Genomic DNA, 288,358 nt, shown 5'->3' on the forward strand with positions numbered 1-288,358 from the left:
CCTTCTTTCAAAGAGTTCTCACCACTGAAGAAAATAGTTCCAGAATCTTCAGGCAAAAGAAGTAAAATAAGTGTGCGTGTGTGTGTGTGTGTGTGTGTGTGTGTGTGAGAGAGAGAGAGAGAGATACAGAGACAGAGATAGACAGACACAGACAGAGCACAGAGACAGAGAGACAGAAACAGAGAAAGAGAGGGAGAGAGAGAGATGTCCCCCTTTTACTACCTACGCTCATTACATTTTCTCTTATTTTCAAATTCATCATGAAGGTTAAATGCTTGATATGTTCTTTTTAAATAATTGAAAATTCAATTTCAGGTGAGTATAATCATAATTAAATTTCATTATGGAGAAGGAATTTAGATGGCTAATGGCATTTTTGTCTTAATACTGAGATTTGATCTATATGTCCATTTAAGTATCTTATGTTCTTCCTTATAGTTGGGAGCTGTTCTATCAAGTTTCATGCTTCCACCTGATAAAAGATTTTTGGACTAAGGTAATCATTTAAAACATAGCTATTATCTGGCAGAGAAATTAATTTAATGATGTCTCAGGAAGAGTGAAGTTGAAAGAGCAATGGTCTGAATGTCAGCAGATTTGAGGTTCCAGCCCAAAGAATGAGATTGGAACCCTGGGTAAGTCCCTCATCCTCCCAGGTCTCAGTTCCCTCATTGGAAAAATAAGATAGAAAATTTGAAGGCTTCATGCATTGTGTTCTGCACAGTGATGTGCCTTGATACGTTAATGATCATTCATGGGAAATGCTGCCATACACCACATCCCATCTCAGAGAACCTTGACACATATTCTTGTAATAAAGGCTGTGAGAAATTCTGAAGGAAAGAATTTAGTCTAACTTTTCTCAACCCAACTTTTCCCAAGCCCATTCCATTCTCCATTCAAAAATTATTTATCGTGTATCTACTTTGTCTAAGGCAGTGTTCCAGGAGCTGGGGATTAAGCAGGAAAAAAAACACACTGAAATGCCTTCCCACAAGAAACTTACATTTTAATGGGGGAGACACTAAAAGCAACATAAAAAATTGAAAAGTATATAGGATGTTAGATGATGAAAAGTGTTATGAAATAAAATAAACCAGGGAAGAGAGTTGGTAGAAGGGCGGTGTGAGTGACTAATATTCTTTAAGAATAATTCTTATTAATATCTCTGGACCTGATGTGCAAAAATATAACCTGGGCGTCCCTCTACTGGAAAGTGTCTAAAGGCTTATCTGCTCTTAAAGTCATCTGTTTTGCTATGAAATATCATACTGAGAATCTCGCTGGTACGTAGGGAAAGATAGAGTTGGTCTTTGGCACCATAACTGATTATATAGTCAGATAACTCCCATGATGTCACCTAGAGAGTAACTCAGTCCACCTACCCTTTGTTCGCCTAGCACTACACAGGGTGCTATTAGGAGACACTAAAGTAGAAACCGTTGCCCTGACCCTAAGGCAGTTGAGAGTCTTACTGGATAAAATAACTGAGAGAGTAATTCCAGGTCAATGTCTGCAGTGCAGTTGAATACAGGGAAAGATATTAGACAGAGAATCATGAGGTCCGTTACCTACAGGACATTCTGCCCCTAGTCAGTGGTTTTGTACCGTCACTTCGCCAATCTCGGCTCAATTTTGTTACATTTAAAATGCAGATGTTGGACCAGATGACCTCCAGGTTGCTTATACTGGTGAAATGTTATTTTATATACTTGTATGAGGTAGATTTATGCATTCACTTAATAAACATCTATTGAGTTCCCAGTGATACTTGGCTCTGGAGTCAAGGTAAATGATGCAAGAAACCTTCTTTGAAAAACTCGCACATTTAGTAATGCTTTTTTGACTAACGTTTGCTGAGCACTTACTATGTGCCAAGAACTATTCTGAATACTTTTCATATATAATTCGCAACCTTTTGAGGAAGATACTGTTTTTTGCCCCATTGTGGGAAGCAGAATTCTGAGAGAACCCCGATGACTCTTGACCTTGTAGGATGCCCTCCTGTTGAATGTGGGTGGAACCTGTGAATCTGATGAGATGTCACTTCTGTGATTAAGTTATATTATATGACAAAAGGGATTTTTCAGATGGAGTCAAAGTCCCTAATCAGAAGAAGGGGTGATGTATTTTATATATAGCAGTGTGTATGTGTCAATCCCAATCTTCCAATTTATCCCTCCCCCGCCCTTACCCCCAGTAACCATAAGTTGGTACTCCTTAAACTAACACAACATTGTAAATCAACTATACTCCAATGAAATTTTTTAAAAAATAAAAATGAAGAAATAAATTAGAAAAAGAAGGAGTAATGTCAACAAGATGGAGATATAGGAGTTTCCACATTCATCTTCTCACAAAAACATCAGTTTGAACAACTAACCATGCCCAAAAATATCTTCACAAGAGCTAAGGATTTCAGATGAGAGATTACAGCACATGGGTGGAGCACGGAAACAAGAAAAGACAATTCAAGAGGTTAGAAAGGACAGTATCACTCATCACCCCTCCTGCAAGCCTGGGCAGTGCACTACAGAGACAGACACCCACCCCATGGGAGAAAGAGAGTGCAGTGAGCACCCAACTTCACTGGGGACCCCAGCATGAGGTCCCCATCACCCCAGGCACCCACAGACCCAGTCTCCAGACCCACCCCTGCATCAGGACAGCCTTTGCAGTTCCAGGCTCTAGGCTAGCCCCAGCGCCAGGCTGATTCCCATGGATCCAAGCTCCAGGCAAGTTCCCATGGCTCCAGGCTCCTTTCCCGCCCAAGTATCAGTCCAGCACTCACAGACCATGCCTCCAAGCCAGCCCCTGCGGCCCCAGGGTCTAGGCCTTCCCTAGTGCCAGACCTTCCCCTTCGCTCTCAGGCTCTAGGGGAACCAGGGTCCAGGCATGCCCCAGCAGACCTCAAGGCTAGGCTGGTCCCCACTGACCCAGGCTCCAGGCCTGCCCAGGACCAGGCCAGCCCTCATGAACCCAGGCTCCAGGTCAGCCCACATAGATATAGGCTTCAGGCCTACCTCCACAGACCCAGGGTCCAGACCTGCCTCGGTGGGCCCAGTCTCCAGGCCCACCCCTACAGATCCAGTCACCAGGCTCACCCCAGTACTCCTTGGTGCCTAGTTGCCCCCTGCAGACCCAGGCACCAGACTGGCCCATTTGAGAATTTCAAGCAGCAAGCACGTCATGGATAACACCAGATGAACATCTGGACAGGCTGACTAGTAAAGGGATTTCCCTGCCAAAGACAGTGTGTAAAGACTGGAAGAGTTGCCTACTTCTTCAAAAGCACAGACATCAACGCAAGGCAAATCAAGGAAATAGGTCACCACCAAGGGAATAAAATAAAGCACAAGTAACCGGCCCTAAAAGTGTGGAGATCTACAAATTGCCTCACAATTCAAAATAATTAGTTTGAAGGTCAGTGACGCAGACAACTAAAGGAAATCAGGAAAACAATATATAAACAAAATGAGAAGTTTAACAATGAGATATAAACCATAAAAAGAACCAAATAGAAATTCTGGTGGTGAAGAACACATATGGTGGGACTGAAAAATTTCATGGAGAACCTCAATAGCGACTCAGTTATCAGAATAAAGAATCAATGAGCTCAAAACAGATCATTTGAAATTACTCAACCAGAAAAACAAAAAGGAAAAAGAATGAAAAAGAATAAAGAAAGCCTATGGAAATCATGGCATATGATCAAGCAAAACAGTGTACTCATTCTGGAAGCCCCAGAGGAGCAGTGGGCAGAAAGCTTATTTGAGGAAATAATGACAGAAAACTTTCCTAATCTGAAAAGGGAGAAAAGCATCCAGATCTGTGAGACCCAAAGAACCTCAAATAGATTAAATATAAAGAGAACATTGCCAAGAAACTTTAAAATCAAATTCTCAAAAGTCAAAGACAAAGAGAGAATTCTGTCGAGAGCCCATGGTAAGATATTCAGGACTTTTGCTACCTGGTTGTTATACTACTGGCAGCTTGAAGGGCCATAATGGAAGTATCTACCTCATGGAAATCAGCAAGCACTACAAATCAGGGTTTTCTGTTTGTTTGTTTGTTTGTTTAAAGGGACAATAGGTTAACCAGCTTTACGACGGAACTGATGGTTCCTCAGACACAGTACAGAGACCGAACATCTATCAAGTATGGCTGGTATTCAGAGAAAAGGAAGACTCATTGCACGATGAGGTCCGAGTAGGACAGCATCATGAAAAGTAAGAGTCTGTAGGTGGTTCAAGAAACACGGCAGAGACTGTGGGAAGAGCACCTCAAACGGAGGGGCAGCACACTTGGAGCGCGGCACAGAGGTGGCAAGGAATGTCGTGTGTGCGCACCTGGAACAGAGGGCCATGCTGGGCACATCATTCTCCATCATGAGAGGCTGGCACGGGATGGCATGCTGAGAGCAAAGTGTGCTCTGCAAGGGAGGGGTCTGGATGGATCCCAGCAACCTACCAGATGGGCTGGGGCTGGGGCACTCACAACTGTCCATCAAGCACGACCCAGAGGCCCAGGGCACAGTATACTGGAATGGGAAGGTGGAGACCAGGGCCCCATCAAGAAAGAAGAGTGCTAATATGAACCCAGCGTGAAACCAGCTCAAATCAGCTGGCACTGCACTGGGTGTAGCCACTTAATAGAACAGACACATTCACTGGACAATAGGGGCAAGAATGGCCTTAAGGAGTTTGATTTAGTTTCAGTACTAAGTCCACTAGTGGAAAAAAAATACAAATGTATCAACATTTAGTTGCGTACATTTTCTCAGAGCCCTACTATGCAGTGTCAAAAGAACTGGTTGAAAAGAAAACATTCCATCCTTTTAACCCAGGTGCATTACAGTCCTGGGTACAATAAAAACATTTACTGGTTTGTGTGTTTAATGCCCTCTGTTGGACACCCCCTTTAGCCTCTCTTCAGACCCTCTTCCCTAACTGCTGCAACTGGCTTCATGGAGGTCTGACTGGACAGCCCTCACCTCAGACTTCACCACTCACCTCCCAGCTCCTTCTTTGTTGATGCTGTGCTTTGGGTCACCTGTATTGGTGGCCAGCTGACTCCACTCATGCTTTCCTCTGCTTGTGCTTCACTCCTGCTTCCTGCTTCCTGCTTCCTTTCTTCTCCTCCATTAAATCTTTCACTCAGTTCTGCTGTCAGAGGAAACCAAGGGGAGACATGTACTAACCGAATGACTTAGTATCTTGTAGACATAAATAAGAACAACAGAGGTCTTAATGACTGACCTACCTACCAGGAATAGATTGATGGATAGAAAACTTTCTTAGTGAAAAGCCACAAGTAGTAGGTTTGTTCTGATCCTCAGATTTCCAAATTCCCCTAACCCAGACCTATGTGATGAAGTTTGGATAACATGCAACATACTCACCATAATTTGGAAGAGAGAAAATTTCAAAGTTTGTTGGTTCAGATGTACAAGATGTTGGTTAAGATGTTTTAGTGAGTATAAAAAATACCTTGTTTGGGGTATATGGGTAACAATTTGCTCAGAGCTGAGGCACAAATACCATTGGAAGGAGGAAAATAGTTACATCACCAATCACAATGCCTGGAAATCTCTGACATCACTAGTCTAAATAAGTCTAAGAATTACTTGCTTATTTTCTACTGAATTTCATGGGTAACTCTTTTTCCACACTGCTTCAGAAGTATACATATTTAAAGTTTAATAAGTAACTTTTTGGAGGGTATTTTTTAATGCTCTCTGCACAATTTAAAGTGCTTTAATGGATTATCACTTTTAATGTTCACAACTCTGATGTGGGTACAGTACTATTATTATTATCCATTTTATAGTTAAGAAAGCTGATATCCAGAGACATAAAATAACTTCCTGAAGGTCATACAGCCCTTTAACAATATAGAATAGAGCTGGGGATTTAGATCCAGTGGGGGCTGACTCCAAAGCTTGACTCCTAACCCAGTCAACACACTGTCCCACATTTTGATGCCCTGCTATGTTCAGATAGAAAAGTGAAAGATTGTGCAAATATTTGGTGAGTTGGGAATGTGGTAAAACATCAATGGATAGCTCAGTGCCTTACTGCACTTGGGCCAACGTGACACCAAGCTAATGGATGAAAGTGAGGAATAAAATCCAAACGGGGCACTGCTTGGTACCCAGATGGGCTTCCCACTGAGTTAAGGTGAATCCGTTTGACTTTGTTTTGTTTCTCATGGATTGAAACAATCAACCAGTTGTCAGGGGTTATACTGATACCAATCAATTTGATTTTAAAATGCACTAAGTCCATTTATGAATGTTCCTAACCAAACTTTTGGCATTTTAATCAATTATTTGACTTGATTAGGATGCAGAAAGAAACCAATTACTATTTATAATTTATCTCAGCTTCTTGTCTAAACTGTTCTAAAATGGTTACTTGATGACAAGAGTTGCATAGAACTGAGAAAAGGGTCCAGTAACTTATGCCTAAATCACATCAATTTGAGTATTCTTACTTTTGGAAATTATTCTGTTTCTGTCTAGAAAATTGAGTTCCTAGGCAGATAGTGTTCTACTTCTGCAACTGAACTGCCTCTACGTAGGACCATGTACGTACGGAAAGTTCAAAGACTAGATCTTGAGAATGTTAGAAAAAATTAATCTCTCTCCCATTTGTAAGAGTAGGAGAACTGAGGAATCTCACAATCCCTTTTTCTTAATCTTCTCAAAGAGCTGAGATCCAAGAACCTGTGGTTTTTCTTAGTTCTGAGAACACCTAACATTTGAACACCGGGCCTGTTATGTCACAGATCTAGTGAGGGGAGGGGGTCCCAGCGGTAAACCTAATTGCTCAATAAAATGTAGAAGAAAGGGCTGCAAGATTCCTGACTTTATGACGTGACAATGAGCAAACCACATAACTTCCATGAGCATCACTTCTCCTCACGTAAGAAGTGACACAAGGTTGTCGTGGGGATGGAATGAGATGATACATGTGAACACTGTCCAGGGCTGTATACCTGCAAGAGGAAGATTTTATGTTATCCTTCTGTGCCCAGGAGAGGTGACGTACCCAGATAGGAGGCACTTTGGAGGTCACGGTAGGCTGAATAATGGCCCCAAACATATCCACACCCTAAGTACCTGGAACCCGTAAATGTTACCATATATGGCAAAAGAGCCTTTGTTTAAGGTCAGGATCTTGAGATGGGAAGATTATCCTGTATAACCAGGTGGATCCTAAATGTAAATCATAAGGTCCTTACAAGAGGGAGCAAAGGGAAACTTGACTACCTAAGTAAGAGATGTGACAAGGGAAGTGATGGACTGGAGTGATGTGATGAACCAAGGATTGCCAAGGAATCATGGCAGCCTCTAGAAGGTGGAATGAGGCGAGAGACAGATTCTCTCCTGGAGCCTCCTGGAAGGGACCATCCCTGCTGATGCCTTGATTTTAGCCCTAGAAGACTCATTTCAGACTTCCGACTGCCAGAACTGCTAGAGAATAAACTTGTGTAGTTTTAAGCCACTAAGTTTGTGATCAATGGTTACAGAAGCAACAGGAAACTAATACAGGAACCAGGGATCTGCTTCCCTGTCGCTATTGCTGCTTTCCTGTCTGCCTGCCCTGCTCTCACGCGCCTTCCAAACATGGAGCTCATGTCATGCTTCCAAGCACACCTTTCTGGATATTGTAGGGTTTTTCTAAGGAAAGTCATTATTCCATTTAACACTAACAGTGCATACAAGAATCCAGCCCAGTTTCTCTCAGGCAAAGGGAATTTACAACAGGTGTAAAGAGGAGACACAGTTAAGAAAAATCCTAAAGTGCTGCCTGTAATACAGGTGGCCGGACCAAACATCCAACCAATTACCCATCCATTGGTCAACATGTTTGAGCAGTTGTATGTGTAGACAGTCACCGTGCAAGTTAACAAAAGAGAGCACAGGTTTTCTGAAGAAGGAAGTAGTGTGGGTTAACAGCAAAACTATCGCAAAAAGAAGTCTTGCCTCTAACCCATCAGGAGGCTTTAACTAGTCACAGCCTCTCTGAATCTTGGTTTCCTCTTAAGAGTAGGGGTTACAGGGTAGGCAATGTTTGTGCTTTTTAAGTGCCTTGCTTGCTATATGAACGTCCCTGAATACCCACAACAATACTATAAGTGAAGTATTGCTATTTCCATTTCAGTGTGAAGAGCCAAGCCCTGAGTTCACCACACCCGCCAACATCGGTACAAGTCTGACGGCAGACGCCACGCTCCTCTCACTGCATCACAGTGCAGAACCACACTCAGCCTTCAAGCTCCCTCTCACCTTTAATGTTCTGCACCTGTCCCTGCCTTTGCCCAAGTAGTTTGTTCCCTCTGCCTAAAATGTACTTACTGGGCTTCCCTGGTGGGCAGTGGTTGAGAGTCCACCTGCCGATGCAGGGGACACGGGTTCACGCCCCGGTCCGGGAGGATCCCACATGTCGCGGAGCGGCTGGGCCCGTGAGCCATGGCCGCTGAGCCTGCGCGTCCGGAGCCTGTGCTCCGCAACGGGAGAGGCCACACAGTGAGAGGCCCGCGTACCGCAAAAAAATAATAATAATAAATAAAATAAAATAAAATAAAATGTACTTACCTAACCTTTGTTTATCGAAACCCATCATTTAAGGCCCAGTTGAAATACCATCCTGTCACTTGGTATGAATTCTCCCTTTGTCACATCTCATAAAAACTTGCATGACATTTGTGACAACATGGATGGACCTGGAGGACATTGTGCTAAATGAAATAAGTCAGATGGAAAAAGACAAATATCATATGATCTCACTTATATGTAGAAATAAACAACAAACACAACAGCAAACCAAGTTCATAGATAGAGAACATATTGGTGGTTGTCAGAAGTGGGGAGAGGGGGTGGGAGAAATGGGTGAAGGAGGGTCCAAAGGCCCAGACTTCCAGTTATAAAATAATTAAGGTACGGGGATGCAATATACAGCATGGTGGCTATAGTTAATAATACTGTATTGTATATTTGAAAGCTGCTAAGAGATTAGATCTTAAAAGTCTTCATCACAAGAAAAAAATTTTTTGTAACTATGTGTGATGATGGACGTTAACTAGACTTACTGTGGTGATCATTCTGTGATACATAGAAATACTGGATCATTATGTTGTGCCCCTGAAATTCATATAACGTTATACGTCAATAATATCTCAAAATTTGAAAAGCGTGTCAACATTGTTCATTTTGTGCTCTTTATGAACAAAAGCAACGGTGAGAGCCTTGTTCACCATTGAGAAGTCTGGAAAACTGAAATGTGATTGTCTGTTATAAAGATGGAGATATTCTGAAAAGTGAGGCAAAGCAAGAATTTTGACAAGGGACAGTGTCTCTGGGAGGGTGAGAATGAACACCTTTAGGAATAAAAAGAAATGATGTTAACTGAGAACTCAAGGGAAACCTTGAGGAGAGCCACCTTGCGTTCTGACTCAATTTCTCCCGCGCTCTTGGTGGGAATGTAGAACGGTAGAGCCACTATAGAAGACAATTTCAAGGCGCCTCAAAAACTTAAAAATGGAACTACCCATATGACTCAGCAATCCCGCTTCTGGGTGTGTATCCAAAAGAACTGAAATTGAGATCTTAAGAAATATTTGTACTCCCAAGTTCATTGCAGCATTATTCACAATTGCCAAGAGATGTAAAGAACCCAAATGTCCATCAACAGATAAATGGATAAAGAAAATGTAGTGTATATATATATATATACACACAATGGAATATGATTCAGCCTTAAAAATTAAGGAAATTCTACCATTTGCAACAATGTGGATGAAACTGGAGGACATTATGCTCAGTGAAATAAGCCAGTAACAGAAGGACGAATACTGCATGATTCCACTTATATGAGTTATCTAAAATAGTCAAAAGTATAGAAGTAGAAAATAGAAAGGTGGTTACCAGGAGAGGGGCTGGGGAGAATAAGGAGTTGTGCAGTGGATGTAAGGCTAAAGTTATACAAGATGAAGAAGTTCGAGAGATCTGCCTTGTAACATAGTATCTCTAGATGACAATACAGGGTTGTGCGCCAAAAAAATTTAAGAGGGTAAATCCCATGTTGAATGTTCTTACAACACACACACACACACACACACACACACACACACAAAGGGGCACAAGGAAACTTTTAGAGGTGATAGATGTTTATTACCTCGATTCTGGTAATGATGTCTGGTGGTGTATACAAATGTCCAACCTCATTAAGTTGCATACATTAAATATGTGTGTTTTTTTTTGTCTTCAGTTATACCTCAATAAAGCTGTAGAATAATTAAAAATTTTTGTTCATCTGTAGGATTGAGAGTAAAAAGAAAACCACAAAACTGGGAGAATATATTTGTAATGTATATAAACAAAGGATTACATCCAGATTACTAACAGTACTCTACATATCAGTACAAAACAATTTTTAAAAAGGATCACTCACCCAGGCACTTCACAGATGAAACAGAAACAGCGGACACACGTGTGAACACTACACTTAAGCACATTAGTGATCAGAGAAATGCAAACGAAAATCACAACAAAACACTCCAATTTTTTAAAAAGTTAGCATTCTGAATAAGATACATGTAACTTGTAAAATGCAAATGGCATGTATAATTATGTTGGGAAATACTTTTACTTTCCCAAATGGAATTCTCAAGGGGTTCCCTGACACCACTGAGAACTTCTACACAGTAAACTCCATGAAAGGGATGGTGTTTTTTTTCTCCTCATTATATTCTCAGCACCTATAATGCCTGGCACTTAGCATATACTCGTTAAATATTTGATGGAAGGGAGAGAGAAAGGAAGGGAGGAAGGGAGGAAAGACTGAGAGTACAGATTATGTCCTAGGTGCTTGCACGTTTAGGGCCTTAAATCTCAAATCTGTAGTTTGTGGAGATGAAATCCTGAGACTAAGTCCAGGCCCTAAATTTCAGAACCTTAGGCAAGTTAATTAAGCAGTGGGAATCCATTTCCCCAGTTTAAATGGAACAGGCCCCATCACATGGTGGCGGTGAGGATCAAGGGCAGCTCTGCTTGGAAAGTGGCTGGTCACCTACTAAAGGTCCCCGAATGCTTTGGCCCCAAGGTCTTAGACCTCCCTGTAAACATGTTTCTGGATCATTTGCCTCCGGAGGCCTCTAGGGCTATAAACCCCTCCCCTCCTTCTGGCTACTGTCTGTACCTCTTGAATGGCAGACAAAATCCTTCTCCTGCAAAGATAAGGATGCAGAAAGGGTGTTGACAATAAGCTTCACCGGCCTCATGGGAGCAGGCAGGTCCTGTATCACTGAATGAACGTGAATGAAGACTGTGATGGCGCAGAGATACCTGTTTCCCTTGGGGGCAGAGTCAGGTCATGCATGGGCCCAGGTCAAGAAACTGAGAGGGCCCTGGGGGCTGGGGGTGGGCTGCAATCTAAACCCATTGTTCACCTTAGGGGAAAGGCCTTCCCTTTCTGACTCTCCCCCTCCCAACCCAGTCTAAAAGGTTGGAGGTTTAGGAATGTTATCCAACCTGGGCTTAGCTACAGTAGCAGGCAGCTGGGCCTGCTAGGGACACAAGGACAGGAAGATGGCCTTTCCATCCATACATGTCAGAAGAATTGGGGCAGCCCTCCCAGGGCCACAACAGCAGGAGAAGCCCACATGCTCCAAGGCGGTCTACCTGAGACCAGCGGCTGGCACCGCTGCTGCAACACCGGTCCCAACACCCCTACCCGCTAGCAGGCGGCACCAGTCCCAGGTCAGCACGTGTGCTTCAGACCGAAAGGGCCGGGAGCTGGGACAGGGCTGAGAGACTTTTAGGATCAATGGGACTCAGGCTGCCGTGGGTGGCACAGCAACAACCGCTGTAGCCAAAAGTCCCCAGGAGGGTGGGATATAGTGACACTTAGAGGGTGGAGTCAGCCCTGAGTGCACTGAAGGGTCAAAAAGAGATAGCAGTGAAGGATAATAACAAAAAGATAAGAACCACGTTTTCTTGGACGATTGTTATGTGCCTGGCATGTTACATGCTTGTGTTCTTTCATTCTTGCAGTCACCTTAGGTACAGAAACTGGCATTATGACCATTCTGCTGAGGTATAGTCTCACAAGGTCACACGAGAGTCCAGTCCAGAGCCAGTGTTATGAGCTCAGGGTGTCTGACTCTCTACTGCTCACTCCCTACTGCTCTTATGCCCACTGAGAACAGAAATCTGTTTCTGTGGTTGGTTTTCTGATCTGAGACCACCGTGTGTCAGGCCCTGAGCTCTTATGAAGCCAAGGCCAAGGCAGAGCTGGAAGAGAGACAGGCCAAACCCTTTCATTTTGGCAGGTATTAACCCCTATAAGTCCTGGCACCAGCTAGGGGTCAGACGTACAAAAGTGGAAGACAGACCGGGTCCCACCTCCTGTGGCCCATGACACAGTCCAGTGGAGGCTCCAAGAGCCTGAAAAAGGGCAAAGGCCTGGACATGGAAGGAGGGGCAGTGGACCTCCTGGAGGACATGATATCTAATTTGAAACCTGAAGGATGAGTAAGTTAGTCAGGTGTGCGGTGGTGGTAGAATGCTGTATGACACATAACCTAGGCCAAAACCTGGAGACAGGAGAAGGTGCAGCAGGCTGGGTGATTGGAGGTCTGGGGACAAGAACTTGGAGGGCACAGGGAAGGGGGAGAAGACAAGGCTGTGGATGCTGAAAGCCACAGCGATGGTGTCCACTTTGCCTTTAGAAAGATCACTCGGGCTTCAGGGCACACATAGGGAAAGAGCAGCCTTCCCTGCTTGCATGGACAATGGGATAAACACCATTGTTATTATGGATGCGGGGGTGGGGCTTAAAAGTAGAGTCTGGGAAGGGTCTAGAGCAGCAGTCCCCAACCTTTTTGCCATCAGGGACTGGTTTTGTGGAAGACAATTTTTCCACGGACGGTGGGGTGCAGAGGGGGATTGTTCAGGCCATAATGAGGACGATGGGGAGCGATGGGGAGCGGCAGATGAAGCTTCGCTCGCTCGCTCGCTCGACACTCACCTCCTGCTGTGTGGCCTGGTTCCTAACAGAGGGGTTGGGGACCCCCTGCTCTAGAGAAGCCTGGCAGAGCCTCCTTCTACTGCACTGCAGGACGCACCAAGGCCCTAGAGCACACTGCTTGGAGAAAGATGGGCCAGGTCTTTTGGCCAGAGGCGCAAGGGGCAAGAACCCACAACCTGCCTTGTATTGACCCATGTGCCCTTGACAGAAGCATCCACAGGCAGACACCACTCTGGGGCTGGCAGGTCCAACCAGGGCAGGGGGCAAGCCCAGAGCAGTTGTTGGGACAGCTGTGTCTCATGTCACTTTCCCCCCAATCCATCCTCCCCACTGCTGTCAGAGGTATCTGGTATAAAACATAGCCCCTCATGTCACTGGTCTGCTTAGTGCTCTTAAAGAAATGGTTGGTAACACCGCTGAAGCCTTAACCTGATTCAAGGCAGTAGCCCCACATTGAACTAGTAGTCATTGCATTCTTCACTTCCTCACACTCCCATTTATTTAAAAGCCACTTTCATTTAAGAACGTTATAGATGAGGGACTTCTCTGGTGGCACAGGGGTTAAGAATCATCCTGCCAATGCAGGGGACACGCGTTCAAGCCCTGGTCTGGGAGAAGCCACATGTCACGGAGCAACAAAGCCCTCGCGCCACAACTACTGAGCCTGTGATCTAGAGCCCGCGAGCCACAACTACTGAGCCTGCATACCTAGAGCCCATGCTCTGCAACAAGAGAAGCCACCGCACTGAGAAGCCTGCGCACCACAATGAGTAGCCCCCGCTCGCCGCAACTAAAAGCGTACATGCAGCAACGAAGACCCAACGCAGCCAAAAATAAATAAATAAACTAATTAATTTTTTTTAAAAAAGTTGATGATTTCATCTAACAGATTTAACAAAAAAAAAGAATGTAATAGATGAGCCAGTAAAAATGGTTAATTTCATTGAATCTCAGCCCTTGAATACAGGTCTTTTTAAAGATTTGGTGTGATGCTATGGGAAGTACGCACAAGGTGCTTCAGCTGCTTCCTGATGGATGATGTTGCATCGCACAAAGCTCTTATGTGATTGTTCAAGGTGTGAGCTGAACAAGCTGCTCTTCCTGCAGGATACCATTTTTACTTGAAAAAGTGACTGACAAACAATGGTTATGCCAATTTAGGTATTTGTTAGACATTTTCTCAAAAATGAGCAAAGCGAATTTTTCAATTCAAGGGGAACAAACTGACAGTTTTTGTTGCCAATGATAAAATTCGAGCGTTCAAAAGAAAATGAGACCCTTGAAAACTCCCAGGTACTTGAGAGCTTGACAGCTCCCCAGTCCTCAAAGACTGCTCTGATGAGATCGGTGGTGATATTAACAAATGTGATGTTGAGTATGGTGTAATGAAATGTGTCAATGCTAGGAAGAGTTGTCTAGCTCAGAGAATCAATAGTTTCCAAAAGACTAATGAATGATGTTACAAAATGAACCATGGATTAAAAAAATCTATTCAAAGTGCAAGATTGACCCTTGAATTTTTAAAAATAAACTTTATTTTTTAAAGTTTGTTTCCCTGAAGTATAGTTGATTTACAGTGTTGTGTTAGTTTATGCTATAGAACAAATTGATTCGGTTATATATATATATTCTTTTTTCATATTCTTTTCCATTATGGTTTATTACAGGATACTGAATATAGTTCCCTGTGCTATATAGTAGGACCCTGTTGTTTATCCATTCTATATATATAATAGTTTGCATCTGCTAATCCCAAACTCCCAATCCATCCCTCCACCACCCCCTCTCTCTCTTGGCAGCCACAAGTCTGTTCTCTATGTCTAAAAAAAAACTTCATTTTTTATAACAGTTTTAGATTTAAAGAAAAATTATGAAGATTGCTCAGCGAGTTCCTACATAACCTGTGCCCAATTTCCCCTATTATTAACAGCTTGTATTAGCATAGTACATTTGTTATGATTAATGAACCAATATAGACAATGATTATCAACTAAAGTCCATTCTTTATTCAGATTTCTAGAGTTTTCACCTAATTAACTTTTTCTGCTCCAGGACCCCATGCAGGATATCACATTACATTTCATCACTATGGCTCCCCTTGCTCTGACGACTCCTCAGACTCTCCTTGTTTTTGATGACGTTGATAGTTTTGAAGAACATTGGTCAGGTATTTTGCAGAATGTCCCTCAGTTGAATTTGTCTGACATTTTTCTCATGATTCGACTGGGGTTATGGGTTTGGGGATAAAGACCACAGAAGTGGTATTTTCATCACATCATATCAAAGGTATATACTGTCAACCTGATGTGTGACTGTTAGGTTCGTTTTAGTCACCTGGCTGAGGTAGTGTTTGTAAGGTTTCTCCACCATTAAGTTACTCTTTTCTCTATTTTCATACTGTACTTATTGGAAGGAAATCGTTAACTGCAGCCCACACTTAAAGAGTGGGGAGTTAAGTTCCCCCTCCCAGCAGGCAGAGTACGCATATAAATTATTTGAAATTGTTCACACGGGAGACTTATAGAAACCAAGATCTAGGTCCTAGGTACTAATGGATTTTAACGTAACAGACAGCATGGTTTCAGGTTCAAATAACCTTTAAGGAACTACAACTTGTCAAGTTTGGGAGTAACAGGAAAGAAGAATAGCCACATAATGTTAAAAAGGCTATTAAAATACTCCTCCCCACAAACACATATTGATGTATCTGCATGAAGCCAGATTTAACAGACTGAGTGCAGAAGCAGATATGAGAGTCCAGCTGTCACTGTGAAGCCAGACGTTAAAGAGATGTGAAGAGTGTAAAACAAAGGTAATGGCAAATTATTTTTCTTTTGGAAAATATAGTTATTTATTTTTGTGTATTTATGTTAACATGTAATAGTTTATTATGATTATTTTAAAGGAGCTAATAAATATGTTACATTTTTCTTGGTTTAAATTTCTAAGATGGTAAATCCCAATACATACAGTCACATAAACAAAAGTTCTTTGAGTTTCTTAATAACTTTTAAAAGTGTAAATGGGCTCTGAGACAAAAAGGTTTGAAAGCTGCTCGCCTAGCCACAGCAGATAACTGTCATCTCTCTCGAGCCTCTTTCACCTTCCCTGCACCCTTGCCTACCTCTGATCATGCTGGTGCTTAAACCCAGAACACCATTCCTCTCCTGGTCTCCAGGCCAACTCCCTCTCACCTCCCAAGACACAGCTTGAATATCTTATGCAAAGCATTCCCCGAGTCCCCAGGCAGATTTAAGTTTGCCCTCTCCTATATTCCCACGCTCCTTGGTACAAATTCCTATTTCAATGTGTGTCTTGTACTGACTGTAATTTTGTGTACCTGCTTCTCTTTTGAACAAGGGCAGGGGCTCATGTGATTCATCATTATACACTGATGCAGAATGTAATGCCAGGCACATATTTGGAGCTCAGATATGTTTGCTGAAGGAATAAATGAACAGCTGACCCAGTGACACCCATCTCTTCTGGTGACTGAGCAGGCCCCCCTGCTGGCTTTACATCTGAATGAAATATATCTTTCTCCATTTTTCTAGGGCAAAGGCCAAGTGTTTACATCTTGCAAATTTCATTTAATTCAGCGAATAGTTTTCAAATGTCTGGTATATTCCAGGCACTGTGCTAGGAATTAGAGGTAAGAGGTGTGGAGATGATGTCTAGCAGGAAATAACTGGTCATTTTGATGTTTGTCCCTGATATGTCTTCCCTAGTTAAGGGCATCCAGGACCAGTTGACATAGAACAGTCAGCTGCATAAATAGGCCAAGGAGCAAGCAAATACCCAGTGAATTCAAAAACTGTAGGTAGCTACCCTAAGGAGTGAAGTGTAGAAAAGATTTTATACTGGCTGGTGGTCAGATTTATCCAGATTCAACAACTATGTGCTATGATTCCTCTTGAATAATGATACACAAACATGACCAAGTCCTTGTTCTCTCAATATTTTAGCATTTTCTTTTTGGCAAATATGGGGTAAAAGGAGGTAGAAAGAAGAAAAGAGAGAGATGATGCAAGAAAATTAGAGAATTCACCTTACGGTGCCCTTAGCCAGTAACACGAGGGGAATGCTAACACATTGCATTTGCAATGGAACAGCTTTTTCAGATATTTCAAGCTAGAATTGCAGCATCTTCCTTTTTGCCACTCACTGGGTATTAGAAGTTTTTTTGGCCCAAATTATCTACATGTGTGTTGTCTGATACAGTAGACACTACCCACATGTGGCTATTGACGAGCTGAAACGTGGCTAGCGGGACATGTTGAAAAATAATATTTTGAATATATGGGATTTAATAAAATATATTATTAAAATTAATATCACCCATTACTTCTTACTTTTCTCCTAAACATGGCTAATGGAAAATTTTAAAACCCACAAGTGGCTCATATTTTATATTCCTAGTGGACACTGCAACCTCACTTCACCATCTGATGTTCAGGTTAGCAGAGGCCCTGGTTCGAGTCATTTCTCTGCCCCATAATGACTGTTCACTTGGCTAGAAACCCCTCCATTTAACTCCAAGCCAAGGTCTCTGCCTGCCTTTGCAAAGTGAGGTAATTAACATAAGATCACTCAGAGCAGACTCTTGCCCTCTCCTGATAATATCACGTGGAACTCCCCACCTGAAAGATAATCTCCCAGCAAATCTCAGCCTGGCCATCAGGCAAGATCTGAGGACAAAAGAGGGGTTGTTGATGGAATGTCCCAATCCCCAGAGGAAGGTCAATTCCGAATTCATCCTTTCTCCTCGCTGCACCCTCCTGCACCTGAGGAGACCTTCATTTCCCTTGGAATCTCCCCCCAGAAGACCCCGATCTCTGAGCCTGTCCAGCTTACTGCTCTGCAGTAAGAGTTGTCAGCAGCAGCCCTGGAATCATGGCAGGCGTGGAGCAGCCTCCCTGGAAAAACTCCCTCTGAGCCGTTCCCCTGGCCGGGCTGGATCCCAGACGCGAGCCTGACATCCCACAAAGGCTGGTTCGAACCCAGTTCCGTGTTCTGTGTTTGTATTCATCAAAGGCAATCTTCCTCCACAAAGGAAGACGGGACGTGGTAAGATTTACTTGGTGTTGCCGATTTTAAAAGGCATCCCCATGTTTCTAGTCACTCGGGTCCAAAAGGTCTTTAATCTCTCTCTCTTCTTCCCTTGTCTGATCAGTGATCAAGTCCTGTGACTTCCGCCACGAAATCCTTCCCCCGATTAGCACCCTTTCTGCCCTTTCCCATCCCCCTACACCAGGCCATTACTTTGCCCAGAGTGGCCACAATAATTGCCCCCAGATTAAATGCTGCTACTGATCTCATGCTTCTACACCTCATACCAATCTGGCAACCAGGCATTTTTATCCCCATTGAGTGGTAAGAAACAGGTTTGAGGGGGAAAACGTGTGGCTGGAAGTGGCAGAATGACAAAGTAAGCATGTCTGAATCCAAAGTACTCTTGTGCTCTTTCTACACTGGTTTCCCCATCTCCGTGGAATGAAAAAGAGAGAACGGAGGTCATATCGGTCTAAGGTGTGTCTGTTTCTCCATTGGTCGATGTCTGAATGAAAAGTGAAAAGTTCAATCCATCACCCTAGGTCTTCCAAACACCTGACTGTTGGGGGTTGTAGGGACCCAGCTGGCTGACATGTTTGGAGTCCTGACTTGTTGGGATCTATACTTTAGGTCTCTGTTTTGTATTGCTGACTGTATTTTGTTTTGTATCTATTTGTTTCATATAGATTGTTTAATAAACTGTCAAATATTTTCTTAAATAAATATACTAAAAATACTGAATAATATGCCATGCCTCCTTACTAACCTTTAAGCTTTGTGAGAATGGAAGCTGTGTCTACCTTTATGGCATCCCATAGCAGTGTCTCTTTCTTGTAGATGCTCAGGAGATGTTTGTTGAATTGAAAAATTTCTAATGCCTGGTAGATGAGGTCCCATCTGCTAAGGAAGCATCTGAGGTCCTTCCCAGCCCACAAGGCCATAATTTAATTTCACAGCCTTGGGTCAGCCATTCCCCAACCCCTCTTCCCCTGCCTGCAGTGTTCTAGCCACAATAGAGGTCCCCCCAACACTGTGTTCTGCTCTTTCTGAATTGTCCTCCCCTCTATTCCTGGCATTCCCCTCATCTTCCAAGGTCCCAGTTAGATATCACCTCCACCATGATGTCATTGCTAACCCTCCTTCTTCACTTTGCCTCTGTGGAACTCTGCACACACCCTTGCGAAAAGTCCAATTATATCATAAGGATTTATTTACAAACCTTTTCTCACCAGCTAGAATTATGCTCTGTGGGGAAGGATTAATTATTTCCAGAACCTAGTGTGGCAGGAAAATATGTGACTCTAAAATATTATTTTATTCTATTGCAGCAGAATTAAATAAAGGCAAATGAGTCAGGATTCAGGACATGGGGGGGGAAATGTCTTGATTGAAAACATAATGAAGAAAAGCTTTTTCTCATATTAAAAAGGGATCCCTGAGGGAGATGCGATATAGGCATGTATGTATATGTATAGCTGATTCACTTTGTTATACAGCAGAAACTAACACACCCTTGTAAAGCAATTATACTCCAATAAAGATGTTAAAAAAAAAAAAAGGGATCCCTGGCTTGATTAGGAGAAGGAAAAGGGTGGGATACCACATAGGTTTCCTAGTAATGTCATCAGAAGACCCAACAGAAACCACTGCAAGGTGGGTCAGGACCCTGAGAGCTATGAAAAAGGTAGATGGCATTGACCATGGTGATGGGCACCTTGGGATGACAGCCAACACCAGATGGGCCCCTTTCTCTTAATCTTTGGCTACACTGACCCTGCCCAAGACACAAGACTATAACATGGCCAAGGAGAGGGAAACCCAACCTAGAGGAAAAGGGACTGAAACTAGACTAGGTTGCCATATAGAAAATAAGACAGATATGCTTCTTATAAAGCTGAGTTTTCAAATTAAAATTCATACTCACTATTCTAGCCTAGTGACTGGCACAGAGATTGCTCTGAAAAAGTTTGCCTAAAATGTTGAGTGGATGAATTAATAAATTTATGTAGATTTGCCATGCAATTGCTAAACTTTTATGGTAGGTCTAATGGGTATTTAATTGTTGGAGTTTTGGGGAATAATAAATAACATCATTGGTTCTGTTTCCCAAGTTTGTGACTAACCAGCAAATATTACAAAGGAATCCGCCAAATGGAGATTTTTTTTTTAAATCCGCTTTATTGGTAAATCTAATTAAAGGATGAAGTTTAGATCTGTAGCCACATTCAAGATCCATAACACAATCGCCTTAAATGGAACTGTTCCCCAAACTGCATTTCTGTCCCAGGAACCTTCCACATGGATGAACCAGGAACACCTAATGCTGAGTCCAGGCCACAGAGAGACACCAAAGACTCACAGACTCAGCAGGGCTGGGCCATGCATGCTCAGCTCCTCTCCCCAAACCACCATTCAGATACTTTATGCAACTCCTTCAGGGAGAAGGAAGTTAGAGGGGAGGAGAGAGGCCAGAAGTGTTTCCCCAGTGGAATTCTCCTCACAGAAACATGAGACTAGGGGAGCAAAGTTTCCTCTCTAAAATCAATAAATTGTTTGTTATTGGCATGATGTATGATTTGTGATCAATCAACTCCACTTGGCCTCCCAAGTGCCTTAATTCTCTTCTAATCATATTAGATTGGTCCTCCACCCAGGCCTATCTGTTCAAGGCAGAATAAGGTAGACCAGATGCCTTAGGTGTCTTTACGTCCTTTTTCCTACTTCAGAGTAGGAGCAAATTTCCTTAGACTAATTAGTTCAGCCTCCTGTTTTCTGCTTTCTCACCCAGATTATAGCAGATGGCTGGAGGAAGCAGTCTGTGTATCACAGGAAATTAAAAGAGCATTTTGCTTCTTTTCAACTCTCATGTCTTCTGGGTCCCCAACACACACAGATATAACCATTCTTAGGATTTGTCCAAATTCTAGTTTAGGGCTAGGATTAAGAGAAAATACCTGGCCAGCCACGAGAGAGTGTGATTTCTGGCCAAATCTCCTCATAAATATGTGTTATGTGTGTGTGTGTGTCTACATATTATGTACATACATATGCATATGTAAATACAGGTGTTTATACACATACATATATATGCACGTATGTATACATATATATGTGAATAATTTAAATCATGAATATGAATGTATATAAGTGATTTTTACAGCTACCTTGGTGGCTAAAACTGGGGTATATAGGAAACAGTGTATAGAATTGCCTGTTCATTCTCTTTCAGGAGGCTGGGTAATCTGAACAAGTTCCACATGCGTTGTAGATGCCCAAATATATGTAAGATATTTAGAGAAATTTGTGATGAGGTGAGCAGATAAAAAAAGCCACCTTGACATCCCTTTCTTCAACGGACAAGAGGACCCAGCTCTAAAGTTTGTGCTTTTTAGATCATCTGTATATTCTAAAATCATAAGACTATCATTCCACCATCTATCTGCCTTGCCTCAGTTGACTCGCATTACCTAGGAATATATTGTCTGGACATTTCACTTTTTATCTACAGGAGGTGAACAAAATGGGCCTAGATTTCTTCCTAACCGGGTTAGGATTAGACTTAACTATGAGTCAAAGAAACACAAAACTACAGTAACTTAAAAAAAGAAAGTTTATTTTTCTCTCATATATATGTTAGAACATAGATAGTTCAGGGTTAGAATGGCAGTGTGTCTCTCAGAAGTCCTCAGGAATCCAGGTCCTTTCTACCTTGTTGTGTCACCATGTGTGGTCTCCATTCACAAATTCATCTCACAACCTCAAGACAGTTGCTCCAGTTCCAGCCATTATATCTGCATTCCAGCCAGGAAGAAGACAGTGACACAGAAGAATAGGGGAAGGGCACATACCAGTTGTCTTTTAAGAAAGTTACCTCAAAGATGCCATATGACACTTCTGCTTATCTCACTGGTCAAGACTTAACCCAATGAACACACTTAACTGAACTGGATTTTGAGAAACGTAGGCTTTATTCCAAGTTACCTTGTACCAGTTAGAAATGGAAGGTATTGCTTTAGGAGAGAATAGATTAAGGGAAATGACTAGCAGCCTCAGCCACACCTTGAAATGGGATATCTTTGATCTGTGTTAGTAAATCACTGGCAACAAGCTCCTGTCACCAACAGCTTCACCATCAACCTCATTCAATGCCTCAAATTCCACCATTAGTCACCCCTCCACTCCAACCAGAATGGCCTCTATGCATCTGTACTTGAACACACCTTGCATCCTTTAATCTGTACTAGTACCCACTCTGGTCCTCTTGTTTAGAATGTCCTCCCTCTTTCTTGCTGCCTTTCTAAATTCTATCCATCTTTGAAGGCTCAGTGCAAGCCTCACCTTCTTGGTAAAGCCTCTTCTCTCCTTACCTTTTCCCAATAACTTCTCTCTTTTCAGAATGCCCAAAGCACACAATACCTATGCCAGTAACCTGACACCTGGAATATGTAGGCATATATGTTGAATTTGTTTGCACATCTTTTACTTTCAACTAGATCGTAGGCTCCTTGTAGGAGGAAAGGTATCATAACTTCTCTGTACCTCTCACCATCCCTGGCATGCATGTGCTTCTAAACTTCTGAGTATCTTGACACTTAGAAGTCAGGGCTGGGGGAACAACAGAAAACTGAAATCTGGGAGAAATAAATTAGAAAATGCACTCCGACCCTAACTAGCTCTGCAACCTTGGACTTAATTTCTCTGAGCTACATGTTTCTCATCTATAAAAGGAAGGAAGTAACACCAGCCCAGGCTAATCCAGAGGGTTGTGGTAAGGACCTCACACACACACACACTCTTTATAGAAGGCAAAACACCACACAAATTGTAGGTAAGTAGCTTTGTCAGGGCTTTTTGACTGCAAGCAACTGAAACCAACTCAGGCTAACCTGGGCAAAAAGGGTCTTTATTGGAAGAGCAGGAAAGATTGTTCACAGAATCATAAGGGATCTGGAACTCAGTCTTGGCAACTGTTGGGGAGCAGGGCAACTCTGGGAACCAGACAACAGGAACTGTTTGGCCATCTCATCAGGAGCACCTTCAGAAATGAACTAACTCCAAACAAGCTTCCAACTCTGTGCCACTCTCTCAGATGTCAGTACTGGGAGGAAATTGTTGGCTTAGTTTTGATTATATGTGCCTGCTTCTTGGTTACAGCCACCCATGTCACCCTGATAGAGAAAGGTCAAAGCCCTGAAGGAAATCAGAGTGATGTTATCAGTAGAGTGAATGGAGGCTGGATGGCCAAAAAGCAGCAAATGTCCACCATCAGCTTAATAACAGTGTTGATTGAGTGACAGTGGTCCATTCCTTTGACTCTGAAGACATTTTGCATTAAAGATACCATAAGCAACTTCTTTAGGCCTTATCAGTGAACACCTCGGAGGGCATTAATTCATCAGATTCTTTCCACCCATGGTAGTTAGAATAAGACCTTACAGAAAGGAGATGCAGAACTACATACTTGATGGGGGGAAGGCGCTAGGAGAGATGAAAAAAGTCTCAGCTCTATCATCACTGGCTCACAGAAGCCTTCTCTGACCTTCCTGACTAGGTCACACCTCCCTGCATTCTGCTCTCTTACTGTTCTTAGTGTTCTTGGTGGCTCTTGAAATGCTAATTTATTAGCACTTTTGATTATTGATTCTTTCCTCCACTAAGCTGTAAGCTCCACCAGGACAGGGCCAATGTCTGTTTCTGCTCACCTCTATTTCTATGACCCATCCTAGAGCCTGGCACATTCTAGATGCTCAGTAAATACTTACTGAAGGAATTAAATCCATGAATAAATAAGGTGCTAAAAAGGCCAGAGTGATCAGCTTCACAACTGTCTAGGGAGGGTCATTCCCACCACAAATCAGGGGCAGGTTCCATCTTTCCCATCCTAGGCACATGGGGTGACAGGGGGGGAGATTAAAAACAGTGACAGATTAGCTAATGCACCATCCATTAGGGGCTGGGCCACCCTAGTTGTTTTTTTTTTCCAGAATCCACCCTTGGAGGGGAGAAGGCCCATCAGGCAGTGGCAGAGGTAATCCACAGCTTCTGAGAGAGGAAATAAGATATTCTCACCCTGATCCTACATTCACTGTCCTGATAACATCACCCTGATTTCCTTCCGGGCCATCCCTGCTGGGAGCATCCACCCAAGCAGAAGCACTGCCCCCCTGGATGCCATGATCCCCAAGTGGTCCATCTGCAGGTGCCTCCTGAGACAAGATACTAAGAAGCCCTCCTGTTTGTACAGCACTGTGGTCTACAAAGAGCTTTCGTAATTACTTCCTTTGATGCTCACCGTGACCAACCTGTAAGACAGGCAAGTGTCACTGGCGCTATTTTACAGATGAAGAAATGGAGGCTCAGAGCCCTGCTCAAGGTTATTTAGGGAACTTCAAATATGGCATAAACTTCAAGGTTAGGGAATCGCCAATTGTCCACATCATCCACGTGTAGAGGGACTGTATTTTTAGCATAAATGTCTCAAGGCCTTTTTTTTGAGCCCTAAAGATAGCTCTCCCCTTTTTGTCATTGAACAGAATGTGCCAGCATGGAAAACAAAGGGATGCAGGAAAACAAGGTATTAACTTGGTTTTTATTCTAGTGAAATCATGTCAGTTCGCAGGTCAACTTGGATTGACTGAATATATTTGGATTTGTATGTGAGGAGATGGGAGAGGGGAGAGAAGGAGAGAAGTACTTTGATTTTACTGGAGGTTCAGTTAAAAATTTATTTTGTCTTTGAGTTTGGAATTGACAAATTCATTCCACTTTCTTCCCATTTTCACTCACGCTAGGTCAACTCAGAACTCTCTTATTCAGCCTGTGGCTCTGGGCTCTCGCTCTCATCTCAGCCCTAATGTCTAAGAAAGGCCCCAGGTGACAGATGGCTGGAGAAATCACCTATGACCTGACTGCTTCTCCTTGGGGGGTCAGAGTTCTTAATGTGCCTTTGGAATTGGAATTTTATCCTCACGCTTCGAAAAAACAAAACGAAACAAAACAACAAACCACTCCCCGACAACCGTAAGTCAGGCTATAGAAGACACACACTGAGATTTTTTGTGTGTGTGTGGTACGCGGGCCTCTCACTGTTGGGGCCTCTCCCGTTGCGGAGCACAGGCTCCGGACGCACAGGCTCAGCGGCCACGGCTCACGGGCCCAGCCGCTCCGCGGCATGTGGGATCCTCTCGGACTGGGGCACGAACCCGTGTCCCCTGAATCGGCAGGCGGACTCCCAACCACCGCGCCACCAGGGAAGCCCCCACGCTGAGATTTAAAGGAGCTCCGGTGAGGCTTGACTAGGAGCCTTCCTCTCAAGTGAAACTGGATGTGTTCTTCTTCTTCCTCAAATGTGGTCTGAGACTCCCAGAAGGCTTTCATCAGTGACCAAACCCCGAGTGCAGAGTCTGGTCCCTGGCACAGCAGCTAACACGTGGGGCACTCACCATGTGCCCAGTGCAAGGCTAAGTGCTTTGTGTGTGTTTTCTCACTCGTCCTCAACACCCCTCTGAGGTAGCTAGTGACAAGGACCCTGCCTGTCCTTTGGATGAGCAGTCAGAGGCTCAGCAAGGGGAAGTAACTTGCCCAAAGCCACGCAGTTAGTAAGGGGACGAGCTGGATTTGGATCTAGACACACCCACTTTCAGCTGGAAGGGGAGAGAAAAGAAGAACGGAAACGACCATTCCCCAGTGAAATCTTGGATGGGAGAAAGGTGCCCTTCTCACACGAACTCCCTCCCAGGCCTTTCATGTGAGCAGACATAGAAATTTCTCTTGTGTTGGAGCTATTATAAAATTGGGAGGGGTGATCACAGCAGGTAGCATTAGCCCGGTTCCTCCACACAGGTACTGAACCCAGCCCTGCAGACTTCTTTGAGAAGTCTGCCAAGTCCAGGCTGATGCTAAAGGATAAGTAGTTGTCAAGTAGGCACATATGAGGGGTGAAGGTCTCAGCCCTAAGCTCCGTCTGGAAAGCTGGAGATGAAACCAGGGCTGGCCTAGTGGAGGTCAGTCTGAGATAGAGGCCTCCTAAGTGGGTTCCACCTGCCCACATCTCTCTCCTTCCAGGCCCTCGTGAGAAGCAGAGCCAGCTTCTACCACGGGGTGGGTGAGCCAGGGACAGGGGTGGAAGGGCTGAACAACTGCAGGCGGGTGACCGAACATGCTGGTGCCTCCCCTCTGAGTATGTCTTCCGGTCTTCCAGCCACACTGTTTCCTGACTCCTTTTCTCCATGAGCATAATCTTTGCCTATCCATACATCGCACTGAAACTTGCTGAGAATGTTGGGAGAATCTATCAGGGGAGCCACACTGTCTGTTGCTCTGACCCTGTCCCTGGCAAGGCATCTGCCTTCAGTCCTGCGTGGAGAATCTTTCTCCTGCCCCTTGACTCTGCTCTGATTTCCAAGTAAATGCTCCCACAGTGCGTACCACAGCTGCTCTGCCTTGAGTGAACTTGATGGCGAGGGTGGAGTGTTGACAGTGCCTCCTTCTGGAGGGGTGTCTGTAAGGAGTGAGGTCTCTGAGTCCATCTTGGCAGGAGGGTAAAAGCCGCTTTCTCCTGTTTTGCTGTCGTCACTTAGTCACGCTTTCCCTTCATGCAAAGCTTCCCCCACTGTTGACAAAACATCCTGGTCCCCCAGTCCCCAGCCCATCACCCCTGCCCCTGAATAAACACCAGCTCATTTGTAAGAGGTTTTTAATTTCACCTTGGTATGCCATTAAGGAGTGGAATAAGGATCTCTATTCATTTTCCCTCACAAAATATCTGCTACTTTTCTCCAACTGATCCTCTCACCACGGAAGCCTGCGGAGCCATAGAGCATCTGCATGATTTTCACTCAACAGACTGGTCTGGGTTTCTGGGTGGTTTGCATAAATTATAAAAAAGATCACAAAAATCATACAACATCGACTCTACCATAAGGGGGCGTGTTCCCTCTGGCCGCGCAGAGAGTGACGGAGACAAGTAGCTGTGTCCGAAGCTCTGATGACTGGTGACATCTCTAGGAGTGAGGCCAAACCTGTCCCAGCCTCTCTTGGAGGAGTCCTCCGTCTTCCCCATCAACTCATTCTGGTTTCTCAGGAAGCCTCCTATCACAGAAGTAGCCCATCCTAGCACCACAATTGGAGGACAGGGTGTGGAACTGTCCCTGTGTACAATGGCAACTGGGTCTTCTGTGCTCGGCGGCCCGGAAAGTGAGCCGGAAGGAGGAACCCTGTCTTTCCAATGGACCCCCTCCGCCTCTGCGAACTCCAAGAGGTTGTTAGCAAACAGAGCGTCTGGAAAAGGAGTCAGCAAACTTCTTACGAAAAGAGCCAGACAGGACAGATAGGAACTATTTCAGGCTTTCTGGTCCACATACAGCCTGTTGCACATTCGTCTCCTCTTTGCTTTTTACAACCCTTTAAAAACGTAAAAACTCTTCTTAGGAGGCAGGCCATAAAACACAGGCCTGTGGGCTGTGGCTTGCCAGCCCCCGCTCTAGAACACGATGATGCCCTGTCCAACCCATCCGTTACAGCCTCCTTCCCATCGAAGGCCTCTGGCATCCCCCCAAGCTGCCCTGAGCTGGCATCTGCAGCGCAGGCTTTGCAGAATGGACCGTGGCAGGCAGAGTTGCCCTCAGGTTCCTGCTCTGCAGCCCCAGGTATCCTCCTTTGCCAACTGGCTGGTCAGGTTGTATTTTAAGCAAATATCAGATATTAGTCTCAGCCCTGCTCATGTGTCCTGGGGTTGAATGAAGCCTCAGCGTCCCCAGTGAGGTAGGTACATACTATCAGCCTCGTCTCACACTTGCAGATGGTGAAGTTCAAGAGCAGAAGTGACTTTCCCAGCGCTGCCCATCAGCCACACGTCTGAATTTCAAAGAAAGCCGAAGAATCTAGGCTTTAAATTTTCTAAGGACATGATCAGGGATTGTTCTGTCCCGCCCAAGCCCAGTGATTCCACCTCAAACAGCGCAAGTCCAGACTCCACCAGTGAATACTGTCAGCCACACAGAGCTGCTCTCCAGACCTCAGTGACACTCTCTGAAAACAGAATGAACTCAAGCACTCAAAGCTACGGGACCTCGGTGGAGCAGTGCTCTCTGCCCTGCCTACAAGTCTCTTCAAACTCAAAATAAAGTTTATAAAAGTAAATTATCTCATTTTATAACTTAAGTGCATCAAGCATTTCCTTAAATATAGTTCACACTGAAAATAAAGTTACTTTTTGCTGTACAGTTGGTGTCTGTTATAATTAGGAATAAACTTTGATGATAAAGTATGAAAGGTTACACACTCACGCACACATCTATCTACCTGTCTGTCTGTCTGTCTGTCTGTGGGTGTGTGGATGGGTAGACATATGCACCTCTTGAAAAGAGCTTCCCCCAAAATGGCGGGAAGTTGTTAGGGGTCTCTAGGTATCTAGTTTGCATGAAAATGCCTATATTTAAAATCCCTGTCCTTAATGATAAACACATCTTCATACCTAACACTAAGACTCTTACTAGAAACATTAAACTATGCAATCCGTAATGTATTCAGTCTTTGGAAATGCCGAGCTACACCATATCATTATACAACAGCATCCCGGACAAAACTCCCTCCCCAACCCACCTCTTCCCTGCCTCCCCATCCTAAAGCCAGCTGACCCCTCATGTAATGCGGTTGTTCCAGAATGGGAGCCTAGCCGGAGAACTCGAGGGGTGAACTCAAGAGGTGAAGTAAGAATTCTGCATGGAGTACAGGTGGTCAATGGGGTTTCCCACTCTGGACTGCGGGGGCCCGGCTTCTGAGGTTGCTAGGAAGCAGTCACCCAGGTTACTGAGAGAGGTGTCATCACTATCCAGGTCGTGGAAAAGGGGCTCAGCACCTGAAATGGAGAGGAAACACTGGCATGAGGGTCTGGAAGGAGGGACTCATTCAGCGCTGGGACATTCAGCAGAATTCAGCCAGCGTGGTCTGAGCACGTCCCCCAGGGGGCGCTTTCTACTGGGTGCCGGGGAGGGGGTGGGGGAGGGTAGAGCTACATAGAAGAGTAGGAGCGGGCATAATCCCTGTCCACAAAAGATCTCCTTAGGGGGGCTCACGTCTACAACTGAAAATAATATGAACTAGGATATAACAAAGTGCTACACTGAGTGCGGCGTAAACAAAATGTCAGAATGTCTAGACAGTGAGGGTGGGGAGTGGGCAAGACATAGCACCACAGGCTGGAGAGACAGGGGCAAGGGCTTCTGGAGGACCTTGGCCACAGAACTGGCTCTTGAAGGAGGGATGGTGAGAAAACAAACGTCAGCTCTGAGAATGATGCCCACAAAACCTCCGGTGATAACACCTGTCCTTTCAGATAGCACAAGTATACTGAGTGCCGGCTGTTTCCCCAGATTTGTACTGCAAAGGAAAGGGAGGTTAGGTGCCCAGACTCAACTAATTTCCATCTTTGACCAAAAAAAAAAAAAAAAACAGGAGGGCAAACTGAACAACAGCTGGGGGACCACTGTGACCGGAACCTTGAGGATGTACATTTCACCTCTACTTCAAGTAAATGGGAAAGATGAAAACTGCAGTTTATAAAAATTGTCATGTGGCTTTACTTATTCATTTTACTGAAGGATTCATCACAGGAGTCCTTTATGTAACAAGACCCCTAGGACTCTGAAAATGTAAGAATTTGCAAAAAAACCCAAAAAGTCATTTGCCCTGTTTTTGCATAGTGGTGAAGACAGGTATAGACCTTACATGAGGCTTCTAAGGGAGCAAAGAGAATGGCGGTCACTGGAGCATGCATATATATATCTATGTGTGTATGAATGAATGAGGTTGGTCAATGACGTTCCTGCACATGGCTGGATCTTAATAAGTGTTTGCTGAATGCATCACATGGGAAGATAGGGCTGATTTTAACATTATAGATAATTTTTTTTAATGAAGGCAAAAAAGAAGTTGATAATCTGTGCACTGAGGCATGTATCTCTGATACTAATGTTTTGAAGGCTTGCGGAATAAAACGTTACTTTTAGCTATCAGGGTTAACAACTGCAGGTTTCACAGTACAGATGAATGTTATTACATAGGCCACTTACCTTCTCTGTATAAAAATGCAGGGGCCTATGTTTGGCACTGAGATTGAACTTCAGCCTTCCACTCCAGAGCTTGCCCATCCCATCAGGGTGCCCAGGCCCCAGCTTCTATACATCAGCTTAAGCAGCAAACTGGGAAAATGGGGGAGTCTCAGCTGTCCCCATTCCCTGCGTTTAAAGCAGCTCCGTTTTGGCTGGGGTGAGACTGGGAGGAGATACTTTTCACTTCACAAGTCAGTTTATGTTTCAGGAATTACATCAGAACACCGACTAGTATCCGTAATAGGAGAGTCCAATTCAAACATCTGTTTTCTGTGCTTTTTTTTTTTTTTTTTTTTTTTTTTTTTGCGGTACGCGGGCCTCTCACTGTTGTGGCCTCTCCCGTTGTGGAGCACAGGCTCCGGACGCGCAGGCCCAGCGGCCATGGCTCACGGGCCCAGCCGCTCCGCGGCACGTGGGATCTTCCCGGACCGGGGCACGAACCCGTGTCCCCTGCATCGGCAGGCGGACTCTCAACCACTGCGCCACCAGGGAAGCCCCTGTGCTTTTCAATATATTTTTTTCTTACGTGAGAGTTCGCATAATTAAGGCCTCTGCCTATATCACTGCTGACAATGCTTATGAACATGTAAGTGTGGTACCTGGCATGAAATGAAAGACTTGGGAAGTTCAATCCCAACAAACAGGTCTACAATGAAAACACAACCTCCTATTCAAACTAACAAATAAGAAGCTTTGGAAAACAACAAAAAAAGAAGCTTTGAAAAGGAGAATAAATGGAAGCATGACTAATGTGTATGTATGCTGGTCTTTCTTCTGGAGCCATCAGTTAGGTGATTCTAGCAGTATTTTGTGGGACACTTCTTCTGCTTTGGAACTTTAATGAGCATCTAGGAACTGTGTAGAGGTGTCTGGGAGGGGACGAACAATTCACGCAAGCAAGTTGTGTGAGGTCCCTGCGCGGCTTGAGTCCCTCTTACCATAGGGGTGCATGTGGTCTCCAGGCATCTGGGGTGGGGTGAGACCCTGTCGGAAGGGATCTGAGCTGTAGACGCTCTGCTCGATGGCCAGGAGCTGCTGTGGGGTGGGCAGAGCGGTGTAGGGGTTCATGATCCCTTCCATCCCAGCGCTCCCGCCACCATTTGTCTGAGCTGTGGGACAAAGAAGAAGACAGATGATTTTCCATATGCAGCCCAGCATCACACGCTGGGAGGGAGGGAGGGCCACAGAACAAGCTCTGAACTTCATATGCCCCACTGGCTTGTGACCACACAAGTTGTGTGACCATGGCTACATCATTTTACTTCCTGGATCTTGGTTTCCTCATTTATAGAACAGAAGGGTCGAGGTGACATCAGTGGTTCCCAGTCTGTGCCCTACCAAGGGCCATCAGGGATTGCCCTGAAGTATAGGCATGGCGGGTGTTGTACTTGGAGAGCTTCCTTGAACTCCATCATTAAAACAAAGGCGTTTGATGCTACACACAGGCATGGCAGCCAATGGAGTGGATGCATCTAAAGATCCTTCCAGCATTACCCCACTAGGAGTCCGTCCGTCAAGTGGGGTTCACGACACTGGCCCAGCGGACCTCGTGGAGCTGATACAAAGACTCCATGAGATTGTGTGTATGTGCTTTGGAATGACAACTTGCTACACTCGTGTACAGAATTTTATCAGAAAAGGAGGACTCCGTTGCTGCCTCCACATCCTGCTGTGGTTCTCTGAACGCAGTGCCATTAACTCTCAGGGACTCAATCTGCCACCTTCTTAAGTCTACCCTAGGAGCTTCCCATAGAATTTTTCAAAGTTCCAAGCACTAGGAGTTTGTGTTCTCATAATGCCTTGATGAGTTCTCCTCCCTTTGACCGTGTTGACCTACATGGGGTCAACTTACATGGCTCCTCCTAAAGTCCTCTGACACCTGTGACCCTCTCTGAGGCGCACAGCGCTGTGTGATGGGACTAGCAGGCCCCATTACCCTGCCCTAGGGATGCGAGCCTGAGGTGCAAAGAGACAGAAAGACAGGTCCCAGATTTCCAAACAGCATTGGGAGGTGGAACTGGGGCAAATTCAGGTCTTCTGACCAGCTCACGGCTCCACCCTGCCCCAGGGCCCGTGCCCTTGCTTCACTTCTCTCCCAGAGCATCTATCTTGCCATTAAGATACTGTTTGGTCTAGAAGGTCAAAAGCAAAAAAGAACTCTTGACTGCAAGAGTCAAATTCTCGTTGGAGCCTAGCCCAGGTATCAAGCACAGGTAAGGTCCATGCAAGGACAAGGGGCTCTGTTTAGAGGCCAGACAACCAATGTCACATTCCACGGCCTTCCAAGTGTGGTCCAAGGCTGGCAGCAATGAGAGCTTGTTAAAAATGCAGACTCTCTGGGCCCACCAAGACCTTAAGAATCAGAATCTACACATTACCAAATACCAGGTGATTTAGGAGCATGTTAAAGGGTGAGAATCCTTGCTCTAGGGTACAAAGAGACCACTCAGGAAACTCTGCTGGACAGCTGAGATGGGGAGGGGGCAGCGCATATCCCTTTAAGAATGACATTGTTCTAATATAGTTATCCTTGCTTTTTTTCTTTTAACTTCCTTGAAGGGTCCCACAACCCATCCCTCTTCACACCCTCCCCAATCCCTATACCACCCCTATTAAAAACAACAACAACAAATGAAGGTACATGGAGGTAAGTGTGAGTTAAGGCAGCGTGGCCGAGCGGAACTCAGAATCAGAGAGACAGGTTCCAGCCCCAGTTCCATCTATCATTGGTCTAGGACCGTGGTTGCCTGGAAGGAGGAGGGCCACGCGGGATGAGAAACTGGGCATGTCTTTGACCCTGTAGGTAGGCCTGAAACAGTGCCCTGACACTGCAGCAGGGCCCGGGCAAAGGGGCTTTGCATGAGGGTAGGGCCACCTCCAATCCGCAGTTCTGGACCTGCAGAACCCTCTCACAGTTCTGATGGTTTGGTCCTCCCTGGAAGGTCCCATCTTCCAAGCAGGTGTGGACTGGGCTTCACGGAGCTCAGAAATGTCACTCCGAGGGCTGGGTGGTTGGAGGCGCCTTGCGGGAGAGGCCTGGCCGGGAGAGGCTCCAGCTTACCGGAACTCAGCCTCTGGGTGTTCTGTTGATCTTGCTGTTGCTGCTGCTGCCGCCGGGCCAGCTTCTTCATCTGATGAGGGGAGGACCACAGGATTAGAAGTCAGGGGGCCTGCAGCAGGTTCCTGTGGCTAGGCCAGGGGGAAATGGCTCGTGGGTAAAGCAGAGGGACCCCTTCCCCTGCTTTTACTCAGGAAAGGAGCCACACTTCAGGAACAGCGCCTGGAGCCCGCCCGATGCATGGTGGCTGAGGGCTTTTTACACCGCAGCCATGGAAAGACAGCTGGCTGGGAAGCAACAGTGTGGCTGGTCTTAGCAGGAAGAGGGATTTCCTCTCAGTGCTTACGTTGTGACAGCTTCATGTGAGGGGATGTAGGGTCTTCAGCCCAGCTTAGATGTGCAGCAAGGGCCTGCTGACAGGGTATGATTTGGGATGAGGCTGGTCCCCCTAGTCCCCTGTCTGCTGGCCCTTGTGGCAGAGACTCCTACCAGGAGATGCACGCCTCTAGGTAAGGAGCGTGACTCCCAAAGCACCCTGTTAACACACAGACTTCCCAGAAGGAACATTGTAACCCAATGTTTCTCAAAGTGTGTTCTGTGGAACATTAGGGTTCCATGAGACATTAGCATACATTTTCAGTGAGTGTGTGTGTGTGTGTGTGTGTGTGTAGGGAACACTAGATTTTTTAAAAAAATTCTTTACTGTGAGATTTCTCAGACCTTCAAATATGCTCTCTGCTTATGAATCCATAGGCTATAGGTCCTCTCAAACCTACTGAACCATGAAATCCTCTCATAGAAAGGACCGTGGACTACACACCAGCAGCCCTGGTGTGAGGAATTCAGTGACGGAAATGATATCTTAACCAATCATTTCACCCACTAAAGATCAGGGCTGTAGAGAACTGGGCCACCAACTCATGCATGTACACAGGTAGGAAAATAAATAAGTAAAGGTCTAAAATAAGTAAAAGACCATGGCAGGGGGATGCAGACCTTGGTAGGATCCAGCAGACAACAGGATGGTTTGGGCCTATATCAGGGAAGGGTGGGGCACTGGGAAAGGTGAGTCAGGGCATCCATTCCATGTGCCATAATGTTGTCTTAGACCTATCATGTGGGTGCTACGTAGGTTTCCCTCTGAAACTTCAAAGGAACTCTGGTATCTGTGTTAAATGAATGGGAATTAAAGAACCTGCTTTTACCAAAAGACACAGAAAGGCATTTCTTCATGCAGATGGCTGTCCAGATTCACAGTCACAGCCACTAGGAAAATAAAGGCCATCTCACTAAAACAACTGCCCCGTCTCTCCCCCTTCTGCAGGGCTGCTATAGCTGAAATGACTGCTGAGCACAACATTTCTGAATCAAGAGAACTCTTCTATCCAATGAGTTGAGGTTAGAAAACCTGCTGGCAAAAACAATGTCCTACTATTGTTTCAGGAAACCGGCCCCACAGAGACAGAAGTAAGAAGCAGATTACCTTAGCTCTCTGGTTCTGGAACCACACCTGAACGACACGGACGCTCAGCCCTGTCTCTGCAGCCAGAGTCTCCCTCACCTTGAAAAAATGGAACGTTAGAAATATAGAAACATTGGCATCTCAGAGTAGAAAGCAGAACATTCCCTACGTGGTGCACGGGGAGGCCAACAGGCTGCATCTTCCATAGGAGCTGGTGAGTGTTCAGTATCCAGCAAAATCCCAAACACAAGAACATTGCTCTCCTTCAGGCGGAGAGAAGGTCCTTACCCAGGTAAACGAAGAGAAGAATAAGCATTGATTTTGATGAGCATTCCAAGAGGTGCTCCTGGGTTTCTCTTCCTCTGGAAACTAGGCCTTCAGGTGGTTCTTAGATATTAGCAAAATCTATTGCTGTGTTTTTAGCTGTATGCCAGGCATATGCATTAACCTACTTAAGGAGAACTGAGGGTGAAAATGACTTTGCAAAAACAAATGGTTCTCTCTTGCTCTCTTCTCCTGTCTAAATTCACTGACTTAAATTTTTGGTTTTGTCCCTCATAGCTTTAGGTCACTTTGGGTGTTTCATGAATATTCATATTCACTGTGAGCCCTGCCCGAAGGAAGTAAGACAAGAGCCATCTAGGATCCGACAGAGCAAGAGAGACAGCGCTGATGCAGCCACATGTACTGGGACTGTGAAGAGACAGGACAATCAGGGTCCCTATTATGAAGAGTCGTGTTTCAACATCTGCCCTCTATACAGGTATTTGGTGAGGGGCTGGCAAAGTGGCTAGAAGGGGAGGGGGCAGAAGCACAGATTTCCCAAGAGTGGTCCTGAGAGACACTGCCCCCTCTTGGTTAGATTCTGAGGAGATGAGATGGTAGGAGCTCCTTGAATAAACACAGAAGTAGAGCAAGCTGGAGGCCTTGGGAAGTGCTCATCTTTATCATGCCACTGGGGCTGAGGCTTAGGAGAAGCAGGATAATTAGAGAAGATTTTACAGGCGCATCCTTCTGCAACACCAACTGAAACAGCAGTATGCCCAGGGGCCCATGTCCACCTGCTGAAACCCTATCCATCCTTCAGAGGCCCAGCTCAAAACCCACCTGTTCCACAAAGCCTTGCCTGATTCCCCAGACAGAGGCGACCTTTCTCTTCCGGCAGCTCCTGGCTGCCCCTCTGTTCTGGTCCTCAGAGCTTTCTCCCCAGTGTTCCCGTGTACACATCTCCTCCCCTCTGGTGGCCTAGACGCTGCCCAGGAACAAGCACTGGGCACAGGACATACAGAGGCTAGCAGTCCAGTACATGTAGAACAAGTAAACCAATGAGGAAGTGGGAACTGGTCCTTGCGCAGGTCTACCTTGGGGCTGTTGCAACTTTCTACCAGCTCTTCTCCCAGAGCTTAGAGGGCAGTGAGGGCAGGGAAAGGAAGTCTTCTGCGGGTGGGAGAACTTTTTTCAAAAGGCAGAAGTGGTGAGAGACTGTATTATCTATCGTTCAGCAAATATCCATCCTTCCCGCCCCTCCTCCATGGAGGGGTGTATGCCTCCCCCTGTACTCACAGTGGCTTAGCCACATGACTTGCTTTGGCCCATGGAATGTAAGTGGATGTGAAGTTGGTGATATTCAAGGAGAGCCATTCAGTGGGACTGCCCAGTGTGACTTGGCCTCTTGCTTTCTGCCGTCGTCATGAGACCCGTGTGCCCCAGGTGGCCACTGCCCCGGACTCTTTAATGAGAGACCGGTGGGGCAGGCCTGAACCTGAGCCCAGCTGGGTCACAGCCAACCCACAGCCCAGGGGCAGGAAATAAATGTTTGCTGGGAGCCGCTAAGATTTTGTTTGTTATTGCAGCAAAAGCCGACTCATACAGAGAGGGAGGCATGCTAAGGGAGGGGATGCTACGGACGGATGCTGAGAAATTTAAAATGTCTTTCTTCTATGAATTTCAATTCAATGTCAATTTCAAGAAAGCTTTCTTTTCTTATTTTTATTGCATAAAAGACAGTACCCAGCATACGGCAGGGAGTCCATAAATGGTGGGTACTTAATAAGCGGACACAGCTATTTGTGGCAGAGACTACTAATTGTCTCCAATATCCATTCTCTCCTTCCTCCTCTTAGCAATGTTATCCCCAAGTTTTAGCAAGGCACATGGACGCCCAGATAGACTCATTTCCCAAGTCCCCTTGCAAGAGGTACAACCTCAGGATTAAACCCTAGCCAACACACATGAGTGAAAGTGATGCAAAAAATCCCAGGGTACGTCCCTAAAAGAGCAGCTGCTTGTCCCGACTTTCTCCTTCTCCACCATGGTGGCTGGAAAAAATGGTGACACCTGAAGCAGCCCCTTGGACCCATGTGACGGATAACAGAGCTTCTCGGCCAGTCTTGGATTGCTTATCTCTGGACTGTGATGTAAGAAAGACATAAACTCCTATCTCATTAAGTCACTGTATTATTATTATTTTGTTTTACATAACTGTTCACAGCAGCCCTATCTGTAACAGCCCCAAGCTGGAAACAACTCACATGCCCATCAACAGGTGAATGGTCAAACAGCCCATGGTATATCTGTGGAATACCATGCAACAACAAAAATGGATGAACCACAACATGGATGAATGTCAAAATCACCACCTCAAGCAGAACAAACTGGACCGAGAAAGGATACACGCTACAAGCCACCGTATTTTTACTGTGCTGTAACATTTTGATCTATATCCCAACTGGAACCTCTTATTGTTATTCTCCCCATTGGTCTCCACGAAATGAAAGGTATGAGCAAGTAGCCAGTTGGAGTGGGTATGCATACCCCAAAGCACAGGGAGATTCTACCATGACCCCGGCCACAGCTGCAGTGATCCCTGGAGTCTCCAACGGGGCTCAAGGACACATGCCCAGACTCTGTCTGAACAGCATCTCCCACCCTGACCCCCAGGTGCCCAGGGACACCCCAGAGGAGTCCAGGGTGCACACAGAGAAGAGGGGCCTCGTCCCCTTTCCTCCCTTCTTCCCCCCTCCCCACAACCATACCTTCCTGCACGGCTTGGAGGATACTTCAAACGAGGCCTTGAATGCTCTCCTCTGTTGGGTTGTCAAGATGGTTCTGGGACGTTTAGGGCGCTTATGGTCCTTGCCATCCTCAGCGGCTCCTTTCCCTGCCCCATGGGCTGACTTGCAAAGACTTTCTTCATCATCACTTTTGCCTGAAAGAAGCAGAAAACCACGTGTTGAGTCCCTTAAGGCCACTTCCTGGAGTTGTCTGTTATTCCATAACAAGACACTTGGGTCCACGTTCCAAGGATGACTTAAGACATGAATGCAACACCCTGTGTGATACTGATCCCAAAGCCCCCAGGAAGGGCTAAGGAAAAACTTCTAAAACGTGGAGACAGGAACCAGGAAGTCCACCATCACAGCTCAGGACTTTCTCTCGGGAGGCTCTCCTAGCTCCACGTTTACTAGTTGTGTGACCTTGGGCAAGTGACTTAACTCTCTATGGCTCAATTTCCTTATCTGCAAAATTGAGATATAGGGGTACCTACTTCATTGGGGTTGTTGTGAGGATTGAGTTTATCAAGAAGGCACTCAGAAGGCTGCTTTGCATATAATAAATGCCCAGTAAGTGTTGGTGGTTAATATTTCTTAAATGTCATTTTTCAACTCTAGACCCGGATAAGTTATATATAACTTCTTAGATACTACGTCTGAAATTCTAGCCACTGCCAGGATGTAGAAAACAATACTGTTTAAAAGGCCACAGAAGACCAACATTAGACTACGTGCAGGTATAGATAACACAGTTAGTCAAAACTGCCTGTCTATAAGATATATAACTCTCTATTAAAGTAACTGTATTTATCTATATTTACGTGAATTATTTCAACTCTATAAGCAGTGATCAATACAAGCAGTAACTTGAAGGAAATAAAGCCTTCAGTATATATGACATTCTTTCCCAGGCTGCCTCTTGTATCCCACAGACGTCACACTCCTAAGAAGACGCTTCTAGGATCTGGGAAATACCCATGTGAGAGAGACTCCTTACTACCTTCAGCATTATAAGTCATAGGCAGTTGTGTGCCCACATTACCCTAATGAGACCCTCATTTCTCTCTGGGTCTTTACAGAGCTCAGCTGCCCTCTTTCCTCCAGTAAAAACCTTCGTCCCAAGAGCTTCCCCAGCTCCAGTCCCCTGATTCTGATCCCCTTCTGGACACTTCAAGAAATCCAAGATGGGCTTCCCTGGTGGCGCTGTGGTTGAGAGTCCGCCTGCCGATGCAGGGGACACGGGTTCGTGCCCCGGTCCGGGAAGATCCCACATGCCGCGGAGCGGCTGGGCCCGTGAGCCACGGCCGCTGAGCCTGCGCGTCCGGAGCCTGTGCTCCGCAGCGGGAGAGGCCACAACAGTGAGAGGCCCGCGTACCGCAAAAAAAAGAAATCCAAGATGAGGTGACCCACCGTGTGCGAGCTACGCATCCTTGTTCTTCATCCCGCCCTCCTCTGGAAAGATGCTCTTTGCATATAATGTTTTAGTTTAGACTTTAGTTGAGTTCTAATTTTTGGCTCTACCAGAGACAAAAAACCGTGTTTTATCTGAAAAAACAATGGCTAAGATTCTTTTCTCTATGAACTTTTAGGCATACAATTTGAACGTGAAGGAAGACGAACCTCTGAGTTCCTTGAGGGCACAAGCCTTGCAATATAATTGAACAGGGTCTGACATAGGCAGACCTAGGTCTCCAGCCAGCTCTGTCCCTTAATTACAATCCTGTGCAAGGGACATCCTGCACTGAGCCTGCACTGGAGACAAGAATACCCACCAGGGGGTGGCATAGGAGTAGTGCTGCTGAGTGCAAAGCAACTAACACAGAGGCACAGAGGAGGCTCTTATTAGATGTTGTGGGAAGGATGTTTTTTCCCCTCTGCCTCACTCCCCTTGAGAGTACAGACGAAAAAACCCACAAGATGAATGAAGAAGAGATAAAAGAAGAATCCTCATGACAAGGAGTGGCCACTCTGGCATCTTCAATTCTTAGGCTGCTCTTTCCTTGATGGGAGTGGTGGGGGCGGGGCGGGATTCAGTAAGCTGATCTCAGTCAGACCTCAGTATTGAAGGGTATTTAGGATCTTTCTAGAAGGAGGTTTTCAGAATGGCAAGGAAAAAATAAGCATGTAAGAACTAAAAGCCTTAGGGAACTAAGAAGACCCCACGAGAGAAGAAAGGGAGAAAAAAGGAGGCTATTGACTACGCAGATTCATCCTTGCTGGGCCCTACCTCATGCTGCTCAGAGAACCCCCCAACCCCCAACCCCAGAGCCCAGTCTTTAGTGACCTCAGTAATTCTCTCTGTTGGTGGATTCTCTGGGGTCAAAAGGATGCTCCTCTGGTACTGGTGATGCCTTCAGTAATATTTCTGAGGAAACGTGGCTGACACCCCACGCCAAGGATTGTGTAGATCTCCTGCAAGGCAGGTGATTACAAGGAACTGAGTCTAGAACAAATAAGTGAGAAGTCCAAAGCACAGAATTTACTTTAAAATGCAATTGTGGGCTTCCCTGGTGGCGCAGTGGTTGAGAGCCCGCCTGCCGATGCAGGGGACGCGGGTTCGTGCCCCGGTCCAGGAAGATCCCACATGCCGCGGAGCGGCTGGGCCCGTGAGCCACGGCCGCTGAGCCTGCGCGTCCGGAGTCTGTGCTCCGCAACGGGAGAGGCCACACGGTGAGAGGCCCGCGTACCGCAAAAAACAAAGTGCAACTGTATCATCTTCAGAAACCACTTGTCTTATACCAGTTTTGTCCTTGAAATGGTATTTGCAAACATCTCACGGGGTCAGTCTGATTCTTTTACAGTCACATAGCTTGATGCAAATGTATATTGATGACTAGGATGATGTAACTAATGAAAATGCAAAATCTAAAATAATGTGGATTCCATGGTAATGGCTCATATATGTTGACGACATTCAGGAAAGCAAGATGGCACAGTGTCCACAGCATGGGCTCTGGAGCCATACTGACTCGGATTTCAATTCTGGCCTTGCCGGTTATGATGTGTGATTCTGAACAAATCCCCAAGACTCACTTTTCTCATCGGAGAAAGTAACAGTGTTGTTGGAATTACATCAGATGATGCATGGAAAGGGTTCAGCACTGTCTAGAGTGTGATAGATGTTTATTAAATCATCATCATTTCAAAAGAAGGGACCTTAATCTGAGACCCATGTTTTCTGTTATTAACAGTTGCACATTGATGGGGGTTGGAGTTAAGGTTTTACACTACAAGCGTTCATTCCTCTCTCTTTGCAGACATGGCCCTAGCTCACACTAAGAGTTGGTTTTATAGAAAGTGTGTGTGTGAGTGCTTGTGGGAAAGAAGTGGTGGGGGGTGGTAGTCGGGGGGCTGGTTCCAGAAGGAAGATGTGATTGCTGAAGTTTGGTCGGAGCCCTAGAAGTGGATGGTTGAGGTCCCTGATGTCTTCGTACTGTCTCTGGATTTACCCCAGCCTAAGATACATGCACATTCCCTAAGACCTGCTATCCCATCCTAGAACAGCAGAAAGGAGCAGTGGGGGAAAGAGCCATCTCCTAGGGCAGCCCTTGGTGCCCATTTTTGGAGGATGTAAAGAGCATCACAGGCGACTGCTCATTCATTCTCTCTACATCCCTGTGAGAAGAGACGAAAACATTTGTTTTCAGAAGAAGAGGGAGGGGCAGAAGTGGGAGCAGAAGGAGGACGAGACTAAGATTTGTCTCTGGAGTGTTTCTATCGTTTTTTGGGGTGCATTTTCTTCTTCTGATTCCTCCTTTTTGCTGTTCAATATCTCTCTCTTCTGTCTGCTAAGGGCCCCGTTTTGCCTTCCAAGAAGCACTAGATGCTCTAGACCAGGCATCTACAAACTTGTTTTGTAAAAGGCCAGAGAGTAAAATATTTTACTCTTTGCAGGCCTTATGGCCTCTAGTGCAACCACTCAACTCTCTGCCACTGTAGTACGAAAGCAGCCGCAGACAGGACGAATAGGCATGGCTGGGCTCCAGTAAAACTATATTTCAAAAGCAGGCACCAGGCCGGATTTGGCCTGCATACCATAGTTTGCTGGCCCCTGCCCTAGACCTCTCCTGACCCGTTCTCCATCGAAACTTACATATCCTGTGTTCCGGGCTTTCACGCTCTGACTCTGGGGCAGGAAGCACTGCTCATCTGTTACACTGAGTCAGGGATTAGCAGGGTCTGAAGTGTCCTCTCCCACAGTCAATAACACATAGACATGGAAAGCCTCCAACCAAACAGTCACCACTATGGAATTTCAGGTGTCCTGGCAGATCTGAGCAAGAGAAACTCTGAAGATAGAGGAATGGAGGGCCTTTGGGCATTTCCCAAAGTGCAGACAGATGTCACGACCCAGCTGCCAAGGGGAATGCAGACCATCGCTAACCGTCACCCAGCTTCGGTCTGCCGGGTTGTAAATATTACGAGCATAGCAGTGCCCTCTGACTCCCTCGGGGAACTGCCAGACTGTTCATGGAGGCTCCCATCTCCTCGTTCGGCAGGGGCAGGGCTGCCTGACTCTGATGCCAACTTCTCTGTGAAAGCAGGCAGTGCCTGAAATATACACTTACTGATTTGTCCAAGAGAAAGGAAAGTTCTAAACGAGCCAGGAGATTTCTCCCAGGGCCAGCAGGAGTACTGGAGAGCAGGAGATGCAGAAAAACCTTCCAACAGCAGAGACATCTCGGAAGCAGAAGGAGGGGCAGCCCCTCGGCATTGCCAGAGGCTCCCACACCCAGATGCAGGCCAGAGCGATCCCTCATAATTTAAGCTGACACCCCTCAGCGGAGATGAAAGGAACACCACTTGCTGTCTCGAGCAACAAATGTCAGCATCCCTGGAGGCCATTTAGACACAAACGCAGCATAAATCTGACTCCTAGAGGGGAAGTCCAGAGATTAAGTCTCCACGCACAGCCTACCAGGGTGAAATGAATTTGCTTGGCACAAAGTTGGAACATTTTCTCAGGGCCTTTCTTTCCCATCTCTTGTAAAAAAAAAAAATCTGGAATGGCTCGGGGGCTGTTGCTTCCCGCTTGCCTGGTCCCCCCACTCATTTATGACATAAGCAATGGCAGATGAAAGACCCAGCCATGGTTTATGGCCCCGAGACAGGCTGTACTACCTGTGGGGCCTCACAGATTCATTTCAGGTTGTTGGAAAAAATCCCAACAGCTCATAAACAGGGCAAGAGATATCAGAGCTTGGCCCAGGAGGCGACGGTGAAGGAGGAGGGCCAGAGACCCTCATGCTAGGGAAGGGAGAGGCAGGAACAGGCCTCACATGCTTCCCACGTGATGGGCCTCATAAATGTCCTTCAGGCCGGGGGAGTAAGAGGAAGGGTCTGGGACTTGTGGTGGGTGGAGGGGGGAGGGAAAGAAGTAAGGGAGGAATTTATGAAGACAGAATATGTAGGAAACTATTTCAGTCGCTGCCCTGCACTGAATGGATCAGAATTCCATTCTCCCGGAGCATAACTCTGGATGCAAGGCAGCATTTCACATTCAAGAGGCAGTAGGTAAAGTTCCCTAGAACAGCAAAGTCCCTGCAGCTACTGTTTTGAAACTGCCTCACACAGAGTTCTTCAAGGAGGTCTCAACTCAGACCCAAATCAAGTTCCCGGAAAAGATTTGCCTTGCACCTTGTTCGCGTAATCATCCGCTCAGTAAGCATTTATCGTGGGCTCGTGTATCACGCACTGAACAAGGACAGTTCTGGGCTACAGAGATGATTAAGACTTGCCCTCTGTTCTCACAGATCCCAGATTAATAGGGGAGAAGGATACAATGCCAAAATAATAGCTCTGCTTAGAGGACTTGGAGGAGGGGACTGGGAAGGTGACACAGTACAGGTGTCACTGGAGGTGAAAGTGAATGACAGACAACGAACAGAAGTTGCCAGGCAGGAAAGGACAGAGAGGGCGTTTTAGGTCCAGAGAGAACATCTAACGGCATGGGAGCAAGACCTTGACCCGGGAAGTGAGGCTCATCCAATAGATGAGGTACATCCAATAGTACCTTGCATGTCGTTAGGTACTCAGCACCCTGCACTGCATCGCAAGGGGACGAGTGAGATCTGAGATGACCCCTTGCTCTCAAGGAACAGAAAACTGTGTTAGAGTTAGCACGTGTGAAACAATAAATATAAAGTAGTATTTGGTTATGCTCTTTAGGCACGGTATATATAGATGGGGAAAGGGGGGAAGGGATAAATGAGGAGTTAGGGATTAGCAGATACACACTACTATATATAAAAGAGATAAACAACAAGGTCTTACTATATGGCACAAAGAACTATATATTCAATATCTTGTAATAACCTACAATGGAAATGAATCTGTAGAAATATATATATATATATATATATATATATATATATATATATATATATATATATAAAACACTGAATCACTTTGCTATACACCTGAAACTAACACAACATTGTAAATCAACTATACTGCAATTTAAAAATGTAGGCATATAGGAAAGAGAGGTGTCAAAGTGCCAGAGAAGCTAATAAAGGCAGGAGCCTAAATGCAAGGGAGGAGGGAGGCGTGGATCTGGAAAAGCAGAGGGGAGAGGGCAGGGGTTCTGAGAATGGCTCAGCCTTGAACTGGAGAAAAGGGGAGAGAATGGGCATGAGGGACACCTCAAGGCCCTGGCAGAGGGTGCACTTCTGAGGGGAGAAGAAATGCAGGGTGGAGAGGCCACGTGGAGCTTACTCCAGGGGTCCTGATGTTCCAGAGCCGATGTTGTTAGCAATGGTGAGACATGGGGGGAGTTCTGTGGCTGGAGCCACACAGGAAAATTGTGGACCCAGAGCGCAGGGCACCGTGGACCGGGAAAGCACAGACACCAGCGGCTAGACTGCTGTGTCCATGTGTGGGTGACACCACCAGGCCACCAGACTAGGGTGAGGGAGTCTCTCAGGTCTCAGCACTAGACAAGCGCCCTGAAAAAGAAGAAGCAAATGCCTACATCCCAAGCACCAGTTGTGTGCCAGGCCCCGTGTCCAGGGTAAACATTTCATCTCATCTCCATGGCAACACAGCATGGCCAGGCACTGGCGGAACTCCTCTCCTACCTAAGGAATAAACACAGTCTCAGAGAGTTTCAGGAACCTCCCCCAACACACAGGGCCTAGGTGGGATGGCCAGGTTTCACGCACAGCTTGTCTGCTTCCAAGCCCAGGCCTGAGACACTCCTACAGGGAGCAGAGAAACAGGCTTTTTAACCAGCAAATCAGGCAAAAGCAAATGACAGTCACCTGTGCACGTCCCAGCCCAAGAGTGGAGGCAATCTAGATGCTAGCTTGCCAAAGACCACGAAAAGATCACTCTTTATATCCAAAGAACATATGGAGTGGTGGAAAGTAACGTTAGCCATGAAATACGCGACTTGGACCCTAGTTCTAATTTTGCTACTAAGCTGTATACCCCTAAATGAAATTCCTCACATTTCTGAGACTCAATTTCTTCATCTACAAGATGAAATAAAAAGCCCTTTCCATTAGCTAATAGTTGACTGGGCTTCACTTTACAATTGCATTATTTCATTGTTTCTATTCGAACAGTAGGAGGCAGGAAATGTGTTATTATCCAACCCCCCCTTTTTTTTTTTTTTTACTACAGATGAGAGATGAGTCAACCAGGCCCCAGGGAGGTGGGTGATATTTTGCCCAAGGGCACACAGATGGGATGCTCCATCTTCCACTCCCACTTCCCCTCTCCTGCCTAAGCTGCCTCTGGGGTTGCTGGATCTGAAGATCCAAGGGTACCTGTGACTTGCAGAACATCAGGTGAGGCCCAACTGCAGGCAGCATCACTGTTATTAAAGAGCGAGGAAAGAAAAGGGAAGGCTTTCTGAGGGGTATGGATCGTCCACTCACGCTCCTGCTGGAAAAGCCATTCTTTTCAGTCCAAAAGGGACAGAGCTTAGTTTAAATCCAGGTTCCCCCCACTCCTACCCACCCTCCCCAGGCACCCCCTGCCACTGCGACCCCACTCAGGGACAGGGCACTGGCATTTCAAGAGCAGGGCAGACAGAAGCCGAGCTGCTCTCCTGAGTCAGGCTGTGGGTAAAGGGTCCCAAGAAAGACACCTTTGTTCAGCGATGCCCACTGTGGATGGAGACTCCTGTGCCAGGCAGAGGGAGGGGAAGGCAGGTCAGAGCAAGGGCATCCAGCTCCGACATCCAGGCAGCCCCCCGAGGGGAGCTGGGTCTCCACTCTGGGAGTGCTGGCGCCTGCCACAGCCTGGACCCCTCTCCTTTTGCTTTTCTCAGCTGGCTGGTGCTCCTGAAAGGGAAACCTTGTGCCTGGGAGGTTTGTAGGGAAAAGAGACAGTATTGGTACTGACTGGTGGAATTACTGTGGATTTGCATCAGTTTGGGGTCTTTTCGCATTCAAAAAGGATTTGTGCTGGCATCTACCCTGCCTCACTCCCTCCCCGCTTCTACACAGACACACACACTCTGCATCTTTTCCTCTCTGAGTTTTTCCGTCTCTTTCTCCTCCCCTTCTCAATGAAAACGTGGCCATGTGCAACCCAAACTGATAAGCAGAGGTGTACATGCTCAAAGCACCTATGCATAGCTTTGTCATATACTGGAAATCCTGGTAATCGAGATATCAGAAGACACCTCTACACCTACATCACTGTATTCCAATCAAGCATGGATGAATATACTAAATAAAAACCATAACTTGTTCGTTTGGATTCAGCCAGCCCCAGAGAAGGAGACCGGGAAGCTCATAACAAGATGAATCAGGTGTTCGGGGCTCTGCTCTCAGGCTCAATAAAAGCTCATTAATCCGCCAGCCCGACGGTTCACTAGGCATGGGTGTGACATGCATGACATTATATTCGGTTCATATTAATGAAGTTGGAGTGTGTTTGCTCCGATTTACGAACCGACTTAAGTGGATCAATACCATATCTCTTTGGAATAGTCCAATTTTGCTGCATTAATCACTAGTCTTCAGGAGGATAAAAATATCTGGGATGGGAGACAAAGGGTTAATTATCTTTCCAAAGTAAAAAAGACCCAAACGAACAATCTTCTAGGTCAGCAGCAGTCCCCAGCCTTTTTGGCATCAGGGACCAGTTTCGTGGAAGACAACTTTTGCACGGACGGGGTGGGGGTTGGGGAGTGGGGGCGGGGGTGGGGAGGGCAGGATGGTTCAGGCGGTATAAGCGACGGGGAGTGGCAGATGGCTCCTTGCCCGCTCACCTCCTGCTGTGCAGCCTGGTTCCTAACAGGCCCCGGACCGGCCTGGGGCTTGGGGACCCCCTGCTCTAGGTTACTGCGGAGCTGGGGTGAATTGGCTCACATTCTAAATGTTATCACAGAAGTGAGTCCTCCCTGGACAAATTCACCTTGGACTTGACCACAGAGAGAATTTGCCCAGAGGACCACAGCTGATCTGAATGCCTGCCCCCTTGGTGGAGACGTCCTGGTTCTGCAGGCCCTCTGCTGGTTTGGAATGGCAGCCGAGGCCCATACTCAGCCAGGTCTGTGCCTTCAGACTCTAGACCATTCCACAAACTGCTGATAGGCTCAAAAGAGAAGGGAAAAGTGAAGTCAGACACCTAAACTCTGTTCTTATGTCCAACACTCACTCACCTGCTGTGTGACCTAAAGCAAATGACCTAACCTCTCTGAACCCCACCTTCCTAATTTGCAAAATCAGGGGAATAAAGATCTGCCAAGCTACCCTGATAGGATTATGAACTCAATAGCAGGAGTAAGTAAAAGCACTTTGAAAAAATTTTGTAAAATAGCATAAAAATGTAAGATTTTAAAATATTTTTATTTTCATTATGCCTCGAGTGCTCACGAACTTACTGTATGTTTCCACTGACTATGAAACTCACACTCCTCATACGGAACTCCTGTCATTCAACAACTACATCATGAGTGTGCCTACTACGTACAGGCACCTTTCTAGACACAGGATAAGGAGTGAACAAGGTCCAGACAGCCTCTGCTCTCCTGCCTCTAGCGGGAGAAGAGAGACAAGGAATAAAGCAACACATAATTTATTCTTTAACAATGTTAAATGTTAATAAAATAAAATCGAGCAATGTGCCAAATAATGACTGCGGGCAGTGGGAGAAGCTTCTTTCGGTTCCATAATTCTGTACCACCAAGAAGATCCAAATCTATCTTCTCCTGAAGCCTCCCTCAACTCCTTCCCATGTCAATTTCTTCCCTTTCCACATACCTGGAGCACGTGTCTGTCTACCTCCACTGTTTTCATTACTCAAGTATATGCAAATTAGAAGACAATTTTATATGTTGCCTTACATTATTCTCCAACTATTTTAGCCAAAAACAATATTACAAGTGCTAAGATTGTTTGAAAAAATAATCAGAATAAGCTTCTAGAAAACAAAGATCAAATCTAAATCATCTTTGTATCCCCCACATACAACACCACGCTTAACACTCAGGAGATTAATAGTTTTAGTAGTTGGTGTCCAGTTAATACAGAATGAAGTGATTCACAGCACTAACAGGCATGCTGCAGAATCTTTCCTGTGTTTCCATTTTTCACAGATTTGTCAATGCCAACCAACTTCCAGTGGTTACAGAAATTATTATAGAATTACAAGCTACTTCCATACTTGGGGCTCAGCTGGAATGAAATTTACTTCCCTTAAACTACAATCTGTATTTCTCTTTCATGTTGATATTGATTCCACTGATGGCCCAGTTTCATCAGTACCCATCCAGTTATGCTTCCACAAGGAGAACAGGAAAGTGAGCCATGAAAAAGAAAAACCCAAAGTACAATAACGAAGGATAGAAAGGGGAAGGAAGGAAACTAAAGAAAAGAAAATGGAAATGGGACAGAGGGAGGACAAGGCTGTGGGGCAGGTACCATGCAATTTGTCCTCCAGCCATTCCTTAGGGGACCGGAAGGCACAGTCTCCAAGGACAACTGTGGGAAGGATGGGGCCCTAGGGCAGGAGGCCCTCAGCCCCTTCCAGCTGGGCTGCCTTTCCTAACTGAGAGAGCTTCAACAGACATTTCCATAGCTGTGATTCTTCACGGGAAAGAACACAGACTGGGTGAGGAAAACAAATATTTATCACAGGAAGAGCTTTCCCTAAATTAACTATCAACTGAGTATAACTGTGTGCAGTGAACTCCATTACAACAATCTGCGGAGTAGTTATGGTTGTTACCCGTAAGTGAAGTTGTGTGTCCGAAGATGGTTTTGATATTGATGAAATCATTGCTGATAGCACCATCACAAATGCTTCGTGTAATTAGTTAGCCTTGAATTTCTTTTCTTTTTTTTTTTTTTTTTTTTTAAAGAAGATGTTGGAGGTAGGAGTTTATTTATTTATTTTTGGCTGTGTTGGGTCTTCGTTTCTGTGCCAGGGCTTTCTCTAGCTGTGGCAAGCGGGGGCCACTCTTCATGGCGGTGCGCGGGCCTCTCACTATCGTGGCCTCTCTTGTTGCGGAGCACAGGCTCCAGACGCGCAGGCTCAGTAGTTGTGGCTCACGGGCCTAGTTGCTCCGTGGCATGTGGGATCCTCCCAAACCAGGGCTCGTGTCCCCTGCATTAGCAGGCAGATTCTCAACCACTGCGCCACCAGGGAAGCCCCAGCCTTGAATTTCTAACCCTAAAAACTCTTCTTTGCGATCCTGTCATTACTTGTAAAGTATGGAGTTTACTGTTGAAATGAGGATGGGAGGAAGAATACTGTTATTCTGAACCTAAGACCACTGGAATTCAAGTCTAAACTTGGTTCTCAAATCTGAGCACACCTCAGAATCACCTGGAGGGCTGGTTAGACACAGACTGCTGGCTCCACACCCAGAGTCTCTGATTCAGTAGGTCTGGGATGGAGTCTGTGACTTTTCATTTCTAATGATTTCCCAGGTGATGCTGGTACTGCTGGTCCAGGAATCACACTTTGAAAATCACTGATCTAGAACATTCCTCCTTACCCCTACCCCTACCCTTGCACGCATACACAGGGAGGTCTGGCAATCATAACACATTCTTACTTTCAGCTAACGGAGGCCTTCAAATCTTTTCAATTATCCCAAATCTTCAGAGTAATTCCTGCCAGTTTTGATAATTAGGCGAGAATAAAATTATGATTAAAAATGTTTCCCTCTTTAAAACTAATGGTGTGCGAGTGTAAACCAGAAGTTGCAAACTAACTACTTCGGCCTTGACAGTGTTGGCCCTCAAAGTATTTTTGCTTTTAAGTTGTTAAATGAATTGGCGACATTAAGAACGATGAGATATTCAAATAGGGAGTAGAAAAGTGGTTGCCAAGGGGCTGGGAGTGGGGGAAATAGGGTGAGCCCAGTAAAAGGGTAGAAACTTCCAGACGAATAAGGTTTGAGGATCTAACATATAACATGGTGACTAGAGTTAATAACACAGTATTTTATAACTGAAACTTGCTAAGAGAGTTAAACTTAATCGATCTCACTAAAACAAATTTAAAAAGTAATAATGGTGCACATAGAGGAAAGGTGGGGTTGAGTGTGCAGTGACTTAAGGTTGACAATGAGCAGGGACAGCCCTTGGTATGCGTCGTCTTGAAGTACCCTACCAAGCATGGGGTCAGATCTGCCTCTTTGTCAAGTGTCACGGCCACTAAACACCAAAGCCAGGGACACCTAAGTTGGTAAGAGAGCAGTGAGCCCCTAAGAGGACTCAGGGGGGTGATTCAGCTCTCCCTCACCCTCATATGGAGTTGCTCTCTTCCCCTCTATTTAGGATCGCCTCTTCCAGGATTGAAACAAAGGGCCAGGCGGCCCTTCTGCTTGCCTCACCCAAATGATTCAAAGCTATGCACTGCTCACAAAAACACGGATGTCATCAGATGTGTCCATTTAGCTTAGTGTCCTAGACCAAGTCTTAAAATGAGTCTTCCCTTGCAGTCAGCTGTTTCATCTCTACTGATGCCAGTGAGAGCCGGGGCAAGAGGTTATCAGGAAGCTTGACAATGTGGAAATACCCTACCATTACAGACACAGCTGAGCTTCGGGAAAATGTAGGTGGCTAATGGGCTGTAACAGCAGCTGCAGCTTAACCTTGCTATCAGGCTCTAAGCTAATATAGCTCCTCTTTATATCACACATCTTGTTCTACAGAATGAATGTGCACCTAAGAAGTCGTGCATGGATCAAACTCTTTATGCAAAGCTGAATTTTATCCTCTCAGTGAAGAAGAGTTCTTAGTTTCATAGATTCTTTATTTTAAGGAATAAATATTTTTCAGTAGACAGGGGGATCCTAATACTTCCATCATTTATGCATTCACCTAAAATTTTTAATTAAAAACATTTTTAATTGAAATATAATTGACGTACAACACTGTGTAAATTTAAGGCGCACAAAGATATGAGTACCACCGTAGCATTGCTGACACCTCTATCATGTTGCATAATTATCGTTTCTTTTTTTGTGGTGGAAACAAGATGTAGTCTGTGAGCAACTCTGAAGTTTATGATACAGTATTGTTGTCTATAATCACTATGCTGTGCATTCCATCTCCAGGATTTATTTATCTACTAGTTCCCAGTTTGTACCCTTAAATGATATCTCCCCAAATCCCCCACCACCCAGCCTCTGGTAACCAGCATTCTACTCTCTATTTTTAAAATATTTACTTTGCAAAGTACTTAGCATACATCCATGAACAAGACGGAGTCCTGGCTCAAAGAATGTACAGGCTAGTGGAGGAGACAGCAGGTGAGCAGGCATTTACAAAGCAGCAGGAGAAGTGTTTTGATGGGGAGAATTCCCCACCAGAGTGTGATGCTGGGCAGAATTCAGTGGAGGGGCAGCAAATGTGGTCACTGGGGATCAGGGTGGGATTACTCAAGAAGACTGTGGAAAGAATAGGCTGGATTTAACAAAAATAAATTTAAAATAAAAGAGGAAGAGGCAAGGATATTCTAGACACAAGAGAGAGAGCAGAGCATGGACAGTGAAGGAGTAAGTGGAGCTGATCAAGAAGGCTCTTGCATTTTAGTTTTCTAAAACGTAGAAGCAACACAGTGAAATGATTCAGAGTAGGGGCTTTGAAAGCAAAGAGACCTAGGTTCAATGCTGGCTCCTTTGGAAGCAAATTACTTAATTTCTCCAAATCTCAGTTTTCTGTACTGGGCACAGAGTAAACATTTAAGAAACTTAAAATGTTAATTTTCTCAGTTACAACTATGTAATCATAAAGGAATATCATATACTCTATCCAAGAGGGTCTTACTAACATGAGGAATGGCCAAAATTTTTTGCTGTTTTAAAAAAAAAAAAAAAAAAAAAGGAAGGAAGAATGGGCTTCCCTGGTGGCGCAGTGGTTGAGAGTCCGCCTGCCGATGCAGGGGACACGGGTTCGTGCCCCGGTCCGGGAGGATCCCACATGCCGCGGAGTGGCTGGGCCCGTGAGCCATGGCCGCTGAGCCTGTGCGTCCGGAGCCTGTGCTCCGCAACGGGAGAGGCCACAGCGGTGAGAGGCCCGCGTACCGCAAAAAAAAAAAAAAAAAAAAAAAAAGGAAGGAAGGAAAGGGGAAAAACACTCTAGTCTCAAACTAAGGAGACCGTCATACAAGTAGCTAATTTCAATGTCATTTAAAGGCATTCTTTGGTTCACTACTCCGGCAAACATTTACTGACGCCACATAATGTTTTGGCCACTGTTGTTCTAGGTTTGGGGACTACAGTGGGGAATAAAACAGATGAGACTCCTTCCTTTTGGGGAAACTACATATCTTTGGGGAAAACATATCAAATCAGAATGAACTAGATCATTCCAGAATTTAAATAGTGAAAAGTAATGAAAAGAGATTTACAACAGGGTGACTGTGATGGAGAAATCCAGTTAAGAATGACATTTTAGATAGAGTGGTCCTGGACATTTAGATAGAAGAGCTCCTGCTGAGAAAGTGACATCTGAAGGTGACAAGAAAGAGCGAGCCACGTGAGAGCTCAGGGCAGAATGTCCCCAGCAGAGGAGCAGAATGGGCCAGGTGGACTCAGCTGTTACGGCCATGTCCTAGTCCCTCAAGAGGAGAGAGGTAGAAGATGAGGTGAGGAAGCAGGGGCAGGCCAGGTTAGGGCACACAGGCCATGACGGAGACTCTGGATTTGTTCTCAGTACTATGGGAAGCCATAACGAGTCAGTGGCGAAGACTGAAGTAGAGTTACCGTCCCCGTCCCTTACCTTCCTAGTTCAGGGCTTTTTTCTATACTTTGCTCCCTGTCTCTAGGAAGTCAAGAGACATGCCTTTCCTCAACACAAAAGAAGGCCTCCACTTTTGTGAACACATACTTATTTTAAAATTTTCTTTCCACCATTTTAGATGTCTCTAATTTTCTTCTTCATCTGTTTTACACAGGTTTAGTGCAATTCCTTGGCACTCAGATTTCTTCCTTGCCTCTCCTCTATGTCCTGTGTATCACCTGGGGGCTGACCCTTGCAGGCTGCTACATCTGCCTGGGTCCAGCCAACGGGAGGCATTTACAAGGAAAACAGAGGAAAGGGAGAAACCAAGGTGTTCCCTCGACCCCCTTCTGCCTTCGGTGGTTTCTGGTAGCTGTTGCATCTCCTGCACGGCTCCAAAGCACACCTAAGAATTCCACTGTAGTTTTTGTTTCCACCAGATGTCCACAGAAGTCACATCACCTGTCACTCTGAGGCTTCTGTCCTTTGCAAATTTGTAGATTGTCTCACCACCCCGATCTGTTTGCATCCCAGCAATCTCATCACCGTGTAACCAATTCTCTGTATTAAACTCTGTTTTAAATGCTGACAGTTGGTTCTGTCCTCCTGGGTGGTCTCACAGGTTTGGCAACTGTCCCTTCATCTGCCAGGTGAGTATCTCCAGACACTCCATTTCACTAGCCATACTGAAACCTAAGGTAGCTCAAATCACCCTCTCACTTCCTTTGTTATTTTCCTTGGAACTACTTTTGAAGGCTTATGCCAAACAAGACATGGCAATTATTTGCCCCAGGATTTAGATTTTAGGTATAGGATTTGCTGGAAATCAGTAGTAAAGGTCTATGAGCAGTCAGCACCATGGCCAGATCCAAAAGGCCACAGACAAAAACTGGAGGCCAGAAATGACTTCAATGGAACTTTATTCCAGGGACAAGAGAGAGAAATTGGGCAACTTATCATTTTTACTGGTAGAGCCTCCCTTCAATTTGTCTCCAATACCTGTACCACTGTGTCACACTGAGACCAAGTCATTAAAAGGACAGGTTTTGCCACATGCTGTAACACCTTTAGGGATAGATAAAACTGAAATGATCTCTACAACCCGTCCTGGAAGTTATCTACCATATTTTTTTTTTTTAAACATCTTTATTGAGGTATAATTGCTTTACAATGGTGTGTTAGTTTCTGCTTTATAACAAAGTGAATCAGCTATACATATACATATGTTCCCATATGTCTTCCCTCTTGCGTCTCCCTCCCTCCCACTCTCCCCATCCCACACTTCCAGGCTGTCACAAAGCACCGAGCTAATATCCCTGTGCCTTGCGTATCTACCATATTTCATCAAATATAAGATGCTTTCCAGCTATGAAGTGATGTCTTAGATTCCTTTCAACAAAATCTTCTATGTTTTTAAACGAAAAAAGAAAATATTAGCAAACCTGCTATCTGGTTATGATCACTCAACTGACCAGTGGTTCTCAATCAGGAATGTTCGGTCCCACAGCGTCATCTGCAAATGTACAGTTTTCTCCTGGTTGTGACAACAACTGGTGGCCTTATTGGCATTTAGGGCATGGAGGCCATAGATGCAAAATAGTAAACTGTCACACCCAAAATGCCAATAGAGCTCACATTGAAAAATGCTGACTGAGACCTTCTGAGATGGTGTTTATGATGGCGAAAAAAACCTCTGTGCTTATGTTCTGTTTCCATTGTGATTTTTTTCTAATTTTATTATAGTGACTTAATATCAATAGCTATAGAAGGGAGAAAGCAAGACTGTCACTTAGGCAATGCCTAAGGACTACACCCGCCAATTTTCTCTCTAGATGACAATCTAAATCTTAACATTCTCCCACGAACTTTTCAAGTTTCACTTTCCCTGGTGATGGGATCAGCCCTACATTATAAGGCAATAAGTCCCTGCATGAGTTAAGTGAAACCAACAGGTTTCCACTGCCACGTCACATTGTTCACAATTCAGCACATAAACACAGCGTTATCACTTACCTTCCAGCTGCCCCTTGTTGGAACATGCTGAGAAACAGGTCGTCGTCAAAGAATAAAGGAACCTGGAGAACATCTAGATCAATGACTTCACGAAGAAACTGAGCCCCAGTTAGGTGAAGGAGCGTGTCCAAGATCACACACCTAGTAGTAGCAGCCTGCATTACAGGCTCCCAGTCTCCTGGCTCAGTCTTCCTCACACCAAGTATCCATCATAGGCAGTGAGAGGAGGAAGGTCCTCGACGGTTCTGAGTCAGGCTCCTGCTCAGCTGATAAGGTGAACACCTCAGCATAAAACTTTGTTGACCCACTGCCCAGGGAATGGGCTACTGTTCTTTTCCCCCTCTAAATACTTAAATATTTCCTAAGAATCGTGATACCTTTGCATAACCACAGTACAATTGTCAGAATTAGAAAGTGACGTTAATACAATACAAATTTGAATCTTCATTCAAAGTTTGCTAATTATCCTTCTGACGGCCTCCTGCTGGTCCACAACCCAACCCAGGAAGCCACACTGAAATTAGTTGCTATGCCGCCATAACCTTTCCCAATCTGGGACAGCTCCTCAAACTTTGACTTTCGTGAGGCTCCACTCGTGAAAAATACGGGCCAGATATTCTATAGAAAGTCTATCAATTTGAGTTTGGCTGATGTTTCCTCATTGTTTGTTTTAAATTGTGGATTTGGGGGCAGGAACCCCAGGACTGATGTTGTAGAAAAGTGCTATTCTTGTTAACGCCATGTGCTCAGACTGAAGGGTTGAGCACCAACATGCCTAACATCTGTTGATATAAAGTTTTCTAATGTAAATTATTCCATCTTTCTGCTTCACTAAGTTTATAGACCGAATTAGTCTTTTCTGTATGGTTCTCAATTGTTGAGTAAGTCCTAAAGGATACTGTTTTAAGCATAAACAATTGCTTTATACACCTGCAAGGGTAGAAAGTCTAGAAGATTGGGCTGAGTGGGGACTAACTCTGGAAAAACACTTTTTCAAGGTTGTTGCTTGACATAAATCTTTAATATCCATTTATTTTCTGATTAATTCACTCTTTATACCACAGGAGGACTTCAAATGACATTCTGCTTCATTGAGAGTTCAAGTTAGTTGGGTTACATGAACCTATGTTTGACGCAAAATTATAACCATTGTTATTATATCTGAATAATCCTTCCCCCCTACTTACACTAATGTAATAGGCATTTTAACCTGTTCTGAAAATCATAAATTCTAGCTAGAGCTTATAACTTGAGAATTCTAGCCTTTGAGATACAAGTTTCACCCAACTTTCTGGAACCTTAAGGATTATAAATCTGTTGTCACAGGGAATTTGCCTACATAGACTATCCAAATGCATTTAGGGCATTACAGTGACTGAAACCAGTCTGTCGTATGCATTTGACTAAGTACTCTCAAGGACGAGCTCTCAAACAAGGTGAAGGAAAAACCTCCTTCTGGTCCTTGGGCACACCCAAAGTCAAAGAAAATGAACAGCGTGGGGAACACTCTGTAAAACCTGCCTCCACGGCTCATGGTGTAGGGACAGCTGGGGGAATGCCCCTGTGCTAGGGCAGCAAAGGCTCCAGCTGAGGGTGTGCAGAGGCCTGTGGGAGCCTTGACACTCTGGGGAGAGGTCCAGCCCTGAACTGAGCCCTTCGCATTGGCAATTACTGTGTCCTGGCTCAAAGACCCAGGGTTCATCAAAGAGAGGGAGGTCTTTCCATTCCCTTTCTCAACCCAGGAAAAGCACCAGAAAAATTCCAGTGCATGGTTCTACCAGCCTTTTGGAGGGAAAACCCAGTCTCCATGGATCTCTCTTACAGGTAGTATGGAGTAGGCTTACAGCATCCCAGAGAACCAGGAGACACGAGCAAAGGAAGGAGTGATGGAGAGTGAACACTTCCCTGTACTTTTTTCAGGGTAGGAAACGTCTGATATCATTGCCTCATCTGCGCTGGGGGAGGCACATACTTCTGCAAAGGTGAGAAGCTTCCCAAGTTGTAGTTCGTTTATGAAGAAAATAAACACTATTCAAACCAGACTGCCCCATATACATGAATCTAAACGAATTCTTGGGGAAAGTGCTAGAATCAATGTCACACTCCCTTTGGCACGTTCCACTTTGCAGGGATCATGTCTGGTGTCCTTTGTCCCTCCTTTGAGGGCCTGAATTCCCTCTCATCACACCCCAGCTGTTAGATGAGGTAATGCCAGCTGTGGTTCCTCGAATCACTGTCAGGCCGCCTAACACACAGCTTCTCAACCATGTGAAAAGGGCACTGTGGTGAGTCGGAAGATGTCCTTGGAATGTCACCACTTCTTGGATTTCCTCACTCTCCTTTGCCAGTGTATGAATAGGATGTCAAAAGGACAAGCAAAAGTCCCCCGTGCATATGTACAATGACAAATTCTCTTTATTGAGCACTTACTGTGTGCCAGACACCACAATGAACACTTTATACGTATTATCCTGTACAAGCATCACAAGAGCCCATTTTACAAGTGAGGGAAGGGAAGCTCCCACTGCTTACCCCAGGTCACCAGCTATCAAGTGGAAGAACTAGAAATTAAATCCAGGTGTGCACAGCCTCTGTTTTAAAACAATGCATTAACTGGATCACTGACTACTCCTGTCCTCATCAATTTCTCTCTTCTCTAAAATCATTCAAACACCTAGAACGTACATCAAATCACTGCCAATTTATTCAGACGATAATGTATTATTTGCTGGTCAATTCGAGTGTGTTGAGGCCCATCTGGACCACGGAGGCGGCGGTTTTTGAATCTTTTATGTTCCCTGAGTGACCAGTGTGAGGCTGGTCACAGAGGATGGGTTCAAGTGTTGCCTGAATGAATGACATTGGAGGTGACGGTAATAAAGAGGGACTTGTAGAATGGTTGTGTGTGTGTGTGTGTGTGTGTGTGTGTGTGTGTGAGCATCATTCATACCATAGAATCGGAGTTAAAAGGAATTTCAGAAACGGTTTTGTCAAGCCTTACCTGATGCCTAGGTCCTTTCATATCCGTTCATTCATAGTATGGTTGGGGATATAATAAAAACATGGACAAACAGAAGACTGCATTCATCAGAATCTGAGGTGAAGGAGACAGGGTAGAAGCCCCACAATACCACAGATTACACTAGAATGAAAAAAGAAGCTGGAATCAAGGCATAACACTTCAGGACGTAAATTAATGTCTGTGTCCGCATGTTCCCTGGGGGAATCAGAACAACCCACAGGTGTCCTGGATGTAGACACATATCAGTTTCTGTAGACAGTAGTCCTAACAAGCACTGCTCATGCGTGAGCTATAGTCATCATGGCTTGTATCTGGTAGGCTGTATGGGCTGCTCTAGTTCAGTAGTTCTCAAATTTTACAGGGCAACAGCCTCACAGAGTTCTGACCCCACCCCTAGGGCGTCTGATTCAGGAGGTCTGAGTAGGGTCTAAGAATTCACATTTCTAACAAGTTCCCAGGAGATGCTGATGCAGCTGGTCCTGGGATATATTTACTTTGAGAACCACTGTTGTACTCGATGTCTGTTGTTATTGTTTTGTTGTTTGTTTTCCCATAGCCATGCAGACTCTAACAACTGCATCGGTGGAGACACTGGTGAAAAACTACCTAGTTTTAAACCCTCAGCTTTTCTGTGATCCTCAAATCCACACTTGACCTCCCTCTTGAATCCCAGAGATGTGTTCAATTGCCCACCAGACATCCACATGCACGTGGTCCACAAAAACCTTCAAATTCAACACGACCCACCTGAGTTCACTATCTAGATCTTTCCTTCTTTTCTGAACTTTCTAGCTCTGCTTGTGATAACATTCATTCAGTTTAGAAACCTCAAAGTCACCCTCAACTTCAGCTTTTCTTCCTATACTTAACATCATTTAATTCTAGAATTTAAGCTCCCCAATGGTGGATATTGGCCTGTTTTGTTTACCATTATGTCCCCAGCACTTAGAATGATGCCTGGCACATAGTAGAGATTCACTTGGTATTGAATAAATAAATGAAGGAAAGAATTCTCTGAAACCTCTCTCTAATCTGTGCCTTGGTTCAAGCCTTATCCCTCACCTGTAACGTGGTAATAACCTCCTGCCCAGCTTCCCTGACTGTAGTCATACCTCAACTCCAACCCACCCTCCATACTTCTATGTTGAAAGCACAAATTGAGTAATGTCACTGCTGTGTTTACAAAGTTCTGATCAGACTTTAAATGACCATCAGGATAAGATAAGTTGCTACACAAAACACTTCACATTTTGGCATCACTCTTGCCGTTCACCAACACCAGGATCTCAGACCCCCAGAGCGGGGTTCCCCAACCCCTGGGCTTCGGACCACTGCTGGTCCGAGGCCTGTCAGGAACCAGGCCACACCTGTCAGGAACCAGGCCAAGACTCCCCATCACTCCCCCTTGCTCACATTACCTCCTGAACCATCCCCCCGCCCCCCACCCCTGCCCTGTCCGTGGAAAAATTGTCTTCCACAAAACCAGTCCCTGGTGCCAAAAAGGCTGGGGACCACTACCGCAGAGGAACCCTACATTCCAGCCCTCCTCTCATGCCAGATACATTCCTATTTCTGCAACTCTGTACGTGCAAAGCTATACCATTCTAACAATGTACTCATTTGCCTTTTCATCACCTGAAAATGACGTACTCTGTCAAAACCACTCTACTATGTCATATCCATTGTGAGCATTTTTAAAAACAGTCCCCTGGGGCTTCCTTGGTGGCGCAGTGGTTGAGAGTCCGCCTGCCGATGCAGGGGACACGGGTTCGTGCCCCGGTCCGGGAAGATCCCACATGCCATGCCGCAGAGCGGCTGGGCCCGTGAGCCATGGCCGCTGAGCCTGCGCGTCCGGAGCCTGTGCTCCGCAACGCAACGGGAGAGGCCACAACAGTGAGAGGCCGCGTACCGCAAACAAACAAACAAACAGAAAACAGTCCCCTGATCCCTCTGCCCCAATAACGTATAAACACCCCAAGCGGAATTACTGATCGCATCTCTACGATCACAGCACTTTGTACCTCCACTATAACATACACACATATTATATTTTACTGTAATTATTTTGTTACTGGAGTTTCTTATCCACAGAGGAACCTGAGAGCTTGCAACACAGAGGTTGTTTCCCTTCCTCCTGTAATCACTAGTATCTAACCCAGAGTCTGACAGATAGATAGGTCCTCAAAATGTTTGCTGAACTGGCCTCAATTTAATTTAGTTAGCATCAATCAGAGAGTAAGGAATAAACAAACAGTCACGGACTTAGTGAGACTAATTCTCTGAGGTCTTCACCATCAAGGCCAAGCTGAAAACTAAAGTAATTACTTGGGTCGTTAATTCATGAAAGAGGGAAAACCATTTGCATTTGAATGATCTACTGAGGCTTTTCTGCTTGTTGATGTTTCTGGAATTTTTCAGATAATGGTTTCAATTCTTTGATTCTTTCATGGTATAGAGAGTAGGCCAGAAAGTTAATCTAGCAATCACTCTCCCATCTGAAACCAGGCAACTTTCAACCAGTTGTGTTGAACAGAAAGCATCCATAGAGACCAAGTTTTTAGAATGCCGTGATGTAGAGGTTGAAGGACCTGCAAGGCTCAGATTCAGCACTCCAAAGAGCTCCTAGAGAAGGCCAGTTGGTGTTAAGTTGCTTTCCTGCTATTTAAATAAGCTCAGATCTGGCCACCATTTATTTACGCTCTTAGAATTCTCTAGGTTGGGGCATGAAAGGGGTGGGGGGGAGACAAATCAGTAAGTGATATCTGTAGTCCAGTGTGCAGGAGTCCTGAGTCCCAGGAACAAAATCCAATCCAGGATGCGTAGGCCCCCTGGGAGCCAAAAGGAAAGCCCAGTTCAGGTGGCATGTGTCTGTGCCTCTGTCTGTCCCCATCCGAGTGCACGTGCAGGGGTGGAGGCACGGGGTGAGGGGGGAAAGGTCATCTCAGCCTCCAAAACTCAACAACACGTCCCTTCCTCTTAAAACAAATACACACACACACTCACGCACGCAAATCCCCAGCACCTGCTTCGGAAAGCCCTCCCTCCAAGGCTGGCCCGCGGGCGAAGGCGGCTCCACCAGAAGAGAGCGGCGGATTTACCGTGGCATTACTTTTAATTAACTCTGCGGCGGGCGCGGGGAGCGCAGGGTGGGCCCTAATCCCGGGCCCGCCTGACGTCACCTGGGAACGCGGTGGCGCGGGGCGGCGGGGACCGGCGACGACCTCGCCGCGACCCGGGCGCGCCTCCGCCCGCGCGGGGCTTTGCTCGGCGGGAATTAAGGGAAGGAGAAATGTTAGTACACTTTTAATTGGAAACCGAGTTCTGCTTTCAGAGCGGCTTGTTTACTCAGGACCGGGCATTAGAACTCAGGGGAGGCTCTAATTGAAGTGACGGCTTTGGAGATTATGGGGAACATATGGCCCTACCGCCGGGCTCTTTATCTGCATTTTTCTCATAAAACTGCCGTCCGTGTGTGTTTCTGCGCTCGCCCTTGTATATTTCTAAAGGGCCTCGGAGGAGCGGGTGAATGCGGTGCCCGGATGTGCTGGGGCGCCCGGCACCTCGCTCTCCCTCCCGGCCTGATGGCACGGGGAGCCCCGCCTCGGCTCGCTGGCTCAGCCTGAGCGCTGGGAGCGAAAACGAGAGCGAGAAAGAAAAGAAATCGGACTGGTGAGCGCCTAGCAGGAGCGTCATTCAAAGGGTTGTGAACTGACTGCGGGAGGGAGTTGCCAAGGTAACGGGAGATTCCCACTGGCCGCCTTTCTCTAAGGCCCAAGAGAGGGAGCCTCCTTGTGCCTGGCTGGGGCCAAACCCGCCCACGTAAGGGAAATGGGAACTCGCGTGTCTTGAGACAGGATTACATTTCTCCCTATCTAGCTAGCATCAACCAACCAGTCAATCAATCATCTATTTATACACCTGTGCAGGCTCCAGCACCAATCACCACCCTATTGGTTACACCCCCTCCCCACTAGATGCTCACTGTATCTAGAGGTGCCAGATAAAATACAGGACACAGAGTTGAAATTGAATTTCTGGTAAACAATAACTTTGTATGGCATAGGATATAGTTATAGCAAAAAAGTTATTCACTATTTATGGGAAATTCAAATTTAACCGGATTTTTCTTTGCTAAATCTCACCACCCTTCTCACTCTAATGAAAAAGCTGCCTTCTGTCTTAATTCTAGAATCTCTTTGGTTCAGCACCAAAGCTCTGCAGTTGGGAAAAACAGCTGATTGAGGTGCGCCAACTCTGTCCCCCTGAGCTTCACCTTCGACTAGATCAGTGGTTTTCAACCCTGGCTGCACATCAGAGTCAACCACAGATCTTCCAAAGAATCCCTGAAGCCCAGGCTGTGCCCCCAGACCCATTAAATCCTCAAGGCCCATTCCACAGAACTCCAAAGTATTTTTTAAAATACATACGTAGAATAAGCTTTATAGGGTGACTACTTTGAAGAGTAACTCTCATTTGACCATACAATCTCATTTATCTATTTATTTGGCTATTGACTGTCTCCCTCCATTAGAGTATGTTTCATAAGAGCAGAGCTTTCACTCAACCACCTATAATAGGCCAACTACACAGTCTGTGCTCTAAAATATTTGCTCATCAGTCAAACCTCATATACTTCGACTTGTTCCCCCCCATGCCCCAAACCCAGTCCTTGCCCGATGCAGGCACTCAGCAAATTTCTATGGATGGAACGAATGTTGAGTTGGTTCAGTCACTGCTTCCACCCCGCCCCCACTTATGATTCCTAAGAAGGAATACCTGGACATTCACTTCGAACACCAGCTTGGTCCACTGATCCTACCCAATGCACACATGCACATGCTACTCAAATCCCCAAGAAGAGAAGAGCACAGCTCTGGATCCCAATGTGCAAACCTGGATTTGGACCACTAAGAATCCAAATGGTTCTTAAATTACTCAGTCTTCCATATACTTTTACAGCATCAAATGTCAAAGTGCTCAGAGGAAGCCATAACCTGGTTTGCCACCAATCCTTAGTAAACTGGACTTTGGGTTTTTCCTAGGTCACTGATACCAGGACACAGGGAACTACTGGGGGTGATTCTTCCTTTTGCTCCATATACTGTCCAAAGCTTCTTTAGACCCATCATGAAAACTCTTGGTAGGAAATCTAAAAGTTGATAGACTTGGCTGGAAAGTCAATGTAAGAAAACCGGTGTCTTTTCTGCACCTCCTCCCCCATCTTTACTACATGACAGTAAAGGAAAGTGAGTCTCTGATTATTTAGCTCAGGTCATGAAAGGTCAAAGTCATGGGTTGGCTCTGCATGGCCAGAGACTTCACTCCTAACACTCACCAGTCACACTGCAAAGCGCTGCCCTTGTACCCAAAGAGGATCCGATACAAAGATGGATAGACAGAAGCACAAATTTCATCACCGCTGCCGGAAAAACTAATCTGAGTGCATTTCTCCTGAGAGTGGGGTTATAGCAGATGGCAGGACATTCCAGGTCAGCCTGTAGAAGCCTGTTAGAAAAAGTTTTTATATGTACTGATTTACTCCACCGTTGTACTTTTATCCATTTAATTAATGAGGACTGTGGTTTGGATGGCTGATACCTCTCATGTGGACAAAAAGAGCAACTGTTTTTTCCTGCTGCCATCAAATAAGCCATAGGGAGCAGAACAGAAGTTTGTCGAGTAGTTGTAAAAACAAAACAACAAAAAACAATAATAGTACCTTATGCATACTTTTAAAGTACTTTCACATTCATACATCATGTTGCCTTTGGATCCTTGAAAGCCTCCTACTTCCTTATAAAAGGTGTGCATGTGAAGTATAGTGATAGTTATTAATTATATTAATTATTAAGGAGAAACCAGAGGTTAGAACAGAAGGCAAACTTGTGATTGATTTGAAAGGGAGTGGAGACTCAGTTCAAATCACCTTGTTTTCATTGCTTTAATTGTTCGTGAAAAGATTTTTCAGTTGGGGTCTCTCAGGTAGTATGTCTGACAGAGTACCTGGAGCCCTGCCATAACCAGCAGGGAGAGCTGTAAGTGAAATACGAGAACAAAACGTGAGGTCAATTTTTTTTTTTTTTTTTGCGGTAAGCGGACCTCTCACTGTTGTGGCCTCTCCCGTTGCGGAGCACAGGCTCCAGATGCGCAGGCCCAGCGGCCATGGCTCACGGGCCCAGCCGCTCCGCGGCATGTGGGATCCTCCCAGACCGGGGCACGAACCCGTGTCCCCTGCATCGGCAGGCGGACTCTCAACCACTGCGCCACCAGGGAAGCCCCGTGAGGTCAATTTTAATACACGTGTACATTTTTATCAACTAGGCAATACAGCCCAGTTATTAACGAATCAGATTGGAGCTGAACTGCCTGCGTTTGAATGCTGGCTCTTTTCATTACTAGCTGTAGGACTTTAAGCAAATTAATACTTTGTCCATGTTCATCTTCCTAATCTGTAGAATGGGAATAATCATAACGTTGCCTTCCTCACCAGCTTGATACAAAGGTTAAGTTAGTTCACTCATGTAAAGTGCCTAAGGCAATGCTTTGTGCAGAGCGAGGACTCCATAATTGTTAACATCATCTTCATCATGCAAAGATCACAATGATCAATTGTCCACTTGACCAATTTTTTTTTTCTTACAGGGATTGTGCAAAGAAATAAACGCACACAACACACTATTATAGATTAAATATGCTCTGAAGCCGTTGCACTAGTTTTAAATTTTGGTTTTTATCAAAATTAAGTGTGAGCACATATCCAAAATTAAACTACAGTTCAGCAGAAAAGAGATAATGCATAATCTGTATTTTGCCTGTAACGTTTCAAGCACCAAAGATAAACTCTACCCAACTCATAATTACAGCAAAGGCTGAGTATCAAGTATCCTGACTGGGTAATTGGTAGAATTAAGTTCTTATTCTGGCTTATCCCGGACTCAAGTATCCTGTGTCCTTATTTTTCCACCTATAACACGAAGACAAAACAAATACACTAGAAGACAAAGGTTCAGAAGAGACAAGAAGCTCTGAGCCTCAGGCTGAGGGCAACAAATAATTCTGGTCGTCAATTTCATGGCTGTGATACTAACAAAAGACAAAACTTGATTTTGGAAAAAAACTTTTGAGAGGCTCAGGCAATTATAACTGCCTCTTGCCTACTATCCAGAGATGCCAGATTCGTAAATCAAAAAATGTCCACAAAGACCTTTGTGCTAGTCATGATATAAATATGTGTGCTCTTCATGTCTCCTTAATAATACCAACAAAGATGAAAACAGATAACAGTAATTGCGTGTTTACGCACAGCATTGAGCCAAGTCTTTGGGGCCAGACGATATCTTCTGAGTCTTTGGTGTTAGTCTCAGCACCGGACACAGTGTGGGTATATGCAGAAGATTAAAACATATTCATTAGCTTGAAATTTGAGGAATTTATAATTCCAAAACCTGGGGATAGGGTTGAAAGTAACTGCCCTTTGAAGCAGTATTTTTCAAACTTTAGGCCATGATCCATCAATGGATTATGAAATTAATAGAGTGGCTAAGACTAGAATTAAAAAATAAATATAATGGATAATATCAGCATGTAGATTAAGCAGTAAATCAATATAACTGTTGAAGTTTTATTTCATATACACACATAAATGTGTATGCTAGGGCATAATTTAAAAAACATATTTTTACTGAGCTGCAGTTAAAATTTTCTGGAAAATGCTCTTGTAGAGGAGTCTTGAACACACTGCTTTAGAAGAAAATATAAAGTAGAATTTAAATGGTTTCTTGACAACTATAATGTTTATCTAAGTATTTTAATATCTACTCAAGGTTTTTTGTATTTGTTTTTATAATAGCTCACCCCCTTGTCTCTTAAAGGAAAGGATGACAAGGCTGATCTCCAGGCTATGTCTCTTTTCCTAGCTCTCAGCCCCTTTATATCAACTAGGTTGGCCTCACTGTTCCCCCTGATATTAGGAGGCTGGCTTTGTGATGTTTTTCTGATCTGAGTTGCTCAGTATTCTCTAACTCCTCTGCCCTTCTTTTTCTGCAACTAAAACACAGCATTTAACACAGAGCCTGACACAGGGTAGGCGTCTGTAAGAAACATCTCTCGGATTAAAGGTTGGTTAGGTGGCTGCTTGGAAGGACAGAAATAGATCATGGCATGTAACAGAGCAATGCTGAGGCCTCTGCTGGAATACAGTTCATTATCTAACAGGTAACTGTCAGGTTCAGTGTCCTTCCTGAACTCAAAGATGAGTGTTGCAGAAGAGAACAGCAGCTAAGTTCAACACATCCTTTCCATTCTTGCTTGAAATTCCTATTGAGTCCCAGAAGCGACTGCAAGACCTCCTGGTCTTCTGCACTGACTTTCCAGGGTGCAATGCTAGCTCTAATGTTCAAAGCCTGGAGAGTACCTTTGAGACACGCAGGCCCATGGAGTGAAGCGATCCCTCTCCAGTCCATCATCCTAGCCACCCCAAATGAGAGGCCCTCTGTACTACCCTGAGATGCCCTCGGGTCAGCTATCCAGAAGCATCTAAAATAGAAGCGCAAAGACAGAAGATGAGATGTTTGTGAAATGATAGATCTTTGGAGAAATAAGCTTATGAGCCATGAGCTATCCAGAAGTATGCTAGCCTCTGCACCAGGAGATAATAATGACACCTGCCATTTACTGGGCATCCAACAAATTTCAGGCCCTTGATACGCATTACCTCTCTGCATTCTTACAGCAATCCACAAAAGAAGTGTTATGATCTACTTTTTACTGATTAAGAAAGAGAGTCCTGGAGATGAGAAGTACAGGCAGACCTCGTTCCATTGTGTACCACTTTACTGCGCTTTGCAGATGCTGCTTTTACAGATGGAAGGTTTGTGGCAACCCTGCACTGAGCAAGTCTGTCGGCGTTGTATTGACCATAGCATTTGCTCCCTTCATGTCTCTGTCACGTTTTGGTACTTCTCGCAATATTTCAAATTTTTGCATCATTATTATATTTGTTATGATGACCTGGGATCAGTGATCTTTGATGTTACTATTGTAACTGTTTTGGCATTTTTTTAAAACAGTAAAGTATTTTTTAATTAAGGTATGTATATTGTGTTTTTAGATATAATGCCATTACACACTTAACAGACTAGAGTGTAGTGTGAACATAACTTTTATACCCATTAAGAAACTAAAAATGGCTTCCCTGGTGGCGCAGTGGTTGAGAGTCCGCCTGCCGATGCAGGGGACACGGGTTCGTGCCCCAGTCCGGGAGGATCCCACATGCCGCGGAGCGGCTGGGCCCGTGAGCCATGGCCGCTGGGCCTGCACGTCTGGAGCCTGTGCTCCGCAACGGGAGAGGCCACAGCAGTGAGAGGCCCGAGTACCGCAAAAAGAAAAAAAAAAAAAAAAAGAGAGAGACTAAAAAATCCTTGTGAGTTGCTTTATAGAGATAGTCTCTTTGTTAAGGTGGTCTGGAACCAAACCCACAACATCTCCAAGGTGTGCCTGTAACTTTCCCCAAGATCACGCTGCTTCTGAGTGCAGGCAAGACTCAAATTCAGATCTGTCTAACTTTAGATCCCAAGCCCTTTGTACTACCAGGTGGAGAATGAGACTTCCTCATACCTCCTGCTGACTTCTCCTTGCATTTTAAAATTCATGACTATGAGCTGACAAGATAATCCCGCAGGACAGTCAACTATTTTTCAGAGCTCATGAGGTAACTGCTGCCTCTCTATTCTAATTTATTAAAGAACAAGAAGAGTTCCAAGATAGGCTGAAATATTTCTGTAATGAATACAAAAAAATCAGTTCCAAGGTTGTAGAAGGAAATGAAAACCAGTATCTAAATATCAGTGGTAATGAAAAGAGGAGGAGAGAGAGATGTATTACACAAGGAGAACAAGAGAGTCATCTGGATCGTTCAAAGCAGCAATATCCCACATCCTAAGAAAAATTAAGAAGGAAGAAGGATTCGTAAACTCTGGGATGTGTGAATAATCTTCATTCCTGCTCCGGTAAGAAGAAAGTCATACTTCTGGTTGGTGTTTCTCTGCTGAGGACCACAGAGGCTAACGTGAACAGGTATTCACACAATCTGCAAACATTTACTGAGTGCCTACTGCATGCCAGACACTGTGCGAGGGCCAGGGGAGTGCAGACCGTTAGGAGAGAAGCAGCATAAGCCTTTCAGTGCTGTCCAGACAACCCGATAAACAGAGGCCACTAAATTGCTGTAGTCACCCAAAACATAATACCTCCTTTGCAGAAAGGCTACTCACGATGGGACTTCATGACCCAGGCTCCTTCTGGGAAAATCCCTCTACAAAAGCAGAGCATCAGAAAGAATCCTGCCTTAGGCTGCTGACAGTTTTAACTCTCAGAAGATAAAGGAAGAAATGCAAGGCCAGCTATTCTTGGACTTTGGTCTGACCAAGGAAGAGCTGGTACCAAGAGGATGTAACCCTGGGAGAAAATCATAGCCAAGGAGTAAACCCTGGACACGATCTAAAATGCATTCCCTTCTTCAGTTAAGAAAATCTTAAAACGATAAACGAACCCCAAAACAAATAAGCAAAAAACAGATGGATCCTGTGGTGAGAGATGCTAAAAGGAAATAAAACATAACAGATGCTGCTGGGGGAGAGGCAAGAATGAAATTCTGACTAGGCATTTCTAGTGATCCCAAAAAGGAAGAAAAAAGGCAATTTAACATAAATATAACATAAAACTAAATGCAACATGGTATCCTAGATTGGATCCTGGAATGGATAAAGATATTAGTAGAAAATCTCCTGAAACTGAATGAAGTCTATAGTTTGGTTAATAGAGCTGTACCAATGTTAATTCTTGGTTTACATGGTACATTTATCAAAATGTATATTTAGGGGCTTCCCTGGTGGCACAGTGGTTGGGAATCTGCCTGCTAATGCAGGGGACACGGGTTCGAGCCCTAGTCTGGGAGGATCCCACATGCTGCGGAGCAGCTAGACCCGTGAGCCATAACTACTGAGCCCGCGCGTCTGGAGCCTGTGCTCCACAACAAGAGAGGCCGCGATAGTGAGAGGCCTCCGCACCGCGATGAAGAGTGGCCCCCACTTGCCACAACTAGAGAAAGCCCTCGCAAGGAAATAAAGACCCAACACAGCAAAAAGTAATAAATAAATTGCTAAACTCCTACCCCCAACATCTTCTTCTTCAAAAAAAAATGTCTATTTAAATGTAAAATGTTGACATTAGGAGGAGCTGAGTGAAGGGTATATGGGAAAGTCTGTCCCACTTTGCACCTGCTCTATAAGTCTAAAATTTTATTTCAAAATTTTAAAAGTTTTTAAAAATCACTACACAAGACATTCTTAGACAAACTCTGATGTTAAAAGAAAATGTGAAAATAAGAGGGCTAGGTAATTAAGAAATGCAACATGGACGAGTCAGAAGCCCTGATGGCCTATAGTCAGCCCCCAAGTCTCCACCCCCTTCCCTAGGTCAAAAAAGCTAATGACATCAATAGAATACAATGTCCATGACAAGTAGTAATAATAACATGGTGCTAGTTCAGACCACATATGGAAGATTTTATCCCCTTCTGGGTGGTACATTCTAAAGAGAATATAGTATTTTTGTAGATAGAGCAAAGAGTCTCTTCTAAGGAATAGCTGGAGGAAAGAGGAAGAACTAGAAAGGAAAAGAGAAGACTTAGGGAGCATAAGGGATTCTGTCTCCAACTCGAAGGGCTACCACATGTCAGGGGGACTGATGTATTTTGTGAGTTTCTGAAAGCTGAACCAAGGCCAAGGCTGAGGTTACACATGGAAATAGATATCGGGGCTCAATTTAACAGTTCTGACAATCCACACTCAGCATGTGAGGTCAAGAGCTCCCCATGGTCAGACAGGTTCAAACAGAGGCTGGATGAGCTCCTGGTGGGAGTCTGAACCAGATAACCTCTAATGTGCCTACCAATTATTGTCAGAGCCCAGGATTCTCTGATCAAGAAAGCACAGGCATGAATGTTGCCAGGTCTATACTGGAGGCCCTCGGCATCCAAGTTGCCCAATAAACCCAAAGAAAACGGTCTGACTCTGGCTACAAATACAATTCCACTGCTTGGGAGGGTCCTTCAAGGCCACTGGCAAAGCAGGGACCAGGACAAAGGAGGATTTTCTGGCCACACAAGAAAAGAACATCCAGCACCCGAGTATCTCCTGAGTTTGGTGTCCCATATAGCTCTAAACGTGTCACATGCTTTTTGTAAGTTGGAACAGTCAGCAGCATATATTCTAAAATCCTAGATTTAAGCAGCCCTAGAGGTCACTAACCCAGTCACCCACCCACTGTAATTAAAATGTTAAAAGACAAGCAGGTTTATTCCCCATAAAGGGAGTCCAGTCTGCACCCTTTTTGGACACAGTTCTATCCTATATTGAACCAAAATCTGTCATTTCACTCCCAGTACATGGGTCTACACCCTTGGGTGTGACTCTCATATCTCCTTCGTCTTATTTTTACAAAACTAAATATACTGAGTTTCTTTAGATATGTATCATTTAACGAGCCAATCGCTCTCCTCAAGACTTTCTCTAATTTGTTTGTGACCTCCTAAAATGCATCGTTTAAACCTAGACCAAAAATCCTAAACGTACTCTGACCAATGCAAAAAAAAAAAAAAAAATGGAACTGTAATTACATGTTAGGGACATCATAGTTCTAGTAATGCAGTATATGGCCTTTTGGTTCCTACTGACTTTATGATCAACTAAAACCCCACGTGAAATTCCATGAAAAGAGGCCCCACTGCATATAATTACTGTTGAATTTTGGAACCCAATGGTTAGATCTCATCTTGCTGACTTTGTACTGTTCTGTTAGCTTGTCAAAATCTTATTGAACATCGCGAATATCAGCTGCCACACCAGCACTCCCTGCCAGGTTTGTGTCATCCGCAAATCGAATAATCCTGCTTTCGGTGTCTTCATCCAAGCCATTGATAAAAACGTTAAAGATGACAAGTCATTCAATCATTCACTCAACAAATATTTAATCAAGCACCTACAACATGTAAAACACTCAGGACAGAAATGAGAGGAAAAAATGTATCTGTATTGGGACAGATCCTAAAATTGTTTGCTTTCTGTAAATATGAGGTGGACTTCTTTTCTTGAAGATTTAACTCAACTCACTAGGTACTTATTTATCACTTACTCTTCTCTTGGCATCATGCTAAGCTTTGTTAAAGGAACAAAGGAATTAGAAGCTACAACCATATTCTCTAGAAGCTGTTTCTCTCATTAGTGACACTGGCGCACAAAACATTTCATATTGCAACATTTATGTAATTGACAAAATGAGTGATACAGACAACATATTTGATTCTGATTGAGACTCTGTCATTTTATTTAAAGCTGCAAAAACAATGATAGATTTTTAGAGCTGAAGCGGGCAACAGAGGTCTTCTGGCACCATCCTCCCCTCCCACCTCGCCAATATTACTTACAATTGGGTATCTCCTGAGTAGTTACACTGTGTTAGACCTTATAATTAGAATGACGTCGTAACATCCCCTACGTTGAGTCAAAATTACTTCCCTTTGCCTTTTCATCTATAGTATAAATACTCAATGATTTTGTTAAAGAATTGAATGAATTCTAATTCTGCTCTCTGAAGCTAGAAAAAAAGACAGGTCTGGTCCAACCATTTGAAGGCAATAATTATGTCCTTATTTAGTCTTTACTTTTCTAGCCTAAATATCTCCAGTTCCTTCATCTGACGTGGGTTGGAGACCTCCCCACCCCCATGCCATTCTTGTCATTCATAGCCTGACACCATGCCTGGCATAAAGCAAGCACTCAAGATATGTCTACTGAACGAATGAATACATGAATAAGTGAACTGGAAAGCTCCAGTTTGTGAATATCAGCCTCAGAAAGAAATGCCTGGAACTACAAAACGTATTGCTGAAAATGTGGTTGGAAAAGTGGACCCACTGCAGTTTGCTTACTCTGAACATTATACTTTTTTTAAAATTGAAGTATAGTAGATTTACAATGTTGTGTTAATTTCTGCTGTACAGCAAAGTGATTCAGTTATACATATACATACATTCTTTGAAAAATTCTTTTCCATTATAGTTTATCACAGGATATTGAATACAGTTCCCTGTGCTATACGGTAGGACCTTGTTGTTTATCCATTCTATACATAATAGTTTCTGGGGTTTTTTTCGTTTTGTTTTTTGTTTTTTTTGCAGTATGCGGGCCTCTCACTGTTGTGGCCTCTCCCGTTGCAGAGCACAGGCTCCGGACGGGCAGGCTCAGTGGCCATGGCTCACAGGCCCAGCCGCTCCACAGCATTTGGGATCTTCCCGGACCGGGGCACGAACTTGTGTCCCCTGCATCGGCAGGCGGACTCTCAACCACTGCGCCACCAGGGAAGCCCAATATATATAATAGTTTGTATCTGCTAATCCCAAACTCCCAATCTCTCCCTTCTCCAGTCCCCGCCCCCTTGGCAACAACAAGTCTTTGAACATTATACTTTTAACACTCCTTAGATCCAGCTTCTTTTTGTCTTTGCACATGGGGAGAGGGCAATACACTAGTGACTGGTACTGTTTGTAGCCAATTAAAATCTGTAACTGGAAAACACTGGTCAAGACCCACACAATTTCTAGCAAGAAAAGCTAGACCACAGCATTTATTTCCATGTGAGAAAGAATGGTATGTCCTTCTGGGTCTGCATGTCTTTCTGAGGTCATGCTGGTATTCTGATCACCATAGCACCTAAGCCCCTCGGGAATTTGAAGATTGCTCAATATTCTGCAGAAGAGACCTAGTGAGTGGGTACAGCATGACACCTAAAGGAAAAGTAGGATGAGATGACCTACTAAGCGGAGGCCATGAAGCTCAGTTTAGGATGGGCCCAGTTACCCAAGAGTGAGACGTTGAATATTTCAGTGGCAGTGTTACCGACAAGAAGAAATTTCCCTCAGATTAAAACATCCAGGAAAATTTAAGTCTAATGAATCCAATAGAAGTTGGGATTGCCCTGGTGTCAGCTTACTTGTGGCTGCAAGCGGAGTCAGGCGAGAAGAACCAACTGGGAGGTAAAGGAAGCAAAACACAACTGCGATGAAGATGCCAACACCAGCAGGCACTTGGTAAATAAGCACCAGCACTTACATACATTTATCTTTTATTGCCCCAAATAAAATGATTAGGTAGGCACAATGTTCACCATCTTACAGCCGGGGAGGCTGAGGCTGAGAGAGGTTCCGAAACGTGCCCAAAGTCACACAGATCCAAGTGGTGCAGTCAGAATGCCCACCTGCCTACCTCCAAAGCTCTCGGACTCAAGCATCACGCCGTAGGACTTCTGTTCCACGTGTGTATTCATCCTTTAACACAGATTTTGTCAAGCACCCTCAGCATTCCAAGCCTGTGCTAAGCCCCGTGGATACAGTGGTAAAAAAGACACACACGGTCCCTCATGGGGCTTAGCACTCTGGCAAGGACAACAAACAGCTAGGCAAGCAACTCCAATCAAGTAGGATCCATCTCACGGCAGGAGAGGTTAAGGGTAAACTCACCCGGCACATGGGAATAGGAGTCTTCCTCGATGAAGCAGGCCTTAGAAAGAAGCTTAAAAGATATGCAAGCAAGACAAAAGAGTGAGGGAAAGAGGCAGAGAGGGAAGAAACTTTTAAGATGTGGAAGTGAGTGGAGACACTGATGTCTGCTGAGTGTAGAGGGGAGGGGTCAGGGGCTCCCACGAGGTTGAAGAGCTGGGCAGAGTGAGATTCCAGAAGCCTTGTAAGCCATGGTAAGGTGTTTGGAACTAGACTGTAATTGGCAGTGGCAAAAACTAGTAAGTTTACATGGATATCACCTAATTGGATCTCCAGATTCTTCCAGGCAAAGGGAGGCCAGGCTAAGACACACGCTGCCCTGTGGGACAGACACCCTGGGAAGGCATTCCATGCTTCACCTGGGCAGTTTTAATTTCTCTGGCCTTGTAATACCTGCTCTAAAAGGACTCTGAACCTCTGCCATCTCCTCTCTTTTCCCTCTCCAGGGAGAGTGGGTGGGTCTTGGGTGAGTGGAACAAGTATATTCTAGGTGCTTTCTTTATGTGACCCACCAAGCCTTAGAGATTCCAGCTTTCCCACTTGACAGATGAGGAAACAAAGGCGAGAGTAGTTCAGTGACTGTGGCAGATGCAATTATTGGTTCCAACCCATCATTCTCTTTAATAGTTTTATGAATCTTTACCCTGTCAGGGCCTCGCAGTACATGCAGTGTATTTCCCCTCCCTGGACTTTGGGTTTCATCTTCTGATTTGATTTGGCCAGTGAAATATTAGCAGCCATGATATGAGCAGAGGTTTGAAATGTGCTTGCATGGTTGAGCATGCCTTCCTGCACCTTTGCCACTGCCAGGAAATTATGCCTCAGCATAGCTGCTGTTTCTCAAGCCTGGACCCCAGCATGAAACACACAGAGCAGACTTGAACCTGGTCTACAGCCTAGAGCTAAGCTCGGCTGAGATCAGCAGATCCCAGGTGACTTGAAGACCTTCAGTGTGAAGCAGATTCACTTCCATTAACCCAGAGACTTGTGGATATGTGAATAAGTATTTCTGGTCGTACACCATAGAATTCGGGGGTAATTTGTTATGCAGCATCATCATGGCAATAGCTGACTGATAAGAGCTTTCTCCAAGCTCACAAAGAAACTTCCTGGAATGCACAGCACTGCTCTGCCATGGGACCAGGGTGCCCTGGTGGCTGGCCCTCTAAAAGAGAAAGCAATGCAGACTGCCACCGCACCCCACTCTCCCACACCCCCCCCTGCCCACCGCACGGCACTCACCTGAGTCTGAGGCTGCCGGGCTCACCAGGCTGAGCAGCTCCCTCTCCTTCTCATAGTCCCCTTTGCAGAGCAGCTGCCCCTCCTTCAGGACAAACTCATCGCCCTTCTGGAGCTGCCGCTCGCAGACACAACAGCAGAAGCAGCTCAGGTGGTACACGCTCTTCTGGGCCCGCATCACAAACTCGTTGGGCGCGATGGCCTCAAAGCAGCCCCCGCATTTGACAGCAAACAGCCTGGCAGCATGGGAGAAAGCAAAGCAAGGTCGGTGAGAAAGGTGGCTGGGTCCCAGGTCTCCTCTCAAGTCAACAGCGAAAGGAACTTCAAGAGCTGGGACAAAGAGGCTTGGAATGGAATAGGTTTTAAATCCAGATGATTTATGCCCTGAGGAGGTTGCACCAAAGAATTCAGTTAAGTTACTCTCTCAAAGGCTTAAGAAAAGCAGGCTGAGAGGTGCTGGAGGAAAGGTGAGCTGAAGCCCACCGTGTATTTGGTGTGGTCCATGGCACAGTGTTCCGAAAGGATGCCCTACAGACTGGTGCCAGGCAGGCTGCCCAGAATCCCCAGGGGGGTGATTATGTACACAAAATAACAATAACAAAAAGGTCCAGGCCCATTCCAATCAGCATGCAAAAGGATGGGCCCCAGAATGTGAATTTTTAACAAGCTCCCCAGGGCATTCTGAGGTGTAATCTAGTTGAGAGATAAACTGCATCCCGACTTCCCAGCCTGACGTTCAGTGCATTCAGCCCAGCTCTCGGGACTTAACTCTCATCTCATTTCACTTCCTTTCAACCAACCACGAAGAGGGTGTCTATCTATGCCAGGCGGATGCAGTAGGTACTAGTGATATTAAGGTGAATAAAAGAAAATCCCTTCCAGAAATGAGCTCAGGCTAATGGGAGAGACAAACATGTGCAAATAACTAGAGGGTCCCGGGAACACAGAAGAGAGGACAACTGTCAGGGAGTCACAGCAGGGGGATTTGCATTTTATTACCCATTCAATAAATCTTGGTCAAACGGAAGACAGAAAGGTGGGCAGGCGGTAGGCCTGAAGGGGTTGGGGAGTGGATTCCCCACAGAAGGAACAGCCTGGGCAAAGGCCTGACATCCTGCAAGTACATGCTGTGGTGGGAGCATGCTGTGTCCTCCACCAGGTTGGAGGCTGGGGGCCTGGAGAAGGGTGACAGGTGAGGCAAGTCATGACCGGATTGCACACTGGGGCTGGACAGCATCTGACAAGCAACCAGAAGCCTTTGAACAATTTTAACATGCTAAGAGCCTGTTTTAGAAAAGGAGCTCTTTGCAATGTGCAAGGTGGAGGGGAATTGGGGTTGGAGAGATGAGTGAGGGAGAGCAGCTGAGTGGTGACAAGGGGCGGCACTAAGGCAGCAGCAGGGAAGCCAGACAGGAGGGGACAGATCCAGGGCTTGGAGACTGGGAAGCGTGGGGTTGGCTCCCAGGCTCCTGGCGGCCAGAGCTGGAGGATGGTGATATGTCACCACACCTGCGCACAACGTTCCTGATTTCCTACCTCTGGGCCTTGTCATGCCTTGCCGCCCTCCTGCAAAGCCCTTTCTTCTCTGTTTAATCTACCTGGATACAACACACCCTTCAGGACACAACTGCTCCCACCTTCTCCCTGAATCCTGCCCGGACCTCCCCTACACCCCTCCGGAGTGACCGCACCTCCTCTGAACACTTTCACCATGACCTGTCTGTGCTGGTCACTGGGCAGTTATCTGAAGATGCTTCAAGACACAAGAATAGCCGATCTGGAAGCCTGGGCTCTGCCGCCCGCTCTGCAGACAGCTGTCTGCAAAACCTTGCTGTTGTTAAAAATGTGAGGCCAGACAATCTCTTCCAGCTCGAAAAGTCCCGAGAGCATTGCTTCCTAATGCTGACTTAAAATATCTTAATCTTGCCTTATTATTTAATTTTCCCATGTTTATAACTTATCTTGCCAACAGCCTGTATTCCAAGAACTAGGCCTATGGAATATTTATATGCCCTACAACCTCTTGCACATGGGGGGTACTCAATAAAAGTTGATTTGATTTGACCTGTTGATTTCACCTGCTCACCCTCTTCTGAAATAAGATGTGCAAAGAGCCTGGCCTCAGAGCTGACACACAGTAGGTTCCCAGTAAAGGTGGCCCATCTCTTCCCGGTCACCCCATATCAGTAAGAGCTCAGGGCAGTCTATGAAAGATTAAAATCTAAAGTAGATTTCTCCGTTCCTCTTTCTCTTTTTTACATTGCCTCATGATAACATAATTGCCTTTGTCAAAGCCTTGGGTATAAGCACAGAGATAACAGACCCTAAAAATATCTCTGGGATTCATTCATTATAGCATTCATTTTTCTATTTCCAAAATAAAGAGTTATTTTCTTTTTTAAAGTAGTAGCGCAATGGTGGGGGGGGGGAATCTCTCTCAAAAACACTCTCTGTTTGTCTCCACATACCAGAGGGGTCACTAGACATGGGAAGGTCAGATGGTATAAGGGAGAGGATGGTGCCAAGTGGAGACAAAATGGGCAGAGTGAATTCATAGAGCTCCAAACACCCCTCCTCTCATCACAAAGGCAGACACAAGCTGACTCAGAGGATATCAGGGGGCTGAAGACACCCTGCTCTGCTCATAAGCCCTACCTCGGCAGGAGACAAGGAAACATAAATAACTCAAGAGCATTTTTCTATAGACAGGCCATCCGCCATGATGGCCTAAGTGTGGCCAATCCCATCTCAAAAGCTCATTTATACATTCACTCACTCACTTAGTCTTCATTCATTCTCTCATTGATTCAGAAGCATCCACTGTGCACTACACAAGACACTGTGTCTTAACAGGGAGGTGGGGAAAGAAAGCCCCACCCAGCAACATTCATGTTCATAAAGCAGCCTACGTGGAGTGTCTGTTATGTGTCAGGCACTATCGTGGGAACACATGATAGAAAACAAAGTCGCCATACTCCATGGAGCTCATATGATAGAGAAACAGCAAACAAAGAAACAAACAGATAAATAATGTCTACCCAGAGGGACTGACCTTTGGGAAACAGAATATAAGAATGATACAAAGCAATGTTTCATGAATACAAAACAGAGTGGCCTAAAGCCATAGTCTGTTTATAATATTTAATCACTTCTCAGCTCTAAAGCTGTACTAGTTGATGCCTAAGTCTATACACGTGCAGTGTGTTTATCTTGGAAGCTTCCTGGATGAAGGAAAGAGTTTTGAGGGTAGAGTGGAAAAGCAGGTAAGGAGGAATTCCCAAGGAGGGAACTGGTACAAGAAAGAGGGAGGCCATTCAAACTCTTTGAGTGAAGGAAGCCAAGGCTTGGAGAAGGGATTGAAGCCGCCTCCCATGAATCTACTAGGGAACAGCCTTCCTGGACAGAGGCCAGCTTGCAGGTGACTCCAGCACAGCTCGGGATGAGAAGTGCATGTGTGGTCTCACTCTCAACCCGGGCCTTGGGCCCCAACACCAATCCTCCCTGCCCTTGGCCATCAGAAGCACATTAGAAACACCCATCCTGATATACCTTCCCTCTGCCTCTCAGCTTCAGAAAGGGGGGTGGGGTTGGGAGACAGTTCAAGGGCTGGTGCGGCTCTTTCACCACTAACAAGGTACGTGACAGCCCCCAAAACGGAACTCCAGGTACCAGCAGCCCTGCCCCTGCCCCCTCCCTTCCCCCAGCTGCCCAGGGTGGTTTTGCTCTCCATGTCTGAACCTCAGGGCGCCCCGGGCCCTTGAACAACTGTCTTTACTCCCCTCCCCCCATGCATTGGACAGAAAACCCACCCGGTTCATCCCTGGCCCGGAGTCCCTAGACACTGTTTGCCAACCTGAGCAAACGAATCAGTACTTTAACAGGAGCCGGTCAAAGGCCCTTTGTCCCCAAGCCCTCCTTCCTTCTCCTCCCCTTCCCCAGGAATGAACTGTTAAACAGACTCAAGGCAAACGCTCCCAGGAGTCAACAAGCTCTTGAGAATCCACAGCCGCAGGTGGTGGCATCTGTGCTTGTCTAACTTCTACCCTGTTAATCTCCTCCTCCCTTCTTAATTTCATCCCCCACTCCAAAAACTTCCCCCAAGTTGGAGAAGGGAGGGTTAGGGTGAGCTCAACAAAGAGATCCCACCATGTTGACTCAGGAACGGCCAGAGGAAGTGGCAGGACTGTCTGGGCTCAGATCGTGAAATGGTCATGATTGGGCGAGGGGTGGGATACAGACCCAGAAGAGGGGGGCAGTCCCATTTCTCTCCATTCTCTGCACTGGCTGCCCCGTTCTGGGTAAAGACCAGGTTGACCTCACCTTACTGCTCTGGCTCTTGTTACCCTCACTAACCCCAGGGCAACCCAAGGAGAAAAGGCACACGCAGTCCACCACCTGTGTGCCAGATGTGTACACAGCTGTATGGGTACCACTGTGGACCCAGCTGCCGACTACACACTTCCCACAAGTTGTTTTCTCTAAGGCTCAGACAAGCAGAGAAAAGGATTTCTTCAAAAGTCCAGGTCGTAATTAAAACACGGCCTGTCTCTTCCCAATGCCCTGGATGGCAGCCCCCACGGTGACTTTGGCCTCTGAATGCTAATGAGACCTCTCTCTGGGTTCAGAGCCTGGCAGCCTGCCTGTGCCCTAGAAAGCTAAGCACGGTTTCCAGAAATGCCCAGCTCTTCTGGGCATACACAACAACTCTCAACTTTGCCCACTGTTAGAAATTCACACACCCCTGAAATCTCTCCAAATGATTCTTTATCTCTTTGTTGCATCTGATCCCCTCACCTGTAAAATGGGGATAACAGGATCCAGCTGGGGGAGAAGCGTCCAGAGCCCAAGCTCCCTAATACTGCTCTCCTTCCTCTGCCGAGCAGTCTCCGTGGGGCAGGTGTAGGGATGGAGTGCTAAACAAGGCTGCCCTGTCCTCAGGGAGCTCACATTCTCCAGCAGGCAGCAGGCTTTCAGCCAATGACCATAGGAGGGTGTGTTTGGGGTAAGTAGCAGAGGATTAGCCAGAATGGCCCAAAGCAGAGCCCCATCCCCTTGGCTTGGGCTAGAGGTCACCGAATCTTCTTTCTCTTCCTTCCCTCCCTCCCTCTACACCTATTTATTCTCTTCTTCCCTCTGGCCCTTCCCCACTCCCTCTACCAGGCAGAGAAACAGGAGCTGGCTGAAATTCCATTCTGTGCCTTGCCTACGTCTCTCCCAGTACAGCTACAAGCTCTAAGATGCACAAATTGTAGTTTTGGTGAGAGAGCTGGCATCGGCGGGCTCTGCCACTTCCAAGCAGTCAGTGTGACTCGGAGCTCATCACTTAATCTTTGGCAGTCTCAGTCTGCTCAGATGGAAGAGGCAATGATGACGCTGACACTCCTGGATTACTGAGGACTAAATGAAAATAGGTATAAGGACTTTGTGACCTATAAGGAAGAGCACAATTTTTAGTTCTTTTTATTTGCCCGGCCTCTGTCTTTTGACCTTCGTGGATTTTTTTTTTTTTACCCCGAAGGTGGCTGTCTGTGCTCAAAAGTTTCCTGAGCCCTACACTGAGAGAACACTTCTTCCTCAGCAGCTGGAGTCCCGCTGACTTCTCCCAGCTTTGACAGTGGCATGACTTCCTCTCCAAAGAGTGTGGCACTGACCCAGGAGATGAACCCGGGGATGCACAGCTGGCAGGGCTGCCACACAGAGCACACGCCTTAGACAAGGCACAACCTCCCACCACAATGTACCAAGACAATGCAAGGGAAACACTGTTTCTTGTATTAGGTGCCACGGAGGGTAGCAAAGAAGAAAAGGTGACCTGATTCAGGGAAAGAGCACAGGACTTGATGTAGGAAGACCTGGGCTCATGGGTTCTTCTTTTACCAAGAGGCCTCAGAAAAGCCACCATCTTTCCCTGGGCCTAGTTTTCTTATCTTTTTTTTTTTTTTTTTTTTTTGAGAAGGGGCAGACAGCTTTTTATTTATTTATGTATTCATTTTTGGCTGTGTTGGGTCTTCGTTTCCATGCGAGGGCTTTCTCTAGTTGCGGCGAGCGGGAGCCACTCTTCATCGTGGTGTGCGGGCCTCTCACTATGGTGGCCTCTCTTGTTGCAGAGCACAGGCTCCAGACGCGCAGGCTCAGTAGTTGTGGCTCACAGGCCCAGTTGCTCCGCGGCATGTGGGATCTTCCCAGACCAGGGCTTGAACCCGAGTCCCCTGCATTGGCAGGCAGATTCTCAACCACGGCGCCACCAGGGAAGCCCCAGTTTTCTTATCTTTAATGGAAAAGTACTGCCCTAGATCAGTGTGTTACGTCAAGAATTTAGAGGCTGTGGAAGGGGAGAGTCTTTATTCCGCGTACCTCCTTTCAACCAGTGAAGCCCACTCTGCCGCACCTAAATCCAGGTCTCCAGATGGTGTTTCAGCATGACAGGGCCTTGCTATGGTAATTCTTCAAACAAGGTATTTTCCAGAACCATATCATTCACAGATACACCTATATATATGCACATATATACATATATGGAACAGGTAAGGCCAAATGAGGTTAGGTATGAATGGACACACAAAACATACATACACACACACCAGCTAAAACCAATAACTCATTCACGTAGTCTCTTTCTTCCTATCTGTATGGTACAAATATATACGTACTTCCAGAAAGGATTTATATTACATATGTATATAGATATATGTATATACAGATATATTTTATACAAATATACAAGAAGAAATCAATTTGCTCCTAAGGCGTGTCTGAAACCATTAGGCGGGATAATTTCTTTTTATTTTTTTTAATTTTTTTTTTTTTTCACGGTACACGGGTCTCTCACCGTTGCGGCCTCTCCCGTTGCGGAGCGCAGGCTCCGGACGCGCAGGCTCAGCGGCCATGGCTCACGGGCCTAGCTGCTCCGCGGCATGTGGGATCTTCCTGGACCGGGGCACGAACCCGTATCCCCTGCATTGGCAGGCGGACTCTCAACCACTGCGCCATCAGGGAAGCCCTCTTTTTTTAAAAAAAAAACTAATTTATTTATTTATTTTTGGCTGCGCTGGGTCTTCGTTGCTACACGTGGGCTTTCTCTAGTGGTGGCGAGTAGGGGCTACTCTTTGTTGCAGTGCGCAGGCTTCTCATTGCGGTGGCTTCTCTTGTTGCGGACCATGGGCTCTAGGGTGCGTGGGCTTCAGTAGTTGTGGTGCACGGGCTCAGTAGTTGTGGCTTGCAGGCTCTAGAGTGCAGGCTCAGTAGTTGTGCACATGGGCTTAGTTGCGCCGCGGCATGTGGGATCTTCCTGGACCAGGGCTCGAACCAGTGTCCCCTGCATTGGCAGGTGGATTCTTAACCACTGCACCACCAGGGAAGCCCATAGGCTGCATACTTTTTAAATTCACTCCCATTTTTATGATTCATGCTTTTATTATAGGGTTGGGGATCCTGCTCTGTAGCTAAGGAGATAAGAATGTTTCCAAAGCAGATATGAAGGCTTGACACTCGAGAAACTCCTAGAGAACATGTCTAAGGCCTCTAAGAAAGAGGCCAGACCTCTGGGAAGCAACAGCACACCCTGCGCACTGTAGGAGTTACAGCAGAAAGACGACCATGTGCCAGGACCCCTTGTGGACACCTGGACTTTGATGCTGGTTACGTGAGCTCAAGAAAATCATTCCACACTCAGAATATTGGGGTCCTAATGGTTAGAATATATTTCACCCCCCAAGTTATTTTACTACAAAGAAAAAGAAGCTTGTAGAAGATAGGAAAAAAGGAAATTGGTCTTCACTGAATAGTCACTTGGTGCCAAGAACTGTGGTGCTTCTTATATTCATTACCTCACTAAATTTATGGGGTAAGAGCAAACAGGACTATTTTATGAACTCAAAGAGAGCCTTGTCATATTTCCGCTCAGCTTGGTTCACGATGCCTCTCTTCCACAAGAGAGACAGACTCTGGGAGGGCCGATCCATAGGTTCTTCTCTATACATCCTCTCTAGCACTCTTTTCACAGGAGAAATAAGTGAAAAGATCAAGCAGCTAAGACGGAGGCCTGAGCTCCCGCAAAGTTTCCTGGGTAGGCCCATGGCTTTGTAGGAGGTCCTGAGACCCTGCTGCCCACATGCAGGTGAAAGGCAGGAGTTAGGAACCAAGTTGATTCCTTCAAGCTACTCGTCTCTTGGGCCCCAAAGTATCTGAAGGGATCCCCAAAAGAGCTCTCTCCTCTGTGGATTTACGTGAAGAACAAACAGTGTCCAGTAGGTGCTTAGACCCAACACCACCATGCCCAAGAGTCTACTCTGATTGCAAAAAGATTCAAGAGACTTCCTGTTGGAATCCCAATCACTGGGGGATTTGGTGGGTCACTGTTTTCAGAATACAGGCAGAAATGTAGGCCATGGGAGTTGGACCCAGAATGACCCAAGAGAGCCCATCCAGAAAGACTGAGCTGTAGAAATAGCAGGACAAGGAGGCAACACGGTATTAATCAAATAAACTTAGGTCCAAGTCCCTGCTCCTCCACTTATTAGCTATGTGATCTTGATCAGGCTATGGCGGCGTTAGTTTACTCATCTATAAAATGGAAATAATAAAGGGACTTACTTACCGCAGAGAGACACGATAAGAATTAATTGAACTGACACATTAGAATTGCTTAGCATAGTGCTTGGCACATGGTAAATCCTCAGTAAAAGGGTAACCCTTGGGCTTCCCTGGTGGCGCAGTGGTTGAGAGTCCGCCTGCCGATGCAGGAGACGCGGGTTCGTGCCCCGGTCCGGGAAGATCCCACATGCAGCGGAGCGGCTGGGCCCGTGAGCCATGGCCGCTGAGCCCGCGCGTCCGGAGCCTGTGCTCCGCAACGGGAGAGGCCACAACGGTGAGAGGCCGGCGTACGGAATACTAAAGAACGTGGCAGCCTCATGCAAACCCAGATCTATCCCAGGGGAAGGGCTTTGAGACTCATGAAGGCTGAGCAGAAATATAAGGGGACTCCCCCATTATGATACTGTAGAAGGTTCCTACATCAAGAGTACGTTTGGAAAGACTGAGATCTTCATTAACCTTGACCCCGAGTACTGCAGACCTCAAAGGGAGCCTCTCAAAGCCTCCGCACCATAGACAATTAAGTGGAAGGATGGAAAACAAAATAAATACACGAAAAACCCTAATGCCAACTTAAGGCCAACTGACTGGATACTGTTTTTTCCCACCAAAATAAGAAATCAGAGCCACTTTTAGCCTTGGACAGCAGACAACTACAGATCATGCAGCCTTTCCACAGACACTGACAACACTATTTTTAATCAGATATATGAACACTTTGGTCTAGAAAGTAGGAGTGGGTTTTTCTACGGCTCTAACAAGAACACAATAATCTGCCTATCACTCAGTTTCCACCCTCTCCACCAGGGGGCAGCATAGCAGCATGCATTAACTGCCATGTTGACTTGGTAACTGAGGTCATCTAGGCACCGAGACAGCGATTGGCCATACGCCAAAACTGTCTGTCGGGAAAATCTGCCGCTGGGAGTCTGGGAGACCATGTGGCTAAAAAGAAGGAGAGATGGTGAGAGAGAAGAGTATTCAAAAGTACTGGGAACCAAAAGCATGGCTTGTGGCCTTAGAAGTAGTGACACAAGCAACCTTGTCAGCTGGCTCAAGGTCTCTGTCCTTGAGGCTGAGCCAACACCACCACAATAAGCAATGGAGCCCGTGGTCCTGGGGCGGTGGGAAAGTCTGCAGGGACAATAGGAGTGGCAGGATCTTCTATAGGAGACAGTCTCAAGACTCTGCAGTGGGGAGAAAATGGAAAACAATAAGTGGCCGGCAGAGCCAATCAGAGTCTCTGTCTCCCTGGGGCTCCTGGGGAGCTGTAAGAAGGACCATACAATGGGATGAGAACTGCTAAGTGTGATGTCTGCACGTCCCAGAGGCTCCGTGAGGCTCTGGCTTCACCGAGAAGTGCAGGATAACACAAACAGCTCATCACTGATGGCAAATGTTGCTGGCAATGGGCAGCTTTTACCTCGAAATGGTGGACGAAGTACTTTTCTTGTTCTCACAAAGCATCTGTTCCAGAACCAGCCAGGCAGAGTGGGAAGAGCCTGGCTTTTGAAGTCTGATAGAACCTGGATTCAAGTCTTGATTCCACCTTTGAGAACCTGAGCAAGCTATAGACTCCTTTGGAGCCTCAGTTTTTTTATCTATAAAATGAGATCATAACTATCTCACAAGATGTTTTGGAGCTTAAATAAGATAATGTATCAGAAGGATCTGATACATACTAGCTGCTCTCAGTAAGTGGCAGCTCTTAACTCCCCTTACTGAAATCAATTTAACATATCTGCCCATGTACGTATTTGTATAAGATCATGTATTTCAAGACAGCCAACTGAGCCAAAAATAGAACTTCATGAGCATCTCAAGGCTCTGTTCTTCATTACTATAACAAATTAAATCAAACTTCAACAAGCCTTTCATATGTTATCAGAGAAGAGACAAATGGACAAATATGAAAGGACAAATACTCGAGAGGAAACAGGGTGCATTTCATTCAGGCAACCATGGCTATGGTCTACCCTAACCCCAAGTCAATATTGACATTAGCCAACCAGTGTCGACCAACACCCACTTTCATTGCCCAACACCCAACATATGTTCAGGAAGTTGGCAGCTCCATGTTTGACCAACCAGAGCCAACAGCTGCTATTTGGTTTATGCTGACATTATCTGACAAATGTTTGGAACAGACCCTTTGCCCGTATCACTTCAGTTCTCAGATGGCTGCCTCTCATGGAGGCTGCTGACCACTGTATGGACCTACACCGAGATGCCCATATTCTTGCCTTGCGCCCCTAACTGTCAGACCTCCCACCCCGAGATCAGTCCACCCCCCCCCCCATTTTATAAATGGAAAGAAACCAAGGCCAGAGAAGGAGCAGTGACTACCCCTGACCACAGAGAAAGTTCAGATAATTGAGGCTCGGTTAACGATCAAGAAATAAAAGAGGTTATAACGTGGCCCGGCTAGGGATGGAAACGTGTCCCCCAGGCTCTTAAGTAGTGCCCTAACCAGCTGAATGAGCGGACAGTGTACGACAGTGAGCCTCTCCTGCTTAGAAGCTCTCGCTTTCCCCTCTCCCTCTTCTTTGCCGAAACCTGGGAAGCTGTCTACCAGTCAGGCCATGGAGCAAAAGACTGCGGTAAAAGCATGGATTCCAATAATCCAAGCCAAGGTGGCACGATTTATATTACAGACTTTCCATATTGTCACACAGACATGCAAAAATGGCAAGAAACATAAAACAGACATACAGAAAATACATGTTTCCTTTTTAGGGAATTAAAGGTTTGGTTTCCTTTGAAAAATGTCAGTTTTCCTTTCCCTTCATCCTCATTAGCCTCCTGGGACACTCTTAAACATACCCAGCAAAGAACAGAGCAGAGGGAATGAGGTATTTTTAGCTGATATTCTGGGCACAGATTCCTATTGTTCCACAATTTTTGGCTTGACTGGATGGCACGTGGCCAATATAATGTATACGCTTTCAAAGAATGTATGTTTCCTGGGCTCTGTGTGTGTGTGTGTGTGTGTGTGTGTGTGTGTGTGTGTGTGTGTGTGTTAATAGTAAGAAGGACAAGGACATTATTGATGATGTTTTGATGGGAAAGATTCTGAGATCCCAGCAGGGGTAACACCGAGCTCTCCATGAATCCCATTTGCTTTTTGTCACCATCACTTTTCATTATTACCGCTGTGCTATATGTCCAAAAAAAAAAAGAAAAAGCCATATTGTCACAATCCAAAGCTCCTCATAGAACCAACTGATATCAACTGCACTATATTAGGAACTAGATGGATTCCGAAGACCAGTGATGATGTTCTAAATCATCTGGTGCCGTGACCAGCACACGATAATGTTTAAAACCGCGGTCCCCAACCTTTTTGGCACCAGGGACCAGTTTCATGGAAGACAATTTTTCCTCGGATGGGGTTGGGGGGGATATGGTTCAGGCGGTGATGTGAGCGATGTGGGCAATGGCGAGCGGCAGGTGAAGCTTCGCTCACTTGCCCGTCGCTCACCTCCTGTTGTGTGGCCTGGTTCCTAACGGGCCGGGGACCAGCACTGATCCGTGGTCCGGGGATTGGGGGCGACCCCTGGTTTAAAACATTACCAGTCACTACTATCCTTCTCCTCAGTTGTAATACTTCTCCTCAAGGATCACCCACTCTTGGGCGAAGGGGAGACAAGGAAAGACAAACACTGACTGACCATCTGAGTAAAAATCTCCCACTGTGGCATAAAAGCCAAAGGGAGCGCCACGTAGGACTTTCCCTTTCCATGTGAGGGGTGGAAAATATCTCCGGATAATCTGAATTTCCAGAATGCCTTTAGTTCAAAGATCTCAAAGCATGTGTAATCTTATGTAACATCTCAGCTCTGAAGTAAAGGGGGATGTGTGTCAGATTTTATTATCTGATTCTATTATCTTCATCACACAGGAAACTGGCATCACAGCAGGGTGTGGCATTTTTGGTGTATAACAGCACCAAAATTCAGCAATGGTGGAGCCCAGAGTAAAAAAAAAAAAAAAAACGTGTCCTGAACCTCTGATGCAGCCTCTTTCCCATAACATTGCATTGCTTTCCTTTTGGCTTAGACTCCATATGTCTTGAGAGCTCCAGAAGAAAGGTTTCAACAAAGTATGACCCAATGGAAGGGAGACAGTTTTTATCCCTCTATTTTATTTTTTTTCTTTTTACCCTTCAACATTTTACCCTTTTTTATCCTTCATCTCTCTCCTCACCCATTAAAAACTGGAAGACACCACACCCATTAGGGGGGCTACTATCAAACGTGGAAAATAACAAGTTTGGTGAGGAGAAATTGGAACGCTTGTGCACTATGGACTGCAAAATGGTGCAGCTGCTACAGAAAACAGTATGGTAGTTCCACAGAAAGTTAAAAATACAATGACCATATGATCCAACAATTCTACTTCTAGGTATATACCCAAAATAATTTAAAGCAGAGACTCAGATGTCTGTATATTCATATTCATACCAGCATTATTTATAATAGCCAAAGAGGGAAAGCAACCCATGTGTCCATCAACAGATGAATGGATAAACATACTTTGGAATGTACTGGAATATTATTCAGCATTAAAAAGGAAGGAAATTCTGATACATACTACAACATAATAAGGATATTATGCTAAATGAAATAAGCCACTCACAAAAGGACAAATATTATATGATTTCACTCAGATAACCTCAGTAGGCAAATTCATGAAGACAGAAAGTAAAATAGTCGTTGTCAGTGGGTAGAGAAAGGGGGGATGGGGAAGTTATGGTTTAATGGGTAAAAAGTTTCAGTTTTGAAAGATGAAAAGAATTCTGTGGTTGGATGGTAGTAATGGTTGCCCAGCAATGTGATGTACTTAATGCCACTGAACTGTGTACACTTAAAAATGGTTGGGATGGTAAATTTTATGTCATGTGTATTTTACCACAATTTTTTAAAAATTAATTAAAAAAACTGGAAGACACAATGATTGTTCATACTCTACCTCCTGTAACCAAAATCTAAGTGACTGTGTTCCCAGTTGAAAATCCCACCTGCCCAGGCTCCCTTGCAGCTAGGAGTGGCCACGTGAAGCAGTACGTGGGGTTCTACTGGGGGTGGAGGTATGAGCAGGAAGTTCTGGAAGAGCTATTGTTCTCTTGACGAAATGAGACAGCCTCAGAGGGTGCGTACATTTTGCTCTTCACCCTTTCCCTATTTCTGTCCGGAACTAAAATATAACATCTGGAGATGAAACAGCCATTATGGTACCAAAAGGATGAAAGCCGTCTGTTAAGGATGCAAAGCAAGAGGAGAGAAGCCTGGATCCTTGAAGACTTTTATGAGCAGTTGCACCATCCTTGGACTCCCTACTTCCTGACTCCCTTTCAGTGAGAAAAATAAAATCCCTTTTTAATTAACCCACTGTAGTCAGGATACAGTTATATAAAGCCAAGTATTTTGAAGGACTTCCTCATCCCATCCAAGCTCTATCTAGGGCAACTTCTCCACTTAGACACTAGACTTCACCACTTCCGGCTTACTCAAAAGCTATGTCATATATTTTCCCTCTCTGTAAACATTTTAATATATTTTTAAAATTTCTCCAGTGTTTGGGAAAAAATTATCCTTCTCTTGATCCTACTTCCTCTACCAACTATGTCCTAATTTGCTTGACAAACTTCATAGAAAAAATTCAAAAAGTAATTACTTGTTTTTTTTTTAAAAAAAACAAATTTATTTATTTATTTATTTTTGGCTGCGTTGGGTCTTCGTTGCTGCACATGGGTTTTCTCTACTTGCAGCAGGGGGTGCTATTCTTCGTTGTGGTGCATGGGCTTCTCATTGCGGTGGCTTCTCTTGTTGTGGAGCAGGGGCTCTAGGCTTGCAGGCTTCAGTAGTTGTGGCATGCAGGCTCAGTAGTTGTGGCGCATGGGCTTAGCTGCTCCGCAGCACGTGGGATCTTCCCGGACCAGGGCCCGAACCCGTGTCCCCTGCATTGGCAGGCAGATTCTTAACCACTGTGCCACCAGGAAAGCCCCTACTTCTGTTTTCTATCTCCTTCTACTCTCTCTTATGGCTAATCCAATCAGGCACTTATTCGACTCTTTCTAACAAAACCTTCCTGTAAAAGTCACTCATGGCCTCCATATTTCTCAGTCCTCACCTCACTGAGCCCATCAGCAGCATTTGACATTGGGATCACTTGGCTTTCAGGACCACTCACTCTCTGGTTTTCTTCCTATCTCACTGGTCACTCCTTCCTGGTCTTCTTTCTAGTTTCCCTCATCTCCCTAACCTAGAAATATTTCATCCCCTTCTCTGTCTAGACTCATTGTCCTTGGTGATCTTATCCAATCTCATTACTTTAAGTATCATGTATCTGCTAAATTACTTTGAAATTTCTATCTCCACCCCAGATCACTCATCCTAAATTGAACGTATATATCCACTCAATACCTTCACTTGGATTTCTAATTTCTAAATCTCAAACTTCAAACTAAAGTAGAATTCCTGATCTTTTCCCACCTACCTCACCCTGACTCAAATCTGCTCCAACCAACCACAGTCTCCACTTTTCTGTTGATGAACGGCACCTACATCTTTCCTGTTGCTCAAGACAAACATCTCATAATCATTCTTGACTCCTCTCTCCCACACGCCTCATATTCAAACTGTCAACAAGCCATTTCTGCTCCACCTTGAAAGTATAACCAGAATCTGATCACTTATCTCCATTACTTCCCTCTGTGGGCCATGCTTCCCTCTGTGGGCCATGCTTCCATTTTCCCTGGATTACCTCAACAGCTTCCTAAATGGACCACCTGCTTCTTCTTGCCACCTGCCAGGTTGATTTTCAACCCAGAAATCAGGGTGATCCCATTAAGAACTAAATTAGAGCATGTCACTCTTCTGCTCAAAACTTATTCCCATTTTATAGATGAGAAAATAGAAGCTTGTGAAGGTTTAAGTAATTTGCCCAACTTTACACAGATAGTAATTGGGGGCGGGGGGAAGGATTCAAATCAAGTCTGCCAATGCTAAAACCCACCAAAGATCCATTGTATCATTGTTTAACTTAGCTCTGAGGGCTGCCTAATCAAATGGTAGGATGGTACCTTACAAATGTAGTCTATGTGACTACAAGGCAATGCTTATCAACCACCATTATCAACCCAAGCTCCAGATAAGGTAGAGGTAGATGAATGAGGTTCATCTACACCTATATTGCAATATCAGTAAACTCTACTGAAATATCATGCCTAGACAGGAAAGGCCAGATGTTGCCCTCCACTTCTTGAGAGAGAGAGCCCAGGCTCTGAGATCAAAGGCCCAGGCCAGGTCTAACCCAGAAGAGCATCAGCCTTGGAACTTGTGTGAGAAACAAGCGAGTGGGAATTGGGGAAAAACAGAAAAGCCAGGAGGAACAGTGGCGAGTGTAAAGCACCAGCCAGCAAACCTCCACCCCAACCACAATATTCGTGTGCAAGTCTGGGATATAATTTTCATCTTGGATGCCTTTCATATGGCTCTGCTCCCCACAGCCAGCCCCATTCAGAGGATTAGAGAACAGGGACAGACATGAGGAGCTAAAGAACCACAAAAATCTCTGTGAAACAGGATTCCTGGCTTGGAATCACAGTGACCAGTTATGTGTACGAGTTATGTGGACAGATGTGAGTGCATACACACACACACACACACACTCCCTTAGATTGGGGATCCAGTTCGGTTTCATAGCAGACTACAGCCAGAAGTTAAAAAAAATAATTTATAACAACCCCTCCCTACCATGGGAATAAATAATGACCAGCTAGGGTGTCCCCAAGCCAGAGGAAGTCTTGAAGGGAACGTGAGCTTTTAGGGGTGTCTCTGTTCCACTTAGGGCAGTGAGCTCTCAGAGTCTATAAGAAGGGATCAAAGGGAGGATGGTAATAAAGTAGCCCACCACTTCCCTGCTTCTCAGAGACTCCGGGTTCCCGGGTAGAATTTTAAGGACAGTTAGGAATTTGAAGACCAGTTCTTCCAAGCCAAAACCTAAGGCTGGAGGGACCTCGTGCCGGTGACAGGAGAAATGCCTGCCTTCAGTACTGGGTGCTAGGCAGATTACTTCAACTAGGCACAAAGACAGGGGTTTGTGTTTCATTTGGGCAAGGGAGTAGGCAGAGGAGCTTTCGCAAAGATGCCTCTCAAAAGGCCTGTAGACCTTGCCCCAGTCCACCAGGAAGAAGGGACTTCTAAGGAAAAGGCAAGAATTATTTTGCACTTGAATGTGAGTGTTTCTCCGAGCCCTGCTTATTTCTTCACTGTGAGGAAGGAGCTGCATATACTGGCATCAACCTCCATCCCAACTGTACCAAGAAGAGCCACACGGGAAGAACATTTGGTAATTGTTATTGTCACTGAAACATATTGTTACCTAGACTATAGTCGTGGGCTGAATCCCTCTAAGAACAGGTCAGTAGCCCCGTGAAAAAAAAGTTCTTTGTCCAAACTGCAGCCATGGGAGGGGAAGAGAAAAAGAGGGGGAACATACACCACAACACATCTTCACCAACCAGAAAACAACATAAAGGTCATGACCAACTAATTTATGGCCACGCCTGGGGAAAAAATAATGAATTTTGCAGCATTCCTCACAAAGGGACACAAGGTCTTCACAACTTGCAAATATCGAAAAGGAAGTTGGGAAACTCAAATCATAGATCCTTACGGAAAAGGTTTTATTCACACACATAACAAATAACTGCGTAGTGCCTACGATTCTAGCTGCTGATATCGAGGCACCATTCTAGATGCTAGAAATATAACAGTGAACAAACCAAGCAAAATCCCAGCCCTTGGAGTTTACATTTGATTGAAAACAAACAGACACCAAATAGAATGTCAGATGAGTGTAGTAGATTAAAAGGAAGGCATACAAGAGGATGGGAAGTGTGCCAGGGTGAGGAGTTGTAATTTTCACTGAGTAGCTGATGTTTGAGCAAAAATCTGAAGGAGCTGGTGAAGTAAGTGAGCCTTACCACTACCTGTGGGAAGAACCTTCCTGGCAGACAGAACAGCAGGTGCAGAGGCCCTGGGGTAGAAGCAGGAAACAGCATGGAGTCCAGCGTGGCTGGATGATGTGGGCAAGGGGTAGAGTGGTAAGAGCTGTGACTGGAGAAGATATGGGGGAGAGGCTAGATAGGCCACAGAGGACCTTGCAGATGACAGTGGGGACTTCAACTTTTCCTACAAAAGCCAGTGGAGGGTGTTTTGCAGAGGAGTGATTTGCCGGATGAAGTTTTTCTTTTCCTTTTTAATTTATTGAGGTAAAATTCACATAACATATTTCAAAGGGAACTATTCAGGGGCATTCAGTACCTTCACAGTGTTGTAGAAGCACCACCTCTATCTCATTCCAAAACATTTCCATTACTCCAAAATAAAACCCCTTAACACATTAATCAGTTTCTCCTCCCTCCATTCTCCCCTGCCCCTAAACGTGGGCAACCACCAATCTGTGTTTTGTCTCTACTGATAGCTATTTTGGATATTGCATATAAATAGAATCATACAGTATGTGTCCTTTTGTGCCTGGCTTCTTTCACTTAGCATGTTTACTAGGTTCATCCACATTGAAGCATGTGTCAGTATTCCATTCCTTTTATGGCTAAGTAATATTCCATTGAATGGATATACCACACTTATTTATCTATTCATCTACTGATGGACGTTTGGGCTGTTTCCACCTTTTGGCTACTGGGAATGACGCTGCTATGAACATGCATGTCCATGAACTTGACTGGGTTCCTGTTTTCAATTCTTTGGGGTATAAGGATGAAGTTTTAATGGGATAAAGTTTTAATGGGATCACTGTCAGTGCTGTGTTGAGAGCTATGTATAGGGAGGGGAAGGTCAAAAGGAGGAAAGCCAATAGGAGGTTTTTTAAATACTCCAGGTAAGAAGAGACAGACACTGAGAAGAAGTGACCAGGAGACAGGGGAAAGAACAGGAAAGTGTAGTGGACGCCAAGTGAAGGGACTGTTTCAAGGAAACAGGTGGGATGAAACCCATCCAGTGCTGCTGACAAGTCCAGGAAGATGAGGACTGAGCACTGACCACTTGGCTTAGCAATGTGGTGAGGAAGGGTGGATGGCTGGGGGAGGGGTGCAGTGGAGTGGGGGACATGGGGACACAGGGGTAAACAGCTCTTTCAAGGAGTTTTGTGAAATAGCACAGAGAAAGGGAGTGATAGCTGGAGGGGGATATAGGGTCCAGGATGGTTTCAATGGTAGTAATTATGGAATGTTTGCCCACAGGAATTATGTGATATGAGGGGAATCTTCAGGATGGACGTCAGAGGTAGGGGAGACATGCTGGAGCAACATCCAGCTGAAGGAGTGGGTATCCCATGGGACCCAGCACACACATGGAGTAAGAACTGGCCTTAACTTAGAGCGAGGTAAGCCTCCTGGGTGCTATAGGTAGAATTCTTGCAAAGTCATACTGAAAGGAGCCCAAGTCTGGACCACTCTGGATTGTTTGATCTAATCAAAAGCAGAGCCAAGCTTAAGTCAAAACCACATAAATCAAAGCACTAATATTTGGCAATGAATATGCCAAGTAATTTTCCTTTTTTTTCTTAAATGGGACTTTTGAGGTAACTTTTATTTTGACTGATTGCTTGGTTGATTAAATGACAATTGATAAAAATTGGCCTTTATTAATTTTTTTTGCAATTATAGTTTCTTTTTTTAATCTAATTTAATTTAATTTTTATACAGCAGGTTCTTATTAGTTATCTATTTTATACATATTAGTGTATATATGTCAATTGCAATCTCCAAATTCATCCCACCACCACCACCATCCCCCCTCCCCACTTTCCCCTCTTGCTATCCCTACATTTTTTCTCTACATCCATGTCTCTATTTCTGCCTTCCAAACCAGTTCATCTGTACCATTTTTCTAGATTCCACACATATGTGTTAATATACAATATTTGTTTTTCTCTCTCTGTATGACAGTCTCTAGGTCCATCCATGTCTCTACAAATGACCCAATTTCGTTCCTTTTTATGGCTAATATTCCATTTTATATATATGTACCACATCTCCTTTAACCATTCATCTGTCGATGGGCATTTAGGTTGCTTCCACGACCTGGCTACTGTAAACAGTGCTGCAATGAATACTGGAGTGCGTGCGTCTTTTTGAATTATGGTCTTCTCTGGGTATATGCCCAGTAGTGGGATTGCTGGGTCATATGGTAATTCTATCCAAGTAATTTTCCTTTGCCTCAGATTTACACTTCTTGTAATGCTCTTGGGCTAACGTTAAAGCCACAGTCATGAACGGTGGAGCAGCTGGCTCAAGAGTGAGCGGAGAGACTGGATAAACCAAGCCCTGCACCTCACACAACATGCAAAATACTGAGGCCTTAGGAATGGCTCTGAGAGAGATTGTTACTGTCTCAGTAGGATGGCTAGTAAATATTCCCACATCTACTGCAATATGTACAAATAGGAAGTAAGGTGGAAGGGATGCTAAATGTCTTTTTATAATATAATTTAAAGGGAAATGATAGTGTAGTGGGAAGAGCACTGAAAGGCATGAGTTTGAGACCCCACTCTACCACTTACTATCCGTGTGACCTCAGTCAAGCTAACTAATTCTCTGAGCCTGAATCTCTCAACTGAAAAATGGGGTTAATGAAAACCACGTCACCGGTTTTCAGCAGCAAACGAGGGGATATCACTAAAAACAGTCTGTAAAACAGTCCACGTACCAGGTTTTATGTACATGTACATAGCCTGGTTTTAGCTATCTAGATGTGCTTCATATTTTTATGAAAATTTTTGAAAGCTATTGCAAAGACCCTATGACAGGCAACAAGAATCTCTAGAAGGGAGCCATGCTTTCTATATACTGGCCCCAAAGTCGAAGAACGGACAGAGAGAAATCCCCAACAGCTCAGGTGTGTGGCTTCTTCAAGAGCCTAGACTCATTACCTCATCCCTGGCTAAGCCACCAAAGGCTCACCAAGAGCTACCCAGAGATGGATCTCCTGTTTCATCATTTACCCCCATTACCTCTTTAAGCACACTTCAGTCCCTTGGAGGGTTTGAGACAAAAGAGGCTGAGATACTCTGGACTCTCAATTTGGAGACTGGCTCCAGAGGGTGTTACCTGTCCCAGTGCTGAGAGCAGGGCTACATGGGAATACCCTGCTGAGAACCAGCTTCTCAAAGGCCTGTTTGTATTTCCATCCCCACACTAGAGATTGCCAGGTCAGAGTTCAGCAAACTAATAGAATAAACGTGGGAACTGTCCCTGCACCAAAGGACATCAGGATTTCAGCCCCACTAGACACCTCCCCGGGCGACCCTCCAGATCAGCACTGCCCAACAGAACTTTCTGCAATGATATAAATGCCCTATATATGTGCGATCCAGTATGGTGGCCATGAGCCAATTTTACATGCTCCTAGAGAAAGTATTAAGATGCTTGAAGGTGAGGCAAAAGCAGGAATGTGAAGACCCTGGTGTGTTCTTATTCACAGTTGCATCCTGCCCCCTCAACTACGTGGCATGGCTTCTGTCTTCTCAGCAAACGAAAACCTGCCCGGCCTTTAAGGGTCAGCTCATACCTCAAGCACCGCTGTGAAGTCATCCTTGCCCATTCAGCGCTCTCTGTGGCTCATGTGGGTACACAGAAAACAAGAGCTACAGAAACTCACAGAAGACTCAGGAAACTTCCAGTTGGGGACGATCAAGGCAGTATTCTCCAAAGAAATGATGACTTAAACGAGAACCTTCAATAATAAGTAGAAAACCTGAACGGCCTGTCACAGTGTCATACGTGCCAAATGGAGACTCTAGAGTGAGTTGGGATGCAGAGACAAAAAGCCCAAGGTGAGGTAAGCAGGTAAAAAAGTAGACTAGCTTGATTGCTGTCTGCTTGGCACAGAGGAGTATCAAGAGATAAAATATGAAATGTGTGTTTCCTGCGAGATGGGAGGCCAGAGAGAGGCCTCTTGAGCCAGAGAGAGAGGGCCTTGAATGCTAAGCAGAGTCTGACCTCTATTTCATAGGAAACGGGAGTCCACACGTTTTTGAGCAGAGACAAGCAGCGCCGTAGGAGGAACTCTGTCGGGCCAGCGTGCAGGATAGATGCAAAAGAATCCTGGGGAGGCGTGGACCACTGCCATCTCATACCCCACACACTTCTGTTTCCCAGGAGTGACTTCTCCCCTTCCAGCAGTTTCGAGGCCAGTGACCCTTGCCTTTTCTGCCAGTGGAGGAACACCACAGCAGACACCGTTGGTTGCCTTCCCAGTCACCACTTCTACCTCACTAAGGGAACCCCAATGTTGATGGGCAGCAATGTACCCCGTTCCAGGGATAAGTCGCAAGTAATCTTAGCCAGGCAGACCAATCTCTCCCCGTTTGCCGGGGACCAACCTGGGGGTGGGTGGGTATGTGGCCAAAGCGATATAAGGGGACTTCAAAGAAAGATTTTCCTCTCAGAAGCAGACAACGAAGAAAGCTCTAGTCCCAGCCCTTTCCTTCTCACTCTGGGCCCTATCTTATGAGGCTGTGTGGCCAAAACGGAGAAGCAAGGGTCACTAAGACCAGCGGCTACTGACCCCGTCATAAAAAGGAAGAGAACCACACTTTACCCTGCTGCTGGGCAGGTAGAAACACCTGGAAGGAAGAGGATGCACCAAACCAGAGGGAGGGCTCAGGGCCCCGGCTGACCCATCGATGACCACTCAGTTCACCAAGTGACTCCGTGCTGTAAATCGAGTGGAAAGATTCCACCCACCAGCTAGGCCCGGGGCGTGACAAGCTGGGTGCGTTCCCTGCCAGACCCTCACTGCCTATCATGCTTTACGGACGCAAAAACAAATTCCACATATGTTAAAGTTAATTGCAAACATTTGCTGCTGAAGAGGACTCCATTTTTCAACAGTCCTGGGAGATCTGGTTACACCGGTGGCTGAAGCGTCAACCAGCCTCATTCACTCATCAGAAGCAGCAGGGCCAATGTGAGGGTGGCAACCCAACTGTGGAAAGGACCCTCACCCACTCCTCCCTCCCCTGCCATCCAGCCTGTCCCCGCCTCCGCTGGGCTCAAACAAGTGCATACCCCAGGCCCAAGAATGTGCAACAGCGCTCACCTCCATCAGCACAGATGGAAAACCACTGTGGGGGAGTTGGAAGGACTGGGGCTGCGTGGGTGGGGAGAGGTGATGGCAGGAAGGGGCGGAAGGATGAGGATGGCCTGGGAAGTGAGCTGGCTGTGTTCCATCGTTCGGTGAGCGATGAAATAAGAGGCACAGAGAGACGCAGAAGCCCCCAGGAGGCCCAGAGCAGTCAGGCTAGCTTGTTAGGGGCCCGCCTGGGGATATGAGCGATAGTTATTGATGGTGTGGTTTAGGAAGACGCTAGTGAGGGTGAGCCTGGGGCTGACAAGGCCCTCAGCAGCGAATGCAGCCTGGGGAAGTCCCCGGAGTGACGGCTGTGAACAAGGCAGGACTTAGGTCTTCCGTGAACATTCTTCTATGGCCCACGGAGAGGTATTTATAAGCACATCCCTGGCGGCACGGGGAGAGGAAATAGAGGACTTTCTACAGCTCAGCCTATGCACTGCACCCACATTCCCATCTGTCCTGGGAGAAGCACTTCGTGGTTTGGATTTGCACCAGCCCAGCTGGAGACACGAGGTGGGAGGAGCCACAGCACTAACTGCTCTGGCGCAGGTAAGAGCACCCCTGAGGGTGCGTGGGGAGGATTCTGTGCACTAGCCACCCAGGCAAGTCCAAATGTGCTGTGTCCAGCTGATGGAGAACTCTTTCTGAGCAAGCTCTTGGAGGAGGGATGTGTAAAGCCATCACCATCCCTGAGTGACCTGTCATGCCTAGGGACTCATTCCCCCGCCCTTTACAAAGGATGAGTAGCATGTGGGGTCTAATGAAGGGAGCCTGCTTGACGGCTTCCTAGGAACCCAATGCCACCCAGAAGCCCCTCCTAACAGCGAGTCCTGAGATAATCTGTGTCCATACAAAGACCATTCATCCAGCAGATACAAATGTGCAATCGACCCAAAGGGGCGAAAATTTTCAAGAAAGGCAGGTCAACCCATCAGGGATCCTTTGGACCCTGACCACTGAGGCAAATCTCACCTTCCCATCTGGGCTCCTATACAATGAGCACCTACCTGCCTAATTCTGCTATCTTGTCTCTCCTGATATGAATGTTGCCCCCACCAAACACATTGCATCTTATTACATACATTATCTTATTTGTAATAAATATGCATTTATTAAGCACCCACTGTACTGAGTCACTCCATGTGACGAGTATCACAAAAACATAGATTGTTCCTTACACAGGGAAGTCTAACATCTAGTTGGAGGTTCAGGGCACAAGCATGAGAAAAGCTAAGTGATGATACAAGAGTTAAATAAGATGAGGGTGCAAGAAGACATTCAACGGATTGCTGACCACAAATCTGGCACCTCTGGGAGAACACACAGGACCACAGAGCGATGCCACAAGGTAGCACCGCGTGAAGACAAGAAACGAACACTAGCAAGTCACGCTCACTGAAGCTTTACGTGCCCAAGACACTCCTCAAGGCACCAGATGAAGTCATTTATTCATCATCACCACCCTGAGTCAGACACAGTGATCGTCCCCATCTTACAGACTAAGCAACTGGGCACAGAGAGGCTAAGTGAGCGTAATCTCATCCCAGCCTGACGGTGACGTACCTGCCCTGAGTCCTGGGCAGTGCACACCTGCCTGGTTTCCTGGAATGACTTTTTCTCTCTTCTCTACTTTTCAGGTCCAATTGTGGCCTCCCCTGGCCATCCTCCATTCCCATCCTCAGGACCTCTACACACGTATGTATTTACACTCTCATCTTCATGGTCTAAGAACACTTTACGCATCTACTTTGGTCTATGTCACTGAATTTATAACTATCAGCTTATATCTGTCTCCCTCACTACACTGTGTCCCTAGAGGAACAATATTCCTTTTTTTTTTTAAATCCCCAGTACATAGCATAGTACCTAGCCATGTACAGTACAGTAGGTACTTAACTGTTTGTCAGATTGAATTAAAATGAATTGAATTGAACTAACATGGGATTTTGGTTTTGGGGCATAGAAGTCAGGGCTGATCGCTGATTCTCTCTAAGAACTGAGAAATGACCACGCCGCCCTTAGCTAATCCACCTTCCCAGAGCTGCACTCCAGGGGTGAGTATTTACTGCAGAAATCAGAAGTGGCAGCAGGACTGATGGATGGCCACCACCCTCATAAAGAGCTGTGGGACGCAGTCTCCAGCCACAGCCTCAGGGCTGCTGAGTCCCTTGAAACTTTATGGCATTGTTGCCATGGCGGTCATGGACGTAACGTGCCATGGAGGCAAAAAACTGAAATTCCCCTAGAGGTGAAACACTGGTGGGAACCCATTCACACGCAAGAGTGCGTTACTTAACCTCTCTGAGCCTCAGTTTCCCTATCTGTAACGTGGAGATGATAACCTGCCTCATAAGGTTGTTGGCAGGATTTAATACAACAATAGAGAGAGAGCACACTGGCTGAAGCATAGTAGGCCTTCAATAATTGATAGCAATTCTCATTTCCTTACCCGTTGTTAGGAGTTCTAGTATCCTTTCACCTTGCCAGAGTGAAGCGTTTGGGGTCTCAGTTCAGTTTTTAATTTAAACACACTAGACCAGGGTTTGTAGGAACTCTGGGGTTAATGGTGGAAGGAACCCTATCGTTTCCAATCAGTGAGCCTCCGCATTGATCAAACACAGCCAGACTGACATCTGAAACTGCCACTGAAGAGCTACAGGACTCAAGTCCTCCCAATCTCAGTCCCAGGCTGGGCCTCTACCAGGCAAGTAATTTGCTTCTAGGTGCCCACAGTCACTTGTTTGACTTGGTTGGTTAATACACTAAGGGAAGTTATTCATTAGCAAGTGTGAATAACAGTCCCACCCCCCCAAGAAGCAGCAGTCTGGGCTCTGCTAGAGAGAGCCCAATGCAACCGCCCATTAGCATTTGTGAGCAATACCCCAGGAAAAAACGCCAAAGGATGTCACACTAAACCTGACGGGGGTGACAGCGGTCTCCTCACTTACAGGTGACTTCTAACCACATCGAAATACCTTCCTTCACATATACCCCTGCTAAGGCCCCTCCTCCGCACTCAGTATCACGCCCTGAGAATGCATTTTCTGATTCTCCTCGCCAAACTTCAACTCCCCGGTCACAGTCTACCTTGGAAAACCCTCTCTGCCTTTTCCTGCCCTTCAAGAGGTCTTTAATGCTAAGACAAGTCCCTCTTTTTCTGATAACAAGAGCCTGCCAGCATTTTAAAATCAGACCCTTGCTGATGAAGAGCTCTTGAAACATAAAAAGATTCCAGCCAGACTGTGCTGTCCAAGAGGCAGCTGCCCTCCGCCCTCCCCCATGCAGTCTTTGGCAAAGCCTGGCCCCAGCATGCAGCCGTGGGTCCCAGGAAGAATCAGCACATGTAACTTGATGGGTAACTTAAAGAGGATGAATGGCCAGGGGTCCCACAACCATATGCTCGAAGCCAGGGTGAACACAGGACTCAGAACTGCAGGTTATAACCACTCTCTCCTGACTTCGGCTGCTAAAATCACCTCGGACAATGTTATTCTACATTTGTCATGAAAAGCAAAAAGATTTTTAAAGTGTGACTGATGACAGGCTTCCTTGGTTGAAATAAATTCCTCAGCTCTTAAGAGAGTGGTTGGAAAAAAGCATTTACTGATGATTGAAGATGGAGGATGATATTAGTAAGATATCGCATGTGAGCACACTTTACAAAGGACGTGGGAACTCCATACACATCATTTGGTGCTGTGAGCGTTCTTGTTGGTAACTCCAACTGACAGCAGGAGAAGCAGGGCACTGAGCAGTAGAGAGATATAGAAAGGTAGAGGTAAGGGCCTCCACTGAGCCCAAGATGTGGGAACTAAAATCTTTAATCAGCCAAATTCAAGGCATGCCACAACTGTGTTCGTGATTCCTAGCAATGTACGGTGAGGGTACAGATGAGCTGCAAGTAGGGTGCAATCGTGCAACAGCTCTGGGACCTATATTCGACTGTTTGAGGCAGGAATGGGGGATGCCGGGGAAGGGACCTGCAGGGCTCATTGGTAAGAGCTGCAAGTCAAGTCAGGGTGGAGTGGCCAGTTTGCTGGGGCTGCTGGAATCCCAAATGCCGGGCAGGGCTGAGTGGCAAGACGCTGGCGACAGGAGGAGGTGGGGGTCAGAAAGGCTCTGTGGGTGGCACGTCCACTCGATGAAGTTGTCTTGGCATCTGCCCATCCCTCCACTCTCCGCCAGGGCTCAAAACCAGGAGTGCCAGCTTCGTTCGAGAGGGCATCTCTGCCGAATCTTCCGCTCAGGAAGGGGCATTCCAGGGCCGTGGCAGCGTCTGGGAGACTGTTCAGGGGCCGCAAACAGGGTAACCACACCTGGGATAACGTCACTCATGGGGTCTTCTTCATCTCACACTCCCTCTCACCGCGGGCAAGTGTACGTTCGGATCAGAGACGGATCTAACATGGGTTGTCACTGCTCCACATGAATCTTTCAAAGCACCCGGCTGCCAGGAATACCCAAGTCCTGCTTTGCTCCACCAGCCCTCTTTGGGCTTCAGATTCCTGGAATCTGCCTCCCTCCGTCCACTGTGGCCACAGGAAGGTCTCATCCTTCTGCTGCGTGCACCCTACCTCCACCCTCCATGGCACCCCACGGCACCTAAAATGCTTCCTGCTAGAATGGCAGAGAAAGAATGGGATCTGTTGTTCTTCAGGGCAAGAATCCAGCTTCTTCTGATTGGTTGGGTGACATAAGTGAAGAAATAACTAGGATTCTTAGTCAGGGGTCTATGACTGGGCATCAGGAGGTCTATGAACCCCCCAGAAATTGTATGGTTTTGTGTGTAGGTGCTTAATGCGAATTTCTGGGAATAACTACCATACCCAGTGTCAGTTACCATGCACGAGTTGCTATTCTAAAGGCTTAACCCATAGCAGCTAATTTAGTCCTTACATAGGAGATACAAGTTGCTTTTATCCTCCATTTAAAGATGGGGAAACAGAAGTACCAAGAGGCTAAAAAACTTGCCAAAGTCACAGAACCAACCAGCAGTGGAGCCGGGATTCAAACCCAGGGCTCTAGCTGCAGAGCCCCCACTCACGAAACCACCTTGCCTTACTGTCCCAGTTTACATCACATTCTCAGAGAGGTCCATAACCTCACCACGTTTAACTGTCTTGGAGGCATCTAGCTATCAACATCTAGCATGTGGCTGTGCCCTATGAGTTTTTTGTACGCCGAGAATCTAGCACTGCTCCTGGAACCCAGGAGACACTCGGCAGCCACTCTATGAAAGAATGAAAAGTGACGATCATCCAGGCTCTCCTTCAGTAGGTTTCTCCTGCCTTTCAGAGCAACCTTTCTCACATCCCCTCACTTCTTCCCGGCACCTCCGTCACGCCAAGCCCTTCATCAAACACAGGAATTTCCCTGCCACAGGTGTTCTCTCTCTGCCCGCTTGCTGCATCCTCTCTCTTGCTGTCCTCCCTCTTCACCCGCAGTCTCTCCAAACCTCGCTGGTTCCATATGCCCAGGGGCTAGCCCATACCACCCGACTCTGGACTACCTCCTGGTTTGACTGGCATTTGGATGGGAGGTGGCAGGACCAGATAAAATTCAGTACACAGGCTCTTTGAAGGAGATGCGGTCGCCACTGCAGCGGAGCCTCAGGCCACCCGCTCCTGCCCCTGCCTCACCGCTGTTCACCCCCACCGACGAACAAGTCGGTCAGGAAGCCGTGCCGCAGCCATGGCTTTTAAAGATACCAGAAAGACTTCCGTGGAGCCAGAGGTGGCGTGGTGATTCACCCTATTAGAAACACCCTCACCAGCCGCAACGTGAAGTCTTTGGAGAAGGTATGTGTTGACCTGATCAGAGGCGCGAAGGAAAAGAATCCCAAAGTGAAAGGACCGGTTCGGATGCCTACCAAGACTCTGAGAATAACTACAAGGAAAACTCCTGGTGGTGAAGGTTCTAAGACTTGGGATCGTCTCCAGATGAGGATCCACAGGCGACTCACTGACCTACACAGGCCTCCTGAGATTGTCAAGCAGATCACTTCCGTCAGTCTTGAGCCAGGAGTCGAGGTTGAAGTCACCATTGCAGATGCTCAAATCAACATTTTTAATAAATTGATAATCAGTTGTTTAAAAAAAAAATTCAGTACACAGGCCCTCAGTGGGGAGCACAGCATTAAAAAGCCTTCACCCAGAGAAAACTCAACTGCAGGCCAAGAGGAAGGCATCAGAGCGCTAAAGGGGACCCAGTGCCAAGGGTCCTGAAGGTGAGGCGTGAGTCTTTTTATCGGAGGCCCACAGGGAACCTCAGCCCCGAGAGCACCAGGCAGGAGGCAAAGGAGGCAGCCTCCTCCCTGTTTGTGAGGGCCTCTTCTGGAATTTAGGCTTGAGGAGCTCGGAAGTTAAATGTCCACCACCAGCTGGACGTCCTGTGGGCATTCAGCACGTTTTCCTGTGTCAGTGAGTTCCAGGCCAGAACTAGTAGCCTTTCCACTGTGGGTCGCAAACTCACCAGACTTGTCCAGTCGTGGCTGAAATCGGTTCTTCCCTGACGGGAACTCCACGGTCTGTGAAAAATAAACGGGTGTGGACTTCATCCAGTGGGCAGAGGTCTTGTCCCTGAAAAGTAGCACTGCAGTCAGCAAGCACTGGCCTGAGTCTGCTTCCTGTTCCAGCGGAGACTTGGAAGAAGAGACAGAGGGCCTATCTCAGCGCCCTCTTCTTAATATCAGTCACAGAGAAGTATTTCCAGGACTGAAGGGCATCTCTCCTGCAGCCTCTTGCACCGCAGGGAGACTGGAGAGAAGATGTCAGAGAGAAGATACACGAACTCCACCTGCAATGCTGCCCTCCCTTGAGGGGAACGGGATGCTGCTGTTTGATTCATCTATTCCCTCAGTGCAAGAAACTCAGCTGCTTTATGCCTCACTTTGCCCTTTCGTTAAATGGGGTCCGTGCTGCGTATGCAGAACCACATCGGTCAAATGAGTATATCTAACACCCTCCAGAAGCGGCAGAGGGCAAACTTATCCTCTGATTAGCATCTCTATAATAATAAAAATAATTTGTAGTATTAGTTCTGACAAACGACCACAGTTTGGGCCTATGCAGCAGTGTCTCTCCACATCAATAAACATATCAACTGCCCCAAAGACTCTCAAGCGGAGATTTAGGGGGAGGGCTCGAGTGAGCCGTTTACATGACCCCTTTCCATCTCGCGGTCCCCCTCTCCCTGGGGCAGGCAAGTGCTCGTTTTACTGCCTGGCAACCAGACTGGGACTAAGCTTGCTAAAATATGAGTGTTTTTTTGGCTGGAGTACCAGAGCGCCTGCAGCCCTACGGAGAGAGAAAAATTGAACACACCAGGCCGTGGCTCCAGAAAGGGGAAGAATTAGACTTCACACCGAGCAGGCTGAACCATGGCATTCTTTAGATAATGCTTAACAAACCCCCAAACAAAGGCAGCCAACTTAGCTGCATGTTCGTAAAATGTATTCTCAGCAGATTCGGGCTTATTGAAGCACTGTGTTGCTTTGCAGCCAGGGTCCCCATCCTAAGCTTCCCGTTTTTCCGTGCTGTTCCCCTTGTCTAAATTCCTACAGATTCTGCCAATCAGAATTCCTCACTTCGGGCTCAGGAGGGCTTAGCAACCAAGGTAAATGGTGGTGCTTTTAAATTTGATCCTAACCCTAAAGAACAACTGCCCCCCACCCCAAAGCCCCCTGCTCTGACGAGCCATCTTCTGAGGCCGGTCCTCAGCGGTTTGCAGGCTGACCGCTTAGAGATGAAGGGTGTGGAGTTCTGGGATTCACCTCCACGTCTCACCATTCCACCTCAAATGACACCTCTTACATTTATTCAATGCTGTCGTAGACTTTCTATGACCGGGATCGTGAAAGTTCAAACTTGAAGTTATTTTAATTTTTGGAAATGCCACTGTCAGTGTTATTTTTAAAGCCATGGCTATCATTAGTATTACTAGCATTTGTGTACCCAGGTAGAAAGCCAGCTTGATAAACTAGTAGGCATGTTTTTGTGGTCCAGTCCGTTTTTTGCTGCAGAATGTATAAGCCTAGGTAGAAAGGGCAAAAGGTATGGAAGCAGGCTCATAGATCTCAGATCAAACGTAAACGTCATTGAACTCCACTGCTACTTCGTACAGCTTTCACTCCTTCCTCCCTCTCCCGCCTCCATGTTATCCCATTTATCCTGTACCCAAATACCCCAGGATTTGTGTATTAGTTGGACCCTTTTGTAACAGTTGGTGGAGAACAGGAATTTAAGGTCCGGAGACTAGATTGGGGTCCTTACATATGGACTCTGCAAATTTCGTGAGAGCAATACTTTTCCTGTAGGAGAAAGCACCTCTTCACTCCGAGATATGGAGAACTGGCCCTGGTGGCTAGAGTCCCACCAGCATCCCCTGCTAACTCTGGGACTTCACACGGGATTCTCTGTTAAGGGCCTTCTCCATAAACTCAGAATAACAATTCTTACTCTCAATGAACTTCCAGGGCTCTGTCGGGGTGAATGGGATAAGGAGTAGAAAATATTTTCATTGCTTCTGAGAAAGTTGTGTTGACTGAAAAATAAAAATGCACAACCTAAAATTTAAATTATGTTTTATTCGGAAAACTTGCTGAGGACTTACGCCCGGGAGGCAGTCTCTCAGATAGCTCTGAGGGGACGGCTCTGAAGAGGTAAGGGAGGGGCCAGGATATATAGGAGTTTTTGCAACAAAAATCAGGTAGTCGGAAAGTCAAAAGATTACTATTAATTAAAGAGAAAACAGACATCTCAAGTTAATGAATTTAGCTGTGTATGGGAAGATGCAAGAGTCTGGGCTTACGAAAATCACTCCTTTGATATGCACCTTAACTATCTAGGGCCAGCATCCTGCTTTTCTCTCCATCCTGCATCCCCTCACAGTGCATAGCTGGGGGTGGCTACACTGGCTAATGGTTTGATGGCTGCAACATCCTTTGTTTACTGATATAGCAGGTGACATTTTTCATCTACAAATGCAAGATATTAAACTTCCTAAAAAATTTCCAAGGCTCTAGTTCTTGAAGATTCTTGCATGTGGCTTCCCTGAACCCTCATCTCCACTGAAAAGTTGCAGCTGAGAAACTACACCCAACCCCAAAGCACAGACCAGCACCTCCAACCAGTTTGTGAGCTGAAGTCTGCTTGGACCGGTGACCTAAATGTTCATGGATTCAGGTCTGCAGATTTAAGAGGTGACCACAGCAAACATGGAAGCCAGGAAACATGTCAAACACAGAGCTTAACAACAGAGTCCAGCTCCATCCCCAGGAGACAGAAGAGACTCTAGGATTGCTGGAGGTGAGGACAAGGGAACTTTCAGGGTGGCTCCACACAGAGCAGAAAGCAGGCTTTACGGAGGATGGCTGCAACTATGCATTTTTGCATTTATGTGTATACGGTGATTGTCTGTTACAGAACGCCCACTCAAGCACATGGACCCACAAGTAATAATACCACACACATGTGTGTAAATGTGTGTGTGTGAAGCCACAATGCACTGTCCTCTGAAAATGAAGCTATATTGCCCAGAATACCACCTAACCAATAGTGTATGTTCAGTAAGTTACCTGTTGACCGATAAGTGATTCTACAGACTTTTAAACTATCCACATAATTTAAGGGTCTTCCCCCAAGAGATCGCAACGGGTTTTCACTGATAAATCAACCTCTCACTCAGGCCATGGTGATCAATAGCCCACAGTTGTGAAACCGCTGAGTGGGGTTCCGGCAGTGGATAGAAGGAAGCTCATAGCGTGTTCTACCCCCAGTCCCCTGCCTTGACACTCCTGCTTCTTGCTGGAGACTAAACCCTGCGTCTTGGGCCTCTGCTTCCTCTCCCTCCACACACTCTACCCAATTCATCCATCCATCCCCATGGTTTTCAATACCATCTACAGGCTGATGAATCCCAAAGCCCTATCTCTGACCCTTTTCCAAACTCCAAACTCATATCCAATTGCTATTTGACACCTCCACTTGGATGTAAAACACACATCTCAAATTTCACATGGCCAAGCAGAACTCTTTGCCCCCGTCTACTCCCCAGATTGTCCACGTGGCAGTTAGTGGGGTCTCCACCCACCTAGGAGTCACTTTATCCTCCACACCCTGCCATCTAAGTCAACCAGTCCCGTGAGGCCTCTGAATCATGTCCAGAGCTCTTCCCTTTCTCACTGTCTCCACTAGTACCTCCACTTCTTGCCCTCCTAAACTCTGCCACAGGGCAGCCAGAGGGTCTTTTTGAAAATGTAAATCAGAGCTCACTCCCCTGTGTAAAGCCCTCCAAGGATTTCCCATTGGATTTGGAATAAAATCCAAAATCCCTACTCTGATTTACTAAACTTCCAGTCTGATCCTTGCCACCAACTCCAACCCCATATCATGCCACTCTCCCCTCCTTCACTCAGCTCCAGCCTCACTGCCTTCTTTCTGGGCTCAAATAGGTCAAGCTTGTTCCCAACACAGGGCCTTTTCACTGGCCATATTTTCTGCCTGGAACAACCAGCAACCACTGCCACCTCTGCCTCCCCCTCCCCCTCCCCCTCCTCTCCCCCTCCCCCCTTCCCTTTCCTCCTCCCCCTCCCCTTCCCCCTCCCCCTCCTCCCCATCCCCTCACCCTCCTCTCCCTCCTCCTCCTCCCTCCTCCTCCTCCCTCCCCTCCCCCTCCTCCTCCCCTCCCCTCCCCCTCCTCCCCTCCTCTTCCCCCTCCTCCTCCTCCCCCTCCCCCTCCCTCTTCACCCTCCCCCTCCCCTTTCCTCCTCCTCCCTTACATGGATGGCTCCCTCTGGCATTCAGATCTCAGCCCCAATAGGCTCCCTGATCACCCACCCTAAAGTACCCATCTGGTCACTCTATACATCACCCTACATAGCACTGTTTTTCTTATTTGCATCTTTATTCCTGGTTTGTCTCCTCCAGCTCTAATGTAACTCAGTGAACAGAGATAGCACATCTGGGTAGCCAGAACAGAGCCCAGCATGTAGCAGGTTCTCAGAACATTTTCAAATGTATGGCTCTTCTAACCAATAAAATATACACAAACACACATTCATGGTCGCAGACGATTAGGTAGAATTTTCTCATCATTCTCTTTGTCCACAAGATATTACACACCACAAGCCCATGCTTACTTTATGTCTAATATCCTTTTGTTGCCAGGAGGCAGAAGAAAGAAATTGCTGAATAATTATTGCCTCAATTGGCAGGAAGGAAAAGACCAAATTCGCTCCCCCTCACCCCAACCTCCAACACGACAAACTATCTCTATGGTCCATCTGAACACCAGTATTTAAGGAACAGTTTTGAGATCGAAAGACCTAAGTTTGAATCAAGGGCTCAGCCACTCACTACACAGGGGATGCCAAACACCCGTCCCCCTCTCTGGCCTTTGTTTTTTTCTCATCTGGTGGATGAACATACTACCAGCCCTGCCCACCTGAAAGGGTTGTAATGAGGAACAATGAAATATATAAAATCACTTTGCACACTGCAAAGTATAAGCTATAAATGTAGGGATTATTGGCATTATTGAGATAAATGGAATTTTCAAGGCAAAGATCTACCTGATTACTGATTTCATTTGATACCATCGATCACCTTGGCTCAGGGTGTGTGTGTGTATTTTGGGTCAGGATGGGAGCGAAAGAAGGGCTGCTAACCATGAATTTTAAAGAACGCATCCCAACAACAAACACAGAAGGCTCATTCTGGGAGTCAAAGCTAATATTAAGAGCCAGGAGCCGGCAAGCGGAGGAGGTCAGAGTTAATTACAGCCGGCGGCATTTTACATGGTGCCTACCCAGGCCCCCTCCACTGGGAACATCACATTCTAAATCCGAGCTGGCTGATATTAGCGAGCACTGATTAGAATATGCCCACAGGGCCTCTTAAACTTGCCTCCTCTTTTAAAGCGTTTGTTTTCAGCAAGATTTATGGGCACCTCTGCTGAGCGCAAGCAGGTTTGCCAGAGCAGGCAAGTCCTTCCCTTTATAAAGCCTTGGCCGCACGGTGCCCGCCTGGGCACCCAGGTGCGAAGAAAGGCAGGCTCCATCTGGGTGATCTTCCTTCCCGCAGAGAAGAGCGTGTAGGGACCTGGCAGAAAGTGTTCAGATTTCTGACCGGCGGCCTGAAATGGCCCCCAGCACCGCGAGCTACCGAAGGGGGTAAACACCCATGGCCTTCAGGAGAACCGGAGGGTCTCAGTCTCTCCATCTGTGAAACGGGTTGACAGGAAAAATGGAAGTTGACCTTGCCAAGCTCTGACAGGTAAGAAGGGCTTGCTGTTTGGAAGAATGTCCTTTAAACCTTAGCCACACACCCAGAGTACTCTTCTTAAAAAGAATAAATATATTTCTCAGATTTAAATGTTCATGTGAAATACGCAGCAGGATCTCCAGCCAGGATGCAGGGATCCAGTGAGGAAAATGAAAGAATTCTCATCTCCACTTCACAGTTATGGCCCATCCCACACCTGGAAGGAAATCCTCAGGGAGAGAAAGTTCTGCAAGAACTCTATTCCCTATTTACTACCCAAGCTGAGTGAGTCTGGACCTGTGGGATGAGGTCCCTCTGTAAAATGAGATGTGGATGAGATAGCATGTCACATTCCTTCCAGTCTAAACACTATCACTCTATAATTCTTCTTGTCCCTTCCCATGACGTCCACAAAACCAGGGACCATTCTGAAAAGAAATAAGGGACAGCTCTGAGATGCCGCAGGCCTTTTCTGATCAAGAGCTGCTCTGTGTCTCAGGGCTGCCAGGGAGGACAGTCTTCTTGCCCAGAAGACTAGAGAAGGCTGAAATCTCCAAGGTGAATGCATGCATATGGGCTTCCCCATGAAGGATTAGTAAGGAGCCCGTGAGGACCAGCTGTTCAGCATCTCCATCCAGGACCAAATGAAAGGGAATGGGCTCCGCCTGACGGGCTGGGCTTAGGCTGCAAGTAGGGAAGTGTTTCTAGCCAGGACGGGTTGTTAAACACAGCAACGGGTTACTAACAGAAGCGTTGTAAGCTGCTTTTTCAAACTCCTCCTCTGGCCTGATGGGCCCTTGTATGTCTGAGGTGGCTCAGTAGTCTGGAGTGAAACTGGGAGAAAGGGCAGGGGCTATGCGATGTCCCAGCCATGCGATGCTCTCTGGAGTCCGTCAGAGTGTGACTAGCTGATCAGAGAAATGGCAGCCCCTCTCCTTGGCCAGTTAAAAAAAAACAAAAACAGGACTTATACAGACTCAAAGGCTCAGTCCAAGAGGAGGCAGGACCCCTGAGCAGTCGCTGTGCAGGGGCAGGTGAGGTTGGCAGCAGGGCTGTTGTCTCAAGTCCAGGGGGTTGAGTTGACCCCTCCCATCACCACTTTCACTACTTCTGTGACTATGGACAAACTACCTAAAACCCCCGAACCTTAATATCCTCATCTATAAAATTAGGTTCAATAATTCCCACCCTGGAAGGTTCTTGTATTAGATGAGTTAACTTATGTAAAGCACCCGTTACGTGGACACTCAGTAAATGTAAGTGTCCTTCTTTTCCTCCTGGCAGGCTCTGGATCTGTGCAGGAAGTGCCCTGATGGACCTCAGAGGTCACACCAGGAAGACAGGAGCCAGGGAAGCGCCAGGGTGGGTCGACCTGCCAGTTCCTTTGACTCATTTCGTGAAGGACCCTCAACAGGTCTAAATTACCCCAACGCCGTGCACCTGGGCGATGGAAGCACACAGCTTCAAAAACCAGAATCTGAGGATTCCACACTCGGCTTTGCCTTGATCAAGTTCCCTTGGCTTCTCTGTGCCTCAGTTTCCCTTGATTCAGTAAAGATGGAACGAGAGTACCTAGGGTGGAGGGGAGAGTACCCACCATGTACCAGGAGCTAGACTTAGCACTTTCCATACTTTCCTTTAGTCCTCAAGAATCCTGCAGGGTTATTACCGTAGAGTCATTTTACAGGTAAGGAGACTGAGGTTTACAAAAGCACATTGCCAGAGACCAAAACAGATCACGTGTGGCACCAGGATTCAACTGCAGCCTATCCAGCTCTGAAGACAGCCCCTTTTGCATTTTTAAATACCTCTAAGAGGTGTTCTGAGCATTTGCAAGATTGTGTCTACAAAGAATATTTGACGCTGGAAGGGAACCATTCATTTCTCCCTGGGGCCTGAAGCACTGAAGTCCTTCTCACTCCACTCCCAGTAGGTAAATTGGAGTCTGGACTACCCCTCTCCTTAAAGAGAGAAGCCCAAATTCAGAAACTAATTTGCCAAAAATGAGGCAGTGACAAGATTTAGTTGGAACTGGGCCCTCAGTGAGTTACGTCTGATAACTCTTTTGTTCCTTTGCATTCTAGAGCTCTGGTAGACTCCAGTTATTTGTCCAGGAAGAGTGAAGCTGGGTCTTCCCACCCACGTCTCCCATCCTAAAATTCTAGACGCTAACAGTATTGTTTCCTCCACCTCCCAGGCAACACCTCCTACAAGGGCCACACCTGCCGCCTGAGTCTTGAAAATACAAGAGTCTTGTTGAGGAATACTCTATTCCCAACAAATCTGTAGAAGTCAATTAGGGAAAAGTTATCCACGTTCTTGGTTCTACTAAACAACAACAAACAAGTAACAGTAACAACAAACCAACTGACCACTAAATTCCTCTAAAAACTCTTTTATTTCAAATATCTGACGTAGAGCCAATTTCCCAAGAATGCCACTGTTGTGTAAATCGAGGTATGCCTGTCCTGAGAATGAACTCCCAGCCAGGGTCCCTTGTTTGGTTGTATAGCCATAGAGCCAGACTGAGTTATTCATTAACTTCCTGTATGAAAACCGAATAATAAAACTGAAGTGTGTTAAACAAATACAGATGAGGGGGTTTAAATCACCTCCAAGTCACTAGGCTTAAAACCGCTGTCATTTCCCCTGGAACAAACACGCTCTAGCACCACATTAGTAAATGGAGATAACAATATTTATGCCCATCCCAGGCTGGGGCCTGGGTAGACAGCTCTCCCGGGCTGGGCCAACACAGAGGAAGAATTGACAGGCACTGGGGGAATGGGTAGGTGGTCCCCACCCCCCGAATCCCCTTCCAGTCCTGTGATTCCAAAATATGCTCAGAGGTGAGGGGCAGAAAGGTGTCATGGAATGAGCAGTGCCTGTCGTGTGTTAGAGCCAGAAACGTTTCTGTGACTAGCCGTGGGAGTCAAAGCCTTCACCCCTTTGTAACAACCACTTAGCTCTTATTTCTCCCCAGGGATTTATGTGTGAGCGAACAGCAGGCAGCTGCCACCGGGAACTACAAGGCAATGGGACGCCTGCAGGAGGAAAGGCCGTCCTGGGCTGCTCCTGCAAGCAGCCAAGATGCGGTTAGATTCCATCTCTGGTGGGATCCCATGTCTCCTAGGTTACAGCTGAGGACTGTGTTTTCCTTTATTACAACACAAAATGTGTGTTCTCCAGGGACTGTTCAAACATCTGTACGAGGTACACCGTGCCTGCGTGTGTGTGTGTGTGTGTGTGTGTGTGTGCGTTTGCGCGCGCTCACACACGCTCAGACAGCAGCGGCAGTCATGACCCAGCTCTTCAAATAAACCTCTCCAGATATTTAAAATTCATGGGGCCTCAGTGCTGGCCCAGCAGCCGGTCTGCTACAGATGTGCAGTGGTGCAGTCTCAGAACTGTAATTAAAATAGAGGAAGTGATCTCTTCCTCAAATTTCCTTTAGCTTTAACTCCATAAAAATCACTAAGTAATATCCGATTGGCAGAGTGAATCATAGGAGCTGGCAGCTGGGCCAAGTGGACAGAGCAAACAGACCTCTGGCCCCCTGCAGGGGGTGTCTTTCAAAACACCCACACCAGAGACTCTGGCCTCCTTGCCCTGTGCCTTCGTCTAATCTTTTGTGGTTACATTTATGAAGTTATGATTATGTGTCCATCTGGAGTTAGGGGAGGGGTACTGTTGATACACCTTAAACACCACGGACCCAAAGTCCCTAAAAAGTGTGGTCGACTACTTTTCTCTGATCGTTGATGGAAAACGAGAGCCAGCAGCCCTGATATTTATACAAACAAAACGGCACTGCGGATCGAGTTGTCCCCAGATGGGATCCTAGGGCTGATGAGCACGCTAACACATATTTGGGGCCATTGGGCACCCAAGCCCGGCCAAAGAGTCAGATGCAAAGTGCCCCAGGCACTGATGTGGGATGAATTGGAAATGCCTTCTGAAGAAATGTCACCAAGTTTCCCTAGCCTCAAAGCTCACCGACCGTTTCTCCCATCGCACATTTTAAGTGATTCAATATATAAAAGTGTTCCTGTTTCCAGTGTCCAGAATCTCAGGACCAACAATCCATGCATATGTCATTAGGTGCACACAGTCACAAATTACTGCTTGGGCTGGTGACGTGCCACACGGTAAAAGCAGCGCTGGGTGTGGGTCAGAGGGCTGAGTCTGGGTGGAGGACCAGCCACTCTGCATCATCTAACTTCTCCTTGGCCTCATAATTCATCTGGAAAAAGAGGACAGCACCCACCCTGCCTGCCTCAGAGGGCCGCGGTGGAGGTTAAATTTTATAGGAGTACTTTGCAGACTCAAAGCCTCCCTTACGAGTCATCGGGAGGATAAGCCAGATTCTATGACGAGCCTGGTCTCGGCCATTTCAACCCTGGCTGTAGATAAGAATTACTTGAGGAACTTTTAAAAAAATAACAAAGCATAGGCCCCATGGCCAGGGGTTCAAATTTAATTGAGCTAATGTGCAAATGGGGGTGAAAACCACCAGGCTGGTGGAATGGAAACTGAAGTAAGTGACAGATCTGGGTCTCCCTTGCAGTAAACATGTACAGTACTTGGACCAGATACATCAAGCCCTCAGTTTATGTATCAGTTAAATGGGCATCCTAATACCTGCATCTAGATTCATTTCATTGATGTTTACTGAATACTTACTATACTCATTTCCTATGGCCACTGTGAAAAATTAGCACAAACTTGATGACTTAAAACAGCAGAAATTTATTCTCACATAGTTCTGGAGGCCGGAAGTATGAAATCTGTTTCACTAGGCTGAAATGAAGGTATCGGCAGAGCCACACTGCCTCCAGAGACTCAAGGGAAAAAGCTTCTTCTAGCTCTGGTGGTTACTGACATTCCTTGGCTTATGGCTGCATTACTCCAATCTCTGCCTCTGTCTTCACATCATCTGTGTGTGTGGGGGGGGGTGTGTGTGTGTGTGTGATCTCCTTCCGTCTCTTTTTTAAAATTTTTATTTATTTATTTTCTTTTTGGCTGTGTTGTGTCTTCGTTGCTACACGTGGGCTTTCTCTAGTTGCAGCGAGCGGGGGCTACTCTTTGTTGTGGTGCGCGGGCTTCTCACTGCGGTGGCTTCTCTTGCGGAGCACAGGCTCTAGGCGTGTGGGCTTTAGTAGCTGTAGCAAGCTGGCTCCGTAGTTGTGGCTCGCGGGCTCTAGAACGCAGGCTCAGTAGTTGTGGCGCACGGGCTTGGTTGCTCCGTGGCATGTGGGATCTCCCCGGTCCAGGGCTCGAACTCATGTCCCCTGCACTGGCAGGTGGATTCTTAACCACTGCGCCACCAGGGAAGCCCTCTCGCTGTCTCTTATGAGGACACTTGTGATGGCATTTAGGGTCCATCTGGATAATCCAGGATAATCTCCTCATCTCAGATCCTTATCTTAAATCACAACTGCAAAGACCCTTTTTCCATATAAGATCACACTGGCGGGTTGCAAGGTTTAGGACCTGACGTGTTTGTGGGGACATCTTCAGCCCACTACACCTACTATGGGTCAGACATTGTGCTAGGTGCTGAGAACACAGCAGACAACAAAAGCCTCTCAAGGAGTGTTAAGGATTACACAGACTCTCGGACTTAAGAGACGTTAGAGCAGAGATTCTCAAAGTGTGGTCCCCAGCCCATCAGCATCACCTGGGAACTTGTTAGAAAACTAAATTCTTGCCCTTTCCTCTCTTCTGAATAAGAAACTCAGGGGTGAAGCCCAGCAATCCATGTTTTATCAAGCCTGTTTTAACAAGGTGATTCTGATGCATGGTAATACCTGAGAACCATTGGACTAAAGGTTATGGAGTTCCTTTATTCTAGCCTTCTTTTTCCAATATCTCTGCTAAATTTATAACCAGCTTCTGCTTAAATACCGCCACTTTAACTGCATCTCATGGGAAGATTTCCAGGGCTCCTGCTGACAGACGCCGTATGGCTGGATGGAGGCTGGTTGCACTGAGGTTTTTGACTTCTACAGTAGAGGGTTGGAGGCTGGCAAAGGGCGCTCTTACCCAGATCAGATGATGACCAGGACTCCTTGCTTACCTTACCTTTTGTGATAGAAACAGCTAGCAAAATTTATAAAAATCTACAATAATTAAGAAAGTGTGGCATTAGCATAGAGTTGGAAAAATAGAAAAATGAACAAAAAAGTCTCAAAAATAGACCAATGTCGACATTGGGACGTTATATGTGATAGAAAGAGCAATGCAAATCAGTGAGGAAAGACTAGATGGACTAAATATTCAAAAATAAATTCCAGGTGAATTAAAGACATACATAATAAATGTGAAAAAGGAAAATGTTTTTAAAAGAAACCATTATTTAAAATACACAAATTCAGTGCAGCATGACGTCCCCCGCGGTACTGCAGTAAGCAGGATTCCACAAGAGATCGGTTAAGAATCCGCCTGCCAATGCAGGGGACACGGGTTCAAGCCCCGGTCCGGGAAGATCCCACATGCCGTGGAGCTGCTAGGCCCGTGAGCCACAACTACTGAGCCTGTGTGTCTGGAGCCTGTGCTCCACAACGGGAGAGGCCCGCGCACCGTGATGAAGAATGGCCCCCACTCGCCGCAACTGGAGAAAGCCCTCACACAGAAACGAAGACCCAACACAGCCAAAAAATAAATAAATAAATAAAATAATATTAGATAAAGTAAAAAAAAAAAAAATACACAAATTCATTATGGATCAAACAGAAAAATAAACTCTTAGAAAACAAACCAAAAAAACCCTACCGTTTTATATAACTGTCCATTCCATTGCTCACAGTTAAAATGGTTAGAAATGGTTTAAAGTTACTAATACAAGATCTAAGAATTTTATTATCGTTCCGCTACACACTCCAGACGTTGCTAATACTCTCCATCTTAGCAATAACTCCAATTTACACAGCCCCATGCTTGAGTAACCCAGCAGCCAGCTACGGCTCAATGCCAACGTCTGGTCTACAGCACGGTCCTAGGCACTGATGGAGATATAATGCACAGGTGGTGGCTTTAAAGATGTGACCATCAGCATGGAGAAACCGATCAAAGGTACGTGAAACACTGATGTAAAGTAGTAGCAGATCTCTGTCCCTAGCTTAGAGGTGAAGAGGAGGGTTCAGGGCCTGGGCTTGCCTCTTTCCATGTATGTGATGTACCAGCTGACTGAGTCTGGGCCCATCACTCATTTAAAAAATGAGGCAAGTGAACTGGGCAATATCTAATCGTCTATGACTTTTAGTGTGGCCAAGTGTGCTTCTCTTATTATTATTAAACATAATGATGATGCCTAATCCTGAATGCTTACTTGCGGCAAGTACTGTTCTAAACATTTTGGTCTTCATTTCAACCCCACAAGGTCAGTTCTGTCATCATCTCCATTTTATACATGAGAAACTGGCTAGAGAGGAGAAATAACTTTCCTAATATCACACAGCTAGTAAGTGGTGGAACTGGGATTTGAACCTGTACTCCCAACCACTCTTCTGTACGGCTGCTCACAGCTGACTAAGATGGGCAGGGATGCCTTGCAAAGGCAGTCACACTTCCTTTTGGCTTTGAAAGACAACCAACATAAACCAACTATAGAAAGCAGGATTTGGCATCATGTTTCTGCAGGATTCTGGGGGTTTTCTTTTCTTTTTCTTTTTTAAAAATAGATCTTTATTGGAGCATAATTGCTTCACAATACTGTGTTCGTTTCTGTTGTACAACAAAGTGAATCAGCCATGTGCACACATATGTCCCTATATCCCCCCCCTTGAGCCTCCCTCCCACCCTCCCTATCCCTCCCCTCTAGGTCATCGCAAAGCACTGAGCTGATCTCCCTGTGCTATGCTGCTGCTTCCCACTAGCTAATTATTTTCCATTCGGTAGTGCATATATGTCAATGCCACTCTCTCTTCGCCCCAGCTTCCCCATCCCACCCCATGTCCTGAAGTCCATTCTCTATATCTGTATCTTTATTCCTGCCCTGCCACTAGGTTCATCGGTACCTTTTTTTTTTTTTTTTAGATTCCATGTATATGCGTTAGCATACGGTAGTTATTTTTCTCTTTCTGACTTACTTCACTCTGTATGACAGACCCTAGGTCCATCCACCTCACTACAAATAACTCAATTTCGTTTCTTTTTATGGCTGAGTAATATTCCATTGTATACATGTGCCACATCTTCTTTATCCATTCATCTGTCAATGGACATATAGGTTGGTTCCATGTCCTGTCTATTGTAAACAGTGCTGCAATGAACACTGTGGAGTGAATCAAAATGAGCACAGCTACCGGAAACATCTCTCTCACAGCAGCTCTAAATCATAGTTGCCCATTCTGGAAACACTGTTTTCATATTGACATATATACACTACCATGTGTAAAACAGATAGCTACTGGGAGCCTGCTGTATAGCACAGGGAGCCCAGCTCGGTGCTCTGTGATGACCTAAGTGGGTGGGCTGGCAGGGGTTGGGAGGAAGGTCCAAGAGGGAGGGGATATATGTATACATATAACTGATTCGATTCGTTGTACAGCAGAAACTAACACAACATTGTAAAGCAACTATACTCCAATAAAAATAAAAATTAAAAATAAATCAAAGCTCTGAGAACCGCACTGAGGGGTCTGTGTTAAAAGTTGGAAGCCAGGCTCAGGAAAGTGAATCAGCGGTAGGATTAGTTGTTATACACCAAAAGGCAGAGAGGGAAGTAAAAGACAGGTTAGACAAGTGAGGGGGTTCTAAGGCCCATACAGAGTAGAGCAGGCAGCCTCTCACCTCGAAGGCCACCTGTGCAGCAGGAGTACTCAGACTGTGGCATCAATCCACACCTGCCAGATAACAGGTCTGATTGATTTGTACTTTAAAAAACACCTGATGATGAAAATCATTCCCCTTTATTTCTTCTAGATATATAATCATTCATTTGCTCATTCCCTCAAAATGTGTGCAAACTGTTGGTTCTCAGAGATGAACAAGACCCAGGAACCTACACAGACAAGCAAATACAACCCAGGGATAGAGATGACCCTCTACACCAGCCTGGTGTCTTGGGATTTACGCCCTTTTTACACTCATTGGCAATATCAAAAACACTTCTTGGGTCAAAGCTATATGCAGATGTCCTCAGGGGAACAAAGGGCTTAAAGAAGCGTCCATTTAACCAATTAGAGTTCCACTTAGCCAATTTCTATTGAGTTTTATTTTTTTCAGGGGCCATACAGACAGTGCATGATTAATTAACATCGGATTAATGTGTAGGAGTTTAAAAGAACTTCACACTCAATATTTGGTCCTCTGAACCCTCTGAACAAGGAGGCATGATCACCCATGTTTCAATGTGGGCAAGTCACATCACCACGCCTAACCCAGTTGTCTCATCTGTAAAATAAGAGATGTGGGCTGAAGATCAGTAAGACCTTTTCCAGCTCTAAAAGGCTATGATTCTCAACATCAGCGCTAAGACTCAGAGAGAGGAAATGACCTGAAGAATGGTCCACCCCATAGCGATCGGTAATGAACGTTGAGCACGCACTATGCACTAGACACGAAGCTAAGTGCCATACAAGGGTTTTCTTGTTGGTCTTCACTACAGCCCTGCAAGTGAAATGGGCACTAATGTTAGACCCTTATTCTATAAATGAGGGAACTGTGACACAGAGTGCTTACACACCCTGTGCAAGATAACACAGCTGGAAGCAGAGGCACCAAGTGGAAACACAATCAAGTCTGAACCCAGCGACCAAGTTCCTACCCACCACACTGTCTGGCCCACCCAGCAAGGGAAGTGGCCATGATGACACAGAACACAAACCCAGATCTTCTAGTTACAAACCCAGGCTCTTTCAGCTGAACCTCGGCAAACACCTCAGTATTCTGGGGTGCTTGTGACTCCAACTGCAGCACTAACTCAACAATGCTTGAGGGTAAATTACAAGTAAAGAGTCAGTACAACGAGTTAACCTGATGATAAATCTCAATGGGGTAATGCTGAGGGCTGGTCCTGCTTGGTCAGGGTCGGCCAGGGTGCAGGGAAACAAGCACCCTTAGCTACTGCCGGTGGTAGTGTACAGACCATTTAGACCCAGTAATTTCCCTTCTAGGAATCTGACTTAAGTAAATGTCTCCTCCATTTTTGACCCTTCAGCAATTAAGCCTTTGACTCTGTAATAAAAGATATGGTCCTTCTCCCCATAAAAGTCAAATGCGCGTGACTGTTTGCACGCAATTACAGAGGATGCATGGATGCCAATCTGAAACCTATCCATGAGTTTCAGCTCCGAATCCCTAAAGAAAAGAAAATCAGTGATGTCCAACACCTGGATAATATGGTACATAAATTCAATTTAATATTATGCAGCCATTTAAACAATGTTGGAAATGTGAAAGAACTTTTAATGACACGAGAAAGTGCTCGTGATAAATTGTCAAACGTGAAAGCAGATTATAAAATGTTATAATATGATCCCTACAAAAATACATAGGCAGAGGGAAAAAAAAACATGGGAGATGGGAGGCTGGAATCCAAACATTAACAGAGATTTCTGGATAGTGAGATGATAGATGATTTTAGTTTCTTCTTCTTGATGTTTTACGTGTTCTGAATTCTTTATAATAAATATGAAGCCCTTTTATAATCAAATATAATGATTTCTTAAAAAGAAATAATCTAATGATATCACCTAAACAAGCATGAAGTTTCATTTTTCTCCCACTGCCAAATATAAGCTCCCAGGCCTCCCAAGGACAAGGGCATCCACGTCAAAACCAAAATCAGAAGTTGACCTGTGAACTTAGTTCCCGCTTCTCCATTCTTTGGCCACTGAATAAAGCTTGTGCTGTGTTGGAAAAAAAAAAAAAAATCGAGGTGCATGATCAGTGGATAATAGTAAATTCCACCTACTTGTATGTAAAAATGGAGATACTTTTCCCCTCGAGAGAGAGGGTGAAACACTGCATATCAAATCCATAAATGAAAAGGCAAGGGTTTCCAGCTCTTTAAGGCAAACTCTCTCCAAGTGGCGGTTCTCAGCCACGAGCCCAGGAGAAAACTCCCTCCCCAGGGGCAGACGGGAGGAGAGGCGGGATAAACATAAAGTTCGCGTGGCTGGTAGAAGCGCATCGAACATATGGGCCTGGAATCTGCGCACCAAGTCTGGGGCGCCACCCTGAACAACAGGAGAAAATATTGCACGTTTATTCTTCTCTCCACCTAAATATTTCTTTGGCTAGAAAAGCCTGGTTGGAAATAGTTGAAACCTTGAGAGAATTGACTAAAAATCCAGTTTAGCAATCCCACTCAAAATACATACATAAATAGATACTGATAAAATCTAACTTGCTTGTGAGTTCTTTTAAATTGCTTCAATACACACACACACACAGGACACACATCTAAAAAATTTGGCCTCTTCTCTTTATTTTTAATTAGTTCCAAAATGGCTTTCAAATCGAGATTTGTTGAAGCAATCAGATGTTTCCATGTTGCCATCGAAAGTGCAGTTTTTCTCTTCTAAAATAGATTTGATCACATCATAGTACTGCTGAAAACCCCACACCAGAGCCCCAGGTCCAAGGTTAGCCTGTTAAAACCCCCATCCCAGCCTCATACACCACCCTGACCGAGCCCTATGCCCTGAGGCCCGCCGGGGCTTGCCAGTCCTTGAGAAAACTCTGTCCTCTGTTGCTTACACAGTTCCCCTTTGCTGAATGCTATTTCCCAACCTCCTTCGCCTCCTCCTGTCAAACTCTGTCCATCCTTAGACGTCTCTCTTCAAAAGAAACAGTGAAACAGAGAGCGTCAAACTTGTATAGGATGTTCATCAACTAGAGCACAATCTTGGTGCAAAAGAAGGAATCTGACAACAAACAGGTGTCAGTCAGTTGAGAAAAAGTGGGAAGGGCATCACAGACAGGGAAGAGCATACACAAGGTACAGAGAGGCACACCAGAGCACGAACAGTGAGGCAGGGAATGGCAGGAGAGGAAACTGGGAAGGTCTTGGAGGGCACGTTAGAGTTTACCACCTCAAAGGAGAGGTATCTGCAAAATGCAAACGTCATGTCCGTTCAAGCGCCATAATACATGTGTATGGCTCAGCGGAGAAGAGCCTGGTTCTTAGACAGCCAGCTCCAGACATCACCTTGACTGTGAAGCCTTCTTCACTGCCTCCATTCAGAATTAACTGTTTCTTCTCCACGCGCCTTTAGAGCATTCTCTTTACACCTTGAATGTAGGATAAACAGCCGATGCCTGCCACCCATCGCAAAGTTACTAAATCAGATCTCGTACAGTGGGGTCCAGGCCTTGGACATTTTTCCCTCTCACACATATTCTTTCTTGTATGAATGAGTAGACATCTCAAAGATTTATGGCCAGCGAGGGTCTCCATCACTTGAAGACTGAAATGACTCTGGAGGCTCAAGTGCAGCTTTCAGCTGAAAGGCGTGTGGCCCAGGGGCTGAGGCTGCTGTCAGTGGGGTCAAAGGGAGGAATTCTGCACAGTCAGCCAAAGGGCTCTAAATAGACAGCAGGATGTCTGTGCTGCTGCAGCCCGGGGCTCCAACACATACAGTCCGAAGGCTCAGCTACAGAACGTGGGGCCCAAAGGGCTGGGAATGACATTCCAAGTGCCATTCTGGACTTTGGTGGCTGACCTCTGACCAGAGTGTGATGTGGCTGAGGTCTGTGTGAAATGCTTCCACGCCAGCTAAGATCACCTCTCTTCACCGTGTTCCAAAGTAAAGTGAGGTAGCACTTTGTGTGATGAATCCCCACGAGGTTGAATCGTCGCTGACGAGGGAGGCTCCAAAGCCCACAGAAGGGACTGCAGCTTTTAGAAACAGCCAAATTAGCCAACAGTAATGAGTCTAGCAAATTACCATACATAATATTGCACCGCAACTCACAATGAAAAAGAGAGGGACTACAGAATCAAAAGAGGTGCTTGTTTTGTAAGGCTGATATGTAAAGTGATGCCAACACTCTGATTTCAGCTATGTGAACTGTGTCTGCACACGGGAAGGGAATATTGAGCATCTATTCTCTGCTGATCTCGTTACAAGAATAATTTTAACTAATCCCTACAACTCCAAGAGATTTTTAGTTTTCGCATTTTGTAGATGAAGAAAAAAAAAGAGACCCAAAGAGTCTCATGTTTCAGACTCATGATTTTTAGAAAGCCAGTGTCCTTCTGGTATATCTCAACCCCAGACACCCTATCCTTCCTCTTCCCTTCAATATCTGCTCTCTGACCAGAATGGGGTATTGGACATTTACATATCCGTATGAATTTAAGCCATTATTTCTCTCTGGGCATTTAAGAGTAAAATGTAAAGGTGAGTCCCCTTGTTAATGGATCCAGTCTTTAAAAAGCAGCTGGAGGAGACATCTACCAAACAGGGAGTCTGGCACCCACTCCATCCTTGCAATCCTAGCTGCTTGGTTGTCAGGAGGTCAGGCAGCGAGGGCACCAAAGTCCTCTGACTTCCTGCCTAGCCGCTGGCCATGGGGCCAGGCTCTCCATCATGGAAAGCCCTTAATACCACAGGATGGAAGGTATTCTCTGCCTGAAAGATATCATTATTGAATAAAAGGGGAGGGAGGACAGAAAAAGGGCATCAAAGCCTAAACAAATAACATCAGCATGAAATCTTTAATGAATGGCTCATCCAATGCGATCTACTAAAATCCACAAGGTTTAGCAAAAGATGCCTTAAACCCAGTTTATACTGCAAATCAGCCATGAAGAAAAGTCAACACCAAGTTAATCCCCATTTAATAATTCAGTTTCAGGATGTTAAAACATATTTCTCTTGGAGCTCCTGCACGTATGACTGATAATGGGGCAACGAAGAAACACGCTGAAAAAAAAAAAAAAAAAGAAATAAAAGTATTCTTTTTGGAACTATACTATTAGTAGCTTCCAAGAGGTGGCAGTTAGCTCTTCATGACTGACGCCTGACTTTGTCTCCCAAATCCTTTCTTTTCCCCCTTAGACCTCCTCCCAGGCAGGAAAATTTTAAGTCCTGCTTAGGGGCCTGGCCTTGACCAAGCGTGACTGTCAGATCACTGGTTTACACATCAAGGACAGGCTGCCCTAGAACCTTCTGTGGGACAAAGGTCATTGCAATAGAAGAGTCTTCCCTCAGGCCCCTTTGGGAAGAGTTAGTCATGCAGTAATTCCGATTCACCAGAAGGCTTGCGGAGCCTGACACCAAGAGATGGGAGCAGGCCAGCGCCTCACCGATCCAACCTTCCCAACCCATACCATTCTCAGCTGACATCCTGAGTTCTCAAATCATTCTAAGCTCAGAGCCGATCAGAGGCTGCCATCAACTAAAATGTAAAATGTACTGACAACCTTAGGCCTGACACAGCACTGTCTTAACTCTCCCACTGACCTTCTAGAAAGGACTTTCCCATCACTGATGTTCTCTTGGATCAGGCAGCTTCCAGGGCCTTCCTCAGTGGAGTTCTCCAGACATGCAAGAAATGCCCAACACCACCTTCTTCCCCATTGGAACCTTGACCTGACCCCAATTAAGTCCTCTCCTCCCTTCTCCCAAGCCTCACTCATTTCTAAGTACAGAGAAAACTCCAGGGTGAAAGCAGTTCTCATAAGCTCTTCTCAGAAGAGCTGCACTTTATACTTTACTCAAGCATCAAACAGGAAGACCCACTGTCAAGTCCACCACTGACCACAAAGCAGCCTCAGCTTCTCCCTGCCATTCCCTGCTTCCCCCGCCTCACAAGTGCTCCACGGGTGCGTCCACGATGCTCGCAACTGCACAGAAGAGAAATTAAAAGCAAATCTGCGTCACCTTTGCGCAGTGCTAGAGCACTCGGTTTTAATTTGCATTTTATTTGCACAGCACTTGCATATAATATCATAGAAATGCCCAGAACTCTCCCTTCCCCCTCCCCACCCCACCTGCTTCTCTGCATCCACGAATCCCAGGACGCCTGTGGACCCAGGCAAATTACAGAGGGACTTAGCATCTTGGGGAACTGAACCAGAGAAGCTCCTGGGTGGCATCTAAGGGCAAGAGAATCTGAGGATCAAGAGTTTGATGGCAGTAGGTTCTGACCCTCGAATAAATCAGAGCCCAGTTATCTGTTTTCCTTACATTTGAAATCATGGTAAAATTCTCCTCACCGCCCACTGTGCAAATATGCACGATGCTGACTCAAAACCGCCAACTCTCAGGACCGGCTTAACACAATCCCAAACCTGGTGAGAAGCCGTGGGACAGCTACCTCGTGCCATCTGTGGAAGCCCCCGATGGGTCATTTAATATCCCTTTCCCTTTAACAAGTGAACTTTCTACGGTTTGGGTTCTATCGGGTGTTATACCCACCGGCCTGTCATCCCACCTTGCGCCTGTATGGTTGAATACTGCCACCCCAGAGGTCCCCCACCTATATACATGCACATACACATACCCCAAAACTAGCCTGGGTCCAACACACACTTGCCTCAAGCATACACTCTTCTGCCAATGCAATACTATAACATACTATGGTTTCTGTAAGACCTGAAGTTTACATAAACATGCCCACACAGAGGACAAGAAGGAGCTGGGAAATGTACCGCATCGCTTCACGTAACCATTCTCTGCTTCCTCGACACCCATCCGAAGCACTGCCCTCCTCCCTGTTTACACAGACAAGCAGTTTCCAACCTGATGGAATTCAGCATCAAAAGGGAAAAAAAAGGTGAGAACGCTTTGCTAAATACGCTCCCCCAGTGTCAAAACTGACAGCCAGGTTCCAAGAGGTACTTAAAGAAGAAAACAGAATCAGGAGCAAAAGCGATGGGATAGTGAAAACAGAAAGGACTGAAAAAGAAAGAGCACGGATTAAATCGGTTCTTTTTCTTTCTCCTTTGTTTTCAGCTGTTGCCGAGTTATTTATCCCTGGAAAGCCACTTGCTTTTTCAAGGTGAAGTATTTCTTTGTGGGATGACTTCTTTCACTGGGTTCCAGTTTATGGCTCTCAGGGAAGGGGAAAAAATACCAAATCATAGAAGGCTGGGGTACAAAGGGAGCTTCAGGGCATCATTTGTCTTCTCATTTTATAGAAGAGGGGGACTGCAAGGCCCACATTTTGCTGGACCACAGTTAAGTGACTTTCCCAACACCACAGAGACAGACAGTCTGACAGCAGAGACAAGAGGAAACCCTCAACCCCTCCCCGCCTTTCTCGTGTTCCCTCGCACTGGGCGTACCGAAAGAAGAGAATGTTCTGAGATGTCCGTGATGCTGGTCTCACCTTTCCTCCTCACTCCCTGACTACCCTGGACAGTGATATTGCATGTCCTTGCCTTCAGTGTCCTCTATCGCCCAACAAAAATGTCTGTGCCCTGTTCCTTTTGACTTTACCTGAGTGCCATGAAGATGGATAAGGTAGCAGCTCTTACTGAATTTGTGGCAAAGGTATTTTCACAAAATCACTGCCCACTGAGTTGCCCAGTGACCCTGGGATAATCGTCCCTATGATTCCTCCTCCTTAGAGAAAACTGCCAGGGGAAGTTTCTCTCTCCAGATGCCCAGGGAGGCTGCCAATTGCTAGCAACTGAGCCCTACGTAACTCAGAACAGTTGCTTTCTCCGCTGGCTTCCAATGTTCGGAACTAAGTTTCGTATGTCCACCTGAATGACTCCTCTGAGCCTGTGTTTTATGGAATACCTCTTGCTCCACACCACCCTTGTTCTCCTTTTATTCTTATTTCAATCACTTTATTGAATCATTATCCTAGTCATTTCAGACTCTATAACAAATACCACAGACTGAGTGGCTTAAATAGCAAACATTTGTTTCCTACAGTTCTGGAAGCTGGGAAGTCCAAGATCAAGGTGCTGGCAGATTTGATTTCTAGTGAGAAACTGCTGCCTGGTTTGCAGATGGAGACTTCTTGCTGTGTCCTCACATGGCAGAGAGAGAGTTCAGGTCTCCTCCTTTTCTTATAAGGGCACTAATCCCACCATGCGGTCCCCACCCTCATGACTTTATCTAATCCTAATTACCTCCCAAAGTCCCCATCCCCAAATACCATCACATCGGGGATTAAGGTTCAACATATGACTGTCCCTTCCCCCAAATTCATTCGGTCCATAGCACTTGATATTATTATAAATGCCTCAAATCATCTTTGGAAGGGTATCATATAAATAATATTAATGAAACTCTCAAGATTTGAGGAGAAAGATAATGTATAATTTTCATACATCTTGGGCCAAAACCAGGAATGCAGAGCTGGTGAGAACATTCCTTTTGTGCTGAGATTACAATACCAGACAGACAGACAGAGAACTCCAAGATGATCCCAGATGTGAAGGTAAATCTGGGACAGGCTCCCTGTGCACCCATCTTTCCATAGCCCTGTGGCATTTATCCACACACGTGATCATCTCTTTTATGGCTCACAAGTGGCATCTGACTTACTCCAAATGTGCTGGGGGCTGGGAATGCTTTGTGGTTGGCTGACCTTGTACCCACTCTGGAGCTTTGGGTTGTTCATGGATCCTCGTCAAAATTTACAAAAGCACAAGACAGATGAGAAGGGGGAAGCACATTCCTCAGCTGGAAGAGTGGCCAAGTAACCACAAACTGCTGACCCTCCTGGGATCCTGCTGGTCACGGACTTGGCTTCAGCAGCCCAATGACTTGTTCCTCCAGACAGCGCCTACGCCCAAGCCTTCTCCCCTCCAACAGCCAGCCCTCCAGGTCCCGAGGAGGGAAAGCATGATGGGAAGCAGACAGGTACCAGAAAGGAATGGAAGGAGCCAAGGTTAAGACTGAGAAAGAAGCCACTTCCTCCATACTCGGTGCTCTGCCAGATTCTAAGACCCCTCTGCCTAACAATTATCTCTCTAAGTAGCCTTTGGTCCAAGCTCTGGAGCTCAGGGGGGATTCCAAGGCAGTAGCTACAGAACATAAAACTTTCCATGTCTTCTACACAGGATGTCCTGTCTGGTGTCTCTGTGGGATTATCCTAGACCAGATGTTATTTTCTTAAAATGCAGAGTTTATCACACCCTCCGTCCAAGTTGTACAGACTCTGGGCCTGGAGGGAGAAGAGGGTGACAGGTAGACCCTGTGCCACATACTGGTTTGAAGCTCAGGTCTGGAGGTAGGGTCAGAACTGAGGTGGTGAAGCCAGGCTCCACTCTTTCCTAACTAGGTCACTCTGGCAAAGTTACTTAACCTCTCCATCCCTTGGTTTCCTCATTTGTAAAATGGGAACAATAATGGAAACTACCTCATGGGATTGAGAGGACCATGGGATGTGCTGGGTTCAGGGCAAGTGCCATGTAAATTTTAGCCTCTCCTTCTCAAAAAAGTCTTGTCCTCCAAGATAATAGCTCAGTCTCAGAAAGAAAAAGGAACACAATTGCCACGAGAGTTAGTTCAGCCTTCTCTCCATTATTTGCAAAAACATTATGTTTCCTGTTGTGGGACCATCTCACCAAGATATGCCTCCTCTAAACTTGGTCATCTGAGGCATGCAGGACTGGTTTGGGTGTGCAGTGAAAGATGGAAATTATTTGCTATTGAGTCTATGACTTATTTCTACCCCCCAAACCAAGATAATTATAATTGTACGTGGTTAACACTCTTTTATATACCATGTCACTCCCCTGCTTCAAATGCCACTTTCAATGGGTCCCCAAACAGAGCTCGTTCCATGACATCCAAGGATTGTGATCTGCCGTCAGCCTTCCCCACCTCATCACCTGCCCGCCCCCATCTTTCTTGACATCTATAATCCAGCACTGCTGAACTGCCGCTTCCTTCTTGGTGCTTGGCATACTCCTCCTGCCTGATGCCTCAACTTACATTGTCCCACCAGCCTGGAAAGTTTCTCTTCTCCTTTTGGCCAATTCTTCTCAGTCATTACCTCCTCCCGGACACCTTCCACGCAATACCACCCCCGACCAAACCCCACCAGCAGGCTGAGGTACATCTAATTCAAGTTCCAGTTGTGATCTGTACATTGTTTCACAACTACACTTACCACTCTGAATTATATTGATCTTTATTCCTTGTCTCATGGACCCTCCGGAGTATGGGTCTCCCAAGAGCAAGGAGTGTGTCTTGTGTGTGTGACACAGGTGCCAGCACAAAGTAGGTGTTCGTGGAAAGGAGGACAGGAAGGAAGGAGATAGAAACATGCAGTTGGATTGGTCTACAGGTAGGAGGGACTCAGATAAATAGCACACTGCCCAAGTAACGGGACCTGATGGACTCATTGCCACCCAGCAGTGACAGGGCCCTGGAGAAAGGGTCCCTCTGCTAGAAATTCATGACTGAGCAAGCAAGAGAGGAGAAGGGGAAAAACTTCTGACTGTGGCACTATCTGGGATGGAGTGTTCTAGAAAACTAGCACGAGGGAAAAAAAAAGACTCCAAGAGGAAAACCTTGAGGCCTAAGTTTGAAAGGACCTAGTAGGCCAAATATCGCACCTAAAACGAAACCCCTCCATTCAGGGCTGAGGCAAGACCAGGTTGCTGGGTAAGTGCCGGGAAGCAGAAAAGACCCTACAACCACTCTTCTTCCTGACACGGCTCCTGGGTGGAGCTGGCCAAATACACATTCCACAGCAGAAAGGTCAAATTGGATACCCATCGGTAGTTCAAAAGAAATACAGTCATTCCTCGGTACCCGCGGGGGATTGGTTCCAGCCTCCCGCCCTCTGCAGCTACCAAAATCTGCAGATGCTCAAGACTCTCGTATGAAATGCTGCAGCACAGTTGGCCTTCTGTACCCTCAGCTGAGTCCCCAGATGCAGAACCTACGGACACAGAGGTCCAACTGTACAAAGACGCAGAAATCTAACCCAAGTGCTGGCAGCATCCAACTCAAACCTGGTTTCTACCTTTATTACTGGTCTCAATGACAGGCATAAAGCCCATAATGGCAGCTCCTTGAAAACTACAGCAGGGTGAGCACGAGGACTAGGTTTTGGGCCTAAGAGATAAGGTGCAGCGTGGAGGACGAGGACTGATCTGCCAAGAGCCACGGCACACGGGAAACCAGTGCAGCCCTCACACCCGGATGTGCGTACAAAGAAGCTAACTTCCTCATTGCCCAAATTCTGCCTGGACCTGTACCCCAGCTACACACAATAAATATTCACTCCCCTCCCACCACTTCCCATTGAGATTGAGTAAATTTCCCTCCCCCACTGACTTTGGGCTTCACCATAAGACTTGTTTGGCCAATGGAATGTGAGTAAATGTGGTTTGGCTGCTATCATCCTCCATGGGAACACGGCTCAGTGCCTGCTGATCCAAAGGGAATGTAGACAAGACCCGAACCCAAACTGACACCTGGAGCCAAGTCCACGTGGCCCACAGCCTGAAACAGAGTAATCATGCCAACCCGGAGACCCATGAGGGAGAAAATAAACGCCTGTTTTTTTAAGCCCCTGAGTTTCAGGATGCTTTGTTATGCTGCGTTCCTGTGGCAATAGCTAACCGATACACTCTCTAAAAGCTAAACGTGATCGTCTGCTTGTTCTTCCCCCATTTATCTACATCACCACGGTGATGGCTCCTTCCCAAGTGCAGTCTGCGCAGATGGTCTCTGAACCTCACCGCTAGCCTGCCGGTGGCTCTCACACCGTCTCACACCCAGGATACAGCTCCTGATACTGCCCAGAGATAAGGTGGATGGTGGTGGCTGCTTCTGCCCGACTTCCCACCATCAGCAGGATTTCCACGCCAGTCCTTATTGGAAGCTGTGTGTACCACGCCACCTTCCTCCTTCTCCTCTCCGTCCCCCTGCCCGGGCAGCACGCAGAGTGAAGTGGTCAGCAGGAGATGGGGCTCAGGCCTGAGCTGCTGGCAGCCACTCTCCCTGTGTCCTCCCGGGCAGAAGACAGATGCTGTGTCTGTGCATATGGGCAGTGGTAATGAGAACTCCCTGTGGCTTCATGCAAGGGAATCAGGCGGTGTAGGCAAGGCAAGCCAAACTTCCCTTCTCGTTCCAGAAATGACAGTGAAACAAATGGCAGGAAATTCATTCTGCTGACCAACACAGGAAGCAATGCCAGGGCACAGATCTGGAAGTGGTGAGAAAGCAAGAGGAAAGATAATAGGGAACAAGAGACAAAGAAAGTGAGAGAGGAACTCTAACTTTTGTGTGAAAATCAATCTATATTACATCATTGGCCCTCATAACTCTGTCCATCCAAACCTCACCGAATCTAGTTCCAAAAAGGCTTAAATCTGACAGATATCTGCTGTTCAGAAAACTGGACTGCCATTCCACAAGAATTTTGGATAGCACAGGTGCCAGATAGAAATTAAAAAGGGGTGGGGGGAGGGGCCGGTTTGAACAAGCCCAAGGCCATAGTACGACTCGAGACAGCTATTAGCCACAAACGTGCCTGTGCCACAGACAGAATAAAGAAGGTTATCAGGACCTGCATCCCCAGGGTCATGCCACGCACAGAAGGAATTCTGGGGTGATATGCAGTGCAGTGTGTACATACTTAATAAAGATGCTGGTGAGGTACTAGGTGATTTGCCTGTGACCTCTGGACCTCAATAATACCCTTCTGACAGATCCTTCTGAGTCTGCAACTAAGCAGCCACCCTCTGCTAGGTCAGCTGGTCCTCTGCACATACCTCCTGGGAATTTCCACCCAGAGGAGCCTGGCCCATGCGTGGAAGGACCTAGAAGAAGTACAGTGAGTTAACAGCATGTACCTCATTCCACCGTTGGTATTTGGACTCAGGCCTTAAATGAAAATAGTCCCTGAGCAACAGCACATTTAAAATTTTAACTTTCAAACAAAGACAGTGAAGACCACTAACCATGGTTAGGAATGCTACTTCCCCCTTCCTCCTTAACAAAGGTTGAGACACAGAACCATTTCTGGAGGTTGAGCAGCCGGAGAAGGACTTCTCCCTTTCCGTCCTGCTTGCCAACGTGAGGGGAAAAGAAAGAAAGGATCACCCGTGGAAGAAAGAGTTCTGAGGAAAAACCAGTCAGCATATTAATGAAGAAAGGATTAGTCCAAGTGTGAAATACATGCATCTTACACATCCTCACTGCAGGAGGCCAGGCCGGTGGCCGTTCGTGGGTTCTCAGTGGACCCCAGAGAACCCAGGGTCAGCCCTCTGAGGACCCATGGCTGGGAGGAGAGCTGGGAACACCCGGGATACCCTACCCATGAGCCACGTGGCCAAATCCCTCCGGCTCCTCTTGTCTCCTCACCGCAGATGGAAGTGATAAGGGTTGCAGCGGGAAACAGGAAATAGTGTTGAATGCAAGAAAGCTCCAGACAGGTTTTGGACCTGACGTTCATGTGCGACACTGCTGAACACCCAGCAGGTACTGCAGGCAGCAAGGTGTATAAGGTAAAGCATTGGGAAAGGCACTGACTCTCCCACAGCAGGTTTGTAAGCTACGCTAAGCACGCACTTGGTGAGCTGCACTTTCTGCCAAGTGTTGTTACTGAGTCCTGGCAACAATTCTACCAAACAGACGTTATACTCCCTACTTTACAGGTAAGAAAAATCGAGGCATCGAAAGGTTAAGTGACTTGGTTAAAATCACACAGCTAGTAAGGAACAGTGCAGGTTTGGTCACCCAGATAGGTGATTTGGACTCCCTTGCACTATGTTCTCCAGCTCCGGTCCGTATGTGTATGACGGGTGACTTTTACAGCACCTGTCCATCATGTAGAGACAGTCTGTGCCTGTGCACACACTCTTACAATCTCCACCCAGAAGACGCTCAAGACGTAGTGGCTGTTTCTAGAGGGGTGAGCTGCTCATCCTGAAAGCACCTTCCAGGTCAGATGATGGGATCTGACACTACCCTCGCTGAGCGTTCCCTCCCTCTTCGTTCTGTTCACATGGATAGTATTCTAGATGACACTGAGAGAGGCTCACAGGCGTCTCATATTCTACCCTCCGTCCCCTTTGGAAAGAGGAGCTGCTTATGGAAAACCTCCCTTTCCGTCCTGAGTCAAGGCATTCCTTGGGTGATTGGAGGGGAGCCCCCTCCCCACCCCACAGCCATTTGGAAGTGATTACCACCGAGATACCCTGACAGAGTGAATGATGCTGAGGGCTCGCTCCTGGATGCTGAGTGGAGAGCTCGCCGCACGTCCCCACCCCCAGCCCTTGGCACACGCTGCTACAGAGAGCCTCGAATCCCACTTGGATGCTGACTTCCAAGGCCTGCTTTCCACTCTCTGATACATGGGATCAACTTTAATAACAAAAACCTGGCAGGGAAGGAATCGCTGCCTAGCAAGAGCTCCCAGTGGCAAAACCAAGAAGTCCCGGTCGGGGGCTGGAGGGCAGACTGTCAGCTCATTTGTTACCTCTCAGTCCAAGATGCAAGGGCACCCTGTGATCTTCTCCCAGTCCTTCTGCCTTGGATCTAACAATAGCAACAATGGTCTGCATGACGGCTTCTTCCCCTTTCCCTGGAGGAACCCTCCCCGCCCCCCCGCACTCCCCCCCACCCTGCGCCTCTAGCCAAGTTCCACCCAATTCTTCCTGTAGGTTCATCTCCTGCTATAAACTCTCAGGGTAATTTGCACTCCCTGCGTGGCTCTCAGAAGCTTCCCCAGGGAAGAATCCAAAACTGCTGGGCATCTGACATTGCCAGGTGCTCAAGAAGACCAGTGAACGATCCACCTTCCCCATGACCCATGGGAACCATCACTTCTTTGTGTCTGGAGCTAGAAACTCGGTGGTAGGGGGCTGGTCTTGGCAAACCAAACCACAGCATCCAACCTCTGCAAAAATCACCGCATTGTAAAGGCCCAGAGAGAAGACATATCCGATCTTGCTGCCTCAATGAGAAAAAAGAAACACAAGTGAGAAAAATGCTTGTCTACCTACACTGAATGGTCATTTCTCAAAGATGTGTCATATATTCACAACACTCTCATGGCACAAATACTCTCCCCATTTTACAGATGAACAAAAGCCTCAGGAATACAAGACATTGCCCAAAGCTCTACTACCTGTAAGTGGCAGTGATCATATGAATCCTGGTCTGGTGACCAAAGGCTATTGCTCTCTGCCTGGTTCACAGAGTTTCAGGCCCTCTAGACTCTTGTCCCTTACAGTGGCCTGTTAGTTCCTTGAAGGCAAGGACCCTTGACGCCCCACCGATTCATCCTAGCTTTATGCAGTATAAGCTCAAATTCTTCACCAGTGATGGGTGACTATGATACTTGCTTTCCAACGCAGACTCGGTCTCTCGCTCATCCTCACTTTGTTCCCCACCCAAGCTCTCTTCCACGATGGGAAGAGTTGGCATGCTTCAAGTTATAAAATAAATGAGGAGGGCAAGAGGATAAGAAGCACCTCCTTTGCCTGTTCCTTTTGTTTCTTACTTAATAGAAAGTCACCAGATGGAGCATTTAAAACTCAAAGCTGCCTCCATCAAAATCCACAGGGCACCCAAGAGGGAGCAGTACATTAAAGTGAGTTATCAAGGGTACCCGGACATCATCACAACCCCGAGGGAACTGGAGACAAAGCAGATCAGTGCCTGTGTAAAGTGAACAATTAACGGAGGGGCCCTGCAACCAACAGGGCAGAGGTGCAGATGTGGCCCACACACCTTCCCTCTCCCGCCCTTCCTTCTCTCTGCCCTTGTATTTTTGGTCTTGTCACATCCTAGTGAATGATTTGGGGAGTCATGCAGGTATGCGGTGTGGGTCACTGAGGTCGGCTGGAAAGTAATTACAACTGAATGGCAGAACCAAGAGTTGGGAGAGCTCAGCGCATTCCATCTGCACAGACTTAGGTACTTGGTAATACAGACGGGATGCTATGTGAACGAGGACTTGGGAAAGGATATTGTATTTGATTATGACTCCTAGAATAATCTTGGGTAAATCTAATCATCCACAGGACAGGGAGAGAACTTTTTATACAAAAGCTGCCATTTTGACATTATCTGCTATAACGTCCCCCAAATCTGGGAGTCTCTTTCTATTCCGACTTTCCCACTTCCTCTGACATTCTAGGAGTTTAAGACTTATCTGGAATCTCCTCCGCAGATGTAATGGAATCCCAAGGACTGAGCATTGCAAGCAACAGGATTCACATTTTTTCTTTCCCCGGGGTCCCTTACTCTTCCCTAGGAATGCCTGGCTGGAATCAGAGCGGTCAGGATAAAAGTGCCTCTATTCATCTGAGTTTTTCAACATGAGAGGCACATAGGCCTGAATTGATAAGCACCTTATCAGAGGTTCATAATCACATGAAAAGTATCTCTATGTGTAAAGAGTCCTGGGCCCAGTCATGCCTGTATCACATTCCCAGCTTCATGTGGATTTGTGTGGCAAGAAACCCATACTCAACTGGATTCTGAAACCAGTGGACGTTCCCAAGCCCATTCTGCTTCCACCTAAGAGATGGCAGGACAGGAGTACCCTGTCCCTCAGAACCCCAGGTACGACAACTGACAGATGTGGAGGTCCACTAGCTAGCTCTTAACTACTTCATGTCCCTGCAGTTACTCCATAGACATGCCTGAAGATAGAAAAGGTATCCCAAGTACCACAACAAAGGGCCGTACACTCCAGAGTTTGGAGATCATCAATCTTTTTCCCAGAATTGTCATCAAAGATTAAGGGCTATCACCCTGGGCTGGGAAAGTTCTAATCTGCAGACCCTGCACTGAGGGAGAAGGATAAAGGTATGCTTGCCCCGGAGGCTCCTGGGAAAGTGAGCTCTTCATCTTTGGGCTCCATCAGCACAAAGATACCCAAGCTCTTTGAAAGAGGATGGGAGGCAACTGTTGCCATAAGGCCTGACTCCCCCAGGAGCTTCTCAGAGGGCACAGTGTGTGGCATGCCATTCATGAGGCCTGAGAGCTCCCCAAGAGCCTTTAATCTTAACTTATAGCTTCAAAGTGACCCGCAAGGGGCCTCCTAGTACCATCATGGGCATTCAAGCAGGTGGTCCTGGGCTACCCACTCTGCCACTATAACATGAGGTTACCATGTGCTGTTACATCCTCCCCACATCACCTAATCAACTAAGACAAATGAGAACTGCTTCTATTTTTATGGTTTTGGTGTTTTCCTTTGTTTTCTAAATGCCTAGACTCTGTTTCAGCACTTCCAAACAAAAGTACTGGAATACCTTCCTTACTACTATTCTAATGCGCTTTGAGGTTGAAAAATGGGGCCACAAGGACAGAGAAGAGTTATTACGGTTTATTAGATTATGCAAAATAGCAGTGTGATATGCTAGAGAGAGCACAGTCTGGGAAATCAGGAGCTTACAGGCACTGAGTCCAGCTCTGCCCCAGATTTGCAGTTGTCCTGAGAAAGATTTCATTGCATTGTTGCCTTGAATTTTTTCATATATAAAATAAGTATGCTTACTGTGGAAGATTAAAGATATCTGATCGTAAATTCTCTGACTCTCTTCCTATCAAGAGCTGGGACTATATCTTCTCACCACGGATCTGGTTGGGCACTGTGACAGTAAAAGTGACCATGGGAGTCACACGATGCCAGTTTCTGGGTACAGATTTTAAGACTGGCAGCTTCTACTTCCGGTTTCTTGGATCATTCTCTCTTGGAAACCAGCCACCATGCCGTAAGGAAGCCCAAGCAACCCTGTGTGGAGAGGCCCACGTGGAGAGGAATCAGGCCCCCTAGCCAACAGCCCCAGCTGAGCCCCCAGGCAAGAGCCAGCACCAACCTGCCAGCCATATGTGTGAGCCATCTTGGAAACAGGACCTCTGTCTCCAGCTGAGCCATCCCAGCCGACAGACATCGCATCCAACGGCAACAAGCCATCCTTGCTGAGCCCTACCCAAATTGCAAATTCATTAGCAAAACAAACAGCTATAGTTTCAAGCCGTTAACTTTTGGGGTGATTTGCTACGCAGCAATAAATAATGGGAACGTACACTCAGACTTTTAAGTGGAGAAAAGGAGACTGAACAAAATACAGAGGAATCATCTTTCAATGGTTGCTCTCTATCTCAAAGAGGCTACATACCAGCGGGGGGAATAAAAAAGCCTTCTGAAGAAATGACACTCTAGTTGCAGTCTTATATCCCCATGGCTGGCAGAGGATGAGTCGTGCTCAACTTATGCCAGTTGGAGACAAGATAGAGTCCACAGGCAAGTTTATACCAGCAGGACCAGCATAATTTATGGGGTCCCATGATAGAGTGAAAATGCAAGGATTATAAAAATTAAGAATTATAATTATAGACAATTATTAAGAATTTCAAGATGGGACAGCAAAGAGTTAAACCAAATGTGGGACCCTTCGGAACACGGGGCTCTGCGTGACTGCACGGGTCCCACACCCATGAAGCTGGCCCTGCATCCCAGCTGAACGGCCCAGCAGGTTGACATCAGAGGTACACATATCCTCAACTCTAGAAACCCACCTCCTCCGTTCCTTACCCCAACTCATGCGTAAATTTTCATTTAGAAAAAGCTGGACAAAACTGACAGAAGAAGCTGCCTAGTGTCAGGAACCATTTTAGAAATGATTGACCAACTTCATACTTGGGCAAACACACATACCCTCTCCTCTTTGTTGTTGTTGGGTTAGGTAACAGAAAAGAGTTTTTAGAAGGACTATTTACAATGGTGTGGGATAGGGTTTAAGGAAAGCAACCAAGGATGACACAGTAGCCCAGGGCTGGGAGCTTCAGGGAGCATGCCCATCCCTAGGCCTGGGGGTTGGGGTCGGGTGGAGGAGAGGAAGCAGTTACAGGCGCCCAGAAAGCTGTGTGAAAAGCACATCTGACAGCAGCTATGGCTTTGGTGAAAGGACAGTGCCAACATGTCAGGACTGTAGAAGGATGGAGTCAGGGGAATAAATACCCAGCCTCTTCCTTTTGGCCTCAGTTCTTCTAGCATCGCCTATTTCTGGTCAAACCCAAGAGAAGCCATTGGCCAGGTGAGTCCACAGAGGCAGAGCACACAAGTCAGTCTCATGGGAGATACACGACAGCTAAGTCTTATTTATTAGGAAGCTGGAAAAGCCGTCTTTAGAAAATCTCACCATTTTCCCTTTTCTTTTTTTTTTTCATCTAAGATAAAAGAAAAAATCACTGGAGGAAGCCTTTGATTGCCATCTCTGCCCTCAGAAGCCAGGGCTGGACTGTGCAGTGAGGCGATGCAGGCAGTGAGGGGTTAAGCCAGAACTGGCCGGGGCCAGCCCTCAGCCCACAGCCACGAGAGGGAGGGTTAACAGCAAACAGAGAGAGGACACAGCCAGCGCCTAAACGAGGCAGCAAACATCTCCACAAGCTGACACCTCCATGAGAAATAAATACTGTCTCAGCCATTTGTGTGGGAGATGCCTTGGGGGGTGGGGGTCAGGAACAGACACCACATGCTTTTTTCTGAGCTTCAGAACACACTGTCAGCTTGTCCCTTGGAGGCCAAAGTAGTGAGCACGGCCAAAGGGATACAGGGCTTCGTTGAGTCAGCCTCTAAGAATCAAACGGCCCAGGATGCTTTAAAATGGGCTCAAGCAACCCTGGTTTCATGCTTGCATTTTAAGTGCAGGGTACCTCCGGGTCAGTGGTAGCTTTTTCCTAAGTCACCCTCTCCTGGTTTGATGATCCGACAAGAGACAGGGTACAGTAACCGAAAGTTAGAGAACAGACCGGCCCCCTTACTAGCTAGTCCTGCATCTTGTTTTCCTCCCTTGCCTCTCAGCTTCTCTTTCTCTTCATTTACTTCTTCTAGGTTTTGCTCTACCTTTAAAAAATATTTTTTTTCTCCCAATACCTTTATTCTTCTGTTTTACCTCCCATTCTGAGATTCATTCCCTTTTCTCTTTTCTTTAGCCTCTCAGTGATTGACCAAAGAGCACAGATGCCCATGGTTTCCAGACCCAAAAGACCTCTAGGACCTCCCCCCTTTATACAACACTGGCAGTTTCTCTTTTCTCCAGTGGCCAAGCCTGTTGCCTTTCCCCACAACAAGCACCCAATAATTACAAGCATGATGGGACTAAGGGCACAGCCGGCAGATAACAGTCCATGGTGTCCATCTCACGCCAGCTAGTGGCACAGTGACCACAGGCAGTTTCCCCTCCTCCCAGACAGAAGCCTTGGACACCAACACCCCGGAGGCTCCTGATGGACTGGCTACACAGCTCCCTTTTCTGTCACCCATCCCCCAGGTTAAGTGACTGATCAGAAATCCTGCCCTAGAAAGGACAGCCAGGAATCCCACTGTTTGCTCCTCTTGACATGTCCAACAAGACATGTCTATCAATTAATTGTCTCTTAATAGCCCTGTTTTCTTTCTTCATCTTCGCCCTTCATTGTGCTCTCTACCCCTCCCTGTTTAGTGAAAATCAGGGTTCTAGTAAACCACAGCCTTTATGTTTAGGAAGGCGATGTCACCCCAGGCCACATCCACAACTCCTGACTAGCCCTGCCTCTGGCCACACCCTCTTTGGGCTGGCTCTACCCACCCTCCCTAAGCTCCCCCAACTTCCACACTAACCAAAGAACACTGAGGAAAAGCCCCACTCCCTTTCATCTCCACCAACTTCAACCTTGGTTTAAAGCCCCCTGGGATATCAGAGCAGGAAATCCTAACCATAGCTTTGTATTTTGAATCCTGCCTTTGAAGTATGTGCTAACAGCTGTAATTGGCATTATGGAAGAAGGTTAGAATAAATTACTTGTAGCTAAGGAGCCAGCAAGGAGAAAATTATCCAAGTCAACTTGTATTTGGTCCTTAATCCAACACTGTAAAACTAAATCCTTGTCACCCTGACTCTGTGTTAGTCTGAAGCCCAGAGCAGGGTTTCCCCATCCTGTACTTACTCGCTTGATAGCGTCGAGATCTGGCCCCTCTGGCTGGCAGGGGCCCTTGGTGGAAACTCAAAACCACTAAGGAGGCACAAGAGGCTCTGGAGAGTCCCGTGCGCTCCTGACACATCTCCTGACACGTGTGACCCCCCCAAGGACCTCTGCCCCTCTCCTAGAAAACCTTGACTCTAGCAGCTGAGAGTTAATCCTCACCACGAAATTGCCTAAAAAGTATTCAAAGAGTGCCTCTCTCAGCAGTAGTGGGTTTGAATCAAGAGTTCTGAAAATAGAAACTCTTACAGGGCTATTCTCCACGGTAGTGCCTCAGATACACTCACAGGAGGCAGATGAGAGCTGTTCAGGTGAGGACCCGCTATCTGTCTCTCAAAGCAGGGCCAGTATCAGTCAGGCTGTTATGACCAGACACCCGTCACCCACAGTCTATTTGTGTGGCATGGCGGCATGCGGTGTTTCGTTTCCTGATTAAAAAAAGGAAGGTTTTTCTTTTCTAGTTGTGTGGCTTAGTCATTTATGGTGGGTTTTTTGTCTTATGTATGTACAAGTGTGTGTGTGACAGAGAGAAAGAGACAGAGAGACCACACACAGGTCTGAGAGAGAGACAGGTAGACACCGGGCGACAGAAGGGTGTCACACAGTGCCTGCCCCTTCCCAGCCCCAAGAACTTCTTTTGAGAGCTGATGGAGAGATGGGTAAGGACAGAGTGGAGAGGGCTGCGAGCACGAGTGTTGCTGCCTCAGGGCCCAGGGACAGAGCACAACACCCGCTTCCGCGTGAAACCATCACCCCACATCACCTTGAGGATTGGCACCGCCTCTTGGGACCCACACCAGCAGCCTCCCAGTAGACACCCTTGGCAATAGGGCCTGTGACTCTCCCTCAAGATGCTTCATGCAGGGAGGAGCTGGAACAGGACAGAAAGGTCGGCAGAATTCTGCTTGGAGGCTGGGGCTGACAGGCGGTAGAGCCACAGGCGGAGATACTTTGGAGTGTGTGCCTTGGGGATGCGGAGGGGCCTGAGGAGAGTTGCAGGATCCTAAAGGTCCCACATGGGTACTGGAGCCAGAGGAAGGAATCTTTAATGTTAATCTGCCCCCGTTTGCATGCACATGCAGGTGGGGCTCCCAGGGACACCTGAGTTCCACACATGCAGCTGGCAGTGGAGCCAGATGTGTCTGTCCTTTTACAGCACAAGGAAAATGGACGTGCAGAAGGTAGAGGCTGAGGGAAGTCCAGCAGCCGGCAGGAGTCTGCACCTGGGTCCCAAGGTGCACCCGGGACCCAGGCAAGGCTTCTACCTTCCCTCCTGCTACCCTCAACAGGACTGAGGTGCCCCTTCCCCTTTGCCATATTTACATTCCTGATCAGGATCTGGTTCAGGGAAAGTGAGTTTCGAAAAACCAGAAGAAGAAAAAAAACTCAAGAAAAAACTACCCTGATAGGATCATTTATGGAACTGATGCTTGTAAATGCCCAAGAAGAAAGTGACCTCTCTCCTATATTTCTGACCCCACCCACCTCATCACCATGTACTCAGCATATACATCACACACAGCCCTCAACCATTGTTAATTATTCTGTTCCTCGAGTGTGCTCTGGCTTTGTGGAACTCAGGCAGAGTGAGGAGAGTAAAGAGATGAAACCCCCAAACAGCTCCAATTCTAGCTTTTTTTTTTTTTTTTTTGCGGTACGCGGGCCTCTCACTGTCGTGGCCTCTCCCGTTGCGGTGCACAGGCTCCGGACGCGCAGGCTCAGCGGCCAAGGCTCACAGGCCCAGCCGCTCCGCGGCATGTGGGATCTTCCTGGACCGGGGCATGAACCCGTGTCCCCTGCATTGGCAGGCGGACTCTCAACCACTGCGCCACCAGGGAAGCCCTCCAATTCTAGTTTTTAAGACTTATATAAATACAAATACCCAGAAATACAATTAATACACACACTCCAACTATGTTTTACCTACCCGGGGAATGAAATCTTGCGTATTCTTACAGGAGAAAGCCACAAAGAAGGCAGGAGGACGGATAAACTTACATATTAAACTTACCCTTCTCTTTGTATTGGTTAAAATCTTGGGCTTCAGAATTAGACAAAATTGGGATTTACTTATTAATACAAAGTAACTATAAAAACAGGGGCACAGAGAACACCGACAGAGCAAGGCATTTCAGATGCGTCAGTTCTGAGTTTAACCATGTGGGAGAAAATCAAGCCATTCTGGGAGACACTGGGACACAGGTATAGTCCTAAAATGTGAAGTATGATAATATAAGAGGATAAAATCCTTCTGAGTGGGGCTCCAGGCCCAGAAGATTTCTGCAAACTATTATCTAATTTGATTCCCCTCATTGCATTACAGAGGGATTTAAAACACATCACCTCCAGCTGAAATGGGTTCTGGTAAATTTCCTGAGAGCTCTTGTAGATCTCACGTCATCCTCCAGGTTCAGGGTCAACACTACATTAATGACCCACCATTTATCCGCTGGGTAATTCACTCCCTGGCAACCTACTTTATTTATGCTGTCTGAATTCAGGAAGCAATTAATACTTGCCACAAAGCAACATGATTGAGGGTGCTTTTCCCAATAAAACTGTGAAGCAAGGCACTTCTCTTACCCCAAGGCAGAGAAGGGTGGCAAAGCAGATTGGGGCAAAGTACTAAATAGCTTTGTTAATGTTCTATCCGCCTCCTTCCCCTGGTTCGGCAGAAGTTGAGATGACTTTCTGGCTTTTTCTCTTAGCACCTTATTTCCACTCCATTTCAAAGGAATCATCCCTGTTGCTAACGGCTGTCCATGTTACCTTTTTTGACATCCTGTTCACCTTTCGGCTCAGTTCAGACAAAAGTACTTTAATAATACCATAAAAATCAGGAAGAAAGAGAAGTGTACTCATTAACACAAAAAAATTTATCCTAATGCAAAAAAAGAATGAAAATAGGGGCACTCTTAGGATTTGACTTCACCTGCACTTCACAGGCAGCCTCCTAGATAGCCAAGGCAGACATCACCCCATGAACAGAGAGGTTAAGTAACTTACCCATTCTGGCACAGAGGGTCAGAGGAGAAGTTCAAAATCACACAAAAGCCAATGACCCCCGGTTCAGAGTACTGAATGCTAAGGCATTCTATTACTTCTCTTCTCTAGGGTCTCCAAGCCGTTTGCTTCCAAGCTGCCGCACTGCTGTTGCTTGGTTGACCCAACCCACGTGCGCATGCCCCTCCTCCCAGTTTGCACTGTTAAGGGTTATCCATCTGACTTAATGAGATAAAGTGAAAGCCCCCGGGTGGCTCCCAGGAGAAAAGGCTCAGCTGGTTTGACTCTTTGGCCTTTTACCCTTCCCTTTTTAGCCCTAGCCTCTTCTTCTGCCTGCCTTGAATGTGACTGTGAGGCTGAGCTGCGAAGCCTTTCTTGGCCGTGAGGATAAAGGTCTATGAGCTAAGGATGGAAAGAAGAAATAGAGAAAGAACCTGATTGCTGATGGCACTGATGAGCCGCGGCACAGTCTCAGTACTGCCTACCCCCAGACTTCTTATAATGTGGAAAAAAACAAATTCCACTTCCATTTAAGCCAGGTTAATTGGGTTTCTGTTATTTGAAGCTGAAAGTAATTTAGCTGAGATCTCTCTCTCTCTCTCTCTCTCTCTCTCTCTCTCCCCCACCGCTTATCTCCCTCTCTCCCTCTCGCAAGCACACACACACACACACACACACACACACACCAGTGCCCACCAACCTTTTCATAGAAAATAAAACTATTCCTTACCATGATAAAGAATGTCGGGGCCGGGGGGGGGCTTCCCTGGTGGCGCAGTGGTTGAGAGTCCGCCTGCCGATGCAGGGGACTACGGGTTCATGTCCCGGTCCGGGAAGATCCCACATGCCGCGGAGCAGCTGGGCCCGTGAGCCATGGCCGCTGAGCCTGCGCGTCCGGAGCCTGTGCTCCGCAATGGGAGAGGCCGCAACAGTGAGAGGCCCGCGTACCGCAAAAAAAAAAAAAGAATGTCAGGGGACTTCCCTGGTGGTGCAGTGGTTAAGAATCCGCCTGCCAATGCAGGGGACATGGGTTCGAGCCCTGGTCCAGGAAGATCCTGCATGCTGCGGAGCAACTAAGCCCGTGTGCCACAACTACTGAGCCTGTGCTCTAGAGCCCGTGACCCACAACTACTGAGCCCGCGCACCTAGAGCCTGTGCTCCACAAAGAGAGAAGCCACTGCAATGAGAAGCCCGCACACCGCAACGAAGAGTAGCCCCTCCTCGCTGCAAGTAGAGAAAGCCCACACAGCAAGGAGACCCAATGCAGCCAAAAATAAATAAATAATATAAATTAAAAAAAAAAAATGTCAACCTTACACCTACAGCCAACACCATACTTAAAAAATCAAAAGGCATTCATTTCCCCTTAAAATCCAAGGAAAAGGCAAGAATATTCCCCATTACCACCACTAAAGAAGTTCTGTCTAAAAAGTAGATAAAACAGACACAGAGACATACAACAGCTGGAATTAAGAAGATACTACAGGGGCTTCCCTGGTGGCGCAGTGGTTGAGAGCCCACCTGCTGATGCAGGGATCACGGGTTCGTGCCCTGGTCCAGGAAGATCCCACATGCCGCAGAGCAGCTGGGCCCGTGAGCCATGGCTGCTGAGCCTCCGTGCCCGGAGCCTGTACTCCACAACGGGAGAGGCCACAACAGTGAGAGGCCTGCGTACCACAAAAAACAAAAACCAAAAACATACAGCATAAAGAATGAATCAAGGAAAACCAAAAAGTCTTTATTAAAAAAAAAAATTATGGTGACAAGGGCAGTCTTGCTCTATTAAGTTATTAAAACATATATTATAAAGCTACATAAGTTAAAATAGTATGACACTGGCAGACCTAGAATTGTTAGACAAATAAATGAAACAATTTAAGTCTCCTTGAAAAATTCCCTCATGGCTATGAATTCAACTGATGATAACAAAAGCATCATAAACAAATGGAGAAGAGAGAAGCCTTTCTACAAAAGACGTCAGGAAAACTGGATATTGGAGAAAAGTAATTTCTTCACTTGACAATATACAGTAGTATAATTCTAGATGGATGGAAGAGTTAAATGTAAAAAATGAAACCCTAAAGGCAAGAATTAAGTATAAGTGATCTCAGGAGCTCCAAGCTCCATGAAGACAGGCACCACGTCTGACTTTCACTATAATTTCTCGAGTGTTTGGCACAGTTCTTGGCATAGAGAAGGGCTTCCAAACATATTTGTTTACTAACTAATTGGCAGTAATGCCATGAAAGAAATCACAAAAGAAAATGAATATTTCATTATAAGATAAAACGTATGTATACGATAAAAATTTTAAAGCAAATTACAAACTGGGGAAAGTATATCCATTAAATACAATAAAAGGGTTAATTTATATATACACATGAAAGAGAGTGAAAAGTATGTTATAAAAGAAGGAATAAGAAAAGCAGAAAAGTACAAAGGGCCATTAAACATTTGAAAACTTCTTCAAATACATATGTAATCTAAAAATGCAATGTATCAATCATCACATATTTGTAAATAAAAACTGGTCAGTGAAAGACAACAATGAGAATGTCACTGCATATCTATTAGAATGACCGGAATCCAAACACTGACAATGCCAGATGCTGGCAAGGATGTGGAGCGACAGGAACTCTCATTGGAGTGCCTGAATAATAATTTCATCGGATTAGTCAAAGACATCGTAAGGAAAGATAAAGGTAGAAAGTGATGACAAAATACTATTGAGTATGTAATATGAGTATCACATACAAGCTAAACATTACCATCTACACTAGAACTTCTACATGAATGGTTATAGCAGCATTACTTATAATAGCCCAAAACTGAGAATAACCCAAATGGGCACCGACTGAACAAAACAAAATGTGGCCTATCCATGCAATTGAGTATTATTCACCACACAAAGGAATGAAGTACTGATACTTGCTATAACATGGATAAACTTTGGACGCTTAGTGAAAGAAGCCAAACGCAACAAACCTCATATTTTATGATTCCATTTATTAGAACTGTCTGCAACAGGGCACGCCCACAGAAACAGAAAGGAAGTTAGTGCTTTCCATGGTCTGAGGGGTTGTGGATAGGCAGTTAACTACCCATAGGTACAGGGTTCCTTTGGGGGAATGACGCAAATGTTCTAAAATGAAAGTGGGAGTGATAGTTGCCCAACACCATGAATACACTCAAAATCACTGAATCGTATACTTTAAAAGAGCGCATCTTACGGTAAGTGAATTGTACCTCACTAAAACTGCTACTTTAAAAATAAACCACAGGGTTTGCATGCTCTGTCCTCCACAACAGCTTCCTTGTTTTTCTCCCAGTTTTTCTATTTCATTCGAAAAATAACTGCCAGGATAATCTTCCCTATACGACTGCTGGGTAACGTTTTGTAGTCAAGAACCCAATCGTGCCTCACTTTACATCATATACAAGACATTCACTCAAAATAGACCCAAAGGCCCAATCATAAGAGCTAAAACTCTTAACACTTCTGCAAGAAAACATAGGAGTAAATCTTAATGGCCTTGGATTTGGCAGTGGATTCTTGAATACAACACCAAAGGAACAAGCAACAAAAGAAAAACATGGGAATTGGATTTCATCAAAATTAAAAACTTCTGTGCATCAAAAGACATGTTCAAGAACATGAAAAGACAACCCACAGAATGCAATATTTACAAACCATATAACTTATAAGGATCTAGTATCCACAATATATAAAGCTTCTTAACAATTCAATAAAAAAAAGACAAAAAACACAATTCAAAAAGGTCTTGAATAGGCATTTCTTCGAAGAAAACATACAGATGGCTAATAAGTACGGTTGACCCTTGAACAATGCAGGGTTTAGGGGACCCAACCCTCCAGACAGTCGAAAATACACTTATAACTTAGAGTCGGCCCTCCCTCCCTATGGGCAGTTACTCCACATCCACTGTTCTACATCCTCAGATTCAAGCAACTGAGGGTCATGTAGTACTGTAGTATTTACTATTGAAAAAAGTCCACGTATAAAGTGGACCTGTGCTGTTCACACCCATGTTGTTCAAGGGTCAACTGTGTATAAAAATATTACCATCAGGAAAATACAAATCAGAACCATGAGATACCACTCCACACCCACTAGGATGACTATAATTTAAAAAAAAAAAAAAGGAAAATAACAAGTGTTGGTGAGGATGTGGACAAATTAGAACCCTCATACACTGCTGGTGGCAATAAAAAACGGTGTAGCTGCTGTGGAAAACAGTTTGACAATTCCTCAAAAAGTTAAACATAGAAATACCATATGACCCAGCAATTTCACCCCTAGGTATATACCCAAGAGAACTGAAAACAGGTGTTCAAACAAAACTTGTACGTGCATGTTCCTAGCGGTATTATTCACAGCAGCCAAAAGATTGAAACAACCTAAATGTCCATCCACTGATGAATCAATGACAAACAAAATGTGGTACGTCATACAATGAAATATTATTCACCCATAAAAAGGATTAATGTACTGATACATGCTATGGCATGGACGAACCTTGAAAATATTATGCTAAGTGAAAGAAGCCATATTGTATGATTCAATTGATATGAAATATACAGAGTAGGCAAATCCATAGAAACAGAAAGCAGAGCAGTGTCTGCCAGGGGCTGGGGAAGGAGAGAACGAGGAATATCTGCTTAAGGGGTACAAGGTTTCTTTTGGGGATGATGGGAATGTGCTGGAGTTAGATATTGTGAATGTACTAAAGGCCACTGAATTGTATATGTTAAAATGGTAAATTTTATGTTATGTGACTTTTACCACAATAGTAATAATAACAATAACCCACCACGTTTCCTTAACACCTAGCCTTTGAAAACTCTTCTCCAATTATTCCCATCCTTATCTTTCCAGATTTTTCAATGCATGTGTGATAGTGCCCTAATTCAGTATACCAGGGTCTTGCTGTACCCATGAGGTCAGACCACAATTTGCTAATACTAACTCCATTTCTTCAAATGCCATCCCCATCACCTGGAATACCTCCCTTACTCTTCTGCCATGGAGTAACTGTTTCAGAATCAAAAGGCTCAGGATCTGATCCCAGTTCACTACTTACTAGGTGTCTCACCTTGGGTAAGTCAACCTCTCCAAGCTTCGTTTCCTTACACGTAAATGGCTAGTCAAAATTCAATTAATAAACATACATATTAAAATTCTACTTTGTGCCAGGGTAATATTACCTGCCCAGTCAGTGGACTGGACTATTAGGGCAGTTATGACGATACACCACATAAAATATATGAAAATGTTTTGTGAACTGTGAGGCACTAAACCTATGTAAGGTGATAATATCATCTCTGCCAGTGTTTCCTAAGCTCCAAGAATTTTCATGTCACAGACATGGTTTACGCCAAGCCTCTCACCACCTGTACTACTGTAACCCTTTATTTGTAATCAACTCACGTATTTTAGTTAAAGAGATAAATTTTAAAACAGAAACCTTATATCACTACCATGACATCCTTGGTTTGATGTTACCATCTTTCTATACACATTAAAAGTAAAAACAGTCCTATTGCAATATAAAATGTGCACCTGCGTGCCAGGTAAACTCACCGTTTGTACCACCACTGGCAGCAAAGCTGGGAAGCACTGGTCTCGGCCAACTGCCTTCTTAAAGACATAAGTCAAAACTTACCTCCTCTAGAAGACCTTCCCTGACTTATTTTTCAGTCCGTTTTAGTGACTCCTTTGCTCCTAAATGATAAGGCCTTGCATGTTTAATTTATACGCCATCACTTTTGCACTTGTTGATTTCACTGTTCCCAATACTTTCCCATCTGTGCTTTCAACTCCTTCACTGGATCATAAAATACCGAAAGGCAAGGATCTTGTCTTGTTTCTTTTATTCCCTCCCATAAGCCCAACAACAGTACAGCAAACATTTGCTGAATGGATAAAGGTTTAAATGAATGAAAAGTGCCCACTAAATACTTGTAGTTATCTTTTTATCATCTCTCTTTTAAAGACAGAGCAAAATTCACCCACATCATTTCCTAGTCTATAGTGTGGCCGCATCAACAGCCTAACTCAGACACCTATCAGTGAGAAGGATGGTTTGTTAAAATAAGACTCAAGCCTGGCACATAACAGGCATTCAGTAGGTTTGGGGGAATAAATGCTGAATAAGTGGGATGAAGAGTTAGAAAGCCCTGCCTTCTCGGACAGACCACCTGCAGAAGGTAAGAGTGATGAGCACAGACTAGTCAGCGTGGGAAGACGAAGGCCCACCTGGGGCTGAATGTCTGGGCTTAATGGGAGCCTGGACCACACAGCTCAACCCAGGGCTCTAGCTTAAGCCTCCTTCCACCAGCCCAAGAGTGGCTCTACCCTGATGAGGGGCCCCGTTCTCAACTTGATACTCTCCTAATTAGAAGTAAATCCCTATAATACAGGAGAGACTTTGCATGTCCACAGTGTATTTTGGCCATGAGTCTCAAAGCACTGACAAAGGAAGCTGCAAGCGAAATTACCGATTGAATACATCCAGACACAGAGCAATCCCTGTGTCAATGTTGACAGAGCAGCTCCTTACCGTCCAGCTCCAGGACGGTGAACATAAAGCAAAACCACCAGAGATGCTGGGAGAAAAAGAGTATTTGCAACTAGAACCATGGAACCTCATATTCATAAAACAACAATACCTAGTAATAATAACAATCACTGTTTCTAATCTTAAAGGTGTATAGCTCTTTACAGCCTACAAAGCGTTATTCAGATTTCATTACCTCCTGCAATCCTTACACCAACCCTGCCAGAGACATAATTTGCCCCGTTTTTACACATGAAGAAACTGAGGTTCAAAGGGTGTCTTTAAACCTGGCTTTGCTGTCTCCAAATCCAGTGCTCTTTTGATCTCAAACTCATCTAGTTAAGCCAGTTTTCTTTTTTGTACTGAAAGACAGTAGGTAATAAATATATATTCAATATAAGGATTTTGTAGTGCCTTCTATGCCACCATCATAATAAAGGGCTGACTCTAAGGTCAAAAGCAATGCTAGAAAGTCTTCCTTGGGTTAAGCTGAACCGTCTCTCCAAGGAGCCCATCCTTTGGAGATGAAGGGGTAGGGCCGATGGCCACCACCCCTTCATCTCCAAAACCCTCCAAAGGCAACTGCACAGCCCCCAAAGGGAACCCAAGGAAATGCAACCTTCTGGATTCCTAATGCCAACACCATGATGTCAGTTTCAAAATACTGAAATTTCCCCCCCAAGATCCCACTCCTCACCGTACTTCTCATCAAAAGTTTTCTATCTGACCTTACCAGATCTGTATAATCAGTTTCTTCCCTTATTTAGTGAGTCTTGGATTATTCGTAGGAGTGAATAACTTCTGGGACGGAACTTGAATTTCCAATTAAACCATCCTATCGTTTTTATTTTACTTTTACTTTTTTGACATGTTGTACCAATGGTAACTAGAGGAGGAAAAGTATGCTTCCTTCCTGCTCTGTTCAATTTAGATCTCTGTTTTGTTTTGTTTTGTTTAAGTATTTTTTCCAGCGCTGCCTTTTCACAATCTCTCCAGTGCCCCTAAGATGCGGATTATCTATGACAGCCCCACGGTCCTTGGATGAAAGAGAACAGAGCATCCTCTTCCCTCAGTTAATTACCATTTCTTGCCTGTGCATTTGATTTCAATAAAGTCTCTCTAATTACTTCAAATATCACTGCTCCTGCATCCTTCCCTCTCTCCCGTGCCCCTCTTTCTCTTGGATTGCCTGAGACGGATGAACTCAAACACACCCACAAGCCTCAGGCAGCAACCAGCATAGACTTCTCCAAGTTAATAAGCCAGGAGAGTTAATCAACCAGACTTCCCAAAGTTAATAAACCTGGAAAACAAAATTATTACTATTTTTACTATTATTCAAATATCGCCGTTATCTGTGTTGTTGTTATTCTCTGCCTCTGCGCCAGCTCTCCTAAGCCCCTCCCCCACGCCTGCCTGCCTCCCCTTCCTCCCTCCACCTTCATCGGTGGCAGTAATATCGTGTGAGTAATCCCAGAGGGGCTCCCCAGCACTGCCCTGGTGGAGGAAGCAATATTGGAGCTCGGGCAGCCCCCAGTCCCTTCAGGCTCAGCTCTGCCCTTTCATATTACACACTGTTCAGTCAAATCCATCACCGGCCTCCCAGATCTTTCCAATAGGCTGGAGGAGGCTGGATGGAAATGATGATTAAAGGAGTTGGAGAGAGGGAGGAGGGGAAGTGGGCAGATGAGATAGGAGGGGAGATATTTGGGTTTTGGACATGCCTGAGCTGTCAGGAGTCCAATTTCCATATCATGGCTTCTGAGGCTCAGTATTTCGCTGTGCCCTCTAGGCAATGTGTGGTTCTCTTAGGATCAACTAGGAATACCTGCAAATAAGGGCAGTATTAACCACAGTGCCTTCCAGCCCCCCAGCAAGTGTGTTCCTCCCTCACCTGTTTTCTTTCCCTTTGAAGGAATCGCTCCATCCATCAAGAAGGCAGCCTTTTCGAATCGGTCAATGGAATGAAACAAGTGGAGAAAAGAGTCCCCGGGCAGCAGAACCTGAACATTCCTCTAGGCCAACTCCTCGTTTTATGGATAAAGAAACGGAGGCTCAACTAAGTCAAGTGACCGGGCTGGCTGCTTAAGAGAAGCACCCAGTCTGGACCCTGGCCTTTTGACCTCTTTCTGCAAGTGACCGCATCCTCCTTCCCCAGCTCCCCCTAGGCCTTCCTCATCCTGTCTGCCACCAACACCCTTGCTATCATATCTCTAAAACCTAACTCATCTATTTCCCCAAACCTGCTTAGTTCCATGTGGTCCCCATTTCAGTGACTAGTAACACTACACCCCAGTGGATCTCACCGTGGGGAGATTTTGCCCCCCAGGGGAGACACGGCAATGGTTACAGATATTCCGATTGTCACAGTTGAGATTGGCATCTAGTGGGGAGAGGTCAGGGAAGCTGCTAAACACCCTACAGTGCACAGGGCAGTGCCCCGCAACAAAGAATTATCCAGCCCGAAATGTCAACAGGGCCGAGATGAAGCAACCCTACTGAACTCACCGGTTCAACAACTTGGTTTCAATCTCCTGGCTAGAAATTTGAAAACATGGGTCCAGAAACTAAGGTAGAGGTAAGCTTTTAGGCTTGGGATTCAAAAATCACTCTCCAAGGGATGCCAGCTGCAATTAGGGGAGTGGATGCTTTCACCGGCTGGGAGAAGGCTTGCGAGAGAGAGAAAGAGAGGACTATGGGAAAGGACCACAGAGGGACCAAGAGAAGAAAGAAGCAGCACCCCAAGGAGAGAAAAGACCCCAATGCAGCCCAAACCCTGGGTTAACTCGACCTTTGCACATGATCCAGAAACAGCTACAGGCCCAGGCCATGTTCAAGGGGCTGTGACAGCAGATATAGACACCCAGAAAAAGCCCCAGGTCTTCCTGACCTCAACAGAACCAAGCCTGGCTTCAGAGAGAGAGCCATGGACTGTCACGCCAGCCCTCTGGGTGTGCAGAGCAACCAAGGTGCTGCTGAATCTCAGAGCATAGCAGCAAACTCCAAATCCTATCCCAGCGTCCACCTCAAAGGACACGGGGGGAAATTCCCTGGAGGTCCAGTGGTTAGGACTCCACGCTTCCACTACAGGGGGCACGGGTTCAATCCCTGGTCAGGGAACTAAGATCCCACAAGCTATGCGGCACGGCCAAAACAAACAAACAAAAAGGACACAGGACACGAGGGCAGCCCTCCTCAGCTGCTCTGAACACTCCACCCTTAGGGCCCACCTCCCCACGGACAGCCTCGGGTTTCTGTCCCCGAAGCCCTCCACCGCCAGGGAGAGAAACTCAGCTGGATGGCAGGGGCCACTCAGGGTCTGGACACACGGCCCAGCCGGGGAGGGCCTCCCACACTGCTCTGAGCCCAAATCCAGGCCCTTTTCAACAAGGTAGCTACTGCCAGCAGGAGGCTTTGGAAGGAGTCAAGTGTAATTAAAAGCTGTGAAAGCCGCATTGTCTCAATTGTAAATCCTTCTCCCTAAGAGGCCATGACTGGGCAATTCTCAAAGGCGGGGAGAGGCCAGAGCTGCCTGCAGCCACCATCTCTACTTAGCGAGTCCAACAAGGAACTTTAATGGAAAAATATTTCCATCAAACATGGAGGCCTGGAAAATGCATGGCTTCATTCATTCTGGCTCTGGGGTGGAAACTGGGGGAGAGGAAGAGCAATGAGAGAGGAAGGAGAGAGGAAAGCATGAGACACAAACTGGAAGAAAGGAAAACTCATTACCCAAAATACCAAGCTGCGCCCCCATTCAGCTCTTACTCACGAGTTCTCACGGAAGCGTCTGTATTGTGACCAGGTGCCTACCGGGCCAAGTATCTGCTCCTGTGATTAGTGCTGGGGACTGTGGGTTCACCGTCTTGATGTCAATCCCAACTACAGCAACAGCCTGTCAGCATGTGGACGCAGAGGGATGTGCACGGCTGTCATCCTGTCGCTGGGCACAGGGCTATCTCCCACATGTGGACAAGTGGGTACAAGTGAGCCCAACATACAAGCCCCACAGGCTGGAAAGCAAGCTCTCCATTATACCTCCACGGTGCCCTCACCCCACTGCAAGTCTGTCCCAGCAGCTGGCCAGGAACCCAGCAAAGACAAACAGGTGATTCACCTGGCAGGGCCAGCTCTAGGGCTTGTGCACCCATGCCCATGATGGCCGGCATCCTGCTGGAGGCCCAACTGTGAGAATGAGGCTCTGAAAGTGACTGAGTTTAAGCAATGCAGTCATACTCACAGAGACAATCAGGGCAGACTTCACCTTTCCAGTGTGTTCTAGGTTTCCAATGTGTTTCCAGTGTGTACTAGGTTTCCTGCTGCATAACAAAGGGAAACGCATACTGTATTCCCCAACTCTCTTGGGTCTTCTGTTTTATCTCAAGCCCACGTGGAAAGAATATGGCTTCCGAGGACAATCTCAGCTCATGGTCCAATTGCCAGGAGAGAAGAAATTTATTTCTCTGGGGCAGAAATTTCAAAATCCAAAACGGTGGGCATGACTGTATCAACGTACATCAGGGAAGACCTTACCCCATGGTAAAAGAGAGCCCTGAGCCGATAGCTGGATATGCAAAGACCTGGCTTGATCTCTAAGCAAGACTGGGCTTCTCTGACCCTAAGACAGGTCAGCAACCTGAAGGCCATTCAGTGAAAGGCAACGAGCATGACATGGGTCTGGGAAGATTAATTCATGCACAAAGGAAAGAGAGTGGAATTGAACAGTCCCATTAAACAGGAAAAGAAAACACAACAATGTAGTTGAAGGTAGTAAGTGCCCATATGCCAGAATAACTTCCCCCCAAAAGCCTCACAGTGATGTAGGTGAATAAAGGGTAGCAAAATGGGGAACAAAATGGGAAATGAAATTTTTTGTGGAGTCTAACAGAAAAGGCTATTAGTACTAGGATCTGTCAGACTGGCCTTTCACCCACCCCTCAAAAGAATCATTCCCATGGAAACACCTCTCAAAAAAAGTCGTTCCCATGGAAACAAAATAATTTATAGAGTTATAACACACTGAATAATTAAAAATGTTACTGATGGGCAAATGATAACTTATCTTTAAGACTGCTATATTTCTTGTGTATGTACATGGAGTGTATGTACAGCCCAGCTGGAGATTAGGGCTCCAGTGCTGTCTCTGTCACCGCTCAGCTATATGATTTCCACAGATGCTAAATGAGAAGGCGGGACTCGTAATATTAACAGCAGCTAACATGGAGCAATGTCTCTATGCCAGAAATAACTCTAAGTGCCCTTACTGCACTTATTTCATCTTACAAAGTAGGTAGTATTATTCCCATTTTACAAACAAGAGAACTGAAGCATAAAAGGTAGTAAGTAACAAGGTCATATGGTAAGTGGCTGATTCAAGATCAGAAATAAGGTTCCTCTTCAGCAATGACTAAGTAGATCCCATCAAACCAGCTCTCCCACAGATAACTAGGAACTCTAGGCAAAATATAGGAAACAACTATGTGAAGACACCAGATGAAGACCCAAAGCAGGCAGACATTGAAGAGGAATCAGTGCATGGAGGAATTGACTAGAACTGGGTAATTTTCCTGTTTTTACAGCTTTTAGTCACACAGAGTGACTCAGAAACTCAGATGAAAAAGCCGCAGTCTTACTGGCCAACAGGACCAAAGGACAGAATTTAGGGCAACCACAGCAGCTAAAAGCGAGAAAAGAAACCTGGAACTACCCAGAGAGGGGGAGCCCCAAATCTCTAGCTGGTCCCTGAACCCCATGTGTGCTGGGTAGACTCCAAGTTGCCAATTAAGGATCAGAGAACTGAACTGAGATTCCATGTGTGGCCCACCAAAGGGAAGACAGAGTTTACAGTTTGAGTTGATCCAAGTTAACTACCAACTGGAAATTTCTTAAAATAAAATACAAATACTCTTTGAGGGAACATAAGGATTCAGGTTATCTATAATGTATCATGTCCAGGATACAATATAAAATTATTAATATGACCCATACTCAAGAGAAAAGAGAATCAACAGAGATCACCCCCAAAATGATCCAGATTTTAGAATTAGCTCATAGGGATTTTAAAGCATGTATTATAACTATGATCAAGGACATAAAGAAAAATATGCTTAAAGAGAATGAAAAGATAGGAACTAACATCACAGAAATTCAAACTATAAAAAAGAATCAAATGGAGATTTTTAACAGCATTGTCCAATACAACTTTCTGTAATAATAGAAATGTTTTATATCTTTTCTGTCCAAAACCATGTGTCACTACCTACATGTGGCCATTGAGTTCTTACAACGTGACTACTGCAACCGAAGAACTAAATTTTTAAACTGTATTTAATTTTAATGAATTAGATTTAAATAGTCACATGTTGCTAGTGGCTACTGTACTGGGCAGAGCAGCTCTAGAACTAAAAAGTACACTATCTGAAATAAAAATTCACTGGATTGGCCTAACAGCAGATTGGAGATGACGAAGAAAGTGTTAATGAACTTAAATATAGGTAAGTAGAAGTTATCCAATCTGACAAACAGAAAGAAAAAAATGAAAAAGACTAACAACTATAGCAAAAAAGAACAGGGTAAAAGAGTAAATAGATGTATACAGCAGTTCAAAGATTCTTACATGTTATGTGCACTGGTACAATATTAACTCTAAGGACATCGTGAATAGTTATGTATGCATACTGTAATCCTGGGAGCAACCACCAAGAAAAAGTTAATAATAATCTAAGGAGGTATAATTAAAAAGCCACTAAGTAAATAAAAATGAAATTCTAAAAAAAAGATTCCATTAACCAAAAGAAAGCACGAAAGGAGAAATGGAGAACAAAACACAGAGTGCATAAATAGAAAGTAAGTAATAATAATAGCAAAATGGTAGACTGAAATCCAACTATATCAATAATTACATTAAATGCTAGTGGACTAAACAATTCAATCAAAAGAAAGAGATTATCAGAATGGATAAAAAAGCAAGACTCAGCTAAATGCTGTCCACAGGAGTGGTACTTTAAAAACAAAGATTAAAAATCAGGAAATCTTCTTTCCTTAACTATTATACTATCCATGACCTATGAAGTACCTTCCATCTCTAAAATCCAATGATTCCACATGTATAAGTATATATGCATATATACATAAGTTCATATATAATACATATAATTTTTTTTACACTCAGGATACATAAAGTTCAAATCTATACATGCACCCGAACCCAGAAGAAATGATGGAACGGACAATTTTCCAAGTTAACACAGCATCATTGCTGGTTTTGTTTCTCAATCGATGCTCACTGTGTCAGGTAATCAGACGGAATTTTTGCGTTACTGTGTCCAGAAAAATCACTTCACTTATTCTCGGAGAGCAGCTTAAACCTGTCTGCTCAGCAACAGAACTGTCCCAGAACTGCTTGAATTTAAATCTTCACAGAAGAAATTGGCATGACCTTTCCACACAGCCTGATGATTAGAATAGGCAGCATCTCCAGGGCTTTGCCACACAGACAAAGCAGCTGTGACATGGCAAAGAGCACTGGACTTGCCATTAGAAAGCCTGAGCCTGCTTCCCATCTACACGGCTCAGAACCCATGTAACACTGGGACCATCATTTAGCCTCTTTGAGCCTCAATTTCCTCATCTCAAATGAGACTGTGGTGATGATCACATGATATAGTGTCTGTTTTCACAGACTCTCTAGGCTTTTCTCTCTTTCAGGCTCTCAAAGTCCAGTGTCACTAGTTTTGCATGGTAGATTCCAAGTAAATATTAGAAAGGTTGAGAGAAATCATATGGGATGTTTTAAATACAATACAAATTCAAAGATTTTGGACTCTCTCATAAAAGCTAAAACACACAGCATATGCATAATTAGTGCCATAGATGCATTTGAAAATTGGCGTATATGCCCATTCACAAAATTACTATTAGCAAACTGATTAATTACGGTTTATTCTATGGCCTCATTTCAAAAGGATGATCAATAAGTTGGTAAGTCTTGTCATTACAGGTACCTTCTGAAAGAGACTGAGCCTCTGTTAAATATCATACCAGACCTGGAAAGTTCACAGGTTTGTGAAATTCAAATGCATTATTTCCTCCTGACAGCTGTAATCAAGTCCGTAGAACTCAGTTCAACCTTCAGTTGCCAACAAATGATCATAATTGTTGGCAAGGAAGAGTAAACATAAGCCTACTTAACAAATTTGCTAATTATCTTTCAGTTTAGGATTAATGTAACAAATAAATACTGGATGCCTGCAGCTTAAGTTTATCAGTCAGTTCATATGAACCAACAAGGGTAAGTAGATTTTATCTGTTTTAAAGCTCCTGTTCTCAAACCAAGTACTTCTTGCTCTTGATTTTTCCTTCTGAAATCTGATGTGTGTTTTTACTTCACAAGGCAATCCGTCTTGCCTTTATGTCTTTTTAAAATATTAGGTATATCCACTGAGAATCTTAGAAAAGTAATGCTGAGGTTTAAAAGTAATGAAAGAAACAAACCACTGGTTTCAGAATAAAACTGCGGCACAATCTACAATTGGCTGGCAGTGCTAAACATTAGTGAGTAAATTATTAGTATAATTAGCTGCCATCTAGTGAGGATCTTTACTAGATGCTGGATAGACATGCATAATTTTTAATCCCTATAACATAGGTAAAGAGATAGTTTCTGCCTTTTAGTAATAAAGGGGAAGATTTCTCAGAGGTTAATTTGCCAAGTAACAGAGCTGGGATTTGAACCCTTGTCTGTGTGGGGAAGCAGGGGGTCTTTCTGCCTCCCATTCTTAAGATGCTGCAATCTCCGTGTGAGAATCTGCCTAAAACTTTCCTTTTCTTCCAGATTACTAACTCTTAACCATTTGGGGACCACAAGAAGATTCCAGGATCTGATGGAAAACCCCAGAAACAGACACACACAGACACACACACTCTCTCCCTCTCTCTCTCTCTCTCTCTCTCTCTCTCTCTCTCTCTCTCTCTTTCTCTCTCTCCTGGGAAAATAAGGCAAGGGATTCATGAATATTCTGACGCAAAACCTGGGTTTAAAAACCTCTATTCCAAATAGGGTTTCCAAACATCAACACTGCTGGGTTTTTCACTCACCTCCTTTACATTTCCCCCTCCTTTTTGGTTTCTATGTAGGTTTTTAAGGAATAAAATAATGGAGCTAAGAAGTAGATGTGTTATCTTGTCCACACACAAGAAAAGTCTGGCCTCCCCAACTGTTGCCTCTCCCCTGCTCTCCTCACCTCTTGGCCATCTCAGTAAAGGTACTCGGCTCAGGTGGAATATCTTGGAATCATCCTCTTGCCTTCACTTTTGTCCACCACGGGTCTAAGACAGCTTTACTGATGAATCAAATTACTCCAAGCCTTCCACAACGATCACTGGGTACCTATTAGTTCCAGGCATCAGACTAGTAAACAAAACTATGTTCCAGGCTCTCATCAGTGAACAAAAAAAATACAGACACACCTCAGAGATATTGCAGGTTCAGTTCCAGACCACCACTGTAAAGCGATTGGCACAACAGAGTGAGTCACACAAATTTTTTGGCTTCCCAGTACATATATAGGTTACGTATACACTATACTGTAGTCTATTAAGTGTGCAAATAGCATTATGTCTAAAAAAATGTGCATACCTTAATTTAAAAATACGTTATTGCTAAAAAACCCTAACCATTGTCTGAGCCTTCAGTGAGTCGTAATCTTTTTGCAATAGTAACATCAGAGATCACTGATTACAGATCACCGTGACAAATCTAAAATTAGCGGAAAAGTTTGAAATATCACAGAATTACCAAAATGTGACACAGAGACACAAAGTGAGCAAATGCTGTTGGAAAAATGGCACGAACAGACTTGCTCGATGCAGGGTTGCCACAAACCAATTTGTAAAAAAACACAATCTCTGCGGAGCACAATAAAGCAAAGTGTTTTATTAAATGAGGCAAAACCTGTATCACTGTTCTCATGGGCTTAGAGTCTAATGGGGGGAACAATATATTGGCATAATAAAGAAATATATTACAGTGTAACCTAGAAGGTGATTAGCAGCTGGAAAAAGGAAATATATAGAAGTTACAGGAGAATGAAGAGTGTCAGGGTGGGTTGTAATATTAAATACCTGGATATCTGAGTAAACACATGAAGGAGTCAAACTTGGGGAGATCTGGGGGGAGGCATATTTTATTTGTTTGTTTATTGTCTTTCCTCCCCTCTAGAAGGTAAGCTCCGTAAAGTCAGGAATTCTCTTATTGTTCACTGCTCTACCCCAAGTGCCTATAACAATGCCCACAGCAGGTGTTCAACAAATATTAGCTGAATAAGTAAAGTAAATGAAAGTTAAAATTTACTTTCAGGCTGACCAAAACTGAGGGATGGGCCACAATCCTAAATCTTACCCTGAATATATCAATCTCCTTAATTAAACGGTAAATTCAAAGCAAAGAGAAAAGAAACCGAGTCAAGTTGGGGTCACCTTTTAGAAGGGAAAACTGACCTTACATGAAAAATGATAATAATCTGAATTCCCACTTTTAAAAAGCCAAATAAGAAATGGGCTTTTAAAAAAGCCCCAGGATATCCGATATCAAATAGGGTTTTAAAATTAGAAATGACCCTTGAAATACAGGACTCCTAAATGCTGAATGATCCCTCAGTTAGGCTCTCAGTGAGGTACATGGAGACGTGCCACGTAAGACAGAAGCCACCAACCTGGGAAGTGCCAGCCACTGTACCACACCATCCTCACCCCCAGCTGTACTCCCCATTACAGACCTGCATATGCAGATCACTCACTGTGTACGGATGTCCCTGGATTTTAAGCTTGGTTGCGGCTGATTAGCTCATTTACTTATCCCTTGGTGCTGGTAAGTCTGAAGACATGGGTTGGGTCTCCATGGAAACCAAGAGACATTGACTCAGTTATCTGGCCACAAGTTACAACTCTGACCTTGCCCAGTGATCCCACTTATGTACGTCCTCAGTTACACAAAGGGACAGAATACGGTCTGCGTGTGTTTGTGTTACTACCCCCAAAAAGAGCAACTCAGAGCACATGCTTCATGTTCAAGAAGGCTACAGGTGGCTGTTGAGGACTGACCGACCTCCTAGGCACAATTACAACATCAAACCAAGGCCCTGGATACAAATCTCTCCATTAGCTTCTCCTAAAAACACTATTCAATTCTAAGAATAAGTGCTATCTGGACGAAAGCCACAAACAATTGGAGGGCCACAGACAGGACATATTCTCCCTCCATCTTGTCCCCAGAATTAGCTCAATCTGGTAAAAAGGCAGGAATATGAGCTCCCTGGATTCCATGGCATGTGACTTTATTGATGGTGGGTCTTACCACGTTACAGGTAATACGAGCTTCAGAACCTTCTTTCCTCTCTAATTAACCAGCAACGTCAGGGTAAAGCTGAAATCACCTCATCGTGACAGTTCAACCTCTGCAATACCGTACATACATCGTTAAAATTTTAAAGGAGTTCGTTGGGGAACTCCCTTAATAATTGAGTTGGAGAAAAGGGGCCAGTGATGAAGAGCGTTTACCTGAGCTGATATTCACTAGGTTTGGCTACTAACGGCTTTCCAGCAATCCCACTGTGTCCATGTTGCCATGTAAAAGAGTACATTCCGTTTGGCCCTTGCCCTTTCACTGTCAAGAGGGAAACTGAAAATGAATACGTCACGAAGTATTGCAGTTTGTATGACAGTCTCCACCCAATTCTCCCTTCCAGCACTACTGAGCTCGGTCTAAATGGAGCTCTTACAGCCAGGTGACAAGCAGAAAAATTCATCCCATGAATCGGCTGGGTGTCTATGATATCAGATAACACATCACTGAATGATATATTTTCCACTGAATTTACTGGCTACAGAGGCAGAGCCACTGGAAAATACTCAGCTTCCTTGATAGCACCAATTTTAGTTTAATTTCCTTCTAAGTTAGGTGGCCGGGCCCCTTATGACCCTGTCACCTTTCCTCTCCTAGGGTCACACAGATACGACAGCCCTAGACCTAAGGAAGGATTCCCACCCAACCATACACCGCTCTCCCGCTCCTTGTCAAAAACATTCCCATTCCCCCACTGTACACATCAGGCTCCAGACCTCAGAGAGCTCGAGGTAAAGGCGCTGAGGCTAATGGGAGAATCTCAAGGAGGTTAAATGATTTGCCCGGGCCCACCCAGATAAAGCAGAGGCAAAGGAATTACTGAAGCTCAAGGATTCTGAAAACCCACGGTTCTCCACTATAGGTCACTCTAGCCTCCAGTCTGGGAAAGTAAATATACGAACCAACCATATGAATAAGACTGTAAAACAGAGCGATAGTGGGTTAAGAGACCAAGCCACTGTGGTCTGGTCAATAAGGAGGATGGTGTCCCCATCCCGGACTCCCCTCTCTTGAATGTTCTCCTGAGAATCACGGGAAGCAAAAGCCTATCAATGGACAGGTGTATGGATGGTCTAGTTGCCAAGCACAACTGACTAGTTCCTGGCCTGGGGAGATGTGAACACGTGTCCTGGGGAATCAGCCGCATACTGTATACCTTGGACTATGCTGTAACCAAATAGAGATCTTCACGAACGAGGAGCAGAAACAGGAAGATGATAAGTAAGTTTTACACCAAGACAGCTGGATCTGAAGAAGGACTCAAGCTTGCAGCCCCACTCTGCTGTCACCCCCCCCTCCCATGAACCAGAGTGACCTCGAGAAAGAAGCTACGTGGGAAGCTGCAGTAGCCACCTTACAAGAGATCCTGAGGAGAGTTGGGAAATGGACCCACCTTCTGCTGGCCTCTGTTCAGTGATGATCAGCTCTGGCTAATCCACAGAGAAATGCACAAAAGAACAAAGGGAATGAATGGTTAGGAAAGACCAAAGCAGGAGTTCAACATGTACCCTAGATGTATCCCTGACCCTCCCCAAGCCTCTCCTCTATGAACTGGAGGCCCCTCTCTCTCCCAGATCCTCAGCCACTTTCCTTTCCTGGCAAAACTCACCTTAGCCATCATATAGCCTCAAAACCACCCCATCCTAAAACATCTTCCCTTTATTCTACCTCTACCCCAGGTACTGTTTTCCCTCCCATCTTTCTTCCACTACCCATCTTCTCAAAAAAGTTGGCCATATCACTCCATTTCTTCTTTCTTTTATTGTAAAACCCATTAAAATGCTGTCCTGATCCCTCCAAGCTTCTGACAAAGCTATTCTTGATAAGGTTACCACTGACTAACTGCCAATTCCAAGAGCAAATAGGTGGCCCTACATTTTAAAATTCCCCACCTCTGCCCTGTCCTCCAGAAGCCCACTCACCCTGGCATTTTCTCCTGCATCCGTGCCATTTCATCACAGCTTCTCCCAGGGCTCCCCAAAGCTACACCCTTGAGCCTCTTCTCACTCTGTGTAGGATCCCCTTGGGCACTCCTCATATTTATATGATAACATATCCTAAAGCTTCTTGTCCAGGATAGTTTCTAGATCTTCTTTTACAACTGCCTCCTGGACATCTCCACCTGAATGGTTCACATTCCCATTCACGCTCCAAGAGCCAATTAACATATCACCTCTTCCATGAAGCCTTTTCAACAACCCCAAGCAAGTCATTCATTGATGCATTTATCCATTCAGCCAACATGTCTAATGCCTATTATCTGTCGAGAACCATGCAAGATGCTGGAGATACAGGAGTTAAAAAACAAAGCGAGGGGGCTTCCCTGGTGGCGCAGTGGTTGAGAGTCCGCCTGCCGATGCAGGGGACACGGGTTCGTGCCCCGGTCCGGGAAGATCCCACATGCCGTGGAGCGGCTGGGCCCGTGAGCCATGGCCGCTGAGCCTGCGCGTCCGGAGCCTGTGCTCCGCAACGGGAGAGGTCACAACAGTGAGAGGCCCGCGTACCGCAACAACAAAAAAAAAAACAGAAAGAGGAAGGTCCCTGTCCTCACTGAGCTTATGATCTTGTGACACAGACAGATAGCAAACCAACAAATAAATATGTACTTCAAATTATGATAAGCACTATAAAGATAATGAATAGCACATAGCAATAGGGAACCAAGGGATTTAGACAAGCTGGTACTCAGTCCCAGTGGCCATGCCTCTCTTAAAACAAGTTTACTCTTCTTTCAAGCCTCTGTTTAATTTATGTCTCTAAGCAATCTCTGCTAGACTGTTAATACATCAGTGCTTTGTTTTATTCATTTTTACATATCTGTCACATACAGGAATTTAATAAGTCTGATGATTAAAGGAATGCATGAGTAATTTAATTAATGAACCAACTGTTTATAAGATTCCATTTAGTTCTAAATTTGAGAAATGCACATACAACTAGGTAAAGTGCATTCCAATTGCTGGTGTATTACCTGAAATCTCTAGTTTCATTAAACGTCAGTTTACAGAGATTAAATTCAAATGTACATTTCATCTCTCTAAAATTGACTGGACCTACCTTTAAGGGAACCAAGTGTCGGCAGTGGTGAGAGAAATAATACAATACAGGAATACTTAATTTCCTCAAAACCCAAGATTCCATTAGCCCTTTTTCGATACAGCCAGGCCAAGTAATAAACAAGAGGGAGCGAATAGTTTGGGAAATCAGCCTCACACGGGGGCACAGTGGGATCTTTCCTAGCTGAGGCTGAGGCTTGTTTGAAAATACAGCACAGTTCAGAAGAAAACTTGGAAAGGGGTTATCTGAGGAATGGATGGACAGCTGCTGGCTAGTCCCAATGGAAGTATGCCTAGAAGGCTCCAGATCTGATAGTTAACAGTTCTGCTGCCAAATGTGCAGACAGGCTCCCAGAACAAAAGTCACCAATAGCAAACTCTGGGAGCTGGAGAGGAGGTAAACGGATGCTTGTCTCCCTTTGTGTCATTCTTCTGGTGTGGAAGAACAGCGATGCTGGCAGACAGTGGAGACCAATGCAGATGGGATGGGATAGGAGGGATGGGTAGGACAGCTTTGCGCTTGCGGAGGAGTTTGATAAACAGGAGTGATGAGTGTACGCTAGCAGCTTTCGCGCACACACACACACACACACACACACACTCACTCACTCAGGCATTCCCCAAATCCAGAAAACTTCCTTTAAAACCACAGAATATATAAACAGCTGACCGTCGGAAGGCTGCCGGAAAGCTCAAGTATCTAGCAGGTGGGGACTTGTTTTCCAAGAGCTAGTTGAATAGGACAGACTGAGAATTGTGATCTCACTGGGGTGTGAACACCAGAATTCAAGGAGCAGATGGTGTGATTTAGTGGAAAGGCCATTGGACCAGGAGTCAGAGGCTTCGGATAGCATCCCAGCTTCTCTCTCAGCTACAAAATGCAAGGGGAAAAAGAAAAAAGAAAAAAGAAAACCTCTCCTTATCTAACTTTTTAAATTGTTGTAATGTCCAATAAAGATAATATCTGTGAAGGTTCTCTGAAGATTCAAAAAGATACATTTTTTTTCAACACATCCTTTGATGGCATTTTCTATGAGTCAATCGTTGATCTGCATGCTTTAAAAATATTAAGCCAAAATGATCCTATGAGGTTGGTTAGTACAATTTTTTTATTCTAGTTTTATTGAGATATAATTAACATATAGCACTGCATAAGTTTAAGGTGTACAACATAATGACTTGACTTACATACATCATGAAACGATTACCATAGTAAGTTTAATGAATATCCGTCATTTCATATAGATACAAACTTTTTATAAATAGGAAAAAAATATTTTTCCTTGTGACGAGGATTCTTAGGATTTACTCTCTTAATAACGTTCACATATGACATACAGCACTGCTAATTATATTTATCATATTGTGTATTACACCCCTAGTACTTATGTATGTTATAACTGGAAGTGTCTGAGGTTGATACTATTCTTATCCCCATTTTAGAGAGAGGAAACAGGCACAGAGAAAGCATGACCTTCACCCAAGGTAACACAGCTAGTGAGCAGCAGAGCAAGGATTTGGTCCCAGACACTCTGGCTCCAGAGTTTATGCTCTTAACCACTAGACTGTGTTATTGTACACAGCTTCTAAGAATATGTATTCTTTTACTCATATTAAAAAACCAACAATAATAATACCCAAGCCTGTATAGTTCTCCACATTTTACCAAAAGGCTTTTCAAGTTCATTACCTTATTTAATCCTCACAATAACCCTATGAGGCTGTTATTATTCTATTCCTTTGTATAGATGAGGAAATTGTGGCTTGGATATCTCTTGACAGTAGGACATGTGTTTCATATTATTTTCCCAGTAATGCAGAGAGCTGTGGAGTGCCCAAACCATTCATATCCACCTGTCCAACCCCTTCCATCTCTGGACGTGGACTTTTAAAATAGAAGAACCCAACCAATAACAGAACACAAAGAAAATAATTTGACTGAACACCCTTCCAGTTAAAAAGTATCTTTGGAAGGATATCACAGTCCATCCCAATGTGAATTATTTCATAACATCCTCTCCATTGTGACAGCTAGCGGAGAGCAGGCTCTAGCCTGTACACAGCATAACTTGAAAGTTAAAAGGTCATAAGATAGGTTCTGAGCATAAGACACGCAGGAAGGCAAGGCTGAGCTGAGATTCTGAAAATGGGGCTGGAAAACCCATGCTGTGGTTGAACTCGGGGCTTCCAGGTGCATAGAGCCCCAGGGGAAAGATAGCTGCAGAAACCAAGCAACACTCCCGCCAAAGACACGCAGGGAAGGGTCTCCTGGGATGTTCTTCCCCTTTGGATTTCCAGTGTCTACTTCATGGTGCCGCCCATGAGGCACCAGCATGGCATGGCTTATGTCTCTGAAGAGCTGAGCCCTTATCCCTGTGAAGACGGTATCCATCACTGCGCGTGGTACTGGGGAATACGTGCACAACAGGAATCCCTGCTACAATGTGAGGAGGGGGAGGGGGAGCAAGCAGCAGGGGAGGAAACTCTCGATGGTTATGTTAAAAAGGATTTGTTCCACTGTCAAAACCAGAAAGCTCTCCCCAAGAGCCAGCTTTAAGGGAGGAAGCCTGAAATGACAGAGACCGGGGTGGGACGTATTAAGGAGGCCCTTTGGAAAAGAGGCTGCAATAAAAGAGAGAGCATCAGGCAAAAGGCAGGTGTAGCTGTAAAAATCCACCTCTGGACGATGATGACCAGCAATGCATGGCAGCTGAACAGAAACTGGGCTCTAGTGTTTCTGTTGGGTCCTAGCTAAAAGGGATCCCAAAGCCATGCTGACTCTCTAGGGCAAGGACAATCCTTTAAATCTCGCCCATCACTGGGTCTCCACGGCGACTGGGAGAGGGCTCAATGACTACCAAACTCCCGAAAACTGTATGAGCCACACTTTGTCCACTCACCTGCCCATTCCCTTTTCCGGGCCCCACCCTGTCCCCAGTGACATCAACCCCTTCTCTACCCTGGAGCTGGGGGCCCCAGGCCAAGCCGGCATCAGCTTCCACTCAGGTTTAGGCTGTTGAGTACTCAAACAAAGACATATTTGGACCCTCCTACAGAGAGAGAGGGGACTGTTTATGGGCCCAGAGGGAGCTGGCCCTAATCTGCTGCATACCAAATGATGACAACATGTTAAGAATGAAAATATGGTTTGGGGGGAGAGTCCCCAGGAGCCCAACATTTTGGTATTTAAAGGAACTTTAATGAGCTTAAGAGGCTAATCTGGAGTTCAGGAGGGGGTGTTTTGTTTTGTTTTGTTTTGAAAAATCCTTTTAAAAGTTCCTGAGGCTTGACAGGGAGCAGGCAAGAGAATTGTGAGTCGAGGTGTGGCTACCGTGTAACTGAAGGGGCCACATGGAACTAGGAGAGGAGGCTGCTCCAGAGATCCCTTCTCACTGCAGCAGCAGACCCTGGTGCTCAAGAGATAAAGGATGGGTCTTTCCAGGTTGGAGAAGTGTGACACCCAAAGAAGCAGCAAAAGAAAGTTGAGAGTGAGTACACGCTATCAGAGCGCTAGCCAGGCTTCTCACCAAACGACTCCTCGTCCTGGTTTACTGGTGACAACATCAGACTCAGGCACTTCTCCGACCCACTGAAAAACATAACCCAGCATCCATGAAGGTGCCAGGCACACTCAGAAATATGTCCAGGGGCCCCAGTTGGTCACCCAAAGAGTGTGGTCATGGGATCATGCAAACCTGAGTGTTTTAATGCCCCTCACCGGGTATTGTAGCTGAGCTCTGCTCCACAACTGGGTGGACCATTATGCTGTGTCTCTAAAAGATGAATCTGTCTCCTCCAAGTGAGAAAAATTAAAAGAGGACCAACAGTCCATAAACTTGGCATGGGGGAGACATGAGGCAGTTGATGAGCTGGTGTTAAGTAATATCACGTGCTTGCAAGAGTCAAGTTAGTAGAATTCTACAGGACATAGGGGAGTGAGGGGGAGGCAGAATGGGATGGGGCTAGATGTGAAGTCAGATATGGCATGTGGCCCATTCCTAGCACTGCTGGATGTCAAAGATCTTTTTTTAATATGAAGAGTTTAACTGGCCCATGAGACAAGGCAGTCCGATCCACAGTGGCCAGATACCTACCAGGGTTTGTCCATTATAGGGTAATGATGATAAAATACAAATCCATCAGGGTAGAAAGCCACTGGAGGCCTAGAGAGTCTGAAAAGCCAGACATATTTACTGTTATCCAAAAATAGGATCCCCCAACTGGAATCTTGAAAGGCTAGAAGAGACCAAACTCTTTCATGTGACTTCAGCTAAGGACTAAGAGAAGCACGGTCCATTTTGTATTTTTAGTTGTTATGACATTATGGTGCAATAATGGGGGATCTGGCAAGGGTTCCATTAAATTCTAGCGAACCCGAGCACGGCAGCCAGGTGACAAAGCTCTACAGATGATCTGGTTGCCTTGGTTCGCGACTGAAAAGTACAGCACGGAAGTAGGTTTTAAAAATCCTCTTTTAACTGCCCAGATGGGGCTGTTTGCAATGGGACCCAGTCTACCAGAAATTGGTAGGAAACCAGTGTTGGGCCACAGTTTTATTCCTCTGATAATGTCTTCACTAATACTTCACTGTTTCTGCTGCATTCCAATTGCATCTGCTGTCTAATGCCAAAAGAAACTTAATCCCTATCCTAAGTCTCATTTTATTTATTTTCAGTAGTGTGAAAACAAACATGCAGCAAGATTATAGTGTTTACACCTCCTTTTTAGCTGGTATAGCTCTAATCCTCCTGCTAATTAATGCCAGGGCCACAGCAATTTTATTAATTTCATCTTGGTTAAAAATATAGAGACAGATAATTGTGCTTGACTAAAATAACAATTTGACATTTGGAAGGTGTTTGCTTCATTTCAGCAAGACAGTTGGCTGGGTTTCATTTAATATACGACAAAGAGACACAAAGCTGCGGCTGACGTTGGTCAATGATAACATAACTAATTCTAATTGTCATAAATTGACTAAACTGTCCCACATCGCACTAGTCAAGGAGACGAAGGAGAAAATGTAAATCGCGAGGCGTACCAAGTTTTTCTGTGGGTTCCAGAAAACAGGCACAAAGGAGAAAAGGGCCTCTTTTCTCCAGAACCTTTTCTACATTTTGTTCCTAAAATTACCAGCTTCCCCAAACTGAATCTGAAAAGGCTGCTGGCAACGCTGATCTACACATTGCTAAGAAACTTTCAGAAAAACATACAGGGCATTCATTCCTAGGGGGAAGCCTCAGGCATGCTGGAAACTGGACAGGGTTCTCCCACATAGGACCCTTTCTGCTTCTGTGCAGGGTGGGGTGAGGGGCGGCACTGCCCACCCCATACAGCCCCCAATCCTCCATACCCCACCCTGCAAGTGGCTTACCAAGAACTCCCATCTGAAGATATGGGCATTTAAATTTCCAAGTTAGAAAGGTATAAAAAAAAAAATTGCAAAGCATTAAAGTAAAGCTAAGATTTCATAGTTAAGGCGGAAATTACTTTTAAACCTTTCTATAGTGGATGTGATTGCACTTTTCCCCCCATAGTTCATTTCCCAGTATTGTACAACTATATTTAACAATCAAATTAACGTGATTCAATATGGGTTGAATCTTCGATCTTGATATAAAGCAACAATGACATTTTGTATATCAATTTAAGAAGCTTTAATAAATTCCCGGCAATATAATGAGTATTTTAAACCCTTGTCTATTTTCTCACTTCTGAACAGTAGGACCCAAATAATTTCTTTGACCATAAAAATTAATTAGCTGATAATTTAATGAATGGAATTGTTCTCATTAGAGAAACAGTACCTACTCGTTAATTCCAAAAAAACCTTCCCAGAATTAAAACACAACAATAAAGAGGGCTCTCAAAAATCAGTAACAGTATTTTAGGTCACACAAAAGTTATAAATAAGAAAAATGAAACCAAAAAGCAAGACAAACAATGAACTATCAGAAAAGCTCTTGTCACTGAAATCTGAACAGCAAAAGCAACTCCTTAGCCAGGTGGATGACAAAATCCCAGAACTCTACAAAATGTAAAACTGGATTGGATAAATAACTTTTTTAATGTGCTCCATTTACGTTAAGGATCAAAAGAATCCCACAAGTCTACTCTGAAAGGCAATGTTCATATCTAATCCCCAGAATACTATTAATATCTACTCCTGCTCTCTAATTTTATTTCAACATTTTAAGTCTGAGATTCAGAAAGTCCTACCTACGGACCAATACATATAAAAAGAGAAAACACACCTCTGAACAAGGAGTGTTTCCAATCACCCTCTAAATAAAAAAAGAGATAAGTCAGCCTGCACAAACACAGCCACAGCCCATGGACGGTGCTTATCCCAAGCTAAGCCCCCCTGCAATTTAATGCAGACATCAATTTATTACCTAGCTGTGTTTGATTTTTATATTCCTAACTTTTATTATGCCAGGAGTGAGGCCAACAAAAGATAGAGTAAAAATCTAACAACTGCCTCTGTAATTTCATCTGTGGGCTTCTTTTATGAGGAACTGATGCCCAATTTTGATCTCCAAGTAATGTCACAGTAATAAAACCAAACTAACCCTCCTCCCTACACATACAGCCTACACTACCTTGATAAAATGCAGTATTAGTTCATTACTGATCCTAAAAGAAATCATTACCTCAGCCATTCTCTCCTCGGGGCTGCCAATCACCAGGTCGAAAGAAAAAGACAGAGAAAGCTCTAAGTGAGGGATATGTACTTTGCTTCACTGGAGTCCCTTCCTTCAGAAAAACTGGTCTGCTCTAAAAGAAAGGGGAGAAAAACACGGACTGGCCCTCTGAGAGACGGTTTCCCAAGGCCTGCCCTTTGCTGACATGTGGGGAGTTATGATGTTATAAGAGCAGCCCTGATGACAGCAGTACTATCCCACACTGCTCCTAGGATGTCCAGAACAATCTAAGGGGTAATGATAAACTTCATATGTGAGGCGAGAGGACCCCGCCTGACACACAGAGCCGCCAGGCACATGAAAGAAACAATATAAACTTGATTTAAATGTGGGATCCCTTCCAGAAGGCTTAATTATCTATTGTATTACCACATTCCTGTTATTCAGCAGCCTCTTCTTTCTCCAACGTAAGTCCAACTGCAGTATTTGTTTGGAACAAATTCAGGGAAAACTCCAAACTAACCAGATCCTAGAGGACTCAGTTAAAGAGGGAACAAGAGTTATGTAAGTAGAAGCTCCCCAGGCTGGAAAATACTTTGGCTGTCTGCTAACTTTCGGGAACACCGAAGACAGCTGAGTCCAACGTCTGAATACCCACACCTACAGCATCCTGATGTTTTACGTGACATGATGCCCCTTCATCAATTCTGTGCATGTACCATCCCACCGAACTACTTATTTTTCTTTGACGGCACGTCACGAACAATAAAGGTCACCTCCAGTTCTTAATTTCTGGACATTCATAAATCAGTTTTCCGCACTCCAGCCTTAAATGCTTATTTGTTTTGGATGCTGAGGAGATAAACTATTCCTAAGAGTGTCACAGTGTATGAGACAAATATTTAACAAAATACCCTGAAGTCTTCAAACGAATGGCTGTACGCCTAAGATGCCACTGTCAATTCAATTCTTTAAAATTAGACAAATATGGTGTTTGACATCAAGAAGGTGCAACGACTAGTTGACAGAGTAGAATTTTCACTTTTTAACTGGCTGCCTGACACCACGAATAGGCAGCTAATAAATTCAAATGCAACAGTGCTCAATGGCCAGAAATGCACATACAAATGGCTAACATAAATAGGATAAGCCCACTCGGTTAATATTATGTTTATGAACTTCACTGAAGACTGTGCATTAGCTATATGTTCTTTTATTTTGATGTGTAAAAACAGCATTTGAACTCCGTGAATTTTGGAGACAGGGGCACTGCCTGAATATTCATTTTCGATGAACTGTTCCATCATTTACCACCACCATTGTCCGATCACTTTAACTTCCATCTTAATTTCCTTTCCACTTGCCTTGGCTGGGCCTCAAATTTTTAAAAAGATCCAAAGAAAGAAAGCAAAAATTATTTTTACAAATGTATTTGTTAAAGAGGAAATGTGCTCTCTGTGACTGTTTCATGACTATTATCTAAAATTGAATTGCATCCTCCTGGAGGATAAATTTCTGGTCATTCCAGACAGTTTCTATTCAATACTTAGTCCTGCAGTCTCAGTAGAGGTTTTCAAGAAATATTCAATAGTTAGGATAATATAGATGGAAAAAGTGCTAGGCTATAATATAAGCCTCCTGAAGGCAGGCTCCAAGACTTTTTCTCAGTATCCTCCTATCCCCTAGCCTAGTGCCTTGCCTGTAGAAGCTCCAAGAGCTTGTTGAATAAAGGAATTTGTCTTGAGCCTAATTTTAAAACAAACAAACAAACAAACCACGCTCTCTTCTCTTATAGCAACTACCACGCAGATGAATGCCATTAAGATTATTAAATATATTACAGCCCTGCTTGGTTAAAGAAGAACGGGATTGGGATGGGGGACAGAGGAGAGAAAAACGGAATAAAATTAATCAGAAAAAAACAGTGGAGGCTCTGGGCACAGACAAGTGCTGACAGTGAACTAAAGAGACAAGCAACTCCATTTTGGCCATCTGTGTTTCCAAAATATATGTTAAAATCAAAATTAAAAACCCTCACTGTAGCATCAACACCTCTCCAAACAATGTAGCTCACACTACTCTGTAAAATCTGCTTGGTTCTGGCCAACAGCTGGCAAGTTGATCCCTGCAATTTTCCCTTTGCAGAAATAGCTTTGTGCGGGGAGAACTGACCCTAGTGGGCTAATAAGCCCAAACCGCTCCAAACCTGGGAGGCTGAAATGGAGGGGACATTGTTGTGTTAAGTACTTTACAACAACTGTTTCTTCTCCTCTTGACACAGCCTGACTTCCTTAAAGAAGATTTGACTGGCCAGACAGCTGTGTTGACCCTTAAGCCTTCTTTGATTCGTGATTTTTTTTTTTTCACAAACAATAGAAATTCACCACCCAAATCCTTTCCTAAGCTCCCATACTTTTGAATTTGCCAGTGTTGTGCCTGAAGGATGTGGACATTTCAGTCATCTATAAGCACAAAGATAAAGATTGGGACTACACAATCCCAAAACCTTCAGACGAAAAGCAACAGGGGAAAAAAAGAAAAAAGAAAGAAAAAAAGAGCAATCAACCAGAAGCTTTATCCAAAGGTGGTACTTGAAGTTGTGTGCACAAAATCTGCTTAATTACCTAAAAACGGCACTTTTCGCTCAGACACTAGAGCACTGAACAATCAAGAACAGATACGACCACATCTTCTTTTTTAAAAAATTGAAACCGTAATCACCACTTTGGGTAATGGTGATGCATTTTCACTTCTTTGTATATTTCTGTATTGCCCAACGCATCCAAAATCAAACACCTATTTTTTTGTGTGCTGAAAAGTGTAAAATGATCTTTTCAAAACAAAACAAAATGCCCAGTACTCTATCCACATGGGGGTAAAATTCAAGCTTGCTATAGCAAAGGAGTTTGAGCAGTAGAAAGAATTTTTGTGTGTGTGGTCACTGGATCTGATTGCTTTGTCAGTCTGTAGTAAACCTCAGAGCCCAGGCAAATCAGACAAGAAGATATTTCTGTTCTCTCCCAGAGCTTTCTGTTATATTGAGACTTCTCCTGGACACCTCCTTTCATGGTGTGTTTTTAATAACATGATAGGAACTGCTTTTCAGGAACACTAACCCTCCCTTGATTATCCTCATATAGTGCTGTCCCTTTCATTCACCAGTGACAAATGCAGAATTCTCCTGCCCATGCCCCGAGGCACTCCGTCACTTATCCAGTCCTCGGGTACAAAAACAGAGGCCTCCGTTTCAGCCACTTTTCTTTGCTTCAATACCCCGCACAGCTCAGTGAAGTCAGTGTCCCCGTTGCTGAACTATTTTGACCAGGAAAGGCAGTCCCCCCACCCCCACCCCCACCCCCACCCCAGCCTACCCCCCAGCTCAGCTCTACTAAGCAACTCCGGGCCTGCCTGGCCGGAACCAGGAAGTCCTTCAAACTCCCACTCCCCAGCCTCGTCCAGGCTTTAGACATTATGGAGATCTAGAATCGAAATAATCCACTTTCTTAAATACCTGTCTCCTACGTCTCCTCAAAACACACCAGAACGTTCGCGTCGACGGGAGGGAACTGAACCTGCGGCGTGGCAGAAACGCATGCCCACATGGGAATTAGGGAGGAGGCGGAGGATGGAGGACCTGGCCTTACTGCTCCTAAGGCCCGAGGGTTTTGCAGACAACGGGGAAGGGGCTGGGGAGAATACAGTGAGAGAAAAAGCAAAAGGGGTGTGCGCTGCCGCGGAGCTCAGAGGGGCAGCAGCGGTGTTTCCGAGCCCAGTCTGTCGGGGACCCCAGTGGACAAAGCCAAGCGAGGTAGGAGCACAGGGGACCCAAGCTATGGAATCAGGACCACCTCAGCTCTGCGCATAAGCGCGTGGGTGGCGCAGACAGGTGGGTAAGGTAGAGGGGGAGCCGGCGAGCAGAGGTGGGCCACTGGCCGTCCCCAAGGGCACCCCCGTGAAGCAGGGAGGGGAGAAACAACGTTGATGGGGTGGGAGTACCCACAAAGGAGTGTCCTCGGGGAATGGCCAGGTCGGGAAAACTGGGCGAGCAGACCACAACGGGAGCCATCCCTTGGGCTTCTGCGGGGCCTGGGCCGTGGTTGCGTGCACCCGCGCAGTCCCTCTGCCGCCCTGGGGAGCGTAGAGGATGCGGGTAAATGGGCACCTGCGTATCTGGGCTCTTGGGTGCATCTTGCTCCTTCCAGAAGCATATGAGGGGGTGAAGAAGGAGAAAGTCTCCCTCGCCCGCTGATCCAGTGTGTGGGACGCGCTCCGAGGCGCGGGCACTTACTTCTCGTAGTCATACTTGCAGTAGAGCTTCTTGTCCCGGTAGAAGCAGGTGGTCTCCAGGGGCTCTTTGCAGGAGGTACACTGCACGCACTGCTCATGCCAGAAGCTGTCGTTGAGCCGCAGCAGAAACCTGTCCGAGATGACCCGTTGACAGCCCTCGCAGACAGACTTGGGGCTCACCGCTCTGCCTACAGCAGCAACAGACGTCCGCCCGTGAGCCGAGCCGGCCCAGCATCCCGGCCAAACCCGGCCCGGACCAGCTACGGATCACTCCACACCCACGGATTTACCCCCGCGTCCTCCCACCCTGGGAAGCCCCCTGCAAAACATCCAAGCTTAGATTTGGAGAGCAGAGCAAAATCAAACCAAATGGCATTTCTAATAAACAGGGACTATGTGGGACGGTTTCAGTTCTACCAGGGGAGGGGGCAGAAATCAATAATAAGTGGCCTTTAATTATCAAACCTACCCTGGTATGCGCGCAAACGTGCGCACATCCTGTAAAATCGGCCTGCAAATAAATTTGTGCTCCCAGGTTTATCACGTAATCACTAAATCACTCACTATGCTTGTCTCTATTGTCTATTATTAAAACTGAGAGTGTGTAAAAAGAAATTTCTACTTTGTTGTTTGGTTTTGTCTTTTGCTAAAACGCAATTCTGTTCTATTTTTTGAAGGAAAACTTTACATTTTCTTTGCTTCCTAAAAAGTCCCGTGCGTGCAGAAAAATACCGTTCTCGCCCTAAGCAAACTAAGTATTGTTCAAACCAATGAACCCCAAACTGCTAGCTGGAGCGCAAATTACAGATGGGTTTTTTTCATAATTAAGAAGCATCAAAATGGAGGGAAGAAAACAAAAAACACGGAAGAAGCAGGATTCGGAGACGCCGCGGAGTGTCCGGCCAGGATTCCGGGAATCAGGCGAGCTCAGCAGCCACGCGTGAGGGCGAAACCGCACCCAAAGCGACTCAGCGCGAAAGGGACTCCTCTCTGTCCCAACCCTTGCACTTGTGTCACTTTTGTCCCTTTAGTTTGCGGGTGCGGGGGGGCGGCTTTTTTTTTTTTTTTTTTTTGAGGGTAGTGGGATGCTCAGCCACCTTTGTCGCTATGTCGGCACGTTTCACAGCTATTTAAAGAAGGCCTGTTCCCCCGGGTAACAATACCTTTGCGCGTGGTGTCCCAAAGGGCCTGACCCTTCCCAGTTTCTCTGCTACTCGGTGGCCTTCCCCTCAGGAGACGCAGCCACCGGCTCAGGAGCGGGGCCGGTCCCCTTGGCGCTCAGGCAGGGAGGACTAGAAGTAGCGAGATCTTTAAAATATTCCCTATTCTTTCTGCCCTGTCTCGGCGTCTAGGGCCACGAGCCGGGCGCAGAGAGCGGACGTGGGCCGGGCAGGGAGTACCGGGCGAGCCGCGACGCCCGCTGAACGCAAGAAGTTCGAGCGCGCCCTGCGCCAGGTCTGGGCCAGCTCTGACGCCCTAGATCTTCCGAGGCTGTATGGAGTCGGTAAGTTTCCGAAAGGGCGGTTGAAAAAGGGGAACGCGGTGCACGCGATTTCGTTTCATCTGGGGAGTTGGGGGGGGGATTCCTCCCTCAGTCTGGTTTCTCTAGCCGAACAGCCTCATCCTCCGCCTCCACCCCGCTCTAGCGGTTCCGAGTTAGGGAAAGAGGCAAGAGGTTTAACTGACAAAACGAAAACCCCTCCCGCTAAAAAATTTTAAAACACCCATTCACCAAACTTGAAAAGCATCGAGGGCGGGGTGCGGGGTGGAGGGTGGGAATCCCTGGCCTCAGCTCGGTTAGACCCGCGTGTGGGTCGAGGCCCTGGGTTCGCCGCTCCTCCGTGGTCGCTGCGAAGAGATTGGGGAGACCCGGGAGGGAGGGCGACACGCCGGACCCGAGATCCGGCTCCAGTTAATTAAAGCCGAGGCAAAGGCCCTGCCGCGCGGGCTAATCCCCGCGCTGCGCTGCCCACCGGCCCGGAAAAGCCTCTCCGCGGTGCTTGAGGCTGAGATTGGGGCTGGAGTTGGTGGAGGCGAGATGCCGCCTCGAACTTGGGTGCTCCGTGACTGGGGTTTGTGTGCTCATCCTTAAGCCTCAGAGAAGACGGCGGCATTTACGAGACGTCGATCAGCTCTGTGATTAAAAATCCAGTCCTGGGTATTTTTAATCATTTGCCACTCAAACGCCTGCAAGCAATCTCGCCCGCCCATCGCGGCTCTGGGGAGTTCCGTGCCCGATGCGTGAGGCCTGGGGTGGCTTGTCGGTTAAGGGTAGGAAGGACCCACAGAGACTGACGGCTAGACAGGGAGTGGGCTCAGCTGAGTGCATGAAGCGGGCCGCTAGCTCCCCTATTGCCGACCGGGTCCAAGCAAGCTGGGCTCCAGAGCTGGGGCCTGGCGGAAAGACGGTGCGCCCAGGCGCATGGCCTGAATACTCACCCAGCAGCGAGGAGAAGGAGGCCGACGTCTCAATGGCGCTTTGGAAGTTCTCCTCCATCTTCAGGCCGTCCAGCATGTTCGGGCCGGGCCGGGAGGACCTGTAGAGGAGAGGAGACGACGCTTTAGGCGTCTGTGCCCTCTGGGACGCGGCGCCCGTAGCCGCCGCACTCTTGGGAAAAGACGGAGGGAGTGTCCAGGGTGACCAGAATGAGCTGGGAGGGTAGAGTCCAGCCAAGAGAAATGTGGGGTGGGAGGAGAGAAACGAGTCACAGCGAACTGCTCTGACTGATCTGATTTCACTCGAAGTCAACGCGTTAAGTACTTAGGCCTCCGCCCCCCAACTGCGTTTCTCCTTCCCCTGCCCCCCAACCCCCTCCACCCGGTCCCCAGCCCAGGTTTCCCATCCCGAGTCCGACTCCGCCCCAACCTATACTAGTGGGGGCCCTAGGGACGCCTCTGCGGGAACCCAACTACTGGGGTAAGATGGAGATTAAAAAGAGTGGGTGTTTTCCCTCGCGGGGCCCGGCCCAGGCACGCGGAACTACGAGGTCTATAGCCCGCGCCCAGACCGGCCGCGTTGCGTCCCTCACCTGCCCCGACCGAGGAGGGGCAGAGTAAGCGACCCGGAGAGCGTCCCGCCAGCTCCCGGACTCAGGGCACTGGCATCTGCTGGGGGCGCGCAGGAGCGGGCGTGCTGGGCGCGCGGGGAGGTCCTCCCGCCGGTCGGCCGGTGCCGGGAATGCCTGCAGGAGCAAAGAAGTCGCCTCGGGGAGGAGCCGCGGCTGGCCCTGCTCACTCTTGGATGCATTTCAAATCAACTTTCAGAAACACGCCCGCCCGAGCTGGAGCCTAGGAACAGGCAGCCTTCCTTACCTGATGGGTGAGCTCGCTCCCGGTGGCAGGAGCCGAATGAAGTTGCCGAGCGCCGCGGGAAGCTTCGGCCGGGGGAGGCGTAGGCCCTCGAGGCTGCAGCCAGAGCGGCCGCCCCCGGCTCCGGCGCGCCCGGGAGGGAGCCGGAGCGAGCGCCGGCCCCTGGCTCCGCTCCTCGGCGCGCCCGGGCCGGGCCGGGACGTGGCCGCGGGCGGCCGGCCTTCTCGGGACGTCCTGCCCGCCCGCGTCGCTCCTCGGGAGGAGGGGAGGGCCCGATGCTTCTCCCAGGCTAGAGGGAAGGCGGAGGCCCACGGTCCTGGGTGCGAGTCGGGCCCTGCTTGGCTGGGGCGGATCCGGTCGCTTCTGACAGGGGCCGCGGCGCTGCGTGCTCGGCGGAGGGAAGGGGGTGGGGTGCGCAGGGAGGGGGCTGGGAGCGCGTCCCGTGGAGGGCCCGTGGTGCTCGCTTCCCAGCCTGGCTGAGCAGCCCAACCTCGCGGCCACCGCCGGGTGCGCCCCTCGGCCGCTGCAACCTCCCGGGCACGCAAAGTTTCCTCCCCTCCACGTGTAATCGCTACCTCCGGGAGCGCTGGCCCCAGTGCCGCCCGCGGCCCCGAGCCCCCGCTGCGCCTTCGCAGAGATCTCCACGCCACCTGGACCGCGGCGCCGGCACGCTGGTTCCCTGAACGCTCTCCAACCACTGCGAGTGATAAAAGCACCGCAAACCTCACCCGGGCAGCCGGAAAGGCCAAGAAGCTATTTGCCGCGCGTGGCTGCGGGACCCTGCAGCTCCGAGCTACTCAAACCCCTTCTTGGTCACCCAGGGCTCCCGCAAGTTCCCAACTTCCGTTGGCCTCAAAACCCCGTTCACCGTTTCAGTTTGAAAGCTGTTCACAGATGCAGATGCCGAGGATCCAAGGCCAGAGCTTGAATCAGGCTCCTGGTAGCGACTGGGTGGGATCTGACCCCCAGGAGGCGAGCTCGGAATAACACTGCGCTGGAAGTCAGCTACGGGGACATTCTAAGGGGAGCAAAGTATCTGTGGGGAAATGTTAACTCATTACACCTCCTAACCCTAGCCTCTAGTGATAGAGCATTAGCCCCTGCAGGAGCAGAAACTGGGTCTCCTGTGTATCCCAGGAGGTAACGACTGTCCTGGGCTTCAAGTGGAGGCTCAATAAAAAAAAAAAAAATCATGACACTGGCTAACATTTATGGAACATTTATTTTGTTCCAGGCTTGGTTACATAGTTAACTCATTTAATCTTTACAGCAACCCTATGAGGTGGAGACATTATCCCAATATTACAGGTGAGGCAAACAGAGCACAGAGGGAACCTGAATACTGCGGGGAGTTTCAGTTCTCTGGGGTTCTCTGGGGGCCCCTCAGTTCCTGAACCGAACAGAAGTGAATTGGAATTCCCACGCACTTTGGCAAGGTGAACCTGAGCAGAGGACATGCCACAGAGCAAGCGTTTTCTATTACCTGCTCCAAGGACAGGACCACTTGCTTATTTTGAAAGAAAAAGTATTGGCAGCACTCGCTGCAATGTGCTTAGGGGCAGTGACCCCATTTTCAGTACTTTATGCCAGCAAGCACAAGCCAAACACTGAATATCACTTCAGAGAAACAAGGGAAAAGGGCAAAGAGTTTAATGCTTTACATTTGAACGCTGCTTTATACTGTTCAGGCTACTTTCACATACATGGTTTTGCTTGATCTTTACAATAAACCCGTGAGGTAGGCAGAACAAATAGTTTTATCCATTGTTTCAGATGATTTTGGGGGGCTTAGCAGGGCTGGGAGATTTCTCTGATGTTGACCAGATGGCTAGTGGCATGTCCCCTGACACCTGTCCTTTGTCCCTTCTGCCACCCCAGATAGAGCAGGGTGTGAAGAAAATGTATATGAATGACAAGTATTCTTAGGAGAATACATAAAATAGAAGTTAGGTAAGAAAAAAAGAGTTAGGCAAATACAATCATAAAGAATATTTTTAAATGTCCAGCAGAGTTTTGGTTTCACTGAAGGTCTTGAATTTATGAAATATGTTAACTAGTAGTGAGAATGTTTCTTCCAGAGAATATCCTGAAAGTGGGTAGATTCTCATTGGATCTGGGACCCAACTTTTTCCAGTGGTCCTTGCATCTGGAAGGCAGCCTGACTAGTGTAGATTACACAAGGGTTTGGTAGGAATGTCTTTCCCCAGCTGGCCCTTGGGCACCTCCAGGACAGAGTTGTATCTCATGATACATTATAAGTCGTAGGGTCCTCGGTGCAGAGCTAGGCACATATATGTGATCAACAAGTACCCTTTACTTAACTGATGGATGAGGGATGCACTCACTGTCTGGGGGAGAGGGGGGAAGCACTGCAGTAAAGGTGAAAACACAGTGTGTCAGGAATCAAAAGACCTCAGTTTCATTCCCTTCTCTGCCACTGGGTCAGCCAGGCCATCCGTTCACCTCTCTGGGCAGCAATACTTCCTCTCTGAAATGATGGGGCTATACTATATGGTCTGTAAGGCCCCCCACAGTCTAAAGTTTGTAGAATCAGACTTCCTTTGGACAATGGGATAGCCAGTAGAACCAGTGGATCCTTATGTACTTTGCAGAATTTGTCTAGGTGTGGACTAGCTGATGTGTCCAAGTGATGTGTCTAAACCAATATAGATACACCATGTTTATTCAGAGTTTTATCTCCTATGATTTATTTTACCCTTACCAATGAATTAGGGATCATGAATCCCATTCCTGCCCCTTGTTGTTTCACTTTGGCCCTTAGTCAACTCAGTGACATGAATGAGTGAACAGGCATATTTCCACCTGCGAACAAGCCTCCTGATCATGCCTCATGGTTTTCCATTTTTAACTCAAACACCATTACTTTACCTTTTTAATGGAAAAAAGTTACCACAGAGCCACCGTCCAGAAGCTCTTTATGAAAAATAAGCCGTGTTCTCCCTTTTATCAGAAAGAAGTATTTTTTTCCAAGAATTTGTGGAAGCGAGGTAAACAGGCTGCAGGAGAGACTTCCCAAATTACAGACTTTCAGAATTGGAAGTGACCTGAAAGCTCATCTGGTACAACTATTTTATTTATATGGTCAAGTTCATTCCCCTAGAATTGCCACCTCAGGTCCATTGATTGCTCAGGGCTGGGCACTCACAATGTCAAATCCTAGTTCCAAGATCTGTCAGATGTGGGCAGAGCGGCCTCCCCCATCCTGTTCACTTTTCTCTGAACCCGCTCCAGTTTTTCTCTATCTCTCATAAATTATGGCAGCCAGACCTGTTGCAACTTTCCAGTGATCCTATGTTCAGGGCCTCCTCTCCTTTCTCTGGCCATAAAACATTCATTAGCATGGTCTGATTTTACGTTAGCATTTTCGGTGGCTGGCCGCTGTTGACTCACATTGTACATGTTGTTAACAAAACCTGCTCAGTCCTTTTTCACACGGGCTGCCGGTAGGCCACATCTTCCCCAGATCGCAATTATACAGTTGGTGTTTGGCCTCAAGTGTGGAAACTTCCACTTATCCCTGGTAAGAGATAGGCAGCTGTTCCAAACGTCAGGAATCTTGCAACTTCAAGCAGATTCCAAGAGATCCAGGGACTGTGTCTTAAGCCTAGTACTCCGCTTTAAGGAGAAAATGTAGAGTCCTTGTCAGGCTGGTCCAGAGGTTGCCATCATGGGAGGACAGGCAAGGGCAACGAATGAGGAGTAACCATGGGGCCCCAAGAGGGTGTGCAGGAACCTCGTAACCCGGGGTGGGGGTGGGGGTACTTCTTCAAGCGGGAGGCGCCCTGATCCCGTTCAAGTTCTCTCCCATCATCTGTCTCCAGTCAAGTAGCATATCTGTGGAAGATGCAGGCGAGACGTAAAGACCAGCTGTGGAGCTACCCCTTTTCTATGGCAGAAAACGGAGAGGCAACACCATCAGACTCGTGAATCTTTGTGGCTGAGATGTGGGGAGAGGGGTGGGAAGACCGATGCTTGGTGGGAGGGAGACAGAAAGTGAGGGAGAAGGACGTCCTGCTACAGAGTGGAGATGACAGGAACATGTTTTTTTACTTTCCTTTTCTTGCTCTCATTTCTGTGTTTTATTAAGGGAAACACAAAGGGAAAATTGTGTTATTTGTTAAAAAATGTCAAAGTGCATTTCAAGCGAGAGGAAAAAAAGCAGACACATTACTGCCTAGACAGAGAAGGCAGTACGCTAACGGGGGCGGCTAAAGACTCGTGTGGCGGGGGACACACTGGGAATACAAACTCTCCTAACCTCTGGATTCTTTTCCCGGAAACCTCCTGGCCCTGCGTTGACATTCAGATCTCTCGAAGGAACTGGAGGACAAGGTGCCTTGGGGATTTCTGGGGTGAAAGGGGGTATCCCAAACCAGCTGCTTGAAAAGGAGGGAAATCAGGCGATGCCTAAGCCAGATTCTCCCACCAACATGACAAGCACAGCCCGAGGCACGGAGGAGACTTATCCTGGCTAACAAAGGCACCATTTAAAACACCGCATTCTTTGGATCTTGTAGTCGAATCATCTATGTGCCCACTTCATCTCCCTCTTGGACTGTGAGCTCCTTTGGGAAAGGATCCATGTCGGATTCATCTGTGATTCTCCTGTGCCCAGCAAGATGCTTTACATACCAAAGAGACCCGATGAATATGTGTCGACTCCATGGAGAATGCCCTAAAGTTTTAGTCTACTCCATGGCATAACTGGGTGTACTGGAATGAACATGCCTGGGCTTTGAGAACAGAGAGGTCTGAGTTCAAATCCCCGCTGGGACATTTGTAAATGGTTTAATCTTAAATCACCCAAACTCTCCATTTTCCAGTTTCTTTACCTGTACAAGGAAAGGAATAAAATATTCCTCAAGAGTTAATAGAGATGATGGATGTGAAGCGGCTAAATATCTGTCTGGTTAACCTGAAGTTCAGATATCCTCTCTGTCTCACTTTAACCTCCCCATGAATGAGCAGATATAGTTTCTCAAGGAAAATTATCTTACCTTTGCCCTGTTCTCATGAGCAAACAGGAGCCATGCCAGAATTTAGACAGAGCCCATGTGTCTAATGACAACAGTTGTCACTGGGTAATTGAGGCATTTCTGTGCCTGGGGTAGGCTGTGCCCTCTGGTTGCGAGGATGCAAGGGTGGTTACAGGATGAGTCCTGGGGTCACACAGACCTGAGACTGAGCCTTGACCCTGCCACTTGGGATGACCTCGGGCAAAGTTTCTTCATCTCTCCAATCTTCAGTTTCCCCATTTAATAAACTGATAACGTAATTGAGTTGTTTCTCTGTGTGTTAAATGAAAACTACGTACAACCTAAGTAATAGGCACGTAGTAAGAGTTCAATGAATTTCAGTTGCCATCATCAGACAATAAGCATCTCTAGGACTGTGTTTTATATACGTCTGTGGCCCTAGTACCTAGCACTTAGGCAGCGGTATCCAAAGAATATGACTGGAATTAAACTGAACTGAATTCAATTAAAGACAGTCTTTGGCACTGAGGGAAGTTCAGGTGCTGTCTGGCTCTCAGTTCCACCTACAATCTGAGAAGGGATTTTGTTTGGAACAATCCCACATGCTCCTAACAAGCCCCCAGACTGCAGGCTTCCTGCATAAGCCTCTCACTCCTGGGCTCTGACAAGCCCCCTCTTGACGTCTACATGTGATACTTCACACTAGGTACCAGGAACTTGGATGTAATGGGGGACGGGTTACAAGGAGTAAACTCCCCAGGCACCTAAATAGAGAAGGATCTGTGAAGAGACAGGTCTGTTAGCATTCTGCGCCTGGTTCCCCTGCCCACCTCACCTCAGTTGTGTGCAGTGAATGGTGAACGTGTATGTGGATTGGGAGGACTCAAGGCCCAGGGGAAGAGTTGGGGGGCCTGGCTAAAGCCTTTTGCAGCACTGGGGTGTCCAGTGCTAGGGTACAACAGCTCTGAACAAGCCTCTCAGGCAGGCAATGCCCAGAGGCAGCTCTGCAATAAGCAGGTGCAGAGACCACCTCCACCAAGCCCGGAGTAAGACCCCAGCTACTTACAGGTATTTTCAGCAAGGAAGGGACCCCACCTGCATCTTCACCCATCAAGGATATGAAGCCAGAGTGGCTGCTGCCAGAACACTGAGGACACCCCCTTACCCCTTAGCCTACATACCCTCTCATGTCTTCTGATGAATATGCCCTGTTTATGGAACTGTTAATTTATTTACATAATATATCCCATGTGGCTTCCAAAAACAATTTGAGGTTGCATATGAATACTATCAATATTGAAATGGATTTTATAAAAATTAAAATTATATACTGGGAACAGAAAAGCAAATCACCCCCAAAATAATAACCCAGGGCTAATATTTTGATCGTGATAGAATGTTAAATGTCACTCTGAGTTTACAAGGCGAAACAGAGAAAAGTAAAGCCCTACAAAGTTGCTCTGATCACACCTAACTGTGTATCAATTATATTTATATGTCTAGTTGGCTTTAGGAGAAAATCTATAATAAAAGAACAAAACTATATAGCTCATGGCAATAGAGATCAAATCTGTGACCTCATTAACAGTGCTGGAACATTTTTACCTTTATATACTGATTGTATCTCTCTTTTTCCGAAAAGAATTTAACATAAAACTGAAGCTGTATACAACAAACAAATAAAATAGAACTACAAGACTGGGAATAGAGAAAATGGATAATGCAGATACGCTGGATATGAGTTAATGGTCACATCTTGCCGGCAGCAGCTATGTCTATGTGTTGCTCACCTAGTTTGATCTAACATTGTTCTGAGTACATTCTTGGCACCTGTTATGTGTGACTGTCTGAATGAGCAAATGAATACTGAGAGTCAAATTTGCCTTCGAGCTTCCTGGTAGCTAGAGCAAAAAGGGAAACAGCTACTCTACGGATATTTTTGCACCAGTATTAGAGTTGTGATTGTGGGTTTGCTTGTAACCTTAATCCTCATAGCTCTAGATCCCTGTGCCCAAGTGGGTAAACAGTGAAACTTTCCACCCCAATCTTCAGCACAGTTTCTTGCACAAAATGAATATTTCCTACATGAATACGTTGACAAGACCATTAAAAAGAAAGATTCTTTGATGCATCTAAAATATAGTCATTGCCACCTTTCTTATCCCGTAAATAATTTATCTACAATCCTTTTTGAACCTTAAAGAGTGGAGGGGAAATTTGTCAGGAGGTTATTGAAAATGAATGCATTCCAGGCAGATGGCAGGGCTTGAGTGAAAGCACAAAGGCCAAAAAGCCAAGGTACGTTGGAAGATCTCTGTGAACACAGGCAAGTGAGGCAAGCCAGGAGGCTGAATACCAGACCTTAGAATTTCTTACTCTGTAGGTAATAGCCTTTGAAAGTTTGGGACTGGAGGAGGAAAATACTTAGGCATATGGTCAAAGATGAGTAAATCTGGTAGCAGTGTGGCTGATATTTCAAAGGAAGAAGAAAAGGGAGGTAGACAGATACACTTTACTACTCTAGTATAAGTAAGAAATCCAGGGCGTGGACCGGGGCTGCAGACATGAAATCAAGGTTGGGGGGTGAATGTAAAAGACAGCTCAGAAGCCAAGTCAGAAAAGCTCAGTGTCTGTTTAATTGTGAGGTGAGGAGGAAGGAAGGAGAAAAGGAATCGAAGAAGCTTGGGGTAATGGTGAGACAGAAGTGGGAAATGCAGGAGGAAAACCAGCTGGATGGGGTGCAGTAAGAAGTTTGGTGACTTTTCAAAATGTTTTCACATTCATTATCTCATTGATTTCATATGTAAGTGGAGTAAGACCCACCCTAAACGTCAGCCTGAAAAATAACGCTGCCCCTGTTTGGAGCTGCCAAGTTTCAAGGACAAACCTTGGCCTCGGATCCTTGGGGCGACAGCCGGGCACCTACCTGCAGGTGCCGGACACATTCCAGGCAGCCCAGTGTCCTCACCAGGACTAAGCCACCCTGTCCTGGTTCGGGGCCAGCAGCAGCTCCAAGCCAGGTAGTGCAAACACCCTGGGCTGCCATGCTTGCCAGGAACATGGATGGGTGTGCCCCAAAGTTCAGCCAGCGTCTCCCAGAACATCTGGGCAGGGTGGGGAGGGCGGAGCACAGCCATCAGAGTTTGGAGTTTCTTCAGCGTCTCATCTTTCTTCCCACTGGGTAGTGGGCTTCGGTTGCATCACTGACTCACTCCCAGGCACAAGAAAGTGGCTTCACCCCGGGCTGCATCTTCTCCTCGGAGCCCCAGGGCAGATAGTATTTCTCACGCCCTGCGAAGGTAGGGCATTAACAAGAGGGCTCAGCGTGCACCTGGCAGAGCCTCAGCTGACAGGGTTGGCAATCACAGAAACAGAAGAAGCACTGACCTAGTCATGAAAAGTCAGCCCTGGAAGGAAGGGTCACTGGGCTCAGCGAGTCCCACCTCCCACCTCAAAGATGAGGGCACCTCCGGGCTGCGGCTGCTGCCCCATGCCGTCATCACTGGTGTTCAGACATACACGTGGAGTCCTCTGATGCATCCCCCATCCCAAGAAAAGTCTCAAGTTTTTTCTTCTCTGGCCCCAATCAACTTTTCTAGCATCATCTCTCCCTCTCCCCTGCTCTATTCTCTCCTCTCCTCTCCCACTGGACTCCATGCACTAACTCCCTGCTTCCACCAGTGCCTCAGACAGACATTGCCCGGACATCACCCCAGCACATCCCTGTGCTTGGGTGCAGGCTGTGTCCTCAGTCAGGAGCACCTCCGCCCAGCTTTCTTCTCTGGCCTGTTGAATAGCTACTTCTGATACTCTCCGACAGGTAATTAGCACTTCCTCTGGGTCCCTTCACAGGCTGTTTCCCGTTTATCATACGACATGACCAGTTTTTCTTTAGATGCCTGCCTCCTTCACTGGAAACACGCACATCTGTGTCCTATGGAGCTCTGAGTCCTCAGAGCCTAGCAGAGTCAGGCCCTGCTGACAGGTGGGGAGGAAGAATGGAAAAGGCAGATGTTGATGGGGTTCAAAACTCAGGGAATAAAAACAGATGCAGGGAGGCTGCCCTTCCACACCCTTCCCACAGTTCTCCCCAACATCTATCAGATATTCAGTTTTTCTGTATCCTTCCAGAGTTGCTTTACGTAAGTACATCAAAGAAAACACAAATACAGATCCTTAACTCCGCCCTTTGTTACCTAAAAGGTAGCACTGCTCGAAACTTTTTTTTCCACCAAGAAATCCTTTTAAACCCTTCAAAGCTCTTCATATTCATCCTGTCTCCATTTAAATCTCCAACTTGTAGGTTTCAATAGCCACGAAACAAAACCACACATTTAATGCAAGTTACAATACAGGTGCAGTTTGCTTTTCAAAAGGATTGAGTTCCTGGTAAACCATATAAAAATCACATTGTCATTAAACCCATATTTTTGGTTAAGGGGTATTTTGTTTAAAGATATCCAGGTGTGATTCTTCTTATCAATGAGGAAGTTGAGTACTGTGGCACTCCTCAAACTATATTAGGTTCCGCTTTGTTAACACCTCGATTTGTTAGAACCCAGAGACACATTTCAATGAGAACGAGGATCTCAGTCTCGTTAGGAAGAGGGTAAAATTTAGAGTCTCTCCCACGGACACCCCCTCAAACCTTTCAACAGGGGACCAAGAGATGGCTGGCCCCGTGGCCCATGGGACCCCAGGAGCCGGATCCTATTGGTACACAGCTACTTCCTAGAATTGCAAGGTAACACAGAAGCTGCTTCAGTGAGTTTAGCTCACCATGGCGCCACCCAATGACTGACTTGTGACTGTAAATCAAGGGCCCATCAGCTCTAGCCATGGGCCCAACCCAGCTCACTGCCTATTTCTGTAAGCCTTGCAAACTAAGAATGGTTTTAACATTTTTTAATAATTTCATAAAATCAAAAGGAGAATAATATTTTGTGACATGTGAAAAATATATGAGACTTAAATTTTGGTTTCCCTAATAAAATTGTATCAGAACACAATCTGCTCTCTCATTTGGTGACTGGCAATGGCTGCTCTCACAGTACGATGGTGGAAGTGAGTAGCTGAGACAGAGACAGTATAGTCGCAAGCCTGAAGTATTTACTATCTGGCCCTTTAGAGAAAAAGCTTGCCAATCTCTGTTTTAAAAGATGCTCCAAGACCCAAAGCAGACGTCTGTGTGAGATGGCCTTGTCTCTCAGTTTTGAGTGTCTATACCTGGACAAACAGGCCATTAGGTTCTTTGGGCAGTAGATCCAGATCTCAGTGATGAGACTTTTATTCCTCTTGAAGGAAGGCATCGTCACCGTGAATCAGTGGTGAGCACTCCTCTCATCTGCATCAGGGGATCAAATTGACCTTTCCCAGCTGGTCCTTCCTGGAGTCCAAGATGGTAAGATGAAGTCGCCAGCCGACCACAGGTCACAACACCCTCCTGCAGAACCACAGGTTTCCACGAGAGGGCGGCCCTCTCCTGTCTGCAGTATTTCCCATGGCCTTCCCAGCTTTGGAGAGCAGCCCTCAGAGACCTCGATGCCTTGCCAGCTTCCACGGAACTTTCTCTAGGTTGATGGCCAAGAATGGGGCCGTCGGGCTTCCCTGGTGGCGCAGTGGTTGAGAGTCCGCCTGCCGATGCAGGGGACACGGGTTCGTGCCTCGGTCTGGGAAGATCCCACATGCCGCGGAGTAGCTGGGCCCGTGAGCCATGGCCGCTGAGCCTGCGTGTCCGGAGCCTGTGCTCCGCCACGGGAGAGGCCACAGCAGTGAGAGGCCCGCGTACCGCAAAAAAAAAAAAAAAAGGAATGGGGCCTTCTTACAGTGCAGGAACCCACATAAGCCTCCTGGCCCCAGGCAGCCAGTCTGACATCTTAGTGGTTGATCATCAAACCTGTTGGTCTTGAAGTGTCAGCGATAAAAAAAGGAAATGAAAAAAAAAAATTCTGGTTGAGTCCCTCTCCCATCTTGCCCACTCCTGACCCCCCTCTGCTATTCCAGCCACTGTACCCGTTTTTAGGCTGTTCTCTCTTAGCTCTAAACTCAGCCTTGTCATACTGGGGCCAGGACTCTGCGAACCACATTTCTGTTTTCCAGATGTTTCCATGTTAGGCTCTGCTAGGTCAGGAGAGTAGAAGAAGGGATTCACCTCGACCTAGAAGTTTGCTTCTTTGGGCTTCTTTACTCCTCCGTGTTGCTCTAAGGGATGCCCCCGCAATGCTTCCTCACCCTGGTAGTAATGATGCCTTCCCCTGAGAGCAGCGGAATCCACTTTGCATCTTCTCCACACCACAGAGCCAGCTACCCGTGTCCACTTCAGAGACACTCAAACCAGCTGGCCGTGCCCCATCCTCCAAGGTCAGGGGCCTGGGTTCCCTAGGCCTCTCCTCCAAGGTTCTAATTTTTATAGTTCCAACTTCTTCCCTTTGTCCCCAGAGTCCTATGGGTGGTAGAGCTTCTTGCAACTGCTACATATGTGATAACCTAGTGTTCTCTTCCTGCCTCTTCAGTGATGTGATTAGCAATGTGATGCCTAGTTAACTATTCTTTATATTAAATTCTCACTGTTCAAGTAACTGGGGTGGCTTCTGTGTCCTAACTGACTCTGACTGATACATAACTCTTCTCAGGTCTAAAACTAACAAGACGTTTAACTGTGATTATTAGATCACAGATGTCCCTAAGGCCCACCCGAAAAATTAAGTCTACAAATGCCTAATAGGCAGCTGCATGGGAAAGACACTGGGCCTGAAGCTGAGAAATGGGCACCACAAGGTGTCCGAGGTCTCATACTCTTGGGACCCCCACACGGCCTGGGAACCTAGCTCTCTCTGCCCTTGTCCAGCAGGGCGGCTCTGTGACTGTGCCGCGGGGGTGGGAGGAGTTAAAGAATGCAGGTTAGCTGGCCTTTGAGCTCACCCAGGCCACCCAACCCCACCATCCTGACAAAGGAACCCAGAAAAATAAAAGTACCCAGTGCCCCACAATGGCCTGGTGTGAGAGAGTCGAGCTTTCGCTTTGAAATTGTTTCTGGTCTGGCAGAGAGCCCTAATTCTCAGACATGGTTCCTTCCAGGCGGCACCATAACTGAGGAAAGAGCAAGTAGCCACCTTGGGCAGGGGAGAAGGGGGCACAGAACTCCCTACCTGCTCAAACCTAACTAAACCTGTCTAGTGGTTACCATTTAAGAAAGACCAGACTACAAAGGAAGGAGGAGCTTAACGCCAGGAGCAGATTTTAGAGCTGATAGGATCTCAATTAAAAATTATTTTCCAGTGAAAAATAAAACTTGAAATAACAATGCCTGGCAGCAGATTGGGATCAGTGCCGGGGGAAGAGTGGGAAAGGGAGGCCGGCAGGGTAGAGCAGGAAAGGGAGGTCATGGTCGATGTGCCTCCACTTAAAACCCAGCTGGGCTCTTTGCAGATCAACCCCACCAGCGTAGTCAAACCCTCTCTTCAGGAGCCACTGAAAAGACAAACAGTGCTGCCAATGGCATTTAGAAAACAGAACCTCCTCGCTGGGAAGCACAGACTCAACCAAAGTACTTTACTGGGTTCTTTTTAATGAAGTCTTTGCCCCTCCTTTCCCAGAATGCCTCCCACCCAGGTTCTAGCAGCACTGGACATTGCTGTGAACTAGAGCGCCCCCTGGTGGCAGATCTCTGCAAAGGCATGAGGACCATCTTCCCAGCCTCCATGCCCACTGGAGCACTCAACTGCACTGAAGATGAAAGTTACTTTACCCAAATCTTTATGTTCTTTTCCCACATTCCTATGGACTTAAGCAAATTTTAGCATCTTCGTCTCCCTCTTCTTTCTGATTTTTCTATCCAGCTCTTTCTCCATCTGGCCACTGCCTTGCTTGACCCACCTCAGTCCCCTTTTTGTTTGAAGGCTGAGTACTCAACCCAGCCAAGCCTTGGCTCCTAAAACTACCAAGAGTAGCTTTTGGGTCATTGATGGGAGGGGTTTTATTATTGGAGGTTTTAGAGGCCTGTAAGAGGAAAACCAACCCTAGTGACTAGGGCACTGAAACTACATTGGGTAAATCATCCCAGGCCCACTCTTCAGCTGACCTCAGCCTCTAAGATCCTAGGAGCGACCAGAGAAGCTAACTGGTCAACCACTCTTACCTCTTCTCAAGAGGTGTGTGCCTGGGAAAACACAAGCCATCCCCAGCAGACTTAGGTATGGATCCCTGTTTCAAGAATTCACTTCATTTTCTAATGAACAATAAGAATTCAACTTTCTCGCTTGAGTCTCCTTCCCAAGAAATTTTGGGGGAGGCAAATATTTCTTGAGCACCTCTCTGATCTTCCTCTTCCCTTTTTTCTCCCTCTTCACTCTGGCTGTCCAATTAGAGGGCGCAGGTGTAGGTGGCCAGATCAGGGTGGGGTGGACACAGTCAGGGCTGAAAGGACAGGAATAACTGTAGGTACTTATCTCCCCCCAGCTCATATTCCAGTGTCAGCTAGCAAAGAGATCACTTGGAAACCTGAATATAACATAAATGCCTTCTCTTGAGACCATCCTACTTCCAGGATGGCACATACGAGGTCTCCCTTCCATCCTACTCACCCACATACAGACACACAACTAAATGATCACAGCACTCAGCTGACATGCACTCGCTGCTCCACAGCGAGCTCCAAACAGCCACTTCAAATCAGCTGGATTTGACGAATGAGATAAAACCTTCTCGCTGATCTTGGCCGATTTTAAAACATAAATGTAAACATAAATGTGTGATTTATTGTCATCTGGAACATTCACTCTTCCAAATCTGAGTTCCAAATCTGCTTAACTATGGCCTTGTAGATATCTCAAATCCCTCCCCATCCTTTTGAAAATGTGGGTGTCTTAGTTCCTCCCATATGTTCTTGAACATAATCTCACCTCAGGGCCCTTGTACTTGCTTCCCTTCATGCCTGTCCCATTCTTACCCTGGAAATAAGGCAAAAGCGAATTACTGGAAAGTCCAGACTATTAAAATTCTTAATGAAATATACTTTTATTATTATTTTCAAATTCAGGGACACTCTCATTATTCAGCACTCAGACACTTAATCTCTCAATTCAATTTAATTCAATTCAACTGCCAAGAAAACCCACAAACCTAGAAGTAATCAGAGAGTCCTTCAGGCATCAGCAGCAATGAAAATATCCCCAAAGAGCCAAAATCAGGAAATTCGCTGCGATTTGGTTATCTTGCTAACCAAAAGAGAGGGGGGCTTCACTGACTGTCAGTGCCTATAAAGTGAAACTCTGCCAGCATCCAAATCTAGAAGAGCAGGAGGAAATAGATATCCTAATAATGATAGACTAGTAACATCAAACAACATTGACAACTAATATTTATTGAGAACTTATCAAATGACAGCCCCTACTCCAACTGCTTTACAGTTTACATAAGTAATCCATGTAACAACCACATCAGATAGGTGTTACTATTGTCCCCATTTTACAGATGAGGAAACTGAAGCACAAAATACAGCAATTAAGGGGGAAAGAAAGAGAAAACAAAGGAACCAAATTTTAGATAGTTATGACTACAAAGGCTGAAATGACAATTTAGATTAGAAACACATTGTCAATCAAAGGAAATGGCAACGGAGAACAGAGGTGGCCAAGAGGGGAAGAAAATTGAATACATCGACTACACAGAAAGCTCAGAGGAGGGGCATTCAGTGTCCGGCCCCCTCAGTAATTCTAAGGGCATTGCTATTCTGTTGGACAGGTCAGTAATGAGTCTCTAAGTCAGCCCTCTCCCATAAAACCTCCAGAGTGATTACTAAGGTGAGAGGGTACTCAATTTGTTTGAATTTTCATAAACCAGTTATCCAGAATATCACTTGTCTAGAATTTCTCCATGAGATGTGTTGACAACTCAAGTCATTGAGGAGCTGCTTTAAACTTTCGAATTCTTGTAACCAGTACATTTTATTTTATGCAGAGAATATCCTTAAAATGCCTTGAATGTCACTTGCTCTCAAGTAGTTTAAGCAACCTCCATAATTTTATTCTCGCCATTCACCTGCATTTCCTTTTCTTTTTTCAGTGTGAAGGTGGATTTCACATGGGAACATTTCTGTGTGATCACCAGTTCTGAATGCAGGAGACTCTGGGTGTGTGTGTGTGTGTGTGTGTGTGTTTCTCCTGCAAACCTGGGCTGTCCGGAATCCTCTGACAAAAGCTGATATCAGCTCTTGCAAGCAGGAACCACCCTCAAAAGTGAATTTCCCCATTGCTCGGGAGAAAGCAGAGGCAGGGGGTGGGTGGTAATTTGGAGGTTTAGGGCGTGACAAGTGGACTTTTGCCACTCCTACATAAAATCTATCAACGCTCAGCCTGGAATTGTAAGCAGGACAAGTGAAATTTTCTAGGTTGCCATGGTTCTTTCCAAGTTGTGCATACGGAGCTTATGGGATGCACAGGCTACAATTCCTGGGAAGTGTCCTAAACAATCCCTAAAAGAAACTCTTTTAGCCCTTACATCTGGTCCACGGCATTTTGAACATTCTTGCCCAGGACTGCTTTTTTCCCCTCCAGATTTCTTTGAGTAACTTGTGAAGCAACTCTCAGTTATTATTTCTGTTCATAAATTAGTCTCTGTTCTTCCCCTAATTTATAGTGTGGCCCCAAAGTACCCTATGTAAGCCAAGCCTCTCACCCACACATGTCACCAGTACTTCAATGTCAGGGCGGACCCCAAGCCTGAAATGTATCCATTTGCTCTTGGAGAACAAGGGTAAGAGCAAACAGGGTCTGCAGTAAGACAGGATCTCTAAGGGGGCTGCAGGGGCCCAGCTGGGCCTCGTCACTTTCATAGCACACTGGAGTCTCCTCTCCAATCACAAGCCAAGACTTAGGATTGGTCCTCCCACCATCACCACCCCATTGGAGCCAAATCAACTCAGGGATATTCAAAGTCTCAGTTGCCTCGTGGTGCCCATGTACACTGATGTTTCCAGGGGCTTATGTCCTCTTTTCAAACCCCCTTCCCCTTAAGGACTGGAACTTGGGGTGTCACCACCCCTTCCAGTAGTAGATGGCCTTTGCCCTCAAACCTGTTTGTCCTCATCAGGAGGCCTAACAGAGACCAGAGAATATAGCTCATTCTCCAGAGTGCGGCTGACTCGGCTGGGGACCCCCAAAGAATTCCAGCCTCCAAAAGGCAGAGCCAGATGAAGTCCTGTGCTTAGGCTTGGTTTAGAGATCACGCCGGTGACGTTTTTGCAGCATTCCAACACTTCTGCATATGACTTTGGTTGCCTAAGGTTAACAGTGGTTAAAGTTTGAGTTAGACGACTTAGGATGGATTTTTTTCCCCTTCCATTTACTTTTCTGTGAACACGAATTTTTCATGTGTACATATTACCTTCAGAAAGAAAAACAACTTTCCTTAGTAAAAAGAAATATAGAGAGTTTAGATTTGCTATGAACCGATTCCCTGTGTGTTTTAAAGAGATGTTCAATGTTTTATTCCAAGTCTGTGCTATTTAAGAGTAGATATTTATATTTCAAACATTGACCTATTTACTTGGAAGATCCGTGATTCAGCTCTGCGCATGTCCATCATCAGACTTGCTCCCCTCCATCCACCTAAGCCAGAGGGGCGGCACCTTCTCTCCTTTTCCTGGCCGGCTGTCTGTCACCGGCAGGGCAGAGCACACAGGCCTCAGACTTGGCATGTTCTGTCCATAAAGCTCCCCGTGGGAAATTCTCTAAGTTCATATTTTCCCTCATCCTGAGAGATGCACAAAGGCCAGACACAGTAGTTTCAGTTTTTCAGGTGAGAAAACCCAGCTACTGGGCGTGAAATCCCCTTGGATTTCCCAGTTCATGAAGTACTGACAGCAGGTTTTGTGTTCCCATCTTTTAAGACGGATCCCCCTGGGCTGTGATCATCTGATATGTTTCCCAAACTCCCTTGAGAGTCATCAAGGGTGGGCTCCATCAGCCGACAGGAGAGGGGCTGAAAACATATTTCATGAACGCTCGCAAGTTAATCACCTTCCAAAAGGAAATTACCCAAATGGATCACAAGATAAGCCTGGCAACAATTAGAGCTTGTTTCCTTCTGAGTCAATCACACTAGCAAACATCTCACCTTTGTTGTACTTACCTGATGTGGATGGGATGTTGCGGCCATCCTGCATGTTGAGAGAGGAGAGGATAGGGGACCTTTTGGGTAAAAGATCCTCTCATCCCAACCACCTCCACAATGTGTCCCACCCCCACTGTACTCGCTGGCCACGCCTACCCACCCATTCAGTATGCAAATGATCTCCGGTGGGGCACTTTCTATGGCTCCCAGCTGGCTGCAAGGTTGCCTCATGCCAGCCCCTCCCCGCCCCCAAGCAGCCCACAGACTGCTGGAGGAGACTGCCAAGGAAAGCCGAGGTTTCAGAACAGGGCAGTGGGTGCTTCAAGATAGACACAGGTGTGGTGCGAGCATAGGGTGATGCCTCCAAGTAAGACCCAGCCAGGTGTGCTTTCCAGTCATCCCGAAGTGGCATGGAATGACACCCTCAAAAAATTGTTCATGGAATCCTTGAAGCATGGCTTTGCCTTCTAGCATTTTGTGTTAAATCCCCTTCCTTGGTATTATATCTCCATTTTTCAACTGTCCCATGTGTCTGTTGAGTTAAATTTGATAAGCCCATTAAGCAAGGCTTTCTAATTTCATGGGTTTTTATTGTGCTTTTTAAAACATGAAACATTTTATTTGATCGGTCCATAATAGTGCATAAATAATCAATGGAAAACATCAGCGTAAAAAGTTCTAAGACATGGGAGCATGCAGGCCCGTTGTCAGGACAAGCCAGCACAGCATTGCAAGAATGGATGAGAAGAAAATCGCCCGTTGCAGCCCTCATATTACCTTTCAAGGCAGTGCTTGAGCACACTCCCACTTATAATTCATAATGTTAAAAACTAGTACTTGTTTAATACAAATCACAGTACTCAGAACGCTTACGAGAAGTCTTCCTGCATCGGAGTTTGACAGCAAACCTGTAAGTAGGCCGGGTTCTATCACCCACATTTTACAGATCAAGAAACTGAGGCTTGCATGAGCTGTCGATCTGCCTTTGGTGGGCTGAGCCCCGCCCCTCCCCTCTACTCAGGGCGGCTGGCGCTCAGTGGCCAGTGCAGGAAGCCCAGCTTCTCCCGCTGCGCTGGGCCCGGAACGCTGCAGGGAGGAGTCGCCCCGTGGAGGGCAGGCGCTGGCGAGACTCGGGGCTCCCCGGGGGCGCTCGGGCCCCGCCCCGCAGGCTCAGCCGCTCAGCCCTTAGCACGCGGCGTTAGATAATCTCCGGGACAGCCAAGGCGCTTTTCCTGCCAAACCACAGGGAGGGACGAGGCCGATGGAGGGAGGGCGCTGGGAACTGTTTGTTGTTGCTTTTTCTGAATTAAAAGAAAACCGGGGAACAGAGCAAGAGAGGGAGCAAAGTTCAAGGGAGAATCTGGCGAGTCACCTTGGGCAGACCCCTGGACCACTTCCAGAACTCTCTCTTGGAAAGGGTGAGGCTGCAGAGTGTGTGATGAGCGCTCAGTGAGTATTCATTGTGGATGATGGATGACTGGCCTGGAATCCTTCCACACCACAAATTTGTTCCTCTGTACACCCAGGCAACCGAGAAGCCAAAAGAGGTGGGGGGATCGGGGTGCTGCCTAAACGGCACTTTCACTCTGCTGCTGGCACCGGAGCTTCTCCAGCTCTGAGCCCCGCCCTCCCACATCCTCCTGGACTCTTCCTTCCCCCGCTCAGACCGACGGGTCCCGAGAAGCAGAGCTCAGAGTGAAATTTCCCCTCCATGCACGCTCTCACAGTCCCAGTCCCAGCCCAACCTCCCCAGGCAGTGATCTGGGCAAGAGTCTTCTGGCTAGAACTAGCGAGGACAGCCTCTCTGCCTCCCTGCCTCCAGCCTCGTTCCCTCTGCTGCTCCCCTTCCCCCGCCAGCCACGGCACAGCTGCCAGAATCGCGTTTCCGTTGCCTGATTTTGATCTTGTAACATCCCCACGTGGAAGATCGGATTCAGTCCCAGTGGCCTTATATGTCAAGTCTCAATCTTTAACCATGCATTCAGATCCTCCTCCACAGCTGCCCATCTTGCCTGCCCCACCTCTAGGCCCTCTCTCCAAACTCTTTCAATGCAGAACTGCTCCGATTATGCAAAACTTTATAGCCACCCCCTTCCCTGTCCCACCACTTAGTCATTTGGTCAGTATTTATTGAGCATCTACGAAGTGACAACGCTGAACTATGGGCTGCAAATACAATAAAGAACAAGAAAAAAAAATCACCTCCGCCCTCACAGACTGTAGGGTCAAGTGAGCAAGACAGTTAAGAAAGAACATTTTCTAGGACTTCCCTGGTGGCTCAGTGGTTAAGAATCCACCTGCCAATGCAGGGGACACGGGTTCGGGAAGACCCCACATGCTGCGGAGCAGCTAAACCCACACACCACAACTACTGAGCTTGCGCTCTAGAGCCCGTGTGCTACAACTACTGAGCCTGTGTGCCACAACTACTGAAGGCTGGCCCTAGAGCCTGTGCTCCGCAATAAGAGAAGCCACCGCAATGAGAAGACTGCACAACGAAGAATAGCCCCCGCTCGCTGCAACTAGAGTAAGCCCGTGTGCACCGATGAAGACTCAACGCAGCCAATATATATATATATATATATATATATATATATATAAGTCACTACAGAGTTTAAAAAAAAATGAAAATTTCTTGCTCCCAATTGCTACTGAAACGACATAGCTCATATTTAAACCTGAGCACAGCTATGTAAAATAAACCATTAAACAGACATGCACAGATGAATGACTGAAAGGAAATACACCAATATAGTTGTCCCTGGACAGCTAACTGTCTCCTTCCTCTGCTTTTAGGTAGCTTCCAAGATTTTAATACTGATCGCATATTCATGTTATAATAAAGAAACAAACTGTTTTGTGATAACAGTTATCAAAAAGTAAAACATAAAGGTAAAAAATTACCTTTCCTGTCATTTCTTTGAGGAAAGTTTTGCAACTACCGAAAGCATAAATAAGAAAATAAAAATCATCCCCAATTCCAATATTAACATATAATAAATATCATTTTATTTTATTATGATCTAACCACTGTTCTGTTTTTTCCAAATATTAGACACATCGTGCACGATGTCTCATAACCTATTTTTTACTTAGTGTAACATATTATACATTGTTTTCCATGACATCGAAGTGTTCCACAACGTCGTTTTTCACGTCTTTATAATATATGACATATGAACCGTAATTGGTTTAATCAATCCTTACACATAAATCATGGCGTTTGTCCCTAAAAAGGGAGAAAATTGTGAAGGTTGGAAATAGGCTTTTGGATCGCTCAGATGTGGATTCAAATCCTGGCTTTGCCACTTGTTCACTATAACTTTAGGCAAATTAACTTTTCATAGATGTCATTCTTCTCATACACAGCATGGTGATAATAGTATCTTCCATATAGGGTTATTGTGAGAACAAAATAAAAATTATTATTTAAATAAAGAATAAATTATAATAAAATAATTGCTTTGATCATGCCTACACCTAGGTAGTTGCTAACTCTGATTATTTCCTTGGAATACATTCCTAGAAGTAGAACTTTCCGGCAAAGTGGCTTGACCATTTTGAAGTTTTATGAGGCTACTGCCAAGTTGCACTTTTTTTAAAAAAAAAAAGTGTATAAATTTCATTTAAAGGAAGGAGGAGGCACGGAGAAATTTTTAAAAATTGAACTTGCCTTGAGCCCTGTGTGCCAGTGCTGTCACAGGCGCATTCAGGAATAGGGACAGAAGTGAACCCTCCTAACCTTTCAAATGTTATCATCTGGCCGCTCCCCAGCCTTCTCTCCACAAGCTCCCTCCCTCTCCTAAAACTTTCCTCCTCCGTGGAGTATTCCTAGACAGATCCTCTACGGCTTCCTCCAGGGAACCCTTCTTTAAGACCCTTCTCACTTTGCTTCTTCACCGTGTGTTGCTTGAGAATTTTGCAACCTCTGCCATATGCTCCCACCGTCTCCTCCATCAGACTGGAAACTTCTGAGGCCCAAGACCAAAACTAAGCTAGGAAAATGAACTCGCTTTGAGCGCTTTGGTTAACCACTTACTGTTTTGGAAGAGAATAAATTGTCCCCAGGTCAGAAGTATTCAAGAAGGTCTGAATACACGAAAATGCCATACTTAAAGATGCTACTTCACAGGTAGAAAATGGGGGCTGCAGCAGGGGCTGGGCCCTTCCAGAGGTCACACATAAGCCATAGAGCCCCCTCTATCGACATTCCCAGTCACTCTGCATTCCTCCTACCATGGGCCACCTCCCACCAGTTTGCATGCTTTATGACTCAGCCTGAGCCCTGTGTTATCCGCCGCGCTATCTCAATTTGAAAAATCTTGCCCTTGACTCTTGCTTTCATGCAGCCTGCTGCCCTGCTATCTGTCCAGATCGTTTCTCCCCTTGGACACCACACTCCCACCCACCGCCCTTCCTTGAACTGGGGGAGATAACAGAATCTGTGCCCACCCCGGCATTCCTGCGCATCCCAGACATGAAAGCAGTTGTGAAGCATGCGGAATCCTCCCCGATTTATTTCTTTTTACCTTACATCCCTTCCACTTTGATGTCAGGAGAATATCTGAAAGAAAAGAATCTAACCTGACCTACTACCCCAGAATGCCAAGATAAACAATTACCGGGCCGCCGATGGAGCGCGGTCAGCAGATGGTGGACGAGGATGTGCTGGACAAGGATATGGGATTGTTTTCTGAACTCCCGTTCCACCTCGGGGCTGACCAGCAGGACCTTTGGCTGCATGCTCCCAGAGCTCCCCACTTACTGAGGTCCAGGGTCCTACAATCCATCCAAAGAGGGAGAGCGCACGGGAGATGCGCTCCAAAGAGCGCACGGACCTGTCTTTCCCTCAGATCCTCAAGCTCTTAGCAGGGCTCAGTAAGAGCCCTGGAAACTTCCCAGAAGTAAAGTAGATTAAAAAACACTGAGAATTGTAAGGCTGGGTGGTGGAGTGGGGTGGGTAGAAGTGAGGAGAGTGGGGAGGGGATCGGCCCTCCTCCCACGCCAGCCACTGAGTCATGCTAAAATGCCCCCGGGAGACACTGAGGGTCTTCGTGGAGCTCCGCTCTCTCCTGCCGGAACCCCAGGGCCTGCCATGACCAGAATCCTCCCAGTTGCTTATAGCAACCATGCCCCTTTGTACAGCAGAGTGGTGTTGGATGATGAAGGTCCGTGTGGGCTTCGAAAAGGGCTATATTTTGGTGCATCAGAATTTGAGCCTCACCACGGACAGCAGGCTCCCCTCAATGTGGCCCTTCATCCCCTCCCTCTCCTCCTCTTGTTCACCAGGTCACTGAGTCACTGTTACCTCCTTGTTGCTCTGCAAACAAGCCAAGCTACTTCCTGCCTCAGGGCCTTGATACTTGCTGTCACCCCTGTCTGTATGGCATGTACAACGTAGTGCCCCAAGAATGTGCCAACCTGCACAAAATATGATGGCTTATAACCTGCCCTGCCTGTGACCACTGCTACTTATACACACACTCACACACACACATCCTCTGAAAGGAATACTCTTTCATATCTTAGCATCCCTGGCACCTTCTCTTCATTCACCTCTGTGATCAGTCGTCTCCCCTTCAGGAGGCCTTTCCTAGCCACTCTGTCTCAATAACACTACCCTCCCCCAACACAGGTCATGCTCTCTTCCCTTACCTTGCACTATCGTCTTCCTCATGGACTCTACATAAAATAGAATTCTTTACCTATGGGTCCCCTTGTTCGTTTTTCTATTCTTTTCTCAGGATGCAAACTCCACGAGAGCAGACAATTGTTTCACTCATTGGCACACCCTGAAATCTAAATCAAAAGCTGACTTACGGCAGGAGCAGAATATAATATGCACATATAATCAGTCACTAAAAGAACTTCCAGGTATGTTCGTGACTCCTAGGGAAGAATCTTATGTAAGTTGGGAGAGTCTCGCTTGCTGAATCTCTCCCCTCTTCCCCCTGAGCTTCTTGATTTTATTTTAATTCATCAGTGTTTCAGTGGACCTGCTGTCAGGGCAGCTTCTGCAGAGCTGGGACACCCCCCCAAAATTCAGGGCTCCCCCAGTGAGAATGATGACAATTCTTCTGGAGGAGGCTGGCTGGAAGAGGAAGTCTTTGCAAATGACTGCTCAGGGACCCATAATGTAGACTTACACCCCAAGTCAAAAGCATGTATTGAAAAACGATATATCTTTTGTAAGTCATACCTCAAATTCCATTGTTTACAGAGGAAGGACTATTACTGACAAGCATAAGCCATTTAGAAATATGACAGGAGTTATGAACCCTGCAAGAAGGAACAATCCTTGAACTGGAAGGCTTGACAGTAGAATTTCATTCTATTTGCTCAGACATTTTGGTAACGCATTGGAAATGTTTCTCTTTGGCATTTGACTAGTGGAGAAGCAAATGGCTCAGAAGGGAGAGGAGTTCGTGCAACAGAAAACTGCCCATCGACAGCTGTATGATGCTAGGAATGAGATTCAGCCTCTGAAGAGAGTCCTGGAGGCTGGGCTCTAGCCTCAGTGTGGTCATGTCTCTTTCTGCTACCCGGACAATAATAAGTCCTTCCATACAGGGGTGGGCATTACTAGTGCTCATCAAGGTTTCAGATTCTCTTCTCCTTCTGAGCACACGTCCCTCAACGTTAGATGTGTTTTTGCAGCTGGCTTTGGCCAATGACATGTGAATGGAATGATGTATGTTAATTCTAAGGGAGAACTTTTGAGAGCTCGTGTGTGATTCTCCGTGTTTTATTTCCCTGCCACTGTGAACCCCAAAGCTTGATGTTGAGCTGGTTGTGGAGACCCTGCCAGTTTGGGTCCCAGAGTGCCTACCATCAACAGAGTCCCACCGTCTACCACCCCTTCCTTGAGCAGGTAGTGTGTGAGAGAAACAAAGCCTTGTCTTGTGCACTGAGATTTTGTTGTAGCAGCAAATCTAGCCTATCCTGACCAATATTGTATACCTAATAAGTCAGATGCTTCCACCTACGTTGATTCCTGTGATGGCACCGTAACCCTCTGAGCCTCATTTTACACTTGAGGAAACTGAAGCTCAGCAAGGCCGGGATTCAAAGCTCAGATTCAGAAACTGATTCCAAAGCTGATTCCCTCTCCACGATACTATGACGTCTCCTCCTCTGGAGGAGAGTCAACTTTTATATTTCTCCAGACCCCATGGGGTCCTCAGCCCTTGTTCTGGAACAATGACTTAGAGTTTGATTTGTTGTGGTCTGTGGCCTCATGGACTTTATGATTTAATGAGGGAATCAGAGAGACAAGTAAACACATTTTTTTTCCTAAAAAGCAGGTTAAAGGGCAGGCACAGCATGAACCCATGGAAAAGCACGGCTGTGTAGCTGAGTGGGATTGGGGGGTTGGTTGGGGGGGACCCTGGGGGTGCAGTGCGGGTGGGCGTGCAGGCTTCAGCCAGGGCAGCCTGAGAGTCACGGGTGATGTAAGACTGGCCTGGGTGCTGGAAGTCTCGGGCTCCAGGCCTGGCCCCTCCAGTCTTGGTGAGTCACCTTTCTGGGCCCATTGCCCAGAAGTGGAAGAAGCATCTTGGATTTGAACACGGCCTACACATGAGCATCACCTGGGGAGCTTTAAACAGACAAATATCCAGCCACCCTCAGAGATTATGATTCAGTGGCTCGAGCAGCACACAGGGACTACATAGTTTTCAAAGGCTTTTTTTTTTTTTAAAGGACTTGATACGTGGGCAGATTTGGGTATCATTGGACTAGATCATTCCAGGACACCTTTCTGTTATTTCAGAAAGGCCACCGGACCAGCACTGCTGGGGTCTGTTTTTGGTCAAGTGTGTTCCAGCCATTTCCAGAGTCCACCTCAGACCTCTGTGAGAAACAGGTCCATCAGAACTCTGGGGGCCACTCAAAGTCAGAGGCTCCAGAGGGGCAGTGGGTTCCTAGGGGCTCCAAATCCACTTCTCAAGCGATACCATTGTACCTTTTCTGGGTACAAAGAGCTGGTGGGGTTAGGAAGGTTAGTAAGCACAAGGCTTTCTGGGGACAGCATCTAAACATGCATGGTAGGTGATGCTTCTGGACCAGAGAGATTTCATCATGAAGATGGTCCTTGCACTCCTGCCTTGGACATCACTCTCACTCTCAAGTCCCATCTTCCAGGCCATGTTTTCCTGACCCACACAGAACTAGCAGCCGACCTCCAAGCTTCTTCAGATCTGGCTCTCGATAGAGCCCTACTCCAGGGCCTCCTTGCATTTACAACTGTCCTGCTGACACCCGGGGCATTAGCTGTGGGGTTCATTGGAGGAGAAACCACAGAAGTGCCAGAGAACCAGCAGAGACGACCTCCAGTTCCCCGCAGCCTCTTGGCAGAGCTCAGGGTGGCCTCTTGGCTGACATGCCGCAGCCAAGCCGCTGGGTACTTGCCCGGCCCTAGTACCAGACCCCACAGTGGTGGGCAGAGTGTGAGGCTGCTTTGATGTGCGAGTATGTTCTGGTTCCTAGGAGTCTAGTAGGATCATGCTGCAAATTGGCCATCCAATTAAGGCAACCAAAGGCTAACACCTACTTCATCATCAACACAGGCTGTGCTGCATAATATAACAGAGGAAAAGCCTCACCTGGCTCCACATCCCTCCCTGTGGCTCCTGAGCCACACCAGGAACATCCAGGGTGGTATCAGCAGTGTGGTCTTTCTCTCCAAGGCCAGTCTCTCTTGCCTGAAGGTACTTAGGGCATCCATCGGCTGCCTTTGCTCCCCTTGTTGGCATAGCAACCTCATGCAACTTCCATCTCCTCCATGCTATACAGTGCCAGGGAGGTTCATATTTTGGACACAGTTCTGGTGCCACAAGCCACACCTATATCTTGGCCACTGCCTCTGTGGTGTGACTTGAGAAGTGTTGACGAAGCCCGAGATCCCAAATAACTCAGTTATCTGCCCATCACGGTACCGAAACTTCACTTCATCACGCACTTAATTAGTTTCTACATCTTGCCAACCTCCAAAAAGAATTTGAAGAGACGTACCATAAATGACATTTTTACCCATCAAACTGTTAACAGAAAGGAAGGAGGTCAAGGGACAGGTATTGAAGAAGGCTGGGGTGAAGGGGGGAGATAAGAAGAGTGATTGTACCAGAAGACCAAATGGCAGGTGTTCCCACAGTTGACAGTAAGCATCCTGATGGACAGCATAAAAAATAGGAATGAGGTACATTAAAATGTCCTTAGTTTTCTATAAGAGAAAATATAAGAGACGGTGTGGAAAGGCAAGCATTTCCTAGCCCTGAAATGATGAGAACATTTTATTTTCAAGATCTCTGTATAAATATCACTGAACGATGAATAGTATCTCCCAAATTAGTTTCCCCAAAAGGAACCTGTCTAGAAAGAACAATGATAAATTGTCATTTTGTGGTGATATTTCTATAAGAAGCTAGAGTACTATATATATATTTTTTTCAATTTTATTTTATTTTTTTACATCTTTATTGGAGTATAATTGCTTTACAATGTTGTGTTAGTTTCTGCTGTATAACAACGTGAATCAGATGTGGCTGCTTCTCACTATTTATTTTATCACATTTAGCCTTCTTCAATACCTGTAGTGTATATATGTCAATGCTACTCTCTCACTTTGTCCCAGCTTACGCTTCCCCCTCCCCGTGTCCTCAAGTCCATTCTCTACGTCTGTGTCTTTATTCCTGTTCTGCCCCTTGGTTCATCAGAACCATTTTTTTTGTTAGATTCCATATGTAGAGTAATATATTTTAGGATTATAGTTTGCAGTGATTGGGCTGGGTATTTGTTATTATGGATATATATTTATGGCTTCTATGGGGCCTGAAATGGCTTCTAGGGGGTCAAACCAAGGATGGCAATCTGGGTTTCAAACTGCACGAACCCTCAAAAGCAGGAAGGTGCAAGTAGGTAAAGTATAGTAGAGAATAGATGAGGGTGGTTGAGGGATGAGAGTTCGAGAACCAGGTTCTACCTTCCTACACTGTTGGTGGGAATGTAAGTTGGTGCAGCCACTGCGGAAAACAGTGTGGAGGGTCCTCAGAAAACTAAAAATAGAATTACCATATGATCTATCAATCCTACTCCTGGGCATATATCTGGAGAAAACCATACTTTCAAAAGATACATGTACCCCAGTGTTCATTGCAGCACTATTTACAATAGCCAAGACATCGAAGCAACCTAAATGTCTGTCAACAGATGAATGAATGAATAAAGAAGATGTGGTACATATGTCCAATGGAATACTACTCAGCCATGAAAAAGAATGAAATAACGCCATTTGCAGCAACATGGATGCAACTAGAGATTATCATAATAAGTGAAGTAAGTCACAGACAGAAAGACAACTACCATATGATATCACTTATATGTGGAATCTAAAGTATGACACAAATGAACCTATCTATGAAACAGAAACAGAATCACGGACATAGAGAACAGACTTGTGGTTACCAAGGGGGAGGGGGTGGGGGTAGAGAGAGAGTGGGAGTTTGGCGTCGGCAGATGCAAACTAGTATACGTGGAATGGATAAACAACAAGGTCCTACTGTATAACACAGGGAACTATACTCAATCTCCTATGATAAACCATAATGGAAAAGAATACATTAAAAAAAGAATGTATAACTGAATCACTTTGCTCTACAGAAGTAATTAACACAACATTGTAAATCAACTACACTTCAATAAAAAAACGAAGAGCCAGGTCCCACTCCAATCAGGGACACACCATTTTGTTCTTGAGAAAAATTGCTAGCACACCACAAGCACATACAGAGCCACACCCACAGCCGTCCTGGTTCCCACTGTAGCATCTGACTCTCACTCAGCTTCCCCTTTGGGCTTCCTTGGCTGTATATGCTCTTTCTTCACCTCCTTCACTGGTTATTTCTCCTCAAAGGTGCATATTCCCCAAAGTTCTGTCCTGAGCCTCCGTTCTCATCCTGGGGGAGACCTTAAACTACCACGTCCTCTCTTCTTCCTGGGGTACAAGGATGCCCCATCGGCATCTCAAACCCACCATCGTCTCACTGCAATCCTTGTCCTGCCCCGCATGCCCCGTGATGGTCAAAACCACTTCCGCCAGTGGCTCAGGCTCAGAATCTCAACATCACCTTATAGCCTCTATCCAGTTAACCGCCCTCACCTGCCAATTCTGCCTCTAACTGTTTTTCCTATTCTCTCCCTTTTCCTGCCAACATCCTACTGCAGGTCCTTAGGTCCTCTGATGGGATCCCAAATGACCGTCCTGCCCCTGCTCTCTCCTTTTCCAACTAATCCTACGTGCTTCTGCCAAGATGATCTCCCCAAGTCACAACTCTCAGGCTGCCACCCCTAAATTAAAAACCAAAACAAAATTCCCAGTTGCTCCTGTTGTAGGTTAGGTTCTCTTGAAACAGCTTTAAATGGGAGAACTGCATGCAGAAGGTTTACTGGGGAGTCCTCTTAGGAGACAGACCTGTAAGGAAGTGAGGACGGGATGGGCCAGAGTTTGGGGAGTGGGGAAGCTGGACCACATGCGATGGTAACAGAAGCCTCTGCTGATCTGATGGGGCGTTCTGGATCTGGGATGGCTCTGCAGAGTGGTCCCAAATTAAGACAAGGGTTCAGACGTCAGTCAGTTACTGGTCACAGTCTGCCATCTGGAAGGGGGCATAACTCTGGGCAAGGAGGCTCCCTCCAGTGCAGGGAGAGGTGCAGCTCTGAGACATCCATGCCTGATATTCCCAGCATCGGGGAGATGGCTGTGTGGACACTGAGGAAGCCTCTAAGCAGGGAACCCCTTTTCCACTCCATTCCCTCAGCCTGGTACGCATGCCCCCGTCCCCCTCACCCATAAGACCCACTCCTTCCTTTCTTGTCTTTCTCTTAATTGTGGTAAAACTTGTATAACATAAAATGTGCCATTGTACCCTTTTAAGAACAGACTTTATTTTTTAGAGCAATTTTAGGTTCAAAACAAAATTGAGCAGAAGGTACTGAGATCTCCCATATACCCCCTGCTCCCATACATTCATAGCCTCCCTCATTATCAACATCCTCGACTAAAGTGGTATATTTGCTACAGCTGATAAACCTACACCCACACAGCATTATATGTCCATTATGCGTCCCAGAGTCCACAGTTTACATGAGGGCTCACTCTTGGTCTTGACAAATGTATGTACATTGTAACCAGTTTTTAAGTGTACAATTCAGGGGCATTAATTATATTCACAATATTGTGCAAGCATCACCACTATTTCCAAAATGTTATCACCCCAAATAGAAACTCTATGATAATTAAGGAATAACTCCCCATTCCCCAATTCCCCCAGCCCTGTAATCTCTAATCTTTCTGTCTCCATGGATTTGCCTATTCTAGGGATTGCATATGTGTGGAAACATACAATATTTTTCCTTTTTTGTCTGGTTTCTTTCACTTAGCACAATATTTTCAAGGTTCATCATGTTTTAGTTATGTATCAGAGCTTCATTCCTTCTTATAGCTAAATAATACTCCTTTCTATGGATATACCATGCTTTGTTTACCCATTTATTTGTTAATGGACACGAGCTGTTTCTACCTTTTGGCCATTGTGAATAATGTTGCAATGTACACTGGCATACGAATATTTGTATGAGTCGCTCTTTTCAAATTCTTGGGGGTGTACACAGTCATTCCTCAATATCCGAGGCGGGTTGGTTCCAGGACTGCTCGCAGATATCAAAATACAAGATGCTCAAGTCCCTTATATAAAATGGTATCGTATTTGCATAAAACTTACGCACATCCTCCCATGTACTTTAAATCATCTCTAGATTACCTATAATAACTAATATACATATTATGTAAATAGTTGCTGGCATATGACAAATTCAAGTTTTCTTTTTTGGAACTTTCTGGAATATTTTTTCAGTATTTTCAACGCACCGTTGGTAGAATCTGTGGATGTGGAACCCACAGATATGGAGGGTGGACTGTGCTAAGACATGGAATTGCCCACTCTTCCCTTTCACACATCTAGGTTTACACTGAACAAACCACCTACCAGTCCTTGAACGTGACTCATGATTTCCTGTTCCCAGAGCCCCGTATATACTGATCTCTCCACCTAGAACACCTTTCTTCTCTCCTCCACATCGCGAAGTCCTCTCCATCCATGTTTGGTACAAAAATCCACCCCCCACCCCGCCAAAGATGTAGTCATTTCCTAATCTCCAGAACGTTGACTGTTACCTTATATGGCAAAATAAGTGATGAATAATAATCTTGAGAGAAGCACTTTATCCTGGATTGTCTGGGTGGGCCCTGAATGCAATTACATGTATCCTTGCAAGAGGGAGGCAGAGAAATATTAGACAGACAAGCACAGAGGAGAAGGTGATGTAAAGACAGAGGCAGAGATCAGAGAGATGCAGCCACAAGCCAGGAAATGTCAAGGGTTGCCAGGCATCCATAAGCAGCTAGAAGAGCGATGAGTGGGGTCTCCCGGAGCCTTTGGAGAAAGCACAGCCCTGTCAACACCTTGATGTGGGTTTTCTGGCCTCCAGAACTGCAAGAAAATTAATTCTTATTGTTTTAAGCTCCAAGTTTGTAGTAATTTGTATGGCAGACCCAGGAACTATGATATCATCTTTCAAGTCCTTCTCAGACCTCACCTTCTCCATGAAGCCTGCTCTGATTACCTCTGCTGGAAACGGCAGCTCCCTTTTCTGAGCCCATTTACTCTTTGCCTGTACCTCTTTATGAGACTTGTCATAATCTGTTTCGTAACATGCTTATAAATGTGGATGTCTGGATTTTAAAATCTCTAAGAGCAGGCACCAAGCCTTCTATACCAAAGTGTTTAATTTAAATTCACACATTAATTACTTAGCATGAGCCAGGCTCTGTTCCAGAGACTTAAGCCCTCCATTTGGAGCACATATGTTTTTTGAATTTTTTTATTTTATAAATAATTCATTCATTTAATCAATAAATATATATTTAACACTTACTGTGCGCCAGAAACTGTTTCGGGTTCTGGGGGTTCAAAGGTAAACAAAATAGATGTTTCTGGTCCTTTACATCCCCCAAATAGTTTTCATGTCTTCATGAGGGAGACAGAAAATAAACAAATATGTATACATTTGTAAGTATTTAATGACAAGAAATGAAAAATGTCTTGGAGAATTTCAGAAGTGATATATAAATACATGCTCATTGTGAAAAGAAGTAGAGAAGATGATTAGAAAGTAAAAGTATACTTTAGTACCACCTCTAATTCCACTCTGCTCCCAGAAGTAACCATCATTCATAATGTACGTCCTTTCTTTTTCCATGCATTTACATATACCATATAAGCCCATATACAGTTATTTTTTCATAAATAGAATAGTACTTTATGCATCACCCTGTTACTTGGCATAGAATTTCACATAGAGTGAACGTCTGTTCTACATATAGTGGCTGTTTGATGAGTATTAAATTTCTTAAACTTCTCCAAAGGCCCCCCCTAAGGCTGAGCATCAGGGCTAGGTCTTTCTGGCCCCTCTGTTAATGGGCATATGCTCTGGCAAGCCCCTTGGGTACAAAGAAGGGGTGTTGAACAAGGCAGCAGTCAGCTGCCTGGGAGAGGTCTGGGTGGCTCCTTCTGAAAGGGCACCCGGACTTCAATGTGTAGAGTCTTTTCTGCCCACCCCACCCCCAACTCCGCCCTGGCTCCAGCACTCCATCACTCAATACTCCCTGAACATGCAGAAGACTCTGTGTTGAAGATTTGGGATGGCCGCAGACCAGCCCTTAACCCTGGTCTGAGAAGTGTCATTTATTCCCTTAACAGACATTTGCACAGTAGGTTATATATTAGGTTGGCCAAAAAGTTTGTTTGGGTTTTTCCATAAGATGTTACAGAAAAACCCGAATGAACTTTCTGGCCAACCCAGTACTAGCAGTGTGCCAAGCTCTGGTCGTGTCTGCTAACAGAATATTCCTAAGAACGTTCCTAAGAATGGAGCAGAGTGGCATACGAGACAGATAAAGATGCAGGAGTCTGCATCCTACTTGTTACGTGGTTTCATCTGCCCTGCACAGACTCAGACAGAAAACAGTGGCTGTGACGTCTGCAGTTGCTACAAATGATGCAAGCCTACATGGGTGGAAAACCCAAGCCAGCCCTGCTGCATGCTGTGGGAAATTTTCCTATTTCCACGAAAGCCTCTTGTTCTCTCTTCTACTGCACCCTGCGGCTCTGCCTAAATGATTACATTCTGCATGGGCCTGTGTGCCTGTGTACGTGTGAGTGAGTGCGAGTGCACAGACTCTCTACATTCTCCATGCTGTGGCACCCATGATAAGGTAGAAAGGCCCTGAAGAATCATGGAGTTGGAAGGGACACCCCAAAAAGCATTCCTCTGCCTCCAGGAAGACTGTGTCTAGGTCATGGACAATAGCTGGGTGTTTTCCAGTTTTTAAAGCTCTTTGAGGAAATGGAAACGTGCCTGATCCCATCCTGGACCAAATTTTAACATACATTTTTGCAGACAAATCAACATCCTAGTGTGTCACCTGACTTTCTCCTAAACCCCGCCGCCTCCCTGCACTGACCATGTGCCCCCAATAGAAGATTTTGCCTTCTCGTCATTACTGAAAATTTTTCAACTTTGCTTCCAGCTCATTCCTCATATAGGACTAATTTACTCTAGACATTTGACAATTCAATTTTGAAAGGAGAGCTGCAAGTCACTTTAAAAATATATAGGAAATATTTGTTCATTTTTGTTCAACTTTCATCTTTGCACATTTCCACATTTTTTCTTTTTCTTTTTTTCGTATGTGAATTGGTGCTCTGCAAACCAACTGATGCGCTCCTGAGTCAGCGTCCCTGTTTCTAATTATTGAACATCTAGAAGCAGTTCCAGACAACTGCTCGGCATTACGTTCCCACCACCAAAACCTGAGGGACAGAATTCTTGGTTACAAAATGCCGGAGTTAAGGGTTGAAAGACAACATCCATTATAACCTTCTGTTTTCACTCACTCATAACTGTCCCCAAATTGTCCTTTTGCTCCAAATCATTCTATGCTCTGTTTCCACCCCAGGGATGAAATTGCTTGGAAAGGCTGAACAAAAGTGGTTTAGCCAGTTTGGAACCAGGCAGCTTGGGGGGAGAATATTTTTCTTCAGCTTTAAAACAAAGTGTGTCTCCGGCCACGGACAACCCCCAAACAGCTGTCCCCTTATAACATCGGCTCTCCCACGTGGGTGGTCAGCTTTTTCCAAGGGAGGAAGTGTCTGTGAGTGGAGTGGAAATCCAAAATTTCAAGACAGAAATCATAGGCAATGAAAGTATGGATTTGTGCTTTCTGTTCTACAATTTGGCAATGGTGGGGCGGGGGGAGGGCTTATGTTATATTATCCGCCGAATGCAGGCAGTCCTCTTTCCCTGGGATTAGCTGTCTTATTTCAACAGTGTCTACGTAGCGGTGAATGGTATGTAATTTAAGTGAAGGCGTTCCTGAGTTTGAGTTTGGGTTCTGTCCCTTACTAGCTATGTGACCTTGAGTTAGTAATATAGCTTCCCTGAGCTTTGCTATCCTCACCATTAAAATGAGGCTCATGGTGGTACCCACCTCACAGGAGTGCATGGAGGATAGAGTGAGGTCATGTATATAAAACCCTGAGCCCAGTGTCTGGCACGCCGTGTGTGTGTAGCATAGATGCCTGGGAGTACAGCCGAGGCAGTCACAGAGAAATAACATAGGTGACTGCAGCTCGCATTTGCCAGTTTTGTTGACATCTTGCTTTTTTGGCCTCTCAGCATCCATTCCCACCTCTTCTGGTGACCATACCTCATTTTCCATTTCAGCTTAGGAAACCACCACTATGCATTCTCAACCCCTGTGATTCAGGTGTCGCTGTTCTTACCGCCCTCCCCATGTGTTGCCCTGGAACTCGATCCCAACCAATTAGAGGTTGTGAACGCCTGCTCCAGGATTTCTGCTGGAATAGGGGAAGAAAGAAATACTCTTCTTTTTCTGCCAGGGTCGCTGGTCTGCCAGGATGCCCACTTAGAGCTCCTGGTCAAACTTACCAAGATTGGCTCTAACAGAGTGAAAGGCAGACCCAAGAGATGGCACGTGAAATTCAAAAGGCACCATCCAGGTGCATGGATCCTGCTGTGCCTAGCGCTGGACCTGCCTTTAGACTTTTCTGTTTGGGGAGACAATACATTCCATTTCTTTGCTTAAGTCAGTTTGAGTTGGGTCTCTGTGGTTTACATTAGTCTCATTGGAACAGAAGCTCAAGGCTAAAAGCATCCAGCAATTAGGCAGAACGCTTCATGACATGTTTGGAAGACACACATCCTCTGCCTCTGATTTGCTGGCAGCTTCAGACAAGTCCCTTTACTCTCTAGGTTCTCAGCAGTAAGATCAGGCCACTGTGACAAGTGACCACTGAGGCTCCAGTATCCTGGGAGGCAATGTTTTGAGGAAGATGGAGCATGGAGGGGATCAGAGTCCATCCCTCTGTTTGGGGTCACAGAGGGGAAATTAAGAGCTAGTTTTGAACTCTGGCTGTACTATTACTGTGTGACCATGGGCAGGTTATCAACCTCTCTGAGCCTCATTCTCTTCAACTGTAATATGAACATATTCAGACTACCTAATGAGAGGAATTGTTACACTTCCCTTCTCTTCCTAATCTCACATTGCCATCTCAGCCCAAAGCTGAAAGGCTTCTGCTTCTCGACTGGAGATAGAAGTACTGGAAAAGCCATTCAGCTTCCCTCTCTGTCCTGTCACTTGTTCCTCCTCATAGAAGGGAAAGCGACTAGTCTGACTGGTGGGAATGGAGCGAGCAGGCAATCGCTCAGCCATGTTACCCTTCCGGCAAAGCGGGTCAGCACAGCCCTGACTTGCTGCCCAGTCCTACGTGTGTTCAAGTACGTGAGCCATGTGCTCCAGCGACCCATGGGATGAACCCTCAAGCGGGGCCACTCGCGCCACTTCAGGTGCCCATTCTCCAGCTTCTCCACCTGGGAAGGGGCTGGGGTGAATCAAGTCAGCCTGCACTGCAGATCTGGACATCTTTAATTCAGGAAGAAAGGCCTGTCATGTTTCCAGTCTAAATCTACCCCTTACAAAGCAGACACTTGGACCCTCGCTTGACTCCTGGAGTCTGTGGTGAGGTTAATTTACTACATACTTTAGAATGAGAACATGTTTCTAAAACTTTGGGACGAAAGAGATTTCTCCCACAAGACTCCAGATTTGCATACCATAAAATGGGAAATGGATGGATTTGACTGCATCAAAATTAAAGATTCTATTCAAGATAATAAATGATATTAGATTGGGAGAACACACTTGTAACATCTACAGTTTTCAAAGGTATAACACATAAATTATTTAAGGAACTCCTGCCACTCTGTAAGTAAAGGTCAAGAAACACAATAGAAAGCTGGATGAGGGACATATATATTGGGCACTTGCTAAAACAGAGCAACCCCTGCTTCCTACAGGCCAGGCCTAATTTTTTTTTTTTTTTTTTTTTTTGCGTTGCGCAGGCCTCTCACTGCTGTGGACTCTCCCGCTGCAGAGCACAGGCTCCGGACGCGCAGGCTCAGCGGCCATGGCTCACGGGCCCAGCCACTCCGCAGCATGTGGGATTTTCCCAGACCGGGGCACGAACCCGTGTCCCCTGCATCGGCAGGCGGACTCTCAACCACTGCGCCACCAGGGAAGCCCCAGGCCTAATTTTTAATTAAGATAGGCAACAAGGTGGAAACTTCGAGATCCTTTCAAATTTTAATTGAGTTTCCTCTTTAGTCACTACCCAACACATGATCATTCAACCCAGAGATTTACCATTTGTATTTCAGTCCTCGTCTTGAGATTTACTTTTTCTTGTGCCCAAGCCAACCTGGACCCTTCCCCCAAACAGTTTTAGGGGCCTTACCTGTACCTATGTGTCTGCTTCAGAATGTGAGAGATGGTTATTCCAGCACCCTCTTAGGTTGGCAATGACTGGCAGTGGTAACAATTAGTCAGAATCCAATTGGTCACCTGAGGCTCATTAAACAAGCAGCCTCCTTTCTGTTCTTTAGCAGCTGCAATGAACAGCAAGCTGGTCCACATTTTGAACAAAATTTCTCATAGGATCTTTGCATGCATGATGTATTCTATTTGTTGCCAAGAAGTGAAATTTATCTCTTGGAGGAAGCATATAAATCTTGCTGTAGTCTATTTAACTAAAGAGATAACAGGAACAGCTTACTGAGCCCACTGGTTTCCGGTGAGAAAGAAAAAAATAATTTTGGGAATGTTGGGGGGGCTTTGGGTCACTAAAGAGAATTTGGTTGAGTCCCTTAGAACACTGTAAATAGGAAACTCGTGGAAGAGGAAATCTGAATGGCTAAGAAGAACACTGAATGAAGCCCAACTTTTTCAGTAGTAAGAGAAAGGAAATTCAGAGAATTAAGACAAAATTAAGAATTTGACCAAACGCAAGGAAGGATGTGTAGAAATGGGCCGCTCGAGCACCGGTGGTAGCATATATTGGTGAAATTCTTAGAGAGCAGCGTGGAAGTATGAGTGAAAAGAACATGTGACTACTCTACAATCAGGCAAGTACTGCTGCTGGGATACGCCCCAGAGAAACTCCCATGCAGGTGAACAAGGAAACTCTAAGCAAGAGTGCCTGTCATAGGGCTTCCCTGGTGGCGCAGTGGTTGGGAGTCCGCCTGCCGATGCAGGGGACACGGGTTCGTGCCCCGATCCGGGAAGATCCCACATGCCGCAGAGCGGTTGGGCCCGTGAGCCATGGCCGCTGAGCCTGCGCGTCCGGAGCCTGCGCGTCCGGAGCCTGTGCTCCACAACGGGAGAAGCCACAACAGTGAGAGGCCCGCGCAACGCAAAAAAAAAAAAATGAAGAGTGCCTGTCATGGGAAAGGATTCTAGACCACTGAGGACTCCACTGAAATAATGTGCAGCCATCAGAAGGAATTGGCTAGAGTGACACAGAGCATCATTGATGGGTCTCAAAACATAATGCTGAGTAAAACAAAGAAGGAGGTTGATAGCAAAAACATCATTCATGTACATTTAAAAAAACTTTATTGAAGTATAGTTGATTTTCAATGTTGCATTATATTTCTGCTGTACAGCAAAGTGACTCAGTTATACATGTATATATTCTTTTCCGTTATGGTTTATCACAGGATACTGAATATATTTCTCTGTGCTATACAGTAGGAACTTGTTGTTTATCCGTGTACATTTTTAAAACATACAAAACAATACTATATATTTCCCATAGACATCATATATAGACATAACAAATGGAAGGTGGATTTTCAAGGACCTACTATAAATACATAAGAAGAGGGTACCTTTGGGAGGATTTCGATTTGAGATAGCAGATGAAGGGGAAAAAGAAACAAAAGAAGGGCCTTGAGTGGTCTTCTTTGCCATCTATTGAGAAGGATAAACTCATTTATGTCCACTGGGGTGAGAACCAGCTATATAGCTCTACCATTTGACAGAACACTAACCCATAACATAGTAGGTGCTCAAAAAACAATTTTTAATCGATTTGTTTTATCCTTTAAATTCGGGGCTTTCTAAGATATAGGATCTTTCAGAATTTTCTCTGGAATCAGTGCTGAGAGCTCAGGGTGATCCCCTGCTTCCTTATAAGGTCATGGAATAAAATATCAATCAATTTCTAAAAGACATTATTGATTCAGTGAGGTAGAGAGAACCTTAGAGATCTTCTTGTCAGAATCTTTGACCCTGCCGAGGAGGGATATGAAGTCTTGAGGGGTCCAGTAACTGCCCAAGGTCAGACGCGGAGCCTGCTGCCTGTGACCAGAGGGGGACCCCAGTCTTCTGACTCCTTTTCCTTTGCTTTTTCCACCAGGTAGCCTGACATTAGCATTGCTACCTCCAAGTGTGCCACGGCTTCAGCTTGCTCTGAATGTCCATATCTGTCTCTGCACATTTGGGAAGGGTTGATCTAGCACTTTAAATCTACACTGCAATTGGCACGTGGCCTCTACAGGAAAAGAGCAACAGACCCTATAACACAGTCCCACTGAAAACTCACATTCAGTCACTCTCAAAAGTCCCCAGTTCTACCTCTGAGAAAGAAGTCTAATTGTCAGTGTTGTCTTGGAAACGTCCCTTGTTGCACTGAACCAGTCCTGATGTAGCCTTGTCCTTGGACTCCATATGTAATATTGGTGGTTTAACAGTTACAGGTCTGTGTTTCCTTTACCCAGAAGATTGTTCCTTCCCAGCTTAGATGGACTCCTGTTTCTAAGCATCCTCCATGAGATTCTCCATTCTTTCTTCTCTGAGATTCCTCTTCTGAGCCCATTTCTCCGGAAGCTAAACCTCCATTGAGTGAGTACCTATTTGACCTTCTGAGTCTATTTGAGGTTCATTTTTCAAACTATTATTTGTTTTCCATTTTAAAAATCCCGCCCCTCCTGGAAGCCGCTTTCTCCGGAAAGTGACTGTGATGCTCCGAGCCGGCAGCAGAGGGCGCCCATGCCTAACAATCTTGGCACTGAACGTCCAGCTGGGGCTGAGCGGGTTACAAGCATCCCGCAGCTGCGCTGACCGAGAAGATCCTCCCCTGGGGGCCTGGACCTGGGCCAGCTCAGTGTGGTCGGAGATGGCTGTGCGCTCCAAAACTGTCACGAGAGACATTTCCATGGAGTTTTCCATAGAGAGGGATGAGGGTCCTTTCCCAGATTCTCCTTCCCTGCCTGCCTTGGGGAAAGGGGGAGGGGAGTGCTTTCTATTCTCTTCCCTGCTCATTCCCTCCCAGGAACGCCCTAAATTAATCCTGTATCAGGGGCCCCAATCTTTCTCCATGGGGGGAAGGCATTATTGGTTTTTTGCCTGAAGCCTTGAGATCATTTAGGGGAAGCATCCTCCAGGGCCTGAGTCCCAGTCTTTTGAATTACATCAGTGGTGACAAATTAGTACTCACATAGGGTATATTTGATTTTTTTGGAAGTAGCCAAATCTATTAAATAAGGGATGAAATAAAGCTGGAGGTACGAAAGTACAGAGCCCAGAACCTAGTGTATAGTGGGTTCTGGGTAGATGGGGGTGACGTGAATCTGGGTCCGCTGGTAGTTATTGCAGTTGTCATTTAATGCGTTTTTGATTTAGAACCATGAGACCATTTTTCTTAGGTGACCTCTACACCAGTTCTGAAGACAAATGTAAAAGAGAAATACCCAAAGGATATATCATTGCAGCAAAAGTTTCGCAGATTTCAAACATAAATGTGATTTGTTAGCCCAAGTTCCACATTTATTTAAAAAAATACCTTATTATTTTATATTTGCTTATTGTATGTATCAATCCCTTAATCTACGTGTATTTCTTGGGCATCAGATACAAAGGTAGTGCTGAAGATATAGGACCACAGAGCTTGGAGTTCAGTGGCACTTGCTCTGCATTGGCAGTGAGGGTGGCTGAGGTCCTTATACTGCCCACCTGGAGGTCCTGGGGCAAGTCATGAATCTCTAGGGTCTCAGTTTCTTCATCTTTAAGATGGAGATAACAAGAGCTCCCCTGCCTATTTCTCCGAGGCCAGATTACAACTGCAGACCTTTATGTGCTTTGTGAACTCCAGAATGCTATAGACATTTCATTTCTTAGTATCCTGTGATCCTTGTGCTTTCTATTTTCTCAATTATAAGTTCCTTGAAGGCAAAGAATGTGCCTCAACTTCCTGGTCACTTCCCACCATGCCATGAAGAATAACTCAGAAGACAGTGGGGACCTTATACCTTCTGTGAACAGTCTACCCAAGGCTGATCTTCTGACTCGTGGCTCCAGTGGGGAGGCTCCTGGGCTTGCTACGGAACTTCTACTTGCAACGGGCTGCCATCTATTGGGAATGAAGCCAAAGGTACCAATCTCACTAAACATGATTTGAATGCCACCTTGCACTCTGCTCAGAGTTGTTGTGGATACACAGTTGAATCAGACATGACCTCTGCTCTCAAAGAGTTTACAAGTAAAGTGGATAGTACATACAAATGGCCAATAATGCAGAATGCCATGATATTATAATCAAAATGGAGGCCCCAAATAACGGTAAAATTACAAAGACAGAGAGACCAGGACAAGCTTCCTAGGGATGTTGCATTTGAGCTGGCCTTAGAGGATGAGTAGGCCTTGGATAGGTGCAACTGGTGCAGAAGTCGTGCCAGGCAGTGAAGACAATCTGAGCAAAGACATAGTCAGCAGGTTGTTGGAGAAAGATTACACTGGGCGTAAGTGAGCACTGGGCGATGTGTAAGAAAGAGAAAGCTGGCAAGTTTTGCCTTGGGACCTAGCCTTGGGGAGCCTTGATTGTCCTGCTAGAAAGCCTGGGCTCATCTCAGAAGCGAAATGAAATCATTACAGCTGATGCACTCGGCCGAAGGGCTCAGATGGGCCATCTGGGCTGACTCCGAGGGGAAAGTGGGCATGGCATTGCCAAGGCAACCAAAGAAGGCAGAGTCAAGGTTGTGCAGACCTGGCCCCAGTTTTGACCAGTGCAGTGGTACTGTGAAGCCTCTAACGTCAGTGGCATATAGACAGGAAAGGGCTTTCTTTCTTCCAGCCACAGCCTCCAAACTGCCCTGTGGTATCTCCTTTCTTTGCCCATTGATGGTGCCTCAGGCAATGCTTACACTGAATTCAAAGTCCCTTCCCATTGGCCCGGCCGCTGGCCCAGGGACCTGCTCTGGGAGCAAGGTGAGGACTATTCCTTCACTCTTCCTCCACCTTTCTCCCTCCTTCCTCTCCTGGGTCTTCCTTCCCTCTCTCCACCAGTGAATCGGGGCCCTGGAGGAAGGATGGGAAGACAGGGCAAGTTCTTAAGAAAGTTCTTAAGGATGGAGTACAATCAGTGCCTTCGTGTAGCAAGTCCCCGCCAGATGTCTCTTGTTAGGGGCATATGTGAGTTCTTCAAGAGCCCCCACTGGGATGTTACTCTGCCCAGTAACCAGGTATGGCCAATGCATGCTCAGCTTGACCTCCAGTTTGAGACGATGTCAATCTCTGTTTGACCCCTAGTCACTGCCCACAGGAGTTCAACCAGTGGCCTCTTACTAAGGGGGTCCCTTGAAATTGACTGGCCACTCCCTTGAACTTGGTACCTTTAGGGTATTCTAAGCATGACTTTCTTCCAGGATATTCACTTGACTGAAAGAAAATAACTCATCCTGACCATACCAAGTCCGGGGGGTAAGGCATGCACTGCCGCCCTCTCTCTCTACCCCACCATCATCCTCCAGATGGACTCCTGTCTTCAGAGTGCTCTAGTCAAGAAGAAGGCATCAGTCTGTATATTCACAGGTATCTCCTCTCCAAGCACTCTCTCACCCCCATCAAGGTGGCTCTGTGTTTCTGCCACTCAGCAAGCATCCAGCCAGGAGCGAGGGACCAGCCTCCCCTTCTCGTAGGTACCTGCATCCAGTCTCAGTGAAGGGGTTCTTTTCTGTCCTCCTCACTTGGCTTGGATATGGGGGTCCCTTCCCTCTCCTGGGCACCCTGAAGGGGTGGGGTAAAGCCACAGCATTGCCCCCGAGTACCCCTTATTCTTAAATTTCAATCCTCTATGAATATTGGCTCAAGAAGTATAGGGTAAAAGTCACAGAATCAGCTCAACATTTTTTTTTCTTTTATTAAAGTATAGTTGCTGTACAATATTATGTAAGTTACATGTGTACAATATAGTGTTTCACAAATTTTAAAGGTTATACTCCATTTATAGCTATTATAATATATTGGCTCTATTCCCTGTGCTGTATAATTAATATTTGTAGCTTATTTTATACCCAATAGTTTGCGTCTCTTAATCCCTTATCCCTGTATTGCCCCGCTCCCTGCCACAGTCACTGGTAGCCACTAGTTTGTTCCCTATATCTGTGAGTCTGCTCCTTTTTTGTTACATCCACTAGTTTGTTTTATTTTAGATTCCACATGTAAGTGATTTCATACAGTATTTGTCTTTTTCTGTCTGACTTATTTCACTTAGTATGATGCCCTCCAAGTCCATCCATGTTGCTTCATATGCAAAATTTCATTCCTTTTTGTGGCCAGTAGTATTCCATTATATATATACCACACCTTCTTTAACCATTCATCTGTTGATGGACACTCGGGTTGCTTCCATACCTTGGCTGTTGTAAATAATGCTGCCATGAACACTGGGGTGCATAAATATTTTCAAATTAGTGTTTTTGTTTTTTACGGATATATACCCAGGAGTGGAATTGCTGGGTCATATGGTAGTTCTATCTTTAAATTTTTGAGGAACCTCCATACTGTTTTCCACAGTGGCTGCACCAATTTGCATTCCCACAAATAGCATACATCAGCTCATCTATCTTAATAAGTCCTGTGTGGAAGCATCTAGTAGTTCCTCTTTAGACTCTGAGGGGACCTCCTGGCCTCACCTTGGGGCTTGAGCCAAAATTGTAAAACAATAGGAAAATTCCATTCAGTTTTCTGTTCCATTAGTGATGCTTGAGGGCAGAGTCCCACTGTCAGCACGACTGACATTTTGGGGCTGATAGTTCTTTGTTGTAGGGGGCTGCCCCGTGTGTCATAGATGTTTAGCAGCATCCCTGGCATCTACCCAATAGATCTCCCCCCCCCCCCCGCCCCCGTTGTGACAATCTCTTCAGACATTGCTAAACCTCCCATCCCCTGGGGGGCGGGGAGGTAGCAAAATTGCCTCCTGATGAGAACTACTGCCTAACAGAAAAAAGGAAGGCATTGAAAGTTTTTGAGCAAGGAAGTAACATAAGATTATCATCAAATATCACTTGATTAGTTTCACTGAATGATATGAACAGGAGTGGCCAGGGCCAAGAAATGCTTGCTATGCAAGTGACACCTTTTTAACAATCCCTCATAATGTACAACATTACATACATTACATTATCTCACTCGTTTCCACAGCCTCCATCCGAGGAAGGTAGGGGACTGTGCTTCACTGATGAAGTGTAAACACAGAGGAGGAGGCTAATATGGAGAGCCATCAGGCTGAAGAATAAGTGTGCGGAGAAGAGACGTGGAGAGGGGGTTTTCCATGGGGTCTAGGACTTTCTTTTCAGAGCAGGAATCCTGTAGAAAATATCTGGATTGGTCATAATAGGTACTGTAACTGAAATTAATTGAGAGCTGATCATGTGCTGCTGTGTGTCTCATAGATCCCCTCACTTGAGTCTCTCAATAAGCCCCGTGAGGAGGTAATATTATTATTCCCAGTTTACAAAGTCTAAGTTTCCAAAGACTAAGTTCCAGGAGGTTAAGTCATGTGCCGAAGGTCACTCAGTGATCAGAGATGGGATTTTAACGGAAGCCGCTGGGCTGACTCCAGAGCCCTTGTTTATAACCACGGCAACATCCTAAACTAGTTTCCAACGTGTAACTCAGAACATAGGCTCTGCAGTTTCCAAACCTCTTCCACTTGTGTCGCCTTCGCAGCTCACACAAGGCTCTCCCATGTGATGTGTAGTGTCAGCACTGATAGGAAAGTGGGACCTTAGTCCCATTTTGCTGATGAAGATACAAACTAGAATACAGGTGTTAAACCAAAACTAGAAACCAGAATGGTTTGATTCTTTGCACAATACGTTGGATGATACTGACCAGAATGTGGAATAGAATGTTCTGTAATCTCAGAACCAGACATTAAGTTTTAACTACACTTCAGAAGAAAATTAACTAATACTTTTGCCCATCTTCTATGGCAGATACTGTGATAAAAGCTTTGCACACATTATCTATATCATCCTGGCAAGAATCCTAGGGCAAAGAGTATAATTATCCCAGTTTACAGATCAGGTCATTGAGGCTTGGCAAGACTGATGTCCACGACGAATGGCAAAGTCAGGACTCCAACTCAAGTATGTCTTGTGCCAAGGCACATACGTGCTCTTACACTGGGCTTCCTGCATCTTTTTACCTTTTATCCTTATGAGGTGGGTATTATTATCTGATGTTTGCAAATAAGGGAAAGAAAGAAGAGCCAGAAAGGTGAAACAACTTCCCCCCAAACACAAGACCTCCAGCAGGTGGATCCAGGAGCCAGGCTCTGGCTGGCTGTGTCCAGAATCCATACTCTTCACCCTGGAGCCTTGGGTCCCAGCTCCATGAGAACTCTTGGGAACACAAGACTGACTCCCCTGATTTCGTTATCTGTGTAAGTCAGCCTGGGGAGTATGGGGCTGTGAGTCTCAGGGAACATTAATCAGCATTGTTGGGACAATCTATTCTCTCCACGAACTGACTCCTCTAGTTGGTGACGTGAGCTGAATGAGGAAAGTCTCTCTTCAGGGGTGTAGGCTCTAGAAGCTTCTCATGGCTGCTGTGGATCAGAGCCTTAAAGAATATTGAACATTCACTCAGTTGCTCATCCTGGGATGTGAGGGGGACCAGGTCAGGAAGGAGGTGGCCTTAGGGGCCCCGAATGTCATGGGACCAGCCTGGGGAGAGATGCCTGCCCAACTCCTGCCTAGCTCAGCGGGTTCTGTGGCAACAATTCCAGGAGACACCACATGATCTATGTTCAGACACCCTGCTGGGCATTCATCAGCCTGAATTTTGCTCCAGGCAAGAGCTAGGGTTCAGTGAGGAAGGGATCAAATATTGGAATGGAACTCGGGTTACCACACCTGGGGCATGATGGGTTTCCATGGAAGCCTCATGTTACCTATAAGGCAGCTGAAGGTGTCCAGTGAGTTATGCTGGCAGAGAGAAGAGGTCAGGGAGCCCAGCGTTAAATTCTCTTCTCCTCCCACCCCAATCATTTTCATCATGGTTCACAAATAAATGCAGATGAAAAACAAAAGGAAAAAAACAGCATAATTGATTTTAATTCCATTGCTTAATGTCCAAGTCTAAAGGATCCCTAAACTTTTCTTTCCCAGGAATAATGCAATTTTTATTTCTCAAAAATTGCATGATCACTGTTGAATATATTTGGACTGGAGAGTTAGCCCTGGGGTTTTTCTGAGAGGACAACTTGCTGCCGCGGAATGACGCATCTGCCATCACAAAAACCTTTAGGGAATTCTTTCCAGTTGTGTGGAACCCAATTCAACAACACACTTTTACTATGTGCCTACTGCATGCCAGACCCCAGGTCAGGTTCTGGTGGTATGAAGAAGGTAAGCCATGTGCAGCTGTTCAGGTTGTATACTCTACAACCCTAAGGGGCATAGAATTGTGTATCCATTAAGTCCTGTTTCTGCAGATGGCAGGAAGGTGACTTGAACAAGATGGGCTGTATAGGCTGGTTGTGATGTCACTTAGACACCATTCCTACCCTCAAGGAGCTCACTGTCCAGCAGACATCAGGGCTCTAAGACACTAGGTGATCATAGGTTAGAAGCTGGAAGAGCATTTCTCTCTTCCCCATTTTTTTTTTTTTTTTTTTTTTTGCGGTACGTGGGCCTCTCACCGTTGCGGCCTCTCCCGCTGCGGAGCACAGGCTCCAGACGCGCAGGCTTAGCGGCCATGGCTCACGGGCCCAGCCACTCCGCGGCACGCGGGATCCTCCCGGACCAGGGCACGAACCCGCGTTCCCTGCATCGGCAGGCGGACTCCCAACCACTGCACCACCAGGGAAGCCCTCTCTGCCCCTTTTAACACATTATTGACTGGAGGATTTTTGCAGAAACTAATGCCTGTGGCCGGCAATTTGTTATGTAAGTGAATATTGAAACACTCCGGTCAACAACGTTTGGGTAACAAAAGACGTATTAATACGTCTCTGGTCAGTAAGTTGTTAAGAACAGGCTACATATAGTTAGATAATGATGGAAAACAAATTTGGTGCACTCTGGTCTTTTGTTATTGTTGCTAGTTAAGGACAGAAAATCCATTCCTTTACCATTACCAAAATCCATTACCACCTCCCACCAACTCCCAGGACCCGTGTCTTCCCCCATCAAGAGCACATCTTCTCTAACCTAAATAGGAAAAGAATTTGAAGAAGAATAGATACATGTGTATGTATAACTGAATCACTTTGCTGTACACCTGAAACTAACACAACATTGTTAATCAACTATGCTCCAATATAAAATTAAAAAAAAAAAGAGCATCTACTCTTGCTCTTATACTCCATTACCCACAGTCAGGACAAGCCTGTTAGTACTCACTATTCTTAGGAGGAAAAGAGCAAAAACCAAACAAACAAACAAAAAAAACCAAGCTGACTCTGAAAGACAATGTTTCTTCCCAATCTCTCCAGGGGCTACCCTGGGGCAAAGCTAGCTGTGCCCAGCTTAGACATGGGGTATCTAACTGTGGGATTTATCGTTGCAGGACCCCATCCCCATCCCCCATTCCTAACCCCCCATACCTTTCCTCCCACATCTAACTGCCCTGCTGAACAATAATTCACCCCATGCTCCAAGCAGTGCCAATATCACATATATTACTTTATTATTTGGTCATTGGCTTTCCAATGCAAGTGAAAAAATAATTTAAACTAATTATATGTACAGAGGCTTGGTTAGTTTTCCCAAGAACTTCCAGAAAGATCCTCAGCCCCTTAAATAGCAAAGAAGGGTTACCATTAACATCTATACAAAACTCCACCTATAAAAGTCGCATGTGTAGAAAGGTTTCTTTATTATAAGCATCACGTTTGGGTAACAGGAAGGGTTGGGGGTGGGGGGTGGAGGAACGTTTGCAGGGGGGTGGTCCACACACACCTGCCCTGACTAGTCCTGTGTAAGAGCTGTGGCTGGTGAGGCTCAGGTGATCTGCAGTGGGGTCTCCAACATCTCCATTAGGAAGGTGTCAATGGGTGTGTCCCCGATGAGCTTGAAGAAGAAGAGGTGCTCCAGGCATTTCAAGCCGATGGAGCGCAAGGCTGGGAGGCGCAGCAACAGCTTGGCAAACCTGTGGAAAGCAAGGAGACATTAAGAACTGGGGAACCAGCGTGCACAGGGCAGCTGCTGGCATGAGGCAGCTCATTTGGTCTTCTTGACCAATCTGTGATTAGAAGAAAGAGCCTGGTTGGGGAGGCTAAGGCAGTTGGAGAATCTCTAATTCTGGAGAGCTTCAGAAATAGGCTAGAGGTCTTGTTTTGCTTCTTAAATGTGGAAGTTGGATCCTGTGACCTCTTGAGAATCTCTTGAATTCTGTGGCCACATCCCAGAGTTGCCCTCAGCACCCCCATTCGTGGTGGACAAGAGGAAGAGCTACCCTGCTCATGCTGACTCACATCTCCAACCCTAACCAGCTGGTGTTCCTTACATTCTCTGTGCCTGGGGATTCCTGGGAAGATTTGCCAAAGCATTTAGAACAGCACAGCATGGAGGATGTGCAGAATCCACAGGGGCTCTCGCCACTGGCTGAATGTGTTTGTGTACAAACCACATACCAGGCAGTGAGATAAGTTCTGGGATCCAGGAAGAGCCCCCCGCTCTCAGGACCAGCAGTTCTCATCTCCTCACCGGACAATGCTTTTCCTCATACCACACTTACTTTAAGCAATGTGACCTCAATGTGCCTCAGGTACCACATTTCTGTTATCCGTTTATAACCACTTTGTACATCAGATTCATACTCTGTGCTTACTTTTATTTTGGGTTTTTTTTTTTATTTTTTTGCCTAAGTGTGACTTTCTTTTTTAAATTTTTTGAAAATTTTTATTGAAATATAGTTGATTTACAATGTTGTGTTAGTTTCAGGTGTACAGCAAAGTGACTCCGTTATATATATATTCTTTTTTAGATCCTTTTCCATTATAGGTTATTAAAAGATATTGAATATAGTTCCCTGTGCTATATAGTGGTCCTTGTTTGTTGTCTATTTTATATATAGTAGTGTGTATATTTGAATCCCAAACTCCTAATTTATCCCTCCACCCCCTTTTACCTTTGGTAACCATAATTTCTTTTCTATGTCTGTGAGTCTATTTCTGTTTTGTAAATAAGTTCATTTATATCAGTTTTTTAGATTCCACATATAATCAGTGTCATATATTTTTCTGTCTGATTTACTTCACTTAATACGATAATCTCTAGCCACTACGGAGAATAGTATGCAGGTTCCTTAAAAAACTAAAAATAGAGCTACCATACAATCCAGCAATCCCACTCCAGGGCATATATCCGGAGAAAATTCTAATTCAAAAAGATTCATGCACCCCAATGTTCACTGCAGCACTGTTTACAATAGCCAGGTCATGGAAGCAACCTAAATGTCCATCAGCAGACGAATGGATAAAAAAGATGTTGGGGGGCTTCCCTGGTGGTGCAGTGGTTGAGAGTCTGCCTGCCGACGCAGGGGACACAGGTTCGTGCCCCGGTCCGGGAAGATCCCACATGCCGCAGAGCGGCTGGGCCCATGAGCCATGGCCGCTGAGCCTGCGCGTCCAGAGCCTGCGTGTCTGGAGCCTGTGCTCCGCAACGGGAGAGGCCACAACAGTGAGAGGTCCGCGTACCGCAAAAAAAAAAAGAAAAAAAAAAAGATGTGGGAGGGGTGTGTATACACACACACACACACACACACACACACACATACTAGAATATTAGTCAACCATAAAAAATAATGAAATAATGCCATTTGCAGCAACATGGATGTGCTTACCTTTCAGTTAGGAAGAGAGAGAGACAGAAAACAGTAGCCTTCACCCCTGAGGGGCCCACCGTCTGGAGAGATAATACACACACCCATGCATACACACACACTCACATATGCCTCCCACACATGTGCACACACCCCCCCTCACCACTCTTACACATACACACACATGTGCACACACATTCACTTGCACTCTTAGACACCCTCACACACATGAACTTGCACATATTCACATGTGTAAAAGTATACACACACATTCTCCTCCATTCTCACCTGCCCTCACACACTGGTACACCCACACACACAACACACACGCACACACACACACACACACACTCTTCTATAATTAAGGACCTTAGTTGTAAGGCTCACCATAGGGAAAGAGACTAGTGTGTGAAGGAATTAGCCTCACACATACAGGGTCCTTTTCAGGCTCCTCAGTCTGCCACATTTCCAACATGCTTCTGTGGTCCTTCTTCATCTTCCAAAATTCTTTTTGCCAGTGGTTTATTTTTAACGTTATTACTGATAACGACTGGAAATCAAATAACTCTACTCACAATTTCCAATAAAAAGTACAGGAATCGAAATCTTGTTAGTCACGGTGGCCTTAAATCAGCAACTTCCAGTTGGGCCGGATCTTCCCTGGACGTCACATTATTTCACGAGAAGTTTTCAAATTGGAGTTTTAATACTCCTCGAAAATGAGTATAGGTCTATATGCATGCCGAAAGAAGTTTTAAGGAAATGTGGCAATATAAGAAGAACAGAGTGGCACCATCTAAAAAGGTAAGAATTACCTCCCTACATGGAAAAATTAAAGGTCTATACCAAGGCCAACACACACCTTCAAAACATTTGATTAGAAAGCCTGAGTGGGACTTCCCTGGCGGTCCAGTGGTTAGGGTTGTGCATTTCCACTGCAGGGAGCACAGGTTTGATCCCTGGTCAGGGAACTAAGATCCCACAGGCCTCTCGATGTGGCAAAAAAAAAAAAAGGAAGACTTTGAGTGCATCTGAATGGTATCATCGTTAGATAAGAACAAGGAGGCTGAGCTCCTGGTCAAGGCTCTGCCACGAAAGAGGTTTCTGTAATTAGGCAAAGAAAACGGCTTCTTTATAAAGTGTGAAGTTAGGCTGATTAGCTCTGAAAATGTATTTTTTTACTCTAAAAATGCCAAAGTTTTACAATGTGTAAAATGCTAACCATTCTAGACACAAACTATTATATATAGTATGGATAAACAACAAGGGCCTACTGTATAGCACAGGAAACTATATTCAACACCCTGTGATAAACTATAATAAAAAGAATATGAAAAAGAATGTATATATATATATAAAACAATCACTGTTCTTCACAGCAGAAATTGACACATTGTAAATCAACTATACTTCAATAAAATAATTTTTTTTAAAATGTTAACCATAAAACTGCTGTCTTTGCTGTCTGTCCCCGGTTTGGGAGCTAAGATCAGGATGCAGAAATAAACACACCCCCTAATAGCCATAGCCACAGGGTCACATTCCTCGCTCACATGTTTGGCAACAACGGGGACTCACAGCCTTTGAAGGCACCTGCTGTGTGAGAGAAAGAAGGTTCCTGCAAACTCTGCCCCCTCCTGAGTTTTGATGTCTGCTTCTGGCTAGAGGAAGCAGAACTCGCCCCTGTGAGGTGTACTTCTGAAAAGTCTCCACGGAGTGGCAGCCCTCCACCACCAAGAAAATGGCCTTGACAGGGCTTGTGTGCCACCAGGGACCACTTCAACCACTTTCTGCAAACCAGAGGTGACCAGCCTTCGGCACACTTGCCCACCTGGTTGAGCCAAGTGACATCCCTGATGGACCTGCTCAGCATCAGGGTGGTCACCCACTGTCCGGGCTGTACTGGATGCACCCAAGGGACATGCAGGGACCCAGTCCCTGCACTCCCTCCCTGAACTCCCAGGCCCTGCCCTGGGCCAGGCAACAAGTGTTGGCATCTCTGCCTAGTGCGTGGGGGCCGCCCAGGCCCCTGGCTGTCCCCTTCCTGGGAAAACAGGCAAGTTCCAAAGTTTTTAAAGTGTTATTCATTAGAAACAATCTAAATGTCAACCACAGAACGATGACTAGATACATTAGGATACACCCATCCTGTGAAATATTACAAACTCATTGAAAATAAGAATTTTGTACTTTTCAATATCTGATAAAATGCCTAAAATAGCTAATGGAGCAAAATAATACGCCAAACCATATGATTTCAGATCTGTAAATATACATTTCTATGTATACATACATTGATACACAAAGCTGCTAGAAAGAAATATACCTCCCAAATTTACAATCAGTTTATATTACCCTATTTATTTAAAAACACTTTCCTTATTTCCTACCAAAGCATGCTTGGCTTTTATAATAAGATAGAAAAAAGTTCTGGTTTTTTTTTTTTTGCGGTACGCGGGCCTCTCACTGTTGTGGCCTCTTCCGTTGTGGAGCACAGGCTCCAGACACGCAGGCTCCGGATGCGCAGGTTCAGTGGCCATGGCTCACGGGCCCAGCCGCTCCGTGGCATGTGGGATCTTCCCGGACCGGGGCACGAACCCGTGTCCCCTGCATCGGCAGGCAGACTCTCAACCACTGCGCCACCAGGGAAGCCTTAGGAGTTTTGCTTTTTAAAGAGGTAAACAGCACTACCTAGAGCCAAGTCCAGGAAAAGGATGAATACGAGCCTTCCTAGTCCTAATGCCCTGTACACGATATGTGCACACAGACACACACACAAACATGAGTAATGCTGCCTTACAGCTGGGAGATTCAGTGGATGTCATCCAGCACAGGGCTTTCAGTCAGCTCTCACTGGCCAGAAGCTGAGCTGATGCTGGCAGCCAGGCCCTGCTGGTTGGGTAGGGCTCTTTCAACCTCACCCACTTCAGATGTAGGAGAGACTGCCAGGTGCCTATCAAAATCCATTCTTCCCTTCTTCCTTGGCATCCAGCTGCACACATTCTCCAGTCTCCTTCTTGGCTAGCTGGTCCATGTGACCAAGTTTTAGCCAATGGAAGTGAGTAAAGGGAGGGGGTACCCTTTCCAGATCAATGTGTTGCCCATACAGCCTCACCTCTGTGCTCCCTCTCCTCTTTCCCTTCCACCATCAGCATACAAAACACAATGAGAGGGCTTCCCTGGTGGCACAGTGGTTGAGAGTCCGCCTGCCAATGCAGGGGTTCGTGCCCCAGTCTGGGAAGATCCCACATGCCACGGAGCGGCTGGGCCCGTGAGCCATGGCCGCTGAGCCTGCGCGTCCAGAGCCTGTGCTCCGCAGCGGGAGAGGCCACAGCAGTGAGAGGTCCGCGTACCGCAAAAAAAAAAAAACAACACAATGAGACTCGGCGACATGGTGGAACCCCAGGAAGGAAGGAGCCTGGGTCCCTGAGCGAAGGTGTGGAAGAAAGTCACCGCACTAGACTGATTACCCATCCAGGACTGATTTGTGAGGAAGAAATAAACTTGTGTTCAACTATTGACATTTGGGAAGTCTGTTGTCACAGCTTAGTCTCCATAACACACAAGGCCTGCACATTTATTGTATCAACTGGCTGGACCCCACTCACACAGATGCATTCATTGCCTGTGATAAAAAATGAGCTCAGCCTCTTCTGGACAACTGAGAGATAGTGGCTTATGATCCAGGAAAAATGGGCTAATGGAAATTAGACTCCACAGAGGAATAAAAGTCATCAGTGAGAACTGGGAGCATAGGTAATTAATCGTAAAAACAAACTCATGCCTTTAAAGAAGTTTTTTTCAAGTTTCATTTTCCATTTTCTGTGAGGTTTGAGGATCGTATTCTCTCTTTTTAACTAGAGTTAGTGGAGGAGGAAAACTTTTATTCAGCTGTACTTGGGGGAAACATTTGGGAAAAGGATTTTTTTAACCACTCAGGAATACTGGTAGATGGCCTCAGAGATCCTCTGACCGATGTCTTCCTTTTCAGACAAGAGGCCCAGACCCAGGACCTCGCCAGAGGCTACAGATGGCACCCTCGGGGCCAGCGGTCACCTCTCCTGGCTACCAAATCCTGTACCTTTTACTGCAGGGGGGCTTCTATGAGGGCAAAGCAGAAAGCAATGCAGTCACACTGAAAAGCACAAGCTCTTCGAAATCAGAAAAACTTGGGTTCACAGCCTGCCCCACCATGCACCAGCTCTGTGACCCTGGGCAATGTTCCTTTCTGAGCCTTGGGGCCTCTTTAGAAATTGGAGCTAAGGATTCCCACCATCGTTCGTTCACTGGGGTGTTCATTCAACATTTAAATATGAATACTAATTGTTAGGCTCTGATGCCAAAGTGGTGAACAGTGGGTGAACAAGACGGACGAGACCTCCGGTTTCATGGAGCCAGTGTCTGAGTAGCTTTGAGACGGTTGTGAAAAAATCTAGACAGTGCCTGCTGCATGTCGCCATTCATTAATGGCAGATCAGAAGAGTTGCTGCAGTTGTTACCATTCTTCCAGGACTCCCTCACCTGCCTGGTTGTTCCGGGTACTTCTGCTTGGTGTAGGCCTCGAGGGTGGCATAAACCTTCTCTCGCAGAGTCTCCACTTCAGAGGGGTTGGACAGACCCTTGGCATCTGAAAAAGACAGCTGATTCAACCTCTCCTTACACACCTCTGCGGGACACCCTTCTACAGAGGATGGGGGACATTGTGAAATACACAAAGCCAGGCCTTTGTGCCCTCACACCTCCTTCCTGTGCCCAATCTACCCAATAAACTCTTGGAGCAAAGGTACGCACGGCTGACTCCAAGGAGGAGAGTTTTCTTTTATCCGGGCCATTCTAGAAATACTACCTTCACACATTTATTGAGTGCTTACTACGTGCTAAGCATGGACTGAGTAAAGAGATGGGGTACAAAAACCGGACAGACCCACATCCTGCATCAATTAACAGACCACCTAGTTCAGGAGATGAAGCATGTGTGTCAATTACTATGTAATTCTGAATACTCATCTTTCTTGACCCACAGCAGCATCTGATGAAGCTGATCACTTCCTCCTTCTTGAAATGCTTTTCCTCCCTGGGCCCCCCAGGACACTACTCTTTGGTTCTTCCCTGTCTCACTCACTGCCCCCTCTCAGGCTTCTTTGCTGGCTCTTCCTTTTCTCTGCAACCTCTAAATATCACCGTGCCCCAGGGCTTAGCCCTCAGCCCTCTGCTCTGCAATGCCTCTAATTTACTCTCGGTCTCAGAGCCTTGCATGCCAGGTCTAGGCTGATAGCTCTCAAATGTACATCTCTGGTCCTGCCTCTTCTCTGAACTCCAGACTCACACAAACAATTGCTTCCGGGAGAGCCACTCTTGGACGTTTACTATCCATCTCAGATTCTCATGTCCAAAGTCCTGATTCCTAGCCACCCACCCTTTGAACCGCCATTTCAGTAAATGAAATCTCTGTTTTTCCGAGTGTTCCAGAAAACAAAATGAAAAATTCTAAGAATTATATTTAATACCTCTCTTTCTTTCACACCCTATCAGCAAATCCCATTGGCTCTGTCTAAAAATATATGTAGAACCCGACCACATTTTACCGCCTTCTTTGCTACTACCCTAGCCCTCTGGCATCTCTCGTCCTCCCCACTTGCCCCCAAACATGCACACTCCACGCCCATTTGAGACCCTTTTCAAGATGGCTCGAGAAGCAGAGGCCATGAAGAGTTGACTCCTTGTCCTCCCCAGGATAGGTCTCCTGGCCCTCCCTTATCTGTCTCTGCTGAGCTAGAAGACTAGAGAACATCAGAGCACTGGGGGCCGACCATGGAGGAGAGCTAAGCACGACGCACTCACCTGGGTTAAATAGCACGATGGCTCGTAGGCACCCCAGCTCCGACTTATCCATCTGCATGTCTTTCATTTTGGAGACGAGCTCAGTCAGAACTCTGTTCACAGGAAACAATGGCAGGTGATGAGAAAATCATGAATACCAGGCCAAGGGCTGATAAAATGAATGCAACCAATATTTATTGTGTACCCACCCCATTTTCCAGTAGATGTGCCAGGTACTAGGGGCACAGAGATGAATAAGATACAGTCCCTGATCTCAAAGAGCTCACAGTTTAATTAAAGAAACAGACACAGAAGCAATACGTAGCAGAAACACAAAGCCAATAACTGGCACGATCAAAGTCCCAGGGAACACCGAGGATGAGGCAGTGAACACAGAGAGGGAGCTGGAAAGGCAGCCTAGAGGATTTGGGAATTGGCAGAAATGCAACGGGCAAAGCAGGGTGAGGGCATCGCATGTCTGGAAGAACACTGCAAAGGACGGCGTTCCGTGACAGGGCAGAAATTTCTAGACACCATCAAGAGGGCTGAGTCAACGGAAGACCGTGATAGTCTCCATGTGGAACATGTTGTGGGAAAAAGCAGGGAAGGAGTAGGGACATCTTAGACGGACATGCGCATGGCCCTGGAAGACCATTTACGGTGGGGATCGGAAGGGACCACAGGGCCCTGTCATTGGACAGAGAGACTATTTTCAATCTTACTCTTCCTTTCCCAGTTCTCCGTCCTTTCACCTGCCCGTTCATCTCTCATCTCTTTAAATCACCTGGCTTAATTTTCCTTTAGAACCATTTAAGGCACAGAACCCCAGACTGAGGCTGTTGCTCTTATAGCAGGATTCCCCCAGAGAACCTGGTGCAGAGACCCGCAAAAACCTCAGCTCATCTTTCCCAGATTCCTAAAGTCAGATCCTAAACCCTAATTCCCATCCAGGCCCCCTTGGATAAGAAGTTCAAACTCCCTACTCCCACCTTACTAGGTAATGTCAACAATACAGTCTCTTCCCTGGAAACCTTTAGGGATAATAGGGTCTTTCATCTGCCAGCAACTCTGTTGGCCTCTGACTGACCCCATCTCCTTGGATAACCGTTTCTTTTAATCCCTTTCTCATTCCCCAGGTTTATGTTTTCATGTGCTGAATGGTCTCTGCTTCCAGCCAGTACAGCTGATTGGGCTGTCCATCCTACATCCCAGCACTACCCACAGGTACACACACACACATGCACACATGTGTACACACACACATACAAGCGCCGGAAGCAGAATAGAGCCACCTGTCAAAGATGGAGCCAACCCCAGCACTGTGGGCACTGCTCCGGTGGACGTGTAAACCCGTGGCCAGAAGGATGCCATCCTGCACAGAAACCGAGCGGTGGGAAAAGGAGGCGATCAGCAACTCATTCCACCCTGCAAGAATAAGAAGGAGGCCTTGAGGGAAACCTGACCACACTCTTGCTTCATTGATAATCACCCAAGGCATGTATTATTATCCTTTGGAATAAAAGCAGAACCAGAAATCCAGGGAGGTCAAAAACTAGTTCCAGACGACACCACTAATTAGTGAGGGAACAAAGGGTGAGACTGGGGTCCCCTGACTCGTGGGTCTGCTCCTCCCCCACAGTCTCCCCAATGCAGCCCAGAATGGCAGCTTGAGGGCAAGGACTCTTTTTTTCCCTCCAGTCCATCAACAAATATGGATTGAACACTTAACGGGTAACGGTCACTGTGTTAGCTGCCATGGTAGATAAAGCGAGTATACCCTGCAGTGTCTGCCCCCAGGACCTGACAAGCTGGTTTTACTTCTTAGGCGTTGTTTAGTAGCACCCAGCACGGCATGTAGCTTTCCATGACACTCAGGGATCGCTCATTATCTAATAGGGATGAAATAAGCGGACTGGCTCCCCAGGCTCAGCGAATCTTCATGAAATGTCCCTGCTGGCTCCATGACAAAGAGGAGATTTGGCATATGTCAACTGCAGTGTCCCAGAAATGGGAGGCTAGAGAGATGATAGCATGTAGAATCTTAAAATAGGAAGGGACCCTGGAATCTTTCTAGTAAAAGCCTGAGCAAAAATCTTTGGCTTCCCCTATTTCACCTGTGAAATGGGAATATCTCTATTTTCCAATTTCATAATAGTAATGAGGCACAGCTTCAGATCGTCTTGAATAACAATTGCTTAACTGTCTTTGAAAATTAAATGCAAATTATAAAGGCTGAATAAAATTTGCATGGAAAAAGAGCCTTTCTTGGTCACTAAAAGGATTCTAGGAAGCAGTTTAAGAGAACCAATGGACAGAAAAATCTCATTAAATAGAAAATTCTCACCTTCTTGTAAACCTGCCTTGTTTTTTAAATTATGTGTGTGTTTAAAAGTTATTTTTCTCTGATAATAAAATGCATGTAGAAACTAATAAAAATTTCATTAAGTATAAAAGAGAAAATTTAAAGATTAAAAAAAAGAAAAAGAGTCTTACTCCTCCATTAACAGTGTTTCATTTGAAAATGAAAGTTTTGGGGGAGGGCCATCCAAATTTCAGAGCTTACCAATAATATAAAAAAGAACAACCTCGGATAGTGTTATCCTGTCTCGGCAAGGTGCACAGCTTGGATGGGTTACAGCTCCATCAGGTCACTTGTTTTAGGATCCCAAGGGTAATTTCAAAATGGCAACCCAAGAAGAAAGGAGCCCTGGTATCCCTTACCTGCCCGGAGCAGAATGACCTGGTCCTCCAAGGTGAGGTCAGAGAAGTGGGGAATACGCTTGGCCCATTCAACGAGAGTAAAGAGCTGCTTGTCAGCAGCATGGCATATGTTGGTGACAGGGTCATTTGTCTAAAAAAGGAACAAAGTACTCTGAACGGACAGGTTCTAGGACTCAAACATACTCCTTCCCCATCTCCAGCCCCCTCCAAGAAATGGGAGATGGATGGAGATCTAAGACCACCTACCGAATTCTCCATGTTCATGTCACCGTAGGATTCTGTCTTTGGTTCAACAGCAAGTTCAGCCTCCAGAATCCTCTCCACGGGCATATCTTCATGGCCACTACTGGCACATTCTGCCTCACTCTCAGCCCGCTCCCGGCTTCTCTGCCTTTCTTCTTGCACAGCTGGCAGGGACAAGGACGTGCAGACGTTACCATATGCCCAGGACAACTGTGGGAAGGTTAATTACATCCCTAAGCCTCATTTTCCTCCTCTGTAAAATGGGCATCATGGTGGCAATGAATCAGAGATGCTGCCATGTTAACAGATGAAACCAAGAAAGCAGAGCTGAGCTGTTTTCTTATGCCTGTGCCAAACTATGGGTTTTTTCAGTCCATAGTCTTTCCAGTTCATTATGGTGACCACTCTAAATGTGCCTTTTAAGCTTTAATAACCTCCAATTCTGCCCTTTCTTTTAATGAACCACTGTCTCCTTGCATGCTGTCTCCCCTATCCTTCCTCCACCTGCTACCTCTAATAAACCGGGAGCATGCAATAGTTAAGTAACAAGCGCATTACTCTAAAACTTCCCTCTGTCAGATCCCGTGCATCATTCTTGGCATTCACGTCCCATTAGGTCTGCCCCTAGTGCACCGGCCTGAACACAGCATCACCTGATCTGACTTGTCAGGGAAGATCTTCAGGGAGCCATGTGGGTATTTAGTAAGCGAAAGGGTGGAATAATGTCACCTAGATGACATTTCAGAATCAGCAGCCGATGTCGGGGGTGGGGAAGGGTACACAGGCAAAGGTGGAGGCTAGAATTTTCTCAGATCCCCCAAGTTTAAGGTTTTCATCAAAGAACCCTCTGGGTCTGTACATTAGAATTTCAGGCAGACCCCTTTCCCAATTCTGTGCTCTTCACTGGGAGAACAGTCTCTATGGGGTTAGTTTCCAACCTCTCGAAAGCTTCAGTTTCCATCTTCTTATTCCCAGTAGCAATAAGGAGAATTCAATATTGGCACACATTTTCTAAATCCCCAGAATCGAGAAAATTATACTCTAAGCACTGGCCAAGAGGGACCTCAGTGACAGCTATTCCATGAGCAACTTCTACGTCTCATCTTCTCTCCTTTCCTCCCCTTTGTCCACTTTCCAAGGCACCTCCTACTCTCTGAGCCACAAGGCTGCGGAATGAACTGGGACTGGATGCTGGACATCTAGTTTGTCACGCAAGTGATATTATTGATCTCTCAAAGTAGGTCAGAGAAGGGTCTGACAGCACAAATATGGCTGATACGTCACTGTCTCTAATAGAGACACACCAAGAAACCTCAAGATGAGAATGATATTCAGGGGTTGAGAGGGAGGGAGGGTAGGAAGGAAGGAGTAAAGGAAGAAAGGAAAGAGAGATTAAAGCAGGAGAGTAAGAAAAAGAAGAAATGGACGAGAAAAAGAACAGAGAGGACAAAATACGAGAAGAGCAAAAATCATGTACCTTGGAGTCAAATAAATCTTTTTCAAAATGGGCCTGACCGCTTCCTAGAGAGTAACGTCGGACATGGTACTCAGCTTACAAAGCCTCAGTTTCCTTATATGTACAGTGGGGATTATAGTACTTACCTGAGATTGTTTTATGAAGATTAAACAAAACAATTATTTTAAAGTTTTTTGAAAAGTAGCATTTCCCCTCCCCTTGGCCTCTCTTTACACTCTCGGGCTCTGCTCTGGTCCTCTCTCTATCCCTGCCCTTGGCCTCTTCCTCCCTCTCCCTATTTCTCTTTTCCCCTCATCCTTTCTTTCTGTCCATTCTGTTAGCCTTCATTCACTGACAACATACAGAAACTCTCATATGTGTTTTTATCATCCGTTGGATTTGCTGGTTAAAGTTGAATGCTTCTTGTATTAATTTTTTTTAAAGGTAGGTTAATGGGCATCTATTTGTCTTGATTTGAAAAGATGGGGGAAAGCAAACCAAGTTCCTCTTGTGGCCCTCAATTGATTTCTTCTACAGCTTTGTAGCACTCAAGGAAAAATAACCTTCACGCTCCAAAGAAGATAACCTTGGCTTCAGGGAATTAGATTCTAATTCCAATTTTGCAATTCACTGAGTGATCCTTTGCTATTCAGTTCTCCTTTTTGTGACATAAATCTTACTGTCATCAATGAGGAGTCATGTATCTGTTGTTGAAGCAAATCTTCTATGGCGCATTTTGAGCTACTGCTACTCAGTACATCAGGGTACATTGAGGGGCCAGTGGGACCTAAAATAGGATTTTCCATTTTCCAACATACATTTTTGTGATGTATTAAAACAGCCAAAATGTATGGAGCCCGTTCTCTGTGTCAGAATTATGCTTTTAACACTTTTCATAATTAACCCCCACAAGAACCCTCTGAAATGCTATGAACCACAGAGAAGTTAGGTAACCTGCCTGAGGTCACAGAGCTAGAAAGTGGTGAAGCCAGCATGTAGACCCAGGCTGGCTGCCTCCTGAGCTTACCCCTGACTCCAAGGCTCTGGGCTGGTTGGATGAATACACCCACAGGAATGTCAAGTGCTGACCACAAATTGCCTCAAAAATAATCCATTCTCTTACTACCCAAACCACATTATATGACCCAAAATTATGGAAATAGACTTCCCCAGAACCCCTGAGGATCGTTTGGTGGCCTGGAAGTCAGAGGGTCCCAGTCCTACACCCACTCTGCCATTAGCTTCCCATGTAAGCTTAGGCAAGACCCCTAGCCTCTCAGAACCTCTGCTTCTTCTTTCAGGAAATGAATGTGTTACATCAGGCAATGGCAAATGTCCACTCCAGCTTCGCCATTATGTACCCTGGCTTTAGGCAGGTGAATTCTGAGCCCACCCCAATCTCATCTCTCTCTGTCTGTCCAACTCTCTAGGAATGTAAATTCTATAGTATCACTCAGTTACCTGTTCCAGGATTTTATTAGTCTTGTCCTCAAGAAAGTGCCTGAACTGAGCCCCAAATTCTGTAAATGAAGGCCAGAAATGATAGTGGCGAAGGAAAGGCTGTCCAGTAACTTTTTAAAAGTGACCCTCGATATAGTGAGATGAGGAACTGATTCGCTTTTTGCCTTCTCTTTGTCAGGGCGAATAGTATCAATTCCTTTAGCAATTTCTCAGAGAGCCCCTTTCCCCTTCCTAATCTTTATTCCTCAGCTTTTCATCATTCCTGTTGCTCCACATTATTTGTTTTTTTTTAATGCAAGAACCAAAACTGGACCCTACTTGCTACGAAAGAATCATAAATAATACTAGGTTTAAAAGAAGCACTGCCCAGGCTCTTACAATCCACATGTCCCTGTCTGACTTAAAATAAAGAACCACGCTTCCCACCATTTGCTCTGTGAACCACTCTGACCCTAATTGAGCCAGAAATATTCAGGTTGAGTTTTTTTGTTTGTTTGTTTGTTTTTTTGCGGTACGCAGGCCTCTCACTGTTGGGGCCTCTCCCGTTGCGGAGCACATGCTCCGGACGCGCAGGCTCAGTGGCCATGGCTCACGGGCCCAGCCGCTCCGCGGCATGTGGGATCTTCCCGGACCGGGGCATGAACCCGTGTCCCCTGCATCGGCAGGCGGACTCTCAACCACTGCACCACCAGGGAAGCCCTCAGGTTGAGTTTTGAGAGTCAGAATTAGACTGTGAGGCAGGAGAATCGAGTATAAGTGATTTGCAATCTGCAGCAATCATGCTCTATGCTGATGAGAGACACACTTTGGGGGCATTAATTTTACGTTTTGACTATCACAGTGGTGGAAGCTACAAAGAGTATCAGTTCTATCCCAGTGAAGAGGAGACAGTCTCCACCAGCTGATTTTTCACATCACATGCTCCAGTCTAGAAACTTGTTGACCCCTCTACAGCAAGTATGACACAAGCATGAAGTAATCACTCAAGTCATACTTGATGAATGAATGACTGAATCATTTTTAGAAGCTCCTGCATTGCTAACACTTATGATTCTGATATTTAGTTTAAATCACTCATCCATTCTCTCAACGATTTTTTCTTAAACGTCTACTATGTGCTAGTCACTGGTGATATAAGCCGTGGGGGGACAAAAGGCGGGAAAAATATCCCTGCGTTCTTGGAGACAGACAGCAGACAAAAGTTTAAAGTACGTTAGATAGTGGTAAGTGCTGTGGGAAAGAGACTGGGAAGTATGAGGGTGTTTGGGGCAATCTGAGACAGTGTAGTCAGGCAAAGCTTTATCAAGAAGTTGACAATCAGGTAAAGGTACGAAGGAGGAGAAGTGAGTCATGCAGGTACCTGGGAAGAGGGCAGTCCAAGCAGACAGAACAGTAAGTGCAAAGGCCCTAAAGTGGGAGCAACCCTGATGGCCCAGCAAATACACTAGAAAGGCTGGAGCAGAGAGACATGGGGCAGCCAGACTATGTATGACCTTGAAGTCATGACCAGAATTTTGCCTTTTTTTTCTGAGTAAGAAGGGAAGGCATCAGAGGGTTTTGGTGAAGGAAAGGCTTCACCTGACCCACTTGTTCAAAGCCTTACTCAGGTTGCTTTGATAAGGAGAGACCGAAGGAAGATAAAGACGGAAGCAGAGAAACTTCTTAGGAGGCTGTTTGTATTATTACAAAAAAGAGTTGTGGTTTGGTGATAACAGTAAAAATAGTGAGACATGGAAAGATTCTGAACATCTTTTGAGAAACAGAGATTTCCTCACCCATTGAATGTGGTGTATGAAAGAAAAAGAGGTGTCCAATGGCTTTTGGTCTGAGCAACTGAAAAATGGCTATTTCCTAAAATGGGGAGGACCGTGTGATGAACAGGTTAGGAGGACAGATTTGGGGGTCTGTCAATTTGAGATTCTGACCTAGGAGTAAGCGGTCCTAGTCTCTGTTCATCACCTACCTTGGGGACCTTGGAAAACTCACTCCATCAGTCCAAGCCTGTTTCCTTGGCTGTAGAATGGTTAGGGTTATTAAGTTATTCTCAAGGGCCACCTCCATCTCAAACATGCTAGGAATATCACTTTTTTTCCTTCTTGGTAGCATTCTCTCTTAGAAGGGGCTCAAACGTTTTCTTCATTGGTCCTTTCAGTCAGCCTCCCCCCTCCTCACAGAAAAGAAGTTCTTCAAGAATAAGAAAAGTCACCTGGGAGTGACTAAATGCCTTGTTCCCATTTCCTAGAGAGAGAGGCAGGACCCCCTTACTCTTAAATCTATTAAGATTCACCATTTACACCCTGTACTTGCTTGAGTTTACCAGCTGATTAACTGCCCAATTCAGGTTATTTGTATTACTTAACAGAAAGACTTTTTGATCTGTACATGAACAGAAAGCACTTTCAGATTTTTTTTTTTCTACAACAACCCAGCTAACCCACACTGTAAGTTTGAAAGATGTAACATTTAAAAACGCGTGATGGTGATCTCTCTGAATGAGAAGGCAAAGTCTGATTATTGGTAATGCCAATAATCCCCAAAGACTTTGGAATACACCAATCTCAGAGGATTTGTAGCAGACCAAGGTTATAAAAGCCCAGAGAGATTAATCAAACCAGCAGGCTTCCCCAGAGTGAGGATTAGAGGGGAGAAGTCAGCTCTGCCCAGAAGGTCAGACTGATGTCCCATTACAGGGCAGCACACAGCGACCCCGAGACCTCAGTTCTGATGCTGTCTGGCTATTGGAAGAGCAAGGGAGAGGGTCCAGTTTGGACCATCATCTGAGGTCCAGGAGAGGATAGGTGAACATGGGGGAGGAAGATGCTCTTGCTATCTTTGCTCGGGGGTACACACTTACCAGGGCAGGAAGCATTCAACTGAAATACTCGAGAAATCATGGTACCCAAAGTCATTTCCCCCCTCCGCTTCAAACTTCTTCCACACAGTCCAGCCTAGCAGGACTCTTTCCTATGTCCTGCACTTGTTTCCATCATTTATACGCAAACTGCTCTGCCCCGAGTGGAGGGAGGGGTAGTGGGGAACCTCACCTTCCCTCTTCATGCCCATGACAAGGCACTTCTGATAGCGACAGTACTGGCAGCGGTTGCGCTGACGCTTGTCAATGAGGCAGTCTTTATTATCCCGACACGTGTAGATGAGGTCTTTCCTTATGGTTCTCTTGAAGAACCCTTTGCAGCCTTCACAACTGTACACACCGTAGTGCTTTCCTGGTCACAAGAAAACGACATTCCGTAAGTTATTCTTGTGTTTATTTGGGTCTTTCATGCAAAAGAACCCCTTGGCTCTCGCCTAGGGAAACTGGCACATCACCTAGGCAATGGGACAGAAAGCAAAGCAGGGAATGCAGGCTTGATGACAGGAACCAAACCAAGGCAGAGTAAATATGCCCTTCCTCGTGTCTACTCTCTGGAAGCGACTCTCTGGAATCACCAATTCCAGACAGCATTATTAGAAAAGTCCTGACCTAAGATTTTGTTTACATTTATTGAATAGGGCAACTCTTACGTTTAGTTAAGCAAAATGTTCTGCCTTCATTTAAGACATCAGTATACATAAGAAATAAAAATATTTATGCTTGTTACGTGTTATCTAGCAGGAAAAGAACCTCAGCTTCACACATATTTCCCCATAATTGAAGCCCAAGGACTTAGGAATCTCACTTAAAAGTATTATCCTCTATCATAAACTATGAACAAGAACTTGAGTTATAAATTTTTTATATACTACTGCCTATTGGAGGAGTAAACTGGCTATGATCTTTATGGCATAATATGACATATAATCTTGAGATGTGACATAAAGATCTGATGGAAGGTAGTTTTGCTTGATCCAGAATAACCTGTTACATGTCTCATTGCCCTTATTACCTGTTCCACGCATCCAGGTTTCCAGGACTCCAGCCAGAGATGGCTAATTTGGTCAGGAGAGCCACCATACCCATGCCCACATAGGCATCAAGAATCAATCACCATACTCTTTCTAAGTAGAAGTCTTCCCAATACTACACACCATGCAGCTACATTTAATGGACTGGAATTGTGGGACTTGAAAAATATAACGAAACAGATCATTCAAAACATATTTATGTCTGATTCTTGAGTATGACATGAGATACTGTTTAGTTATAGACCTGACATGACGTTCTAATTTGGTTGTATTTAGGCTGATATCGAAGTGAACTTGAAGTCCCTGAGAACTAGCCAGTATAAATACCTGCATCCCAGGAGCTTACATTTCAGAGGAAGCCACTCTAAGATGCAGTGGTGGCTAGAGATAGCCTGCTTGATGAAGTTTAGTCTTCAGTTGACTATACTAATTTCCTGAACTCAATAAATACAGGCTTTTATCTTGGGCTCAAAGAACCTAATGCTTTCAGCTCTGAAGTATTTGTCTTTAAGAAACACGGGACCAATTTGTCATTCCCGTGGTTCTTCCATATATGAGAGAACTGCCCAACTTTCAATTAAACCATAGCAGAAAAAACTCTCTATCAGGGTGGCTGGAATTAAGTTGCTATGGCAATGGTCAAGTCTGCATGATTTGGAAACAACTTTTTGAGAACAAGCAAACATCAGCTGTGTAGCTAAGTTCCAGGCACCTGGAACTTTCAGTGGAGTCACATTTCGCAGGGACTTTGGTGACAATAAAAAGATGAGAAAATATTGTCAGCCGTCATAGACAACTATAGAAAAGAATCTTCCTCATTCATCAAATCAGAGATTCAAATGTCATCAAAATTGTTGAGACGGGGAGTGGGGAGGCAGGAATGATGGAGAGGCAGGGAAACAAGTCAGGAAAGAAATAATTTGGGCAAAAATGGAAGAGGATCAAAGAAGATAAAATCAGTGAAAACACACTTATTTCCACCTATGGAAACATGTTAAAAACCTAGAATGTTGTAGAAGGAAATTCGCTAAAATATCAAAGGGTTTATTTTGTTAGGAACACTATAGATAACTCTTTGTTTTCACTGGTACTTTTCTGGTTCTCCCACATTTCCTATGTTGGGATATTATTTTTAGAATTATAAAAAAATATTTTTTTTTAAATTAAAGAGACTGTAGCTTGAGATACTTGCTCATTACAACAGCTTCTCTATCCCAGATACACATGCAACACAGTAACTCCAGGGAAGGGCTTCTGAAATGTTTTCTATAAATCTAATCTTACCACATGAAATTATGCTTTAAATTCATTAAGGCTGTGGTGACAGAAATTTACAGCCTGGGCCCCAAGCTGGACCATGCTCAAAGACCCCTTTTCTCTCGTTGGGTACAAAGGAGCCAAGTGGGCAATGGAAGAGGTGTCTTCTCTGGTATCCCCATTGCATGGGGCACTTGGGAGGAGTGTCTGCTTCTGTACATACCTGAGGATCTGTCCCCACAGATGGCACAGATGTGTTTCACCAGAGATCCAGGGCTAGTGGATGGGTAGTTCATGTTTCCAATGCCAGGAAGCCCTGGTAAGGGTTTGATGTCCTCTGAAATGCTGACACTGTTGACCACATTTAGCTGTAAGAGAAAAAAATACAATAAAACACAGAGCTAGGGTAAACCCAATCCCTGAGGCAGAAAGCAATAAGGCCATCCTTGAGGGGAAAAAAAGTGGGTTCTATTTCAAGAAGTAGTTTCCAAGTACAGAGTATCTAAAATTGCCTATGAGGGATGTGAATTTAAGGGAGAAAAAGAGTAGCATAGAGGAACGAAGTCATTTTTAAATGCCAAAACCTAAACCAAAAATCACAACACATCTACATCAGAGCTCTCAGCTTTTACTCATTTTACTCATGTTTTATTTGAACTAGAAATCCACGCGGAACAGCATACTTAGGACAAGTCCTCTGTGTATTTTTTAATTTTTTATTAACTACATCCTGCCTATTCAGCAGTACTCCAAGGGGAGCTATGGCCCTCAGGCAAAAGACTTAGACTAGGAGAGAACCAAGGAAAATATGCAAATCTATCCGTTTAGTGAATCAACAGTCATTCACAAGCACTCACCATGTCAGGCACTGTGCCAGGCTCTGGGATACAAAGGTAAATAAAATGCATACTCTTAAGACGTTCACAGTAACATGGAAGAGACGATACGTGTAGTGGTCATCTCAACAAGCCTACCGAGGATGGTAAGCCAAATGCCCAAATCATTGCAATAGCACCAAAAATTAGGTTAAAAGTCCCGGATCATGTTTTTGAACTTGTCTCTAAGGAACAAATATCTTCCCATGAAAATATAAAATCTTTAGAGCCAGAGACCATCTGCCTTGTCTTCCGGGTGCCTGACGTGAACCCAGCATGTGGTAGGGAGTTGGTAGAACTGAATGGCTGAATAAACGAACATGTGTGTATCCCTTTCTTCACCCCTTATCACAAGTTAACATTAACTCCTCACCGCCACCCCCTCCTTGTCTCCCGGTGCTCTTAGGGAGATGACTGAGAAGCTGCCTCTACGTGTCTTGTATTCATCAAAGAAAAGTTAAATAAATACAAGCCAGTCATCCAATCAGCAGTGTTTCTGTACCCATGGGCACAGGTCAATGTTCTAGGCACTGTGAAGGGAGATATGAAATGGAGGTCTGTGTGTCATTCCTCAAAGATGATGAAAATCTCACTGAGGAGTCGGAACGTGCCCCCAAAGAACACTTCCAAGTAAGTTCAAACAAAAGTGGTGCTGAGTAAGTGTGAGTTAAGTGCCCGGTAGAGGCACCTGGTGAACATCTGGGGGTTTAAGGGAAGGTCCACTGACTTCTGCATGGTCTATGTGACTTTTGCCTAACTGAAGTGACTGTAGTTCCCAAACTGAACCAAAGGTAGGATTTTCTTCTCTATTCAAGGCCTTTGGGACAGAAGGAATGATCAATAAAACCTAAAATACAACAGAGGGCTTCCCTGGTGGCGCAGTGGTTGAGAGTCCGCCTGCCGATGCAGGGGACACGGGTTCACGCCCCGGTCCGGGAGGATCCCACATGCCGCGGAGCGGCTGGGCCCGTGAGCCATGGCCGCTGAGCCTGCGCGTCCGGAGCCTGTGCTCCACAACGGGAGAGGCCACAACAGTGAGAGGCCCACGTACCGCAAAAAAAGAAAGAAAAGAAAATACAACAGAGCCTGAGTTAGGTTCCTTCTAAATTTACTAGCTTTTCAATTCACTAAGCAAATATTTATTGAGCATAGGAGGTGGGCAAAGGCTCTGGGTTAAATGCTGCAAGGGATGCAAAAAAGAAAAGACAGCTTTCAGGGCCTTGCTTTGAAATCAAAGTCACCAGGAATTTTTAAAAATTCATTCATATGAGGGATGAAAACACGTCCATGGTGGGAGAATTCTCCCTCCTCTTCCTCTTTTTCTTCCCCTCTCCCCCTGCTCCCTCCTTTTTATACAAGGCTAAGGCAAGACATCTAGGTCTTATATTCAGTATTTTGTTTTGTTTTGGTGTAATACAGTGGTACTCAACCCCAGATGTACACCTGGGAGCTTTGGAAAAAATTAATTCCAGAGCCCCACATGCAAAAGTGGTCTGAGGGCCAGTATGGGCTAGGAATTCTGAGTGCCTCAAGGAAATAGTTATTAGCACTTAGTTCCACCCCATGAAAGAGATGAACCCCCCAAAAAGAGCCCTCTAGCTAACCATGACTTTGTCTGCAAATCCTCAGATGGATAAGAAAGGTCACGGGAATAAGGAGGAGGACACCGTCACCTCGGGCTCAGGAGACCCTCACCCACCTTCCTCTCCCACTCCCATCTCCAACAGGACCATACCCACCACCTCCAGCCCACAACAATCACAGAACAGTAATTATTGTTCTTGCTACTGTAGGTGCTACCGTCCAAGGAAAGTTTGCTCAACGCTAATTAGCTATTTTAATCCTTACGACAACTCTATGAGGTTTTCCTATTTTTCAGATGAGGAAATTGAGCTGTAAAGTGGTTTATTCTTAAGTTCATTCAGAAATCCTGGGATACAAAAAGGAAGAATACACAGGCACTAACCCAAGAAACTGACCATCCCTGAGATTAAAAGCTGGTTGGGATAATTTAAGAAAGCAAGTGAGATTAGGGAAGATGTCCTGAAGGAAGGAGCATTTGAGCTGGGACTTGACAGCTTTAAAAAACGGGGAGCACAGGGAGATCAGCTTGGTGCTTTGTGACCACCTAGCGGTGTGGGATGGGGAGGGAGGGAGGGAGAGGCAAGAGGGAGGGGATATGGGGATATATGTATACGTATAGCTGATTCACTTTGTTATAAAGCAGAAACTGACACACCACTGTAAAGCAATTATACTCCAATAAAGATGTTAAAAAAGTTAAAAAACGGGCAGGATTTGGATGGGCCAGTGATGGACAAAAAGTTTTGACAACAAAGGCCTGAAGGGAAGCCCAGGTATTTGTGTCCGGTGGATGGATGGGAGACAAGGCTGGAAGGTGGGCTGTACTTGATTGCCCAGCTAAGGAGAGTGGATCTAATCTGAGAGGCAATGAGGAGCCATGAGGTTTCCAGCAGAGAAAAAAGGTCCTCAAAGTATGAGGCAGCAGCATGGGGAAAGACTGAAGGAGAGAGATACCAAGCCTATTGCCCCTGCCCAGGTACCATGTTAGGTGCCTTCCCAGATCTAACAGGTGGGAGCTGGAACCCCGGGCTCCTGGATCTCAGGTCATCATTCCTCCTTCCCCACATTGCCTGTCTCGTGTGGCAGGAGCTCCCCAGACCGCCCCTGCCCTGACTGCTTCCCGCCCCACCTCATTGGCAATGAGCACCCAGAGGAACCAACTTGCTTCTGGCCACTCTCTCCTGGAAGCCTCTCTCCGACACCCCTCCTCTTCCTGAGTTGGGCTGGCATTAGGAGGCAGTGGCTGAGACAGGTGGGTTGATGCCCTCGTCTCCATCAGCCTCTTTGCTGTCTTAGGGTTTGTGTGAGATCAGAGCAATGGTAGATGAGATCGAAGGTGGCCCCCAGAGCTCAAACCCATTAGCTGCATGGTCCCCAGTGCTGCGGCCCCAGCTGTCTTGTTCCATTAGAAGCAGCTCTGCTGAAGTGAGCACTTTAGAGCCGGGATGTACCAGGCGGCCGGCTGCTCCTGAGAGAAACACACTTGGCTGGCCTGTCTTCCATTTGCAGTCCTCTCAGCCAAGGACTGAATGCATCCTAGATGCCCTGGAGCCATCACAGAACATTGGGAGCCACCTTTCTGAGCGGCTTTCAGCCCAAATTATTCCACTCAAGGCAGATACGTGGCCAGACAAGCAGGCTGCAGGCAGGCGCACCTCTTCCAATGAGCGGTCTCCTTAGAGTGGCCTTTCTTTAACCGAGTGAGGGTCTTTGTCAAAAAAAAGTACAGAGCCTGGACCTGCCACTTCCTTGCTGTGTGATCTTGACTGGGTGACTTCATTTAGAGAAGCTGTTTCCTCATCCACAGGCGACAGCAGTGGGTTTTGAGCTCAGAGAGTGTGTATGGCAGGGGTTGGCGAGGTTGAGTAAGAAGCCTTCACGTATCCCACCTCTAGTTCACCAGACCTGTTTTTATTTGACATGTAATGGCTTCCAAACATACTTTCACTTGAAGGAAAGACTTTATGGCTTTTTAAAAAATAATTAAACAGATGATCTTTAAGGTCTGTTCTAGCTCTAACATTTGCAATTCTTATTATCAAAGTATTCTCTGTAAAAATGCAAGCATCTGAAAGGATAATAATTTGGTTATCAAGCACTACCTGGGCAGGAATTATCAGGGACAGAACCCAGGTCAGGCAGCTGGGTCAGGAGAGGAGAAAGAGACGGGAGCCTTCCAAAGGTAGGGCCTGCTTCGGGGTCGAGCCAACAGATATCACACTTACAAAAATGCAGCATTAAACACACACACAGACACACACACACACTCAGAAAAACGTGATCTAGATCATTCTGTCTGAAAGCTGCATAAATATCTTCTCAATTATATATTTGGTGTTTTGGGAAATTGTTCACTCCACTTAGATACTCCCCAGGGAAGGGACTGAGTCTTAAACATTTTTTAGATCTCCAGTGCTTAGTGCAATGAATGATTGTTGAAATGAACTTCTCTAGAACCTTTCAACAACAAAGTACACACACCTGAACCAATGATCACACAGTTGCATAATATATATCACCTAGGTGTATGATATAGCACCTAGGTATAATAATAATATTAATAATACCACCTTATTGCCATAGAGTATCATAAGTGCTTAAGCAGTGATTTTTCAAATCCACATCTCCTTTGATATTCATAAAAAATCCCTGTAGGGTAATCAGGGCAAAATGTGTTACCCCACAATAGAGGAAAGGGAACTGAGATAAATATAAGTTAAAGTGGTTTGCAAAAGTTTACCCCGTCCCTGCCTCCAGAGTATCAGTTCATTTCTCTTTATTCCTCAAGACTGAAAATACAACAAGAATTAAAAAAAAAAAAAGAAGCTCAAATACCGGGAAGACAGAGCACAGAACGAGACACCCCCCCCCCCCCGCTGCCCCCACACTGAGCGCTTCCCTTCACCCTCAAATTGCACTTACCCTAGACCCAGGTCACACAAGGCGCATGTTTCCCGGACAAGTCCCACTCAGCCTCAATCCTGGGCAAGAAAGGCAGGATGCATAGGAATCATCTATGCAGAGTGTCCAGAGTCCAGCTCACCGTGGCTAACACTAAGAGCACTAGATATCATGTGTTATCTAGTTAATTGGGCAAAGTGTCACTGCCGTGTGGCTCCAGAACCCAAGCCCCAACGCTGCTCAGCTTCATCAGTGCTGGCAAGCTTAATATAGCTCCCAAAGCCAAACTTGGCCTTGGCCTCTGCACACAGCCCAGTTGGCCAGGACCAAAGCTTTCAGCTGACCTTTCAACCCCAATCCCTCTGTACAGACATATGGTCCAGGAATAGCGGCCCTGCCACTCACATGGCTGTGAAGCTGAATTTATTGGCCAGGTTTGGCTCAATTAGACTGGAGTGTGGTGGCTAAAAGCAGGCTTGGAGGGCCGGTGCCCTGCCCCTTCCCCACCCACAAGCCCTGACACTGGTCATTACCTCACCCTGTCTTATTTCTTCCTGATACAATGATTGCCATTTGAAACTACCTGGTTTATTCATTTCGTTTTTGTCTGTCTTGCCTGCTACAGTGTAATTGCCATGAAAGTACAGGCTTATTTAGTGCTTTGCCCCGGAACCTAGGACGGTATCAAATAGTGCCTGGTACGGAGTAGATCCTGCTAAATAGTTATTTGAATGAATGTGAATGTCCTTTGCAAAATTTCACTTTTGTCCCAGAACTTCCACCTCTCTTTCTGTCTCTAACCTATTGACTTTGACCTGCCTTCCTGGCATCTGTTCACATGAATGAAAATGGATAAACCAGTCTCTTCAAGTGCCACATTCTAAAGGGTATGGTATCACCAGCTCTGCCGATGACAGTGGGTGAGGGTGGCATAGAGCCATGTTCCTCCCCACCACTGTCTGGTCCCCACTCATCCGAGTGGTTGACATCTGGAACACACAACCGGGAGTTCACAGGGCCCTTTTCCATGCTCCCTTCGGTTCTGCCCCTACACCTTCGACAGCACGTACAACGTTGCAATTTATCTGCGTGATGTGGCACATCCCCCACAAGACTCCTTGGGAGCACCGATTATTCATCTTTTAATCCTTGGCAGGCAACAGGAAGATCCTGGGGTCACTGGTTAAGTCAGAATACACCACAGCAGTGGGCAAACGCAGCATCATAAAGATTGAGTGGGGATGTGGAGATTTGGGGTGTAACCCTGACTCTGCTGTGACTGGTGGTGTGAGGTTGGACACATCACCTGAGCCCACTGAGCCTATGTGGGCTGAAGGACTTAGAACTAGTGGTTCTCAGCTGGGCGGGGGTGGGGCAGTTAGAATCCTCTGCGGGAGTTTTACAACCCACACAAGGGCCAAAATACGGGATAAGGGAGAAATGTGTACTCTGAAAAAGGTCCTACAGGTGAGAGCCATTAGATTACAAATTGGGGTTCAAAGGGTTGGCCAAATGGGACCCACAGAAGTACTCTGCTTGGCCCGTGGAGTACTTAAAGTCTTTGAATTTGAACAGCTTCAGGGTATGAGGGCAGCTTTGTACAGACCGCACCAGGCTCATTCACCTACCTGTGTTACCTGCCTGGCCCCTGGCTCCTGCAATCCCTACACTAGAAGATCGCTAAGGTCTTCTCCAGATTCTCTAATCCATAGATGAAAAAATTACTGAAGTCCTTACCGGCTGTAAAATTCTATGACTCCACATGGCTTTGCTTTCAGACTCTGAGCACATGAAATGTCTTGGAAGGGACTCTAGGGATAGTCTCTGAAGTTCTCTTTGTAGCAGTAAGAAATGCTAACACAGTGGGAGTCCTGCCTCTTCTTAGAACTATAAATTCAAAGGAGGCTACAGGACCTACTAATTCTGCTGCTAGATGTCTTGAGGGACCCTGGTCCAATAGTGAGATACCAGAATAAGGAGAGAGGAGAGTCTGGTAGATAAGATCATTGTTCCTAATTCTTCATATCCTTTGCATTGTGTCTTTGTAGTTCCTCCCAATGAAACAGGCACAAACTATTCCCCTGTCCCACCAATGTTGGAGTTGGTCACACAATTTTCTTAGGCCAATGGGATATTAATGGACATGATGTGAGCAGAGACTTCACTGTATTTTCGTGATTTGGTTTAGACTTTCGCATTCCTGGGAGATACCTTGAGGAAAGCATGCCCCAAGAAGTTGCTGCTTCTTTAGTCTAGGACATGAGGCGCTGATCTGCACCCAGGCTGCAGCCTCGCCCAGCTCACCCACCATCTGAAACAGAGCCTTCCTAGCCAACACATAAACTTGTGAGTAAGAAAAAAATGTGTGTTTTTGTAAACCGTGGCAATATGGGGATTGTTTGTCATGCAGCATCATTACAGCAATAGCTGACCGCTACGAGAAGGAAAGGTTGATAATCTCAGTGTGACATTGCTAGAAGGAAGTACACAGCATCTGGCCATCCTGTAGCTTCCTCAGAGCAACAATGTAGTATCTACCATGGATATACATCCTTGCCTCTGTTGTAGCAAAAGGCACTAGGAATTAAAGTGAGGGTTGTTTTTTTCCCCCCGAGTCTCCATAATCTTTACCTCTATCTCAGAGATAGCATGTAGGTAACACAGTCTGCCTTGCTCTAGATTTATCCGTGTGCCACATCTGCCTATTTGCCCTCTCAAATGTAAGCTCCTGGAGAGCAAAGACCACATCCTGATCATTTCGGTATCCCCTATAGCAGGGGTCCTCATCCGGTGGGGCCCCAGACTGGTACCGGTCCACTGCCTGTTAGGAACCTGGCCGCACAGCAGGAGGTGAGCGGTGGGCGAGTGAGTAAAGCTTCATCTGCCGCTCCCCACTGCTCGCATTACCGCTGAACCATCCCCCCGTTCCCCACCCCTCCCACCCACCGATCCGTGTAAAAATTGTCTTCCACGAAACCTGTCCCTAGTGCCAAAAAGGTTGGGGACTGCTGCCCTATAGCATGTCATAGAGCACTGGGCACTTCACTGACTCAAAAAATACCCAGTATTGAGAAGAATCAAGGGGGTCCACCCCATGGAAGACAAACAGGCCTGAGAGACACTGAAATCACAGCCAGGGCTGAACCATTGAAACCACAGGGGTGGCTCCCTTTCAGCCACAGTTTTCTGGACCGTGAGGCATCATCAGTTCTCTGGGGCTCCTCTGCCTGAGGGCACACTCAATGAAGGCCCTGCAGGAGAGAAGTCTGCAGAGACAACCCAATCCCTTTGCAAGCATGCACTCAGCACCTGCCGAGTGCTGCCTCTGTGCCAGGATGAAACTATTTAGGATGTCTAGAAAGACGTTGGAGTGGACAGACGGACACCTACCTGAGAGCTGGGCGGGGCAACCAAATTGATTCCTGGAGGGGCTGCAAGAGCTCCTGAGGGTGGGCCCATGGCGGAAGTGATGACTCGATATGGAGAGCCCAGGGCATTGAGGGGGGTCCCCACTGCACTCAGAGTCCGTGGGGCACTCACTGGGGTGTCAGTGTAGCTGGGGTGGCTGTCCATGGGCTTCCCTGTGGACAAGGCTGCCGACGGGCTCATGGACGTGGAGCCAGAGTGGCTGGGGGAACCTGTAAGGAGAAGATCAAAGGTGATGAGAAGCTAGGGAAACACAGGGATGGCACACTAGGACAGAGCCCCCTCCTTTTGTTTCCTATATCCTTCCCCTCCTTCCAGCCACACCTGCACACCTGTGAACTCCCGCAGCTAGTAGAATAAAGGCAAGCAAAGAGCAGAGAGGGGAAAGGGCCTGCTGAAATACTCATTGATGTGCCAGTCCTCTGGTGCACCACATGACATTCACCTTGCATTGTGTCAGATCAACAGCCAGGGCCACAGGGGCATAGCCCACATGTCCCCAGGCCTGAGTGACTGTGACCTGAGCCAGCCAGACAGGGAAGGTGAGTCAATACCAAACCCCCAGTTGGGGGATGGAGTGAGCAGGTGTCCAGGCTGCTCCAGAATTCCCTGCCTCAAATTCCTATTGCTCTGAGAACTGGGGCAGGGCTGAACCTATAAAGTCGGGAGAAATTCATTCATTCATATGTAACGAACATCTATTAAGGTGCAGGAACTACATCAGGTGCTAGGGATTCAGAACCGAAGGGAACACAGTTCCTGCTGTCGGAAACACAATCCATAATGACCATGGGGAAGGCAGAGGCTCTTATCATGCCCTTGACTGCCAGTAGCTTTTGCAGCTTTATGTCCATAAGGTTCCTGTCCCCCCAGTCTCTTGGAAGGTTAATCACTGCTCACGGAAGAAGACTCAGGACGCTTGGGCATGGCTCAATGGCCACAGAGGCCCAGGAAGCGCAGCCAGTCCTGCCCAGAGTGTTTCTGCCTCCGGGGATAGGGAGCTGTGGCCACAAGTGTTTATGAAATGGGCTCTGGGCAGATGGCACCTGGTACCATTTTCCCCAGATAAGTTGAGCCCAAGTTTAGCTGCAACTCAAGATGAAAGAAAAGAAGGGTGCCCCACTGCCATCTCAGGAGCTTGGCATGCAACATTCTCTCCAGAAGAGAGGAGCTGTGAGCCTGAGGGTCTGCAACAGCAGAGGAGAGATTGGGAAAATAACAGAGAAGCCCACCCTAAATCACAGTGCCACTGCCCTGTGTGGTTGGCATTGCAAGAACAGATTCAAAGAAACCATGTGTTAGGCCCCACCACGGCACCCATGCTGTCCTCGTGGATGGGACATGAAAGGATTAAGGGGAGAGGTGGTCAGTAAGCATGGTTTGCTGGAGAAACCATCCAATTCTCTCCCCTTCCTACTGGAGCCCAACACCATGCCAGGCAGATAGGATGCTGAAGGGAGTAAGTCACGTGCCTGACCTTAGGTGGTTCACTGTTGGTTCAAGGAATATCCCTTGAGTGCCTTCTACATGCAGAGAAGGCACTGCATGTCTTAAGCCTTTCGGAGACGTCAGTAGCACTGAGCGTAGTATTAGGAACAGAATTTAGGGAGGGAGGTGCTCTCTTCACATTCTGGAGGGAAGCGTGGAGCATCAGAGGTATAACTGCAGCTATTCTTAATCATAAATGTCCCACTAGAAAAATGTCAACCTGGAGTTGCCCTTGGAGCATTTGCTAACTTAGTTAAGGTCTACTTATGGAGAGAACAGTCACTCTCATGTCTGAGGAGTCTGTGCCCTTCTAGTGATTCTACCTAGGAGTTTCAGTCTATCAGGTGTCTTGTCTCATAAACAGATGAATCCCAATCATGATCTTTTAAGTACCACAACTGAGGTGAACCAAATGCTCTGGGTCCACAGAGTAGTGGTAAAGGGGTTTAAATGAACAAGTGAGACACTTCTTATGTGTCCTGAATAGGCAATTTCCATACATTAACTCATTTTATCCTGATAATAGGCCTATGAGTATCATCTCAGCCTTTTTTTTTTTTTTTTTTTCTTTTTTGCGGTACGCGGTCCTCTCACTGTTGTGGCCTCTCCCGTTGCGGAGCACAGGCTCCGGATGCGCAGGCTCAGCGGCCATGGCTCACGGGCCCATCCGCTCGGCGGCATGTGGGACCCTCCCAGACCGGGGCACGAACCCACGTCCCCTGCATCAGCAGGCGGACTCTCAACCACTGCGCCACCAGGGAAGCCCCTCATCTCAACCTTTTACAGATGAGACCACTTAGGCTCAGTCTCACCCCCATGCTGCTCCCAGTTCTGGGATGACTTATCCCCACCTCCTTTGTCTAGCAAGTTCTGATTCATCTTTCAAGGTCTAACTCAAGTATCACCTCCTCCAGGAAGTCTTCCCTGGTATTCCTACTCTGGTTTAATGCCCTTTTCTGTCTTGTAAGTAACAGCTTGTGTATTTCCTTGTATTTTCCACTAAATTGAGAGGGGGGAAAAGTGTCTGTTTATGTCTCCTCACCACTAGCACTGTACCGGCATTAGCCGGGAAGTAAGCGGCAGAGCCTGGATTCAAACTGTCAATCTGAAGCCCGTGCTCTCTCCTGTGTGCTCTGTCAAGGATAGTAGAGATGATTCAGAGAGCCATCATATCACAAAGTACAAGGTAACTCAATTATGAAATGATCTCTTGCTGAAAGTTCATCTGAAGAAGAGAGAAGGGGGCACCTTCCAAGAACTCAAGACAGAAAAAACAAAAATCTTCCCAGACGGTCACTGATTAGAAAGAACAATTTTAGACTCTTCTGAGGCGCTGGAAGTCTGTGACATTTAAAGAGGCCAATGTACACCTTGAGCCTGTTACTAAGATAACATGTGACAGGTGAGTTAGGAGCCAGCCCGACTTGATGGGCAAGGAGCCGTGAACTCGGCAGGGATGACAGCTGTCCTTCCCCACAGCCAAGCCATCTGAGGGAAACCGACTTTCCCTTCCAGCGTCGGCTTTCCAAAAATGGACCAAAGGGCCCTGCATATTCTGTTTTAATTGGATCTCAGAAACTATGCCTTTCATTTCTATATCCCCAAGGTAAAGCCCAGTGCCTTACACCAGGCTCAGAGCTATGGGACAGACAGGAACAAGATTTTCTTTCACACATTCATCAACCTGAGAGTTCCCAAGGTGTGGAAACTGCAACACCAGTGGTAAGGGACATTTTAGGTCGTATTTTAAGCGGTATGTAGGCAAACCTTTTGAAAATATTAATAGTTTTAAATTCATTTTCACTGTCTCTTATTTACAGCAAGTGACTCTGCTTCCGTTTTTTATATAAAATGATGTTCCTCAAAATTGCTATTTAAGTTTTCAAAAGAAAAGTAAATTGACCTCAGAACACTTCTAAGTACAAGAACACATGTTCGATATCATGAAAATAGTATGCAAAGGTATGATGTTTAAGAAACATGAACTGTGCAAAATATAAAAATATGGACTTGGGGAAATTCACAAATTGCTTCCAGAATAAAATGGTATGTGAGAGAGATTTAAAAGTACATTGTTTTTATTATATTTAATAATAATATAAATTAAGACAATCAGAATACGGCTTGACTACTCAGTGATGACAATGGTATATTGCTGAGATAGAATTAAACACAGTTAAAGTTTGATTTACAATGGCCTTTAAAATGTGGTTTGTTTCTGTTGAGTCAATGACCCAGAAGAGATGGGCTACTTTATAACCGTATTTTTTAAAGTAAAATTCCAAAAGACAAATACATCTTACACAAATGCATTTTGGTTCTTTGCCTCTCACAATGACCCAGCGTTTCTTAGAAATAACAGCCTTGCTTTTAGAAAAGGTGGAAAACAATGCCTATGATGACAAAAGTGTTTCTCAATGGAAAATTAATCCATTCTCCCAAATAGACTCTAAAGCATACCCGTCCATGACACTTTTATCAGCCTCTTTTGCTCTCACTCCTTTTTTTTTCATAGCCATGTGGGAATTACAGCTAGCACAAGTTTTCCAGAAACCTGGGTTCTAGTCCAAATCCGAGGTCAGGTTTTTCTCTAATGCTTCTCCCTGGCTCCTCTGCAGAGGCTGGGAGCCCAATTCTCCAGCCTCTGCAGCCCATCAGCCTTGCTCGCTCCCTGACCACACACCCTCCTGATCCCTGTCAGCCTCTCACACCATGCCCACTGTCAGATGCCCGGGAAATACACAAAATCCGTACTCTGCAGAGTTCACTCTCTTAGCATAGCCATGATTTTTATAGAAATTAACTTATTTGATGGAGAGGACTTTCTCAGGGGCTTCTCTTCTCTCCTGGCGACATACTGAAGAAACGCCTTTCGTATTCCCGGGCCTTATTCTCCCCAGTAAGGAGCCAGCACCCATTGGCTTCTAAGATCCCTTCCAGTGCTGTTCCATGCACATTGAGGTAGGTAGCATATGGCTCACTGGCATCTAAAAGAAGTGCAGGTGGTGGTCTGGCATGGTCTGAGTCTGGACCACTTGCTGAGGGGCCCCTGTCATCATCAGCTGGACCATGTTAGCCCTTCAGGCTGTTTGGGATTCCAGATTGCACTTTGAGATGCTGCTGGTGTCACCAGGAAGCAAAGCTCTTTGGAAATCTGCAGGGTGCATACACTCTATTGATTTCCGAAGCCTGTGTGTGCATTGTATGGGCATTAGGGGTGCAGTCTATATGGAATACAAGCCTCTGAAGCCCAAAAGTCCTAGGTTGGATTGAGGTTGTACCACTTTCCAGTCATATAAACTTGAGCCAGGAACTGGACCTCTCTCATCCACAGTTTCCTCAGCCATAAATGGAGACGTGCATACGTATCTCAGGGGTGCTAAGAGCATCTGAGACGACTGGCCCAGTGGTAGCAGCTGCAATTTCTTACCATACTGTAAAAGTGGTGAGGGAGACCTGAGTCTGGCTTGAATACCATTGTAGAAGATTATGTAAGTAAAGGGTTTAACCCAAGCCATGTCAATAGTAAGTGCTCTGTTAAGGATTGTCACTACCATACACTAGTACGTACATACCAGTTGTTTATAGTATTAGTCACTCCTCTGAGCACAGAGTGCCCCTCCATTATCCCAGCCACCCCAACCCTTCCCCTAGGACCCTCCAGATCCCCCCAGAATCCATCCCAGCACAAAGATATCCTCCATGCTAACTTCCATTCTGAGTACCTGGTGACCTACTGCCTGTCACATATTTTAGATTTCACCACGATTATCATTGTGGTATCTAGCACTGTGCCTGGAACATGCTAGATGCTCAAAAAATATTTGTTGCCTAATCAATGAATGGAATAGACTTTTTGGTTAATTAGTGTATACAACTATATATAGAGTTCATCAATGGATATTATTTGCATAAGAAATCTATGTCTCTGATTGTTTACCAAACCCAAAATCCCTGCAATCTCTAGACAACAAATTGCATGTGTGTGTTGAGGGGGTACTTATTGAGAAAGAGAAGCCCAGGTACTTAGAACTACAGAATTCTTACCAAGGCAAGGAAGTTGCTTAGCAACCTTATCCTCAGCCAATCAACGTAAAATGTTAAGCATGAGTCTTTCTAATTGGCTAGACAAGAGAACAAATGGCTTGGTGCTTCCACCCCTTTACTGCTGTACCTGGGTAGAGAATTCACTGTCCCAGCTTCAGGATGGAATGGAAACTTATGATGAATCATTGATAATGGTTAATACCCATCCACAGGGAAGGGGACAGAGGCAAAGACTTGCTATTTCTAAGAGTCAGAACTCTCCATTTGAAGTCCAGGGAACATCACAGGGCCCTACCCCACTCTACTCTCTGTCACGGTGGGCACAATCTCACACTCAATCTGCCTCCTTTTCTCCAATGGAGGAACGTAGTACATAAGCCTAAGAATCACAGAATATTCAGAAACCTGGCCTGTTCTTCTTAGTTGAAGGGAAACTTGCTCACACACCCTTTCCCAGCTTGGCTTGTAATACACAGACAGGCTGCAAGAGAGGTAGGCCAGGGTCTGCCATATGAAGACACTTAATTGACAAATTTTATCTCCTCTACTGAGTAACAACAACAGATAATATTTATTAAGCAATTGCCATGAGCCAGACATGGTTCTAAACACTTTACAGATATTGACTCATTTCATCCCTACAAATCCCTTTGAGGTTACCAACTCTCACCCCTATTGTACAAATGCAAAAACTGGGGGACAGAGAAATTAAATAACTTGCCCAAGAGAACATGGCTAGTAAATTATACAAGTGGTATTTGATTCTAGGGGAAAAGCAGCAGACCTGGATTTTAATCCCAGCCCCACCATATACTATACTAGCTGTGCAGCGACTTATAGCAGTTACTCAGGACCACTCTTCCATCAAGCCTCCCTGGGCCCAATTTCTGTCCCCAACTCTGCCCTTCCTAACCCGACTCATGGCCCCTCTCAGGACTTTGACCTGGTACTTTCCTTTTTTTTTTTTTTTTTTAATTTTTATTGGAGTATAGTTGACTTACAATGTTGTGTTAGTTTCAGGTGTATAGCAAAGTGAATCAGTTGTACATATACATATATCCCCTCTTTTTTAGATCCTTTTCCCGTATAGGTCATTACAGAGTATTGACTAGAGTTCCCTGCGCTATACAGTAGGTCCTTATTAGTTATCTATTTTATATACAGTAGTGTGTAGATGACCTGGCACTTTCTGACTAGAACACTTCCCATCTGCCTCCAGCCTCTCACATCAAACACAAGCTCTGGTTTCCTTCATCAGGGGTCCCAGCTCAGCCTAACCTTTTCCTCCCTCTTTCTTCCACAGAAGGGATACTCAGATGGCAGGGGCTGTCTAATATGCATTTCTTATATTTAAACTGCTGTGGCATTTTCAAAACCCTTTCACACACACATCAGAGCCGCACGGCCACCCTGAGACCGGACGGGAAGGTATTTTACAGGCACTGAGCTCCACATTTTAACAGATGTGGACACCAAGATATTAGTTCTCAGGGAGTGAGAAGAAGTAGAGGCTGCATCTCTTAACAGGAAGCTTTCTCTGCTACCAATGTCCTTTCTGGCTTTCTTGATGGGGAAAATGAAGAAACGTGATGGAAGTGGCTAGCGAGCTGTGGGAGAAGAGGCACTCCTTCTGCCCCCGAGGCTCAGCCCCCTTGGCCTCTCAGCAGGAATAAGAGAACACAGCAGCTGATAGGCTGACACGGCTGTGTGCAGCCCTGGCCAACTGGCCAGCCTTTCTGGGCTCACACAGTGTAGCTCTGCCTGATTCCTGCAGTCCCCAAAGGAGAGCTGGCTGGCTGTTCAGGGTAGGGGCTGGAGGTTGCTTCTTCTAGTGCCGGGAGAAGGGGGAGGGGGAGATTGGCATCCTCCACTCCCCCCTCCATCCCTCCCTTCTCCCTCCACCCCCACCCCCTCCCCTAAAGCCTGTAATGATGGAGGTAGCGAAAAGCAGGCAAAGATTGATAATCAGCCTCATTATTACCAGCATTATATATAATTATAGCAAAACCTCACTCATTTGGATCAATTGAGAGAGAAATCAGTCTAAATTCATGACAAGTTGGCAGATTACTTTTAAATTACGATTTTAATACTTCTAAGTAACACACGTGAAGAGTTTGTGCTTCAAGTACCACAAGCTAATGGTTATTAAGTGGGGATTTTATAAAATCTGCTTTAAAAGACTCTTTTGTAATTAACACTCCGTTAATATGCTAATGAGGTTCCCACTATGCTTGCTTTTTATTATTTTTTTTTTTTATTTTTTTTCTTTTTTAAATGGTACCGTTACTTTTTAATTTTATTTATTTACTTTTGGCTGTGTTGGGTCTTCGTTTCTGTGCGAGGGCTTTCTCTAGTTGTGGCGAGCGGGGGCCACTCTTCATCGCGGTGCGGAGGCCTCTCACTATCGCGGCCTCTCTTGTTGCGGAGCACAGGCTCCAGACGCGCAGGCTCAGTAGTTGTGGCTCACGGGCCTAGTTGCTCCGTGGCGTGTGGGATCCTCCCAGACCAGGGCTTGAACCCGTGTCCCCTGCATTGGCAGGCGGACTCTCAACCACTGCGCCACCAGGGAAGCCCTATGCTTGCTTTTTAAATTGCTCGAAAAACGATGTAACGTAAAGAGGCTCAACGCTTCTACAATCTTAGTTGCATAACAAACGTTTTTTGTTATTTTTTCATGAATGAGCAAATACAGACTAGCTCCTGCCATGATCAGTTTAATCACCATTCCAAATTAATTCTGTCATAAATTAATAAGGCCATATTGTTTTGGGGTAGAAACCAGACTTTCAGGACTTGAAGAACCACCTTATTTTATAGAAGAGAAACTAATCCCAGAGAAGTTGCATGACTAGGTCGAGGCCACACAGGACAAAAACACTGGGTCTTCTTCTCCCAGGCCCAAGCTTATTCCATCCACTACATACCGCCTTACATTCATAAAACTCTTTATAATTATCTGCTGTGTATTTCCATATCAATTATTGGTTCCGTCAGTCAAAAAATATTTGTTGAGCGCCTACTGTGTGCCAGGCTCTGTGCTAGGCACCACGGATATAGCAGTCCCTTGGAGGCCACTGTCTGTTCCATTCAAGCTTCAAACTGACTCAGAAGAGTTGAAAGGGCAGAAATTATCCCCATTGGGCAGATTAGAAAACTGAGGTTCAGAATGATAAAGTGACATTTTCAAGTGCTTATTGTGAATTACTAGAGACCTAGAATCTGAGTCTGGCATTATTTCTGTCAACCTTCCTACATGTAATTAATGGCATTTGGCCGGCAAACCAGCCTTCCCACCCAGGACCAAATTTGAACTTCTCTGGTACAGATGGATATTGTGCCATCCCTAACACATTCGAGGCACCAGGGGGTACTGGAGCAGGGTCTCCACCAACCAGGACAGGCTGTCTGACCCTTTAAACAAGTTCCATGCACTGATACACCATGTACCAGCCCATCCACCAAGACAAACGCCAGGAAGTGCTCCAGGCATTTGCTGAGGGTGCCCCCCTCTCACCCCTTGTTCCTGAAGTACTTGAACACTAATTCTGCCCACACCCAGGTCTTGAATCCATGACCTCAATCCCTTTCTCTGTCTATATAGGCTTCTTGTACATATATGCTCTCCCTAGCCTCTCAATATGGACTGTCTTCTAAAGACAGCAGTTGTCTTAAAATACAGCCAACCATATCCCTAGTGCAATGTTACCATTGGGTAATGGACATGGTATTATTTGTTCTCAGGTTCCAGGTACCTAAATTCCTTGAATCTATTCACTTAACTTCAGCCCCAAGAAATGTTTCCAGGAATAATTCATCTCTAACTGTTCTGCAGACTTCAGAGCTTGTAACTGGTTTATATACTCCTTCAGGGCAGAGGATGGGTCTTAGTTCTCGGTGTCCCACACAATTCTTGCACAAGCCAGATGCTGAGACAAGGTGTGCCAAATGAATGATTGACGGGCATTCCCGGAGCAGTCTGGATATACTTGCCCTCCTGAAGATCTCTAACCTTTGCTCTGCTCCCCATGTCACTGGGGCTGAGAAAACATAGGTACCGTGAGCCCCAAGCCTTCCAAGAGACTGCTTCCTCATGACACTAGTGACCAGCCAGCCGAAGGAGGGACAAAAGAGATGCTGAGTCACAGAAATGAAACCCAGGCAACCAGCCTAGAAGAAACAGCCCAACATATTTATTAAGCACTTTCTTTGCCGCTCCTCTTTTTGTAAATGCTTTTTTAACCAAAGATCACAAGCTTTTCCATTTTTTAAGTTCAGATGCTGAATTCTGAAATCCCATCAGGAATTTGAGTTTGGTCTTGAACCTAGAAACGCTTGCTCTCTCCCTCACCCCTTTCTCAGTTACAGTATCTGATAAAGGGAACCAAGGGCCCCAGGGTATGCGAACTGAAATTGAGGAAACTCAGGGGGACATGACTCGTTAAGGACACTGGCCTGGGGCGAAGGTATCCTGAAGATTATAGGGATGGGAGGTCCCAGGTCACTGCTCTGTTTCTGCCGGATCTCATGAGTGTCTGCCCTGGAATAACTCGTTAAAATACAATTTTCTGTAACTGGCACAGAATCGATGTCTTCTTTACTTCATTTTGTCAGCCTCTCCTACTGCACAGTCTGACACTTTAAGAACAGGCATACCCCCTCTAAGAAAAACCTACATATAAAATTTTAGCTGAACTTACTACCATAGTCTCCAACTTTTCTGAAGCAGGAAAGAGAAATGAACTTTTACTGTGTGTTTACAATTATCCAGGCTTTATTTTATTGAACCCCTATACTGTGGAAAGTTAACCCTGACCCTGTGTAGTTGGTAGTACTGCTATTTTACCAACGTGTTGGGGGAGGGCTCTCTGTGGCTTAGCCTCCCTCTACTCTTCTTTCTGCCACCCCAGGTGGCTCCCGAGGGGACTCAGGGGAACCCAGTTTGAAGACCATAAACAGCCACAGGTCCTGGGCAAGACCCACCTGCTTTCCCAAGTGTCCTCATCTGTAACTGAGGGCTCAGAACAGATGAGCAACAAGTCCTTTTTCTAGCTTTAAAGATTGACCCAGCAATCCTACTACTGGGCATATACCCTGAGAAAACCATGATTCAAAAAGAGTCATGTACCAAAATGTTCACTGCAGCTCTATTTACAATAGCCCGGAGATGGAAACAACCTAAGTGCCCATCATCGGATGAATGGATAAAGAAGATGTGGCACATATATACAATGGAATATTACTCAGCCATAAAAAGAAACGAAATTGAGCTATTTGTAATGAGGTGGATAGACCTAGAGTCTGTCATACAGAGTGAAGTAAGTCAGAAGGAGAAAGACAAATACCGTATGCTAACACATATATATGGAATTTAAGAAAAAACAATGTCGAAGAGCTTAGGGGCAGGACAGGAATAAAGACGCAGACCCAGAGAACGGACTTGAGGATATAGGGAGGGGGAAGGGTGAGCTGTGACAAAGTGAGAGAGTGACATGGACATATATACACTACCAAACGTAAAATAATTAGCTAGTGGGAAGCAGCCGCATAGCACAGGGATATCAGCTCGGTGCTTTGTGACCGCCTGGGGGGGTGGGATAGGGAGGGTGGGAGGGAGGCAGACGCAAGAGGGAAGAGATATGGGAACATATGTATATGTATAACTGATTCACTTTGTTATAGAGCAGAAACTAACACACCATTGTAAAGCAATTATACCCCAATAAAGATGTTAAAAAAAAAAAAAGATTCAGCTCTTGCAGGGAAGGGAAGGGGTGCAGGGAAGTTATTTAGAGGTAGTGCTGTTAATCACGCTAACTGGGGGACAATCAGAAACAGTAAAGAAACTTCTCTGGAATGATCCCCTAGGGGTTGGCAAACATACTCAACAGGGCACATCCCTGTGCATTAGCTTATGCGTTTGACCACAGCTGCTTCCCCATCACAACAGAAGATCTGAGCAGTTGTGGAAGACACTATAGCCAGCCAAGACTAAAATGTTTACTATCTGGCCCTGTAGAGAAGTTTGCCAACCTCCGCCCTAGAATACAAAATCAAGTTCCATGATTAAAATCAAGTGAGGTTCACCTGGAAATTGCACAGGCTCCGGACGCGCAGGCTCGGCGGCCATGGCTCACGGGCCAGCCGCTCCGCGGCATGTGGGATCTTCCCGGACCAGGGCACGAACCCGTGTCCCCTGCATCGGCAGGCGGACCCTCAACCACTGCGCCACCAGGGAAGCCCTGGAAATTTTTTTGACCTTTGTCTTATTAGCACCTTTGAGGGCTCAGTCCCCTGCCCCCACCCCTGTCATTTTATTCATCTGCTGCAAGTATGCATATTCAAGAAAAAACATTATGATCCCTAAATAAGTTGTGAAGAGCACAGAGTAAGAACTGAATATGTTACTTGTTGTTCTTACACATAATTCACCCATTTGGGGTGGATCTGGGACTCCACACACCCGCCCCCCTCCACCTCCTCTCCACCCTTCGCACCCCCTCTGCCTTCCCCAGCAAGCAGCCAGAGGTATGCACAGTGTAGGGTTAAGCGCAACACTCCTGACATCTGCCCGGATTTGGATCCTGGGTCCACTCCTTACCAGCTGGGTGATCTTGGGCAGGTTACCCAACTTCCTTGTGGCTCGACGTTTCTGTCAGTAAAAATGGGGACAGGGATAATAATGGTACCTTACCTCCTAGGGTCCTTGAGAATATTAAATGAGACGGTGCATGTAATGCCCTTGGAAGAGGGCATGGCACATGCAAGGTGTCTAATAAACGTCAGCTATTATTTTCACTCTTTTGAGAAAATCACTGAACCAAGACCTGGGTCAATCTCATGAAAGCCACCCAAACCCAGGCATTCTAGAACATTCACTTCTTAGATTCCCTGGGCCTCTGTGTTTTCTACTTTCAAATAAGGGGAGAAAATAGCAGCTTCCTCTGGGAGCCCTGGCATCCCAGCCACCCAACTCTGGTGGCTAAATTCTCTGCAGATACAGAAGCTACATAATGAAGGGAAGGAAGAGGTGGAGAAGTTTGATTACCCTTTGCTTAATTTCTTCCCCCAGCTGCTATTCAGCTCTCTATCTCTTGGTAAGATTGTAAATGTTTCAGAAGATAGTTTATACTGAATATGTTCCTTCCTAAATCTCGTAAACAGTTATTCCTTCCTACATAAACCCTAACCACTTACATCCATGGTAGGTCCCTATTAGCCACCCACACATTTGTTGGAGGGGAAAAACATGTTCTGGCGCGCGCACACACATACACACCCTCCTCCCACATCCTCATATTGCCCTCCATACACACACACACACACACACACACACACACACACACACACACACACGCACGCACCTCCAACTCAACCCCTCCTCTATAGCTATTCTTAGGTGAGAAGGGGAGTATTCTGCACAGATGATCAGAGCCTGTAGGGCAGGACTCTTGCAAATCAGTAGGGCCCCCAGAAGAAGCCAGCAGTTAATTGTCCAGAGGCCACCATTGCTCTTGAGTGACCGCTAACCTATCCTGCGCTTTATTCCTCAATGCCAGGCTACTGTGTCTGCAACCATTGGGCAGTACCGTGGCTGGCTTAGGGCTCTTCACCCCCTCAAGGCGGGCACTGCGGCCTTAGCTTCCTGCAGCAAGTCTGTGGCCCACAGAAGCCGTGAGAGGCAACTCAGCACGTCCTGGACTCTGGAGCCAGACTCCCTGCATTCAAAGCCTTGGCTGTGCCATTTTCCAGCTATGGGACCTTAAAAGAAGTTACTGCACCTTGAAATGCCTCAGTTTCCTCGCTGATAAAAGGAATGTGATACTATTAGTAATAGTACCTACTCACTGTGTTGTCATGAGGATTAAATAAGATAATACTAGTGAAGTGTTTACAGTGGTAGCTGGCACTTAGTAAGTGCTACTGCGTGCTTGTTAAATGAAACAAGAGAAGTTCCCTCTCCCCTGATCTCCTTCTCACCCTGAGGATTACCGCACAATTGGACGGGGGGGATTACAGGCTTTGTTTTGCCATCTTCTTAGAGGCAGCAACTGTCTCATCCAGGCAAACAAATCTCTTACTGGGCAGCTGGCAAAGCCAGGACTTGGCAGAAAAGGAGAAGAAAAGGGCTCTCACCTCATCACATGGCAGGGCCCAGAGTTGGGAGAGTGGGCACGCTGGTGGGGCTGCTGCAACCCAACTAGTCCCCACTCTGTGGCCACTTCGACCAGTGTCTTGTTCACGGATGGGGGGAAGGCCTGATATCTGGTAAGCACAGCCCAGATGCAAACCTCAGGTGTTATTTCCCAAGGGTGACATTGCTTCCCTAGAGCTCCTCACAAATCCCAGGAGCCCTCTGTGGTTCCATTTGCTAATATGTAAAAGGGCAGGGGTTATACACTAGATCACTTAATATGTGTGGCACAACGCGCTGCGTTTGGGCAAAGGTGGTGAGAGGCTGCAGGTAATTTCTGCTCTCATCCTCAGGTTTCCCCAGTGCCTATGGGTGGGTCCTCCTCCTTCCTTCCCTCCCTCCCTCACCGCTGCAAGTTCTCATGAAGACCTCCGTTTTCAAGGGTCCCTGTCCTTTGCTCAGTGTTTCCACCTCTTAGCTGGCAAAAGCAAACAAAATGGAAAACCTCAGCAGAACTATAGAAAATAATTGTTCTCCTCCCTCAGGAATGAGGAGGAAAAGAAGCATCAGGGGGAGATGTTTCAACAGCCTAGATTATCCTTTCTCCTCCCACCCCTCATGTTATATCAGCCTACTTCTTCCATGGTCCAGCCAATTGTGTTTCCTTTTATCTGAAACCTAATTACACTAAATACCAGAGCTCTCACAATTATGAAAATTTAAACCAGCAACGTATGTGGGTCTTCATGGATTCAATTTTATTTCCCCAGATTCCTAATTCATTATTCTACAGTAATGTTTGATTTTTAGATTAATTTGCATTTTAGTACTTGAACAAAATGGAGGGGATGAAAATATTAACTTTTACTAAATACCACATATACAGACAACACTCTATAGCTGATTTTTCAAGCATTTGCACGTTTAATGCTCACATCCATGATCTGAGGATGGGATATTAAACTCCGTTTTAGAGACGAGGCTTAGAGAGGTTCAATAACTTGCCTAAGGTCACACAGCTAGTAAGTGAAAACCTGGAAACCAAACTCAGTTCTCTCTCTCTCTCTCTCTCTCTTTCTGTGTGTGTGTGTGAGGGGCTTTTCCAGAAGGGCTCTCCCCCTCAACTCCACATAACCTTAAACTATTCCTGCCTTTATTGAGGCCTCAGTTTACACATCTATAATATAAGAGGGCTAAGATGCTCTTTGAGGTCCCTTAGGAGGCTACCGTCCCAAGATTCCAGCCAGCAGCCCCCAGCGAATTCTGGACTAGATCTTCTTTCTCCAGACTTTCTCTCCCTACGTCTGTCCACCTTCAATCCTTTTGTTCACCCCAACTGTCGCAGAGGGTCTCCTTGGCAGTCATGAAGCCATAACCTCACAGACCTCAGGGGTCCCAAGAATTTCATGAATAAGCATGTTCTTCAGACAACTGAACTCAGAGGGAAAAGGAAAAAGTACTTCTCGGCTGTGAATGGGACCAAGATGGGAGCTGAAAAGGCTTTTCACGCCCAGGACCCAACTGTAAACTGGAGATCAGATGTCCAGGTCACAGCCTTGGCCACCACTCTCAACGGGTCATGTCACAAGACTGGCCCCAAGAGCTTCAGCATTCCCACCTCCAGGATGTGTGTCCATGGCCCCCCACCCGCTGTGTCCAAGTGGCAACCTCTTCCTGCAACAGATAGGGCACATGCTATGCAGTATTACAATCTGTCTCGGTAATAACAAGCTTGCCCGGTCCAAATAGTAGAGACTACATCTCATGCACATCTGTATTACCAGCGCCTAACTCCATGCTTGGCCCACAAAACCACCCAATGTACCCCAAATGAATCAGCAAACCCCCTGGCTTAATGACTCCAGGACAGGGACCCCATCCACTGGCCATGTCCCACCACACCTCGTAGAGGGGACTGCCCAGAGGGGTAGGCGAGCTTTGCCCCCAAGCCTTCAGATGAATGGCCTATGACCCACAGGAGGTGGGGAGAGCAGGGACTTTTCAGTTCTCAAGACCTGACAAGAGTTTCTGCTTTGTCTTGCCTGCCAGCGTCCGCGGGGCAAAAGCTCTCCCCTTTGGCTCCCAAGAACCCGAACTATACGCCACCAGCTGCCAAGTGAGAGGCCAGTTGGTCAGCTGTTGGTTCCATGTATCCAAAGCTGGGTGACTGTGCTGCTTCTGTCACCGAATGGAAGGAGCCTTGGGACCAAAGTGCCTGGGTGTGAAGGCAGCCCCTGGGAAGTGCCGCCCAGCTGCGTTGCCTGGCTTGGCAACTTGGAGCTCCAGCTCGCCCGTTTTCTGCTATGAGGACCTGGACCACCCAGCCCCTCCACCAACTCCCAGATTCCGACTGATGGCAGTGACCCTGGAAATGGAATTGGGGACAGCGGCAGGGGAGGGGTCAAGAGGCTATTAGCAAATCAAAAGGGGAGAAAACAGAGGAAGAAAAACGGGGTGGCAAATTAAAGTGCTATGTTTTCTTTTTTTAAAAATGCAATTCTAAGGAAATCTGCTTTTAAATAAAACAATCAGTCCCTTGTTATGAAGTATCCCAGGGACCCTTAATATAGGCAAAACCTTTTTAGTCACATTTTTTTTTTCCGCATGGCAAGTTGGATAATAGGTACCTCCTAGTAATTTCCCCTACCTTTTCCACTCTTCACACCCACGCAAACACACCGGGTTATAACAATGCACTTAGTCTACCTTTGTCTCAGAAATATTCCCAAGCATGTGGGTTGAGGCTCTCCTTAGAATATCCCCATATCCTCCCATCCGTTCACTCATTCTGATGTACAAACAGATCCTCACCTACGGACCATTCTCTCCCCCTCTCTCGCTCCCTCCCTCTCCCGGCCCCTGTCCCTCTCTCATGCACACACACACACTCACACACTCACACGGAAACACACTATATATGCCTATAAACATATATGCTCTCCTAATTCAATCCTAATCCAGTTATCCGGATCTCCCCATCTCCGCTCCGTCTCTCCAGACGGTCCCCGCGGTGAAGCCATGTGAAATACTCACCTCCGAAGCCTGTGGGAAACTTCATGAAGTGAGAATAATTTCCGTACATGTTGACTCTTCAGTTCATAATCCTCCCGGGCGCGTCTGCTCAATCGCTCGGCCTCTCCCGGCTCCCGAGCGCAGCCGGGCTCCCTTCAACTTGGGCTAGCAAGAGTGGTCATCGCTTCCTACCAGCCCGGGCAGCTCGGGCTGGGCCAGCCCTCTGGGATTAGTCAGGAATCTGCCTCTCGATCTGAGAGTCCACATCGTGCGTTGAGCCGGCGGTGGCGGCAGCAGCTGGTGCCTGTCAGTAATCACGCATAATGCCGCCGCCGCTGCCGCCACTGCCACACTGCCACCGCCGCGCTGCCGCTGGAGATCCTGTTGCTAGTTTGATTAAGTCGGGGCTGGGCTGCTGCGTGCGACTCTTCCACCTTCCGGCTGGTCCCCAGAGGTCCCCACCGATGGTGGCACAATCTATTATCTGGGAAGACAATCCATGTGTGACCGCCCCAGAGTAGGTCAGGACAGGGGAGGGGGAAGTGGCCGGGCGGGGGAGTGGGGGGGGGGGTGGGACTCTTTAGGTGCCTTTTCTTTACTTGCAGCCCCCAAAATCAATGGGGTTTTATTAAAATGCATTTTCTCACTGCGGCTTCTATCTATCCAATGCACTTGGTATTTGATCTGGGAAAGGTGGTGGGGATAGGGGCCAAGAGAGAACAGAGCCCTTTCATAAACACAAGATTGACCAAGTGTGAGAGGCCATCCTCAGCTTTGGAAAACTAAACGAGAGTGGCCCTTAGATCTGGGGTGGGCCCCTCCTGTTCTGGTGGCCGGAAGCATTTGTCTGTGCTCTAAAGGTAGAAGCTTGACAAAGGCAGTTAGAAGCCAGAGCTGGCTGACACAGAAAATATACAGGTAGGAAAGACAAATGGGGTGGTCCTTCTCTGATATTTCACTGGAGAGATGCATTTACCTTACATACCACTGTCATCAGGCCACCTGTTCAAAAAGCACCATTGAGTCCTCAGTGGCACAGAGACTCTTGGGTGCAACCAACCCACAGACGAAAAAGCCTAAGCATCCCTTTGATGTTTGGATCTACTATACAGCTTTCCTGACAAGCCACTGCTCCACCTATACTTGAATACCTCCAATAACGGGGAGCTCACTACCATTTCATTCTATTCCATTTCTGGACAGCTCTTACCATGAGAAAGTTTTTTATTAAGCTGAAATCTGTCTCCTCCCTGCCACTTCCGCCCACAGGTTCTAGGCTACTCCCTGGAGCCACACAGAGAAACCTGTGCAGTCTTTCACAATAGGATCTTCTGCAAAGTCAGAGATAACTCTCCCAAGCCCATAGTCCACCTTCTCCGGGCATTCTGGCCTCTTTTATTCATTCCACATATCACCAACTGTTCAAGACTATTCACAGCCTATCCTTTTTCTATGAATATACTTCAATTTACAGAGATTCCCTTATGGTAGGGAAGGGGGTAGGCCAGACTTGGATACAATACTCCAGATATGGTCCAAATCTCCTTGTGCTGTATGTACTGGCAGGGCAATGGGAGTGCTATCAGCATGCCCTCCAGGGGTCAGAGTTATGGACTAAGCTCTGAGAGGCTGAAACAAAGATGAGAGGTTTTCTCCTGATGCAGCATGGCTGATAGTCAGAGAGGCAGTCAAATCAGGTCCCCATGGGGAAAAATACCCCAAGATTCACATGCTAGGAGAACCCAGAACAAAAACTGAGAATAAAGAGCAAGAGGCAGGAACAAAGTCAGGATGACAATGGGGGAAGAGGCCAAGATGGACGCCAGAGCAAAAGCAGGTCAGGAAGGAGGAAGAAAGATCAGGCCGTCACTGTGAAAAGTCTCAGTGACTGGAGCTCCCCTGGCTAGTCACTGGTCTCATGGCATCAGCTGAGAACCAGCATGGACGTGACCAGTGCAAAATACACACAGATTGTCATTTGCTTCCTTGCATTAGCTTCTGGTCAGCCCTCCATGCTTATTCATGTTGGAATTGATAAATCCCACACCCCAAGTTGTATTCTCTTTTATGCATATTCTCCAACCCATTCTTGGGCAATTGGTTTGGGAGTCAACACGCAATATCTTCCTATATTCCCCTGAAATGAAAACATTTAGATCAGCCCGTATTTTTTGAGATCCTGCTTCTTTTGTCCAGTGTATTTTTTATTCCTCTCCCCATATCATGACTTCTGAAGATCTGATGAACTGCTTTCCATATTTTATCCAACTTGTGGGTAAAAATGTTGAAAACGACATAGCAAGGCCGTCTTATAGCGTACCACCAGAAAGTCCATTCACTAGTACCAGTGACACTTTGTCCTCCCACTTTCTAGTTTTATGTCCTGGAGAGGGTGTACCTAAAGAGAAAGCCCCAACTCAGAAGCCAGCCTTGCTGGCAAATCCCAGGTCCATTGCTTATAACCTCATGATATTGGCAAGTTACTGAATCTCCCTGAGCCTCTGTTAGCACATAGGTTTGCTGTGAGGATTAAAGAAGCCAATACATATTAATCACTTAGAATGTGCCAGATACATAGTAAGTGTTCGGTATGTGTAAGCTTTTGATGATGATGATATAACTTAAAGCAAGTCGATTTACCCCTTGTTTCCTTTTTCTCATTTTTAAAAGGATGGAGTAGGTTAGATGTGTTCTAAAATCCCCTTCACCTTTAAAACTCACCGCAAATTACAACATATACACACAATTATACATAAAATAGATAACCAAAATGGACCTACTGTATAGCACATGGAACTATACTCAATATCTTATAATAACCTATAATAGAAAAGAATCTATAAAAGAATAAATGTATATATGTATATTTATATGTATACATATACACACATATATATAACTGACTTACTTTACTGTACACCTGAACCTAACACAAAATTGTAGGTCAACTATACTTCAATAAAAGAATAATAAATCAAAAAAATTAAAAGAAATAAAGTGGAAAAAATTCAATGCAAATTAATCCACCACCCATCCTGTAATTGCCCATTTTCTCCAGAGTGGTATCTGAAACAAGTGTCTTATTGAAGTACAAACTAAATTTTCTATGGTACTCCTGTCAGAGGAGAAAATGAGTTGCTCAAACATAATGGGCTTTTCGGTGAACCAGTGCTGGCAAGGGTTCTTCCAAGCACTCAAAAACCATCCTTTAGAAAGCTCTCTGTAGAGCCTTGTCCAAGGTCCATGTCAAGATGACCTGTTGGTGGTTTGTGGTGAACTCTGCTTTCTTCCCCTTGTGCTAAATTAGGTGTACTGTCTACTTATTTTCCTCACAGAATAGAGACCAAATTCCTTAGCCTGGCGTGGAAAGGCTTCGCCATCGCATCTCATCCTATCTTTTGAGCCCTACAGAGGAAAGTGCTCTGGGAGAGTAATGTGAGGCGTCCCTCCCGCTGTCCAGCTGTGTGCCCTTGGGCAAGCTCATTTCCTCTCTGGGGCAAACACCCACACCCCCGACCTCACTTGAGGTTTCTGCATTTGGTTTTTGTTTGGTGGATCAAATGTGATGAGAACTGTGCATACGTTTTGGTTTGGTTTGGGGTTAGGTCTGTTTGTTTGTTTCATACTATAAAGTTCTATACAAGCAAGGAAGTAATATTTTCTTGCTTTTCTTTCTTCCCTTTCTCCAATGGTCCCTTCTGCTCTTGCTTATTCACTGTGGGAGCACAATATGTTCATTCCAACTTCTGGTTCGTTGTTCATGCCCGTTTACCTTCTCCCAACTGTTTCCCCACATAAAATTTTCTCACATAAGTGTTAGAACACACAATAGATGCTCAATAAATAGTTTTGCATTAAAAAATGCTTGATATGATTAGACCCAAAATATCCCAGCCTGCTGTCCTTGTGGGATACCTTCCATATGGTTTAACATTCCATAACAAGCCATAAAGTACTAAGCCTAAAGTACAAAAAATACAAATGTGGCTTTTCTTTCTAATCCACATTTTTTTGTTTGGCACCGCTGTGCCTTGTTTAAGACCATTGTTGATATAACAACTTTATCCTAACTTAAGACCTTCCCAGACAACCCTGTGTCTCAGTCCCTCCAGTGTCTCCAGCTGGTCCTCAATTTTCATTAGGATGTAAAATTAAAACCCAAACACTCAGTATCCATAGCGGGAATTGGCTAATTCATTCATGAGACTCCTGAGCTTACTTCTTGTCAAGGCTAATTATTTATTCCCCTTAAATGATACATTCTGCTTTTATGAAAGCCATTAGTGCCTTTGAGTAAATGTAAAGGGCATGTGTTTTCACTAGTACGTTCAACACAGACTCAACATAATATCTCATAGTCACTCTGGTAATGAAAGGATATAGCTTTACCACTGGTCTTAACTTTTTTTTTTTTTTACTTTTGACCAATGGTGATAGGAAATAATTTTTGCAGCAAACATGAATGAAAAACTGAAGTCACTTATTTGCGAATTGCCAATAGACATTAGATATACCATTTAGACGCAAATATCTTCCACGCTGATGCTATGGATTAATATTTTTATATTTGTGTAGTACTTTACCTACATGACAGTATATTAAGTTCAAGTGCTTTTTCCAATATTGAAGATAAATAGGGCAGGCCGTATTATCACAATTTTATAAATGAGGAGTTTGAGACCAAGACTGTGACCGCAGAGAAGGAAAAATAGCTACTCTAACAAATTGCATTTTGGATGTGGTCTCACAGTTAGGTAGTGGCAGAAATGAGTATAAAAACCGGGCCCCCAACTCTGAGCCCTAGCCAATGTATCTTGCACCAGACCATGATCTTTCTCTTATTAATGACATGTTATTGTTTTGTGTGTGTGTGTATGTAAGGGGGGTTTCTATTTATATTGTTTTTTCTCTTTGCTGTCACTCATTCATTCACTTATCATTTAGCCAACATTTCTCGAGACCTTTTTGCCTGTCAGTTACTGGGGATACACTAAGGGACAAGATAGATAAAGTCCCTGACCTCATGGAGCTTATGCAGTCGGATGGAAGAGATGGATGTCAAACAAATGGTCACAGACATAAATATATCATTATAACCCAAGTTAAGTACAAGGAAGGAAAATAATTAGATGAGATGAGAGACTATAGCAGGGGAATCTAATTTCAATTGAAGGGCCAGGGCAGACTTCTCTGAGAAAATGACAGTTATACTCAGATCTGAAGGATGAGTAGGATTCAGCCGAGGGGAGAAAAGAGAAGATGGGGGGAAGGTGTACCAGACAGAGGGAACAGAGGATCTAAGAACCCTGAGGAGGAAGTGAGCTTAGTGCACTCAAGAAGTTGAGGAATAAAAATGTTCAGGTCTCCCCTTTAGAAGAGTTCCATCGTTCCACTGTCTCACCCACAATTCAATGTCAACTGTGTACTGCTGACAACCTTCCTGGCTTTGTCTCTCCTTCACATGCTGGTCAAATTCAGATGACTTGCCATTTTCGCGTGGCACCACCCCAGTAATCCATCTTCGCTCTGCTCCTCTGCTCAGAATAGCCTTCCCCTCTTTCTGCTCTCTGTCCAAAAAACACCCATTCCCCAAGGCCATTCTCATGAGGCCTTTTATGTGGCTCTCTGTTTGAACCACTCTCTCTCCTGGACTCCCGTGGTCTATGGTTGGGACCACTCTTGTGTCACTCGACATTATTATTAACTCCTTGTGTTATTATAATCATGAATGCAACTGAAAACCTGTCTTACTAGACAGCAGAGCTTAAATAACTGTCAACTTGGTCTGAGTCATTTTTGTAGCCCCAGCTGTCTTTACAACAGAGTCTAACACATAATAGAAATCTGGTAAATACATGATTAGCAAATGACTAAGTTCATTGATTAGGCTGAGATCTCCTGATGGCAACTCCAGGGCACTGGACGAGAGGAGACGAGTGTTCCTGAGTCCCAACAGTCTTTACAGCCCAAATTTCATTTTAATGAGCTCTTTTTTTCTGGAATCACAGACTCACATGTGGACAGGCTCCATACTGGCATTAGCACAGTACATCAGTCTTGGTGACTGAGATCCTCTGAGGACAGAAATGAAGTACCTAATTCAGACAGAGTGCCGATTAGCTTTAAATTAGAACTGTCTCAGTTATCATAAAAAATTGGGACATTTCCATAATGTGTCCAAAAGCATGCGCTATATCTACAAGGTGTCATCCGTGGCTTTGCAACCAGTCACATTTGTATTGTAGCTAACTGCTCCAGTCACTGGCAAAACCAGCTGACTGAGTTAAGTGTGCCTTAAGGAAGGGATTTCCAAACTTGTCTGTGCATTAGAATCAGCCAGGAAGCTTAAAAAATTACAGATACTTTTGTCTACCTCCATGATTATTCACTTGGTCTGGGGCTGTGGTCTGCGTTTTGGAACCGTTCAAAGAATCCCAGGAGATTCTAACACGCAGATGAGTTTGGGAACTATTGACTTAAGGAAAGAGAAGCTTTCTACAACAAGAGGCTAAGAAGGACCCATCAGCAGAAAATGAGAAAGCACTTCCCAAGATAGTTCCAAGGAACCAATAAGATCCACTTTGCCCATCTGCTAGTATATCCAACTGGGGCTTATGAACCCAAGAAGCTCTTGCTTAGCAGGAGATGTGGTGGCTGAGGCCATCTGCTGCATAGACTTGCATATACTGACTTGAGGTTTGCTGGCACTGTGTTCTCAGCATGACATGCTCACACCCCACCCCGTCTGCTGTCAAAATCTTACTCGTTAAAGACACTATCTAAAGGCCGGTTCCTCTGTCAATCTTCCTTTACAAATAGTACTTCCATTGCTTTCCCAAAAAAACTTGCTTAAATATTTATTACAGCACTAGTTGAATTTCCCTTTGTCATAACTAGTTGTTAAACTGGAATCTTCTTCCTCAGTATACGGAGACCCTCTTATTCATCCTTATATTATCAAAGAATCTAGCATTTTGCTTTGTATACATTAAGGGCTCAATAAATGCTTATTGAATGGATGCTGAGATTGCAACTATGAACAGAACATGCTTTGTCTCTGCTCTCATGGAGCCATGAGCCGAGAGTTTAAGGGTAACTTATAACGACCCTCAACTCCAAACTAAATAACGTTGTCATAAAAATTTCAAGGTAGAAGGAACATTTATAGAGATGCCTCCATCTCTTGGTTCCCAGTCAAATGACGATCATAAAACCCTCCCTGTCATAAACAACTCAACCACAGCTGCAAAGCACATGGGAGCTCTCAGGATACAGAACAACTGTGATCATGCTGAGAGAAGAATAGGGCTGAGACCAGAGGGAAACATCTGGTCCCTTCCAGAGAGAGGCCGGCCATGCGAATATGGGACGCTCTAATCCAGACTGGGTCCAGATCCAAGGAGTCCCAGCCAAAGAGGTGGATGTCAGCCCTAGACCTCAGAAAGGCCTGTTCAAGTCCCTGCGAGGGAGGAAAAGCACTGAGGCAGAGCCCAGCCCCCGAGACCAGGTCACTGTCACTTGAATTCTATTGAACCCATGTGTATGGAGCTGGCTACGGCCTACATGTATTCAGGTGTAGAGCTGGAGGCTGCAACCCAATCGCACACAGGCCAAGCAGTCTATTTTCAGATCCCACTTACTCTTGGGGAAGAGGCTCTAAATATACCATCCAGTGACTGCTTGAGGCAGACGCTCATTGCTGGCAGCTGAGCAGGGCGGGGCAGACAGGGATGTTAGGAAGCTCACCTTTAACCTCAGCACAGCTCAAAGGCCCCACCACTTGGAGAGCTATATTTACAGAAGGGCAAGTGTCTGTTATATTTGACTGGGTTTTCAGTTAGGAGTGCTTGGGCATATGCTTTATATGGCAGTAAAAACCACTATTTTGCCCTCTCCAGAGATCCACTGAGCAAAGCACGTAGACGCAGCAAAGGAGGATTTAGGTGAAACTGACCTTTTTCTGATCTCAGGCATTTGTATCATAGCAAGATCTTGCAATTATATAAACAATAGTACTGAAATTTCCCATGTGTATAACACCTGAGAGTCTACAACATGCTTTTATAGCTTATTTATAAACAGGCACGAAACACTGTTAAAAGCAAAACCCAAGGGGGTTGCAGTCAGAAAGAATGTTGGATATTAAGACATGAGAATGTATCTTGCCGTAATGATTTTCTCCATAATGGGGAAGGCCTTTTGACTTAGTGTCCAGCAGAGACATAGGCCTCTAACTGCCAAAAGCCAAACACTGTATAAGCACCTCCATTTCCAGGCAGCTGTTCCCCAAAATCCCAAAGGAATTTAGTTTCAGAAGGAATTGTGTGAGAGCTGCATTAACCACCAGCATTCAGGTAACTCTGTCCAGTAGCAAAAGTGAACAGAAATAGCTGAAGACAGAGAGATAGTTGATTGGGGGTGGGAGGCAGGGGGGATACTGGGGTGTGGCACAAGGAAGGTCTTGAAAGTCAGAACGTTTAGCAATATCAGACAGAGTTTGAGTAATTGGTGCATTTAGTGTATCATATTAGCCTTAGAGGAGATAGTAGTGCCAGGTTTTGCTAGTATAAACCGTGGAACACCCATGAAGCTGGGGTCTGAGACGTTCCGCCTGCAGCAGCGTTGCTCAGAGGGTCCAGGCACATCTGCATCAGACTCATGTGCGGGGCCTTTTGAACACTGAGACTTCTGGGTCCTGCCTGGATCCTCTGAATCAGAATCTCTGTGGCCTGGACCTGTGTCTCTTTAAGAAGATCCACAGGTGAGTCGTATGAGCAGTGAAATTTGAGAATCACAGCCTTACAGAGTGGTGTCTAGAGAAGGCCAAATCTGAACTGGGTATGTATGCCACTTTTCAGTACTTGAGATTATTCACTGGCCCCTCCTGGTTACTCTGCAGGCCAGCATGGATGCCTTGTCACGACCTAACTGATTGCCTAAAGGCGCAGTTATTAGCTAGTGGAATCAAGCTCGGAAACCAATTCTTTTGACTCTAAGTTTTGTGCTTTTTCCACTACGTTTCACTTCACCTTGGAGGTGCAATCCTTGAACTGTCCAAATTTCTATCCCTGGCAAACAGCAAGCCCAGCATCCGGTCAGGTGAAGGTTCTGAAAAATGGGTTGAGTATGGCGGTCAGGTGGGAATGAGATGGTGCTGGCCTGCAGCCACAGGTTTTGAAAAGACTTAGTTGGGAGAAATGAGCCCGAGAGACAAGAAATAGTTCGAAGCGTTTAGTATACCGAGGGCCGAGTAAAGAGGTACCGCCTGGCAAGGACAATCCCAGAAGATCTCCAGTTAGACAGACTGACCTAGAGGAACTGAAGGGTTGGCAGGGATTGGGGGCAGATCTAGAAGCAGTTTGCCGATGCAGTGGCATGCCGAGAGGAAGGCTTTGCTGGCCCCCTATGACTTCACCCATGAGCAGCTGTTAAGGATGCAACGCTATTTCTGAAATCGCCCAAATATCAGTGACTCTCAAGGTGGAATTTCAGACACATCAGCAGACTGGGGCACAGATATTTAGGGACTGGAGCCTTTCTGACGCCGAGTCAAGAACTATGTGTGAGCTGCTATCACCCCCTCCCCCCTTGGCCTGTGGTGATGCACTGGGCCTAGCCCTTCGCCGGCCTCAGCCAGCCAAGATTGGGAAGATTGTGAGATCAGAGATGGAGAAGGCAGCGGCGGCAGAGAGGACTTCCCCTTAACATCCTGGCAGGTAAAAATAGCTCCCGAGGACTTCAGGCCACCACAAGTGAAATCAAAAAGGGAGGAAATTCAATAAATCCAACAAGTAGCTCTTGAACATCCATTATTTCCCCAGCTGTTTGAGGGGCAGGGATATACCCTTACAATGCTTCAGGGAGGGATCCATCATGACTGGTAATTAAGAAAAGCAATCATGATGAGTGCTAAAAATGAATCACCCTTTTTCCATTGGAGGGCGGGCAGGGGACTGGTTTAAAACTTCCATTTATTGATCAGTTTGCCAGTGGTAGACCAGGAAGAAGCCGTGAGTGAGGTGGAGGGGCAGCTGCCACCTTCCTCCGTCCCTGTCCATCCATCCTGTGCACTCCTGGCAGATTAATCCTCCTAATGCACAATGCTGATGCGACTCCTCAAACCAAATACTCTTAATGGCTCCCCTGTGCCCACAGAGGTATCTGCACTGGGTCCCCTCCCACTTCCCCAAGCCCTCAGAGTCCCCTTGACTGAGCACATTCCAGACTCTGGAAACGTGCGCAACTTACTCGTTCCCCAAACACGCCTCGCACGTTCCTTTGTGTTCCTTTGTTCCCCCTTCTGCTCCGGCTGCTTCACCCTCTGCAGCGCCATCGTCCCTACTGCTTATCCCCTTTGTCTGAATCCTACTTTACCCTAAATGCCACCTCTTTCTGACCCTCCCCAGCTCGTAGTCTCCCCCTCTCTTCTCTCTGTGCGTCTCTCTGCATCTCTTTCTCTCTCTCCCTGCCCTTGAAACTCCCACCCTTACCTCCCATCACTGAGAACCTCCCGGTTCGGATCCACAACCAGCTCGGTCCCATTGGATTTTCTCAATGTGAAGCATTCCCACCGACTGATACCACTGAACGTGCTGCTACTGAAAACCCATCGCTCATGCCCCTTATTTCCACCTTTTTAATCCACACTGTCTGCTCGGCCTCCACCACAGACTTGGCCTAGCTGTGATGAGGCCAGGACCTCCGTTTCCTTCTGGGGCGGAGGGGGGCCAGGGGGCAAGGCATGTCACCCCACCTCTTTGGATCAAATTCTTTTCTTTAGGAAGCTTTCTGTGTTTCACCCCCCAATCCTTCCACCCAGCCAACGTCAGAGCCTCGTTTCTATGCTCTTGTTGTGCACCCATTCTTCCTCCCCAGCACATATCACAGTTATTAAATAATTGTGTACTGGGGGCTTCCCTGGTGGCGCAGTGGTTGAGAGTCCGCCTGCCGATGCAGGGGACACGGGTTTGTGCCCCAGTCCAGGAAGATCCCACGTGCCACGGAGCGGCTGGGCCCGTGAGCCATGGCTGCTGAGCCTGCGCGTCCGGAGCCTGTGCTCCGCAACGGGAGAGGCCACAACAGTGAGAGGCCCGCGTACCGCAAAAAAAAAAAAAAAAAAAAAAAAAAAAAAAAAAATTGTGTACTGTTTGTTTAACACCTGCCTCCCTCCATGGACAGAAGCTCCATGAGGGCAAGGCCCACGTCTCTTTTATTCATCAGTGAATCCTGGGCCATAGTTGGTAGGCAATAAATAGTTGGTGAATGGATGAACGGCAATTATAACACACCATGCTGGATGACAGCTTGTGTGTATAACACGTCTCATCCCCCCTTCACTGGCTAAGAATACAGTTGATGAAGGAGACTCTTTGTCCTCCACCAACACTTTCAACTGTGTCTTTTTCATAGTATGTGCCAGGAAAGAAAGAGGGAAAGAAAGGGGAAGGAAAGGGGATAAAGAAGGGAAGGGAAAGGAAGGGAAGGAAGGGAAACGAAAGGAAGCAAGTGATGGTGGGTCAGTAACATCACATTTGATTCAAAAGCAGACACAGTAGTCCAAAAAATCAACAAATAATTATTGAGCATCCATTCTGCAGAGGCATAGAATTATTTGCCTGTTTATCTGTGTATCTGTCTGTTTATCCACTGTAAGTGAAATAGTTGTAGGGACAGCAGAGGGTCAGGTTTTGAGTTCTTGCTTTGCCCCTGAGTGTCTGTACGACCTTGAACAGTCAGACCACTCTGAATGTCAGTTTCCAGTACCCTCAGCCTTTAAAAATAAACACAGAATTCTTAGTTCACAGGGATATTGTGAGGATTGAAAGAAGGGATGTGTTTGAAAGCCTTTTGTAAAATGTGACATGTGATAACATGTATAATTATTATGAGTGCATGATGAAAAGGAAAAGGCAACAAAATGAGACATGGCTGGGAGCGTCTCTAGGCAGCGAGGTACAACCCAGGAGTGGGGTGTGAGGTCCGAGCTCTCTGTCCTGCCCCCTGACAAATCCCTAAGCCTCCCAAGACACAGGTTCATCATCTTGTCAAATGGGCTCCGAGGTGCCTGGCTTCCTGGGAGGAGCGGGCTTCCTAATAAAGAGATTGTTTTAATAATGTGAAGTACTGGGTGCTATGGTAACGGGCATTACATGATCTGGAGAAGAAGAGCACCTTTTGGTAAGAATAGGGAGCCTGCAGTTGCAAAAGGGGGGTGGGGATGCACACAGGATGGGGGTGGAGGAAAATGCAAACATGGATAGACACAGAGTAGGCACCAAAGAGAACGAACAAACGGTACTGGTGGTTCCTGCCTCTCAGGCAGCCTCTCTTGTTTGGGCCCTGCTAGCTGAAGGGTATCTTGAGCATCTCTCGATTTCCTGCTGCTATTGCAATTGAGGATCCCCCTGTGTGCTTAAGCTGGTAGCCCTGACATTTTTTTAAAAAGATACAGGCATATGCAAAAATCTAGATAAAACCAGATTTGGGGTGATTTTACCAAAAAATTAGAAACGCAATGTGTTGGGTTTTTTTTTTGTATTCTCCAATGGATGGTTTTAAGAAGTTCTCTTATAACTCCATTTGGCATGACCTCTTGGTTGTTGATGTTCTCCATGAGTCCTACCAATGTGGAGAAGCAGAAAGTTTGTACACTGTGAATAGAAGTTCAATGCCAATGCTGAAGTCCATACCATCAAACTTGATTACCCTGTCCACCTGAGGACACACTGCACAGCATGGAAGGCTGCCAATGCAATGGAAAGCATATTAGATGGGCAAAGAAGGGGATTAATGCCTAATGAGTTGTCTAATTCATGCCTAATGAGATGTTGGATTGGGTACTTTACCCACACTGTCTTCTGCCAGGGAGTCCAATATCTTGGGTTCTGGGCCAAGCTTGCCACTAGCCAGGATTTAGATTAGGAAACTGAAAGAGCTCCCTGGCTAGTAGGATGTGGGGTCCACTGGAATGTAGTACCATGGCTGGCTAAGAACATTCCTTTTCTATGGATTCTTAAGAAAAACTAGACTTTTCCCTTCTTCCATTAGTGTAAGATCAAATGTGCCTGCGGGAAAAAGAAGGAACTGCCTATGATTCCTTTAAAGATTTTATGTGAATTTAAAGGAGCTTTGGATTTTCTCAAAAATATTCTTTAGCCTGGAATAGAGCAGAATTTGAACAATGATTAACTCCAGGGCATAGAATTTGAAGACAATTTCTATTTTCTTCTGCATACCTCTCGATATTTTACAAGTTCTCTATTACCTTTACCTATTACCTATTACATTTACAATGAGAAAAACAATTTAAATATTTAAAAATTTTGAACAACAATATTCCTTAGTCTTTGGAATTATTTGTTTTTGCCGTTGGTATGTCACAAATCACAGCCCCTTTCCTCCATACATTTTATTTCATAAGGCAAATAGCTAAGGAATGACAGAACAAATAAAAGAAGCCTGGAATCCTTACCTCCCTAAAAAATCCACAAGGGTTGAGCCCAAACCCAACATTTTATGAGCATCCCTTTGGCATAGCCTCTCAGGGGTCCCCTCACCTGAATTACATTAGACTGTCTCATCCCATTAATGAATCAATCTCTTCAGCTGCCCCTCCCCCTCCTCTCCCTTCGACACCCGCCCCCAACCTGTGATCATTTAATTATCCTCTGCTTTTCATGTCCCTTGAGTCACTGAAAAGACACATCATCAAGATTCTTGGACCTTTAAAACCCATCTTGTTCCTCTTGTATCCTGTTGATTTTCCACATGCCTTTATAAAGTGTGTGTCTTGTGAAATCAGAAGACCTGGGTTCAAATCCTAACTCTGCTATTTACAACGCATATATGACCTTAGGAGATACACTTACTCTCTCTGAGCCTTCTTGCTCTCATCTATGAAATGTAAATGATAGCTGTGAAAATGAGAGAGTTGTGAAAAGGTGAGAGAACACGTAAAAACACATGGCACAGTGATCATTGCATAGTAGGTACTCAGTAAAAATAAGGAGGATCTATGGCTGTTTTTCTCTTGAGAGGACAGTTCAACTCCAAAACCAGTACCTGGGGTTACTCAGAAGTCCCACTGGATCCTTTTAACCTTTCCCAAGTAGAACCTTCAGCAGCTTAACCCCCAAGAGGCCAGGGTGATAACGACAATTTACACAAGTCATAGCTGTCAACAGTCTGCCATTATGTGGACCTCTGACCAGTCTCAGCAACAGCACTGGGGGCTAAGTGTTGAGCCAGCCCTGCCTGCCATGGAACATTAGAATGGTTCTCCTTTTTTAAAATTGTTTTGTATACAATTTTTAAAGGTTACTTTCCATTTACACATATTACAAAATATTAGCTATATTCCCCGTGTTGTACAATACATCCTTGAGCCTATCTTACACCCAATAGTTTGTACCTCCCATTCCTCTACCCCTAAGTTGCCTCTCCTCCACACTGGTGACCACTAGTTTGTTCTCTATATCTGCGTCTACTTCTTTTATGTTATATACACTAGTCTGTTGTATTTTTTAGATTCCACATGTAAGCGTTATTATACAGTATTTATCTTTCTCTGTCTGACTTATCTCACTTAACGTAATGCCTCCAAGTCCATCTATGTTGCTGCAAATGGCAAAATTTCATTCTTTTTTATGGCTGAGTAGTATTCCATTACATATATATATATATATATATATATATATACATATACCACATCTTCTTTATGCATTCATCTGTTGATGGACACTTAGGTTGTTTTAGAACGGTTCTCTTTAGAAAGTCTCTCTAAGACTTTGTATATTCTCACAGATTGGTTGGATCAGCTACCATGTTCCACTACTGGGCCAGAGAACAGAAAGAAATATAAAAAGAAATGGTCGCTGCCCTTCTAGAGCTCACAGTCCAATGGATAACATCGATGTGGAAACACTATTACACTGCACTTCTCTTTAGCTTCTGTCCTCTCTTCCCCTTCACAGCCAGTCTCTCCAAGGTGTTATCTAAGCATCCCTCTTCCACTCCCACGCTGTCCGTTTGCTCTCCTTCACTTGCTTCTCAACCCACACAGTCTGGCCACCTCTCTAATAAGACCACTCTTTCCAAAGTCATCAAAAATCTCTTTGTTTCAAATTTGAAGTGATAGGTCTCAGCTACTGTTTCTTGGACAGCATGACAGCATTCAACGCGGACCTTTCTCTTTCCCTCTTGAAGCATGCTCCTTTGGCCTCCATGGCACCATTCTCTCTAGATTCAAGTGTACAGAAGCCTACTGGACATCTCACACCTGACATAACCCAATTAAATTCATGATCTTACCTCCAAATCTGCTTGTCTTCCAGGGTCTTTCATCCCCAAATGGCATCTCTATCTACCACTTTGCTCATGCCAGAAGTCTGAGTCATCCATGAATCTGCTTCCCCCCTTGCTCTGTATATCTCCTCTACCATCTAATCCTGTCAGTTTTTCTCCTCATCTCTAATGTACTCATGATGATCTACCATCTTCTTCTGCCTGGACCACTACAAAAATGTCCTAACTTCTTCTTCTTCCCCTGCTTCCACTGTTACCCTCTCCATTCCATTAGCCACACTATAGCCAGAATGTTTTTATCAACATAAGTCTGATCATATTACTCCCATGCTTAAACTCTTTCAATGATTTATCATTGCACTGAAAAATAACCTATAACTTGATCTTCAAGGTGCCATGACCCAGCACCTGGCTACTTCTTTACTCTAAACTCATGGATTCTTGCCCTTGATCACTGTGTCGTAGATACACAGGTTTCCCTTCAGTGCTTAAAACATGCCATACCCTTTCCTGCCTCCAGGGCCATTAAACATGCCATTCCCTCTGCTTGGAAGGCTCTAATATCCACTCTGCCTGGCAACTCCAATCCACATTTCAGAGCCCAGTATGGAGGTTACCTCCTCAGAAAAGCCTTCCCTAAAACTTCAATCTAAATTAGATCTCTCAGGTATGCTCCCTCATAAAGCCCTGTTATTCTCATCAAATATTATCAAAAATTTATATTTATTTATCCCATTATGTATGTGAGGTTTGCATCCCTAAGATGATAACTAACATGGGGGCAGGCACTTTGTCTCCGACCTTAATTGCCTTCTGTTTCGGAAAGAGACCTGATAAGAAAGCAGGACTCTACACCCACAAAGGAAATTCGTGCTGGCTTCAGAAATTAATACATTTACTCTTTCATTCAAAAAATATGAGTAGACTTCCAAGAATCACTAAGTATTTGAAAAAAATCAGCGTCACAAAAGAAGCTTGATAAATTAAAAATCCCAGAGGAAACAAGATAGAAAACAACTTTTAAAACAATTCTAACTAGCGTGTTCAGAGAGATTCAGGGAGATGTTACATTCATAAAACAAAAGTAGTTCTTATAAAAATAAAACCTTCACAGAGCAAGAAACAGTTATTGGAAATCAAAGGCACAATTGTTAAAGAGAAAAGGTCAATAGAGTAGCTGGAAGACAAATTCAAAGAAATTTTCTAGAGCATAGATTAAAAAAAAGACAGGGACTGGAGGCACAGTCAGAGATGCAAGAGGGAAGTGATATGAGGATATATGTATAGCTGCTTCACTTTGTTATAAAGCAGAAACTAACACACCATTGTAAAGCAATTATACTCCAATAAATATGTTAAAAAAAAAAAGAATCCGCCTGCCGATGCAGGGGACGTGGTTCGAGCCCTGGCCCAGGAAGATCCCACATGCCACAGAGCAACTAAGCCCGTGCACCACAACTGCTGAGCCTGTGCTCTATCAGCCCGTGAGCCACAACTACTGAAGCCCATGCACCTAGAGCCTGTGCTCCGCAACAAGAGAAGCCACCACAATGAGAAGCCCGCGCACTGCAACGAAGAGTAGCCCCTGCTCACCGCAACTAGAGAAAGCCTGCATGCAGCAAAGAAGACCCAACGCAGCCAAAAATAAATAATTAATTTAATATTTTTTAAAAAGACAAAGAGATGGAAAATATCAGAGAAAAGTTAAAAGACTTACATGCTCAGTCCAGTAAGTGAACCATCCATTTGATGAGAGCTCCAGAAAATGAATACAGAGAAAATAGAAGGGAGAAAATAATAAAAGAAAGAAAGAAAAGAGGACAGATGCCTGGAGCTTACAAAAACTACAAACTGGGTCCACCACTCAAATACGTCCCAGTTAAAGTTTAGAAACACCAAGGACAAAAACGATCCTAATAGTTTAGGCAAAAATAAAACTGGTTACTTATAAAACAACACATATCAGATTGTCATCAGTAAAACTGTATACTAGAGGTCAAAGCAGAGAGAAAAATCATCTTAAACCTAGAATTCTAGCCAAACAAATTAGGAACTAGGGGTAGGGGTGGTGAGACAAACAAAGGCCCAGAAAGCTGGCTTCCAGTGCACCCTTGTGTAACAATCATTTCAAAGTGCACTCTAGGCAAGCAAAACAGAAATCTAAGAGTGGAGAGCATGGGACCCAGAAAGAGTGGAAGTAAAATGTGAAATGAATTGAAATCCTAGAGCGACCGTTCTTTAGAGGGCCTAGAAGGTAATGAAGCACATTAGGAAAGGAGGACAGAACTTTGAGAATATCTTTAAGAATCAAGGAAATGTCCTGTAACAAGTCATTGGAATTAGAAGCTGAATGATCTTATTGAGAAGGTAAGAGAATATCAGCATTTTGTGAACAAGAAGAAAGAAAGGTAGTTAGAAATGCCAGGAAAAATAAAATTAGGAAAGAGGTGTAGAAGAAAGTCACAGTCCAAATATACAAAAACGAAAATGTTATGATTCTGAGCATGGATAGAATGTATGAAAAACAGAATTCATCTGACAGTGATTCTGGGATCGGTCTCCTTTGAATGGAGGAGTTTTAGCAACATAGTGTTAAAAAGGTAAACTGAGGCACGTTAAATTTTTGAAAAGTTCATCTGAGGAAATATCAATCTGGATGAGGCAGTGCTAAACTGAGAATGGTTAGGGATGTGGCGCCGACAGGAACTATGGGAAAGGCTTTTACAGAGCAGACACAGAAGCAAAGCAAGAAAATGATTCGACTGGCTAACAGTTGCTTTATTTGGAAAAGCCCAGTTAATGGTGATTGTTGTCCTTGAATTTCATTTTCTCAGATACAAGCACACTTACAGGAATTGACTCCGGCTCGGACTTTGGTTTGCTTAGTAGACTACCAAAGCATTAGCGTCACCTCGGTCTAATGCCTCCTTGTTCAATTACTTCAACAATAGAATTGCATCTTTTCCATGGGCCTGATCACACTGCTTGGTTCTGAAGAAAATAATAATTACATAATAATAATGTAAATATTCATTGATTTTCAATCTATGAAATCAACATATAAGCAAAACACAGAGGACCTAATGGTGGTTACAGACCAGAATGTAAATATTTCATGCCAGCAACGTAAAAATGATAAAACACTGACAGAAGCTAGAACGTGGAGGGCGGTGAAGTCCTTATTTTACAGTGCAGAATCAGAAAATATTGTCTGAAATTGAGCTATCATGAAATATAATCTTTTAAAAACATAAATTTCAATTTATAATTTAAAATTACATAAGTAAAGAACAACAAAAAAGCAAAATTTGGAGAGAAATACAATTACTGCAAATGAGTTATATTCTTCCTCTTTTAAGTGAAAAATCAGTAAACACTATTTCAAGCTGAAAAACAAGAAAAAGATGTAAAAGCATTTAAAGTTTGGAAATAACCACCAGAAGAACTAGAAACAGAAGTAACTAAACATAGGCATAGGTGAAGGAGAGGGACAGGACACTTTTACTTTTCATTTTCTGTTGTTCTATGTTGCTTGAGTGTTTATTACTCTGTGCATATATTATATTAATTAATTAGTGGGTGAAGAACTTGCAAAACTAAATGAATAGAACTTCTGGGGTGAGGGAGTCAAGCTCAGATCTCTCGGGGAAGGCACATTGAACAGAGCAGTCTTATGAGTAACGGGCCACCTAGGGAGTACCTCCAGACTCCTCCCAAAGTGGGCACCCTTCCAGCTGTGCCCTTCTTACGTCTGAAATACAAACGTCTTGCAAATCTGAGATGATGGCTGCATTTCAGAGAATAAGACCTAAGGATTTTAGTTGGCCACAGCTAAAGAGGAACGAATCATGTAAAGTAGCTCTAAGCTAGAGACTCTATAAAGCAACTCTGGGCTGGGTGTAGGCCGTACAACTTAGTGGTCAAAATTGCAGACGGTCTCATCTGGACTATCACTTACTAGTTGTGTCACTTCAGGCAAGTGATGAAAATAACTATACCCATTCCCTAGAGTTTTCTGTGGCTTAGATGAG

At 45.8% G+C, this 288,358-nt stretch overlaps 2 protein-coding genes and 1 pseudogene across 3 annotated transcripts; 1 reads left to right on the plus strand and 2 right to left on the minus strand.

The window, feature by feature from the left end:
* Positions 1-28,783: 28,783 nt before the first annotated feature.
* Positions 28,784-177,209, minus strand: LMX1A (LIM homeobox transcription factor 1 alpha). The gene is made up of 8 exons (XM_065884067.1): positions 177,134-177,209; positions 174,696-174,882; positions 74,854-75,086; positions 37,752-37,924; positions 34,738-34,815; positions 33,258-33,327; positions 31,135-31,305; positions 28,784-28,944 (listed from the first exon to the last, which is right to left on the minus strand). The coding sequence occupies exons 1-8, from the start codon at positions 177,207-177,209 to the stop codon at positions 28,784-28,786; spliced, it is 1,149 nt and encodes a 382-aa protein (XP_065740139.1).
* Positions 103,296-104,321, plus strand: LOC136132064 (small ribosomal subunit protein uS10-like; annotated as a pseudogene).
* Positions 177,210-224,535: 47,326 nt separating the features above from the next.
* On the minus strand, positions 224,536-269,381 carry RXRG (retinoid X receptor gamma). Of its 2 annotated transcripts, XM_065893642.1 has the most exons (10): positions 269,046-269,381; positions 252,308-252,555; positions 243,781-243,925; positions 241,442-241,621; positions 235,484-235,644; positions 235,238-235,367; positions 233,809-233,941; positions 232,538-232,629; positions 231,218-231,323; positions 224,536-225,022 (listed from the first exon to the last, which is right to left on the minus strand). In XM_065893642.1, the coding sequence occupies exons 1-10, from the start codon at positions 269,092-269,094 to the stop codon at positions 224,875-224,877; spliced, it is 1,392 nt and encodes a 463-aa protein (XP_065749714.1). In that variant the 5' UTR covers positions 269,095-269,381; the 3' UTR covers positions 224,536-224,874. The 2 variants fall into 2 exon arrangements, with proteins under 2 accessions (XP_065749714.1, XP_065749724.1); XM_065893652.1 differs by lacking the exons at positions 252,308-252,555; positions 269,046-269,381 and adding an exon at positions 248,939-249,161.
* Positions 269,382-288,358: the final 18,977 nt, after the last annotated feature.

This window comes from Phocoena phocoena, chromosome 1 (assembly GCF_963924675.1).
Source record: "Phocoena phocoena chromosome 1, mPhoPho1.1, whole genome shotgun sequence".
Taxonomy (NCBI): domain Eukaryota; kingdom Metazoa; phylum Chordata; class Mammalia; order Artiodactyla; family Phocoenidae; genus Phocoena; species Phocoena phocoena.

Coding starts and splice junctions, on each gene's coding strand:
- LMX1A (XM_065884067.1), bottom strand. CDS start 177,209: ATGCTGGACGGCCTGAAGATGGAGGAGAACTTCCAAAGCGCCATTGAG. Junction 174,883..177,133: donor CTCCTTCTCCTCGCTGCTGG/GTGAGTATTCAG, acceptor TTGCTGCTGTAG/GCAGAGCGGTGAGCCCCAAG. Junction 75,087..174,695: donor TGCAAGTATGACTACGAGAA/GTAAGTGCCCGC, acceptor CCATGCTGCCAG/GCTGTTTGCTGTCAAATGCG.
- RXRG (XM_065893642.1), bottom strand. CDS start 269,094: ATGTACGGAAATTATTCTCACTTCATGAAGTTTCCCACAGGCTTCGGA. Junction 241,622..243,780: donor CTGTGGGGACAGATCCTCAG/GTATGTACAGAA, acceptor TCTTGTGACCAG/GAAAGCACTACGGTGTGTAC. Junction 233,942..235,237: donor GGTCATTCTGCTCCGGGCAG/GTAAGGGATACC, acceptor TTATTCTTGCAG/GGTGGAATGAGTTGCTGATC.